The 288,358-nt window shown below is 43.9% G+C and overlaps 1 protein-coding gene and 1 long non-coding RNA gene across 2 annotated transcripts; both read right to left on the bottom strand.

Annotated features, from left to right (window-relative positions):
• Positions 1–30,253: 30,253 nt before the first annotated feature.
• On the bottom strand, positions 30,254–179,312 carry SLCO4C1 (solute carrier organic anion transporter family member 4C1). The gene is made up of 13 exons (XM_073545164.1): positions 178,805–179,312; positions 131,606–131,869; positions 125,271–125,465; positions 108,303–108,399; positions 103,959–104,080; positions 103,470–103,585; positions 90,918–91,062; positions 50,631–50,826; positions 47,237–47,393; positions 42,843–43,039; positions 37,438–37,502; positions 35,148–35,285; positions 30,254–31,855 (listed from the first exon to the last, which is right to left on the bottom strand). Exons 1-13 carry the CDS (start codon positions 179,223–179,225, stop codon positions 31,731–31,733), a joined length of 2,238 nt encoding a protein of 745 aa, XP_073401265.1. The 5' UTR covers positions 179,226–179,312; the 3' UTR covers positions 30,254–31,730.
• LOC141049175 (uncharacterized) lies at positions 68,190–72,057 on the bottom strand. Its single transcript, XR_012220281.1, has 2 exons — positions 69,385–72,057; positions 68,190–69,127 (listed from the first exon to the last, which is right to left on the bottom strand). It is a non-coding gene; the product is annotated as an uncharacterized lncRNA (long non-coding RNA).
• Positions 179,313–288,358: the final 109,046 nt, after the last annotated feature.

Raw genomic sequence — 288,358 nt, forward strand, 5'->3', positions numbered from 1 at the left:
TAGCTATGTCATGATGACACTGTGGTTACAAATGTATCGCTTGTGAATAGTTTGTTTTATTGGAATTGTAAAGTTCTGCATTCTGAATATGGTAATTTACAAATTCAAACTGTACAGGCTTTCACTGCGAAAAATTACCAATTTTATTCTATTCAGTCCCACTCTTTGTATCTTGATAAAGTCCGTGGAGCTGTAAAGGCGTTGTTAATCTTCCTCTATAATAATAAAAAAAAATACGCAACCACATAATCTCAAATTGGGAGAGGGACTAGCCGTAAAACAGAAAGAAAAAAATCTTACAGGTTTCGTTATCCATCAAGCAGTTGCTGTATTAGTGAAATGCATAAATGCAGTAATGAATCAAACAAACTGCTAACTAAGCTACAATCTCACAGAAAAATGTAAATTTGAGACTCGGTAATCTAGGCATTACATCCCATAAACGAGCATGTGGAAGCATGGTTCAAAAGCAATGTCTGACTTTCATTTGTCTATTTTCATAGATTTTTTATTTATTATTACTTTTGTCAGGTTCAAGTTACTTCTGTCACCATCGTGGGTTTTTCTGTCATTAAACGAGGGGTAGCAACAATTTTGACCACGTGTGAAATTGAAAGAAATCCTACTGTGGTTTTATTTTCCCAAAATATTTATAAACAGGGTTACCCACCACTATTTAGGGTACCGTTACACTTAGCGATGCACCAGCGATCCCGACAACGATATGGATCGCTGGTGCATCGCTAAGTGGTCGCTAGTGAGCTGCCACACAGGCAGATCTCACCAGCGACATCGCAGGGGTCGGGGGTCGCTACTTACCTGTCAGATGCGGCAATCCTGACGTCCTCCTGCCCGCGTCCACGCGTCGGCGCCACAGGAAGCCCAGCAGGAAGCGCCCGACGAGAAATGGTCCAGGACGTTCTCGCGCGATCAGCGATAACCAGCGTGGGAACCGGTCGGAGGTAAGTATCAGACACAGCGATATCGCTAGCAATATCGCTATGTGTAACCGGGGCTTTAGACTTTTCTTGGTGGCAATAGAATCTCTAAATAATACTATGTCCTATATGCATAAATTTACAACATGTCACAGGGGATAAAGATTTGAGCTACAATAACTACACAGCCACAGGCTGGTGGTTCATATGAGCACCATAATGAAAGGCACATGTGTGTTCATGGTAAACCATCGGCGCCCTGCGATCTTATTGCAGGGAGAGCCAGTTAGCAGTTAGGAGAGCACGCCCCCCTCAGGATCACTCTGTAAATGCTGAGACTGGCCACGTGCCCCATCAGATCAAATCCATAAAAAGTTACATCACCCTAGTTGCGAAACTCACATCAGAAATGTACTCCACTGCTTCATTAACAGATGAATCAGGAGCAGTTTAGTAAAAATAAGTGGGACCCCACGCTATTTTTCTCTTTTATTTCTTTATGTATTAGCTAAACACATAAAGTAATATACTGCACCAATTATGTATCTCACTGGCATCTACTGTATCTATCTATTCCATTTATTCTATTCTGATGGGTCACACAGTGAATTCACTGTACTAGGCTGATGAAATGTTGGGCTAACTATGAGAGGTGTGTGTAAAAATCAGACGGCAGACGCATGTTCCTTGTGCTGAGCAATTTTATATCTTGCTGCCATTGACTTGCATTGGCGAGTCTTGTCTGATATAAGCGGCCACTTTTTTACTCAGTCAGAAAAAAATCAAAGGTGAGCACTGAATCAGTGAATAACATTTGTCAGAGTCCGATTTTTTATCAGATTGCACTCCTCTGATTTATACGCAGATGAGTATAAGTCCTTAATGTCTGTTTCACTGGTGGTTTATAAGTGACTCAAAGTCCAACCTCCCCATTATTCCCCACACAGATTACACAGGTTAGATCAGTGCAAGGCAAGAACATTGAGAATTACAAGGAATATATATATATATATAATATATATATATACAGTGGGGCAAAAAAGTATTTAGTCAGTCAGCAATAGTGCAAGTTCCACCACTTAAAAAGATGAGAGGCGTCTGTAATTTACATCATAGGTAGACCTCAACTATGGGAGACAAACTGAGAAAAAAAAATCCAGAAAATCACATTGTCTGTTTTTGTTTCATTTTATTTGCATATTATGGTGGAAAATAAGTATTTGGTCAGAAACAAAATTTCATCTCAATACTTTGTGATATATCCTTTGTTGGCAATGACAGAGGTCAAACGTTTTCTGTAAGTCTTCACAAGGTTGCCACACACTGTTGTTGGTATGTTGGCCCATTCCTCCATGCAGATCTCCTCTAGAGCAGTGATGTTTTTGGCTTTTCGCTTGGCAACACGGACTTTCAACTCCCTCCAAAGGTTTTCTATAGGGTTGAGATCTGGAGACTGGCTAGGCCACTCCAGGACCTTGAAATGCTTCTTACGAAGCCACTCCTTCGTTGCCCTGGTGGTGTGCTTTGGATCATTGTCATGTTGAAAGACCCAGCCACGTTTCATCTTCAATGCCCTTGCTGATGGAAGGAGGTTTGCACTCAAAATCTCACGATACATGGCCCCATTCATTCTTTCATGTACCCGGATCAGTCGTCCTGGCCCCTTTGCAGAGAAACAGCCCCAAAGCATGATGTTTCCACCACCATGCTTTACAGTAGGTATGGTGTTTGATGGATGCAACTCAGTATTCTTTTTCCTCCAAACACGACAAGTTGTGTTTCTACCAAACAGTTCCAGTTTGGTTTCATCAGACCATAGGACATTCTCCCAAAACTCCTATGGATCATCCAAATGCTCTCTAGCAAACTTCAGACGGGCCCGGACATGTACAGGCTTAAGCAGTGGGACACGTCTGGCACTGCAGGATCTGAGTCCATGGTGGCGTAGTGTGTTACTTATGGTAGGCCTTGTTACATTGGTCCCAGCTCTCTGCAGTTCATTCACTAGGTCCCCCCGCGTGGTTCTGGGATTTTTGCTCACCGTTCTTGTGATCATTCTGACCCCACGGGGTGGGATTTTGCGTGGAGCACCAGATCGAGGGAGATTATCAGTGGTCTTGTATGTCTTCCATTTTCTAATTATTGCTCCCACAGTTGATTTCTTCACTCCAAGCTGGTTGGCTATTGCAGATTCAGTCTTCCCAGCCTGGTGCAGGGCTACAATTTTGTTTCTGGTGTCCTTTGACAGCTCTTTGGTCTTCACCATAGTGGAGTTTGGAGTCAGACTGTTTGAGGGTGTGCACAGGTGTCTTTTTATACTGATAACAAGTTTAAACAGGTGCCATTACTACAGGTAATGAGTGGAGGAAAGAGGAGACTCTTAAAGAAGAAGTTACAGGTCTGTGAGAGCCAGAAATCTTGATTGCTTGTTTCTGACCAAATACTTATTTTCCACCATAATATGCAAATAAAATGAAACAAAAACAGACAATGTGATTTTCTGGATTTTTTTTTCTCAGTTTGTCTCCCATAGTTGAGGTCTACCTATGATGTAAATTACAGACGCCTCTCATCTTTTTAAGTGGTGGAACTTGCACTATTGCTGACTGACTAAATACTTTTTTGCCCCACTGTATATTAGTATGCCCCAATATGCCAATGCAATGAATATACACTAAATTTAGCTAAAGGATTCAGGTTTGCAAATTTATTTGTCTATTACTAGATCAACTGAGTACAAAGTGGTGTAATTTAGGAGATGCAGCTGCTGGGGTGCTCGTGCTAGAATGGGGTCGTCACACTGGAATAAGTGTGTCATGGGTTTACTGCTACAGAGAGGAGCCTGAAGACCGCAGCGTCTGATATCTCCTACATCTGCATGGATTAGAAGCACTTCACCATCATATTAAACAGTGCAGGTTTCTTCCAGCAGTGCATGAGTTAATCTGCTCAGTTGAGAGCTCCTGGAAGCTTTCATGAATTAAGGATCTCAGCTGTGCACTGTTAGCCACTCCCCACTCCCATCTCTTATGTTATCTGAGCCCTGGCTAGCACTCATTGTCAGAACTAGCTTATGCTGCATGGCTGGAGGTTGTTGGCTGGTGGTTGTTATTTGAGAAGGCGTTTGGTGGATTTATCTGTGACTGTTGCTAGGTTTTTGGTTTTGTGCTAATTCCTCTAATTCCTCCTCTTCATTTTCTTTTTTATTTATTGTTGAGAGTCCTATATAATATTTTATCTGTATATGTGTTTTTAAATTGCTATAATAAATACTTACATTTTATCTCCAGTTGTCTGTCATATTTATAGGTTTAATAAGAGTTTGTGTGGTGTGGAGTTTTATTTTCTTTAGCAATTTGGCCTGGAAATCTGAATTCATTTAATTCATTTTGAAGTCTGGTGCAGATTTGAATTTAGACATCTGGTCTTGGGTCTGAATTATTTAGCATTCTAGGCTAGGTTCACATTTGTGGATGGCCAAGCTGCGGAGGGCTACGGACTTACTCCGTGTAGCTCCACTCACTGCCGCACCTCCTCCGTTCAGCTCCGCCTACATCTGCATGCGGTCTGCGTACCTATCTTTAACATTGTGTTTGCAGGCCGTGCGGATGTATGCGGATGCCTCCGCATTCGTCGCATTCGTCATTTTTGAATTCTTATGACCATATTTCAATATTTCTTTTTTAACAAATTTGCAAAAATTTCTACATTTCTATTTTTTTCAGTCAAGATGGGGTGCAGAGTGTACATTAATGGGAAAAAAATGAACTTTTTTGAATTTACCAAATGGCTGCAATGAAACAAAGAGTGAAAAATTTAAAGGGGTGTGAATACTTTCTGCACATAATGTAACTTTGCAAAAACACTTACTTTTGCTCTTATGCATTCTTGATTACATCAATATTTGCGCTAAGAATACCAAATTTGATAGAAATATCAGTATAATTTAATAAAAATACACAAATAAATAAATACATGCAAAAGCTCAATCATAAGTCCACAGCTAACGGCTCATTACTGTATGGTAGGAGATCATAAGGTCTCTTACAGAATGTAGAAATAGTCCAAGCCAAACAATTGAGTCCAACAGAGTCCAATTAAAACATACTGTAGGTGCATAGGAAATCTTGAATATAGTAAAGTCACAAACTCAGCTGAGACGTATATAACTGCGCAATGATGGAGTATTTTACCTTTCATCCACTGGATTAAAAGGGCGCTGTTGCCACAAACCCTGTGGGATCCACACGATGTGCCCTCCTTTAAAAAAATGCTTGTAGCAGCTCAAAAGTAAAAAGTCACATGCTCCCCTATAGCCTCTTCTCCAGCGGTGTGCGAGTGTGGTAGAGCCAGCATTCGGTACCTACTATGCAGCGAGAAGCCGGCAGGACCTGGTGTGACGTAAGCAGTCACGTGACCGGCAGGAGGTATGAGGCACCTCAAGGACTAATTCCTATTCATTCTTGTCTGGACTACTGCAACTCTCTACTAATCGGTTAGCCTCTTATCAAACTCTCCCCTATCCAATCACTCCAGAATGCAGCAGCTAGGATCGTATTCCTCTCCAAACACTACACCGATACCTCTACCCTGTGCCAGTCCATCTACTGGTTGCCCATCTGATACAGAGTTCAGTCTAAACTTATCTCTGTCACCCACAAAGTGCTCCACGGTTCAGCACCACCCTACATCTCCTTCCTCATCTCTGTCTATTACCCCGTTAGTGCCCTCTGTTCTGCTAATGACCTAAGACTTATCTCCTCAATAACTCGAATCTCCCACTTACATCTCCAAGACAGAATTCTCACAAGCTGCAACAGTTCTCTGAAATACACTACCCAGGGCACTTTGATTAATTCCCAATACCCACAGTTTTAGGCAGGACCTAAGAACGTCCTTCTCTATCACCTCACCTCACTTATGTAACTATTCCTATTTTGCCCTAGCCAAATTTTCTTTACAATCTGGTCTCTCATGTCAGTAGTTTACACAGATTCTTTGTACTTTATAGTCCTCTGTGTCTGTACTTATACAGATACAGGCTGATGTCCTGTCCATGCAGCATTATATGAATACCCTAGTTATTATATTAATGGCTGGACCGTACAATGCAAACACTTTTTACTATTTACCTTTTGTGTCTCCACTATTTCCTCAGATATTGTAAACTTGCGAGAGGAACCCTGACTCCGACAGGGCCACTGACTGCAGAAAAATGCGATGAGAAAGGGCCCTTATAAAGTTTGTGTTGTATTTATTCACAAAACTATATTAACTACAGAACAGAGTAACCTGCGGGTTCTACTTCTTTTAAAAGGAAACACTTCCACCTACTGGTTATTTACATTATGGCACAAATATTTTGGATCTTCGTGCTCCTTTTACAGTTCTTTCTACACGTTTTCAAATAGACATTTCCTATTTTATAAATGTAATACCGCTTAAGAAGAGCATGCCCCTTCCTGTAAAGCTCACGGTATCAAGATATAAGTACTTGATCATTCTTCCAACTTACCATATCTCTTTGGAATGCAAAAATTATACTGTAACCATTTCTCAATATCACAACAATGTTTATAATAAATACTATTAATAAACTAGTGATAATTGAGGAAACATTTGAAAGCATGACACTATGCCACGTGTGCCGCAGCAAGTGTGGCTAAGGCGGTGTTAGTAAAGTATGTACAGCACATGGCTAAAGGGACATTGTGTCTGGCACCATGACGGGTACAGAGCACTACTTAATTTCATACTAAGTCGTTTTAGGGTCTAAATAATATTGGACTTCTCTGTTGACAGGTTTCATTCAAAACATTATGTTATATAAAATAAAGTGCTTGACGCCTTTCAATTGACTACATAAAATGATCCCAAGCCTACCTACCACTAAGCCTTGTTTTCAGATAAATCCTGAATTGCTTTTATAGTCTCCTGGCTTGAACCCCATCGAAAATTTTTGGTGGGATATCAAGATGACGGTTGCAGCACGCCAACCCAAGAATATTAATAAATTGGAGTCCATTTGCCAGAAAAGCTAACAGAAACGAGTGTTCTGCATAATGTTTGCAGCAAGTCATAACAGCTGAAGGGGCTTTTTATTGAAGATGCTTATTATGAAAGGGTTGTAAAATTCTGAGACCGGATTAGGTGTTACATTAGGAGAAACCACTTGTTATATTAGTGTTCAGCTATTTAAATTTTTATTTAAATGATTAGTTTATTCCAGAAAGTTTGTGCATTTTACACATAAGTTTAAGAGGGGTTGAATAATTTAGATTGCAACTGTCAACAAAAATTGCAATCATATACTTTAGGGTGTACCACAATGACCAACATAATCACAGCATAGACAGCTAACCTAATATTGTAACATTTCCTTTAACAGTTTGGGTCATATTGCAGGGTGCATGTACTACTTCTTTTGTTTGTTTGCTTTATTTTGTTTTTTTAAATTGGCACAATTTTTTTATTTTTTTTTAAATTGACATTGTATATAACATTTTTGAATCCATAGAGGATACTCTTCGGGTAGCTTTCAACAGTGGCTTAACATATGAGAAGCCTAGGGAGTCCTATGATGCTTTTGACCTACTCCTTAATTAAATGGTAACCATTTCTGGAATATTGCATAAGTAATTATTGTTGATAGTCTTCTTTACTTGTCAAGGAGACCCACACCTTAGCCCTCATTTTACTCTCAAATTCTGTCTCAATATAACATAGAACAATTGCTCCAATTGAAAGCAATGACATTCACTAGCTCATTTGCTCTCATGTCTTGAAGATCATTGCGCAATAGGCTGTTGTGTGTGAAGCATCCTGGTGGTCTGGAATGACTTTGGGTAATACAAGAGGAGAACATGTCCATGGCTGGGTAATATAGGATGTCATACATAAGGGGTTAGGTAGTGGTAGATCTGTGTTCAGTGCACAATTCCTGTTTTTTGTTGTACAGTTTTCTGGATGATCGCGATAGTGTCACCAGTTCCCTTCACAAGAGACTGAGGAAATGGCTGTGACTGACCTGGGTTTAATGTTCCTGGGAGAGTTGCAGATTCAGTGGAGTATGATTAGTAGATTTCTAAAGCCAGTTCCCTGGGAGTGACTCATTCTAGGAGCCATTGGACTTGTATCGCTGGTGGGTGTGAACCCACTGTGACACTGGAGGGGCGTGATTAAGCAACTACTTGGTTTTTGCTAGAAGCTCTGATGTTGAGGATAGGCTTAGTCGCAGGTAGTTGATAGGTATTATTATTATTATTTATTGTTATAGCGCCATTTATTCCATGGCGCTTTACATGTAAGGAGGGGTATACATAATAAAAACAAGTACATTAATGTTAAACAATACAAGCAATAACTGGTACAGGAGGAGAGAGGACCCTGCCCGCGAAGGCTCACAATCTACAAGGGATGGGTGACAATACAGTAGGTGAGGGTAGAGCTAGTCATGCAGCGGTTTGGTCGATCGGTGGTTACTGCAGGTTATAGGCTTGTCAGAAGAGGTGGGTCTTCAGGCTCTTTTTGAAGGTTTCGATGGTAGGTGAGAGTCTGATATGTTGTGGTAGAGAGTTCCAGAGTAGGGGTGATGCGCGAGAGAAATCTTGTATGCGATTGTCGGAAGAGGAGATAAGAGGGGAGTAGATAAGGAAATCTTGTGAGGATCGGAGGTTGCGTGCAGGTAAGTACCGGGAGACGAGGTCACAGATGTATGGAGGAGACAGGTTGTGGATGGCTTTGTATGTCATGGTTAGGGTTTTGTACTAGAGTCTCTGAGCAATGGGGAGCCAGTGAAGGGATTGACAGAGGGGAGAAGCTGGGGAATAGCGGGGTGACAGGTGGATTAGTCGGGCAGCAGAGTTTAGAATAGATTGGAGGGGAGCGAGAGTGTTCGAGGGGAGGCCACAGAGCAGGAGGTTGCAGTAGTCAAGGCGAGAGATGATGAGGGCATGGACTAGGGTTTTTGCAGATTTTTGGCTGAGGAATGAACGGATTCGTGAAATATTTTTGAGTTGAAGTCGGCAGGAAGTGGAAAGGGCTTGGATATGTGGGTTGAAGGAGAGATCAGCATCAAGGATTACCCCGAGGCAGCGAGCTTGTGGGACTGGTATCAATCCATGGCAGTCCCTGGGACTGCAGCAGTTTACTGGAGGGTCAGATGAACGGCTTTGTGGTACAGGAGGGCAGACGAAAGCATGGACAGGCGGTCCGAGGTCGGGGCAGGCAGCACAGGGTCAGTAAATTGAGCTGAGGTCAGGATCAGAGAAGTCAGACAGGACAGGCAAACAGTGTGGGTCAGTAATGAGTGCATCAGTACAAATAAAAGCATGAACAGGACACTAAACACCAGAACTCATTATGGACCAATGTTTGGGCAAAGGGTAGAGAGAGAAGTTGCTTTAACTAGAGCCTGCTCGCATGGGATAGGGCGGGGAACTTAATCTCAGCAGGACCAAGTAGGGTTCCTGCAGAGACCGGCCATGTCCCCCTATGGTCAAATGGAAGCAGCGTACATTTGTAGCAGGGCAGAGAGGGGAAGCAGCAGACAAACCTCAGTGAATAGACCAGACACAAGGAGGAGCGGCGCAGTGACCTTGGTGAGTGGGGCAGCACTGAATAGGCATGTGAGTTACTGCTGTAACAGGACTCTTGTTGATGTATTGCAAAAAAAGCAGTTATTTAAATGGAATCTGTCCATAGGATCAACTCTCCTATGTGGTCTTTAACCCCTTAAGCCCCAAGGGTGGTTTGCACGTTAATGACCAGGCCAATTTTTACAATTCTGACCACTGTCCCTTTATGAGGTAATAACTCTGAAACGCTTCCATGGATACCGGTGATTCTGACAAGGATTTCTCGTGACATATTGTACTTCATGTTAGTGGTAAAATTTCATTCAAATATCTTGCGTTTATTTGTGAAAAAAACGGAAATTTGGCGAAAATTTTGAAAATTTCACAATTTTCCAACTTTGAATTTTTATGCCCTTAAATCACAGAGATATAGTACACAAAAATCTGAATAAGTAACATTTCCCACATGTTTACTTTACATCAGCACAATTTTGAAACCAAAATTTTTTTTTGTTAGGAAGTTATAAGGGTTAAAAGTTGACAAGCGATTTCTCATTTTAGCAACACCATTTTATTTTTACGGATCACATCACATTTGAAGCCACTTTGAGGGGTCTATATGATAGAAAATACCCAAAAGTGACACCATTCTAAAAACTGCACCCCTTAAGATGCTCAAAACCACATTCAAGAAGTTTATTAACCCTTTAGGTGCGTCACAGGAATTTTTTGAATATTTAAAAAAAAATGAACATTTAACTTTTTTTCACTAAAAAATATACTTCAGGTTCAATTTTTTTTAATTCACCAAGGGTAACAGGAGAAATTGGACTGCAAAAGTTATTGTGCAATTTGTCCTGAGTACGGCGATACCTGATATGTGGGGGGGAACCACTGTTTCGGCGCATGGCAGACCTCAGCAGGGAAAGAGCGCCAAATGACTATTTGGGCGCATGGCAGAGCTCGGAAGGGAAGCAGCGCCATTTGACGTTTTTGGCTGGAATTGAGATCGGACACCATGTCGCGTTTGGAAAGCCCCTGATGTACCAAAACAGTAGAAACCCCCCACAAATGACACCATTTTGGAAACTAGACCCCCCAAGGAACTTATCTAGATGTGTGGTGAGAACTTTGAACCCACAAGGGCTTCACAGAAGTTTATAACATACAGCCGTACAATTAAAAAATCATATTTTTTCCACAAAAATGATCTTTTAGTCACCAATTTTTTTCATTTTCCCAAGGGTACAAGGTGAAATTGGACCCCAAAAGTTGTTGTCCAATTTGTCCTGATTACGCTGATACCTCATATGAGGGAGAAAACTACTGTATGGACACACGTCGGGGCTCGGAAGGGAAGTAGTGACGTTTTGGAATGCAGACTTTGATGGAATGGTCTGCGGGTGTCATGTTGCTTTTGGAGAGCCCCTGATGTACCTAAACAGTGGAAACCCCCCACAAGTGACCCCATTTTGGAAACTAGACCCCCTAAGGAACTTATCTAGATGGTGTGGTGAGCACTTTGAACCCCCCAGTGCTTCACAGAAGTTTATAACGACCGGGCGTGAAAATAAAAATATCGTATTTTTTCCACAAACATCATCTTTTAGTACCCATTTTTTTTATTTTCCCAAGGGTAACAGGAGAAATTGGACCCCAAAAGTTGTTGTCCAATTTGTCCTGAGTACGCTGACACCCCATATGTGGGAGAAAACTACTGTATGGGCACACGTCGGGGCTCGGAAGGGAAGTATTGACGTTTTGGAATGCAGACTTTGATGGAATGGTCTGCGGGTGTCATGTTGCCTTTGGAGAGCTCCTAATGTACCTAAACAGTGGAAACCCCCCACAAATGACCCCATTTTGGAAACTAGACCCCCTAAGGAACTTATCTAGATGTGTGGTGAGAACTTTGAACCCCCAAGGGCTTCACAGAAGTATATAATGCCCAGGCATGAAAATAAAAAAATCGTATTTTTTCCACAAACATGATCAATTAGTCTCCAATTTTTTTATTTTCCCAAGGGTAACAGGAGATATTGGACCCCAAAAGTTGTTGTCCAATTTGTCCTGAGTATGCTGATACCTCATATGTGGGAGAAACCTACTGTATGGGCACACGTCGGGGCTCGGAAGGGAAGTAGTGACGTTTTGGAATGCAGACTTTGATGGATTGGTCTGCGGGTGTCATGTGCGTTTGGAGAGCCCCTGATGTACCTAAACTATTGAAACTCCCCACAAGTGACCCCATTTTGGAAACTAGACCCCCCATGGAACTTATCTAGATGTGTGGTGAGCACTTTGAACCCCCAAGTGCTTCACAGAAGTTTATAACGGCTGGGCATGAAAATAAAACAATCATTTTTTTCCACAAAAATGATATTTTTGCCCCCAATTTTTTATTTTCCTAAGGGTAACAGGAGAAATTGGACCCCAAAAGTTGTTTTGCAATTTGTCCTGAGTATGCTGATACCCTATATGTGGGGGTAAAACACTGTTTGGGCGCATGGCAGAGCTTGGAAGGGAAGGAGCACCATTTGACTTTTTCAACGCAGAATTGGCTGGAATTGAGATCAGACACTATGTTGCATTTGGAGAGCACCTGATGTGCCCAAACAGTGGAAATCCCCCAATTATAACTCCAACCCTAACCCCAACACACCCCTAACTCTAATCTGAGCCCTAACCCTAGCCCTAACCCTAGCCCTAACCCTAGCCCTAACCCTAACCCTAGCCCTAACCCTAACGGGAAAATGGAAATAAATACTTTTTTTTAATTTTATTATTTTTCCCTAACTAAGGGGGTGATAACAGGGAGTTTGATTTACTATTTATGGCGGTTTTTATGTTTGGCGGCTGTCGCACGCTAAAAGACGCTTTTTATTGTAAAAATAGTTTTTGCTTCACCACATATTGAGAGCTATAATTTTTCCGTATTTTGACCCACCGAGTCATGTGAGGTCTTATTCTTTGCGGGACGAGTTGACGTTTTTATCTGTACCATTTTTGGGCACGTGACATTTTTTGATCGCTTTTTATTCCGATTTTTGGGACGCAGAATGAACAAAAACCAGCGTTTCATGAATTTCTTTTGGGGGGGTGCGTTTACACCGTTCCGTGTGCAGTAAAATTGATAAAGCGTTTTTATTCTTCGTGTCGGTACGGTTACAGCGATACCTCATTTAGGTAGTTTTTTTATGTTTTGTCGGTTTTTTGCAATGAAAACAATTTTATATAAAAAATAATTATTTTTGCATCGCTTTATTCTGCGAGCTATAACTTTTTTATTTTTTTGTGGATGATACTGTGTGGCAGCTCGTTTTTTGCGGGACAAGATGACGTTTTCAGCGGTACCATGGATATTTATATGTGTCTTTTTGATCGCGCGTTATTGCACTTTTTGTTCGGTGGTATGATAATAAATCATTATTTTTTGCTTCGTTTTTTATTTTTTAAGGGGTTCGCTAAAGGGGTTAACTAATGGGACAGTTTTATAGGGCGGGTCGCTACGGACGCGGCGATACCAAATATGTGTACTTTTATTCTTGTTTTGTTTTTTTATTTTCAAAAAATGAATTTATTGGGGATTTTTTTTTTTTTTTACTAATTTATTTAGCGATTTTTTTAAAATTATTTTTACACTTTTTTTATTTTTTTTTTACTTTATTACATAGTCCCAGGTGGGACATCACTGTCCTGTGACAGATCGCTGATCTGTCACATCACAGATCACTGTGACAGATCAGCAATCTGTCACAGGCAGTTCTGCAGACTTCCTCATGCCTGCGCTTTGCAGGCAGTGAGGAAGTCAGCTCCCTACAGGCGCCCAAAGGCCCCCGTCGCCATCTTGGATCTGGGGGCCTGTAGGGAAAGAGTCCCCCGCAGCAGCACTGCACATTGCCCTGCCGTGGGGGGCTCAGGGAAGCACGGAGGGAGCCCCCTCCCTGCCGAAGCTTCCCTTTAACTCCCGGTACACCGCGATTGTGTCCTTTCATGTATCCCTACAAAAGTCAGTCATCCTGAGTCCCTTCTTCAAGGATCCCAGTACCACGCCTATGCCAACAGCCTCAAATGATGTTTTTGAAGTGGAGAACATCTTGGCCATGAAAAAGGTGAGAGGTAAGACCTTCTTCCTCGTTGACTGTAAAGGATTTGGTCCTGAAGAGAGATCCTGGGAGCCCAAGGATAATACTCACGCTCTGATCCTTCTCTGGAACTTCCTTGATGGCCTGAAGAGGAGGGGGCATAAAGCGGGGCACTGTTAGCATCAGGCCAGGTTCCCAGCGTGTCAGTTCACTCATCCGTGCTGCAGTTGGTTCCTCTCTACCTCATGCTCCGCATGCACCCAGCGGCACTTCCAGATGGGCCTCTGGCCATGTTCTAAGGGCACATGTGCGCGCTCCCGCTCTCTTAAAGGGCCAGCGTGTGCACTTGCTATTTCCTCCCCAGCCAATGGTTTGGAAGCATTATGTATATATTGCTTCCTTTCCACTGTGGAAGTGCCTTAGCAACCTATTATACTTTCTTTTAGGTGATGTACAATTCTCTGGATTTTTGTGGCTCACAAGCTCTACCCTTTGCAAACTTCTTATAGAAACAAAGAGACTGAAAATGAGTCAGACTGCCTCCCAGCATCATATAATCACAGGTCCTTCAGCAATTAGCTCACAATGTATACTGTCCTCATTACTCTCTACACAGCTCATTAGGCCAGGTTCATACTGCGTTAAAGCAGTCCGTTCAATGCATAGCGTTGACGGGCTGCGTTAACGCTATAGCATAACGCGATCGCGTTATGCTATACCGCTAGCGCAGATGCTTCATCTGTGCTAGCAATGACGGACCCTCGGACGCTGCAGCCCGCGTCCGAGAGTTCGTCACAGAATGACGGCACATTGCTAGTGCATGCCGATAATGGGGGTTAATGGCAGCGTTAATGGATAGCCTTACATCACGTTACACCGTGGTGTAACGCAATCCATTAAACGGACTACCTGAACGCAGTATGAACCCAGCCTTACTGTGTTCAGAAGAACCTGAGATGATGTCATGGTCTTATCACTCCCTCCCAAAATCATGTGACATCCTCACATGGCATGATCCACCCCCTTGCCCCTTCAGCAGCAACCCTGACTACAAATAAAGTAACTTGAGACACAAACACTGCTGAGTACATGATAAAAATAGCGGGGGCCTAAAAGGCCCCCATTCCATACACATGTGGCTTTCCTCAAAAAAGCATTGCTATACCAAAATGCCTATCAAAAAAACTATATGAACAACTGGATATTACCCACAACGACATGCTTGAGGAATACCTAGAGTTTCAAAATTCTGACTAAAGTAATTTTGCAGATCATAGCAAAAAAGTAAGCACCGGGGCCTAAAAGACCCCCGATCCGCATTCTAGGTTTAATGACCCTCGGCTAACACTCTGATATGCGCTCGAGCAGAGTGTCAGCTTACTGTAATCCACATGAGAAAATTAGAGCACATGTGAGGAGAAGATGGAGAACTTAATTTCTCCATCTTCTCCATTGTCTGAGTCTGCGGAAATTGTTTTACAAATTGTTTTACACACACCCATAGACTTGTATGGGTGTGTGTCACCTTAGTAGTGGACCCACTCGCAGCATGCTGTTTTTTTATGCTGCCTCTGCACTGCCCCATAGAATAGCATTGCTCTGATTGCTATCCGATAAAACATCGGATAGCTTCGGATAGCACTCGTAGTAGTTATAGGCATCAGATAAATCATTGGATAGCACTTCTCCAAATATATGCACATGCAAGCATATAACCCTATAGCTGATCTTCAGAGGAGTACCAAGATGGCAATAATGGAGGTCTTTAACATGCCCCTAGTTGCCATAGTAACCCATTGCCCCATGATCACAGGATGGCGATGAGAATCAGTAACTGCGAGCAGCGGTGCAAGTTAAATTTAAATGCCGCTTTCAAAGATTAAAAGTGGCGTTTAGATGGAGTTTTTTTCTGGCTGCATCTATTAGAGACAGATGACAACTATTTCATATATACTATATACAAAAAAGGTTGCACTCTATCATGCTAAAGCATGTCAATGTGGAATATGTGAAATTTGAATAGTAATACGCCTTTGGAGTAATAAGAAAAAATATGAGACACTTAGCATAAAATTTGGCCAAATATTATCTGTCCATCAACCATCGTTAAGGTGGTCTCAGTCTGATGGGTCCCTGTCCTGTGTGAATACCTCTCTAAAGGCAGTTTCACACGTCCAGATATTTCCATTATGTGAAGAAATGGTCCTGGAGATATCCGTGTCCGTATGTCCGTGTGTGCATGTTGCCCATCCTTGTGTTATCCGTGTGCTGTCCGTGTTTCTCGTCCATGTGCTGTCGGTGTGCTGTCTGTGTGAATACGTATCAGACACAAAGGTTTTTAGGTCCAAATGAGGGGTTAAGGCATTAATTAAAGGCTTGGAACTTGCAAAGGCGTGATCCATTAGTGATTATGTCTTAAAACAGTTCCTAAAATGTTTTTAACAATGACATATCATCTTAGGAGTGTGTGTTATGACTCCTTTGGCATCACAAATATGTCTATTGACAATGAGGCGTTGTTCTGGTTGGCATGGCTTGTGTCACGTCACTTTAGGGTTCGCCAACAAGTGCTTAATGATGAACCATGGCTGGAAAAGAGTCTATGGGTTCACCCCCTACTCTTGCTACATGGGGCATATGATCAGTTTAAAAAATTGTATAATGAACTTCGCAGATACCTGTTGAAGTTTGTTGCTTTTTGTCATCTTTCCATTACCAGGTTTGACAACAAACTTCAGTTTTTGCATTCTTACCTTCTCAGACAAGACACCTGCATGCGACTAAGCATTTCTCCTGAGGAGCGTTTGCTAGTAACATTGAGGTAAGTTTATGTTGCAACACATTATATTGTGGCCAATAACGTGCAAACCACTGTTTGGGTTAAGTGGTTAATATTCTATTGAGTATTGTTACAGTTCACTGGGTTAGACAATGACCATAATCGTAACTGCCAGGCTTGCCTTTGTTAACCATTAGCCTAGAAATAAAGTCCACCATGCACTTTGTATATGTATTATTACAAAAAATCAAATAGTAGGCCCCACAAACAAACTTGCAACATGCCCACTTTGTGAACTGTACATTATAAGTGACACCTGTGAGCTTCTTTCATGGGTGTGGTCTATATTGGCCAATACACATATTTGATGGTGATCTGTGCTGTATGACCTTCACTATGTAATAACTGTTCAATTTATCATCATATTCCACAATTGATGGTGAGGTTTAAACATCCAAACTATGGTTCTGTTAACAGATTCCTAGCTACTGGCCACTCATATTCTTCACTTCATTTTGAGTTCCTCCTTGGCATGTCAACCATATTTGGCATTGTGCACTCAACCTGTGATCTGATTTGTGACAAGCTGAAGAGCTGCTTCATGCCTCAGCCAACCACACAACACTGGTTGCAGATTGCCCAGAGTTCCATGGAAGCCACAGAGTTCCCAAATTGCATTGGTGCCCTGGATGGTAAACACATTTGTGTCAAGAAGCCACTAAACTCTAGGTCTCGCTATTTCAATGACAAAAAAAGTTTCCATTGTGCTGCTGGCTGTAGCTGACAGCAACTACTGTTTTGTTCTTGCTGACATTGGGGCATATGGGAGTGCCTCTGATACTCACATCTTTAGAGCTTCAAGATTAGCTTGGCGACTTGCTGACACTAATTTAAATCTGCCCCAACAATGTGTGCTTCCTGGAGGGTCTGGTCCACCTGCACCATTTATCATGGTTGCTGATGAGTTTTTGCGTTCTCAAGGCATGTTCTTCGATCATTTCCACGTCAATGTTTGGACAACTGGAGGCAAATTTTTAACACTCGACTGATGAAAGCCCATCGATTGGTTGAGTGTGCTTTTGGAATCTTGACTTCAAGATGGCGTATCTTTGAAGCACAAATCCAGATGCATCCAGAAAATCTCCAGTCAGTCATAAAGGCTACCGTTATTTTGCATAATTTCTGCCGACAACAAGAAGCATCCTTGGATGATGTTAATGATGGGAGAGTGGTTAATGTGGCATTACCAGATGAAAGACAGCATGCTCCCCGAGGTGCCCTTGTAGTAGACATATTTTTGCTGATTATTTTTTTACACCAGAGGGTAGTGTGCCATGGCAAATGGAGGAGCCACACTAATGTTAAACTTGTCCAAAAGTGTAATTTTGTTCTTTTCATAACATTTTTTTTGGCCTTTTATACCAATCTGGTTAGGGACTCGCAAGGCAATGAGGACCCTTGACGTGGGTTGCGAGCTTACATTTGATGTGGGTAAATGATTTATTGCAGTCTCAAAGTCTTATTGTCCCCCATACCAACTAATACCTCATTATAATGTGTTTACTGTGGGTGTGATAAATGTGCCCTGTATTAAAGTATGTATTTGGTCTGATAATTGTAGATTATCACCAAATACCTAAGACCCTCACTCGTTATCTCTGTTCTTCAAGGAGAGTGGGTCACCTTGCGATCATCTTGTTCAGACATACTGACCTTGAAGTGTCCAATTTCACTGATATTTTACCAATAGTTCTACACAGTTGAGGCTGTGAGGGGGCGCAGCTTCAGTGACCTCACCGCTAGTCAAAGAAGTTGCGTGCGCCACCACCGTCTCCTCCTTTCCCATTAGTTTTCAGCCGGGATGGATTAATATTAGCACCATCCTGGTTGTAAAGTGTGTATGGGCAAGATATGGATTACTTTGTGGGACATGACGGTGGACAGGTATGGTATATTGCTTATTTGTTTTGTAAGGGTGTTCTTTCGGTCATATCAAGGGCATATTTTGAAAATTACATAGGCTTTTTCAAATAAACAATACATATTAACACCTAACCAATGTGTTTTATTTTTAGTAGAACACATGTATTCATCTGTGGTTGTAGTAAAACAAAACAAAAATTTTTGTCAACATAATGAAGGTATCCTACTTAATTAGGTTAGTCATAAATCAACAAAGTCACCATGACTGGAGAAAGATTCATCCGTGGTATTTTCTGCACTTCTACGTTCGGGACTGGAGGACTGTGTGGCCATTTGTCCTGTAGGCATTGTGGGCTGGCGTGTGGTTGTTTGAGGAGGTTGAGTTGGCAAAATTGATGGTGTAACAGATGTAGGTGGGGAATTGTGTTTTGAAAGACTCACCCAGAAAGGTTTGGGAAACACTTTATGGCTGAGGTAAAGTAGGTTGTGAGTCAAAAATCTGGCTCAGATATGATTGTGAACTACTATAGTTATCACCTCTTGGCATACGGCTGTGCTGACAAAATTGGTTCACCACAGCTGTCTGATGCCTTGATGGCAAATTGTAGGGCTGTGCCATAGCAAAATTAACACCACTACTATCCCCCACTTACATGCTGGAGAAGATTGATTCCGAATGTTGGCTGTAGGTGGTGCTTAGAGCAGACATTTGCCAATATTGCTGGCTACTGGCACAGGCATGAGGCACTGAGGCTGGATCAGACATTTGCCCATAATCATGGATGGAGCAACGGGCAGTAGGAAACCAAACAGGAGCATACATTTGGGGATAAGGATGTCTGGAGGCACTCCAAGAGCAATCTATTCATGCAAGGAGAAAAATGGAGCAAACAGGTGAATACAGTAAAAAAGTAGTCATCTTTATTAATTAAGTACAGACAAATATAATGACAAGTAGTGGTAGATAAAATAGTGAGAATGACAACACCACAGGATAAAAGAACAGAAACCCCCGGACACAAAGACAACCATCATGCATGTCGCGGAATACAGATATATATAACTCAATAGTAAATGTCACCACACAGTATCCACCTGGACAAGACTGCACCGCAAAGTATAGGTGTGGAGGTATCCAAGAGGCGCTAAATGCGCCAAATGTAGAGAGCGGTATCTTACCACAGGTGGAGGCAGAGGCTGAAGGGGTCCGGGGCCAGGGTGGGGGCAAGCCCGACGTGCGTTTCGCGTGTTTACACACACGCTTTCTCAAGGGAAGTATCGCGGGGAAGGGTAAAGGACCTTCTTATGCACCAAGTGGCCAGATCACATGACCGCCAGTAAGCCAATGGGAGTGGTATAGAGCGGCGCATGCGCGGTGGGCACAGCAAACGCCGGCAATGCAGGGACAAAGCGTCACACATCGCCCAAGGCCTGGGGGAGGGGGGAATTCCCGGAGGCCGAGAGAGACGCGCAGAGACGCTCGCCCTGCACCGAGCGGAAGCCGGCACAGCGGGCATGCGCACAACCAGAGCCCAAAAATAAAAGGCAATATACAGGGCTGGGCGTGAGCTAGTCGTATACAGGAACCATGTACACACATGAATGATCAAAAGGGTAGCACTAAAAGGGGACAACAGGAGAAACAGCAGAACAATCAAAAGATCATGAAGTAGAATATAAGATGCATAGTGAATAGAGGATATTAGAGAAGCCGGATCCCCTGTCAATATGCGGGGCATAATTTCCGACTCCACATATACACATAAATATAGAACTGTAAAATAACCAAATGTAGATAGTCATGCAAACAATGCAAAATACATACTGTATATATAGGTAGATGCGTTGTCCTCCAAACTGCAACTCTTGTATCCCAGTGCGAAATATGATGTCGATACAATAATGTATATGGAACACAGCAAACACACGACAGATCCATCCCCCATGCAGTGAATGTACAACGGGGCACAAAAAGGTCCGAGAAGAAAACTAAAAAGGAAAAATAAGAATAAAACAATGAATAAAATGTGAGATAATAAAACCAGAAAGAAACCCCCAATCACTGGAATGGGGAATAACAGAGGAATGAAAGGGCAAGGTAGATGAAACAAAAAAGTTATTTTAGAAGTGTATTTTTAAACGTATGCATGAGTATTAGCAAACAGTAAAGGTCACCTACAAAAAAGAGGCAAAGAAGATAGTGTAACTACATTTTGGGCATGTGTTATGTTGGTAACAGATGGCATCTGTATTTGATGCTGGGCAGCTCGCCATTGTTCAATGGGCCCTAGCACCTGGTTTGATTCCTGCTCTCCTTGGCTTGCAGCAATGAGGGTCAATATTGCAGCCCTTACCCGTTCCTGCCGTTCATCAGGAACTTTGGCTAGGCAAGGAGAGAGAGATCTACAAAAGCGATCTGCAGAATTTTCAGGTGTCATGGAATTTAGTATGGATAAAACTCGAGCATCAATGAGCTCTGGCAACATATGTGGCTCTTCATGTCGCCTGGTTCATCTATCTCGGAGAGTGTGTAAGATACAGAGGTAGATTGGATGTTGATGATGCCTGTGGTTCTGGGGCTGCTGCTTGGGATGTTGTTGGGGCTGTTGTTTGTGTGCTTCCATGACCAGCATCAGTGGAGGGTTCAGCAGCATCAGACACCTGTTCATCAGGCTGTGTTGCTGGAGTCGAGGCCGCTGGGGCTTCGGTCTCCAATGCAGATGTACATGGCACTGATCTGGCTGTTGTTGGCAATTCATCTGAGTCTTCAAGGTTGTTATCAGTCCTAGGATAAATAACATTGTGACATAAACTGTTAATTTGTTCAAAATTAAGACAAAGCAAAACTAGTTAAAAGTGACTAGTTTGTGATAACATATGAAGCTATGTCCTGAACATGTTGCTTTTTGGTACACATATGTACTTCTGAAAGATAACTATTGATCACAGATTTACATGAAGGTTTACAAATGTTTGATATATGGAAATGTGGTAAAATACAGTGTTGTTATTTTAATATGTTAGCAAAATCATACTGAGTCACACTTATGGATTAGCTCCAGGATTGGCCAGAGAAAGGCTAAGTTTCTGTAGAAGACATATTGACGCTTTTTGGAAGCACCTGACGTGGAGGGGATTAAATTCCTGCCTAAACTGGTCCCTCGCTGCGCACCATCGCCATTTAACCAAATCAACTGTTGGGAAAGTGTAAAAACAACAAGAAGTCACATTTCCGCAAATAAAAAAGATAAATTAAACAACAACACAATAGGTTAAGCTATGTTAGATTTCCAAAGTTATTTGCTTATGATCATCATGCATGGTCAAAACAAACATATGCTAAAAATAGTTTATCTCTTGCCATTGAGACTAAGAAGTGTGTGATCACTTTGAGCCATGGTGTTATGCAAAATATTAAGGATTGTCCACTATGAGCAGTTTTCTAAACTGTTTCGACAAACATAGCCTACAGGACATTGGCTGTGTATAACAACACAAACATTCCCACAATTAACAATGACCAGTAGCCATATGTAAGGGCTTGCCTTGTGTGAATAATTTTGTATGATGTTATTAATGAAGTCTAAACATTGGATATACCACAGTCACACACAAACTGTGGTGTGGCCAGCAATAATTGTTAAAAGCAAACACTCCAAGGGGCTACTATGTTTGAATATTTTGGGTATGTTGGATTAAGCATAGCAGGCAGCACATGATGATCCTTACATTTTAAATTTTGAAGATCCCCAAACTTTGTTTTTAACAATGTCTGAGACACTTTATCTGTTTTAAACATCTTTTTATTGTTTTAACATAGACAAGAATAACAATACATGCGACAAGTACGAGCAAGCCTCATTGGCTTTATAGATTTCCGTCCGGACGTTTCGAACAACTGTTCGCAACTCTAATATTGCTAATTGAGGTATTTTGCCATATGACAGGTCGGACAATAGCTAGGTTATAAAGAACTTAAACTCGTAAGTCCAAAACAAGATCACTAACTTGGATCAATGGTAATTATAAATACAATAGCCGCATCAGAGTATTAACTTTCAATTAAGTATAAAGATAGAAGTTAGAAAGAAGGGGAAAAACATAGAAAAGGAAAATATTTGGGGGTAGAGTGGGGTAGGAATTTCAACAGGAATGGTGTCCAGTCGGTAGTTGTTTTGCCCTGTTTGTCTGGTTAGTTAATCAGTGTTGCTTCAAGTTTACCTGATCTTGGGGCAGATTGATATGATTTACTGAGGGGTTTAGTCGTAAGTTTAAGTATTCATCTGTTTCTCTGAAGAGTGTCCACGGCGCCCAAGTCGACCTGAATTTATTCATCTTAAAGGTCGTACTGGCAATTATTTCTTCTATGTGATATATTTGGTTTACTTTGTGCAACCATTCTGTCAGGGTAGGGCAGTTCTGTGATAGCCAATGTAAGGGGATAAACATTTTAGCTGCTGCTAATAAGTACATAAGAAGATTTTTGTGTTTATATTGTGCAATGTCACTAGACCAATTTAGAAAGATCAACTTAAGGGATGGAGGGTTTGGAAGCTGACAAAGTCCCGCTGAAATTTTAAGCAGTTTTTCCCAGAAAGGTTGAATTTTATCACACTGCCGCCAAATGTGGAGGTACGATCCTCCCTCACCAAGACATCTCCAGCAATTGGAGGATGTCTCAGGTTGCCACCTGTTTCTAGTGTCAGGGGTGGTATACCACCTAGTAAGGACCTTATAAGAATTTTCTTGGACCCTTACACAACCAGAAGGACCATGCGAGTTTTTATATATCTTTTCAACTACCCAATCTTGCAAGTTAACCTCGAAGTCTCTTTCCCATTTCAATATAAACGCTCGTTTAACCGAAGTGGAGTGGGCTAAGAGGACCTGGTAGAGCTTACCCAACACGCCCTTTGGTTTATTTCTCTGAGACAGTAACTTCTCAAAATCAGTCAACTCTCTATGTGGAAGTCCAGATTGTAAATAGGATCTGATCGAATTTTTGAGCCTGTTGTAATGAAGAAAGTTAATATGGTAATGTGGGAATTTCGCTTGTATATCCTGCAGTGGGAGGATCGCGCCATCCTCTATGAAAGCATCTAGACTTTTGTTTATCTTATGTAAAGAGTCTGTGTCCCTAGTGAAAGGGCGGTCTAAATAAAGGCCAGGTAGGTCCCTTACTTTTATCAGAGGAGATGGGAGCGGCATTAGTGAGGTTGAAAATCTGGTCCAGGTCTTGATCAAATTTTTTGTTATTGCATTTGGGGAAAGAACTTTCTTTATAAAAGCCATAGACGAGTGGAGGACAGTGGAAATCGGTACTGATAATGACTCGTTCGCAACCTCTGTCCAGAGTTTGTTGGTACTACCTCCTGCCCAATCAATTAGAAGCGATAAAGTTGCCGCTGTGTGGTACTTTTGTGGGTCTGGTATTCCCATACCTCCTTTATGTTTAGGTAGGGAAAGTGTATTATAGCTTATTCTAGATTTTAAGCCCCCCCCATATATATCTCCCAAAAAGAGATCGGACCTTCTGGATGAACGTGTCTGGGACTTTAATTGGTAACATTCTGGATATATAGCTGTACTTGGGTAAAATGAACCCTTTGATGAGATTTTTCCTGCCTATCTAGGAAACATATGGTGCCCTCCACGACTTAATGGCTTCTAGAGTATTATCGAGAAGGGAACGAAGTTAAGTGTAAAAAGGGAGTTCCAATGCGGGCTCAATTTAATGCCTAGATATTTAATATATTTAAAGTTCCACCTTATCGGGAATTTTTCCTTCAGATGTTGGATTGTTGTAGGTCGTATATTTATCCCCATCACCTCAGATTTCTCTAGGTTGATTTTAAAACTCGATAACTCTCCAAATGTCTCAAACCTCTCCAAAACCGCCAGGATTTCTTTCTCAGGGTCCGATAGGAGCAAGAGAAGTTCGTCTGCGAACGCCGCTACAACGTGTGAGGAGTCCGAGATCTTAATGCCCTCTATTGCTGAGTGTTGTCTAATACTCTGGATTAATGTCTCAATGGTTAGGACAAACAAAGCTGGTGACAGGGGGTAGCCCTGACGCATGCCGTTTTTGATTTCAAAGGGAGGTGAGAAATCTCCATTTACCCTTACTTTTGCAGATGGTGACTTGTACATTTGGAAGATGACGTCAATAACCTTGAGGGGAAAACCAAACCTCGCGAGAGCCTCGCGCATGAATGTCCAGTCCACCCTATCGAACGCTTTCTCTGCGTTGGTACCCATTAAAACTAGAGGTTTGTGGTGGCTGTGCGCGTGTTGCATCAGGTGCAATACTCTCAGGGAGTTGTCTCTCCCCTCCCTACCCCTCACAAAACCCACCTGCTCTGGAGAGATAAGTGTGTCTAGAATCATGCTAATCCTTGTGGCCATCATCTTTACAAATAATTTTAGATCATTATTTAATAGGGAGATAGGTCTATAATTACTACATAGTTCAGGATCTCTGCCCTCTTTGTGTATTAAGGAGATGTGTGCTTCCAGTGTTTGTCTCACAAAAGTTCCACCACCTAATACATCATTGCACAGCTTTAATAAATATGGGCCCAGCGTGTCACAAAAAGTCTTGTAGTAGGAAGCCAGGTGACCATCTGGACCCGGGCTCTTGCCCATAGGGCAGTCCAACAGTGTGGACTGGAGTTCCCGGATCGTGAAAGGAGCTGACAGCTCCTGCTGTTGTGTTTCAGATAAGGTAGGGAGATTTAAATTTTGTAGAAATTCTTTAATATTGATTCGCCTTTTTTCTAACTGTTCTACACTCTCTCCCGGTCTTAAATCATACAGGGTGGACTAGTACTCCCTGAAAGCAGAAGCTATCCCGTCTGGGTTTGTAATTTTAGCTCCATCCGAACCCTTAACCGTATAGATAAGAGATCTAGCCTTACGTTTTTTGATCATGGATGTCATAAATTTTGACATTTTATCCCCATGAGCAAATACCCTGTGTTTCCATCTCGTGTAAATTTTTATCGAATCTTTGTTTAGTAGGTCTCTAAGAGATTGTCTGTTTTGAGAGAGCAGGGTCAAGGTATTGGGGTCAAGTGTCGCTCTATGATCTTGTTCTAGTGTCTGTATCTCCTTATATAGAGTTTCAATTTTTTCTTTTCTTCTTTTATTCCTATGCGAGGCCATAGAAATTAACTCGCCCCTTATTACGGCCTTGTGAGCCTCCCAGATAGTTTAAAATTGAATATGTTCACTCAAGTTGAACTCAAAGAACTCCTGAATTTTCTTTTTTATTTTATTTCTGGAAGGTTCATCCGTTATTAAAATTTCATTTAACCTCCAAGGTTTGTTGCTTGGTCTATGTCCTATCACAAATTTATTTATTAAGATGGAGTGGTCAGAGTGAACGCTCGGGAACATTTGTGAGTCTTTGTCTGAGACACTTTAATTGCAAACATTTCTGCATATATTACATCAGTCAATTAACACATATCAAAATATTCAAACATAGTTAAACCTAAGACCAACTAATGTGAGCCATCTGGAGAGATATGCTTGAATACAGTACACGGTGTAAAATATGAACTAACAGATTTAGTACGCCATGGAAGTGTGGGGAAAAATTAGAGTTTGAATCATAGAATCATAGAATCGTAGAGTTGGAAGGGACCTCCTAGGCCATCTGGTCCAACCCCCTGCTCAAAGCAGGATTCAGGTTTGTGCACATGGCAGATAAGTAGCCCTTGATTTACCTAGGTATTATTTTTTTGGTGCCAAAATAATTAATCAAACAAAGTTTATTAAGAAATAAAGATACACACCAGCATTAAGTGCTGCCACAGACACACACTGCATTTTTTGGCCATTTCTAATAAGCATGGTTCATGAGTAATTATGATATTAAACACAGGGAACATAATCTAAACTACTAAGAATATTGTAAACTATATATGATAAGGTGCTTGTAACTACAAAGGTTAATAACACATCAGTCTAATGTTTCTGATGGTAAGACATGTACCATGACATATATAAAGCACAATGTGAACTAGTTTCATATGTTAATATTAATTCACTGTAAAATTTAAAAAGGAACATCTATGGGGTAACATACCAAACTTTGCTTGCTTTGCTAGTGAATATGTTGATCAACCAGGTCTGGGGTAGAACTGCTCAGCTACAGCGAACCAACCTCGTTCGATCGCCAGCCTGTCATGGTATCCTTCGGATCGAGTGTCCCAAAGTTCAGGATGTTGCTCCACTAAACATATTAGCCGTTCTGTGTCCACACGAGGGGCCATAATATTGTCTAAATTCACCAGAGTTGAAATCTTCCAGCACTCTGATAACTTGCCAACTTCACCTCAGAGCCTAAAGTGCTGTCTAGACTTATGCCAAAGTTTGGGACAGAAAATGTCTAGACATCTGTCTCATATTGATACAATTGGTTTGAATGTTAACTCTATAAGTTTTAAAATGCACACGGATCGCACACAGATGTGATCCGTGTGCGGTACATGTTTACACGCACCCATTGACTTGTATGGGTCCATGTGATCCGTATGCTCCCACAAACACTGACATGTCTCCGTGTTGTGCACATGGACACACGGTCTGTGAAAACACACTGACATGTGCAGAGACACATTCATTTTAATGTGTCTACGTGTGTTAGTGTCTCCGCTACGTGAGGAAACTGTCACTACACGTACCGGAGCCATTGACATGTGAAACCAGTCTAAAGCTGATGTCCGAATTCCTGGGTGAACATGGACACCTCTGTCAGCAATGTCTGTATTTATGGGTAAGTAGGGACCTGATATAATTAAAATCACCACCTGGTGGAGGGCGGAGTGCTCTGTCAGTAAGCTAACATACAAACGACTGGCACATCCACTGGACAGGAACATAGGTGCATAACAGGAGCAGCTACCTTCATATACAATATACAAAAAAAGGTTGCTGTGAGGCTCTGAGCCATGTTCCTGTTCTGTTTGACTTTGCCCTTACTTTTGCCCTTATCAAAGATAGAGTAAGTAGCTTCACAAGGGGCCATCTTGTTCCTGTTTGACTTTGCCCTTACTTTTGCCCTTATCAAAGATGGAGTAAGTAGCTTCACAAGGGGCCATCTTGTTCCTGTTTTGACTCTTCCTGTTTCCTGCCTGCTGTGTACAAAAGGGACTCAGCACATTATACCTGTGCTTGTGTATCTGGATCTTCACCTGCTGCCAAGCTTGGAGAACTCGCATTGTGCCTGCTTCTTCTATACCTTGGGATTCCCCGTTTGTTACTTACCTGCCGTCCTGCCTGACCGCCTCTCCTGTCCGGATCTGCTCTGCTTCATTCATCTCTGCGGCCTGCTCTCCGCTTGAAGCCTGGTCCAGGCTCAGGACTTTAGGACTGTGTGCTCCCGGACCTCAGACTCTCGCCAGTTGGTTCGTACAGACTCTACCTGTTGCCAGAACTTATATCTGCTTACCGTGTAATACTGAAGCCTGCTTCCTGCAATACCCCTGAACTATCTTTGCATAGTACTGTGGCCTGTTGCTACAATACAATACTGAACCTTTGAACATATACTGTGTCTGTCTTCTCTGACCCATGCTACCGAGTTCCATAGAACCTATAGTACCAATTTGACAATTGCACTCTATCATGCTAAAGCATGTTAATGTGAAATATTTAAAATATGATTAACAATACGGCTTTGGAGTATTAGAAAAAAATATGAGATGCTTATTTTGGCCAAATTTAATGCTAAGCGTCTAATATTTTTTTCCTAATACTCCAAAGCCGTATTGCTATTCAAATTTCACATATTCCACATTGACATGCTTTAGCATGATAGAGTGCAATCTTTTTTTGTATATTGTACTAGCTGAAGAGCCTGGTGCTGCCCGGGCATATTAACTAACTGTTGTTAGTTATAACAAATTATAATTATCCTCCATCCCATAGTCTTGTGCCCATATACCCATCATATATATCCACGATCCCATAGGTCCATGCCCATATACTCATCATATATATCCTCCATACCATAGTCAAGTGCCCATATACCCATCACACATCCTCCATCCCATAGACCCATGCCCATATACCCATCATACATATTCTCCATCCCATAGTCCCATGCCATATACCCATCATACATATTCGCCATCCCATAGTCGAGTGCCCATATACCCATCACACATCCTTCATCTCATAGTCCCGTGCCCATATACCCATCATGCATATCCTCCATACCATAGTCCCGTGCCCATATACCCATCATACATATCCTCCATCCCATAGTCCAGTGCCCATATACCCATCACACATCCTCCATCCCAAAGTCAACCATTATGACATCATAATGAGCGGCGGGGCTTGCAACCTATGATGACATCAACGTCGCCATGGCAACCATTATGACATCATAATGAAGGGTGGGGCTTGATACACACACACACTTTTTCCCCATTATGTAGATAGGGGCAAAATTGATTGGTGAATTGGAATGTGCGGGGTTAAAATTTTGCCTCACAACATAGCCTAGGACACTCTCGGGGTCCAGACATGTGACTGTGCCAAGTTTTGTGGCTGTAGCTGCGACGGTGCGGATGCCAATCCCGGACATATACATACACACATACATACACACCCACATTGAGCTTTTTATATATTGTATATGGAGGTAGCTGCTCCTGGTATGTACCTATTCACACTATTCTGGATGATCCATACAAAATACGCCCCATATAATGCTGCACAAAGGTTAATAATGGCCCCATAAGATGCTCTATATTAAAATATGCCCCAAAATATTGCTGCATAAAAGGTTAGTGATGGCCCATAGGATGCCCCATATGCCGCTTCATAAAGGTTGATGACCCCATAAGATGCTCCATAGAATATGTCCCATATGCTGCTCCATAAAGATTGATGGCACCATAAGATGCTCCATAGAATAATATGCCCCATATGCTGCTCCATAAAGGTTGATGACCCCATAAGATGCCCCATATAATGCTGCATAAAGGTTGATGGCCTCATAAGATGCTCCAAAGATATATATGCCTCATATGCTGCTGCTGCCGCTGCGATTAAAATAAAAAGACATATTCACCTCTCATTGCTGGGGGCCAGGTGCCGGTGTCTCTGCTAGCTCAGGGCCCCGGCACCTGCGATATTCATCTGTCCCCATTCCATCGCCACACGCCGTTCTGTCTTCCAGGTCTCTGCAGTGACTGTTTAAGCGGAAGGTGTGCACTAAGCACGTCATCGCGCCCTCTGACCTGAATGTCACAGCCAGAGGATGCGGAAGACACAGCAGTGCGCGGCAGTGGAATGGGGACAGGTGAATATCGTATGGCTCCCCTGTCCTCCTCATCATACTCACCCCCTCCTGGCGCAGTCTCTGCACTTCTTGCTAACTTAGATGATCTCCTTCCGGTGTTCAGCTGTCATGTGGTACCGCTCATTAAAGTAATGAATATGCGCTCCACGCCTATGGGAGTGGAGTGCATATTCATTACTTTATTGAGTGGTACCACGTAACTGCTAAACACAGGAAAAGCTGCGGTGCCGGAGACCATCTGAGAAGCAGAGAAGTGCAGAGACCGGACCAGGAGGGGGTGAGTATGATCTGACAGCCACCGACTCCTGTGCTCCCCCTCCCCCGCCGTCCCCTTGGGACAATGACTTTCAGTCTAAAAAAAATGGGCTGAAAATTTTGGCTTATACTCGAGGATATATGGTATTTAATATAGCTAGTATCTGCCACATTTGGAGAGAACACAGCTCCTGAGCCCACTCATCACAAGATCACTCCAGCAGCCACTTACATGTACGAGTAGATGATATTGTGATAAGGGGTACATTTTTTAAAAATAAACACACCCCTTTGCATCAAACATGTGTTGGAAACTGTACATCGAGAAGAGTAAATAGCTCGTATCTTCTACAGATATTGAATGAATCCATTAAACATTATTCTGAAGTAAACTTTATTTAAAATACAATTTAAAAAACATTGATGGGTTCCACTCAGTTATGGCTTCCTATTCCTCATTCAAGCCAAACTTCAAATATATGAATGTTGATAAAGGGGAGTTATATAAAAGAGATGTAAACAGTTTTATCTATCAAGACATATACTCAACTTAGTGGAATATAGACAAATCTATTATCTAGGAATTTCAGTCATGGTCACCATTTGTTCAAAAATACTAACGAGCTGGTACAGAACATTAGCACATAACCAGTTGGTGAGTAACGCTGGGGTCACACTTGCGAGTGTAATGCAAGAACCTCAAGCGAGTCTCTTGCATCAATACCCGGCACTGCCGCCGGCCCTCGGGACCAGAGTGTGCGACATGTATTTCTATGTAGCTGCACACTTGGGCCCCGAGTATCGGCGGGCAGCAGTGCCGGGTATTGATGCGAGAGATTCGCGAGAGTTTCTCGCATTACACGTGCAAGTGTGACCCCGGCCTAAGACACTGGGTGGAACTGGCCCTTTACAAGAAAGATCAATGTAATAATAGAGCAAGTGGCGATGGCTGACTAACAGGGTCATTTCCACTTATCTTTTTGAGTGTATCATTTGACTGCACTTACTTGTTATGGTCCAATTTAGAGTAAATGATCCACAGAATTTTTGGGGTATGCCATGACTTTATGATCGGAGGGTATCTAACCTATGTGAAGAACCCCATCGATCCTGAGAAGGATGGAGTTGCAGGCCCATGTTGTAGTTTTCTCTAAATTAATGACCAGCAGTGTTTCCTGGAGTGGCCAAGACCCACCAGTTATGTTGACACTAGTGGATAACTGTTAAACTACATGTAAATATTACATTACATGGCCTGAAATGGATCCAGGTGGTTGCCAGTAGGTGAGTATCCCTTAGTTTGCTATTTTTTGCAGCACCAAGCTCCTGGGGAATTTTTTTTTCCAGACAACCCTATTTAAGTAGAGTATAAAGTATTTTCAAAAGGCAAATCATCAAAGCATGATCTATCCTGGGAAATTTCATCTCTAAAAACTAATGCAAGCTTTATTTTTGGGTCAGTGCGAGACATGTATTATAATGTATTCACAAGTTCAACTTTTTATCAAGATTAATTCCATACGAAAATAGTGTCCAGCGGTGAACATGCAGTTTAAGATCAGCAAACTTCCTAACATACTGTTCCCAGCCTAGCTGAAAAGGTTAATATAACCTTCCAATAAATCTTCTAAAGAAGATATTAAAAAACACAATAAATTCAGCTTTGTTCAGGCCTCAATTCTTCACCTTATAGAAATTTCCCATGGGAAAGTATTAGTTTCCACGGTTGTGGATTCCATTTATTTATTTGGCTTCGTTTTTAATTATTTGAGGAAGAACAATGTGAGAACTATAGATGAGGTATAATATTACACAAAATCAATGATGTACATCAGTATGTCCATTACTGTCTTCTTAAAGTGCCTCTGAAGAGATGACCTTTCCATTATCCTGTGAAGGGTCAAGTTTGCTTGGTGGAGGTTTATATATAAAATATGCTACAATAAGGAAAATGATTGTGAGGGCTTTGCTTGCTGCACCTAAAAGAAAAAAATCAAATTTAATCAGTACTGGTGCTTTGTCATTATATAGGTCACACATAAGAAAAATTACTAGTACTACCAGTATGTGATAATGAACGGTATCGCTATTTACTTATATGATGTAATAGATTCTTCAGCATTTTGTACAGTCTGCGTCAAAGTAATTAGACTATGGAAACAGAAATGACCAAAAACTGAGAAGCTAGGTCACTGTATAGGCCACCATACTCATATGTGCAAGCCTAAGGCTGGGGTCACACTAACCGATGCAAAATACGGTCAGTATTTTACATGCGTAATACGGATGAATGGCCCCTAAACAGTGCTCCGTATGTCATCCGTAATCAAGGTGTGGTCGCGTATTTTGCGCATGTCAGCATCTGTATGGCATCCGTATGGCGAGATTTTCTCGCAGGCTTGCAAAATGGACACATAATGGAGCCCTATGACAGGGTTTATAACAGAAACCAAAGAATAGATATAGACACATAGAATGCATATATATAATATATATATATATATATATATATATACACGCATTCATGTGTCTATATCTATTCTTTCGTTTCTTTATTAAACCTGTCAGTGTGAGTTTACTGTATCGCGCACTGAATTGCCGGCTTTGTTAAAAGACACCGGGTGCGTATTTCTCACAGGTCACACGTGTGGTCCGTGTGTAATCCGTATTTTTTGCGCATCCATAGATTTGCTTTGGCGTACTATGGCCGTAGTACGCTGACAATAGCAGCATGCTGCGATTGGCACGGAGCGTAGAATGCGGATGAGAAATATACGGCTGGTGCGAGGGACCCCATAGAGAATCATTGGTCCGTGTCTAATGCCTGCTTTTAGCGCCTCTCACTCGGCCGTATTCCTCGCCAGTGTGACCCCGGCCTTAAAGGGAATCTGTCAGTAGGTTTTTACTACCTCATCTGAGAGCAGCATGATGAAGGCAAAGAGAAGCTGAATCTAATGATGTATCACTTAGATTATTGGGTGTAGCCATTCTCACACAAAGTTTTTAGATTTAGCAGTGAAGCCGAGCGGAGAAAGCTAACCCCGCCCACACCAGGCTCTGTATATATAATGTCCATAGATAGTGAGGTGCCTATCACAGGAGGGGGCATGTTGGACCAAGGCACCAGCTAGTCACAGCAATGATAAGCTACTGGTACTAAAACAATTACTGCAAGCAAACAAAACCTGGAAAGCTTGATGATAAGAGAGGCATCCCTGAAATCTGGGTTTTAACCCTTGCTTCATGCTGCCTTTAGATTATATAGAAAAACCTGCTAACATTTTCCCGCAAACAAGCTTCAGTTTAATTACTAGATCTTGGAATAATACAGTAATACATTCCACAATTCAATGTGTTTGAAAAAAATGCCCCTGTGCTGAGATAATCTCATAAATGTGCCCCTGCTGTGTCCTGTGTAATGGCCGTGTCTGACTGTACAGGAATATGGTCTGATTGTAGCAGAGCTCCTAGGCAGGAGAGGACCCAGGAGAGAACACATGTAGTAGTAGAGCACCGCGCTCCAGACAGCAGGTGCAAAAGTAGGTGCCCAGTCCATAGTATAATATGTATGAGGAACTTGGCATTCAATTGATAGAAAAAAGATGATTTCCAGGCGCACTGTATCTTGTACAGTTTCAGCATTGAGTCCTATATTGTTTTGTGGCAATCTGTATATCTGAAGAAAGTCTAAACTGAGACCGAAATGTCATTATGTTCAATGTGGATTGAAAATAAATAGTAATGAGCGAACATGCTATGACAGCATGTTATCCGAGCATGCTTGGGTGTTATCCGAGTATCTTGGGCATGCTTGAATAATAGTTCAAGTCCTTGCAGCTGCATGATTCGCGGTTGTTAGACAGCCTCAAGACATATGGATATTGCCTGTTTGCAATTCCCACATGTTTTGCCACTAATAGCCGTGAATCATGCAGCTGCGGGGTTTCAAACTATTATTCAAGAATGTCCAAGATATTCGGATAACACCCGAGCATGCTCGGATAACACGCTATCAGAGCACGTTAGCTCATCACTAAAAATAAATCATCTTTTTTCTACATCAGGTGAGTGCAGGAGAGAATACAGACAGGGTGGCCAGGGAGCACAGATGATTCTTTTTGGGAGGTAGAATATTTCCCTGTCTGTTTTTAAACATTGGTTTACATCTAAGGGTATGTGCACACATTGCAGATTCTGCTGCGGATTTTTCCGCGTGGATTTTGCTAAATCCACAGGTAAAATGACCTGCGTTTTACCTGCAGATTTTCTGTGGATTTTGCCTGCGTTTTACACCTGCAGATTTCTATAATGGAATAGGTGTAAAAATGCTGCGGATTCCGCATAAAGAATTGACATGCTGCCGATTCAGAACCGCAGCAAATCTGCGTGGAAAAATCTGCAGCATGTGCACTGCGTTTTTTGTTTTACATTGACTATAATGGTACTGTACACCGCAGGAGAATCTGCTGCGGATCTGCAGGGCCAAATCCAGTGCGGATCCGCAGCAGACATTAGCCCTGCCTGTGGAGGGCTATACCATCACTGCTGCACCACACCATCTGTCCCAGCAGAGCTGTCTGCAGCGTCGGCTTAACATCTCCCTTGCCAAACACCACAGGTGGCATCACGAACTATTCCATTACACCATTACAATTCCCCATTACTTGGGCGCCCAGGGCCACTGCTGCTGTGACACATCCCACTGTCACCGGCCCGGTACCGAGTACCCCACAGCCCTGGGAGGGCGACCCACACATACCCTCAGAGAGATTCAGCTGTGATCCCATGCTGTCCTGTCTGTATACTCTTTTGCTTCCTAAACATACCTATAAATGGCAAACTACACTAAGGAGAGGGGCCGGCTATAGGGATCCTTTGCCTGCAGCATGTCTTTAAGTGTCAGTCGCTCTCTCTAGGTGCCATTTTATTAATAGACGGAGAGTAGACAACATCTTGTACATTTATTCCTGTGTGTGAGCACTGACACTGGAGGAGCCCAGTGGTGAGCTCACAGTATCAGAGAGGGTGTGCTCTGACCTCCCAATCCTGCCAGTCTGTGACCAGCACTCGCTACACATGCGCAGAAGAGTGCAGAGCATGCCCTCACCCACACTGAGTCCGCATCTGCCCAGACACTGTGAGCGTTGCTGGGCCCTGATGTGTCTCCTTTTCATAAGATACATCCAGAAATAATCTGCCATAGAAATCCACAGTCCCTTACATTAATCTTGATTTTCTGTTTCCTTTGTGTGAAAATGTATTAATACTTACTGATGCCGATCAGTTTGTAAGATATGCCAGTATTATTATAGGTCCAACAAGCGCCCTTTGTCCCACATTCATTCAAGTTCCATAAAATACAACTGCTATCTATGACGACCCCAAATACTATTGGTCCAGGGATGGAGCCTAGAACATAACGAGGACATAACAACATGAGGCTTGATATTGTCAATTGAGCTACACATTTACATGTTAAATTAACACAAAATTAGCAAATGGCACAATATTCTTTAGACAAATCAAAATACCATGTTTGTCCAAAAATAAGACAGGTCATACTGTATATTATTTTTTGTTCCAAAACATGGGTCAGGGCTAGTTTTTAGGGGATGTCTTATTTTTTCTCCTTATACAACAATCCACATTTATTGTTGATCAAAAAAATCAACAATTATTCACATATAATCATATCATGACACACTGCGCACACACACCTGTGTACTGCATACGATACATATCAGCCCATCTCCTCTTCAGCTACCCTAGACTCTGAAGTTAAAGGACCTTTGATAATTTCATGGTCACATGACCGTGATGTCAATAAAGGTTCTTAAGCAGTCTTAACCCCTGCTTTGATGAGGGCTCCGGCGGTGAGCCCGCATCAAAGCTGGGACATGTCAGCTGATTTGAACAGCTGACATGTGACCGCAATAGGCGCGAGTGGAATCACAATCCGCTCGTGCCTATTAACTAGTTAAATGCCGCTGTCAAGCATTTAACAAGCGCTTCCGGCCGTATGGCCGGAAATACGCGCATCGCTGACCCCCATCACGTGATCGGGGGTCATCGGTGCATTGTCGTAACAACCAGAGGCCTCCGCGAGACTTCTATGGTTGTTGATGATGGATTGCTATGAGCGCCACCCTTTGGTCGGCGCTCATAACAATGCTGTCATTCTGCTACAAAGAGGTGATCTGTGCATCACCTCTATGTAGCAGAGGCGATTGAGTAGTGGCAGCTGTTGGCCTCCCATGGAGGCTATTGAAGAATGCTAAAAGTAAAAAAAAAAAGTGATTTTAAAAATATGAAAAAAAAAAAAAAAAAACCTAAAAGTTCATTTCACCCCCTTTTGCCCCATTCAAAATAAAACAATAAAAAAAATTCAAACCTACACATATTTGGTATCGCCGCGTTCACAATTGCCCAATCTATCAATAAACAAAAAGGATTAACAGGATCGCTCAACGGCATAGCCAGAAAAAAATTAAAAAAAAACAGAATTACGTTTTTTAGTCACCGTGACATTGCATTAAAATGCAATAATGGGCAATCAAAAGAATGCGCATCTGCACAAAAGTGGAATCAGTAAAAATGTCAGCTCAGCACGCAAAATATCAGCCCTCATACAACCCGAGATCACAAAAAATGGAGACGCTATGGGTCTCGGAAAATTGTGCAATTTTTTTTTTCTTTTAGCAAAGTTTGGAATTTTTTTTAGCACTTAGATAAAAAAGAAACTAGGCATGTTTGGTGTCTATGAACTCGTAATGACCTGGAAAATCATAATAGCAGGTTAGATTTAGCATCTAGTGAACCTAGCAAAAAAGCCAATCAAAAAACCAGTGTGGGATTGCAAATTTTTTGCAATTTCACCGCACTTGGAATTTTCTTTCCCGTTTTCAAGTACATGACATGGTAAAACCAATGGTGCAATTCAAAAGTACAACTCATCCTGCAAATAATAAGCCCTCACATGGCCATATTGAAGGAAAAATAAAAAGTTATGGCTCTGGACAGAAGGGGAGAGAAAAATGAAACCGCAAAACCAAAAAAAGCTCCGGTCATTAAGGGGTTCCTCGGAATAGAAATGCTGGGGACTCTTAAGAGAATGGGGACCCTGGGCAATTGACCCATTTGCCCACCCCACCCTGCAAAATGCTGGTCCTGACTGTAACAAAGGCTTATTTTTGTAATAGACCTTATATTTCAAGCATACTTCAAAAATCCTGTAAAATCATGCTAGGGCTTATTTTCAAGGTAGGGTTTATTTTTGAGGAAGTAGCAATTTAACATTGCAATCAGTTCTATATCCCTGATACCCATGTATTGATGACAAATATTATAATGCATTAGACCCTGAATTTCATTCAGTCAGAAGTTGTGGTCACAATATAATGGAGCGGGACCGGAACGGCGCCAGGAACAGCTCAAGGTGATGGCGGGTAAGTATAACACTAAGGTCAGAGCTAAAACAAACAAAAAAAGCTGGAGTGGTGCTTTATGGCATAGGCAGTAATATTCGTATTCCATAAATCTACTTAACTTCAATTATATTTACCTAATAGCCGAATAAATGACCACTGAACTCCAAGTGCAAATGACCTTTGCTTGTCGGGTACACACCTAAAGGAAAACATTTTATATTGTTATAAAATCCTGCACAAATTAATATAGTTAATAAAATGTTTATAAATGAGCACAAAAAGAATTTCACCACGTTTTTCATATTTTGCATCTCTTTAAAGAACATAGAGTCCCATGCGTCAGACCTAAAATTCTACTGTAATACTGTAGGGATACTATTGTAGGCTCTGTTATAGGGGCACTATGACTGACATGCTAATGTGGACACTACAGCTTGCTCCAAGAAGGGGACACTATGGCCGGCGATGTAATGGAGACACTACAGCTAGCTCCATGAAGGGGACACTATGGCCGGCACTGTAATGGAGACACTACAGCTAGCTCCATAAAGAAGACACTATGGCCAGCACTGTAATGGAGACACTACAGCTAGCTCCATAAAGAAGACACTATGGCTGGTGCTGTAATGGGGACACTACAGCTAGCTCCATAAAGAAGACACTATGGCCGGCACTGTAATGGAGACACTACAGCTAGCTCCATAAAGAAGACACTATGGCCAGCACTGTAATGGAGACACTACAGCTAGTTCCAGAAAGGGAACACTATGGCTGACATGCTAATGGAGATACTACAGCTAGTACCATAAAGGGGACACTATGGCCGGCACTGTAATGGGGACACTACAGCTAGCTCCATAAAGAAGACACTATGGCCAGCGCTGTAATGGGGACACATTATCTAGCTCTGCAATGGTGGCTGGCATTATAATGGGAACATAGTGGATGGTTCTGTAATATGGACACTGTGACAATCATTTTAATGTGAAAACTATTGCTGGGTTTGTAACGGAAGCTGTGGAAGGCAATGTCATGGGTTAGTGTGACTGGCAGTGATGGTGAGGTAAAGCAAACCAAAGTATCTAATTACCGTTCCAGTACCTAAAACGAACTTTTTAAAATGTTCGTTCGAACTCAAAGGACCCGAATATCCATGGGTCCGCCCATCATTACTCCATATCATTAGAATAGGTGATAAAATCAGAAACTAAAAATTGTTCTCAGTCATGGAAGGGATTAAATATTTTTTCATATCACTGTAGCTTTGAAATGATCAAAACTGACCAGAACTTTAGAAATACAGAACTGACAATTAAAAAATTGTTGGCATTGTTTCTACCATTTCTTTATAAGAATTGAGAATGCTTGCATTACTTCCTTGATCAGGCCATAAACATACAAGTTTCTTGTATTTTCTAATCTGATAATATGACATATGACAGCATTCACTAAAAGATGTAAGGGGGTGAAGAGTAAGGAGAGCGCAAAAGGGTTACCTCTCCTGCTCCGTGTCCGGAACCACCTAGTCAGACAGCAGGGTTGCCAGGGGGAAGACTTTCTGACCTGGACCGACCATACCATGTGACCGTGGGGGGCAGTGACCGGAAAGAAGAGAGGACAGACAGGAAACTGTGCAGTGTCCGGGCGGGAAAGGAGTGTGCGCAGGACAGAGAGCAGGCTGCTACACCGCGCACCCAGAGAGAGAGAGTTCCCTGTCTGAGGACTGAGACTGAAGGACAAGGTGTTGTGAGTGCCGTATGTGAGTATGTGGATACGTTAGTGTGGCACCCCTGAGGGTTCAATTGCCAAAGAGGTACTGCACCTCCTCCTGAGGTGTGGTTCCCAACCATCCAGGTAAGGTGGAGACACCTGACCACACTCCAACACCTGCACCTTTGGCGGCTCCCTGCTTGGAGTGTAGCATAGCACCCCTTGATGGCTCCCTGCATGGAACAAGAAACGTGCTGGGAGGTGGGTGGAGTTTAGTTCACATAAAAGAGCGGGAAGAATGGAGTTAGTCAGTCAGTCTTTCATTCAGTCAGTGAGTGAGGATGTAGAAGGACAGAGAGTGAGAAAGAGAAGATCCCCGGGAGAGGGATGGAAGAAGGAAGTGCTGCAGCAGGTCAAAGTGATCTGGGTCTGCTGGCACAGGAAAGAGACAGAGAAAGTAAGCTTGAGTCTCCATTGGAAAGAAGGATTAGTATGGAATGTAAGGAGAATAGGAGGACTAAGGATCAGGGTTGGAAGAGAGAACCCTTCCCAAGTTCTAAGCGCAAGGCCGGGGTCCGGTCCCCGAGGTTGTATGGATACTAGTGGTCCTGCAGCAGACACTGGAGGAATAGAAGTAGTGACCACTTTATTCCCACACAAGACTTGGGGGCACAACAGCAACTGGATAGCGAGCCGGGACTAGGTAGTAAGGAGTCACTGAAGCAGGCTACAGCTGTCTGCTGTACAAGTAGAGTTCATAGAAATATCTGACAGGAGGAACTCCAGTGTAACTCAGTACTGTGAGTACTTCACTCAAAGGCGCTATAAGAGGAGACGTTCAGAAAAGGCACATATGTTGGCGGAGTGTTGGAAGGGAGTACTTCATCTTGCCTGGAAGTTGGCTGAGCTCCTGACCTGGAGGACACAGCACCGAAGCGGGCACCTGTGTGCACAGCAGACTGTGAGTAAAGCTTTGGAACTACATGCCCTGGTGTCCTCCACTTATTCCTGCGCCAACGCGTCGGCACGGCTACATCCCCTGCGCCCGACACTACACCATCTAAGTGTCACTTCACTTACTCTGCCCTGGGACTACAGCCCTGCCTGTGGAGGGCTATAACATCATTGCTGCACCACACCATCTGTCCCAGAGGATCTGTCTGCAGCGTCGGCTTACATCTTCATTGCCGAACACCACAGGTGGCGTCACATCACTTATAAACTTCCCCTTTTTACAATGGGTGCCCAGGGCCACAGGCCGGGTCCCAGCTGCCGTGACATCTCACATTGAAGCTCATCGGGCCCAGTACCGAGTACCCTACAGCCCTGGGAGGGCAACCCATTAGCCTCCGTGACCAGAGGAGACTTTCCCCCTGACAGTATTGAGACAGCGACGCGAGTGCGCAGTCCCGGGGACCGCAGTGACGAGCCAGAGCCCCTGATTGTGGTGAAGAGACTTATCAGTGTGCGCAGCATCGCTCCTGCGGTGAGACAGGCGGGAAATTGCACAGAGACTCATAGCCAGGAGACCCAGGTTCCTCATCAGCTCCCAGCTTCCTGCTTTAACCCCTGGAGGTCCTAACTTCAACTTGAGCAGAGACTGTAGAGACTGCAAGCGTCGCTGTTGTCGGTGCCTATGTGGGAGAAGTAGACCCTTCAATCAAGCTTTCCTCAGACTGATAAGTGATAATTATCCTAGTTTAACCCTTTTAACGCTGCATAACCGTTTATCTGTTTCCTTCAGCTCCATTGTTCTGCTTTACTGTTTTACTCTGTCACATTTAACCCCCTACTACTCCTCCCTGCATGGAGAGAAAATCCTTGTAAATAAACCTTTAACTCTTGGTTTGTCTCGGATCCGTGGCGACATCCTCCATACCTGCAGGTTATTACAAAAAAATGAAGCTTCAGAACTTGAGTAGCCTTGAACGTGACCATCACCAATGGGTATGACAATAACCGAGGCTGCAAAGAATAACTAAATGCAATATAACTATGAGGAATGAGTGTTATATTGTCCCTAGATTTTGGCCACCCGACAGCAGAATGATGAAGAGACAGAGTCCCCAATTACCTTGGCATGTCACTTACTGGGCTGCTTAGTGTAGTTTTGATAAAATCATTTTTTTTCAGGAGGAGATTATGAAGTAGAGGACTAGTAAACTTACAGCCATGTAGTCCAACCATGCCGCCCCCCCCCACACTGATTGGCAGCTTTCTGCGCTGACTTCTTTGGTGGAAGAGGAGGCCCCAACCACTTCCTCCACCAATCAGCAAGTGAAACAGCTGACACGATGATGTGCGGAGAGTCAGCACACTGAAGGCAGAGAGAGAAGCAGAAGCAGGGCGCCAGGGAACGGGACTAAGGTGAGTATGTGGTGCTCTTTTTAGTTTTTTTTTAATGTGTATGGGATGTTTGCGTGGACATGGAGATGCTATGGGGGTGACATGATGAATATGGGGGCGACATGCTGCACGATGCTGCATATGGGGGCAACATGCTGCATATGGGGACGATATGCTGCAATGGTGCTGCATATGGGGCAACATGCTGCACATGGTGCTGCATATGGGGCGACTTGCTGCACATGGTGCTGCATATGGGGCGACTTGCTGCACATGGTGCTGCATATGGGGCGACATGCTGCACATGGTGCTGCATATGGGGTGACATGCTGTACATGGTGCTGCATATGGGGGCAACATGCTGCACATGGTGCTGCATATGGGGGCAACATGCTGCACATGGTGCTGCATATGGGGGCAACATGCCGCACATGGTGCTGCATATGGGGGTGACATGCTGCACATGGTATTGCATATGGCGGCGACATGCCATACATGGTGCTGCATATGGGGGCGACATGCCGCACATGGTGCTGCGTATGGAGCGACATGCTGAACATCATGCTGCATATGGGGGTGACATGCCGCACATGGGGAGGCTATGGGGCATCATGCTGCACATGGGAAGGCTATGGGGTGTTATGCTGCACATGGGGATGCTATGGAGGCATTATGCTGCACATGGCGAGGCTATGGGGGTGACATGCTGCACATGGGGAGGCTATGGGGGCAATAAGCTGCACATGGGAAGGCTATAGGTGTGACATGTTGCACATTGAGAGGCTATGGGGCGACATGCTGCACATGAGGAGGCTATAGGGGCAACATGCTGCACATTGGGAGGCTTTGGGGGCCTCATGCAGTGCAAATAGGGAGGCTGCGTAGGGCTCATGCTGTATATAGGGAGGCTGTGTGGGGCTCATGCTTTGTATAGGGAGGCTGTGTGGGGCTCATGCTGCATATGGGGGAGGCTGTTTAGAGCTCATGCCTCATATGGGGGAGGCTGGTGTGGGGCTTATACTGCATATAAGGAGGAAGGTGTGGGGCTCATGCTGCATATAAGGGGCTGTTGGAGGCTCATGCGATATATAGAAGGGGCTGTACTCGGGTTCAAATGATATATAGGGGGGTGTCAGCATATTTAATTTGCTCAATATGAAGTGACACAATTAATATTAATATAATTATCAATAATATAATAAATATTGTATATTGATATTAATATTGAGCAGAATTAATTTCAGACTAGTGGTTCGATCCTCTACAAAAGTCATGGTCTCTCATGTGGCTCCTCAAGAAAATTAATTGCCCACCCCTATTCAAGAGTCATCTATGATGTCCCTGGTCAGATCCAACCATGACTCGGAACAGTGGCCAAACAGAATGGAAAACAGGTAAAATATTGTCAATGTTTAAAGGTCAAATGGCTAGTAACATGGCATTTAACTTCATGTGCACACTTCTCAATATAACTGGTACTAACCTTAGAATGGCTATTGTAATCGGTGTGGCAATCATGAAGGTAGTTACAACAACAAAAAAGAAAAAAACCATGAACAATATCAAGCTAGTACATGAGGTTTCACATTTTCCAGGTAAGGCATCGGAGACATTTAAGCTGAGTGTCCTCTGTGCTATTTCCCGGACTGGACTCCCAATACATTCACAATTAGTATAAATCTGTAAGACAGAATGAATACGTCTATATTAAAAACAGAATAAAATACAGTAGGTACGGAAAGTATTCAGACCTCTTTCAATAGTTCACTCTTTGTTTCATTGCAGCAATTTGGTAAATTCAAAAAAGTTCATTTTTTCTCATTAATGTACACTCTGCACCCCATCTTGACTGAAAAAAAACAGAAAAGTAAACATTTTTGCAAATTTAATAAAAAATAAAAACTGAAATATCACATGGTCATAAGTATTCAGATCCTTTGCTCAGTATTGAGTAGAAGCACCCTTTGGGGCTAGTACAGCCATGAGTCTTCTTGAGAATGATACAAGTTTTTCACACCTGGATTTTGGTATCCCCTGCCATTCTTCCTTACAAACACTCTCCAGTTCCATCAGGTTGGATGGTGAACAATGATGGACAGCCATTTTCAGCTCTCTCCAGAGATGCTCAATCGGGTTTTCATCCAGGATATCTCTGTACTTGGCTGCATTTATGTTTCCTTCAATTGCAACCAGTCATCCTGTCCTTGCAGTTGAAAAATACCCCCATAGCATGATGTTGCCACCACCATGTTTCACTGTTGGGATTGTATTCTGCAGGTGATGAGCAGTGCCTGGTTTTCTCCACACATACCACTTAGAACTTTTTGATGATAATTCTATCTTTGTCTCATCAGACCAGACAATCTTATTTCTCATAGTCTGGGAGCCCTTCATGTGTTTTTTAGCAAACTCTATGCAGGCTTTCATATGTCTGGCACTGAGGGGAGGCTTCCGTAGGGCCACTCTACCAAAAAGGCCCAACTGGTGGAGGGCTGCAGTGATAGTTGACTTTGTGGAACTTTCTCCCATCAACCTACTGCATCTGTAGAGCTAAGCCATAGTGATTTTGGAGTTCTTCTTTACCTGTCTCACCAAGGCTCTTCTCGCACAATTGCTCAGTTTGACTGGATGGCCAGGTCTAGGAAGACTTCTGGTGGTCCCAAACTTCTTCCATTTAATGATTATGGAGGCCTCTGTGCTCTTAGGAACCTTGAGTACAGCAGAAATTCTTTTGTATCTTTGGCCAGATCTGTGCCTTGCCACAATTCTGTCTCTGAGCTCCTTGGCCAGTTCCTTTGACCTCATGATTCTCATTTGGTCTGACATGCACTGTGAGCTGTGAGGTCTTATATAGACAGGTGTGTGCCATTACAAATCAAGTCCTATCAGTTTAATTAAACACAGCTGGACTCCAATGAAGTAGTAGAACCATCTCAAGGAGGATCATAAGGAAATGGACAGGATGTGACTTACTGTAAATATGAGTGTCTGAGCAAAGGGTCAGAATACTTATGATCATGTGATATTTCAGTTTTTCTTTTTTAATAAATTTCCAAAAATTTCTACATTTCTGTTTTTTCAGTCAGGATGGGGTGCAGAGTGTACATTAATGAGAAAAAATGAACTTTTTTTATTTACCAAATGGCTTTCCGTACCCGCTGTATACTGTGGATAAGTGAAAGCTTGTTTTCAATGTACAAACCCTTTAAGCGATAACTCATTTAACTGAAGTTTAGGGTTGCAGACAAGCACCTTCACCAGTGAGACACTTATAAGAGCACAATAGTGGGCTTTAGAATGGGATTAACGTAGCTTGCATTGTAATAAGGACACCATGGCTGGCACCAAGACAGTAAGGCCCCAATGTATCAAAGATTTTATGCCTGTATTCTAGAGTAAAACATTGTTGAAAAATTTCATAATTTTTGCCCATTGTGAAGTTGTGAAAAATGTAACTTTTACTGTTTTCAGTCCTCTTTCGGGAAGCTCAGCCAAAGCAAAGCTACGGAAGAGCCTGAGCAAGACACGACATGGCAATGCCCACCGACAAACTCAGCAAACATGGCATTGTTTCATACACCAGATATGTTATTCCAGTACCTGATTGCAGAATATCTCTGGTGATTGCAGAATATCTCTGGTGAAGTGCAGAGAGGAGCCCGACACTGATGATCAGTGTCCACCACTGAGCCAAGTTCATTAAAAGGGATGTCCAGTTCAAACTGATAAATCCGCAGTCACTCCATGTGACTGCAGACTTATGAATCCGCACAGCGTATGCACTGTGTGCTGGTTTCTGAGTCGAGGCCGGAGTGTATGTATGCATTATACATACTCACGGCCAGTGGGCGCGGCCTGGCTTCCATACACCTTTCTCGGCCATGTCACTAAATGGGGGCATGGCCTTGCTTTATACAAGTATTTGGAACGAGGACATGCTCGCTGGCCTGAAGTATGCATAACGCATACATACTCTCTGGTCCCGACTCAGAAACCGGCGACCTGATGTCCAGTTTTGGGCACCACATTTTAAAAAAGACATCAACAAACTGGAGCAAGTTCAGAAAAGAGCAACCAGAATGGTGATCGGTCTGCAAACCCTGTCTTATGAGGAAAGGTTGCAGGATTTGGGAATGTTTAGTTTGCAAAAGAGAAGACTGAGAGGAGACTTAATAGCTGTCTACAAATATCTCAAGGGCTGTCACATTGTAGAAGGATCATCTTTATTCTCATTTGCACAAGGAAAGTCTAGAAGCAATGGGATGAAACGGAATGGGAGGAGACACAGATTAGATATTAGAAAATCTTTTTGACAGAGTGATCAATGAGTGGAACAAACTGCCACGAGAAGTGGTGAGTTCTCCTTCAATGGAAGTCTTCAAACAGAGGCTGGACAGACATCTGACTGGGATGATTTAGCAAATTCTGCTTTGAGCAGGGGGTTGGACCAGATGGCCCAGGAGGTCCCTTCCAACTCTACGATTCTATGAATCCCTGCAGCACAAAGTGCATGCAGTGGGGGATTCATAAGTTATCAGTTTGAACTGGACAACCCCTTTAAGTGGTGGGCGCCTCTAAATAGATTTTGCATGTCTTTCCTTTCATACCCTACATTAAGACTAGCATACAAAATGTCAGTCTTAAACAATTGGGGCCTAAATCTATTTGTATTACGGCGGCACTGTGATTCCCCAAGGGGTGTTGTCAACTTTGTAGAGCTGCATTCCTAAGGCCTCGCTCCCATTAGGGTATAAAAAATTGCTCCAATATTAATCCAGAAAAGTAGAATGAGTGTCATGCGAGTACAATGTGATTTTTCTCACATAGCGCCTGTATGACATTTGTATGCAATGCGTTTTTTTTTCTCTGCAGATATTATTATACAATTATTTACAGGACCATTTACAGTGTTCTACGCTACAGGATGGTAATGTGTCCATAAAAACTGAACGGCATACGGATGGTGTGGGTGCCATCAATTTTTTTTGCACCCATTGGCGAGTCTCTTCTGATATATGCGGCCACTTTTTTCCTCAGTCCGATTTCAGCTGAGGAAAAAACTGCAGATGAGCACTGACTCATTGAATAACATTGGTGTGAGCGCACTGCGATTTTTTTTTTTTTTTTTTTTTTTTTTTTTTTTTTTTCTCCCATTGCACTCGCCGAGTTTATACGCAAGTGGGAACGAGGCCTAAGGCTACTTTCACACATCAGTTTTTTGCCGTCAGGCAGGATCCGGCTTTTTTTAGAAAAAACGGATCTGGCATAAATTTTGGAGAACTGTAGAAACGGATCCGGTTTTTTGCTGGATCCATCTCTGTTCCTGGTGGCTGGCCAATTGGATCTGAGCATGCGCAGACTTAAAAAAACCGGATCCGGTGGCTGGATCCGTCTTTTTCTGGATCCGGCGCATTCCGGCGCCCATAGTCTTTCATTGTAGCAAAAAGCTGGAAGCGCCGGATCCGGCGCTTCCGGCTTTTTCGCCGGAGACAAAAAAACGTTACAATAGCCGTTTTTTCCAGACGCCGGAATGAGACAAGTTGCCGGATCCGGCAAAAAACGGATGAAACGCAATGCCATCCGGCACGATCCGGCGCTAATGCAAGTCAATGGGGAAAAACCGGATCCGGCATTGCATTTTGCTGGATCCGGTTTTACAAAAAAAAGCCGGATCGCGCCTGAAGGCAAAAAACTGATGTGTGAAAGAGGCCTAACATAGAATAAAATAAAGTATGATTAAAAAATAACTAAGGATATATGCACACTATTTTAACACTCTTTTCTATGAACAGTAAGATCAAAAACAAATAAATAGGGTAAAGATGATATATTAATGTGAGTGCATTAGAGAAAAAAAAACAGTTTCCTCAAACCTACCTTGGTAGCATCATCACTGGAAGCTTGGGAACTACATCCTGCATAACACGCTGAAAAGTACTGCACTCCATCAGCACCACAGACTGGGTCGTAAAATGAGCGAGCACATGAGCAGTTACTGTTACACGGGGCCCCCAATTCACCATTGCTTTCAGTTCTAATATAACATAAGGCCAAAAAAGGAAATATATTCAGTGAATATACAACACGCAATTCTATATATATATATATATATATATATATATATATATATATATATATATTAATACTTTACATTTCGTGAATTTCGTTATATCAATGTAATCACTTCAGTAAAAGCCAAATATGTATATGCCACCCTTTTATTGGTCTACGATGTGTGATGTTCCGTCTTTAAAGGATATTTGTCATCTTTGTTTGAGTAGCAATCAAAATTAAATTTATTTCCTTAGGAAGAATAAAATAAATAAGGTTATATGTTTGTTTTATCCCCTTTATGACATTGGGATTTTCCATTTTCATTTTTTGCTCCCTTTCTTACCAAAGTTATAACTTTTATATTTTTATGTCAATATAGCCAAGTGAGGGCTTGTTTTTGGTGGGACAAGTTGTACTTATGAACTACACCATTGATTTCACCATATATTGTACTAGAAAACTGGAAAACAAATTCCAAGTGCTGTGAAATTGTTAAAAAAAAATGTAGTTCCAAAATTGTTTTTTTATTTATTTTTTTTGCCATGTTTACTAGATGCTAAAACTGACCTGCCATTATGATTCTCCAAGTCATTCCAAGTTCATAGATACCAAACATGTATAGGTTCTTTTTTTTAACTAAAGTGGTGGAAAAAAAATCCAAATCCAAATGGCGCCATTTTTTGAGACCCATAGAGCCTCCATTTTTTCAGGATCTGGGGCAGGGTGAGGGTTTATTTTATGCATGCTGCCGATCTGAAGTTTTAATTGATATTATTTGGGGGTAAATATGATGTTTTGATTGCCTTTTATTAAGTTTTTTTGCAATGTTGTGACAACCAAAATAAGTAATACTGGCGTTTTTATTTTTTCTCATTACGCTGTTTATCGAATTAATTTAGTTTATACTTTGATGGATCAGACATTCTTGAACACAACGATACCAACCATGTCTTTTTGTTATTGTTTTAATTTTTAAATGGGGCAAAAGGGGGGTGATTTGAACATTCCATTTTTTTTCCATTTTCTAAATATTTTTTAAAACATTTTTTTTCTAATTTTTACTTGCTACAGCAGTTCCATTAGGAGACTTGAAGCAGTAACCATCTGATCACCTGTGCTAAAGCCCTGCTGTCTAGCAGAAATAATCAATCATCTCCTATGTACATGGGGTCAGCCTGTCAGTGCTCACACCACTCATCGCACACTGCATAAATTTGGTCTGCATGGCTGTTGTCCCAGAAGGAAGCCTTTTCTAAAGATAATGCACAACAAAGTCCGTAAACACTTTTCTGAAGACAAGCCGGATACAGACATAGATTACTGGAACTATGTTATGTGGTCTGATGATTCCAAAAAAAACCTATGTGGTTCAGATGGTGTCAAGCGTGTGTGGTGGCAACCAGATGAGGAGTACAAGGACAAGTGTGTCTTGCCCACAGTCAAGCATGGTGGTAGGAGTGCCATGATTTGGGACTGCATGACTGCTGCCGACTACAGTTCATTGAGGGAACCATGAGTGCCATCATGTAGTGTGACATACTGAAGCAGAGCATGATCCCGTCCCTGTGAAACCTTGGCCACAGGGCAGTATTCCAACATGATAATGACCCCAAACACACCTCCAAGATGACCAATGCCTTGCTAAAGAAACTGAGGGTAAGGCTGTGTGCCCACGTTGCGTTTTTTAAGCATTTCCGCAATGCTTTTAGGCAAGTGTTTCTGCTGCAGAAATGCTTAAGGAAAGCATCTAATGTAATAAAACGGAAAATACACATGTTGTGCTAATGGTGCATTTTTTTCCGCTGCGGAAACGCTTAGCGGAAAAAAACGCAGCATGTTCATTAATTGTGCGGAATCGCATGCGATTCTGCATACATACACTGTAATTGCAAAAACGCATAGGAAAACGCATGTCAAAATGCTTGACAATCGCGTCAAAAACGCATGTCAAAAAGCGCATGCGTTTCCCTGGTAAGGGCATGCGTTTCTGCTCAGGAAAAAAACGCTTGAAAAACGCTACGTGGGCATTTAGCCTAAAGGTTCTTCCTGGGCCAAGCATATCTCCAGACCTAATAACTATACAGCACCTGTGGGTAATCCTCAAACGGAAGGTGGAGGAGCATAAGGTGTCTATCATCCACCAGCTCTGTGATGTCATCATGGAGGAGTGGAAGAGGATCCCCATGGCAACCTGTGAAGCTCTAGTGAACTCCATGCCTAAGTTAGTTAAGGCAGTGCTTGAAAATAATGGTGGCCACACAAAGTATTGACATTTTGGGCGCACTTTGGCCATTTTCACTTAGGGGTGTACTCACTTTTGTAGCCAGCAGTTTAGACATTAATGACTATGTGTTGAGTTATTTAGAGGGCCCATGATATTTACACTGTTTTACAAGTTGTCCTCACTAATTTACATTGCATCAAAGTATCATATCTACAGTGTTGTCCCAAGAAAAGATATAATAAAACATTTACAAAAATGTGAGGTGTGTACTCTCTTTTGTGACATGACCGGCCACATGATCGTTATGTCATGATAAGTCCTGAAGTCCCACAGAGTGCAAGACCTGTGGTGACATCACGTTCACCTTACTAGTCATATGGTCGTGATGTCACCAAAGGTCCTGAAGCAGTCTCCACATCAGAAGTTAAACTGAAAAATGCTGTAGTCATTGTAGCTCCTGCTGTAGACGCTGGGGGAACCTAGGGACTGGAGGCCCTGGACAATTGCCCAGTTATACTCCCACCTCTCCCCTAATGCTGGCCTTGCCCATGACATAATAGTATCTATGTCGGGAAGGGTGCTAAAGAATGTCTATCAGCGCAAAATAACTGTTCATACCAAGCACAGACGCTTGGCACACCATAGACATAACTTAACAATTCAGTAGGCCTTCTCGCTTGATTTCTTTTATTTCCATATATCTGTGCTCTCCTCTGGCTCCTGTAAAGCCTAGGCTGTCTCAGGGAATATGGGCTGGAGATAGTTGAAAAATAAGTAGGTTGGAAGGTAAACTATACTGCTCGGCCACCCTAAAGGAGCACAGAGTGCCTGTGTTTGGTTTGAACAGTCTTGTTGCTCAGACAGGCTCACATGAAATGTGCAAAACTTTTCGTATGAAGACAACTGATTTAGCAGATTGCCATAATTTAAGCATGCTGACAAAATTCCAAGCAATATAAAAGACATTATTATAATACAAAAAGACAAACTCACCCATTGTAACCAACAGAGACACCGGCAAATGGGTCATTCCCACATTTAGCAAATATAAATACAGTTGTCAAGGCCACTGATATAATTGATAATATAATGCAGAACCGTATGATCATTTTACAGTCAAATTTGAATTTAGAGACAATTAAGCCACCTATAATTTGTCCAATTGCTGCAGCTGGAATCAATACTCCACCTGGAAATTATAGAAAAAGACAGCAACTATTATTTAGGGTAAGTTATCAGAATTCTTATGTCACTACTATACAAATTAATAAAAATCTAATTATAATACCAGTTTGGTTATTATTGATACACATAGTATTCAAGGGCTTATCCAATTTTATGCTCGTGTCAAACGTGTATTTCCAGCTATAGCTGCCCTGTGCACTGAATACAACCCCATGTAAGGCACTTTTACAGTTTTCATTTATAATCATAATTTTCTTATTTTTATACAATTGGAATAATAATAGTTGCATTGTGATACATGTAAATTCCCCCAGTGCCTCACCATATCCTGATCTTCAGCAGTGTAGAGTGCATTCTTCAAGACTGATGATTTACTGGGAAATACAGGGCACAATATGCTGTACTATAATCTAGAATCTGTATACATAGTAACCATACCGCAATTGAAGCAAAAAGCAACGAGTAGAAGATAAATGTACCACTAGGGGTCAATCTTATGATAGTAAAAGTGGTAACATAAAACTTACATTTTAATATAAAGCATTAAAAATCTATAACCCAAAATTCCTACTAGAATAAAGTGCAGAACAGTGCAATGCCACATAGACAAAGACATAACATATAAGAATCGTTTACCCGCACTAGCCATGAAAACAGACCGTTGGCCCCGGCAGTGTTTGATGATCAGCAAATTATATTACTAAACGACCCAAGAACATTCAATCCTCCATAACACAAAACTGGCTAATAATGCCAACAGGATATTGACATATGTGTAAACCTACTGGTCAAGCCCCATAAAACATTATAAACAAGCATCACATAGTAAATGAGGATTCAGAACTCTCTCACTCAGTCAGAGGTATGGGACTGCCGGAGTTAATCAATGTGGTAGTGGCTGGGGATGGTGATGAATAAGGGCACGCTACTCCCAACGCATTTCCTCTTAAAGGGAACCTGTCACCAGTTTTGCCCGATATGAGTTACGGCCACTGCCTTTCAGGGCTTATCTGCAGCATTGTATAATGCTGTAGATAAACCCCACGATCCGACCTGCATGAGACGAAAAATAACTTTTATTATACTCACCTGCTGGGCGGTCGTGTCCGATGGGTGTTGCAGGTCCTGGCCATCTTCTTGCGATGCCGCCCTCCTGTTGCTGCACAGGCTTCTTGGCATTGCGCTCCTGAGCAGACATACTTGTCTGCCCTGTGGAGGACAGAGCAAAGTACCAAAAATGCGCAGGCGCTGGGAAAAGTCAGAGAGGCCCAGTGCCTGCGCACTGCAGGAATTTGCTCTGCCCTCCACAGAGCAGATAAGTATATCTGCACAGGAGCGTGATGTTGGGGAGCCGCTGTGAAGCAAGCAGGAGGGCAGCATTGCAAGAAGTTGGGAGGCGCCGAACCAGGACCTGTGACACCCATCAGACCGGACCGCCCCGCAAGTAAGTATAATAAAAGTTATTTTTCTTCTCTTACAGGTTGGATCGGGGGGCTTATCTACAACATTATAGAATGCTGTATATCAGCCCTGAAAGGCAGTGGCTGTAACTCGTATTGGCCAAACCTGGCAACAGGTTCCCTTTAATAAGATTCTTCAGGGGAGTCAGAACCGATAGAGTGGGAATTATCCCACCATCATGGCACCTAGAGTCCGCTGATATGGTAGCAGAAAGCCCATAAAGTGGTGCAGCATCACACTGTCTGCACATAACAGTGCTATTGCTTAAATGCAAAAAGCCGGCAACGCTATCGGAAGCTACAGAACAGGCTTCCAATCAATGAAGCGCAGCTTCTGGCCAGTGACACGCATGTGTCGCTGCTGGGTAAGGCTGGTTTCACACTAGCGTTTTATCGCGCAGCGCATCGTGCGCTATCGGTCACACGCGCAATTGTCCCCTAGCTTTAAAATGGCGGGCGCAGTGTCTAGCAATTGTACGCGTGCCTCAGTGCTTTCGTGCACTGCGCATTTTCCTGGTGTGCCACCAGATGCGCCTGGATGCTACATGTTGCATTTTTTGTTCCGCCCAACATTGTTAAAAAATCGCAAGCACGCATGTGCGCACGCTATATGCAAAAAAATAGCATTAAAGTCTATGGGGTCGCTGACGTGCACTGTGAAGTGTGCACGTCAGTGCTTTGTGAGCGCTCGCGATTTCAGAGTAAACAATGTCTAGACATTTGTTTAATCCACCCCCTAAACAAGCAACATTGTTTTGGAGGAGGGTACATAAAAGAAGGTGTCTGTAGTGCCAGACCACTTACTCTACAGACAGTCTGCAAGAGATAAGAAGCCCTGAGAGAATACACCCACCCAGCAAGAGAAAAGACCCAACTTTAGATTACAGCTTCAGCAGCTAAAATGTGAGTATTCTAAAATCTACAGTCATATGTTAAAGTTTGGGCACCCCTATTAATGTTAAACTTTTTTCTTTATAACAATTTTGGTTTTTGCAACAGCTATTTCAGTTTCATATATCTAATAACTCATGGACTCATTTATATTTCTGGATTCAAATGAGGTTTATTGTACTAACAGAAAAAGTGCAATCTGAATTTAAACAAAATTTGACCGGTGCAAACGTATGGGCACTCTTATCATTTTCTTGATTTGAACACTCCTAACTACTTTTTACTCACTTCCTGAAGCACTAAATTGGTTTTGAAACCTCATTGAGCTTTGAACTTCATAGCCAGGTGTATCAAATCATGAGAAAAGGTATTTAAGGTGGCTACTTGCAAGTAGTTCTCCTATGAAGAGTGGCATTATGGGCTCCTCAAATGATCTGAAAACAAAGATTATTCAACATAGCTTTTCAGGGAAAGGATACAAAAAGTTGTCTCAGATTTAACCTGTCAGTTTCCACTGTGAGGAACATAGTAAGGAAATGGAAGAACACAGGTACAGTTCTTGTTAAGCCCAGAAGTGGCAGGCCAAGAAAAATATCAGAAAGGCAGAGAAGAAGAATGGTGAGAACAGTCAAGGACAATCCACAGACCACCTCCAAAGACCTGCAGCATCATCTTGCTGCAGATGGTGTCACTGTGCATCGGTCAACAATGCAGCGCACTTTGCACAAGGAGAAGCTGTATGGGAGAGTGATGCGAAAGAAGCCGTTTCTACAAGAACGCCACAAACAGAGTCGCCTGAGGTATGCAAAAGCACATTTGGACAAGCCAGTTACATTTTGGAAGAAGGTCCTGTGGACTGATGAAACAAAGATTGAGTTGTTTGGTCATACAAAAAGGCGTTATGCATGGAGGCTAAAAAACACAGCATTCCAAGAAAAACACTTGCTACCCACAGTAAAATTTGGTGGAGGTTCCATCATGCTTTGGGGCTGTGTGGCCAATGCCGGCACCGGGAATCTTGTTAAAGTTGAGGGTCGCATGGATTTAACTCAGTATCTGCAGATTCTTAACAATAATGTGCAAGAATCAGTGACGAAGTTGAAGTTACACAGGGGATGGATATCCAAAATGGCGTCGGCATAATCTCGCGAGATTTCGCCGACGCCATCTTTTTGGATCCCGAGTCGTCCACGCCAGCGACATGTTCTTGCGGCGACGCCATCTTGAATCTCGCGGGATTTCACGAAATCCAAGATGGCGTCGCCGCAAGAACATGTCGGCGGCCTGGAGAACGTCTGGATCCAGGATCGCGGCGGCGGAGGAAGATGTCGGGGCAGCGACGATGACGGTGTGAGTATGAGAAACGGAGTGAGAAAAAGGAACGTATGTGGAGTGAAAGAGTGAGTGGAGGTGAAAGGTGAGAGGAGTGTGTGTTGAGGCGGTGTGGTGTGTTGAGGGTTAACATGTGCGTGTGTGTGGTGACGTCACCGGTTACAACTGGACGGAAGTTGTTACAACCGGAAGCTGCTTAGGGCATTTATTATAGATGATGAGGAAGAAGCCGTCTGTTGTTGGCGGTGATGGCATGTAGAGGCTTCTTCAGCCAATGTAATAGATTTAGAGTTAGGGGATTCGTGTGTGAGACGACAGCGTTTATAAGCCTTAATCTTGTCAAGTCGATGCTGTTTTTCCTCAGGAGTCTCATTAGCACGGCGTTGTTTTTGTCGTAGTGCTAAAGCTGCTTTCCTTTCACTGGCATTGGCATACTGTGCATCGGTATTGAATGGTGGTATTGATAGGGCAGAAACAGATTGCTGATTAGTTATGTCAGTGAACGGCATATGGGATGAAGTGTAGCAGTAAATTGTTCCACATGCTGATGTGGAAGCATCCTGTTGTGAGTCTAATAATAATGATGAGGAAGAGGCCGTCTGTTGTCGGCGGTGACGGCATGCAGAGGCTTCTTCAGCCAATCTTATGGATTTAGAGTTAGGGGATTCGTGTGTGAGGCGACGGCGTTTATAAGCCTTAATCTTCTCAAGGCGATGGTGTTTTTCCTCAGGAGTCTCATTAGCACGGCGTTGTTTTTGTCGTAGTGCTAAAGCTGCTTTCCTTTCACTGGCATTGGCATACTTTTTGTTATGACTCATGTTGGCACAGGTAAAGGAGTCTATTTGGCAGTTATCTGGCAGTGAAGAAGGCGTCCTGGTGTATTGTAGAGTAAACAGATACTAATTGACCCTGTAATTGCCCAGCAGTAGTTATGAAGTGGTAGTGGCAAATTGGCCCTGTAGTTAGACACCGGCAGAGGAGCAAGGCAGCAGTAGTTATGGCGGTAGAGGCAAATTGGCCCTTCAATTAGACACCGGCAGAGGAGCAAGGCAGCAGTAGTTATGGCGGTAGAGGCAAATTGGCCCTGTAATTAGACACCGGCAGAGGAGCAAGGCAGCAGTAGTTATGGCGGTAGAGGCAAATTGGCCCTGTAAATAGACACCAGCAGAGGAGCAATGCAGCAGTAGTTATGGCGGTAGAGGCAAATTGATCCTGTAATTAGACACCAGCAGAGGAGCAAGGCAGCAGTAGTTATGGCGGTATTGGCAAATTGATCCTGTAATTAGACACTGGCAGAGGAGCAATGCAGCAGTAGTTATGGCGGTAGAGGCAAATTGATCCTGTAATTAGACACTGGCAGAGGAGCAATGCAGCAGTAGTTATGGCGGTATTGGCAAATTGATCCTGTAATTAGACACTGGCAGAGGAGCAATGCAGCAGTAGTTATGGCGGTAGAGGCAAATTGATCCTGTAATTAGACACCGGCAGAGGAGCAAGGCAGCAGTAGTTATGGCGGTAGAGGCAAATTGATCCTGTAATTAGACACTGGCAGAGGAGCAATGCAGCAGTAGTTATGGCGGTAGAGGCAAATTAGCCCTGTAATTAGACACCGGCAGAGGAGCAAGGCAGCAGTAGTTATGGCGGTAGAGGCAAATTGATCCTGTAATTAGACACCGGCAGAGGAGCAATGCAGCAGTAGTTATGGCGGTAGAGGCAAATTAGCCCTGTAATTAGACACCGGCAGAGGAGCAAGGCAGCAGTAGTTATGGCGGTAGAGGCAAATTGGCCCTGTAATTAGACACCGGCAGAGGAGCAAGGCAGCAGTAGTTATGGCGGTAGAGGCAAATTAGCCCTGTAATTAGACACCGGCAGAGGAGCAAGGCAGCAGTAGTTATGGCGGTATAGGCAAATTAGCCCTGTAATTAGACACCGGCAGAGGAACAATGCAGCAGTAGTTATGGTGGTATAGGCAAATTGGCCCTGTAATTAGACACCGGCAGAGGAGCAAGGCAGCAGTAGTTATGGCGGTATAGGCAAATTAGCCCTGTAATTAGACACCGGCAGAGGAGCAAGGCAGCAGTAGTTATGGCGGTAGAGGCAAATTAGCCCTGTAATTAGACACCGGCAAGGTAGCAATAGTTATGGCAGTATAGGCAAATTGGCCCTGTAATTAGACACCGGCAGTAAACAGGCATAGGACCAAGGCAGCAGTAGTTATGGTGGTACAGGCAATGCCAAGCGTCCGCACAGCAAGTCGGCGTGAGGTAAATGACGCAATTTCACGAATGCAAGATGGCGTCGGTGAAATCTCGCGAGATTTCGCCGACGTCGTTAAGGCTGTGTGCACACGCTGCGGATTAGGTGCGGATTCTGTAAAATCCGCAGGTGAAACCGCAGGTCAAAAGACCTGCGGTTTTACCTGCGGATTGCTCTGCGGTTTTGCCCTGCGGTTTTTCATCTCCTCAATAGAGGAGATGGCAAACCGCAGGAGAATCCGCAGAAAGAATTGACATGTCAATTCTTTCTGCGGATTGAAAACCGCAGATAATCCGCGCGGAAAATTCCGCACCGTCTGCACTGCGGTTTTTGATTCCCATAGGGAATCATGGTACTGTACACCGCAGCAAAATCCGCAGCGTGTGCACACAGCCTCACACCTCTTGCCATGTTAACCCTCAACACACCACACCGCCTCAACACACACTCCTCTCACCTTTCACCTCCACTCATGTCCACTCACTCTTTCACTCCACATACGTTCCTTTCTCTCACTCCGTTTCTCATACTCACACCGTCATCGTCGCTGCCCCGACATCTTCCTCCGCCGCCGCGATCCTGGATCCAGACGTTCTCCAGGCCGCCGACATCTTCTTGCGGGACGCCATCTTGGATTTCGTGAAGTCCCGCGATATTCAAGATGGCGTCGCCGCAACAACATGTCGCTGGCATGGGCGACATCGGGATCCAAAATGGCGTCGGCGTAATCTCGCGAGATTTCGCCGACGCCATCTTTTTGGATCCCAATGTCGGCGGCCTGGAGAACGTCTGGATCCTGGATCGCGGCGGCGGAGGAAGATGTCGGGGCAGCGACGATGACGGTGTGAGTATGAGAAACGGAGTGAGAGAAAGGAACGTATGTGGAGTGAAAGAGTGAGTGGACATGAGTGGAGGTGAAAGGTGAGAGGAGTGTGTGTTGAGGCGGTGTGGTGTGTTGAGGGTTAACGTGCGTGTGTGTGTGCTGACATCACCGGTTACAACTGGACGGAAGTTGTTACAACCGGAAGCTGGTTAGGGCATTTATTATTATAGATCAGGAAACATCAGTGTCCTCAAGAACAATAGTGAATGCATTGTGTATTGTAATGCTGTATTGATCATGCTTTCACTCTTGCTGCTGATGATACTGGTGTGTTTCTTGCAAGATATATTCTTGCAGTAAACACATCAGTGTCCTCAGGATCAACAGTGACTGCATTGTGTATTGTAATGCTGTATTGATCCTGGTTTAACTCTTGCTGCTGATGATACTGGTGTGTTTCTTGCAAGGTATATTCTTGCAGTAAACACAACAGTGTCCTCAGGATCAACAGTGACGGCATTGTGCATTGTAATGCTTTATTGATCATGCTTTCACTCTTGCTGCTGATGATACTGGTGTGTTTTGTGCAAGATATATTCTTGTAGGAAACACACCAGTGACCTCAGGATCAACAGTGATTGCATTGTGTATTGAATTCTTTAGTGATGCTGCATTGAATGTTTGCCAAGTTCACTCAGGTGTGTGTGATGATGCAGATGTTGCCATCAGTGCATTGTATAAAGTTTTTTCTTTGTTTTTTCAACAATGAACAAAGTCCGCACACGTTGGCGCTCGATGAAGAACCGCTTCAACACTGATGTTCGTGCTGAGGGACAGGTTCGCAGTGGTTCAGCAGCAAGGACCAGAACAAAGTACCGCTATCATCGCGAGTTGGCATTCCTAAGACCGGTCCTTAACACCAGAGGCTAAGTATTACATATATTTTTTTTTTTTAATAACCTGTGCTTTTCTATTCCACAGCTGATGCTTCTTGTAAATGCATGATAGTAATGTTTTACTTTTCTTTCCACAGCACCTGGAGCAGCACCCTGCAACCTGTCCCTGGAGTGGTCCTTCATCGATCGACCTCAGACCCGTCCCAGCCTTCCGACAGCCAGGAAGCAACTTGCAGGTCAGCAACACGGACAGCTGTTGACCAGGAAACTGGTCAATCAGGTGTTCTCCTGTCCCAGGTCTCTGCCACTGGTTATGCGGGCACTACCCGCCAGTGGCAGAGGGCCTCGGACAGGCCTGTCTTGCCCGAGTTCATGCACTTGAGCGAGGCCTTTCATGCCAGCCTCAAGTCGCTGTCAGACAGAGTGGAAAGCGGTTTTTCACTCATGGAACGAGGTTTTACCCACATGGAACACTGCTTCCACTCTGTCGACCAGCGCCTTGACCGGCTGGAGGCCGACCTCAACAGACCAGCGCACCATTTCTTTAGTAAAATTGAACGAGGCATGGCGGAACACCTTAGTCCTGAGCAACAGCTGAATGTGTTACAGGCCTGCAACACTGCTTACTTACGGGCTATGCAGCAGAATCAGTACGTGCAGCAGTCAATTGTGTCATTCCCAGCTGTGCCACCACTGACTCGCTTCACCACAGTACCGACTTCTGCTGCACACCACTTCACGGCCACCTGCATTCCTAGCCAAGCCGGACACCAATACACCACACGAATGCCGAGTGCTGTTGGACACTCCACCCCCGCCACCACCATGGCAAGTGCTCCTCCTGTCTGGAGCACCACTACCGCCACCATTCTACCACCTTGGCGCACCGCCACCGCACAACCAGCTTGGGCCACAACCACCTATTCTCCTGGTCGGAGCACCGACACAACATCTCCATCTAGGAGGACCGCCACCACTCAGCATCAGTATGGGAGCACCGCCACCACTCCTCATCATTCTGGGAGCACCGCCACCACTCCTCATCATTCCAGGAGCACCGCCACCACTCCTCATCATAGGAGCACCGCCACCACTCCACATCATAGGAGCACCGCCAACACTTCACCTCCTAGGAGCACCGCCACCACTCCTCATCATAGGAGCACCGCCACCACTTCCCCTCCTAGGAGCACTGCCACCACTCCTCATCATAGGAGCACCGCCACCATTCCTCATTATAGGAGCACCGCCACCACTTCGCCTCCTAGGAGCACCGCCACCACTTCAACCACAAGAAGCACCGACAACCCTTCTCCTTCTAGGAGCACCGACATCACATATTCTCCTTCAAGGAGTACCGCCACCACCGAGCAGCAGAGAAGTGACCCACATTCCCTCTTTTTCTCATCACGGACATGGTCCACAATCTCCAGGCGGTCAAGCAATTTAAGGCGATCACACGGTGGTAGTCAGTACAGGCAGGTGACTCCTGCCCCAATGAAGCACAAGAAACAAAAGACTTTGTCACTCCCCTTTCTCCTTCTAATGTTTCTCAACCTGCCTCCATTTCCTTCCCTGAGCTCCCTTCCGCCACTACTAGAGTTGAGCGACTTTTGGTTTTTTAGGGTCGCGTTTCGTTTCGTGAAACCCGACTTTTCCAAAAGTCGGGTCGAGCAAGATCGTCCGATTATAGGGAAAAGTCGGGGTCGTCCCGAAACACGAAACCCAATGTAAGTCAATGGGGAATAAAAGTCGGCAGTGAGAGGAGGACAGGAAACGCACCAACAGTGCCCATTTGAATGCCAAAAGCATCAATTCTTCTTACTTAAGCTTGTCAACCTTAATTAACTTCATAATACAAGTTACGCACTGAAAAATGGGGGTTATTTGGCTACAGACTGTGGGGGGGGAGGGCTGGCTCCAGGTTTTCATGTGCCCTGGGCGAAAGAGCGCCCCTTTAACACATACCACAACTCATCATGCTCCGATACGGCAGAGAAATAGCGGTATAGTACAATGAAAAATACCTCACTTTTTACATCTCATGACGAGGCTCATCTATTTCTCCATACAGAATCACTGGTCCCATATAATGTTTGAAACAGTATATGATGAGCTCCACATAATGCTACAGTATATGTTGGTCCCCATGGATGAAGCTCTACTGTCTTATGGGCCCAAATAATGCTCCAAACATAATGGGCCCCATTTCTAATGCTCTAGTGTATAATGGGCCCTGTAAATGCTGCTCCAGTGTCTGATGTCCACCTTTGGAATGTTCCAGTGTATGGTGGGCCCCATCTATGATTCTCAGACGGTGTTAGGCCCAGTATGGATTGCACGTGATTGCACAAAGGTGAGAAAGGGTACCGTATCCCCAGATAACATGTATGGATAGCGTACACATTCAAAATATATGTCTCAGGAGGCAGGCTCAGACGGTGTTAGGCCCAGTATGGATTGCACGTGATTGCACAAAGGTTAGAAAGGGTACCATATCCCCAGATAACATGTATGGATAGCGTACACATTCAAAATATATGTCTCAGGAGGCAGGCTCAGACGGTGTTAGGCCCAGTATGGATTGCACGTGATTGCACAAAGGTTAGAAAGGGTACCGTATCCCCAGATAACATGTATGGATAGCGTACACATTCAAAATATATGTCTCAGGAGGCAGGCTCAGACGGTGTTAGGCCCAGTATGGATTGCACGTGATTGCACAAAGGTTAGAAAGGGTACCGTATCCCCGGATAACATGTATGGATAGCGTACACATTCAAAATATATGTCTCAGGAGGCAGGCTCAGACGGTGTTAGGCCCAGTATGGATTGCACGTGATTGCACAAAGGTTAGAAAGGGTACCGTATCCCCAGATAACATGTATGGATAGCGTACACATTCAAAATATATGTCTCAGGAGGCAGGCTCAGACGGTGTTAGGCCCAGTATGGATTGCACGTGATTGCACAAAGGTTAGAAAGGGTACCGTATCCCCGGATAACATGTATGGATAGCGTACACATTCAAAATATATGTCTCAGGAGGCAGGCTCAGACTGTGTTAGGCCCAGTATGGATTGCACGTGATTGCACAAAGGTTAGAAAGGGTACCGTATCCCCGGATAACATGTATGGATAGCGTACACATTCAAAATATATGTCTCAGGAGGCAGGCTCAGACGGTGTTAGGCCCAGTATGGATTGCACGTGATTGCACAAAGGTTAGAAAGGGTACCGTATCCCCGGATAACATGTATGGATAGCGTACACATTCAAAATATATGTCTCAGGAGGCAGGCTCAGACGGTGTTAGGCCCAGTATGGATTGCACGTGATTGCACAAAGGTTAGAAAGGGTACCGTATCCCCAGATAACATATATGGATAGCGTACACATTCAAAATATATGTCTCAGGAGGCAGGCTCAGACGGTGTTAGGCCCAGTATGGATTGCACGTGATTGCACAAAGGTTAGAAAGGGTACCGTATCCCCGGATAACATGTATGGATAGCGTACACATTCAAAATATATGTCTCAGGAGGCAGGCTCAGACGGTGTCAGGCACAGTATGGATTTTACGGCCCAGATTACACAGCGGAGGAGCAGGGAGAGGTAAAGATTGTAAATGCTGGGGCCCTGCCCAAGCAAGGGGGGCCCACTCGTGGGCGTCGGTACTGGCACTGGGCCCCTCATAGTACAGCGGTGTGTCTGACGGCGGGTGTGCACCACCACCGTCAGAGACACTTGATTGCACTATGAGGGACCCTGTGCCAGTGCCCGTGCCCAAGAGTCGGCCTACCCACCTGTCCAGGGCAACGGCACTCGCACGGTGTCGTGCGCTAGGTGGTGACCCCGGCCATGGGGGGGGAGGCAGCACAGTTAGGGAGTTTTAGAAAGTGGCATATGTTGATGTTGGACATTCAGCTGATGCAAAAGGCGAAATAGGTGAAGTACCAGGAAGAGGTGGACCAAAGCAAGCCATTTTTCTGTCACCCTATGTGTCATCAGGGGAAGGTGGGACAAAATCCTTGGAAACCCATGCGTGGTTCATTTTAATGAAGGTTAGATCATCCACATTTTGGGTTGACAGACGGGTCCTTTTTTCTGTCAGGATTGATCCAGCTGCACTGAAGACTCTTTCCGATAGCACACTTGCAGCTGGGCAAGCGAGCTCCTGTAAGGCATATTGGGCCAATTCAGGCCAGGTGTCCAGTTTAGTGGCCCAATAGTCAAAGGGGAATGACCTGTGTGGGAGAACATCGATATGGGAGGAAAAGTAGTTTGTAACCATAGTTGACAACTGCTGTCTCCTGTCACTTTCCATCGATGCAGTATTACCAGTTGTGTGAGCGGTATTTGAAAAATCAGTCCACAACATTGTCATGAAACCCCTGTCTCCATCGCCACTTCTGCTGTGTGCACCACGAACACCTCTGCCAAGCTGCCCCCGGCCCGTACGGCTCGTGTGAGAACCATCACCGCTGCTGTGTGCTGGGAATGCCTCAAGCAACCGATTTACCAGAGTTGCTTGTTTATTAGCCAATATTAGGTCAAGGTTCTCCTGTGGCATGATGTTTTGTAATTTTCCTTTATAGCGTGGATCCAGGATGCTGGCCAACCAGTAGTCGTCATCGTTCATCATTTTGGCAATGCGGGGGTCCCTTTTTAGGATCCGCAAGGCATAATCTGACATGTGGGCCAATGTTCCCGGTGTCAATGATGCACTGCGAGTGCTGGGTGGAGGAGCACTTTCTGGCAAATCCACATCCCTCCAGTCACGCACAAACCCTGTACCAGACCTTGCCACGCCAACATTTTCACTTGCCCCACGAGATGCATCCTCCTCCCCTAAGTAATCATCCCCATCATCATCCTCCTCTTCTTCCTCCACCTCATCCAGGAGAGGTCCCTGAGCAGACAATGGCTGAATGTCATCAAGGATTCCCTCCTCCTCTTCCTCCTCATCAACATTGGCTGCAGACGCCTGCTCCTTAAGGTGCGTCAAAGTTTGCATGAGCAGACGCATAAGTGGGATGCTCATGCTTAGGATGGCGTCGTCTGCGCTTACCAGCCGTGTGCATTCCTCAAAACACTGAAGGACTTTACAAAGGTCTTTCAGCTTCGACCACTGCACACCTGTCAACTCCATGTATGCTCTCAAAGTGCCTGGCCGTGTATCCTCCCACAAATGCATTATGGCCTGCCTCTGCTCGCACAGCCGCTCCACCATGTGCAGGGTGGAGTTCCACCTTGTTGCAATGTCGATAATGAGGCGGTGGTTGGGAAGGTGGAGCAATCGCTGCAGCTTCTGCATACGAACGGAGTGTACAGGCAACCGGCGGATGTGCGCGCACAGTCTTCGCACCTTCTGGAGCAGGGCTGTTAACTCTGGATAATTTTTGAGGAAGCACTGCACCACCAGGTTCAAGGTGTGAGCCAAGCAAGGTATGTGGCTGAGTTTTGAAAGGGCTATGGCTGCCACAAAATTACGGCCGTTATAACTAACTACCTTGCCTGCCTCAAGATGTACACTGCCCAGCCATGACTCAGTTTGTCGCTTCAAGTACTCGGCCAGCACCTCGGCGGTGTGGCTGTCGCCCAAACACATCATCTGCAACACAGCCTGCTGACACTTTCCACTAGCTGCTCGATAGGGGGACACATCGTGTGCAACAGTGGCAGCTGCAGATGGAGTGCTCGTACGACTGCGCTCTGTGGACGAGCTTTCGCTTCTGGAGGAGGAGGAGGGTCGAACGCCTACAGCCAACTGTTTCCTATACCGTGGGCTAGGCAGCACTGTCCCACCACCGCTGTCCCCTGTGTACCCTGCATCCACCACATCAACCCAGTGCGCAGTGATGGACACGTAACGGCCCTGGCCATGCCGACTGGACCATGCATCAGTTGTGAGGTGCACCTTTCCGCTCACTGACTGCTTGAGTGCATGGACAATGCGGTCTTTCACATGATGGTGGAGGGCTGGGATGGCTTTGCGAGACAAGAAGTGGCGACTGGGTAGGTCATAGCGTGGTACTGCATAGGCCATGAGTTCGCGGAAAGCTGTGCTTTCCACCAACCGAAAGGGCATCATCTCAAACGAGATTAGTTTGGCAATGTGGGCGTTCAAACCCAGTGTATGCGGATGAGAGACTGAGTACTTTCTTGACCTACTCATAGTGTCTGGGAGGGTGAGCTGGACTTGAGAGCTGCATATGGTGGAAGTAGCGGTGGACAGGGCGGACTGAGAGAGGGTTGATGATGGTGATGGAGTTGGTGTTCTTTCTGATGGCCTAGAATCAGTCTTTCGTTGATATAACAGTGGGATTCCCTGACTGCTGTGGTCTTGCAACGACACCTCAACATTTGCTGCTGTGCTAACCGGTGGGCTTACAGTGGGGGAAACAATGTAGCGTTGCTGACTACCTTCGTTGTGATCAGTTGCACATGTGGCACTTGAGGTTTGGTGTTGTGTCCACGCTTGCAAGTGCATGCTGGTTAAATGTCTAAGCATGCAACTGGTATTCAAATTTTTCAGATTTTTCCCTCGGCTAAAGGTCTTTGCGCACTTCTTACAGATAACCTTGGCCTGATCATGAGGATTTTGTTCAAAAAAGTGCCACACTGTACTCTTCCTACTTTGGCAGACATTTTGCGGCCTAGCACGCTGTGATCTTTTGACCCTCTGGACAAGCTGTCCAGCAACTCTTTTGATGTTTGGAACCTGTCTTTGGAGTGCTCCGGGCCTGCCAGATAACAGCTGTTGCGATGTCGATGTCTGCTGTGGATGCTCCTCATCTGAGCTATTGGAAGCAGCACCCTCTTCCCCCAATGGATGCCAATCTGGGTCAACAACTGGGTCATCCATCACCTCCTCTTCTATGTCATGTGCACCTTCCTCTGTGTCACCGTGTATGGTGGTATAGTGTGCGGGAAGGGGCACCTGAGTCTCATCAGGGTCAGAATCTGGCTCTGTACACTGCGAGGACAATGTAGTGCTCTGAGTGAATGTACCAGCAGAATCATCCATCAGCGGCTGTGCATCAGTGCACTCCATGTCAGATTCATCTTGGCCTGGGTAATTCACCATGTCACTTGATAATCCAGGCATGGTATGTGAAAACAGCTCCATGGAGTAATCAGTAGTATGGCCTGCGTCATTCTTCAATCTTGGTTGGGGTGAAGGACACAAGGAAAGGTGTGGTTCATGAACATGAGCCTCCAATGACGACTCAGTGCTTTTACTTTTTACAACTGAAGAAGAGGAGGCGATAGAGCTGGAGGCTGAGTCAGCAATGTAAGACAAAACTTTTTCCTGATGCTCTGGCTTTAAAAGCGGTTTGCCAACTCCTAGAAAACTAAGCTTTCGAGGCCTTATGTAGCCAGACGATGACGCAGGGTCAGCACCTCCTGCATTCGGTCCTATTTTGCTCTTGCCACTACCATCAGATCCACCACCAACACCATCATTACCAGCTGCCAACCCCCGCCCAATTCCACGGCCTCTTCCACCAGCCTTCCTCATTTTTGGTAGAAATGTAGACAAAATCCAACAAACTATATAGTAATGTAAAACAAGGTGTCTATAGGACAGGGGAGATTTTGAATTTCTGCAGACACTTGTGGACACTGGACACTTTTGGATTGTGTGAGGCCCACTGATATCTGAGCGCTATGTGACAGGCTCGATGGCACAGCTGTGACCAAAGTGACTAGAGGATAAGGGAGATTTTGAATCTCTGCACACACTTTTGGACACTGGACACTTTTGGATTGTGTGAGGCCCACTGATATCTGAGCGCTATGTGACAGGCTCGATGGCACAGCTGTGACCAAAGTGACTAGCGGATAAGGGAGATTTTGAATCTCTGCACACACTTTTGGACACTTTTGGATTGTGTGAGGCCCACTGATATCTGAGCGCTATGTGACAGGCTCGATGGCACAGCTGTGAACAAAGTGACTAGAGGATAAGGGAGATTTTGAATCTCTGCACACACTTTTGGACACTGGACACTTTTGGATTGTGTGAGGCCCACTGATATCTGAGCGCTATGTGACAGGCTCGATGGCACAGCTGTGACCAAAGTGACTAGAGGATAAGGGAGATTGGATTGCTTTTAAAAAAGCAGTTTGCGGAGCAGTGGGTAAACAGCAATGCAGGAATGTCAGGAAGCCTTAGAAGGCAGCCCAACAACCAACACCACTGATACACCACTATATAGCCTCCCCTTGCACTGCACACACAGTGACTGGTGTGTTGTGCAGGCCAAATCGCTAGCAGCAGAAGCAGTTTTTTTGTCTTCTTCCCTGCCTAACGCTCTCCCTACAGAATCAGCAGCAACCTCTCCCTATACTAAGATCGGCAGAAGTAAGATGGCGGTCGGCGTGCACGCCCTTTTATACCCCCTGTGACGCCCACCAAAGCAAGCCAATCACTTGCATGCCCTTCTGAAAGATGGTGGTGACCCGTGCCTATGTCATCACGTTGCCCACAGTGTCCGTGGATCCTGATTGGCTGAAAAAGAGCGCAAAACAAACTTTTGAAACGCGACTTTGGCGCGTAAGTCGCCGACCTCGTGGCCGACCTCATCCTAGGGTCAGGTTTCGTTTCATGAAACCCGACTTTGCCAAAAGTCGGTGACTTTTGAATTTTTTCGACCCGTTTCGCTCAACTCTAGCCACTACTTTAGTCGCCCCTTCACCTAGAACCCCTTCCTCAACTTCCAGCTGTTCCTCATCTCTCCACACCCCCAAAGTATCCCATTCTTCCCCCAAACGTCCTTCAAAATAAAATTTATTTATTTTTTTTTTACAAAATAAATGTGCAATTCTGCTTTCACAAAATGCTGTTTCATTAATGTGTCTTTCGCCGCCTACACCCACTGTGCCTTACACGCACTGCACCGTACACATCGCGTTTTTGCCACCATATAGCTCCATTACTGACACATGTTTCTTGTGTCAGTCTTGGAGATATGTGTAGCCAAAAACACAAATCTATATGACTTGTATTTTCCCCACCAGTCTCTTCAGTCAGCTAATATTACACAGACTGAATAGAGGATGGTGTTGAGTGCAAGGCATATCTATTGTTACCTTGCCAGGTATCATAAAAAGTTAATTGACTATGGTGTGGTTTTTTTACCATCATCATTAAACTTTTTGTGATACAAGGCAAGGTGATTCTAAATATACCTTGTAATTAACCACATCCTCTATTCAGTGTGTGTTGATAAACTGAGGAGATGATGGGGAAAATACATGCCATATGTACAATACCCTGTCCTTGTATCATAACTATCACACCTGGGCAGGTGAATACACATGAGTTTTAACCTGCAGCATCACTTCAGTCTGCATATATTTCTATCAGACTGTAGCGATGCTGCAGTTTACCTCTTATGTGTATTCTCCTGCCCATGTGTGATAACCTTCTGAAGTCAGGATGCATTACTGCATTCCCAAATCACTATTTTTAACATCAGGCCAGGTGACACAAAAATTAGTTGTATTATCTCCACTGTCACAGGAAATTGAAATCAAAGTGTAGAGATGATAAAGATCATACAACTTGTGTGTATGTATAGTCACCTGGTCAGGAGTACTAGTAAATTCATGATGCACAAAACACAGCATCATGATTTCACTGGTACACCTACCCAGTTGATTATTGTATTGAAGTGTAAAAAAGACAGAGTTCACTTGGTACAGGTATCAAAACAGGTTTTGTATTAACATACACACAAAAGAAAACTTTGTTACACCACTTGGTTTTGCCATTCCACCTGTCCCACATCTGAGTTGAAGTAGGCCGCAACTTGGTCCCTCATTTGGCCAACTTCATCGGATGACCTGAGAGGTTGCTGAGTAAATTCAGGCAATGGGTTAGGAGCTGCATCATTGAGTTCAAAGTTCGGGTGCTCTCTAACCATCACAAAATTATGTAGAACCACACAGACCTTCACCACCTCATCCACTGTTTCCAGTTTCATATTATTGGCTGTGCTGAGAATGCGCCATCTGGAGACAAGTATACCAAAGGCACACTCAACAGTTCTTCTGGCCCTGGTCAGCCTGTAATTAAAAATTCTTTTGGTGTGGTCCAAGTCCTGGCTGGAGTAGAGTTTGAGCAGGTTTTGGCACATCTGGAATGCCTCATCCCCAACCATTACTAAGGGCTGTGGCGGACCTTTGGTGTTGGGAAGAGGCCGTGGCGTGGGGATATTGAACTGGTTGCCATACAACCTCCGGCCCATGTCCGAGTTCTTAAAAGCCTGGGAGTCATTCCCACGGCCAAATGCCCCAATGTCCACAGCAACAAACATACAGTCTGCATCCGAAATGGCCATGAGTACTGTAGAAAATTACTTTTTATAGTTATAGTACTCAGAGCCTGTTCTTTTTGGCTTTATAATATGGATGTGTTTCCCATCAACGGCACCCAAACAGTTTGGGAAATTGCAGACTGTCCAGAATCTTTCAGCAATTTCAATCCACTTTTCCACGGTGGGCAGGGGCATAAATTCGGGACAGAGAACGTCCCACAAAGCCCTGCAGGTGTCCGCAACTATCCCAGACAAGGTTGATATTCCAATCCAGTACTGGAAGTGCAGTGAAGAGAGGCTCTCTCCAGTAGCCAGGTATCTGGGTAACCGAGAAACAACAAAAATTAATATTTGTGTATATGGATTTTCACAAAAAACACAAAAAAATAAAATTTAAAACAAGAAAAAAAAATGGCATACAAATAAATATGCAGCCTTTTCTTTACTACATGGCATAAAAATAATACTGCAGCCTTTGGTTAACTACATGGTAGAACAATAATTCTGCCAGCTTTGGAATCATACATGTGAGAACAAAGAAAATTATGCAGGCATTGGTTTTGCAATACTACGTACCGTAATGTGACCAAGAGCCGTTCCTCAGGAGGAATCGCACGACGGAGCTGTGCGTCCTGTCTCTGGATGGCATCTTGGTCATGAGCAAGCAAATCCCTGAAGCTTTGTTGGGACATCCGTGTGTAATAAGTAAATTTATCCACACACGCCGCTGCTGCCGTCTTTGTGTCTCTCTCTCCCTTTGTTGATGGCAAGCAACTGCATAAACCTGAGCCATCCTGATGTCGAGATCCAAGTTGAAATGAAAACTCTTCCAGCGCTGATCCATGTTGTCAAGAGAAAGTGAAAGCAAATGTGAAGAATTCAGCTGTAAACAGGGTCTATATAAAGAATTCCCATAACACAAGCCCACTGCTGTCCCATTGGTGGAGTCTGTTGCAAGAATTTTTCAAGGATTTTCCTTCTGTGATTGTGACACCATGCGCATAAAAAATGCAAACGCATGGAAAACTGCTTGAAAACGCATACAAACGCAGCGTTTTTTGTCATAATGTGCACGATGATGCGACAAAAAATCACAGCATTTACAAGCGTTTGTAAGCGTTTTTTGCATGCGTATCATGTGCGCTCGAAACGCTGCGCAAAAAGGTGCAAGTGTGAAACTAGCCAAAGACGTCACTTCCGGGCCATATTACCACATGATCTATGATGCGTAGAAGGTCTTGCGCTGCAAGGAATGGGTCCGGGTAATGTAACCAGAAATGTACACACTGCTTTGTTAGAAGGGAGCGGGGAATATAAGCACCTCCCATAGATCCCCAAAACAAAGCAGTGATTACAAATACCGACAGCAGAATATAATCTGCCAACTGAACTGATAAAAAAATAAATAAAAATAAATAAATAATATTAAACCCTTTCTGTCATGTGACGCACTATCCCATCCATGTGCCCTGGGACTTAATTCCCAGGGATGGGATAGTACGTCACAGCGATCAGCGGCGCCCACGTGGTGAGCGCCGCTGATTGCGGCCGGGTGTCAGCTGATTATCACAGCTGACACCCGGCACAATGTGTCAGGGGCGGTCACGGACCGCACCCCACACGTTAACCCCTTGCACATCGCGATCAAACACGATCGCGGTGTACCGGGGTTAAAGGGAAGCATCGACAGGGAGGGGGCTCCCTCCGTGCTTCCCTGAGCCCCCCACAGCAGCGCAATGTGCAGCGCTGCTGCGGGGGGCTCCATCCCTGCAGATCCCCAAATCCAAGATGGCGACGGGGACCTTCGGGGGCCTGCAGGGAGCTGGCTTCCTCAGTGCCTGCAAAGTGCAGGCATGAGGAAAGCCTGTGCAGTGCCTGTGACAGATCGCTGATCTGTCACAGCGATCTGTGATGTGACAGATCAGCGATCTGTCACATGACAGGTATGTCTTCCCTGGGACAATGTTCTAAAGTTAAAAAAAAGGTGTAAAAATAATTTTAAAAAAATCGCTAATTAAAAAAAAAAATATTCCCTAATAAATTCATTTTTTGGAAATAAAAAAAAACAATAAAAGTACACATATTTGGTATCGCCACGTCCGTAACGACCCGCCCTATAAAACTGTCCCACTAGTTAACCCCTTTAGCGAACCCCTTAAAAAATAAAAATAAAAAACTAAGCAAAAAATAATGATTTATCATACCGCCAAACAAAAAGTGCAATAACGCGCGATCAAAAAGACGCATATAAATATCCATGGTACCGCTGAAAACGTCATCTTGTACCGCAAAAACACAAGCCACCATACAGCATCATCAGCAAAAAATAAAAAAGTTATAGCTCGCAGAATAAAGCGATGCAAAAATAATTATTTTTTATATAAAATTGTTTTCATTGCATAAAACCGACAAAACATAAAAAAAGACCTAAATGAGGTATCGCTGCAACCGTACTGACCCGAAGAATAAAAAGGCTTTATCAATTTTACCGCAGGCGGAACAGTGTAAAGGCACCCCCCAAATGAAATTCATGAAACGCTGGTTTTTGTTCATTCTGTGTCCCAAAAATCTGAATAAAAAGCGATCAAAAGATGTCACGTGCTCGAAAATGATACCAATAAAAACATCAACTCGTCCCACAAAAAATAAGACCTCACATAACTCAGTGAGTCAAAATTTGAAAAAATTATAGCTCTTAATATGTGGTGATGCAAAAACTATTTTTACAATAAAAAGCGTCTTTTAGCGTGTGACAGCTGCCAAAAATAAAAACCCGCTATAACTAGTAAATCAAACCCCTCGTTATCACCCCCTTAGTTAGGGAAAAATAATAAAATGAAAAGAAAATGTATTTATTTCCATTTTCCCATTAGGGCTAGGGTTAGGGCTAGAGTTAGGGCTGAGATTAGGGTTAGGGGTGTGTTGGGGTTAGGGTTGGAGTTATAATTGGGGGTTTCCACTGTTTGGGCACATCAGGTGCTCTCCAAACGCAACATGGCATCTGATCTCAATTCCAGCCAATTCTGCATTGAAAAAGTCAAACGGCGCTCCTTCCCTTCCAAGCTCTGCCGTGCGCCCAAACAGTGTTTTACCCCCACATATGGGGTATCAGTCTACTCAGGACAAATTGCAAAACAACTTTTGGGGTCCAATTTCTCCTGTTATCCTTAGGAAAATAAAAAATTGGGGGCAAAAATATCATTTTTGTGGGAAAAAATGATTTTTTTATTTTCACGCCCGGGCGTTATAAACTTCTGTGAAGCATTTGGGGGTTCAAAGTGCTCACCACACATCTAGATAAGTTCCGTGGGGGGTCTAGTTTCCAAAATGGGGTCACTTGTGGGGAGTTTCAATAGTTTAGGTACATTAGGGGCTCTCCAAACGCACATGACACCCGCAGACCATTCCATCAAAGTCTGCATTCCAAAACGTCACTACTTCCCTTTCGAGCCCCGACGTGTGCCCATACAGTAGTTTTCTCCCACATATGGGGTGTCAGCGTACTCAGGACAAATTGGACAACAACTTTTGGGGTCCAATTTCTCCTGTTACCCTTGGGAAAATAAAAAAATGGGGACTTAAGATCATGTTTGTTGAAAAAATACGATTTTTTTATTTTCACGCCCGGTCGTTATAAACTTCTGTGAAGCACTTGGGGGTTCAAAGTGCTCACCACACATCTAGATAAGTTCCTTAGGGGGTCCAGTTTCCAAAATGGTGTCATTTGTGGGGGGTTTCCACTGTATTGGTACATCAGGGGTTTTCCAATCGCGACATGGTGTCCTATCTCAATTCCAGCCAAAAAAGTCAAATGGCGCTGCTTCCCTTCTGAGCTCTGCCACGCGCCCAAATAGTCGTTTACACCCACATATGTGGTATCAGCGTACTCAGGACAAATTGCACAACAACTTTTAGGGTCCTGTTACCCTTGGAAAAATAAAAATTGGGGGTGAAAAACATAGTAACATAGTAATTAAGGTTGAAGGGAGACTTTAAGTACATCTAGTTCAACCCATATCCTATCCTAACTTGCCCTAACATGTTGATCCAGAGGAAGGCAAAAAAAACCCATGTGGCAAACAGTAAGCTTCACATTGGGGAAAAAAATTCCTTCCCGTCTCCACATACGGCAATCAGACTAGCTCCCTGGATCAACGCAACACTAAGGAAACTAGTGTATATACCCTGTAATATTATACTTTTCAAGAAAGGCATCCAGTCCCTTCTTAAATTTTAGTAGGGAATCACTCATTACAACATCATATGGCAGAGAGTTCCATAGTCTCACTGCTCTTACAGTAAAGAATCCGCGTCTGTTAGTATGCTTAAACCTTCTTTCCTCCAGACGTAGAGGATGCCCCCTTGTCTCCGTCACAGGTCTAAGAGTAAAAAGATCATTAGATAGGTCTTGGTATTGTCCCCGCATATATTTATACAATGTAATAAGATCACCCCTAAGCCTTCGATTCTCCAAGCTAAATAACCTCAAGTGTAATAACCTGTCTTTGTATTGCAGACCCCCAGTTCCCTAATAACCTTGGTCGCTCTTCTCTGCATCCGCTCCAGTTCAGCTATGTCTTTCTTATACACCGGAGACCAGAACTGTACACAGTATTCTAAGTGTGGTCGCACTAGTGACTTATATAGAGGTAAAATTATGTTCTCCTCCTGAGCATCTATGCCTCTTTTATTGCATCCCATTATTTTATTCGCCTTTGCAGCAGCTGCCTGACACTGGCCACTAAAAAAGATCATTTTTGTGGAAAAAATATGATTTTTTAATTGTACAGCTGAACGTTATAAACTTCTGTGAAGCCCTTGTGGGTTCAAAGTTCTCACCACATATCTAGACAAGTTCCATGGGGGTCTAGTTTCCAAAATGGGGTCACTTGTGGGGGGTTTCCACTATTTTGGTACATCAGGGGCTCTCCAAACGTGACATGGCGTCCGATCTGAATTTCAGCCAATTTTGCACTGAAAAAGTCAAACGGCGCTCCTTCCCTTCTGAGCTCTGCCATGCGCCGAAACAGTGGTTCCCCCCACATATCAGGTATCAGCATACTCAGAACAAACTGCATAATAACTTTTGCAGTCCAATTTCTCCTGTTACCCTTGGTAAAATAAAAAAATTGAATCTGAAGTATTTTTTTTGTGAAAAAAGTTAAATGTTCATTTTTCTTTAAATATTCAAAAAATTCCTGTGACGCACCTGAAGGGTTAATAAACTTCTTGAATGTGGTTTTGAGCACCTTAAGGGGTGCAGTTTTTAAAATGGTGTCACTTTTCGGTATTTTCTATCATATAGACCCCTCAAAGTGGCTTCAAATGTGATGTGGTCCATAAAAATAAAATGGTGTTGCAAAAATGAGAAATCGCTGGTCAAATTTTAACCCTTATAACTTCCTAACAAAAAAAAATTTGGTTCCAAAATTGTGCTGATGTAAAGTAAACATGTGGGAAATGTTACTTATTAAGTTTTTTTTGTGCCGTATCTCTGTGATTTAAGGGCACAAAAATTCAAATTTGGAAAATTGCGAAATTTTAAAAATTTTCGCCAAATTTCCATTTTTTTCACAAATAAACGCAAGTTATTTGAATAAAATTTTACCACTACCATGAAGTACAATATATCATGAGAAAACACTGTCAGAATCACCAGGATCCATGGAAGCGTTTCAGAGTTATTACCTCATAAAGGGACAGTGATCAGAATTGTAAAATCTGGCCCGGTCATGAACGTGCAAACCACCCTTGGGGGTTAAGGGGTTTACCATACCCCCAAATCATCACAAATACAGTGACTAAATATTAGCTGTATTTGATGACTAAATAATACTGCCATATTGTGACCGAACAATACCACAATACATTGAGAATGCCAAAACGATTGAATAAAACCATCTAGCCATAATTAAAGCAACCACCATTCCATAACTATATAACACAACCATGGCAGCACAAATAGTCTTATTGACATCCTCATTATTATCTTGTCAAGGTCCAGTCTTTCTAGTTAAAGAGGTTGTTTCATGCTCATTACTGATTAAAATTGCAAAGTGCTTGTAAAAACTAGAAACTTTGCAATTTTTTATTAAAAATACTCTCTGTTTTTAAGAACGGAGATATTTTTATTTCTATTATTTACTGCTCATTACTAGTGTTGAGCGATACCATCCGATACCGTGAAGGATTGGATCGGACCGATACCCAAAAATTATCGAGTATCGCCGATTCCGATACCGGAAACCCCATTCAAGTCAATGGGACAGAAATATCGGAATTACAAAAACCCTTTCTTTACTTGTACATCCAAAGTTTGGGAGGGGGGAAGAGTGTGGGCAGTGTGTGGGCGGACACTGTGCGTGTCTGTGTGCGGGCGGGGTCAGTACAGGCCTCTCGGGGGTCTGTGCGGGCCTGCCGGGGGTCTGTGCGGGCTGCCAGGGGTCTGTGTGGGCTGCCAGGGGTCTGTGTGGGCCTGCCGGGGGTCTGTGCGGGCCTGCCAGGGGTCTGTGCGGGCTGCCAGGGGTCTGTACGGGCCTGCCGGGGGTCTGTGCAGGCTTGTCGGGAGTCTGTGTGGGCTGTCAGGGGTCTGTGCGGGCCTGCCAGGGGTCTGTACGGGCCTGCCGGGGGTCTGTGCGGGCCTGCCGGGGGTTGTGTGTGTGTGCAGGCATCGTCCGATGGGACTACAAGTCCCATCGGGCTATGCCTGCTACAATGACAGTGATTGACACATTAGCCAATGATGGGACAGTAGTAGTCCCATCATCCGGCTAATGTGTTGAATGTAAAAAAAAAAATCATACATACTACATATATACTACATTCATACAACATACATACATACTACATACTACATACATACTTCATATATGCTACATTCATACAACATACTACATACGCGATGACGTCAGCTGATCTGAAGGCAGCTCCACTGGCACCACGCATGCGCGACAGTCTCCCCATTGATTGGCTCACAATGATCAGATGACTGTCCCCAGCCAGGCATTTAACTTGGGATGCTCACAGTCATAGCCACGCCCCCCGAGGAAGCGGTCTCCTATACCGTGAAACGCGCGTAGGGGCATACAAGCTGACGCCTACTACACACTGGGACATGATGGGTATGTTTAACCAGCTCATTTGAGCTTATTTTTGACTCTTTCCACAGGATTGTTTGCCATATGATTTATGACACATTCATATGGCGCATGTTTGAGTTTCTCACATACTTAGTCTTAGGACATATTGGCTGACCTACACCCAGTTTACTAGTAATTGGCACTGTCATTCCTATCTGGGCACTACACAATACACAATATTGCCCTGGGGTTGCTTTTTGACAGCGACTCTTGTACAATAGATTCACCATTTGTTCTGTGGCTGGTTTGGTGATTACTCTCTATGCCATTCTGCTACTATCATAGTGATTATATTGCAAACCTGTGGTATTTGTCTTTTGGCTATACATGCCCATTATAGGCTGTCTGCTTATCTTTCTAGTATCGGGCCTTATGTGATTACCCATTTTATTGGTTCCCCTATTTTCCTGTATCTCCAATGTGTGTCTTTTTTGATAAATAAATATAATATACGGTTGAAATGGATTTGGATTCTGGGCTCTCCTTTCTCTCATTTTATTGAGAATCGTCTCCATGTTAATAGATTTCATGAGGCACTATTAATGTACTTTACTAATAATGGAATAAGGATGTTTCTTTGGAGTATTTTTCATATATATGTCTTTTCTGTGTTTTTCACAGCAACACGCTCCAAGCCTCATATGGATTATAAGGCACGAGAACAGGCTTGGTTAAATCAAATCGATGAGGTTTTTAATGATAAACCCGGTACTATTGTGGCTACGAGTAGCAGAGACCTCAGGGAGGCAGGCAGAAAAGTTAGATCACTTTTAAATCGGCGAACCAAGACTTGGTGGAATCGGGCATTCCTTCAGAAATATGTTGAAAAGGGCCTCATCCCACGAGGACTCAGAGTTCAAGTGTTTCCCTCCTTTCCCATTGACGATTCAGAGGTTAAACAGAAATGGGAAGACTTAGCCAGTGGATGTTCAAAAGGGTTCATGGAACTCCTTATCCAACTGAATGAAAAAACCATAGCTGATCTTGATCAAGAGATTGAGGAGCTACAAAATTCAATCAAAAAAGATATGTCCAGTGACGAATTGGCTTCATTTAATCGTGAGTTGGATCTTGATTTCACCAAATGGGAGAAAGAAATTTGCGAGATAAAAACAAAAAAATTCTCGAGGGATATGGGTGATTACCAATCTGAAACAGTGTATAGATGGAACCGTAGATTTAAATTATCAAGGAATCCTAAACGGGGGAGATCATTCTCCGTTACTTCATATGCTTCCAGTGAAGGATCGATTAGATCTAATTCTAAATCCATGGAAATGCGTTTAGGCTCTAACCGGGAAGCACAAGCTAATAAAACTAAATCTCTTCCATCCAAGAAAAACGATAAACCTAAAAGCCATACACTTCAGGTAATCAACCTGTCTAATCATGTGTTGACTCCAATTCAAGTTGAAGTATTATCTAAGGGTTTAACTTTTTCCCCTACCAACCCTTTTGATTTGTTCACAGCTGTAAAAGACCTGTATTTATTTTCCCGCAAATTAATTCTTAAAAAGTTTCATAACAACAAGAAACAGGACCCACCTACTAACACTCAGTTGGAGGAAGAGGCCCTTTCTACACTGGAGGAGCTATTGAGAGAACAAGAGCCCAATCCCACAGGTATGTTTCCCCAGAATATACGTCCGAAATCCACTAGGTTCCCTCCCTTGTCTCTATGTCCAGCAGTAGAGATTTTTACAAGGTTGGTTATGGAGGATTTTGGTAAAATCTCCACAAGACGTAATCCTGATAATCTCACGGCACAACAACGCGTGGCCATTGATGAACTGAAATCTTTCTCGGACGTTGTCATAAAACCTGCGGACAAGGGAGGGAACATAGTGGTTTGGCCTCAGGAAATGTATGAAAGGGAGGCTAAGAGACAACTTCGAAATAAGGTGACGTACTGTAAGTTAGATCATAGCCCTTTAACAGCTTTTTCGGACACTTTAGAGGAGATCCTCTTTAGGGCCCTCGAACAGGGAATTATTCCTAAACAGATTTTTGAGGGCCTCTTGATTAAATTTCCAAGGATTCCTACCATATATTTTGTACCCAAAATCCATAAGGACCCCCTTGATCCGCCGGGACGTCCCATCGTGTCAGGCATAGGGGGGTTGTGCGAACCCATATGTCAATTCATAGATTATTACCTAAAACCACTTGTGGAGGCATTGCCCTCCTATGTACGAGATACGACGGACGTCCTGGCACGGATCGATGGGATGTCCTTGGAATCAGACATGTTCCTCGTCACTGCGGACATTGAATCGCTATACACTTGCATTCGACATCAAGACGGTATTGATGCCTGTAGGTTTTTTCTGAGGAGCAGCAGCTGGGATGGCTCTACATGTGACTTAGTTTTGGAGTTACTTGAATACGTCCTCACACACAATTTTTTTGTTTTCAGGGACGTGTTTTATTTGCAGCAGTGCGGCACTGCCATGGGCGCGGCCTGTGCCCCCTCTTTTGCTGGCCTCTTCCTGGGATACTGGGAGTGGGAGGTCTTTGCGGGGGAGGGGGGGCAGGCCGCTGAACATGTGCAGTGCTGGCTGCGTTACATTGACGATTTGCTCATGGTGTGGCAGGGTTCACAACAACAGCTTAAAGAATTCATGGAGAGTCTTAATAACAATGACTATAACATTAAACTAACTTATACCTGCAGCAATTCTGAGGTGGATTTCCTTGATATCAAGATACGGGTGGACCGTGCATTTAATTTGCAGACGGACGTATATAGGAAACCCACCTCAGTCAACTCACTTCTCCATGCTGGATCCTGCCACCCATGGGCAACCATTAGGGCCATCCCTGTTGGCCAATTCTTGCGAATTAGGCGTATTTGCTCCTCAGAGGAAACCTTTCTGGATCAAGCCGGAGAGTTGAGAGATCGTTTTCTCAAACGGGGCTATAGTCGGCGCTGTGTTAGGAGGGGCTTTGACAGGGCAAGAAAAACAAACCGGTCCGCTCTTTTACAATCAAATATTAGAAAGAAAAAACAAGAGCAGGGTAATGTCAGGTTCATCTCAACCTTTAATGGGGGATGGAACCAAATGAGGGACATACTCACTAAACACTGGAATATATTGAAGACGGAGTCCTCATTGACGAATATAGTCTCTGAGTATCCACTTATGACATACCGCAGAAGCCCCAATTTAGGGGATATGCTGGTACGTTCGCATTATGTCCCACATATCAGGAATCCTTTTGACTCTCGTGGCCCTCCTTTGGGATGTTACCCTTGTGGTAATTGCGTCGCATGCAAGAATGTCGTACGGACATCATCATTTCAATCTGTTGATGGAACAAGAACCTATTCAATTAGACAACATATAACTTGTAACACCGCTCAGGTCATCTATTATGCTACGTGTGGGTGTCCTAAAGTTTATGTAGGTCTCACGAGTCGCCAACTAAAATTACGCGTTCGCGAACATGTCCGCGACATTCTTGCATCAAAGACGATAACGGATCTTACACAGTTAAAAACCATACCCAAACATTATAAATTAATGCATAATAGTGATCCCAAATCCTTTTCGGTGAGAGGCATTCAGCATGTAAATAGTGGTATTAGAGGCGGCGACATTATACGCCTTCTCGCACAGAAGGAATGCAGATGGATCATGGTACTTGGGACCATGACACCACATGGGTTAAACGAATCACTCAGTTTTGCGCCTTTTTTATGATTTATAGAATATTGATTTATTTCTGCCTGCCATCCCAAAATAGGTATCTCTCCTCCTCTCCCTTCTTTTAATTATTTGTTGTTTTTAGAGTACGTGTGTTTTTTGGACTCCGTACTTAATCTCATTTTTTTTAATTGTTATTTGTCTGGCTATAGATTATGCACTCTTTCGCCCTGATGTTTTGGAGTGGAGAATTTAACTGTGACGCAAGTAGCACGTGATATGGGACCTACGTGATAAAATCATCATCGAACTTGCAACAGCAAATGATCTTATGGCTGATATGTTACCGGCAGAAAATGTGCAAGCGGAGGACTTGACGCAAATGGACGAACATATACTTGTGGTTGCATCTTGTCTGCTGTTCATAATAATCTTTTGCTCTGTTTGACAGTTCACTGCTTACATCAATAGATGGGTTATTTCTCTGTCCAACGCATATGCTATTCACGTATAACACACGCACAGCTAATTAGTATAATATTCACTCCCACCTTTCTCAGTTAATAATCCTCCTTTTTGTTAATTTTTCCTTATTTTTCTCTATTTTTATTTTTATTTTTATTTATTTTCATAGGGTCAGATCATCTGATGTTTTTGTGACCTCTCCATGGGGGGATTCACGTACGCCATGCGTCACACAGACACGTATTACATGGGATAGACGCTGCTTGTGTAGTGGTCTAGCTCCGGCCACTCACACGTGGCGTCTGTTTACCAGGAACAAAACACCGCTTGTCCTGGCTGTAATCTAGGAAGCGGTTTGCTGGCCGTCACGCGATGACGTCAGTTGATCTGAAGGCAGCTCCACTGGCACCACGCATGCGCGACAGTCTCCCCATTGATTGGCTCACAATGATCAGATGACTGTCCCCAGCCAGGCATTTAACTTGGGATGCTCACAGTCATAGCCACGCCCCCCGAGGAAGCGGTCTCCTATACCGCGAAACGCGCGTAGGGGCATACAAGCTGACGCCTACTACACACTGGGACATGATGGGTATGTTTAACCAGCTCATTTGAGCTTATTTTTGACTCTTTCCACAGGATTGTTTGCCATATGATTTATGACACATTCATATGGCGCATGTTTGAGTTTCTCACATACTTAGTCTTAGGACATATTGGCTGACCTACACCCAGTTTACTAGTAATTGGCACTGTCATTCCTATCTGGGCACTACACAATACACAATATTGCCCTGGGGTTGCTTTTTGACAGCGACTCTTGTACAATAGATTCACCATTTGTTCTGTGGCTGGTTTGGTGATTACTCTCTATGCCATTCTACTACTATCATAGTGATTATATTGCAAACCTGTGGTATTTGTCTTTTGGCTATACATGCCCATTATAGGCTGTCTGCTTATCTTTCTAGTATCGGGCCTTATGTGATTACCCATTTTATTGGTTCCCCTATTTTCCTGTATCTCCAATGTGTGTCTTTTTTGATAAATAAATATAATATACGGTTGAAATGGATTTGGATTCTGGGCTCTCCTTTCTCACATTTTATTGAGAATCGTCTCCATGTTAATAGATTTCATGAGGCACTATTAATGTACTTTACTAATAATGGAATAAGGATGTTTCTTTGGAGTATTTTTCATATATACTACATACTACTGTACATACATACTTCACATATACTACATTCATACAACATACATACATACTACATGCTACACACATACTTCATATATACTACATTCATACAACATACATACATACTACATACATACTTCATATATACTACATTCATACAACATACATACATACTACATATATACTACATTCATACAACATACATACAGTACATACTACATACATACGTCATATATACTACATTCATACAACATACATACATACTACATACATACTACATATATACTACATTTATACAACATACATGCATACTACATGCTACATACATACTACATATATACTACATTCATACAACATACATACAACATACATACTACATATATACTACATTCATACAACATGCATACATAGTACATACTACATACATACAACATACATAAAACATGCTACAGACATACAACATACATACTACATACATTACATTCATACAATACATACATATAGACATACAGTACATATAACATAGAGTACATATTCACCATCACTTGTCACTTTGATCCCTGAAGCCAGTGTCATTTTTAAAAAATATTAACATAACAAACAACCGATATACTCCCTGATCTGCAGAAATCCACGAGTGTCCCACGACAATCTCCCGTGGAGAACAGCAGCATCAGCTGATGCCACCGCTCTCTAGGGGCCTCAGGAATACAATGACGGGAGGTAGGTATCCTGCCGCACTGTATTCCTCCGCCACTGTAAAAAAATAGTCCAGAGTCTCACTTTTGGCATTGCTGTGTGAGAAAGTTCCCACGCAGCTTTTGCCATAAAGTGAGACCAGTGAACTATAGTAACCTCTCAGTGATGCACTGCAGGAGATCGTCGTGGGGCACTCGTGGATTTCTGCAGATCAGGGAGTATATTGCTTGTTTGTTATTTTAATATTTTTTACAGTGTATGTTGTATGAATGTAATATATATGTAGTATGTATGTATGTATGTTGTATGAATGTAGTATATATGTAGTATGTATGTTGTATGAATGTAGTATATATGTAGTATGTATGTAGTATGTATGTTGTATGAATGTTGTATATATGTAGTATGTATGTAGTATGTATGTAGTATGTAGTATGTATGTTTTTTTTTGTTTTTTTTTAATTCAACACATTAGCCGGATGATGGGACTACTACTGTCCCATCATTGGCTAATGTGTCAATCTCTGTCATTGTAGCAGGCATAGCCCGATGGGACTTGTAGTCCCATCGGACGATGCCTGTGCACACAACCCCCGGCAGGCCCGCACAGACCCCCGGCAGCCGGCACAGACCCCCGGCAGGCCGGTACAGACCCCGGCAGCCGGCACAGACCCCCGGCAGGCCCGTACAGACCCCCGGCATGCTCGTACAGACCCCCGGCAGGCCCGCACAGACCCCCCGGCAGGCCCGCACAGACCCCCGGCAGGCCCGCACAGACCGCGTATCACAGACAATGAAAAGTTGTTAATGGCTAATAAATTGCTCAGTAGCACAGATGAACCATCAGAGCACGCTAACCTACATGAGTTGATAATTTTACATAGTTATCTAATCTATTCTAGAGCTTTTGTTAAAGTAGTTTTTGAAACGTCAGAATATAATGCTCGGCATTTGCTTACAACTTGCAGGACATATTGCTTTTGTTCTTCATCTTTTGTCAGAAGGTCGTTAAAGTCGGTTACTTCCTACCTCTTTTAATTTTTCTTTCCTAACTTTTGGATTTACAACCCTAGCGTGCTCTGATGGTTCATCTGTGCTACTGAGCAATTTATTAGCCATTAACAACTTTTCATTGTCTGTAATGGTGGGATCAAAAAACGATAATCCCACCAACTCTGCATTCAAATACCACAAATGGTTCAAAAATTTGGTCAGGGCTATTTCTGCAATGTTGTTGTCACATTCTTTATAGTCTAACAGACTATGCAAAATACCTAAATCTTAAAATACCTCAATTTGGATTTTTTTCAAACTTTGAGCGACGAGCGGCACGGGTTAACGTCGTTTGATCGAGCTCAAATTTTGGCTATCTCAATATCTGGAAAGGGGAATCGTTTTGTGGGGTCCAGACGGACAAAATTCCGACATCGATTTTTTGCGGTCACCCTAGTGTGCACATAGCCTAAAGGTCAATCTTCGAGAGTGCACTGCCTGTGGAAAGCACAAAGCTGTGAGCCAGAGAAGTGGTGCACTCCTGAAGACCAGAGATGTGCAAAGCCTTTTAACTAGCAACATCCAGGAAGAACATTGTCCAAAACAAAGAAGATGTGCCCCATAAGGCAGGTGCCACTTTTAATACTGCATAGTTCAGGGCAGACTGTGTAGTGCAGGGCAGGCTGTCTGTGCACTGATTACATGTTCTATACACAAATTGGTTCAGAGATGAAAACAGTTGAACATAACTAATTTGGTGGTGCTGAAATTGTTTAAATGTGCTGATCTATACAGGAGACATGTGCCCGCAACACCTATAGGTGGAATCGTGATCCACCCACGGCTGTTAACTAGTTAAATGCCGCTGTCAATCTCTGACAAAACTACACAAACGTCCAAAAACATATCATTTGTAAATGGGGACCTTTAAGTCAAGATGACAATAATTCCCATAGTGTTCTTAAAGTAGGGTGTGTTAAGAATACATATAACCTAAAAAATGGATACAGAGCATCCAAGCAAACCATTGAAGGAGGATATTTTAAAAAAGAAATCATTTTATTCAGTGAAATATACAATACAAAAATGCATAAAATATCATGAATCATGTATAAAGAGATAGGTAAGAGGAAAAAAGGTTTACTCAAGTAAGATAAGAGTGATAAGGTGGAAATAGTAACAGGCTAAGGGTTAATGAATAACAAGTCTATCATATAAGCCTACCCTGAGGCATGGAAAAACACCAGGCTTAAATAGCAAGGTGCTTATTAGGTTATATGTCAATCTCTGACAGCGGCATTTAACTGGCCCTTACCGGAAGTGCGTCCTTTATCCCACCCATCGGTGACCCTGTCACATGACCACAGGTCACCGATGGGTTGGCATGACAACCAGAGGTCTCCAGCAGACCTTTATGGTTGTCATAGCCAGATTGCTATGAGCGCTGCCCGTTGGCCGACGCTCATAGCAAGTGAGCATTTCTGCTACACACAGGTGATCTGATCATTGCCTGTGTGTAGCAGAGGCAATTGAAATAGTGCAGCTTCTAGTCTCCCATGGAAACTATTGAAGCATGCAAAAAGTAAAACAGAATGTTTTTAAAAATATTGAAAAAAATAAGAAAAATATAAAAGTTCAAATCACCCCCTTTAGCCCCATTCAAAATAAAATAATCAAATCAAATATACACATATTTGGTATCAAAGAATTAACCCGATCGCTAAGCGGCGTAACAAAATGAAAATTAAAACGCCAGAATTACGCTTTTTTGGTCATCACAACATTGTATTAAAATGCAATAATGGGGGATGAAAAGATCGTATCTATACCAAAAAGGTATCATTAAAAATGTCAGCTCAACACAAAAAATATAAGCCCTCACCCAACCCCAGATCACGAATAAAATAGAGACGCTACGGGTATCGGAAAATGGCACAATTTTTTTTCAACAAAATTTGGATTTTTTTCACCACTTGGATCGAAAAGAACCGAGATATGTTTGGTGTCAGTGAACTTGTAATGACCTGGAGAATCATAATGGCAGGTCAGTTTTAGCATTTAGTGAACATGGTTAAAAAAAAAAAAAAACAACTGTGGAATTGCACTTGAAATTTTTTTTCCCGTTTTCCAGTACATGATATGTTAAAACCAATGGTGTCATTCAAAAGTACAACTTGTCCCGCAAAAACAAGCAATCAAATGGCCATTTTGATCAAAAAATAAAAAAAGTTATTGCTCTGGGAAGAAGGGGAGCAAAAAACAAAAATACAAAAATTGAAATACCCCTTGTTGTTAAGGGGTTAAACTAATGAAAGATTTAGAAATGATCTGTATCCCTGAAATGATTGTTAAATAAGCCAACATTCACTCCAGTTACCAGTAAGCTTAAATGTGAGAATCATATTAGTACTTTAGTTCTTTCTTCCACATGACCTTCATTTGAGGCTTAAACATAAAGGTTGCTAACAGTAATACCGAATGATACCATGCTGTACCATAGATGATTGGTTCATTGTTTAAATACATAAACCCGGTTCCCGATTTTTGTCAAAGTACATAAATATTTATTCTACATTGTGCCAGGATTCCCTACAATGCATTCTATTGTTTCTTCTCGGTTGACCGTCTGCCAACGATATAGTAATTCAATTCACATAGAACAATATTTTTTAACTAGATTCTGGTATGATTTTCGTCTTTCCAAAAGAAAGAAAAGGATGAAGTATGGTTTAAAGTTATTTATATATATATATTGAATGAAAGTACAAGATATAGACTTGATTGAATCTGCCAAGATTCGAATTGGCCAAATGGTGAGGAATTTATAAAGAAATTCAATTTGCAGAAAAGTTATTCCCCACAGGCCATCGTCCTATCCTCTGTGCTTCTTCTTTTCCCTTTTTTTCTCCAACCCTCATAGCACACTATCAGGCTGGGTGAGGGAGAAGCAAGGTGCACAACAATGGCGAGAGGGAGGGGAAGTCCAAACACTAGGGAAGGGGGTGTGAAGACCCCAAGGCAGATCTAACAACACCCTGTCTCGCCTGATGTCCCTAAACCTATATAGGTTCCACACCTTATCGCTGAGCAGCAACCTAATCTGTGCCTGACCCTAGCGATAGGCCCTGTATAGGGAGGGGACGGGTTTAACGCGAATCAGCCCCCACTCCAACTAAAGACAGAAGCAGTGGAAAAATGAGGGGATACACTTAGCTTGATTAAACCATCGAGATATCACACCAGCAATCCTCCAAGAGTACTCCAAGAAGACACTAGCCGACTGATAGTACTTCCAACCAGACAGAGGGAATTTGAGATATTACCAGCACCTTGCTGAAGAGACTGAAGGTATTTAAACCTTCAGCAAGAGTATATACTCGTCTGATTAAAGCATTGTGCCAGGTGCGGAGCAGGTGCTGCGACAGTGACTGCAGCCTCTGCCCTTTAATGATGCTTTTTTGAGTATCCCAGCATGCACTGGGGAATCTTGAATGAAGAGTCATCAAAATTGTAAAAAAAAAAAAATAAAGCAGTTAGTGTAGCTAGGGAAGGATTAGGAAATGTTAGATAAAGTATAGATTAGATTATGGCACTAAATAAATAGTCATTTAGAGTGAAAATTAAGTTGTATTTCGGACCACCCCTTTAACCCCTTTCTGACCGCTGATGGGATAGTACGTCAGTGGTCAGACTCCCCTGCTTTGAGGTGGGTTCCGGCAGTGAGCCCACCTCAAAGCCACCACATGTCAGCTGTTATGAACAGCTGACATGTGCCCGCAATAGGCGCGAGTGGAATCGCCGTCCGCACGCGCCTATTAAGTAGTTAAATCCCGCTGTCAAGCGCTGACAGCGGGCATTTAACTAGCACTTCCGGCCGTCGGGCCGGAATTGAGCTCATCGCTGACCCCCGTCACGTGATCGGGGGTCGGCGATGCGTTGTCTGGAGACCTCTATGGTTGTTCCAGGCAGATCGCTTTGAGCGCTGCCTGGTGGTCGGCGCTCAAAGCAAAGCAGAAAATCTGCTACATATTGGCGATCTGCTCATCGCCCATATGTAGCAGAGCCGATCGAGTTGTGCATGCTTCAAGCCTCCTATGGAGGCTATTGAAGCGTGCCAAAAGTAAAAAAAAATGTTTAAAAATAAAAAACCTAAAAGTTCGCCCCAATCAAAATAAAACTATAAAAAAAAATCACACATACACATATTAGGTATCGCCGCGTTCAGAATCGCCCGATCTATCAATAAAAAGGAAAGCATTAACCCGGTCGCTAAATGGCGATTTTGCATTACAATGCAATAACGGGCGATCAAAAGAACGTATCTGCACAAAAGTGGTATCATTAAAACGTCACCTCGGCCCGCAAAAAATAAGCCCTCACCCAACCCAAGATCACAGAAAATTGAGACACTACGGGTCTCGGAAAATTGCGCATTTTTTCTTTTAGCAAACTTTGGAATTTTTTTTCACCACTTAGATAAAAGAGAGCATAGACATATTTTGTGTCTATGAACTCGTAATGACCTGGAGAATCATAATAGCAGGTTATTTTTTGCATTTATTGACCCTAGCAAAAAAGCCAAGCAAAAAACAAGTGTGGGATTGCTCTTTTTTTGCAATTTCACCACACTTGGAATTTTTTTCCCATTTTCGAGTACACGACAAACCAATTATGTCGTTCAAAAGTACAACTAGTCCCGCAAAAAATAAGCTATGAAAAGTTATGACTCTGGGTAGGAGGGGAGCGAAAAATGAAAAATTGAAAAAAGCTCTGGTCATGAAGGGGTTAATGCCATTCTATTAGACTTAAAAGGGAATATGTCACTCTTTTGAGCTTTTTGAGTTAATAATATGGGCATACAGGTTGAAAACAGCTGAAATTATTCCTGTATACCTATATGCCTCATTGATGCCTTGTTTAGTAAAAATCATCTTTCATAGCTTCAATCTTCCAAGCTATGGGAAGTAGGCTGCCCAAAAGATAAGACTGCCTCTGGTCTTCATTATACAAGACTTCTCCTACCCTTCTCTTCAGACGTCTAAGTGATCTCCAGAACACAGTTAGGGTGAAATCCTCACAGTGCAGAGGAGCAATGGCAGGCAGAATGGGATTTCCTACCGCGCCCATGACATCAAAGGGACGTGTGAAGAGAAGGGGAGGAGAAATCTTGTATAATGAAGACCAGAGGAAGTCTTATCTTCTGGGCAGTGTATGTCCCATAATGCGGAAGATCGAAGTTATAAAAGATGATTTTTACTAAATAAGGCATTATCAAGGAGGCATACAGGTATGACTAATTTCAGCTGTATACAGCCTATATGCCCATATTATTAACTTGAAAAGCTCAAAAGGGTGACAGATTCCCTTTAATGGCGCGCTAGTATTACCTAATGAGTAATGACAGTAGGTAGAGATTTGTGAAACATAATTACCACATTCATTTGTGTTGTGTTCTCTCTAAATATATGGAGGAAACATGAAGAAACTATTTTTGAGAAACAATTCTTGATTGCAAGAGAGGTGCAAGTAACCACAGCATACTGTGGTCCGGGGAACAAGTGAAAATAATGTATGTTCGATGCTGAGAATAAACAAAACTGAGCACTTGGGGCTTGTGCCAGAATTACGAACTGTATACCCAAAATGATAACAACACTTAAAAGACATTCTTCTTTACTGACTAATGGCATTAGAGTAATTTTTTGGTATTGCACCACTTGCTAATACACAGGAAGAGACAGTGCGGTGCCAATTGGACCACCATTCTCCAAGGTCCACAAAGTACAGTGGGTACAGAAAGCATGCAGACCTCTTTAAATTTTTTACTCTGTTTCATTGCAGTCATTTGGTAAATTCAAAAAAGTTCATTTTTTTTCTCATTAATATACACTCTGCACCCCATCTTGACTGAGAAAAACAGAAAAGTAGAAATGTTTGCAAATTTATTAAAAAAGAAAAACTGAAATATCACATGGTCATAAGTATTCAGAGGTTACTTTGATAGCAGCCTTCAGCTCTTCTGCATTGTTGGGTTTGGTGTCTCTCATCTTCCTCTTGACAGTACCCCATAGATTCTCTATGGGGTTGATGGCCAATCAAGGACAGTGATACTGTGGTTTTTAAACCAGGTATTGGTACTTTTGGCAGTGTGGACAGGTGCCAAGTCCTGATGGAAAATTACATTTCCATATCCAAAAAGCTTGTTGACAGAGGGAAGCGTGAAGTGCTCAAAAATTTCCTGGTATACGGCTGCACTGACTTTGGCCTTGATAAAACACAGTGGATTTACACCAGCAGATGACATGGCTCCCCATACCATCACTGATTGTGGAAACTTCACACTAGACCCCAAGCAGCTTGGATTATGTGACACCAGGAATGCCAAACTTATAGCACATGTCCTGGATATGTCTGTGTGAAGTAGCTCTTGAAGCAATGACTCCAGCAGCAGTCCAATCCTTGTGAATCCCCACCAAATTTTTGAATGGCCTTTTCTTAACAATCCTTTCAAGGCTGCGGTTATCCCGATTGCTTGTGCACCGTTTTCTACCAAAATTTTTCCTTCCACTCAGCTCTCCATTAATATGATTGGATACAGCACTCTGTGAACAGACAGCTTCTTTAGCAATGACCTTTTGTGGCTTACCCTCCATGTGGAGCATGTCAGTGATTGCCTTCTGGATGTCTGTCAAGTCAGCAGTATTCCCCATGATTGTGGAGCCTACTGAAATAGACTCAGGGACCTTTTTAAACACTTAGGAAGTTGTTGTAGGTGTTTTTTGTTAATTATTCTAATTTACTGAGATAATGACTTCTGAGTTTTCATTGGCTGTAAGCCATAATCACCATAATAATCAATATTAACAGAAATAAACACTATAAATAGATCATTCTGTCTGTAATAACTCTATATAATATGAGTCTCACTTTTTGTATAGAAGAACTGAAATAAATTCACTTTTTGGTGACATTCTATTTAGTGAGAAGAACTTGTAGACTGAAGAGCAGACTGTCACTCAGGGTGCATGGAAAGTAAGTACTGCTGAACTCACAGCATAGGAGACAGAGACTGTAACTGATCCCTGCCCAGCCTCTATGACTGGAAACAATCAGCTACAAGGAAAATATAACTTTAGTTTCTCCCTGAAGCCGCACATCAAATAAACCAGCCTAGCATCTTTTAAACAGCATTTACATGCAAATTACCACTGTGACTGTAGGTAAATTGTGTGCCATGATGCATTTTTGGATCTATGGCAGATTTGGCTTTTCATATTAAATCTTTTTTTCCTTTCAGGCCTTTGGGGATTAATGTCAGTCCCCCCCGTGCTTGCCAGCTGATGTAATTGCATTGCTGCTAGTTCTGCTGATGTGGGTGGTGACCACTCCCACCATCCTTAGAAGGTCACCTGATGCATCAGGTGTTGGTTGTACAGGGTCTTGTGGAGACCAACCGAGCTGGAGACAGGAGCTTTCTTGTGCAGTTGTGCTTGAGCTGAATGCTGTGATCTGATGCGTTACTCTGCTGTGCGGTGCATTGCACGAGAGAAGGCTAAGTGTCGTATTTTTGTTTCCCATTTCCCTAAGGTGTCAGTCTTTCCTTTCCTTTTTGGTGGATTAGTGCAGTGGTGGGACCAGTGTGCTCACCTGCCAGTTCCCTACTTAGGGATAGGAGCAGGGCAAGTGAGGGATTAGCTATCCTGGTCAGCGACAGGGTGAAAGAACCCATGTAGGGACAATAGGGAGATTAGGGCACATCATTAGGTGAGTGCAGGAGGTGTCCATTCCCCCGTTCCCTATCGACAGGGCCTACCGCTGTTATTGTGTCCCGCTGTTATTGTGTGTTTTGCCGTTCAGTGACCGACCCATTGTTGGGTCGTGTCACGCTAGAACAGTCACTTCATGACATAGTGGTTTAGAAGGTAACAGGTTCCCTTCAATTAAAGTAAAGAGAAAATCTTTACTCACCTCCAAGAATTGCTGAGAAGCTTGATGTTAGTGAAAACTGGTTTTCAATAAATTTGGGAAGAAACGCTGCAAAACCAGTGGTGATTAATGCATCTGAGCAGCTGGCGAATGTTAAAGCCATGAGTACAGGATTTTTTATCAAAAGCTAAAATTAAAGGAGATTGACAAGTTAGTGAAATGAAGCATCACATAATAACATGGTAGTAAATAAAATGCCTAAATCTTTTGAATTCAGAACATGTCAATATAAAACTAAAGAGCGTAGAATGCAATTATGTTATTCATGATGGCATTAGACTGGCCCATCAGAGAACCTGAGAATCCTCCAGTGGGCCAAAGGCATCAGCACTGCAACTCTAATGCTGTAGCCAGGATAAAGGTTATAGAGAGCACAATCTAATGCCCAATGCCGCCAGGGGTTGGCATGGCCAGTTTACTCTCATTACAATCTATTACACTGTAAGGGGGACGAACAGACTGCAGGTACCTGCGTACTGGGTCCAGAACTGATAAGGCAGCATCCCGTTTCCGGGGGGAGCTTTAGCTAGGCGGACCTTCCCCTGTTACCTGAGGGAAGCTCGAGCGAGGCAGACCTGCCTGCTGACTGAAAGGGGCGGGGAGATAAAAGGAGAAAGCTCGCGCAGCAGAGCAGATTGTCGTGAACCCAGGGAAGCACGCAGAGAGGAGAGCGGCGCACTCTGCTTCCCCTTCCCCCACTGAGTACCGATGCTGCGGCAGCCCCTACCTACTGCAAAGGGACAGCACCAGAGAAAGAGAGAAGCAAGGAGTGCTGCAGCAATCCAGAGAGAGAGGGACTGCTGAGCTCAGTGAAGCCGTGTGTTCAGCAGCAGCCAGGGAGAGAAGCGCTCCGTCCTGGGAGCACCCGCAGCGCGCAGGTCAGCATCCGTCATCTCCTGCTGCCAGCCGTGTGGACCAGAGAGAAGGAGACGTACAGTGTTAGCCCCGTTCAGCTAAGTGCCGCACCTCAGCCTAAAAGCCAGGGCAGAGTTCAGGCCTATTTGCTGCTGTCCTTGTCGCTGGACCGCGGTCTGCAGGACCTGCTGGAGAAGCATTGTGCCAGCTATTGTCGGAGCTTCAATCTTGGCAGGAATAGTCAGCGCACAGCATAGAGAGAGAAGTGCAGCACGCCCCGTAGCTGACAGAGATCGAGGTGCAGTGTGTTGGTGACTATAGAGAACAAGTTGTTAAAAGCTTTGGGTCTGTGAGTACAGTGCGCTTGCCACATTAGAAGGACCGGGTACAGGACTGACACTTGTGCCTGAGTTTTGCCAGTTTATATTTGAGCTCATATGTTGGGCTCATACAGTACTATGGCCCACACCCTTGTCAGCCACTGTAGCATATGGACTAGGCTCAGCGGAAGGTACCAGAGACCGACCGCTGCCGCCAGAAGATGAGACATTGATGCCCACAGAACCTTCCTAGAAAAGACACTGCGCCAGCTGTTGCCAGCGCTATTGAGTTCCCAGCAGGAGTTACAGTTTGAGGAACTCCTGACACAAGTGCTTCACAGGAACTGCCATCACCTGATCCTTTTTCTTCAACCCGCAATATCCTTTGCCATTTGAACTGTTTAATCCCATTTGACCCTTCACTTCCCTGCATGGAGTATTCCCCTGTTATTAATCTTGTTAACTCTTGGTCTTCCTACTGTCTGTCACTGCATCCCGCAACCTGCTCACAACACCACCATTTGCATCATGCATAGCCAGGCAGGAAGCATTCCTGAGGCTCTGCTCCCTGCAATAGAAACTCAAAACACTGCTGCAAGAAGCCACTTATTGCCCAGTGGTTTTTCTATTAGTTAGGCAGCAGGATGATGTTATTACAGCTCCGTCATAATTTAACGGTACCCAGCTAAAAAATGCCTCTGTGGAGGGTTTAGCAATTGTCACTTTATGAGCATTTAAAACGGCCAGTGCTACCATCTTTTATCAGATAGCAATATTTTTATTGGTCCAATGATATACTATGGGGCAGTGCAGATCTGCTATTTCTTTCTTATGCCAATTCAGCAGGAGATAAAAATTGAAGCATGTTGCTAGTGGCTCAGAATTTGGATCACGCTCACCAATACAAGTCTATGGGTTAATGTGAAACATCAGACTGTACTCGAATGTCATCCGAGTGCAGCCCACATCAGTGGGCTCAGACAATGGAGAAATTAAGTTCTCCATCTTCTCCACACCTTTGCTCTGATTCTCGCATGTGAGAGAATTGGATCATGTTAAGATGATACTTGGCTTAAATTCTGACAGAGTTTGAGTTTTATGGTGTGGGACAGTATTGCTAATTTTCACTTTGGATAGGTGAGGGATATGTTTGCTTTTTTTGTTTTTTACATGGGACAAAGGCTTCAATAGATTAGGCGTAAGGTGAGTGTAATGGTTGTTTATTATTTTCTGTCTTACAGGTGGCAAGGGATTCAGTGGAATAGGAGTAAGTTGAGTATAACTGTGCTTTTTTATTTTTATTTCAAATAAATGAGTCTGTGTCTTTCTTTCAATTAAAAAACTTTATTCAGGCTGTGTCTTTCTTACAATCTAACTATGCAATTAGCAAGGTTGGGTATTATATACACCTCTTTATTACTAACCTGTGGGCTTGATGTCAGCGGCCATAAAGCAGCTGACATCAACTCCACAACCATTACCCCACTTGCCACCACACCAGGCAAGTGGGAAGAACTGGGCAAAGTGCCAAAATTTGTGCATCTAATAGATGCTCCTTTTCTGGGGTGGCTGCTATTTTTAGGCAGGGGAGGGCAATATCCATGGCCCCTTACCAGCCTGAGAATATCAGCCCCCAGCTGTCTGCTTAAGCTTGGCTTGTTGTCAAAACTGATTTTTTTTTTATTATTTATTTAAATAATTAAAAAAAACTCAGTGGAGACCCCTCTATTCTTGATAACCAGCCATGATAAAGCTAACAGCTGAAGGTTGCAGACCACAGCTGTCAGTTTTGTCTGTGCTGGTTATCAAAAATAGAAGAAATTCCACATCATTTTTTTAAATTTATTTTTAGCACAGGCTGCTGAATACTTTCATCAGTGGCACCTGTGCTCGCTGTTATCAGTGACAGCAGGCACTCTCATTTGCTGAATATTTGGGCTTGGGTCTGGAACTTTAAGTTGATTCAGATTTTGCACCTTGACTAAATTTACTTGATAGTAGCATGGGCAACATACCTATATATTATTTTATTTGAGATTAATCGTGCATTTGATGATCATTTTTGTGCTTCCTATACTTGTTCCTCTTTAAATTATTTGACCAGTTGTTCTTAACATTTTTCAATAAAGCATTTGACATTTTGCTATAAATTTGTTTGGTGGTCTTTAGTTACACCTTTTGTAACTTTTTATAGGCAGTACTGCTGATAGAAGAAGGGAGATCCTCAGGATGGGTAAGATATTCATTTTATTTTTTTTAACACGATGAGGGAAGAGGGGGATCCAAGAAATGGGAGAAAGGGCACTGAACTGCGATAAATTGAGGTATGGGAGAGAGGGCATATAATTTTAATGAATTGGGGGAAGTGAAAAAATGAATATGGAATTGTAATGAAGTGGGGTGGGGAGAGGATATGTAATGATAATGGATTAGGGGGACATGAAAGAGGATATGTCATTATAATGAATTGGAGGTGGAGAAGACATGTAATAGTAATAAATTGGAGGACGAAAGGACAGTTACTAGTAATGAAATGGGAGGAGAGGCTCATTAATTCATATTTTTTATTGGGAGGGGAAAAAAGTGGCTAAATATTGTAAAAGGGGTTTTCCCATGAACAAAGTTTATTTTAAACAATAGATCTCAGAATAAGTACACGTTCCACATTCGGACTTTAAAAAATGTTCCTGTGCTGAGATAATCTTATACATGTGACCCTGCTAAGTACTGTGTAATGGCAGTGTCTGACCATGCAGGAACATGGTCTTACCATACCACATCTCCTGGGGGAGGAAGCTAAAGAGAGTATACAGACAGGACAGGATGGGATTGCTGATAATTCTTTCTTTGGCTGTGGACCTTATGGGTGAGTTAGAAAGAGAGGTTTCCATGAAGCATGGCTGGGATGGCAGAATCAGAAAAAGCTCTCAATTCAATAAAGGCCGGTTTTAAACATTCATGTTTCATTGGTTGAGTCTGTTCTGAGGTTTGATAGGCATTTATATGAGTTCAATTCAGAATTCCTGCAGCCAGCCTGTACATCACAATCCAGAATTGGACAATGAAGCACGGATGAGTGTAACCAGCCACGTCTCACCCACTGTCAGTAAGACTATGTAGATTTGCTGCTGATTTTTTACAGTGTATCAGCAGCTTATTAGCAGCAATATCTGCATATGTTGCATGTTGACTTTTCTGTGGATTTAGACCATGTTTAAGATTTTTAAAAATGAACAATCCATATTAAAAATGCATGCAAAAATAATGTTTTTGACACCTTGATGTTTTTTTTCTACACTTTCTTTGTGTGTGGGGCACTTTTCTGTCTCATTTTTATTCAGCAGTCAAATCTGAAATGTTTATCAAGTTGAAATGCCTCAAAAATGTACATGTTTCTTTTCCCAAGGTGGAAAAAACACATAGAAAAAAACCTGTACCGTGGACATGTTTTTTCAATTGAAATGAATAGGAAACATTTTTAAAGAGCATTTGATGCTATTTTTTATGTGAATCTTGAGGTAGAACAAACTTTAGCAAATCAGCAAAAAGAGAAAAAGTAAAACATAACTTTTAATGTTATATAAAAGCTACCAGACGATAAAGTGCAATTAAAATAAACCACTAGATCGATTGCCACAGACTATACCATAGAGTGTCTGTCTATATTAACATCTCAGACTACCCAACGGTACATACATGTGGCTAATTCCATGTCCAAAAAGTAATATACCTGGACAGACCAATACAAGACAATGTGAATAACAACCACAGTCTTATCGTGAATGGTTATTTAAGGGAAGGCATATATAGCCCCTATCATATTCAATTGAAATTAATTAACTCATTCATGCCAATACAAGACAATGTGAATAACAACCACAGTCTTATCATGAATGGTTATTTAAGGGAAAGCATATATAGCCCCTATCGTATTCAAATGAAATAAATAACTCATTCATGTATAGAGGAGGGGCATCAGAAAATCAGAACAGTGGTCCAAAAGAGTGCTCAATAAAGGAAGGATCTCACCCAAATGTCTAGAAGATGCCAATAGTCAGATGTCCATCGGAGTTGAGGCGAGTCAGGAAAAGGGAATAACCCTAATCAAACCCTGTAAGGGCTAACAAACCTGACACCCATAGCTCCCGCCCTGACAAGGGCAGTCCACATCTGACCCTCACAAAAATAGCCCTGCAATGTCCCTATGCATCCCAACGCGTTTCGTCATTTACTGACTCTTCAGGGGATAACTGCAAATGCTGGACTTAGTACATAGTGACTAGGCTCACTCCTAGGTGACAGTGGAGTGAGACAACTTGTAACAATGGGCTAAAAATAGCCTGTTAATCAGGATAAAACGCACCCACCTGAAAATCACTCAAGTATCCACCACGGACAATCACTGCATCTTAAACCGCCACCTGACATTAAATGCCATGATTGCTACATCTGTTCCGCTCGTGGTGTGTATACCATCTATGATCCTATTCACATTATTTGAACATGATGGATACATTTTATGTTCATCTCATTGCGCCACGAGGGTCAGATGTGGACTGCCCTTGTCAGGGTGGGAGCTATGGGTGTCAGGTTTGTTAGCCCTTACAGGGTTTGATTAGGGTTATTCCCTTTTCCTGACTCGCCTCAACTCCGATGGACATCTGACTATTAGCATCTTCTAGACATTTGGGTGAGATCCTTCCTTTATTGAGCACTCTTTTGGACCACTGTTCTGATTTTCTGATGCCCCTCCTCTATACATGAATGAGTTATTTATTTCATTTGAATACGATAGGGGCTATATATGTTTTTCCTTAAATAACCATTCATGATAAGACTGTGGTTGTTATTCACATTGTCTTGTATTGGCATGAATGAGTTAATTAATTTCAATTGAATATGATAGGGGCTATATATGCCTTCCCTTAAATAACCATTCACGATAAGACTGTGGTTGTTATTCACATTGTCTTGTATTGGTCTGTCCAGGTATATTACTTTTTGGACATGGAATTAGCCACATGTATGTACCTTTGGGTAGTCTGAGATGTTAATATAGACAGACACTCTATGGTATAGTCTGTGGCAATCGATCTAGTGGTTTATTTTAATTGCACTTTATCGTCTGGTAGCTTTTTTATAACATTAAAAGTTATGTTTTACTTTTTCTCTTTTTACTGATTTGCTATTTATGTTTAGAGAGATTGTGGACTTGTATTCCACTTAGTGCTGTATTTTCCTTGTAGAACAAACTTTATACAAATGTGCTCACATGTGTTCATGTCGGTGTGGATTCCTCTCCAAAATACACATAAAAAGCACTTCAAATACTCTTGCACAAGCTTTTAATTCATTTTACTGGAATACATAAGCTTATATAACCATGGTGCTGTTTTTTTCCACTTTTTTCTCGCTGTAAAATTAAACAAAATGTAACATAGAGGCATTTCTATTTAAAACAACATGATTGACACCAGGGGAAGAGTCTTGAGGAGATCATTTGCATATTCCCAGTGCCTTCTGGGATAAGTGAAGAGTCTCCGCGAGCTCAACGATCACTGGGTTTTGGCCGTTGCAGCTGAAAAGAGGAAATCGGAAAACCGGGGGAAGAGTCTTGAGGAGATCATCTGCATATTCCCAGTGCTTTCTGGGATAAGTGAAGAGTCTCCGCGAGCTCAACGATCACTGGGTTTTGGCCGTTGCAGCTGAAAAGAGGAAATCGGAAAACCGGGGGAAGAGTCTTGAGGAGATCATTTGCATATTCCCAGTGCTTTCTGGGATAAGTGAAGAGTCTCCGCGAGCTCAACGATCACTGGGTTTTGGCCGTTGCAGCTGAAAAGAGGAAATCGGAAAACCGGGGGAATTTTGGCTCAACTTTAATCGTTTTTAAGAAATCTCAATATGGAAGAGGCCAGGAGCCATTTGGTGAGCTGCATTTCTTGCTACATGTTCACAGACTTACCAGTGGAAAAGCCAAACTTCACATGCCACAAATGCAAGCTTGTGTCCCTGTTGGAGGAAAAGTTGCAAAATCTCGAAGAGAGGTTAGCTACGTTGAAGATCATTAAGGAAGGTGAAGAGTTCTTGGACAGAGCAGAATTATCTCTTCATGTTACAGAAAGAGAAGAAATTCGAAGTGCACCTGAAGAAACAGAGGAATGGAGACATGTGACCCAGAGAAGCAGGAGGATCAGGAGGCAGTCAACACCCATACTGCTCAGGAACCAGTACCAGGCTCTCACGCAGGAAAACGATGAAGAAATACATCAGGATAAGACTTTACCAACAAACAGCAACCTTGTACGCCTTCAGAGTCCTCCTGGATGGAGAAAGAAAAATGTTGTGAAGAAGAAACGGAGAGTGGTGGTCATGGGAGATTCCCTGTTGAGAGGAACAGAGGCCACTATCTGCAGACCGGATATAACTTCAAGAGAAATGTGCTGTCTTCCAGGTGCAAAAATTAAAGATGTGTCTGACAGGATATCAGGACTCTTCAGACCTACAGATGACTACCCATTCCTGCTACTAAATGTGGGGACAAATGACACCGCAAGAAATGACCTGGAAACCATCTGCAGAGACTTTGAAGACTTAGGCAAGAAAGTAAAAGAACTGGGAGCGCAAGTGGTCTTCTCTTCCATCCTCCCAGTGGATGGCCATGGAACAAGGAGGTGGAATAAGATTCTGCAGGTGAACAACTGGCTACGTCGATGGTGCCATCAGCAATGATTTGGATTTCTGGATCACGGAGTGAATTACTTATGCGATGGACTACTTGCTAGAGATGGGGTGCACCTTATGAAGACTGGAAAGCATGTATTTGGAAGTCGCCTTGCTACACTTGTAAGGAGAGCTTTAAACTAGAACAACATGGGAAGGGAAGCAAAAGACAAGAAAAAGCCATACACCTGACAAATGCTATTGAGAACTCTGCTATTAGAAGTGGAAAGGAAGAACAAAGACAAAAGAATCTAATTAATAAAAATATTGGAGAAAGAGAAACCTATCACAAACTAAAATGTTTCTATACTAATGCACAAAGCATGGGCAACAAACAAGGAGAATTGGAACTACTAACACAGGAAAAGAAATATGATGTCATTGGAATCACTGAAACTTGGTGGGACAATACACATGATTGGAATACAAGACTAGAAGGATACAACTTATTTGCAAGAAACAGACTTGATAAACGAGGAGGAGGTGTCGCATTGTATGTTAGAAATGTGTATATCTGCACAGAGATTGAAGCTACAGAGACTGGGAGTTCTGTGGAAACTGTTTGGGTAAGAATACAAGGACAGAACAATGGAAAGGACACCATTGTAGGCATTTACTACAGGCCGCCTGTGCAAGCTGAAGACATGGATGAACTCTTTATGCATCAAATGGCCAAGGTCTCCAAAAAATATGACATAGTTGTCATGGGAGATTTCAACTATCCAGACATTTGTTGGGAATCTCTCTCAGGCAAAACTAACAGGTCAAGGAAATTATTATCCTCTCTTGCTGACAATTTTATCTTCCAAAAGGTAGGGGAGAAAACAAGGGGAACTACTACCTTGGATCTAATCCTTATAAACAGGGAGGAAATGGTTGAGGAGGTAAAAGTGGCTTGGACCCTAGGAGGTAGAGACCATGCTATTTTAGAATTTTGGATAACTAGAGGAGGAAGACCTGTGAAGACTCAGACGTCAAGGTTAGATTTCAGAAAGGCAGATTTTAAGGGATTCAGAAAGAGAATTGGAGGGATCCAATGGCTGGATATCCTTAAAGACAAAAATGTCCAGGAAGGATGGGAAATCTTGAAAAATGAAATTCTCAAAGCACAATTGTTAACAATTCCGAAAAGAGGGAAGAATAGGAAGCATTTAAGGAAACCAGGATGGATGAACACAGAACTTAAGCACATGCTAAAAAGGAAGAAAGAAATGTTTATAAAATGGAAAGAGGGAGGCATACCTAAAGAAGAATATAATGCTGTCTGCAGAACCTGCAGGGCACAAATCAGATTAGCTAAAGCTGAAAATGAATTGAGGCTTGCAAGAGATGTCAAAAGCAATAATAAAGGATTTTGGGGATATGTCAAAAGTAAAAGAAAAGTCAAAGATGCTATAGGATTTTTACAGGATGAAAATGATGAAATGGTAAGACAGGATGTTGAGAAGGCTGAACTTTTAAATTCCTATTTTGCATCTGTTTTCTCTCAGAAAGGAAATGTAACATCAACTGTTCTTCACTGTCCTATTAAGGGAATAGAAGAATCCAGGATATGTATAAACAGAAAGATAGTGAGGAAACACTTAGCCAACCTAAATGAATTCAAGTCTCCAGGTCCAGATGAATTACACCCCAGAGTACTGAAGGAGATAGCAGAAGAAATTTTTGAACCCCTCTCCATAATCTTTGAAAATTCTTGGAGAACAGGAGAAGTGCCAGAAGACTGGAGAAGAGCAAATGTTGTTCCTATCTTCAAAAAGGGGAAGAAGGTGGACCCAGGCAACTATAGGCCGGTGAGTCTGACTTCTATACCAGGAAAGATCTTTGAACAAATTATTAAACAACATGTATGTCAGTACCTGGATAAGAATGAAGTGATTAAACAGAGTCAGCATGGGTTTGTAACTAATAAGTCATGTCAGACTAACTTAATTTCCTTCTATGACGGAATCACTGATTGGGTGGATCAAGGAAATGCTGTAGATATAGTATATCTTGACTTCAGCAAAGCATTTGACAAAGTCTCTCATACAATCCTTATTGAAAAAATGACTAAGTATGGAATGGACAAGGCAACTGTTAGGTGGATTCATAACTGGCTTAGTGATCGGACCCAAAGTGTGGTCGTAAATGGCTGCACATCCAGTTGGAAGAATGTCTCAAGTGGGGTACCACAGGGCTCTGTCCTGGGCCCTGTATTGTTCAACATCTTTATCAACTATTTAGATGAAGGAATTGAGGGTAAACTGATTAAATTTGCTGATGACACAAAGCTAGGAGGGATAGCTAATACTAGAGAAGAGAGAGAGAGGATTCAAAAAGATATAAATAAACTGGAGAAGTGGGCAGCAACTAACAGAATGGTTTTTAACAGGGAGAAATGCAAAGTACTACATCTGGGCAATAAAAATGAAAAAAGCATATACAGAATGGGAGGAATAGGGCTAAGTGACAGCACATGTGAAAAAGACTTGGGTATACTAATAGATCACAGACTGAATATGAGTCAACAGTGTGATGCAGCAGCAAAAAAGGCAAATGCAATTCTAGGATGTATTAACAGAAGCATACAGTCTAGATCATGTGAAGTCATTATTTCCCTCTACTCCTCTTTGGTCAGACCTCATCTGGAATATTGTGTCCAGTTTTGGGCACCACATTTTAAAAAAGACATCAACAAACTGGAGCAAGTTCAGAAAAGAGCAACCAGAATGGTCTGAAAACCCTGTCTTGTGAGGAAAGGTTGCAGGATTTGGGAATGTTTAGTTTGCAAAAGAGAAGACTGAGAGGAGACTTAATAGCTGTCTACAAATATCTAAAGGGCTGTCACATTGTAGAAGGATCAACTTTATTCTCATTTGCACAAGGAAAGACTAGAAGCAATAGGATGAAACTGAATGGGAGGAGACACAGATTAGATATTAGAAAAAACTTTTTGACAGTTAGAGTGATCAATGAGTGGAACAGGCTGCCACGAGAAGTGGTGAGTTCTCCTTCAATGGAAGTCTTCAAACAGAGGCTGGACAGACATCTGACTGGGATGATTTAGCGAATCCTGCTTTGAGCAGGGGGTTGGACCAGAAGGCCCAGGAGGTCCCTTCCAACTCTACGATTCTATGATTCTATGATTGACACCATGCATAGTGGTTCTACCATAACCAGTATCATATACAGGCGGTCAGTCATGCCTAGGCAGGTGTAATTACAATATTTGATGCCCGACTAGTTTGGGGGAAGAGAAACACACAGCTTGATTAGCTAATAATTTTCTGCAGAATAAGAGATCATTCTTCACAGATTGTGCCGCGAGCAGTCTGTGTGGATTTGCTTCAAGTAAAGCCACACTAAATACGCACCATCTGTATTGACTCTATAATATGGAGAGCTCTCTTAATAAGTATGGATGGGTGGGTGGGGGGGTCACAATTAGGTCGAATTCACACACGAATAATGATTTTTTATGGTGGGTCCAAGGTACTCCATTTGGAACTTTATTTGACATTTGCATATTGTAACTACCTGGAATAGTAATAAGCAAGGATATGTCTGGCACTCATGTGAGTAAAAACGTAGACTTTATTCTTCAAGATGACATATTCCAGACACACGGATTCGAACACTCACAGTGTTTTAAGTGGTGCACAGTGTAATTTGTGATGTGTGAGCCAATTTCCTCTTTAGAAGGGAGCTATGTAATGAAGGTGTCATGTCCCCCTAGATGACCTGGAGTTAGACAGTCACGTCGGGTAATGAATCACACATCTTCTTTAGAGATGGGGTGACTCATGTCCTATTTTAAATCGATTTGGTTTCCTTCTGTGCTGAGAAGTAACCTTCCCATGCTGACTGCTGAGACTATACAATCTGGTCGTTCTCAACTGCAACTGCTTATCATTTACTCCCTCTAAATATGCTGGCTCAGGGCGGTTAGTGCCTGCCGGACAAAGATTTGTCTTCCTGTGCTGAGTGGTTTAGGTGGAGTTGTTGTAGCAGTGATCTGTAGTTTGATATAGTACGTGTGTGTTTACCTCCTGGTCCCTATTCCCATTTAGTAATTTCCTCCCAGTCCCTATACCCTTCCTATTGTTTGCGTTTTTGTATGATACAGGTTTTGTGCTATCCCTGATTTGTCTTTGTGTCTTGTTTACCTTACTTTTCTGTCCCATCCCTCATGGAGTTGGGGAGCAGACAGATTCGGGTTTAACAGGAGCATAGCAAGGTCGGAGACCCGGGTCTCTCTACCTTCAAGAGTACCCCAGGGACATGGATAGTTAAGGTCCCAGTTCCAGGAACAGTTTGAGGCTCCCCTGCCCTAAAAAAGACTGTTACAGCGTCACAAACTTTCACTATCCAACTTACATCTTCTAGGCCAGGGCATAAAGATTTAAAGGGTCACATACGATTCAGCTGTAAATAAAAACAGCCTTGAGCAGATAGATTGTGTATTTGGTTCGTAATAATCTAGTGTATTGTAATCACATCGACCTGCTCCCGTACATTTATTTCATTTTGTTCTGACGCATTTGGAAATGTTAATTTTTTTCTCAACAGCTATAAAATGTTGCATACTAATATTCTGCAATACTGTACATGTTTATACAATTATTAGTAGCAGTAATAGTACTGTTAGCATTATTACCATAAGAGCCAAAGGAAAATCTTTAAAATTTTTTCCAAGATTTTTGGACTCAACAATACTTTCACTTCCATTGTTATGTGCTTGTGAAATCCTTTCACATTGTACTGCTGCTGTTCCTATAAGGCAAAATATATATATACATATATTTTATTAAATATTAAAATAAAAAAATTTGTTCTCTAAAAATAGTAGTGTAAGAAATTAAGAATAAAATGCTACTGTACATCATAATCCATTATTTGTGACCATTCAGAGCAGTACAAAGAACAACCTCTTAATCAAGAAACAACAGCAAGACCCAGATGGTTGATCTATCAACAGGATGTGATGTGGCTGAGTCTGGAGAGAGACCGCTGATGCACCGCTCAATGCGTCACCGACCAACCCTGGCATTTCATTGACTAATACAAGATATATTTGTTTTGCAGTTATTTGCATTAAGACATAACTCTACTGAAAAACAATGCATGCGAACAGAGTTTAACATACCAGGCAAGTGTTTGGGGAAACAGGAGAAGGGTACAATCAACATCCAAGTCACTAGGCCTACGATTAAAAAGGCAATCCACCACGCTCCAAGCCAACGGGGGTCATTGGGAGATATAGGCACACTTTATTGGGAGAAAAAGTAAATGTGATCAAAAATAGGCGTAAGGTTTAACATCAATTATACAATATAATTAGTTCACTTGATTTTTTTAAACACTTATAGTATGGTGTTATATAAAGATAAAAGAAGCAATGCTCATCTCAACAAATTCCCTTCCTCTTGCAACCAATATTACCAAGGTTCCATTGTTCTCTGCTTCCTGGTCCCCCTCTACACTCACAAAATCGTGGGTTAAACTTGGTCTTGCTTGTGGTTACTGAATGACTGAGAAGACATTTCCTAGTATTTTAGGGAGGAGGGGGGCAATTGTGCATACCAGTCTTAAAAAAGCCTTCCTGTGAAGTTATTTATTTACTAAATATGTGTATATGTTCATGTAATGTAGTGTTTGTTAATACAGCATACTCACCTGCTGCCACCTTCTCCGATATCCAATGCCACTTCGCTCCTTTTCTCCGAGAGCGCACCACTCTTCAGACTATGCGGCTCCCTCTGTGTTCTATGCATGACTCAGGAGTCTCTTTTACAATGTAAGTCTATAGTGCATCATTCTGACATTACATAGTTCATAAAAGCCTCTTTTGGTTTATGTAGAGCTAAAAGCCAATACTGGTTTATGCAGAGCACAGCGTGACCTGAAGATTCTGAAGATTCATGATGTCATTGAGAAGAGGAAAGGAATGACGATGGATACTAGAGAAGATGGCAATAGGTGAGTATCATAATATATACACTACTGTGTATAAGGTTATGGTCACTTAGAAATTTCCTTATTTTTGAAAGAAAAGCACAGTTTTTCCAATGAAGCTAACATTAAATGATTCAGAAATACACTCTATACATTGTTAATGTGGTAAGTGACTATTCTAGCTGCAAACGTCTGGTTTCTAATGCAATATCTTCATAGGTGTATAGCGGCCCATTTCCAACAACCATCACTCCAGTGTTCTTATGGTACTTTGTATTTGCTAACTGTGCAAGAAGGCTAATTGATGGTTAGAATACCCTTGAAAACCTTGTGCAAATATGTTAGCACAGCTGAAAACAGTTTGGCTGATTAGAGAAGCTATAAACCTGACCTTCCTTTGAGCTAGTTGAGAATCTGGAGCATTATATTTGTTGGTTCCATTAAACTATCAAAATGGCCAGAAAAAAAGAACTTTCGTGTGAAACTCGACAGTCTATTCTTGTTCTTAGAAATGAAGGCTATTCCATGCGAGAAATTGCCAAGAAACTGAAGATTTCCTACAACGGTGTGTACTACTCACTTCAGAGAAGAGCACAAACAGGCTGTAACCAGAGTAGAAATAGAAGTGGGAGGCCCCGCTGCACAACTCAGCAACAAGACAAGTACATTAGAGTCTGCAGTTTGAGAAATCGACACAGGTCCTCAACCGGCAGCTTCATTAAATAGTACACGCAAAACGCCAGTGTCAACATCTACAGTGAAGAGGCGACTGGGATGCTGGCCTTCAGGGCAGAGTGGCAAAGAAAAAGTCATATCTGAGACTGGCTAATGAACGGAACAGATTAATATGGGCAAAAGAACACAGACACTGGACAGTGGAAGATTGGACAGATGAATCCAAGTTTGAGGTGTTTGGATCACACAGAAGAACATTTGTGAGAAGCAGAACTGAAAAGATGCTGGAAGAGTGCCTGATGCCATCTGTCAAGCATGGTGGTGGTAATGTGATGGTCTTGGGTTGCTTTGGTGCTGGTAAAGTGGGAGATTTGTACAAGGTAAAAGGGATTTTGAATAAGGAAGGCTATCACTCCATTTTGCAACGCCATGCCACACCCTGTGGACAGCGCTTGATTGATTGATTTCATCCTACAGCAGGACAATGACCCAAAGCACACCTCCAAATGATGCAAGAACTATTTAGGGAACAAGCAGACAGTTGGTATTCTATCTGTAATGGAGCAGCCAGCACAGTCACCAGATCTCAACCCCATTGAGCTGTTGTGGAAGCAGCTTGACTTATGGTATGCAAAAAGTGCCCATCAAGCCAAACCAACTTGTGGGAGGGGCTTCTGGAAGCATGGGGTGAAATTTCTTCAGATTACCTCAGCAAATTAACTGCTAGAATGCCAAAGGTCGGCAATGCTGTAATTGTTGCAAAGGGAGCATTCTTTGACGAAAGCAAAGTTTGAAGGAGAAAATTATTATTTCAAATAAAAACCTTTTTTTCAAACCTTGTCAATGTCTGGACTAGATTTTATATTCATTTGGCTACACAATTGATTAATAAAAGTATAAGTTTACATGGCAAACACAAAATTGTCTCGGTGACCCCAAAATTTGGAATGGGAGAGTACACAGATTTAGTAAGTAAAAAACTTAATGGGAGGGCTTCTTTAATGATGGGTTCGCTGGAGTTGGATGTGCCAAATTCATTAAAAGGCACATGTCGCTTAATGGATTTGGCATATCTTCTGTTTGGCTTGCGAATCCAGTAACATTTCTGGCATAAGAAATACAAGCACTTTTACTAAATTTGATAGGCGGACATAGCCACATAGCCATAGATCCACCCCAGCTCAATCCTTTTTAGCAGAGCTGCTTTAAACTGTCGAAAAAACACAAAAGTCACAAAATTGTTGCTCAACTCTGTGTTGCGCAAAAATATTGTGACTTTTCAAAATGTTTTATGACAGTTTTTTGGCACAAAAGCTATGTTGAATTAACCCCTTTGCGTTTTGAGTCAGAGCTAGAATATAGACAATAACGGGAAGCAGGTAGAAATCTGTCAGGACAACCTCTTTAAGTAGATTATGAAAATTCCATAACTGACCAGGGTCCTTATATACATTATAAATCAATAGCTATCGAGGTAAAATACCAAGAGTAGATCTACCATGACAAAAAACTGGTATGGTCAACCTCTGATATTCCCAGGAAAGACATTTTCTGTACTGCCCCCCCCATTATTCTGCAACATCTGTTAGCCCAAGGACTTCTGGTTATTTCAGTTTTTCAGCAATGTGAAAGTAACCCGGATGGCCAGGATTAGAAGAGTAGGTGGCTGTCAGCGGCAGCGCAGGATAAGAACCCTACTGATAGGTACAGTGCAAAAAGGAAATTACAACATATATTATCAAGGCTAGGCAGATGTAGAATGCAAAGAGGATGAGTATTCAAAGTGTAGTACACAGGAATATACTGGTAAGTATCCTGTAATTAAAAATCTAAAAGTTAGCAATCCATATGTCATTCTGGTTGGCACAGAGGAGAAGCAAAGTCGGACAAAGTGAATCAAAGAAACATAAACAAAAAGCAGCCGGTGAACCCTCTATGGATTGAAATCATAAAGCAACCGATAGCAGTTAATTAGAGCGCCCTCAAGTGACCCACACTGCTCACCATAGCAGTTGGGACCAGAGTGGTGGTGTCAGATAAAACAAAAGGAATCGCTGGAGCGCGGCAAAATTGGTTAATTACAACCAGGGTTTTTGATTTGCTTTTCATAGAATGAGTCCAGTAAAAAAGTAAAATAGCTTTAGTTTGATGGGCAAGGAGTAGCTTTGTAGAGGTCTATCTATAGAGAGCTATCTTCCTGGACAAAAATGAAGGCTTTTTGAGGAACAGAGAGACTTGTAAGAAGTTTAACGAGGAAGTAAATTATATAACGCAATGCCTGTGGGTATTAGATATAGGGAACTTACTGCTAATTCCTCTAAACCTCAACTATTCTAAGATCAAGGAAACTCTAGCATTTATCTATGAGACATAAGGACCTCATTTACGTCTTCTTCATACGTCACCATGATTGTTTTTTTTTTACTAAACCAACGCTCTGTTAGGGTATGTTTGCTGAAAAAACACTGCATTTTACAGTACCAGCAAAGTTAATGAGATCCCAAAAATCTCATGCATGCACTTGTTTTCTTCCTTGCATCTTTTTTTCTTCTGGGTGTTTTTTTAAATGTGCTTTCTTTTATTGTTTTTTCATCATTTTTCACCCATTCTAACAAATGAGAAAATTAAAGTATAAACGCATCAGAAGCGAACACAAAAATATAAAAGAGCGTGTATTTTACGTAGCGTTTTTCCTGCCAACAGACTGGGTTTTGCTTCAGAAAAAACTCTGCAAAAACTCCACGTGTGAACATACCCTGATTATTGCCTACTGAACCAATTCTCCAGATAGTATATTTCAGATCTACACATCCTCCAAATTGTAGGTTTGTGATCTAACACTTGTAGGTTTAATACTCACCTATCTACTTTGTCAAAATCAATATAAATATTCAGCAGTTGTCCTCCTATTAAATATCCAATAGCAGGGCCCACTACGGACATCCCATATGCAATGCCTGGAACAAAGAACACATTGGGCACCTTTTTTATTGTTTAATTTATATGATTTTTTTATAATTGCAAAATGCACAAAATAACACACAAAAATGCAATCTCATCATAGATTTTTTTTTTTATTCTTTTCTGTTTTTGATGCCTATTAAGAAAACTGCAAAAACAACTTTATTGTATACTGTATAGATTAGAATATACACTGGCACTCCTGAAATGAAGTGCTGAAAGCTGCTGGTGTCAAGCCAGAATCTGTGCCAGTTCTGACAATGTTAAACTGAAGAGATAGAGTATAAAAAGACACCTGTGCTGGAAATAAAATAATATAATAATAACCAAATAGGCTATTGCAGCAAATGAGTGTACTTAACAGGTCTCAGTAAATGTGCAAGGGTCACCTGCAAAAAAATTTTCCACGTGCAAAAAATACAGCTATAAATGAGCCAATAATATAATTCCTGGGATGCTGGCAAGCAGTGATGAAAACTTACTTGTGCCTGATAAGGTGCAGTGTAGTTGATCACAAATTCACTTGACTGGGGATGATGCAGGATGCACTCGCAAAGTCGGCTAGCATGGAGTCTGGCAGGGATTGCAGCAAAGGTAGGACGGAGGTATGGTGTGCCACCGAGGGAGTGTCCTCCCTGGGCGGTGGGGAAGCCTCCAATGCTGGTGTATGACCAGAGGCGTAGCTAGGGTTTTAGTTCAGGGGGGGCGAAACTTCTGAGTGGGCCCCTAACCAGAGAACCTCAGCAGATGACCGCACTGTTGCCAAAAATAATCTCTCTCTCTCTATCTAATATATAAAGCTCAAAGTGTGTATGTATGTATGTATGTATGGATGTATGTGTGTATGTCCGGGATAGGCACCAGCACCGTCGCAGCTACAGCCACAAAATTTGGCACAGTCACACGTCTGGACCCCGAGAGCGTCCTAAGCTATGTTGTGAGGCGAAATTTTAAGCCCACGCGTTCCAAATCACCAAACAATTTTGCCCCTGTCTACATACCGGGGGAAAGTGTGTGCGCGTCAAGCCCCGCCCCTCATTATGATGTCATAATGCCCCTATCTACATAATGGGGAAACAGTGTGTGTGTATCAAGCCCCGCCCCTCATTATGATGTCACAATGGTTGCCATGGCAACGCTGATGTCATCATAGGTTGCAAGCCCCGCCGCTCATTATGATGTCATAATGGTTGACTATGGGTTGGAGGATGTGTGATGGGTATATGGGCACTGAACTGTGGGATGGAGGATATGTATGATGGGTATATGGGCACGGGCCTATGGGATGGTGGATATGTATGACGGGTATATGGGCACGGGACTATGGGATGGAGGATGTGTGATGGGTATATGGGCACTGGACTATGAGATGGAGGATATGTATGACGGGTATATGGGCACGGGACTATGGGATGGAGAATATGTATGATGGGTATATGGGCACGGGACTATTGGATGGAGGATGTGTGATGGGCATATGGGCAATGGACTATGGGATGGAGGATATGTATGACGGGCATATGGGCACGGGACTATGGGATGGCGGATATGTATGATGGGTATATGGGCCCAGGACTATGGGATGGAGGATATGTATGATGTGTATATGGGCATGGGACTATGAGATGAAGGATGTGTGATGGGTATATGGGAACTCGACTATGGGATGGCGAATATGTATGATGGGTATATGGGCATGGGACCATGGGATGGAGGATGTGTGATGGGTATATGGGCATGGGACTATGGGATGGAGGATGTGTGATGGGTATATGGGCACGGGCCTATGGGATGGAGGATATGTATGATGGGTATATGGGCACGGGCCTATGGGATGGTGGATATGTATGATGGGTATATGGGCACGGGACTATGGAATGGAGGATAATTATAATTTGTTATAACTAACCACAGTTAGTTGCTATGCCCGAGCAGCGCCGGGCTCTTCAGCTAGTCTGCTATAAATTGAAAGGTGCATGAATAAAATAGACACGATAAATAAATATCTCCCTAAAAAACGTGCACTGCAATGATTGGTGAAACCTTTATTAGAATATACAGAAAGAGCTATGTTGCATATAAAATTAACCCTAAGGGGAATATGGTGATTAAAAGCATGTGTTTTTAATGATATTTTGTATTAAAAGAGTGTACATGTAACAAGATAAAAAGGGACTATAGACAGAAGTTAAAAAGGAAAAATTAACATTAAAATTGTATATAAATATATAATTGGTCCCTTAATGGAATGGATATAAAAATTAATAAGTAATTACCCTCATGCTATAAAGAAAGGGGCTAAAATAAATCCTTTTACTAATATAGGGGTTACTTCAGGATTTTACTATAAAGCATATAATTTAATTTTGTGATTGAGGCCCTTAGGGGCCAAAGAGTCTAGGGTAAAAATCCAATTGTATTCCACCCGTGACATACATTTAAGGTAGTCGCCACCCTTTACAAGTTTACGGACCACCTGAATTCCACAAAAATATACTCGTGTTGATTTGTTGTGGAATTCTTTAAAATTGTCTAGATAATGGGTGGCCATTAAAACCCTTTTCAATGTTATTAAGATGTTCCTTAATCCGGTCCATAAGTTTGCGCTTGGTGCGACCTATATGCATTATATCTTTTCACATGGTCACATGGACACTGTATCAAATAGATTACCCCAGTTTTAGTGGAGGAAATCGAATCTTATATAAAAAAAAAGTTTCTTTATTGTGGGAATCATGAAACGTGATTTGTTTCATTTTTTTAAAGTTGTACGTATACAACATGAACATGTCCCACATGGTGTAAAGCCACTACTTTCGTGGTTGGGGCTATCAGGTTGCCTAGTATTTGGGCCTTCCTGAATAGAAACTTAGGGTGATCGGGTAAAAGATCGCCTATCTTTTTGTCACCCTGGAGGATAAACCAGTGTTTGCAGATAATGTTAATAAACTGTTTATCACTATGATGATATTGAGTGATGAAGGGTAAATTGTGAATTTGTTCAGCTAGACCGGATGAGCCCATTGAGGCTATTTAAGTCTTATGGATCAGAGCATACCTAGATGTCTGTTGTAAGTTCATTTTCCCCTTCGTCACTGAGGTCTGGTGAACTCCCTATTCTGGTAAAGGAAGGTAATGAGCCTGATTATCAGGCACCTGAGCATAATGATGATGACTGGCTGAGTGGAGTCACTGACTGGATATAAGGCTGCCGACGCCCTTCTGCTCTGCGGGTGATTTCTCTGTGGACTTCTAGGACACCAGTCTGATTCCTGCTCCTCTAAAGCTAAGTTTTCTGCTTTGCCTTTTTGCATTTGTGTTTTGTTTTTTTGTTTGCCTTGCTTTTCTGGATTCTGCCATTCCCTGCTGGGGTGAGCTGAATCTCCTTTGGCCGGTTGCTCTGTCTTCAGAATATTCCTGAGTACTGACATAGTCTTTTTGAAGCCTAGCGTCTTCAGGGCCTTTTTCACTGTCAGTCTGTTGGCTCTTATTTTCATAGGGTTTTTCTCGGATTGCAGACAGCAGCCTTCCTGTCCTTTCCTATCTAGTTAGCTTGGGCCCCTTCTTTGCTCAGTCTATCTTTCTGTCTGTGTTGTGTTCTTTCCTCTTGCTTCACCGTCGTTATATGTGGGGGGCTGCCTTTTGCTTTGGGGTCTGCTCTGGGGCAGTTTAGATTTCCCTTTCTGTCTTTAGGCTATCTAGTGCTCCGGCTGTGATCGAGGGGTCTAGGGCATCGTAGGAACCCCCCACGGCTACTACTAGTTGTGTTGATAGGTTCAGGGGTCTGCAATCCGATAGCTGCCAACCTCTCTGGTTTTCTGGACTTAGCTTGCATTTCTGTTTTTGCCTACTACGGTGACTCAATCATAACAGAATCACCCGCCATACCGCAGATCCTAGGGTACTCAATAGCAGGAAAGAATTGTGTTTAAAAAAAAAAAAAAGTGTGTATATTCTTTCCTCTATATCTCTGAGGCCGTAGGGGGAATTTTTTTTTTTCTCTCAATGGAGATAAAACAATTGTCTGATCATGTGGAGCAGCTCGCTGTGGAAGTGCGGGGAATTTCCGCCTACCTTGCTCGTTCACATGCTGTTGAACCAAAGATTCCTACACCTGATGTATTTTTTGGGGATCGATCTAAATTTTTGAGTTTCAAAAATAATTGTAAATTATTTTTTGCCTTGAAGCCTAACTCGTCAGGGAACTCCGCGCAGCAGGTTAAAATTGTCATCTCTTTGCTGCGTGGCGATCCCCAGGATTGGGCGTTTTCTTTGAAACCAGATGATCCTATTCTGACTAATGTGAACGCATTCTTTCACGCCTTGGGGTTGTTGTATGACGAACCTAATGCTGTTGATCAGGCTGAAAAGACCCTGTTGGCATTGAACCAGGGTCGAGATTCTGCAGAGTTGTACTGTCAAAAGTTCCGAAAGTGGGCAGTCCTTACTACCTGGAATGATAATGCCTTGGCTGCTCTCTTTTGGAAGGGTTTGTCAGAAGCTGTAAAAGATACTATGGTGGGATTTCCTGTTCCCTCTGGTCTGGACGATTCTATGTCATTAGCCATTCAGGTTGATCGGCGTTTACGTGAACGTAGGATTGCACGAGAGGTGTTGCCACCGGTTGAACAGACGTCTGAACCTATGCAATGTGATAGAGTTTTGTCTAAGGCGCAACGTCAGGAGTTCAGAAGGCGTAATAAGCTGTGTTTTTTCTGTGGAGATGCCTCGCATATTATTTCTGTTTGTCCTAAACGAGAGAAACGCTTTGCACACACGTTTTCTGTTGGTGGTGTTCAACCTAAGTTTCTTCTGGCAATTACTCTGATCTGCTCCCTGTCCACATTTTCCGCCAAGGCTTTTGTGGATTCGGAAGCAGCCCTAAACCTAATGGACTTGGATTTTGCTAAACGTTGTGGATTTCCGATGACACCTCTGCAGACACCTATCCCTTTGAGGGGGATTGATGCTACTCCTTTGGCGAAAAATAAACCTCAGTTTTGGACCCAGGTGGTCATGCGGGTCGCCCCAGACCATCAAGAAAATTGCAGATTTTTGGTGTTGCATGGTCTGCATGATGCCGTTGTTCTGGGGTTTCCCTGGTTGCAAATTCATAATCCAGTTTTGGATTGGAAATCTGTGTCTGTGGTGAGTTGGGGTTGTCGGTGTGCCTTTAGTGAGGCTCCGGTTTTTTCCACCTCTCCTCAGTCGCATGATGTTCCTGACTATTTGGCGGACTTTTATGGTGTATTTAGTGAGAATGAGTCTGCGTCCTTGCCTCCTCATAGGAGTTATGACTGTGCAATTGAAATGAGCCCGGGGTGTAAATTTCCCAAGGGTCGGCTCTTCAATTTATCTGTACCCGAGCACGAGGCTATGCGATCCTATATTAAGGAGGCGTTGGAGAAGGGTCATATTAGACCATCCTCTTCACCCTTAGGTGCCGGTTTTTTTTGTGGCCAAAAAGGATGGTTCTTTAAGGCCTTGTATTGATTATCGTGCCCTCAACAAAATTACTATTAAATATCAGTATCCGTTACCCCTGATTTCGGATCTATTCTCTAGAGTTAGAGGTGCTTGCTGGTTTACCAAGATTGACCTCAGGGGGGCGTATAATCTTATCCGCATTAAGCAGGGGGATGAATGGAAGATGGCGTTTAATACTCCGGAGGGACATTTTGAGTACCTGGTGATGCCTTTTAGGCTCACTAATGCCCCTTCTGTCTTCCAGTGCTTCATGAACGATAATTTCCGAGACTTTGTCGATAAATTTTTGATTATCTATCAGAATGATATTTTGATCTTCTCCAAGGATTGGGATTCTCATGTGGAACATATTCGGACTGTGTTCCGGATCTTGAGGGAGAATTCCCTGTATGTCAAAGGATCGAAATGCCTTTTTGGAGTACAGAGGATTTCATTTTTGGGATTTATTTGGTCTCCGTCAACTATTGAAATGGATCCGGCCAAGGTACAGGCCATTTATGATTGGGTTCAGCCCACTTCATTGAAGGCCCTCCAGAAGTTTTTGGGTTTTGCTAATTTTTATCGGAAATTTATAGCAAAATATTCTAGTATTGCCAAGCCATTGACTGATCTGACTAAGAAGGGTGCTGATGTGTTGAATTGGTCTCCGGAGGCTGTTGCTTCCTTTCAGGAGCTGAAGCGAAGATTTACCTCCGCCCCGGTTTTGCGGCAACCTGATGTCTCACTCCCGTTCCAGGTAGAGGTGGATGCTTCTGAGATTGGTGCAGGAGCTGTTTTGTCCCAAAAGGATCCTGTAACATCTAAAATGAATCCCTGTGCTCTCTTTTCCCGAAAGTTCTCTCCATCTGAACGTAACTATGATGTGGGGAATCGGGAACTGTTGGCCATGAAATGGGCATTTGAGGAGTGGAGACATTGGTTGGAGGGAGCTAAACATCAAGTTGTGGTCCTCACTGACCACAAGAATTTGATTTATCTAGAGTCGGCTAAGCGCTTGAACCCTAGACAGGCTAGGTGGGCCTTGTTTTTTACACGTTTTGATTTTGTGGTCTCTTTTCTTCCTGGAACTAAGAATGTCAAGGCAGACGCCCTCTCTAGGAGCTTCTTTGCTGATTCTCCTGTGGTGACCAAGCCTGCTACCATCTTAGGCGAAGGGGTAGTTCTTTCTGCCATCTCGCCTGATTTGAGACTTGCTCTGCAAGAGTTCCAGGAGGGCAAACCTGAGCGTTGTCCCAGTGGGAAGTTGTATGTTCCTAACCAGTGGAAGAAGAGAGTGATGTCTGAAGTTCATTGCTCTGCATTGGCTGGTCATCCAGGTATTTTTGGTACTAGAGATCTGGTGAGTCGCTCTTTTTGGTGGCCCACCTTGTCTCATGTCAGGAATTTTGTGCAGTCCTGTGGGACTTGCTCCCGGTCTAAATCTTGTTCTCGCTCTAGTGGGTTGTTGATGCCTTTGCCGGTCCCCAGGAGGCCATGGACCCATATTTCAATGGATTTCATCTCTGATATGCCGGTCTCTCAAAGAATGACTGTTATTTGGGTGATTTGTGATAGGTTCTCTAAGATGGTTCATCTTGTACCACTCCCTAAGTTGCCGTCTTCCTCTGAGTTGGTGCCCCTGTTTTTGCAACAGGTGGTTCGCTTGCACGGGATTCCTGAGAACATTGTATCTGACAGAGGAGTTCAGTTTGTGTCTAGATTTTGGAGGACTTTCTGTTCCAAGCTGGGAATTCAGTAGTCCTTCTCTTCTGCTTTTCACCCTCAGACCAATGGGCAGACAGAGAGAACAAACCAGACCTTGGAGTCGTATTTGAGATGTTTTATTTCCGCTGATCAGGATGATTGGGTTTCATTTTTGCCCTTGGCCGAATTTGCTTTAAATAATAGAGCTAGTTCTGCCACTTTGATGTCACCTTTTTTTTGTAACTTTGGGTTTCATCCTCGATTTTCTTCAGGGCAGGTGGAGCCTTCTGCCTGCCCAGGTGTTGACACTGTGGTGGAGAGAATGCACCAGATCTGGGACCAAGTGGTGGATAAGTTATCTCTCTCCCAGGAAAAGGCCCAGCGGTTTTCCAATCGACATAGGACCATTGGTCCCCAGTTTAAGATTGGTGATATGGTGTGGTTATCATAAAAAAATATTGCTATGAAGGTGGCATCTCCTAAGTTTAAGCCTAGATTTATTGGACCTTACAAGATTTTGGAGATTATTAATCCGGTCTCTTTTCGTTTGGCTCTTCCTGTCACATTTAAAATCCATAATGTGTTCCATAAGTCCTTGTTGAAGAGGTTTGTTGAACCAGTTGTTGAACCAGTTGTTCCTGGTGGCACCTCCGGACCCTGTATTGGTTGAAGGTAACATGGAATATGAGGTAGAGAAAATACTGGATTCCCGTCTGGCTAGACGGAGACTCCAGTATTTGGTTAAGTGGAAGGGTTATGGTCAGGAGGATAATTCCTGGGTCTCTGCCTCTGATATTCATGCCAAAAGATTGGTGCGTGCCTTTCATCGGGCTCACCCTGATCGCCCTGGTGGCGTGGTTGAGGGTTCGGTGACCCCTCCTCAAGGGGGAGGTACTGTTGTGAGTTCAGTTTCCCCTTCATCACTGAGGTCTGGTGAACTCCCTATTCTGGTAAAGGAAGGTAATGAGCCTGATTATTAGGGTGATCGGGTAAAAGATCGCCTATCTTTTTGTCACCCTGGAGGATAAACCAGTGTTTGCAGATAATGTTAATAAACTGTTTATCACTATGATGATATTGAGTGATGAAGGGTAAATTGTGAATTTGTTCAGCTAGACCGGATGAGCCCATTGAGGCTATTTGAGTCTTATGGATCAGAGCATACCTAGATGTCTGTTGTGAGTTCATTTTCCCCTTCGTCACTGAGGTCTGGTGAACTCCCTATTCTGGTAAAGGAAGGTAATGAGCCTGATTATCAGGCACCTGAGCATAATGATGATGACTGGCTGAGTGGAGTCACTGACTGGATATAAGGCTGCCGACGCCCTTCTGCCCTGCGGGTGATTTCTCTGTGGACTTCTAGGACACCAGTCTGATTCCTGCTCCTCTAAAGCTAAGTTTTCTGCTTTGCCTTTTTGCATTTGTGTTTTGTTTTTTGTTTGCCTTGCTTTTCTGGATTCTGCCATTCCCTGCTGGGGTGAGCTGAATCTCCTTTGGCCGGTTGCTCTGTCTTTAGAATATTCCTGAGTACTGACATAGTCAGGGCCTTTTTCACTGTCAGTCTGTTAGCTCTTATTATCATAGGGTTTTTCTCGGATTGCAGACAGCAGCCTTCCTGTCCTTTCCTATCTAGTTAACTTGGGCCCCGTCTTTGCTCAGTCTATCTTTCTGTCTGTGTTGTGTTCTTTCCTCTTGCTTCACCGTCATTATATGTGGGGGCTGCCTTTTGCTTTGGGGTCTGCTCTGGGGCAGTTTAGATTTCCCTTTCTGTCTTTAGGCTATCTAGTCCTCCGGCTGTGATCGAGGGGTCTAGGGCATCGTAGGAACCCCCCACGGCTACTACTAGTTGTGTGGATAGGTTCAGGGGTCTGCAATCCGATAGGTGCCAACCTCTCTGGTTTTCTGGACTTAGCTTGCATTTCTGTTTTTGCCTCCTACGGTGACTCAATCATGACAGATGTAATTTGGACCTGTTCTCTAGCTGCTTTTAATCTGGGGTATCCCTTCTCAAGGAACTGTTGGGTTAAGTATTCTACTTCATTAGTGTAGTCCTGAAGTCTAGAGCAGTTCTATCTCACCCGAGTGAATTGGCCTTTGGGAATGTTGGTTAACCACACTGGTAGATGGCAGCTATTTATGTCGATAAAACTATTAGTGTCAACCTCCTTCCAGTGGCACCTATTATATATATGATTAGCCTCCACATAAATTTCAAGATCCAAAAATTTGATGCTGGTTGTGCTGGTGGTAGATGTGAATTCTAAACCAAAGGTATTCTTACCAAGATTGGAGACAAAAAGATCTAGATCCTTAAGAGGTCCATTCCAGATGAAAAAATATCATCTATGAAGCGTTGCCACATAACCAAGCTGGGACACAAGTGCCCGGCTTGAAATATGTGTGTGTCCTCCCACTTGGCTATATACAGGTTGGCGTAGCTGGGTGCAAAGTGGGTACCCATGGCTGTTCCCCATGTTTGTAAATAAAATTGGCCCTCGAACGTAAAGTAATTATGTTGAAGAATGAATGAAATACTTTCAATAATGAATTTAAACTGATCGGTATATAAGCCAAGCTTCTATATATTCCGCTGCCTCGCAACCCTTTTGATGGTTAATAATCGTGTATAATGATTTAATGTCTAAAGTCCCAGAATATATCCATTTTTCCAACAGATATTCTCAAGTATTTGTAGTGCATGGCTAGTGTCCTTGAGTTAGGCTAGCACTAGTGTCATGCACTTCTGGAGGTGTACGTCGACATAGCGGGAAAGATTTGATGTTAAACAATTGATGCCTGAAATTATAGGCCTTCCCGGGGGACATGTCTGATTTTTATGCAATTTCGGAATGTGGTAGAAAATTGCTATACTGGGAGTTTTGTTCATAATAAAACGGAACTCCTTTTTATTCAGTATACCCTGACATTTGTCTTTTCTGGCTAAAATGTTGAGACTTTTAATGCACCGGGCAGTTGGATCACTATTTAATTTTTTGTATGTAACTGAATCTGCCAACAGTCTCAAATTCATTATGGTACATGGTTCGATTAAGCACAACAATCCCACCACCTTTATCGGCGGGGCGTATAATGATATCGTTGTTGGCCTGGAGGTTTTTTATAGATCTACGTTCATGAAAATTTAAATTTTGTGGTATATATTTGTAACTGTTTTTCTTCATTCGTCTGATATCTGCTTTTACCATTGCTTCAAACGTGCAAAATGCAATAGAGTACTTCTGGACTGGGTTAAACGTGGATGGATTTGCCAGGGTCGTATGAACATTATTGATAACCCAGGCTGAGCTGGCAAGGCACAGGTGGTCCTTTTTTGTAAAAAAAAATATTTTTTAATAGCTAAATTACGTAAAAAATTTTTAAAACTAATATAAAGATTAAAGGGCTTGGACACGGCCGTTGGTGCAAATTTAAGGCCTTTTCTAAGTAGGGATTCATTGTGAGTTGATAGTGTATAGGAACTTAAATTAAAGATTTTCTGTGGAGGTTGGGGTACTAACCCTACTTTCTTTTTGGCGAGTTCCCCCCTCTTTTACCTCTTTTTGTTTTGTGGCCTTTACCCGAAAAAAATCCCGATTTAATTGAGAGTGGGAGGTGGAGCCCTTACTCCTTTTGAGAGTCAAATTGGAAGGTCTATTTTTGTTTATACTGATTGTGCTGTTGTTTTTATTTCCATTTAAATGTACCTGTTTGGGTATAGTGATCTGTGTAGATCGTATAGATGTTTGTTTACCAGAAGTGGTTGCTGCCACTTCATTGTCATGGGGCATTTCCTCATGTGTGTATGAGGCTTCAATAGCCTCCCCTGTGGATGCCAGGTGAGTATATCTATTGGAAATTGGCAGTGGGGATTCTATATTACTGCGCAACCCCAATGTTGGTACCATTGCCGGAGTCGTTCATACATCAAATAATAACTCAGGTGACCCTTGCACATTTATTGAGACCTATTAAGTACACTCATTTGCTGCAATAGCCTATTTGGTTATTATTATATTATTTTACTTACAGCACAGGTGTCTTTTTATACTCTAACTTTGTTGTATCACAGGTCTGGGATATTTTATGCTTTTTACAGTTTAGTGCTATTTAATAAAAATAATTAAAGTAAAATCCCAGTTTCTAGAATTTTTTCTTTTGCCTTACTTTTAAATATAATTTGATTTTTAGTGATTTAAACATTTACGGTACCATCATGGAAGTCTTAATTCTAATGTGGTTTCATATTCTATATATTTGAGGAAACTATTAAGGCCCACGGTAACTGAGGTACGCCCTAAAAAGACACTTATACTGGACAGTTATGGAGACCTTTGGCAGCCAGGCTTGTACAGTTTTATACTAAAAATTCCGTAACAGATTTCAGCAAAAAAAACAGTCTAAATGAATGCATTGGGAGCTCACTCTTTATTTTGTGGGTACACAATCTTTATTACCCAGCATCTGCATTTTCTCTGATTCAGAATGTGCTAGTGAAGTACAGCCATCCTCCTGCAGGCACAGCTTCGATGCCATGTATCTTCACCTCTGATACATGTTAAATGGGATGTGGTTAACTGGTCCTTTGTTTGTCTTAAAGGGTGTATTTCCATCTCATATATTATATCTCAATATGTAGTAGGTGTAATAATAATAATATTAGCAAATACCACCAATTAGAAATATAGTATAGTTCTTCTGATTTACTATACTGCTTACCCCATGTAAACCTCAAATAGAGGAAGAAAAATCCTCCAAAAAAATTCAGTTACAAACCAGACAGGCCCAAATGCATCTGCACTAATACAGGGTGCAGCGGACCCAAGTAAAATGGCAGCTGCACCGGTGCATAAATAACAAATGAAACAGCCAGCCTACAATCAGGGATTGGCCGTGTGGTACACCAGTGCAGAAAAAATAATCCGCATGTGGCAGTGCTCACACAGGGAATGCAGGGCTTCTGGCTCACAACCTCTTTGTAACTGAATTTTTTTGGAGGATTTTTTTTCCTCTATTTGAGGTTTTCATGTTAGAGTAGGGACTGACAAGTGCTTACCCCATGTGCAGTCCATTGCTGATCTTAAGTATCCATGGTTACAACCACTAACAACTAACTATCACTATATGACTGGCTGAATCCATGGATACCTAAGCTACTGCAATACTCTGCACATGGGGTAAGTGACATAGTGAATCAGAAGAACTATACTACATTTCTAACCAGAGGTATTTATAATATTTTTATCGTTACACCTACTACATATTGGGATAGGATCCTGGAGAATGGATAACCTCTTTAGGCTCAGTTCACACTAGGCATTTTTGCTACTTTTTTTCCTGCACTCTTGGCAGAAAAGATATAGCGTCAAAAACGCATGTTTTGGCGCATTTTTGGTGTGATTTTTGCTTTTTTTTAAGGATCCCAAATTTCAGCTTTGCTTCCACCACAGAAGCATGAACACGGGTCACCAACACAACTAAAGGGCCTGTCACACTAAGCGATATCGCTAGTAATATCGCTATAACGTCACTGGTTTTTGTGACGTTATAGCGATATTGCTAGCGATATCGCTATGTCTGATACCTCCGACCGGCTCCGCCGGTGATTATCGCTGAGCGCGCGAGAACGGCCTGGGCCGTTTCTCGTCATCAGCTTCCTGTGGCGGCGACGAGCGACGCGTGGACGCGGGCGGGAGGATGTCAGGATCGCCTCGTCTGACAGGTAAGTAGCGACCCCCGACCGCTGCTATGTCGCTGGTGAGATCTGCCTGTGTGGCAGCTCACTAGCGACCACTTAATGATGCACCAGCGATCCTGACCGCGTCATATCGCTGTCGGGATCGCTGGTGCATCGCTATGTGTGACAGTACCTTAACTTTGATCTATTGTTTATAGCTCACTGTATAAGAACCACAGTTCACAAAGATAATGCCCATTGATAAGGAAGATAAGCTGCGACATGTGCACATGACCTTTGTAAATATTTATTGGAGTACGTTCTAATGAATACTTTATACTATGTATTTCACTAGATAGCTGGTATTTCAGTATCTAGGTGTTGTTTGCTTGCAGCAGCTGCAGAAACTGAATTGCATAAACTGAAAATTTTCAGCAGGAAGTAGGTCATCTACTAGTCAACAAGATAGCTGGAAAAACAGCAGCAACACTTTACAAACCATTGATCTGGTTGAAAAGTAAAATATATACTGTATTTGTATGTATTCTGTATAAGTATATGTAACCTAATTTATCAAATGTTGAATGAAACAAAAACTTTTACCTAGTCATCTGAAAAAGATGTTGTGAGATCTTACCATTGTCAAGCGTCAGTACATGGGCCTCTTCTATATTTTTTAAAATTCTTTCAAGGTGTTATCAGTGAAAAGATATAGAAATGGTTTGCATAGTGATACTGGATCTGTGGCTTAGTGGCTATCTACCTTTTATCAGCAGGTTGTTTTATGTCCAGAAAGCCAATTGATTTCCTAAGGCTGGAGTCACACTTAACTTATAAAAATATAGACCGTATTGTACAGTCGTAATACGCAGAAATGTTCCCTGAACAGTGATCTGTATGTCATCCGTTGTCAAGGCGTGGCCGCGTATTGTGCACATGAAAGCATCCGTATGTAATCCGTATGGCATCTGTATGCCGAGATTTTCTCGCAGGCTTGCAAAATGGACATATAATGGAGCCCAATGACTGGTTAAAACCCAAACGAAAGAATAGATATATACACATAGAATATAAATATATATATATATTTATATTTACATTTCATAGAGTTCTACATAGCAGATCAATTGCCGGCTTCTGTAAAATCAATGCAAAACCCGACATGAAATGACACATGGTTTACATACAGTAAACCATTTCATTTCATTTAATTTTTTATATGTCTTTGACTGATAATTAGATTAGGGTTTGTGTGTAAAATTTGGGACATCTAGGTGTTAAACTAAGGGGTTAATTCGTGAAAAAAAATGCGTGGGCTCCTGCGGTAAACTCACAACCAGAGAGGGAAAGCCAGTGAGTGAGGGCAAATTTTAATAGCCTTGAGAGGGACCATTGACCCTGGCTGACCTGACATGACACGGTCTCCTAAAATATTGTATTTCAAGGTCAATTTTCACTATAAGATTGTCACAAAGTTTACCCTATTTACTACTAGGATGTATTACTAGATGAAAAGAAGCAATACAGCAAGCAAATGCTTGAATGCTCCACATGCAACCGTTTCACTTATTTATTCTGTGCTGCTCATCCATCATAGCCTGAAAATCACTACCAGTTAAGAAGGTGCGCCAGAACAGAGTCAGCAGGTTTTCTATGCACTTTAAGGCCAGAACTATCGGGACTGTCACCACTGTTGCCGGGGGATGATTTATCCGAGTGGAGAGGGGGCATGGGGGAGATTTGGAGGGAAGGCGGCACGAGAACAGGGTGAAGGTTGACTCCCTCCCCACTGCTCCGAGTGCGAATGACACATACTCTAGTTCCCTGCAGATTGACTTACCATCGGAGAGCGTTCTGACTGAGCTGCCCTCGAATGTTCCCGTACCGGTCCGGTCCTTATCGCTCGCAGTGAAAGATACTTTTACTCGCTCTGATCATAGCGAGCCCGTTAGAGGTTCGCACTCTGTCGTGGCCTGCGAGCCTGCATGCTTCTCGTGTTCTGCGACACCCCAGAGGAATCAACAAAATAGACTGTTTCCACATACCAACGTATTAAAGTCAAGCAAGCCTGGATACATCGGCATGATCGTAAGACAGTGCATTTCGTACCTCCGCAACAGAGCCAGAGACATTGTCCACGGACTGCGACGCTGGCAGGAGATATTCCAGCCTCTCCCCAACAAGAACTTCAAGCGATAAGTTACATCTTTCGTGCACTCCTTCCCTCAAATATCGTGTTTTTTGTGCAAATTCTGCTGTTGCGCTCAGTGTTCCTGTGCCATTTTGTTGCTGTTTTTATCTCCCTGTGTGGAGTATCCCTTGTATTCAATATCCTGTCTAAAGTAAACTCTGTTAACCCCTTCTATGCCTCCTGCTCTTCACTGCATCCAATGAACTTCACTTCCAGTACCTTTACACATCAACTGGTCAGACTTTCCCCACTTTGAAACTTTCAAATGTAGTCTAACCTTAAAACAACACTCCATTGGAAAAGCCTATACCAATGCAAGGTTCGGCCAGGACCGTAGTCATGGCTGAGGACACCTAGGCTTCAGTGTCCTGGCCTCCCCTCACAGAAACATATTCACCATTTGTCAGCATACCTGTGCCTTCAGGTCCAGCTCCTTCGGATTCCCTTTTCTGCTGCGGGAGATCCTTTCCAGATTGGTCAGAAGAAACTGAGACATAGTCCAATTCAACTTCAACAATAAAGTCTTTACACAGCACATCCAAAGACTTTACATTCTCTATAACAGGCTTCACCAAACAATGTTCCTTTTCTTTCCCTGCACTACTTTCATGGTCACAATGCACGGGCCAAGATCGGACAATCCCTGATGGTTCCTCAAAGTATTGTCTGTGCAGCTTTACTACGGGTATGCTTCCCTCTGTCTGTTTTGCCTCAGACACAAGATCATTAATCTCCGGAGTATAAAACCGCTGAAAGAGAATTCTGTCCTTCTGTGCTGCCTTCTGACATTGCACAACGTCTTTATTGTACGCTCTCACTGTTTCTACCCAAACAATGAGGTGCCACATCCTGAGTATTCTCAAACTGTTCTAGCCCGCTGATTTTCCTTTTCTGTAGCTGTGTATGGCTGAGGTTCACTTTGCTTCTAGTTTCATGACCGCTGCGGCATCCTGGGCCTATAGCTCATGTGGACGGTTCGGGCGTCCCTTACCCTCTGTCTTAACTCTCACTCATGTCTAGTCTTACCACACAGCAGTCTCTGCTACGTAATTAACCCTATGCTAATTCTATACACTACTATAAACCGTGTATACTAGGATGCTCCCCATCTAGTGGCCCAAACTCTAAACTACACGTTCCCTGATATAACAGTATATATACATTACACATCACAACAGGAAAGGTAATACATCTGATGATGAAGCAGTACCAAGGCGGCATAGATAATGGTAATACACATTATTGTATAGCAGTACCAAAAGCATTTGCAATATTATAAGATAAAAGACAAACAGTGTAACAACAACATTTCTCTATCCTCTCACACCTATAATAACCCTACTGACACTAACCTGCCAAATGAATATCCTCTACCTTCACCTGATGTCTACTTCCTCATCTCTTGTAAGGTTCCCCCCTTCCTATAAATCAGTCTGTAACAAATTTAATTGTGTTATGGAACGATTTACCTGAAGTCTTAATTACTATTGGGTATACAACTCCTATGTAGTCTACCAACCCTGTGTGATCTGATCCTGTCGTCGGTATTCCTGATCATCCCTTATTTTTTTGAATCACACATTTGTTGATTAAAAAAAGGGACAGCTAGAGGGTAAGATTGAACAGGTATTGCAGATTATAGGAGAGAAGTAAGAAGGTAATTTTACCCTTTAATTCTTTAGAGTGAGAGAGTTCTGAATCAATTGGCTCATCTGTAGCCCCATGTAAAGTCCTGGACCATGATATCACAACTGTATTGACAACCACAAATCATAGTGATCTCCCAAACAGCTCTGCTGCATTTTGGATTATTTTCAGAAACATGTACTTACCAATGTATAATGAGGATTTATGTGGTGGAAGGCTGTCATCAAAAAAAGCTGTTCCCAAAGTGTATAACGGAGTTCCTCCTACTCCCATTAGCAGCTGGCCCAAAACAAAGACATAGAGGTAGTTGGATAAAGTGGAACGTGCCTTCCCGTTACAGTCTTCCTGGCTGGTGTTGTTTCCTGTCTTTTCACAAAAATCTAAAAAAGAAAATATAGTGGATCTTTAGTGCAAATTATGAGACACACATTGAAAACTAGATAACCCATACTAAAATTGTTGCTAATATTACATGAGTCTAGAAAGGCGAGGTCTGCTCCGTGGTTTGGTAACTTCTTAAAGGCAGCCGTACCATGTAGATAACTGACAGCTTTGTCTCCTGATTCCCCCATACACATTAACATCCCGTCATGCCTTTTTGTAGTTTACATTTACAAAGGAAATCGTAATGCAGCGCTTGATTTGGTGTATGATGGGTGACACTAGCACCTGACAGATCCCGTCGACTTATTATAGGGTCCTTTGCAGTGTTTATGGTTTTGACAGGAAAAAAAAAAATCAGTAATTATGTTTCCATCTGAACACCAACACAAATGTGAACAATATTAATGGCTAATACTACATTATCTCACCGAGTTATGTATATCAAAAAACAAAGAAATCTTAGCACCACCGGCTTTTATGTAGCTCTATTTAAACTTGCTGCAACTTGTAGGCAGCCAGGAGAAAATTTCAAAGTCAGAAGATATTGTGGTGTAGTGACCATTGTGTCCGCTAGGGGGCGCTGTGTGGGTGTCCCAGGACGGGTGTACAGGCACATCCAGTGTGGTAAAAGGAGCAGGGTCTTAAATGACCGTTATGTATCCCAAGGTGGGGGGCCTTGGGATGAAGGCTTGATTATGTGCTGATGAGCAGAGCTGATGTTTTGTTCCACTGTGTTAGGGAGAAGCATTCAGGTGATTGGTGAGACGGGTGGGATCAATCACCTACAAATCCACCTAGGGGCGGGTGTCTAAAACGCCCATAGGAAACTATATATGTGAGAATGGTTGCAGGACCTGTGATGAGGTCATAGCCATGTGATCTGGTGGACGTGGCTACGGACCATATAAGGTGGCCAGGGTAGGTCACATGAGTGAATGCTTGGACCCGGTTGGACCATATGGAATGTCTTGTCTGGCTGACGTGAGGCCAACTGAGGATGATGTGTCTGCCTTCCTGAGTGCACGTGGAGACGTGTGTCTGATAGTTCCCTGGAGGGAATGAACGTCTGCACTGATAAGCAGCCATGAGGTAACCCGGACAGGGGATATAACTGTGAGGCTAGAGAGCCTGTGTACCGGATATAACAAAGCCTGTGTGATCACAGGGTTAACAGAGCGGAGCTCTGTCATGGACACTATGCTGATCTGATATGAACTTTATGTTGCTGTTGATGGTTTATGCTGCATAATAAACCAAATGGACTGAGTTATGTTGAGAAACCTGTGCCGGACCTGATTTATCGGCTGCCTAGCAAGTTTCCCCTACCTTAATGACAAGCGCTACCTTACAATATGTATAGAAGCACATGGAGAAAAAAGTTTGTTGGCAACATGCTGATAATATGGTGTTTACTTATGGCATACTATTTGTCTGTATTTTTCATGTAACCACAGTATTTATCCATAGGATTTAATATCCAAATATCTTGGTATAGTTGCAAGCAGCATTATGATATCATGATTATGATTATGACTGTGACTGCAATTGTTGTGATAGACCCTAAGCTATGAAAACCAGCAGATATCTGTTACTTGATTGAACGGTTAATTTTTGGGGCCCAGAGTATTTAATTATTCATTAATATGACCCATGGTCTTTGTTTTGCTTTGTGTGTCTGTTTGTTCAGACTTTTTAATTGTTTTTAAACAAAGTGTCTGCCTGTTGTGTTCATTACAATAAAATTGATATTTTTGACTACATTATTTTGTGGTGATCCCTATTTGTGTGCATATACTTTTTTCTCCATGTGCTTCTATGTAAATTTACTTATATGCACAAGGTGATCCCACCTAAATTGATACTGTGGGCGGTACCCGTTTATCTCTCTTTTTGTCACCTTACAATGTGTAGACATATCCAACTTATTTTTTGAAAGTCCTCTAAAAATTCTAACATTTTGCCTTACAGGCAATTTCATTTTGAAAACAGAACCAAATTGGCGCAAAACATTGTTAAACATTAGTTAATGTATATATTAGTGTATAAGTTGACCTGAGTATCAGCCGAGGCACCTAATTTTGCCACGAAAAACTGGGAAAATGTATTGACTTGAGTATAAGCCGGATATGCATCGTCCCCTCATCCTTATCCTTGTATGCATGGTTCCTCATCCCCGCCCTGGTATGCATGGCTCCTCATACCTATCCTTGTATGTATGGCTCCTTATCCCCGTTTTTGTCTGCATGGCTCCTCATCCCTATCCTTGTATGTGTAGTTCCTCATCCCTATCCTTGAATGCATGGCCCCCATGTGAAAAGCATAAAATTAAAAAAAACTACTACTTACATTCCCTGCGCATCCTTGCAGCATCCTGTTCCAGCTTCCAGCAGCCGAACAATCATGTGTCCCCGCTCATTAAGGTAATGAATATTCACCTCGCTCCACTCACCGAGGTCATGTGATTGTTCGGCCGCAGGAGCTGCTGGAAGCCAGAACAAGATGCTGTGAGGGCATGCAAGGAAGGTAAGTAGGATGGTTTTTTTACAGCTGCTGGAAGCCGGTGGCTGTGGCTGCAGCTGTAACTGTGCATGCTATAAGAGAAATGAATGTTCATTGTTCAGTGAATATTTCTTTATCAGTGGGCACAGTTACAGCCGCAGCCACCGGCTCCTGCCTCCTGTGACCCACTGCTCCACCACTCCCCTTCTGGCTTATGGGACAATGACTCATGTATAAGCTGAGGGGGCATTTTCAGCACAAAAAAGTGCTGAAAAACTTGGCTTATACACGAGTATATAAGGTATAAAGTTTTTCTGCATAAAATTATATTCATGACCTATTTTTTTTGGATGGGTCATCATTAGAGATGAGCTACATGCATTCCCGCACTACAATCCAGGTTAGTAGTCTCTGACCATGGACAGGAGCTGCATGGTTTTCCCTAGATTCCAACTTCATTGGTTCTACATTTCGTTGGCTAACAAGGATCCCGGATTATAAGGAAATTGGTGCAGCTACTATCCAGATACCGCATGTGCAGCCTGTGCGGCTGCAACAGGGTCGGGAGATGTAGGGGGCCCCTGCAGGGTGGCTAATAATGTGGGCAATCTGGTCTGTTTATCCAGCTTCGAGGCTCCAGGGGGCCCATGGCCAGATTGCCCTCATGTGCAGCGGACAGGGAGAGATCCCTGCAGCTCTGCTGCCTACAAAAGAAAATGGCAGCATTGCTATCTGTCCTGCTTTCTGCCCATGCTTCCTGTCTCTCTCACACAGACAGCAGCGCTGTTGGATGACGTCATAATTCAGCGGCTGGATGAGCCAGAGAGAGGAAGCTGGCAGCGATGGGAGAGTGTGTGGAGAGGTGAGAGGTGTGGAGAGGTGAACAGTGTTGTGTGCGTGCTTTGTATGTACATGTGCTGTGTGTGTGTAGAGATGAGTGGTGGTGGGGGTGTGTGTGTGAGTGCATGCGTAGCGCTGCAGGGGAATGTGCAGAGAGGTCAATGGTGCTGTGTGTGTCTGTGTGTGTAGGTGTGGAGAGGGCAATGATGGGAGTGGAGGTAATGGGGAGAAGGCAAAGATGGGGTGATGGAGAGGACAATGATGAGGGTGGTGGGGGAGGAAGAAATGATGGAAGTGGTTGAATGGGCAAGGGTGGGGATGGTGGGGGAGGAGGAAACGATGGAGGTGGTGGAATGGGCAATGATGGGGATGGTGGGGGAGGAGGAAATGATGGAGGTGGTGGAATGGGCAATGATGGGTGTGGTGGGGGAAAAGACAATGATAGGGGTGGTGGGGGAGGAGGGAATGATGGAGGTGGGGGAGGAGGGAATGATGGAGTTGATGGAATGGGCAAGATGGGGTGGTGGGGAGAAAGCAATGACAGTAGTGGGGGAGAAGGCAATGATGAAGGTGGTGAAGAATGCAATGATGGGGGAGAGGACAATATTGGGATGCGGGGGGGAGGAGGACAATGAGGGGTGTGGGGGATTGGGATGGGAGGAAGGGGGACTTATAATGGACTTAGGAAAAGGGGAGGTGGAGGAAGACATTATTATCGCTTATTATGTCTAACACAGTCCCTTAGTATATAGTATATGTACCTATTATGTATAACACAGTCCCTTAGTATAAAGTGTACTCACTTATTATGTATAACACCATCCTTATTTACATAGTTTCCTCTTTTATTATTTATAACACCGTCCCTTATTTCGTACCATCCTCTCTAGCTATATATGGTGCCGCCCCTTATTATATAGCTTCTTCTGCTGTTATGTACAGTGATGTCTGTTACATAGTGTATTCTTGTTAATTTTGCTATTCACAGCACCTTCTCTTTTTAGATATAAAATGACTGCTGATGGAGGAGCCGGTGACCAGACGACCAGTCCATCAGCTCCTCCATTAGAAAAGAAGCTTTCCCATGCTCCATCAGCCATCACTGCATTATACAGCTAACAAGACAGGATGTTATGGAACAAAAACATAGCTCTATATAATCCAATACGTAAGGGATGGTACAGTACCTAACAAGAGAGGGCACTATATAATAATAATATAATAGGGGACGGTAATATACATAATACACTGTGTTCTAAATTATTATGCAAAAAATATTTCCTCATATTTTCTCTAAATTACCTATATGAATTGCAGTCATTGTTATTTTCCAGTCATCTAATATTCTAGTATAATTGCAATGTTTTTGAACAAACTGCCTATGAAAACAGTATATTTTTAAAAATAAGAAACACTCGAAATGCATGTTCCAAATTTTTATGTACAGCAGAGTTTTCAACCTTTTCATTTTTATTTTGAACAAAAAAATGGTCAATTGTGAAATTATAAGCATTATCAGCTTATTACAAAATGAAATCAAACAGTTTTCAAGTCAAAACTTTATTCTAGGTGATGTTACATTTGCACATAGGAACCCTTGTTCGAAAGAAGCTTCTGAACTCTCTTGTCCATTGAATTTGTCAGTTTTTGGATGGTTTGTGCTTCAATTGTTTTGCATGTGGACAGAATACCCTCCCAGAGCTGTTGCTTAGATGTGAACTGCCTCCCGCCATCATAGACACTCCTTTTGATGATGCTCCAGAGGTTCTCAATGGGGTTGAGGTCAGGGGAAGATGGTGGCCACACCATAAGTTTGTCCTCTTTTATGCCCATAGCAGCCAGAGATGCAGATGTGTTATTTGCAGCATGAGACGGTGCATTATCATGCATGAAAATGATCTTGCTGCGGAAAGCACGGTTCTTCCTCTTGAACCATGGCAGGAAGTGCTGTTTTAGAAACTCCACATAGATTATGGAGTTCATCTTTACCCCTTCAGGGATCCTAAAGGGGCCGACAATCTCTCTCCCCATGATTCCAGCTCAAAACATTACTCCACCTCCTGCTTGTTGACGCCTTAGCCGTGTTTTCATGGGGTGTCCATCAACCAGCCATCCTCCACTCCATCCATCTGGACCATCGAGCGTTGCACGGCACTCATCGGTGAACAAAACAGTTTGGAAGTCAGTCTTCATGTATCGTTTGGCCCACTGGAGCCGGTTCTGCTTGTGTGCAGTGGATAGAGGTGGTCGACAGGATGGCTTACGCACAGCTGCAAACCTCTGAAGGACCCTGCATCTTGTTGTTCGGGGGACGTTGGAGGCACCAGCAGTTTCAAAAACTTGTCTGCTGCTATAAGGCATTTTTGCATTTTGCACATGTATGTGTGTGTGGCTTGCCCAGGGGCCCCAAGCTGTCAGTGTCCGCCCCTGAGTACAGTGCTACATCATACTGTTTAGCGGTCACTGCCATTCACTGCCACAAATTTTATTAAGACTAAAAGTATAATTGTTAACATAGACCAAATTATCCATAGACCATTGGTTACATTTTATTTCCATAGCTATAGATCCTCTTATAAGGATTTTTTTTGTTCCTATAGCTGCAGTAGGTTTTCTCACTGCCTATGTCTAGACAAATTCACTTGAAAGGGACTTTGATTAAAAAAACAAAAACTTCTCAATAAAGAAAAGATGTAGATCTTAGATCTTTTCTAATCTATGACAACCCTTTTTAAAGCCTACATTACCCATTGAGAGTAGTGGCCTGCCTTTCACATTCTGTATAGTCTTAACTCACCATTATATCTGTTTCCATACTGATACCTTCCAGCGGTAAAATGAGGCACGGTAAAAACTATCGCACCTATGCCAATCATTAGAGCAGAAAAGGCAAGCCATCTTGGTTTATGCCCTCTTTGACCATAAAATGACACAAAAAGTGACAAAAGACAGAATGCAATGTCGTAGCTGGCTGAAACCAATCCGGTAAGGGAACTGTTTAAGTCGTAACGCTTCTCAAGAGTTGAAATGACTACATTCACCAAACCGTTTACAGCAGTACCTGAAAAACAAAAGCAAAATAAAATTTAACAACTCTGAAAGGGTCAAGTATCTAAAATATATATTTCTCACATGTTCAACAATTATTAATTACACTAATCAATAATATTAAAAGAGGTTCAGTCATGAGAAATTATCTAGACATTGAGATTTAGGCAACCATCATTTCAATTTACATTTTCAATACACCAAATCAAACATAAAAAATAAGACAAAAAAGTTAAAAAAAAAGAGTCTGCTTCACATGTGGCATTTTTGGTAAAACTGCAATTTCTTTCTTACAATTTTTAAAACCAAAATCAGAAATGGATTGAACAAAAAAGAGACTTGTAAGTTCTTCTGTTATATTTTAATTTCTTTCTAATCCAAATAAAAAGTCAGAAAACGTCATAAACGCTGTTCAAACAAATGTTGCCTTGCACTTATTTTAATTCGTTCACACACTTTTTTGTTTCTTTTTCTTCCCATTCTTTCAATAACCATAACTTTTTTTCTATTAACAAAGTCATATGAAGGCTTGTTTTTGCAAGATAAGTTTTAGTTTTGAATAACACTACTCATTTCATGGGTTTCATTTTTATGGCATTAACTGTGTGGTAAAAATGACCAGGCAACTTGATTCTCCAGGTCAGTACGATTATGACAATGCCAATTTTTACATAGTTATTTTAGGTTTCACTCACACGAACGTATAAATTGGACGAGTGCAATGCGAGAAAACATCGAATTGCACTCTGATCAAGGATATTTAATGAGTCAGTGATCATTTGCAATTTTTTTCTCAGCTCAGATCAGACTGTGAAATAAACTGCAGTATGCTCTGATTGCGAGAAAAAATGGGTACACGAGAAAAGCCACACGGCACATGGACCATGTGTGTGCAACCCGATTTTTACACACACATCCTAAAAACAGCCAAGTACAATAAATTCACAGCCCAGACATTCAGACTAGAATAGAGTAGATATATAGAAAGAATAGATAGAAATATGTCAGTGAGATAATAAGTGCTTTGCGTGTGTACTTTTTTGTACTTGTATTTAGCTAAAAAAATTAAATGAAAAAATGGCGCAGGGTCCACCTAATTTTTAATAATCAGCTAAGGGAAAGCAGACAGCTATGTAATGATCTTATTAGTCTGGGAAGTGGCGAATATCCATGGAGCTTCCTAGCCTATTATTAGCTCACAGCTGTCTGCTTTACCTTTACTGGTTATTAAAAAGGGAGGACTCTGAAAAAAATGACTTCAGGTCTCATTTATTTTTATTAACCAGCAAAGGCTAAGCAGACAGCTGCAGTCTGATATTAATAGATCGGGAAGGTCCATGGACATTGGTCCCTTCCCAGCCTAGTAAGACCAACCACAGAAATGGCGCATCCATTGGATTTGGCAATTCGGGTGCTTTGTATCAGTTTTTTCCTGAATGTGCTGGTGCATTGGTAATAGAGATAATGGTTTTTGGATTGGTCTTATTATTATCCTGAGGAGGGGCCAAAAACCATGGCAGCTCAGCATTCTCAAGCCTCAGATTGGACAGCTGAGCTGTCTATCAATTTGTCCTTGGGTTGATATGCACATGTTTGACCAAAGCACGTTCTGGGACACCAAACCCATCTCCTTCCTGAGCGGTTTGATGGCTGGACATTCCCATCTTGTTTGACCTTGTGTATAATTGTTTGTACAGATGAACGAGGCACCTTCTGGTATCTTGAAATTGTACCCAAGGATGAGCCAGACTTGTGCAAGTCCCCTATTTTCTTCCTGATATCTTGGCAGATTTCCTGAGACTTTCCCGTGATGCTACACAAAGAAGCAGTGTGTTTCAGGTGTGCATTAAAATGCATCCACAGGTATGTCTCTAATTAACTCAGATGTTGCCACACATGACATTATCATATGGGCAATCCAGAATAGTTTAAAGGCATAGTAATCTTAGTGTATGTAAACTTTTGACTTTCCAGTAAGTAATAAAAATGCTTTAAAACATTCTCTCGTTCTCATTATTCTGGCATTTGGCAAATACTAATAAGTGGTAATCCTAATTGACCTAAAACGGGAAAGGTTTATTCTGATTTCATGTCAGACATTGAGAAAAACATGCACGTCTTTTTATATAGTGTATGTAAACTTCTGGTTTCAACTGTTAGAATGTCATCTACTGTCCAAACAAGGCCCTGTGGAACCAACCAAAGAAGGGAGAGTTTCAGGGAGGAAGAGAGTCATCGGAGCACAGGGTCAGGTGTATAGAAGACCTGCGTGCCAAAACAGAAGGGATTTGGCACCAAGAAAAGGAATGGGAAGGATGTGTGCACAGGAAGATGCTGAACCGAAGTTACAGGCAGAAGGCCCAAGGCAGTGGGCTTTGGCGCACATGTAAGCAGAACCTGGGTGGCGCAAAGTGAGTTCTTGAATCCAGATGATGCCATTCAAGACCCGAATACCAGATCCACGCCAAGCAAGTTCAGGAACAGGGCTGGTGTCACCACCCAGCGCATCCGGACAAGTACCGGGGTCCTGGATGAACGAGGGGGCTCAATCGCCATTGAGGACACACAACACAATATGAGACCTGTGAGTTGGGGGAGCCCAGTGCCAGCTCTTGCCCCAGTCCACCTCCTCAAATACTCCCCTCTACCCATTCCCCGCTGCTCCAGTCTCTTCTGACTCTTTATGATGTCTCAAGGCAGAGGGTATGATGATGTCACTACAGTGCATTTTCTGTGCTGAGCAGTGCAGAGAGTAAGAAGACACTGAAGAGACTGGAGCAGAGGGGGAAAAGGGAGAGATGAGTATTTGATTATTCTTTATATATGGAGCTTTATAATGGGCCCATTATACTGTGTGGAGCATTATATGGGACCATTATACTATATGGAGTTCTATATCGGGCCTATTATACTATATGGTGCATTATGTTGGTCCATTACACTGTATGGAGCATTATATAGGGCCCATTATACTGTATGGAGCATTACATGGGGCCCATTATAATGTATGGAGCAATATATGTGACCCATTATACTCTATGGAGCAATATATGGGGTCCATTATTCTGTATGAAGCAATACATGGGGCCCATAATAATGTATGGAGCAATTTACGGGGTTTATTATACTGTATGGAGCACTATATGGAACCCATTACACTGTATGGAGCAATACATGGAGCCCATAATACTGTATGGAACAATATATGGGGATCATAATACTGTATAGGGCAATATATGGGAACCATAATACCATATGGAGCAACATATGGGGCCCATTACACTGTATTGATCTCTATGTGGTGCCCATTATACTGTATAGCACAATATATGGGGTTCAGTATGCTGTATGGAGGACTATGTGGTGCCCATGATACTGTATGGAGGACAATACAGTCTAGTTTAAAATGAAAAGACTACAGTCACTCTGTGTGACTGCAGATTTTTTAATCCCTCTAGTGCATGCACTGTACGCTGCGAGGAATCGTTGGTTTCTGAGCTATTGTAAAATTTACAAGAGATATCACTCATGTATTATAATAAGCACGTGAAATTTTTGACATTTTATTATACCTGTATTTTTTTTCTGTGTATCATGAATCAAGGTAAGTGTTAAAGGGGCCCACTGAGACTATTTTGCCTGGGGCCCATGAAAGCCTGGAGCCGGCACTCGAGGGAGGATGCCCATGGTGATGAACAGGAGGTGCGAGTTAGTATGGCCGTTACTTCCATCACCGATGCACAGTACAGGGGTGCAGCAGACTAGGCAGGGGCCGATTGAAGAGAAGGCCGTAGTAGATATATAATATATGCCAGCAAACTTTCTGCTATTTATAGGGAAAACAAAATATGCAGTTCTGAAAAGGACTTTTCTCTTAATGGTGCACCAGCGGCCAGTGGCATAGCGTGAGGTGGGGGGGCGGTCCACCCCAGGCGGCACATGTGTGGGGGCGGCGCAGCAGCAGCAATTTCTCTCTGTGGGAGAAGCGCGGAGGCAGAGAGGCACAATGCAGTGCAGCGGTGGGCAGGGAGCAATCACAGCAGCTCTGCTGCCTGCAAGCGGGTATAGCAGGAGCGGAGTTGCAAGGGTCCGTCCTGCTTCCTGCCCGGTGGCCGCGCTTCCTGTCCGGAGGCCGCTGCTGTGTGAGCGAGGAAGCGCGGGTGATGCTGCGGACAGGTGAGAGGAGAGAGGTGGTGTCTGTGTGTATGTCTGTCTGTCTGTGTGTATGTGTGTATGTCTGTATGTATGTCTGTGTGTGTGTGTGTCTGTGTCTGTGTGTGTGTAGGTTAGCCTGGCCCTGGAAGAGATGGGGACATGAGAAGACTGGGAGAAGGCCATGATGGGGGTGATGCAGAGAAGGCAATGATGGGAGTGATGGAGCAAGCAATGATGGGAGTGATGGGGAGAAGGCAGTGATGGGGTGAAGGAGAAGGCAATGATGGGAGTGATGGAGCAGGCAATGATGAGGGTGATGGAGCAGGCAATGATGGGAGTGATGGGGTGATGGAGAAGGCAATGATGGGAGTGATGGGGAGAAGACAATGATGGGGTGATGGAGCAGGCAATGATGGGAGTGATGGGGAGAAGACAATGATGGGGTGATGGAGCAGGCAATGATGGGAGTGATGGGGAGAAGGCAGTGTTAGGGTGAAGGAGAAGGCAATGATGGGGAGAAGGCAAGGGTGGGGGTGATGGGGAGAAGGCAATGATGGGGGTGATGGAGAGGGCAATGATGGGGTGGTGGGAGAAAAATAAATGATGATGGGGTGGTGGGGGAGAATGCAATGACGGTGGTGGTGGAAAGGGCAATAAATGGGGGAGGTGGAGGAGGAGGAAATGATGGAGGTGGTGGAATGGGCAATGATGGGAGCGGTGGGGGAGAAAGCAAAGATAGTGGTGGGGGAGAAGAAAATGATGGAGGTGGTGAAGAGGGCAATGATGGGGTGGGGGAGAGGACAATAATGGGATGTGAGGGGAGGAGGACAATGAGGGGTGTGGGGGATTGGGATGGGAGGAAGGGGGACTTATAATGGGGGAGGTGGAGGAAGACATTATCGTTTATTATGTCTAACACAGTCCCTTAGTATATAGTGTACTCACTATGTCTAACACAGTCCCTTAGTATATAGTGTACTCACTAATTCTGTATAACACCATCCTTAGTTACATAGTTTCCTCTTTTATTATGTATAACACCATCCCTTATTACGTACCATCCTCTCTAGTTATATATGATGCCGTCCCTTATTATATAGCTTCCTCTGATGTTATGTATAGTGCTGTCTCTTACATAGTGTATTCTTGTTAATTTTGTTATTTACAGCGCCCTCTTTTATTACATAGTCCCCTCTCTTTTTAGATATAAAATGACTGCTGATCGAGGAGCCGGTGACCAAACTGCCAGTCCATCAGCTCCTCCATTAGAAAGGAAGCTTTCCCATGCTCCATCAGCCATCATTGCATTATACAGCTAACAAGACAGGACGGTATGTAATAAAAAACAGGGCTCTATATAATCCAATATGTAAGGTCTGTCACATTATTAAAAATTATTATTAAAAAGCCATTAGGTCTTCATCCAGCATCATCAAGCTTATACATACATATATATAGAGAACTGCAAGAAGATGAAAGTCTAGAAATAATAACAGCAGAGTTAGTAGCAGACTAAAAATTATATCTTTGAGTGTAGTGTGGGCTCTTCGGATGCTTCCGGATTATCAACGACCAAAGGGGCGGCAAATTTTTCGACCGCCCCGGGCGCCACAAACAGTAGCTACGCCACTGCCAGCGGCATATAAGTACTGCAATAGCCCTTATAAACAGTCAATATGCCTCTAATACAAAACTGTCCCTCCACAACCAACTATCCCTTTACTGTGAATGCAGGTAACCATGGTTTTACTAGAGAAAGGAAAGTATGGAGCAGCAGCGGTATACAAGGACTGCAACATGTTAGAAAATGAGGGGAAAATGAAGAAAATAAAAAGAGAGGTTGAAGGAGTGGATGAATGGAAGTTAAAATATGTGGGGTATGTGTGTAGATCCATCCACAATTCTATCAAACAAGGCTCTTCATTATTAATTTCTCTGAGTCTGCAAATCTTAAATACCAAGAACCAAGGTTGTTCATCATGATTTTTTAACCAGCGGTGATAAAGGGGGACACAGTTTAATTTCAGGAGAGAAGAGTTTAGGAGCTTCTATGGGATCCAGAATGAAGGTTTGAGCCAAATCAGCAGAGCAGGTGGGTGCACACAAAGGCTGGAAAGCACAGCATTGCATAGGAGCAAAAAGGAGGATGTGGCACACCAAAATGAAGATAAATAAAACTTTTTTCGGCACTCAAGCGATAATTGACAAAATGGTCACATTAAATAGAGACAAGCAACCAATCACAACCACTTAACAATTAATAGGATATGCATGAACATATGATAAACACAACACTTAGGGTTTGTGCACACGCTGCGGATTCTTCTGCTACAGTACCATAATATCCTATGGATATCAAAAACCGCAGTGCAGACGGTGCGGATTTTTCCGCGCGGATTTGCTGCGGTTTCTAAACCGCAGAAAGAATTGACATGTCAATTCTTTCTGCGGATTCCACTGCGGTTTACCATCTCCTCCATTGTAGAGATGATAAACCGCAGGCTAATCCGCAGGTAAAACCGCAGGTCTTTTGACCTGCGGATTTTACAAAATCCGCGCGGCCAAATCCGCAGAGCATTCTGCAGCGTGTGCACGTACCCTTAGAGAAACAGCTTCAATAGATGTAAAACAAATCGTTTCTTGAGTTCATTCCTCTTGGAAAACGTGTGTCCAATTTCAGGATCCAATGTGCCTCTCTTGTAGTTAACATTTTCTGTTTATTACCACCTCGTATTGCAGATCTTTTCAAAAGCATAAAAAGAAAAATTAGTGAGATCTCCATGGTGCACATTGACAAAATGCTTTGATGCACCAGAATAAGACGCATTTTTATTATGAATGTTGGTAGTGTGCTCAGCAATACGTTTCTTGATTTTTCTTGTACTACATCCAATGTATTGCATCTGACATGGCACACAGCAGATGCAATATATCACATATTTTGTATCACAATTCAAAGAAGAAGTGATGGTAGAAGAAAAACCTGAAAAAGAATTAACAGATTTAGTTCTATCAATGGCGAAAGTGCAAACATTACATCGATTATTAGCGCACTTAAAAAAAAACCCTTTGCCGATAACCACATTTCAGAAGAAGACTGGCGTTTTAGGAGACTCAGTGACAACGCATTGTCTAAACTGTATCCTCTCCTAGCAACAAAATTACAAATACAATTTTACGCAATTTTTCGTCCTAGGTAAATATTTTTTAACAATGTTTTTAATGCTATTAAATTGAGGGCTGTAAGGAGTTGAAAAAACTAACGGTGGATGCCTGTTAGACAAAGACAATTTATTAACAGAAGGTCCAAAACGAGGTTCATTCAAAACTTTGATAAAGGCAGAATTAACATCATGTTGGTTATACCCTCTATCCAAAAGATGATTGTTTTCAATTTGCTTCAATCTTTGGTTGAGAAGTATTTGAAATTGTTAGATCAGGAAACAAAACATGCTAATTTTTCTTGTAACTTGTCTGCCAGTCAATCTTTGGCTGTCAGTCAGCTGCAAAAAAAACTCCAATATTGTAATTAGGCGGTCAGACAAAGGTGATTGCACCATAGTAATGGATACTCAGTGATATGTCAGTTTTGCTCATACCATTTTGCATGATTCAACCACCTATTTGTCATTGAAGTCTGACCCCACTCTGTCTTATAAATTGGAGCTTTTTTCAGTTATTCAGGAGGGCATATCATCGGGTGTTTTAGATTAAAAAATGGGCAAGTGGCTAATTCCTGACCATCCTATAGTCTCTATTTTTCATGGTCTCCCTAAGACCCACAAAAAAGTGACTTTAATCTTTGTTTTTCGACAGTACTCTCCTTATTGATTGGTCACCTTAATCTGTAAGAAGCACGAAATGAATAGGTATGTGTTCATTTCATTCTTTTGTAGTTCCCTGGGATATTCACTTACACCCCTGAGAAATAACTCCATGGTAACATTTGTCCAAAGGAAATAACCTGCAAGAAGATGCTGGCATCTCAAAACAGTAGTTTAAAAATACAGCTAAGCCATGTATTAAAGTGAATCTGTCAGTTTATATGCTGCCCTCTTTAAGGGAAACACATGACAGCTACATAGTACACCAAGCTGCAAAAAGGGCACAAAATATTAGCTACTAGTTATTGAATTAATTAAGCACAAACACATGGGCAATGCACACAGCGAACAAGTCTGTATGACAGTGTTCACACAACCAAAAGACTGAAAACACAGTAAAGCAAAAATACTCTGTTGTAAAAAAGTAACAGTAAACAGCAAGTGCTAGTAAAAAGATGATTACAAAACAGGGTATTTAGTTGATAAGTTTTTTGCAAAAAATGTATACTAAGCCGCTCTACCAAACGTCAATGTACACCCTCTCAGAGCAGTCCCTAACTGATGTATTTAAAAAACTGATCATGTGTATAGTACCTGTATAAGCAGGATTCAGGCAGGAAGGTCCGATGTGTACACGCTATGTAAGACAGCTTTTGTGTGCACAGCCCATAAGGAAAAAAGGACCTTACCTACCTGAATAATGCTTATACAGGTACTATACACATGATCAGGTTTTTAAATACATCGGTTCTGAGAGGGTATACTGCTCTGAGAGGGTATACCTTGACATTTGATAGAGCGGCTTAGTATACATTTTTTGCCAAAAAAGTATCAACTAAATGCCCTGTTTTGTAATCATCTTTTTATTAGCACTTGCTGTTTACTGTTACTTTTTTACAACAGAGTATTTTTGTACGTTTGTTTTTCTGTGTTTTTAGTTATTGAACTAATAGCTACCAGTTAATGAGTTCAGTGCATTTCCCCAGACCCTGACTTAGGGGTGATTGACAGCGAACTTTAAAAGATTCTGTCACCCCAAAATGCTTTTTAGACTAACCACACAAATACAGTGGCTTGCTAAAGTATTCACTACCTTTGACATTTTTCCTGTTTTGCTACCTCATAACCTGTTTTTTTTAAGGGTTTGCATCAGTTCATGTAAAGAACATGCCTTCAACTGTGAACATTTGTTTTTCTTTTTATTGTGAAGCAAACAACAAATGGGACAAAATTACTAAAAAGTTACTGTGCATAACTATTAACTCCCCTAATGTCAGTACTTTGTAGAGTCTCCTTTTGCGGCAATTACAGCTGCGAGTCACTTTGAAGTCTGTATGAGCTTTCCACATCTTGCCACTGGGATTTTTGTCCATTTTTTTTAAGGCAAAACTGCTCCAGCTCCTTCAAATTAGATGGTTTCCTCTAGTTAATAGCAATCTTCATCTGACCACCAATTCTCATTTGGATTAAGGTCTGAGCTTTGACTAGGCCACTCTAAAACATTTACACTATTCCCCTTAAAGCACTTGAGTGCTGCTTTAGCAGTATGCTTTGGGTCATTGTCTTGTTGGAAGGTGAACCTCCATCCAGGTCCTAAATCACTGATGGATTGAAACAGGTTTTGCTTAAGAATATCCCTGTATTTTGCACCATCCATCTTCCCCTCTATTCTGATCTTTTTTCCCATCTCTGCTGTCTAAAAACATCCTTACAGCATGATGCTGTCACCACCATGTTTCACTGTGAGGATGGTGTTCCTCGGGTGATTTTTTTTTTCGGCACCAGACATGGCGTCTAAAATGAGCCTTACAATTTTGTGTTCAAAAGAAGGCTTTTTTCTGCCCAATGTTCTATAAAGGCCACCTTTATGGAGTGTATGGCTTATTGTGGTCGTATGGACAGGTACTCTAATCTCTGCTTGGGAACTCTGCAGCTCATACAGAGTACCATTGGTTTCTGTGTGGCTTCTCTGTCTAATTGTCATGATCCATTTTTGGATCTGTGGCAGATCTTGATTCTCACATATAAACTTTTTTCCTTTCAGGCCATCGGGGGTTAATGTCTGTTTTTCCCCCAGTGGCTGCTGGTGTAATTACATTGCTGCTGAATTTGCTAATGCAGGTTAGGACCACTCCCACCATCCTTTAAAAGGTCACCTGATGCATCAGCTGTTGTTAGAGTTCATGCTACAGTGACCGAACCGGAGGAAGGAGCTTGCTGGGCGCGGTGGTGCCTCACCTGCTGATGGTGTATCTGTTGTTGTGAACCTGCTGTGTGGTGCTTTACAGCAGAAAGCTAAGTGTTGTATTTTTGTTACCCTGTTCCTTTTACTGTCTGTCTATCCTTACCTTGTATTGTATTAGTGCAGCGGTGGGACCAGTGTCCTCACTTGCCAATTCCCTACTTAGGGATAGGTGCAGGGAAAGCAAGGGTTAAGGTATCCTGCTCGGCGACAGGTTTAAAAACCTGTATAGAGATGCTAGTAAGAGCAGGGCACATCCTCAGGAGAGTGAAGGTGTCCATTTCCCTGTTCCCTATCACAGGTCCCATCGTTGTAATTGTGTCCCCGGTGTTCCCTTGTTTGTGTCACGCCGCCTCTGCATCCTCACCCGGCCTCCACTCCCACGCCGCAGCCCGCCGCCGCCCGACAGCCACGGTGGTCCCTTCTGACAGGCTCGCGGCCGACGGGGTCTCTGCATGCAATGCGCATGTGCCATAGGCCGCGGCCGCGCCTCCCTCCTGTTACTTGTGCTCCGGCAATGCCCTGACCCGGAGCACTTACGGACTAATGGCAGACCTGACAGGGCCATATCAGGCCGTTCCCCCCTGAGGGAGGCGCCTGATCATTGTCTTTGCTAGCACACTGTGCCCTGCTTCCTCATGTGCTCTCTGCAGTCTAGCAGTCCTGTCCTCAGTGATTCCTGCAGTAGCCTCGCAGTCCTGCCTTCCATGGTCCCTGCAGTAGCTCCGCAGTCCGGTGCTCCGTGGGTCCAGCTATCTATACTGCAGTCCTGCCTCCGGTGTTCCTGCTCCACCCTGCTATCCACACTCCAGTCCTTCAGTCCTACTCCAGTCCTGCCTCCGGTGTTCCTGCTCCATCCTGCTAGCCACACTCCAGTCCTACAGTCCTACTCCAGTCCTGCCTCCCGTGTTCCTGCTCCGTCCTGTTGTCTATGCTCCAGTCCTGCAGTCCTACTCTGGTCCAGTCTCCAGTGATCCCGCTCTATTGTCTACGCTTCAGTCCCGCACTCCTACTCCAGTCTGTCCTGAGCCGCCCCTCTCGGTATCGGCTATTGTGGTACCCGAACCCCTGGGCCTGCTCCTAACGATCCCTGTACAGGAGTTGGCTCCACCTGGCAGCTCGCCCGGGGCCCCTCGGTGCCACGGTCCAGAGGGTCCACTCCTGGAGATTTGTCTCCTGACCAGCCATGGTAACAGTTTGTTTGCTGTTGGTGACCGACCAATCATTGGGTTGTGTTGCACTGGTCAGTCACTCCGTGACACTAATGCCCTCATTGCCGGGGCTGAGAGTTTTTCGTGGGCGGCCCTCTCTTGCCAGGTTTGTTCTAGTACCATGTTTTTTCCATTTGAAGATAATGAATTTGATGGTGCTTCGTGGGATCATCAGAGATTGGGATTTTTTTTATAACAGAACCCTGACTTGATCTTCTCAACGACTTTGTCCCTGACTTGTTTGGAGATCGCCTTGGTCTTCAGGTTGTTGCTTAGTTAGTGGTGCCTTTTGTTTAATGGTGATGCAGCCCGTATAGACTTTCAGAAAAGGTATGTACATATTACCAGGCCATGTGACACTTAGATTGCACACAGGTGGACTTCCTTTCACGAAGTATGTAACTTATCAAGGTAACTGCTTGCAACAGAAATTTTTAGGGACTTCACAGCAAAAGGAGTGAATACATATGCACATACCAATTTTTAGTTATTCGATCCCAAAAATTAAATTTATGCCTATGTTTTTCTCACTTGACTTCACCAACTTAGACTATTACAAAAATATTTAAACACAGGTTGAAATGTAACAAATAGGCCCAAGTGGGTGAATACCTTTGCAAGCCATGGTATATAGGGGACCTTATGCCTACAAGAATCATATCAGTACTGTATCTGTTACTAGTACTTGTGAAAATAGCTTTTAGTACATATGCAAATGAGGAGACTTTGGTGCATCATGACATGGCCATGAATTCGGTGCGCCATTGCACTCCCTCAATTTGTGTCTTGGGGACTATCATTGTTTGTGAAGGACAGCACAAATCCTAAAGCAAGCACTGCCCCACACATGCACATTAATATTAGGTGTGTTAGCCATGTGCACACAGTGGTGAAGTGTTTTCTCCTGCCGTCCATACACCAGGAAGTGTAGTGAGCGACATCCATAGGGAGCAAGGAAGGAGACCAGCCGCCACTGTATGTGTATGGTGCATGCACAGCAAGTATCATCGTGCATGTACACACACATGGGGCAGTGTTTGCTCTAAGAGTGATCCCTGTCAAATACAAGCCGGGGCAACCCTCAGAGGCAAATTTAGGGGGTGCGGCCATAAGCGGGGTGCACGAACACTGCTGATTTGCACATGGATTAACAGTTGTTTTTGCAAGCACTGTACCAGTTACATGTACATGTATATGGAGTGGTAGTATGATTTTCATAGGGGTGAAGGCCCCTATATCACTGTATAGTCAATATAAATAACATTTTGGGCTTGACAAACTTTCATTTAAAAAAATTAGAATAAAAGCATACCATTCAGACACAGGCCATATCACCAGCCTATGTGTGCCAATGCAAGCTTTACACATTATTTGGCAACTCCCATAGGAAAAGCATAGAGAATCTGAAATAACTGTTTTATTTGCCAACGCAACCAGTCTACCAACAATCTTGCAGCCAGATTTAATATTAAAAAAATGCCAGAGGGATTTTAGGGTGTTTGTAAGTATTAGCAAAACAAAATAAATAAAAATGAAGCATCATTCAAGAGATTATGGCTTAAGGATAAAAGAGGATAATAGAGGAACACATAACGTAAATACTTCCCAATGAGCAGACAAATACAAATGTACTTCACATCACAGGAATCATGGGCGTGCAGACTAAGCCTGAAATACTCAGAATGATGGTAGCCTAAGAAACTGGAAAATACATCACATGTGTACAATATATTTATAGATATACTATCCCTTTAAGATTTGAGGGCTTTTGGATATTTTTCAGTTATTCCAAGAGTTATAACTTTTTTATTTTTCCATCAAAAATTCACATGATGTAATTAATAATAACCAAGTAAAAGTTTGCTACATTAAGGATTGAAACATGTTTTAAAAATTCAAAATATGCACAAATTATTATTATGACAAATTAACCCCTATTGGCCTTAACCCTTTAAGGGCAGGGGGATTTTTTTTTTTTTTTTTTTGCACTTTCATTTTTTCCTCCCCCTGTTCCAAAAGCCCTAACTTTTTTAATTTTTCTGTCAACATAGCTATATGGGGACACTTTAACATATTATGTACTGAAAAATGTACTGAAAAAAATGAAAAAATTACAAATGAGGTAAAATGGTGAAAGTGACCCAATTCCATCATTATTTTTTGTTTGTTTGTTTTTTTTTTTTTAACAACACTCATTGTGTGATACAAATGACTGGGCAACATGATACTAGTACAGGTCAGTATGATTGCGGTGGTATTAAGTGTCTAAGGCTGGTTTCACACTTGCTATTTTTAGCGCTGTGCCTTGTGCGCTATCGTGCACATGTGCATTGCTCCCCTATCTTTAACATGGCGGGCGCATGGTATAGCGCTTGTACGCGTTCATGTGCGTTTTCGTGCGCTGCGTATTTTCCAGGTGTGCGCCTAGGCGTGCCAGACGCAACATGTTGCATTTTTTTGTGCGCCCAACTGCTGCCAAAAAATGCATGTGCACATTAGCGCATGGAATGCGCAAAAAAAAAAGATTACAGTCTATGGGATCGTACGTGTGCGCTAGGACATGTGCACGCATGCATTTAAAATCCCATGCGTTTTTAGAGTTAACATGGCGACAAACTGGTTAAATCGCATGTGCAAAAAAACAGAAAACGCATGCAAAACACTTAATGCATTTTTTGCTTGTATTTGGAATGCGCACAAGGCGCAGCACAAAAAAACGCTAGTGTGAAAGTAGCCTAAGCGTCTGTCGCTTTTGTTATGATTTTTGTTTCTTAAAAAAATTTCTGAACTTTGTAAGAAAAATACAGTTTGTGATGTCATTTTTTGATAATAATTTTTTCATTTCTGTTTTGATGGAGCTGTTTGAGAGTTTGTTGTGTGATTACTTATAACTTTTAATGTCACCTCTTTGGAGTCCATAAAACATTTGCATTTTGTCGATTCATTCTTTTTTACCATGTCTACCTAATGGCTAAATAATTTAATATTTTCATACATCAGATTTGATCAGAGATAGAAATACTGAATATGCTTAATTTTTTATTATGATTTCTATTTAATTGATGGAGATACACTTTTTTTGTTTTTTTTTTCCCGAAATGTTTTTTTCATTAATCCTTATCAAGTACTTGAACTTGCAGCACTTCAGAAAGCTCCAGACCCTCAGCTGCAGTTTGTTTAAAAAAAGCTGCGCCTTAATCACCATCCATGAGTCTAGAGCTGCGTATCCACCACTGCTTCCAGTGTCTGTTATTGTCTGCACCACTGATGTCACATTGATATTGTCAGCACTGCAGCTGCAAAACTGAGCACAGCGGCTCATGATGTCAACATGCATAGGAGCGATGGAGCTCAGTTATTGTTAACGTGATATCAGCACTGTAGACAATACCATGGCTTTATAAGGACTTTTTTGGGGTGGACAAACTGACATCTGAGCTGGAAAAAGGAACACAAACAATTTAATTAAAAATTAAAGCTAGATGCCCAGCAACAATATTGGAATCAGGGTGGCTATCCATATTTTGCACTGCCTTTCAATTGGAAAGCATTCACCTGGTGACAAATTCCTTTTAAAGGGTTAAAGCCATTGGCACTGCTATCTGGTTTGAAATGTAAAATTAAATGCTTGTTTTGTTTTGTTTTAAAAATTGACTACTGTCATCCATACCGTTGCTTTCTGTAAAATTATGGTGGTTTGAAATAAAAAAAAATAAAAAAAAAGAAATGCTTGGCCTGCTACAGGAGACCAAATGTATTTTTTATATAAAAAAAGTAGTTTCAATTACTCAAGGAAACTTGGTTTCCAGAGACCTAGCAATTAGAAAATGCGTAAGGTGTGCGGTAAGGGACAGGGAAGTGGAAGTGCTGATGATGGTGCATGCAGATGGACAGGGGGCAGATGCGACTGTGCCTGTTGCTGGATCACAAGTAATACACCCATATAGCTTCCTGTCCCACTTTTTAGACAGGCATGGGACGCCACTTATGAAGCCACACCCATGCGAACAGGTGGTCAGTTGGATAGCAGATAATGCTTCCAGCATGCTTGCCAACACCACCCTGCCATCCACCCGGTCTAGTCTCACCAACCAAGAGTCTGGATCACTTTATCCTTACCCTGATCCTCCTTCCTCCCACCATAATGAGTCCCAGGAGACCAGTGATCCCACACTAGGACACTCTGAGGAGCTATTTACATTATCATTTCTTGATTGTGGCCTCTCACCCTGCATGTTCCAAGAGGGACAGGAGGACATGCTGTTTAGTGATGTACAAAACTTAGAACAACCACTGCCACAAAAAGATGATGGTGAGGAATGGCAAATATTGTGTTAGGAGGTAGATGATGATGAGACACAGTTGCTGATAACTTAGGATGTTGTTAAGTCACCAAGTCAGAAGGACCAGGGTGCAGCAGTGGAAGACAAGGTGGTGGATGACAAAGTCACTGACCAAACCTGGGATGCTGGTATGCACTGAGAGTGATGGATCATCACCAACGAAACAGGCAGGAAGAGGCAGTGGGGTGACAAGAGGGAGAAGGTGGGCAACTGTTCCAAAAACATAGACACTCTTGAATTTCTCTGTCAAGTTAGGTGTTCCCCAGTCTGGGACTTTTTTAAAGCGAGTTCTGAGAAAAAAAGATCATTTGCAACCTGTGTCATACCAAGATCAGCAGGGGTCTGACTTTTAAGACCCTAACCACCACCAGCATGATCAGGCACATGTCACCTAAGTACAGACTTGCTGGGCTAAATGCCTGGTTCACAACTGTTTCCAGCGGGTGACACTACTGCCTTTTTCCCTGTGCTAGATACTTGCCAATCCCCTGTCCATAACACTGGTGCAGATGCCTCTCACCCTGCACCTGTCCTTGCACATTCTGAAGCACGATCATCAGGCACTTCCAAATCCTTGTCCCAGTATAGCGTTCAACTGTCCCTACCCCGGGCCTTGGAACCAAAAAGAAAGTTTCCAGCCAGCCACCAACAGGCCCAAATGCTGCTTTCCGTGGAAATGTTGCCGTTAAGGCTTGTAGACACAGAGGATTTCAGCTGTCCCTCGGTACTTGGTCCCCCGCTGCCAATTTTTCTTGCGGCGTGGCATCCCCGCCTCTTACCAGCACTTGTCCAGGAACATCACCTGTGCCCTTACCAACACAGCTATGGGATTGTCCACTTACCAATCGACACATGGACAAGTGCTTGTGGCCAGGGATGCTACATTTCACTGAAGGCATAGTGGATGAACACTGTGGAGACCAGCACGGCACATGTGCTATCGATGCCGAGGATTGCAAGCCCTACTTCAATCAGGATTTCCTCTACCTCTTTCACTAGTTTCTGCAACCCCTTCTGCATCTCCTCATCCTCCATCTCGATTTTGGTATCTCATAACATGTCTTCCACATCACGTGACCACGCACTGGAACTCCACACTGCACATGCTGGCAAGACTTTGTGAGGAGAAGAGGCCAGTTATTGAATACCCACTCCAACACACCCGTCATTATTCTGGTCAGCCTCCGCACATAACAACGGAAGAGTGAACATGGATGTCTGAAATTTGTGCGGTTCTCCCACACTTTGAGGACTCCAAAAATATGGTGAGTGGCGATGATGCCTTAATCAGCAAAACTGTCCCGCTTCTGTGCCTACTTAACCCCTTCACGACCAATGACGCCACATAGGCGTCATGAAACCTGGTTCAAATCTGACCAGTGACGCCTATGTGGCGTCATGACTTCAAAGCCCCCCTGCGGGTCGGGTGACCAGGGTCACTGAAAGGTCACCCGACCCGCAGATACAGGGGGCTTTGTAATTCACCACAGGGGGTGTGGCTTCGCCCCCACGTGGCTACGATCGCTCTGATTGGCTGTTAAAAGTGAAACAGCCAATCAGAGCGATAGTAATATTTCATCAATGAAAATTGATGAAATATTACAATCCAGCCATGTCCGATGCTGCTGTAGCATCGGACATGGCTGGAGACACCGATTCCACCCCCCCACCGGCGATCGCCCCCCCGCAACTGAATGACAGCGGCGATCTGCCGCCGCTGTCATCATCTGCCCCCTCCCATTCCCTCTGCTCCCCGCCAGCCTCCGATCCCCCCCTCACCCCCCCCGGTACCTCCGGTGTCCCCCCGTCCCTCCCGGTGTCCCTCGGGTCCGGATGATGGGCGCCGCCATCTTTGAAAATGGTGGGCGCATGCGCAGTGCGCCCGCCCGAATCTGCCGGCTGCAGATTCCATTCTTTCATTTTGATCACTCTCACAGTGATCAAAATGAAAGACAAAGTAAATAAACCCCCCGATTTTCACCCCCATAGGTAGGCAGAACTAATAAACTAAAGATAAATTTTTTTTTTTTTTTTCCATTAGGGTTAGGGTTGAAAAGAGGGTTAGGGTTAGGGTTGAAAAGAGGGTTAGGGTTGAAAAGAGGGTTAGGGTTGAAAAGAGGGTTAGGGTTAGGGTTGGAAAGAGGGTTAGGGTTGGAAAGTGGGTTAGGGTTAGGGTTGGAAAGAGGGTTAGGGTTGGAAAGAGGGTTAGGGTTGGAAAGAGGGTTAGGGTTGGAAAGGGTTAGGGTTGGAATTAGGGTTAGGGTTGGAATTAGGGTTAGGGTTGGAATTAGGGTTAGACTTGTGGTTAGGGTTATGGTTAGGGTTGGGATTAGGGTTATGGTTAGGGTTGGGATTAGGGTTCGGGGTCTGTTGGGGTTAGGGTTATGGTTAGGGTTGGAATTAGGGTTAGGGATGTGTTGGGGTTAGGGCTGTGGTTAGGGGTGTGTTGGGGTTAGGGCTGGAGTTAGAATTGAGGGGTTTCCACTGTTTAGGCACATCAAACGCGACATGGTGCAACCATTGATTCCAGCCAATTTTGCGTTCAAAAAGTTAAACGGTGCTTCCTCCCTTCCAAGCCCCGACGTGTGCCCAAACAGTGGTTTACCCCAACATATGGGGTATCAGCGTACTCAGGAAAAATTGCACAACAACTTTGGGGGTCTAATTTCTCCTGGTACCCTTGGGAAAATAAAAAATTGGGGGCTAAAAAAATATTTTTGTGGAAAAATTTTTTTTTAAAATTTTCACGTCTCTGCGTTATAAACTTCTGTGAAGCACTTGGGGGTCCAAAGTGCTCACCAGGCATCTAGATAAGTTACTTGGGAGGTCTAGTTTCCAAAATGGGGTCACTAGTGGGGGGTTTCTATTGTTTAGGCACATCAGGGGCTCTGCAAACGTAATGACGACCGCAGACCATTCCATCAAAGTCTGCATTTCAAAACGCCACTACTTCCATTCCGAGCCCTTACGTGTGCCCAAACAATAGTTCCCCCCCATATATGGGGCACCAGCGTACTCAGGACAAACTGTACAACAACTTTTGGGGTCCAATTTATCCTGCTACCCTTGTGAAAAAAAAAATTGCTAGCTAAAAATCATTTTTTTTGAGGAAAAAAAAATATTTTTTATTTTCACTGCTCTGCGTTATAAACTTCTGTGAAGCACTTGGGGGTTCAAGGTGCTCACCACACATCTAGATAAGTTCCTTAGGGGGTCTAGTTTCCAAAATGGGGTCACTTGTGGGGGGTTCCACAGTTTAGGTACATCAGGGGTTCTGCAAATGTAACATGATTAAAAACACACATGTGACATGCACAATGTGAACAAGTCTGTTGGACCATGTTCACTCCACCCTGACTGAAACACAAACAAAAAGCACAGAATGACAAATGTGCAAAAATACCTTGCAATAAGACATATAACAGTAGTCAGCAAGTGCTGATAAAAGGTAATAACAAACACAGGGTATTTAGTCTATACGTTTTTTTGCAAAAAAATGTATAACAAGCTGCCTCACCAACGTCAAGGTAACCCGTATTGAAGCAGTCCCTATCTAATGTATTTAATACCTGAACATATGAACTGTATCTAAATGAGCAGGATTAAGACAGGCGCTTTCTGGTATGGGCACGTGATGCAAGACAGCTCCTTATGTGCATGTCACACAAGAGAGGGGTGGGGTCTCTCAAATCATGCATAAGCACGAAAAAAACTGGATTAAAAACACACATGTGACATGCACAATGTGAACAAGTCTGTTGGACCATGTTCACTCCACCCTGACTGAAACACAAACAAAAAGCACAGAATGACAAATGTGCAAAAATGTAACATGATGCCCGCAGACCATTCCATCAAAGTCAGCATTTCATAATGTCACTACTTCCCTTCCGAGCCCCGACGTGTACCCAAACAGTGGTCCCCACCCACATATGAGGTATCAGCGTACTCAGAACAAACTGGACAACAACTTTTGGGGCCAATTTATCCTGCTACCCCTGTGAAAAAAAAATTGCTGGCTAAAAATCATTTTTTTTTTTGTGGAAAAAAAAATATTTTTTATTTTCACGGCTCTGCGTTATAAACTTCTGTGAAGCGCTTGGGGGTTCAAGGTGCTCACCACACATCTAGATAAGTTCCTTGGGGGGTCTAGTCTCCAAAATTGGGTCACTTGTGGGGGGGTTCCACAGTTTAGGTACATCAGGGGCTCTGCAAATGTAACATGACACTCGCAGACCATTCCATCAAAGTCAGCATTTCAAAATGTCACTACTTCCCTTCCGAGCCCCGACGTGTGCCCAAACAGTGGTTCCCCCCCACATGTGGGGTACCAGCGTACTCAGGACAAACTGGACAACAAATTTTGGGGTCTAATTTATCCTGGTACCCTTGTGAAAATAAAAAATTGCGCACTAAAAAATAATTTTTTGAGGGAAAAAATTTTTTTTTTATTTTCACGGCTCTGCGTCATAAACTTTTGTGAAGCACTTGAGGGTTCAAGGTGCTCACTACACATCTAGATAAGTTCCTTAGGGGGTCTAGTTTCCAAAATGGGGTCATTTGTGGGGGAGCTCCAATGTTTAGGCACACAGTGGCTCTCCAAACACAACATGGTGTCCGCTAACGATTGGAAGTAATTTGCATTTTAAAAAGTCAAATGGCGCTCCTTCCCTTCTGAGCCCTGCCGTGTGCCCAAACAGTGGTTCCCCCCCACATATGGGGTACCAGCGTACTCAGGACAAACTGGACAACAAGATTTGTGTTCCAATTTCTCCTGTTAGCCTTGTGAAAATTAAAAATAGTGTGCTAAAAATCATTTTTGAGGAAAAAAAATTATTTTTTATTTTCACTGCTCTGTGTTATAAACTTTTGTGAAGCACTTGGGGGTTCAAAGTGCTCCCTACACATCTAGATAAGTTCCTTAGGGGGTCTAGTTTCCAAAATGGGGTCACTTGTGGGGGAGCTCCAATGTTTAGGTGCACAGGGGCTCTCCAAATGCGACATGGTGTCCGATAACGATTGGAGCTAATTTTCCATTCAAAAAGTCAAATGGTGCTCCTTGCCTTCCGGGCCATGCCGTGCACCCAAACAGTGGTTTATGACCACATATGAGGTATCTGTGCACTCAGGAGAAATTGCTCAACAAATTTTAGGATCCATTTTATCCTGTTGCCCATGTGAAAATGAAAAAACTGAGGCTAAAAGAAAATTTTTGTGAAAAAAGTGTTTTGTTTTTTTTACAGATCAATTTGTGAAGTACCTGGGGGTTCAAAGTGATCACTATGCATCTAGATAAGTTCCTTGGGGGGTCTAGTTTCCAAAATGGGGTCACTTGTGGAGGAGCTCCAATGTTTATGCACACAGGGGCTCTCCAAACACGACATGGCAACCGCTAAATATTCCAGCATATTTTCCATTCAAAAAGTCAAATGGCGCTCCTTCCCTTCTGAGCCGTGCCGTGCGCCCAAACAGTGGTTTATGACCACATATGAGGTATCGTTGTACTCCGGAGAAATTGCCCAACAAATTTTAGTATCCATTTTATCCTGTTTCCCATGTGAAAATGAAAAAATTGATGCTAAAAGAAAATTTTTGTTGGAAAAATTAAAATGTCCATTTTTTCTTTCCACATTGCTTTAGTTCCTGTGAAACACCTGAAGGGTTAATAATCTTCTTGAATGTAGTTTTGAGTAGCTTGAGGTGTGCAGTTTTTAGAATTGTGTAACTTTTGGGTATTTTCTGCTATATAGACCCCTCAAAGTGACTTCAAATGTGAGGTGGTCCCTAAAAAAATGGTTTTGTAAATTTTATTGTAAAAATGAGAAATCGCTGGTCAACTTTTAACCCTTATAACTTCCTAACAAAAAAATAATTTGTTTCCAAAATTGTGCTGATGTAAAGTAGACATATGGGAAATGTTATTTATTAACTATTTTGTGTCACATAACTCTCTGGTTTAACAGAATAAAAATTCAAAATTTGAAAATTGCAAAATTTTCTAAATTTTCACCAAATTTCTGATTTTTTGACAAATAAACGCAAAAATTATCAACCTAAATTTACCACTAACATGAAGCCCAATATGTCACGAAAAAACAATCTCAGAATCGCTAGTATCCGTTGAAGCGTTCCTGACTTATTACCTCATAAAGGGACACTGGTCAGAATTGCAAAAAATGGCCTGGTCATTAAGGTCAAAATAGGCTTGGTCATGAAGGGGTTAAATAGTCGCTGCTCACAAACATGAAGCTTTGCATACGGACCAGGTGGAGATGGAGGAAGACATGAGACAGGGAGATATTACCCAGCCCAGCCTCATCTCATCTGCTCAGTGCAGATTCGGTAACATTGAGGAGGTGGAGGCTGTTATAAGCGGTGAAACGCACTAAATAAAATTAAAATAAAGTACGTTCACCACTCGGGGTCCACCGTGCGGTAGATGACAAAACCGCTGCTGAAAGAGGCAGGGCACTCAGGCGGTGATGTGCACAGGACTTTAGCTGCAGTCAGTGCACCAAAGCAGACTCTGTTATATGCACAGAGCTGCTAACACAACATAAATACCGCTGAATCTGTTTAGGGTCACAGACTTCAGCAATGTGGACACGGTATTAAAGGTCACAGAAATAGCCTTAACACCAGGACTATCCCCTCTAGACCTACCGTAAAGCTTAAGGTACGAGGTGTCGCATCTGTGAACACTCGGGAGACTGCAACCGCAGCGCAGCGTGAACAGAGCCGCAAGCAAGGCGCTGCAAGGACGCTGGCGCAATGCAGGACGCTTAGCTGCTGCAAAAGGTATGGCTGGAGCGCGCTGGCGCTAGCGCTGCTACTGTTGGCTGCCCAATCACTCACACAATCGTAATGTCAGAGGGAAGGGGTTTCATAATAAGTCATCCACCAGTCCAAGCATCCATTACCATGCACACAGCAGCAGTATGAAAAATACTAGGGCATGGCGGAACGGCCATGCGCACTTTTTATAGCGTACAGGACCTGCCGGAAATCTCCAGAGCCCTGAGCATAACCAATGGAATCAGGACCAGGACCTGAGCACCTGACTCCTGAAGTCCAATGGGAGCTCATCCCATGAGCATGCTCAGAAAAAGGGACGAAGGACTTAGCCTCTGGAGACAAATGTGAGGATCTGTGTTCCTGCATAGGTATTGTGGACACCAGATTCCTAACAGAGGCTGAGGAGAAGTGGAGGAAAACGACCTAGTTGCTAGCACAACAGAGGCTAGTGTGCTCACACAAGCTTTTTCCCCTATATCCTATGTGTCTGGGCTGAGGAGGGGAATGAAGAGGAAGAGATGGAGGAGGAGGTGCAAATTGAGAGTCGTTATCATGGTGGAGGCAGGGAAGTGTTCGCTGTAGGGAGCTTGGCACGTATGGTCAACTTTATGTATGGCTGCCTTTCCCGTGACTCTCGCATTATATTTATCTTGGCCAAAAAGGAGTACTGGTTTCTCATCCTGACAGACTTAGGCTACTAGGAGAACCTTGCTTCTCTCCTTCCTGAGGCAGAGAGGTCTACTAAAATGGTGCTATATCAGAAAGCCATTGTGGAAAATATGCTGAAAAAATTCTCATAAGACAATGCTAGCGGCAGGGTAGAAGCTTCCTTGCCCAACCAAGGTGGAATAGAGGCCTGGGAGACACACACCAGGTACAGCAGTGGCAGGGGTACACTGTCAGAGGCCTGGGCCAATTTTGTGACACCATCCCAGCATGCAGGCTCTGATGACCGGGTATTTTTGACAAGGAGGGAAAAGTTTTTAAAGATGGGCAAGCGATACCTGGCCAACAAAAACAGCGTACTCCCTAATTCCTCTGTGACCTCCAACTATTGGGTCTCAAAGCTGGACACCTGGCATAAGCTGTTGCCTTCTGCCTTGGAGGTATTGTGTTGTCATGCCTGCAGCGTCTTGTCTAAGAGGGCTTTTAGTTCCTCTGAGAGGGCGTCATAACAGACAGACTCTTTCTTCTGTCAACAGAAAATGCTGACAGGCTCACTGTGCTAAAATTAACAAAGCCTGGATTAACCCAGACCTTTCCACACCACCAGATGACAGCAGCACATAAAGTGTTTTTAATCTTCCATATTTGAATGAGGCCCTCCAGTTCTTGCCTTTAAGGGTGTATCGATGACTCCCCCCTTATAATTTTTTTCTGGCTTTGCTCCGTGCCGAGAACCTTTATGAACGTAGAAGTATTACAGCTAAACGTTCTAAATATTTGAATGAGGCACTCCAGTTGATGCCTTCAAGGGTGTATGAATTGTAATTGTAATTTATGTAATTTTGTCAGGTTTTGCATTGTGTGCAAGCGTTTATGAATGTTGCAGTACCACAACTACACTTTGATCACAATATTTGAAAGAGGCACAACAGTTGGTGCCTTCAAGGATGAATGGATGAGCCTGCTTATAATTTTTGGCAGCCTTTGCACTTAGTGTATAGCCTTGATGAGTCTAGGAGGAGTAGCACTATATGACAATTTGAACAGAATGTGTATGAGGTCCTCATTTATGTCTAATGTGGGAGGTATCTGAGTCCCTCTTCCTTCTAATCTTTGGGCGTTGTTGCTCCTTCATAAATTACACTGAGATTTCCATTTTTTTAATAAAAATGTAAATTTTGGCTTACTTAATACATTTTTTTAAATCCTTTTTAAATTTTGCCTTATACACAAGTCGTTAGACAGAAAAGAATGTTTCTGAACTGCAATTTCTCTCTTATTTTGAATGTTTTATTATCAGTCCTAGAAGTAGAGTAAAAAGTGTAACACCATTGTTCTCAGCATCGACATGGGAGTTAGAGATGTTTCTAGTGGTCTTGACCATGCTCTTTTCCTTCCCTTCAGCTGTTTTTCCATCCAATTCAACATTTTCAATGCCCCCCCATACCTCCTTGTAGGATCTGCCAGAAAAATGCTCGGATTTCTCATTGATTCCTATTGTACTTGTTACTCGAAACGAGCATCCAAGCATTAGGAATCGTTCTGTTCGAGTATCGAGCGTTGAAGCATTTTATTGCTCGCTCATCTCTACTATTGAGTCTTAGACCTTTCTCAAATACATTCTATAAGAATAATGAGGATGATGTCTCTGAAGGAAGGTTACTATGCCAATAGTCTTCCCTGATAACATCAACTCCTAAAAGTGTTAATTAAATGGGCATACTCATTATTTGATGCTCCTTACATAGCTAACATGTTGCATTGTTGCAGAACAATGCAGCTATGGTTTTTAAGGTCTTAAGCCAAAAGGACAAATTCAGGGTCACTAACAACTGTCTACAGACAACATCAGTTCCAGCCTGAGAAAAAGTCTATAGGTTCCTTAACTCATCCTCACAAGCAGGGGGAAATAGACTTTTCTCAGACAGAATAGTATAATGGCATTCACAGAAGCTTGATCATTCTTTGCCATTGTCAGGACTGTTGTGACCAAGAAAGGAACATGTAAGACAACTGGAAAATCCAAAGGATAGTAAAAAAAAAAGACACTCAGAGCGTAAGGTTTATCTTGACAACAGACTATAACGGAGAACATAATAGATGCAAAAGCAAGCTACAGTAACTACGCAAGATGCACTACGTACATGCACAAGCCAGGCGCAGCTACAGTGCCCAACTGCTGAATACAGCAATCAGGAAAGGCAAAGAAGCTTCCAAATAATAGGTAAAACAGGTTTTACCGCTACAAACATGAAACATCTCTCAGCTGAGTAAACTCTGTCTGATCAAGTAGTGCACTGAGTTTAAGAACAAATCCAACTGTATAAAGAAATAAGAACCCGTCTGTCCATGAACACTTGTTTGTAGGACAACAAACTTGTCTCTCACCACTACCGGTGATATCACTTCAACCAACACTGGAACTGCTGCAACCCACCAACCTACTGTCTCCTTCCCCACCATCCTGTAGCATGTAAGCCCGAAAGGGCATGGTCCTCTCTCCCCTCTGTATCAATCTGTCAGTCTCATGTACAGCACCTTGGAATCAATGGTGCTATATAAATAAAAAATAATAATAATAATAATAATAATGATAAAAAAACCCACAATGTTGAGGAAAAGCCAAGTCCTGTTATAGCTATGTTCCCACTATGAGTATTTGGTTATTTCTTGATGCTGCAGATTTCTGCACCTATCTACTACATTAGATTACTTGCATTTTTTTATTGCGTTTCTGAGTGTGATTTTCACATACCGGTATGCTTTCATTGAATTTTGGTGCTGGAATTTTTGTCTTTTTCTGGTATGGCATGTTTTAAATAAAGCTGCTTTGTTTCTGGCACTTCCTGGTATTTATCATTGACAAAACTTTATTGGCACAGTGAGGTGTGGATTACACACTTTTTAATACAGTGCAAATTCACTAAGACACGGATAACCAGACGGAGAACATTTGCGCTACTCTCTACAGGGAGACTCGGACTGATTTACCATACATTTAGTGTGATGCCGGCCTTAGGCTGGTTTCACATTTGCGGTTGTATCTGCGGCGTTTCTGACACATACATCCGCATGCTTCGTGTTTTTCTATCTTTTACGTTGTAGACGCAGGTACATGCGTTTGTATGCGTTCAACAGCATTTGCTTACGCATGCGTCATTTCGGGTTGTGCGGCGCGGGCGCGGCTAATGCAACATGTTGTAATTTTTGTGGCGTCAAATTGCCGTCGCCATACGCATGTGGACGCTTGCGGAAGGAATGCGTCTAAACAACGCATTACAGTCTATGGGAACGCATGTGTACGCATGCACATGTTTTCGCTTGCATTTGCATACGCATGTACTTTTCTGAGTAAACATGTCCAGGAACTGGTTTTAGCCACCCGCCACACAAAGATGTATAAAAAGAGGGTGTGGGTACTTATTGTTCAGTACTCTCCAGACTGTGGATGGAAGACTCCAGACTGAGATCTTTGAAGACACAGAATTTAACAAAATGTGAGTATACAAGCTAATGTCTGTGTGTCTGTTTTTCTCCCTGCAGTCTGTACTCATTTGCGTCTCTTTCTTGCAGCATTCATCACCATGACCTCAAGCCCAGAGCACACTGGACAGGAGTCTGAAGTGAGTACATTTGCAACTGATTGGGAAGTATTCACTGTACATATGTTACATAATTGTGTATTTTCTTTTACAGAACACTTCAACAAGTGCAGAGGAGCAGGAGCAGCAGATGGAGGCCCAAGTTCCGGTGGCAAGATGGCGTGTAAGTTTTTCTCTTTGTTTTTACTTCCTTATCCAACATTAATGTATTTCTTTCATTTCTAGGTTCCACAATGGGAGGAGGACTACCTTGACAATGACCTCCTGATCTCATTAGTGCAAGATCGAGTTGCCTTGTGGGACGCCCGGGAGCGAGACAACTCGGACATCGTGGTGATTCGGCGGCTGTAGAATGAGGTGGCCCGAACGATGATGGATGACTGGGACAATGCCACGCCACGCCACGAGTCAGAAAGGAATTTCGTAAGTATTGCAATGTGGTCTGACATGCCAGTGAACCTGTAAAATCCGGGATCACACAACCGTGTGTGATGCGATAAACTCCTGCGAGTTTCTCGCATCACACGCGGTTGTGTGATCCCAGCCTAAAGTGCATTATTTAACTCTTTTTTTCCCCCCTTCACAGTGAACAAAGTCAGAACCCGTTGGCGTTCAATGAAGGATCGCTTCAACAAGGACCTGAGACAGGAGAACCAAGTTCGCAGTGGTGCTGCAGCAAGGATCCGGAAATATATCACCGGATGCTGGATTTCCTGAGGCCTGTCCTTGCTCAGAGAATGTAAGTATTTTTGTGTTGTATTCCATTGTGTTGTATTCCCTAATCTGAATTTTCTATTCCACAGGAGTTGGCACCTGTACATTTGTTATTTTTTGGTAGTAATGTTTTTCTTTTCTTTTCACAGAACCTGGAGCAGCACCCTCAAACCTGGGTCATTTTCTGGAGCGGTCCTTCAGCGAACAGCCTCGGAGCAGTCCCAGCCATCCACCAGCGATGCAGCGAGCAAGTGTTCAGGCGTCACATGCTGGAGAACAGGCAGCTGGTCCTTCAGGTGTTCCCCTGTCCCAAGCCTCTGCCTCTTTTTTGTTGGGTCTTCCCGACAGTGGAAGAAGGCCTCAGACAGGACACTCATGCCGGAGTTTCTTCACTTGAGCTCGGTCTTCCAGAATAGCCAGAAGGCGGTGGGAGATAGACTGGATAGTGGTTTGAACCATATTGACACACTTTTCCAGTCTGTCCACAACTCCTTCACCATCTGGAAGCCGACCTCCAGAGACCAGCACACCATTTTTTTTCTGAGATGGAGCGGGGCATGTCTGACGCCTGAACTCCAGCTGAATATGATGCATGCCTGCAATGCTGCTAATGTTCAGGCTATGCAGCAGACTCGGTTGTACCCGCAGCTACACGTGGCATTTCCAACTGTGCCACCAATTACAAGATTTAAATCCATGCTGAGTTCTGCTGCATACCCCTGTACGGCCACCACCATGCCCAGTAATGCTGCACACCACTACAGTGCCACCACCATGCCGGGTGCTGTTGAAAACCACTCCACCACCATGCCAAGTCCTGCTCCTGCATGTCTGTCTACCGCCACCAACACGCAGAGTCCTGCTCGTGCACAGCCATCCACCATCACCGACACACAGAGTCCTGCTCCTGCACGACCATCCACCGCCACCAACATGCAGAGTCCAGCTCCTGCACGGTCGTCCACCACCACCACCATGCCTATGGAACCCACCACTCCCACCCTTCCAAGGAGACAAAAAAAGCCATCAACAAAGCCATGGAAAACACAAGAGTAAGAGATGGGAAACGAGGCGTGAAAAAACAACTGTTGTGCTAATGTAGGGAGGAGGACCCCCACAGAGTGTCCGAGCCGGAACCAAGGGGACCGCCATCTGAGTTCCTAAGGAAACAGTACCCGGGGAACAGAGGAGGAGAGTGGACTGTTGAGAGTGACAGGACAGCAGGGGGAGGGACGAGTATAAAAGGGGCAGGGAGCACGCAGAGGAGTCAGTTGGTGATACGTCAGACACAAAGCAGGAGACGGAGGGGGCGTGAGAGAGCGGAAAGGACACTGACAGTTCAGAGAGGAGACCAGCAGCAGAGGGTAGATATGCAGTGGCCCCCAGGAAAGAGGCGCCGAGCTTACCGACAGGAGACTGTCTCTTCACCCCAATCCCGGGTTACGATCTGCCCCCGGTCATTCTTGGCCGTTACTGCTGAGCTCGAGCCCTCCACGGCCGGTCTGCTCCCTCTCCCGGCTGCTGCCATTCCCCTTCAGCCCGTGGTTGCGACCTGCCCGCTGCCACCCGCGGACGCTGCCGGTTCACGTCAGCCCATGGTTGCGGCCTGTCTATCACCGCACACAGCCGCCTTCACCCCGCTGCAATCGGCAGTTGGGACCTGTTCCTCATCTCATCAACAGAGACACTCTGCACACAGCCCCAGGCTGTGCGCGCAGCCAGTAAACCACCACTCTTGAGCACTGCGACACAACCCTGCTTGGGGACAGGAGTCCAATTGAACTCGCTAAAAAGCACAACCCCGCTGTTACAACAGGGGGTTACTCCATCTCAGGACTCCATCAGGGCCTGTTGTGCCCCAACTCCTCCTGGGCGCAGGGGCTCCGGAAGACTACTCCAAATCATCAGCAGCTGGGCCCAGCGGCTGCTACGCCAAGGCAGCCTCATCAAAGATGCCACAGCAGCTTCATCAAAGACGCAGCTTCCACAGAGGTGCCGAGGGATGTCAGGATGGATAAGTGACATTATAGAGTATAAGGACCCATAGACGGCCATACCGTGGCCCCATAGTAACCGGCCTCGGCCGGTTAGTCGTGTTCTTTTCAAACAGTGTTTGGTTGTACTGAGTCCCTGCGAGGACAACTGTTGTTACCCCTTTTTGGTTGCTTAGTATAGCCCTAGCGGCATTAAATTATAAAAAGTTTGCTTTTCAAAATCAAACCAGTCTCGCGTCTCGTCACTGCATCCTGCGAACCTGCTGTTACCTACACTACCTCCACCACCCTCACCTCCCAATGTGTCTGTGTTGTCCAATTTGTCTTCCAATGTGTCTCTCCCGTCCCATGTTTCCACTCCTAATGTGTCTACTTCCATCCTTGACCTCCCGGACCCCACACATTTATTAGGCCCTTCTCCTGGAACCCCTTCATTGTCCACCCCTAGCCAATCCTCCCATCTACACACCCCCTAGGTCCGTAACATTTCCCCCTCATTTTGTAAAAAGTAAATTTTTTTTTTTTGCAAATAAAATTGTGTTGTTTTTCCCCTATCACTGCTTTTTCTTTGTCACTTTCGTCGCCGGCAACACACACCGTGCGCCGTCAACGCACATATCGCTATCTACACACACTGTGTTTTTTGCCACCTCATAGCTCCATGAAAAACAATCTTCTCTTAATTTTCTTTCTTTGATTTACACTGCAGCTTTGCTTCATGTCTCTGTCATGGAGCTATGAGGTGGCAAAAACACAAAGAGGACTGAAAATCCTCCAGAAAAAATTAAGTAGCAAGAGCACAAAGGGTCAGGGGTCAGCAATACTCACCTGCCCAGGTGTCAGCACTAGTGGACTCAGGATGCTGTGTTTTCTGCATCCTGAGTGCACTAGTTCTGACACATGGGCAGGTGAGTAAAGATATGAGGTGGATTAATTAGCTCCATCATCTCTTCAGTGTGCATTAATCTATTGGACTATAGATTAATGCACACTGAAGAGCTGATGGAGCTAATGAGAAGTCACCTACCATAGTAATGACAGATAGAACAGGTGTAGTATAAAGCATGGGTGACATAACCCAATCTGCATTAGACAGGGAGTGGACAGGTGTTTCACTAGAGTTTTTTTTTATTGTCAGCAAAACTTAATGGTATATTTTAACATTCCAGGTCCATAACATTACATGAAATTACAAGAACATTTTACTAAACCATTTCATCTTGCCATGCCACATGTCCAATCTCAGAAACAAAGTAGGCCGCAAATGTATCCCTCATTTGGGCAACTTCCCTTGTTGTCCCCAGAGTGTGATGATGGTAATCTGGCAACGGGTTACAAACAGGTTCATCAAGTTCGAAGTTTGGTCGCTCTTTAGCCATTATGTAGTTGTGGATAACAACACACGCCTTGACCACCTAATCGACTGTCTCAATTTTGAGATTAATTGCTGTTCCTAAAATGCACCATTTTGAGACAAGCATACCAAAGGCACACTCAACAGTTCTTCATGCCCTGGTCAGTCAGTAATTAAAAATCCTTTCTGTGTGGTTCAAGTCATGACTGGAATATGGTTTAAGGAGGTTTTCACACATCTGAAAGGCCTCATCCCCAGTCACAACAAATGGCATTGGCGGGCCTTCAGTGTTTGGAAGAGGTCATGGCAGGGGAAAATTAAAATTATTCCCATGCAACCGTTGGCCCATGTCCGAGTTTTTAAATGTCTAGAAGTCATTACCATGGCCAAAAGAACCAATGTTCACGGCGATAAATCTACAGTCCAAAGCAGCAATCGCCATGAGCACTATAGAGAAGTATTTTTTATAATTAAAGGGAATCTGTCACCCTTTTTTGCCCTATCAGCTGCCGGCATTGACATCAGGGACTTATCTACAGCATTCCCCATGGTGGGTTCCCCATGAGTAAACGGTTCCCCCTATTAGCAAAGGCTAAACAGACAGCTGTGGACTGATATTAACAGCCTAGGAATGGGCCATGGATATTGGCCACCTCCCAGAGTTAGAACAACAGCCCTCAGCCGCCACCAGAAATAGCGTATCCATAAGGTGCGCCAATTCTGGCACTTAGCCTCGCTCTTCCCACTTGCCTTGATGCAGAGGCAAGTGGGGTAATAATTGTGGGGTTGAAATCAGCTGTTTTATGGCCACTGACATCAAGCCCATAGTTAATAATGGAGAAGTGTCTATAAGACACTCCAATTACAAACCCCATTGTCTCTGATGCGAACACCGCTATTGAATACAATGGGTGTGCGTGTGTCCATATTTGCAGTCCTTAAAAAAAATGAACCCCATATGGATATAAAAAAAGGAAGTGTGAAAAGGGCCTTAGATGGTTTCCTCAAGTGATTCTTCAAGTCTGACCACAGATTCTTAATTGGATTAAGGTCAGGGCTTTGACTAAAGGTACTGTCACACTTAGCGATGCACCAGCGATCCTGACCAGCGATATGACGCGGTCAGGATCGCTGGTGCATTGCTAAGTGGTCGCTAGTGAGCTGCCACACAGGCAGATCTCACCAGCGACATAGCAGGGGTCGGGAGTCGTTACCTACCTGTCAGACGAGGCGATCCTGACGTCTTCCCACGTCCACGCGTCGCTCGTCGGCGCCACAAGAAGCCCAGCAGGAAGCTGACGACGAGAAACGGCCCAGGACGGAGATAAGTATCAGACATAGCGATATCGCTAGCAATATCACTGCTACGTCACAAAAACCAGTGACGTTACAGTGATATTGCTAGCGATATTGCTTAGTGTGACAGGCCTTTAAGGGTCCCGTTTCACTTAGCAATGCACCAGCGATCCCGACAACAATACGACCTGGTAGGGATCGCTGGTGCGTCGCTAAAGATCGCTAGTAAGCTGCCAATCAGGCAGATCCCTTCAGCGACGCAGTAACGATCCAGCGATCAAACACAGCAATGCATGCTGGCCAGTGACGAAAAAATGGCCCAGGACATTACTGCACGATCAGCGATATCCAGCAAGGGGGCCAGTCGCTGTTGCGTGTCACATGTAGCGAGATCGCATGTGATATCGCTGTTGCGTCACAAAATCGGTGACGTATTAGCGATCTCGCTAGCAATCTCGCTATGCGAGATGGGGCCTTAAGCCATTACAAAACATTTACACTATTCCCCTTAAAACAACTCGAGTGTTGCTTTAGCAGTATGATTTGGTTCATTGTTTCGTTGGAAGGTGAATCTCCATCCCAGTCTCAAATCACTGACAGACTGAAACAGGTTTTGCTTAAAAATATTCCTCTATTTTGCACCATCCATCTAAGGACCATTTTTCCTGTCCCTGCTGCCAAAAAGCATCCCCACAGCATGATGCAGCCACCACCATGTTTCACTTTGGGGAAGGTGTTCTTGGGGTGATGACGAGCTGTGTTGTTTTGTCGCCAGACATAGCGTTTACCTTGATAGCCAAAAAATTCAATTTTGGTCTCATCTGACCACAGCACCTTCCTCTATACATTTCGGAAGTCTCCCACATGTCTCAAAATGATGCTTACAATTTTTATGTGCAAGTAAAAACTTTTTCTGCCCACTCTTCCATAAAGGCTACCTTTATGAAGTGTAAGGCTTATTGTGGTCATATGAACAAATACTGTAGTTTCTTCTTGTGAACACTACAACTCATTCAGGGTTACCTTTGGTCTACGTGCTGCCTCTCTGATTAATGTCCTCCTTGCCTGGGCTAAGAGATGTGGGCTGCCCTCTCTTGGCAGGATTGTTGTGGTACCATGTTATTTTTATTTAACAACTTGGTCCCTGACCTGTTTGGAGATCTCCTTGGTCTTCATGGTGATGTTTGGTTAGTGATGCCTCTAGCTTAATGGTGTTGCAGACTCTGTGTCCTTTCAGAAAAGGTGTGTATATACTGACAGACCATGTGACACTGATTGCACGCTAAACTTCCTTTCACTAAGCATGTGACTTATGAAGGTAATTACTTGCACCAGAATTTTTTATGGGTTTCATAGCAAAAATAGTGAATACATATGCATATGCCAATTTTTAGTTATTTCATCACATACATTTATTTTATGCCTATATAATTCTCACTTCACTTCACCAACTCAGACTATTCAGTGCTGATGCAACACACACAAATCGGATTACAAAAATATTTAAACAAGATGTAATGTAACAAAATAGGCAAAAAGCCAATGGGTTAATATTTTTGCAAGCCACTGTAAGTGCCAGCTTACAGTAAATGACCAAAAAAGAGAATGGTAGAGAAGAGGTTTTACTGGTAACTGATCTGAGCTTCATACTGAGAACCCAATTGTTAAACTATATGAAGGGAACTTTGTTGCTTCATTGAAAATTATCCAGTTTTCCCTCCCCAGTGCTTATTTTACCAGACGTACACGCAGATAGGTTTTCAGTAGTAATATTTACTGTTCACTTCTCCTGCAACTTGTTACTAAGGAGCAGACTGTTAATAATGGAGAAATGGTTTCTAGGTTTGTGTTGATTAAAGGTAGCGATACCTTCAATTAAATGATTCCGTGTAGCATGACATTTCCAGATGCACCCAATTAAGCAAGTCACTGATAGGAACTATGCATAGTAAAAGAAAACTCAAAGACAAAGAGTCGAGGCTGGGAACAAAATTCCTCTTTACCCCCCCTGCTTTGAAATCAGAAACTTAGAACTTTTGATGACCGGTGTGTGCCTATGCTGAACTTCTCTGAGATAAAAATGTTACAAATGTATTTCTGCCTAACAAAAACTTTCATAAGTCTTTCCTGCACATTCACACTCCTGGTCACTCATGGTTTATGCAATCACTTCAAAATAATAAGATTGTCCACAATCTCCAAGAGAATAAGAAAGTGCTTTAGTTTGCTGCAAAGCATGGTGGTCATGAGCACCGCTGTGCAAGGAAAAACGATTTTTTTTGCACAGTGACCCTATCTGTACCCACTCTTGTTCAGACCACATAAATTTGGAATGGGTGCGTCGATGTTCATATCTTGGGTTTCATTGGCCTAGCAGCTGCATGCAAGCCTTGTACAGTTGTGCCCAAAAGTTTACGTACCCTGGCAACATTTTTGCTTTCTTGACCTTTTTTCACAGAATATGAATGATAACACCAAAACTTTTTCTCCACTCATAGTTAGTGGTTGGGTGAAGCCATTTATTGTTAAACTACTGTGTTTTCTCTTTTTAAATCATAATGACAACCCAAAACATCCAAATGACCCTAATCAAAAGCTAACATACCCCATTTCTTAATACCGTGTATTGCCCCCTCTAATATCAATGACAGTTGAAGTCTTTTGTGGTAGTTGTGAATGAGGTTCTTTATTTTCTCAGATGGCAAAGCTGCCCACTCTTCTTGGCAAAAAGACTCCAGTTCCTGTAAATTTCTAGGCTGTCTAACATGAACTGCGTGCTTGAGATCTCCCCGGAGTAGCTCAATGACTCAGGAGACTGAGATGGCCACTCCAGAACCTTCTCTTTGTTCTGCTGTAGCCAATGACAAGTAGACTTGGCCTTGTGTTTTGAATCATTGTCATGATGGACCGTCCAAGTATGATCCAAGCGCAGCTTCCAGGCTGATGATTGCAAATTTGCCTCCAGTATTTGCTGAAAATGTGCTGCATTCATCTTTCCTTCAACTTTGACCAAGTTTCCTGTGCCTTTGTAGCTCACACATCCCCAAAACATCATTGATCCATCTCATGCCTTACAGTAGGAATGGTATTCCTTTCAACATAGGCCTTGTTGACTAGACTTACATCCCATAGACCTTTTCAAAGCAGCAATTAAATAAAGTTTCCTGTTCCTGTACTTAATGTCAGATATTCAGTCATAAGACAGGGGCCAAGCATCATTTCACAATTTATTTATTTTTTTATTTGAGGGGGCAAAGCAAGATCAGTGAACATTTTATTGTACTTCTAGATTGAAAAAGGCCCTTTTGGGCCAAAATGTTGCTTCATTCGTCTTCCTCAATTGCCATGGCCATACTACTACATGGATGACTATGGGCTGTGCATTATACTACATGAATGACTATGGGCTGTGCATTTGACTATATGGCTAACAAAGGAAGGGTGGAGAACTCACCAACGTTGCTAATAGAGATATCCACTTGAAATAATCCAACACTGTGTGTGCGGGTGCAGTGTTCAGCTGGCAGTTTATAGTGATAATAGGCAGTAGAAGAGGAATTTCCACAAATCCATAAGTAGGCAATATAAAAAAGTTACTTTATTGAAAATCCAGTAAAAATGACAAAACACATACATGCTATGATTAAGAGCGGTGTACCGGTCAAAATACATCAGTTTTTTGTATCCCCTTGTATGTCTTTTGTCTTTTTTTAATGGATCTTCAATAAATTTACTTTTTTATATTGCCTACAGATGGATGTGCAGAATTTCCTCTTTTACTGCCTATGGATGACTATGGGCTGTGCATTATATATGGAGGTACATTATACTATATGGAGAAATATGGAGGACTACGGGGGCATATTATATGGAGGACTATGGGCTGTTCATTATACTACATTGAGGACTATGGGCTGTGAATGATACTATATGAAGGACTATGGGCTGTGCATTATACTATATGGAGGTCTAAGGGCTGTGCCTTATACTATGTGGAGGACTATGGGATGCATTATACTATATGTATGGTATTGTAGATCTTACAATAGATATCTCTCACTGAGGCCCATGGAAACCTGGAGCTGGCCCTGACCTGCAGTTTAAAAACTTGAAAAATCATCCACATTTCATATAGAAAACTGGACATATGTGACATCCGTGTAACATCTGGTTTTATCAACAGTTTAAAATGCATATAATCAAATACAGCTTCCTAGGCTAATAATGGCAACGTGTCCTTAAAAATCTAAGGCTACATAGATGATCCTTATGGTACATGATTTTTTCACGCATCCATACACTTGTAAAGGCAATTCTCATCCAAGACTAGTGCATACTGCAATCTGATTTTTACTCAGACAGCACACATTCAAGTTAAATGCTTCTCTAAACTAGTCCTAAAAGGGGAAAAATTCTAACAAATCACTAAATAAAGAAAGTTCAGTTTTATTCATGGACCATAAGAGTATTGATTATTCAAAGACTTGATGGGGTATTCCCATTTCAGCCACTCATATGTGTGATTCTGCAGCTTTCATTCACTTCTATGGGAGTTACAAAAATAGGTTAACACAACCTGGTCAACTGTCTATGCAGTTTTAAACGCCTTTGGGCGCTGCACAGATATAGCAATTCCCATCTGAGCCATAAATGGCTGAAATGAAAATACTCGATTTCATCAGTTGTTATGCGCCTTTAACAGCAGCGGGTGCATTGGAGCTCCACCCATGTATGTAAACCAGTTAAATCCCGCTGTCAATCTCTGACAGCAAGATTTAACACTCGCCGCTCGGAAGTGCACCATTCCAGCTGACCATTTGGCGCCCCTGTCAAGTAATCGCACACTGCCGATGGGTTATCATGACAGCTGGAGGTTTACAGATGACCTGACATTACGATTCTCCTGTGAACACAGGCCCATGGTTGGCATTAATAGGAGATAGTCATTTCTGCTATACAGAGCAGTGCTGAAGCACCAGAGATCAGACAATCGCAGCTTAAAATCTCCTGAGGGGACCAATAAATAAAGTAAAAATATGCAAAAAAAATATAAAAAAAATAAAATCAGCCCACTTTTGCCCCATTGGAAAAAAAACAATAAAAAATACACATATTTGGCACTGCTGTGTTTAGAAATGCCCAATCAAAATATAAAATAAATTATTTAGGTCGGTAAATACAGTAAGAGAAAAAAATCATAACAACAGGATTACGTTTTTTTGGTCACCGCAACATTGCAATAAAATGCAGTAAAAGGCAATCTAAATGTCGTATCTAACCCAAAATTGTATCAATAGAAATGTCAGCCATCATCAGCCTCATCATCTGAAAAATGGAAACGCTATTTGTTTTGCAAAAAAGTGCCAAAATCAAAACAAAAAAATTCATACAAATTGTTTTTTTGTTTTCACCACTTAAATAAAAAATAAACTATAATTGTTTGGTATCTGAGTATTTATTCTTACCTGTGAAATCATATATTGCAAGGTCAGTTATATCATATAACGAACATTGTAAATAAAAAATCTAAAAAAAAATTGTGGAATTCCACTTTTTTAGAATTTCACTGCACTTTTAATTTTTTTTGCCATTTTCCAGTACACTATATGGTAAAATCAATAGAGTCATTCAAAAGTACATCTCTTCCAGCAACAAACATGCCCTAATACAGCTATTTTGATGGAAATATAAAAAAGTTATGGCTCTTGGAAGAAGGGCAGGAAAAAACTAAAAGAAAAAATGGAAAACAACCTGGGTTTTAAGGGGTTAACTTACAGATATGGGGTTAATCTGCAGGTTTATAGTGTCCTGAATCTGCCCGGCTCCTGCAATTAGAACCCTACTGCTAGGAGGAAATAAACGTTGTTCCTCCTGGCAGTGTTCGGATTTCAGTCACATGGGTGGCTCCTACACGGGTCACCGCTATGTTTCTATAGAGTGGTAGCTGTAGCTGCGCCTGTGGCACATACTGACAGCAGTAAGGTATGCCGAAATACGAGTAGGAGTGGGTGCACATCCATACAAGCTGCATTACCTATCTATAAAGGTAACACAGACTACATAGAATCATGTTATGGGCATGTTATACACTTTATGTATGTATTATACACTGCTGAAAAAAATAAGGGGACACTTAAACAATACAATGAAACTCCAAGTCAATCACACTTCTATGAAATCAACCTGTCTAGTTATGAAGCAACACCGATTGTGAATCAATTTCTCCTACTGTTGCGCAAATGGAACAGACAACAGGTAGAAATTATAGGCAATTAGCAAGACAACTCCTATAAAGGAGTCATTCTGCAGGGGGAGACCACAGACCATTTTTCTGTTCTCATCCTTTTTGGCTGTTGTTTTGCATTTTTGCATTTTGTCATTGCTCTCACCTCTAGAGGTAGCATGAAGTGATGTCTATAATACACAGAATTTGCTCAGGTAGCGCAGTTCATACAGGATTGCACATCAATGAGAGCTGTTGCAAGAAGGGTAGCTGTGTCTGTCAGCACAGTATCTACAGCCTCCATGAGGGTGGTATGAAGGCCTGACGTCCACAAGTGGATGTTATGCTCACAGCCCAATACCATGCAGGGCGATTGACATTTGCCAGAGAACACCAAGATTGGCAAATTCAACATTGGCGCCATATGCTCTTCATGGATGAGAGCAGGTTCACACTGAGCACATGTGACAGACGTTACAAAGTGTGGAGATGCCATGGAGAATGTTTTGTTGCCTACAACATCCTCCAGCATAACCGGGTTGACAGTGGATCAGTAATGGTGTGGGGAGGCATTTCTTAGTATGGCCGCACAGCCCTCCATGTGCTAGCCAGAGGTACCCTGACTACCAATAGGTACCGGGATGAGATCCTCAGACCCATTGTGAGACCATATGCAGGTGCAGTGGGCCCTAGGATGCTTCTCATGCATTACAATGCAAAGCCTCATGTGGCTGAAGTGTGCCCGACCCTTGCCCAGATCTGAATAAAATCAAGCACATCTGGGTCATCATGTTCCATCCATCAATGCCATGCTGCACCATAGTCTGTCCTGTAGTTAACTGATGCTTTAATCCAGGTCTGGGAGGAGATCCATCAGGGAACATCTGCCGCCTCATCAGGAATATGCCCAGGTATTATGGGGAGGTTATACAGGCACGTGGAGGCCACACACACTACTGAGAATAAATTCCTTGTCTTGAGGCATATCCACTGAAGTGGTTCCACTTTGATTTTGAGTATCATTCCAAATCCAGACCTCCATGGGATATTAATTTTAATTTACATTGATCATTTTTATGTTTTAATGTTCTTAGCGCATTATATGTTTTATAAGGGACATTTTTCACCAGCACTTTCTATCCCTGACACAGCTTAAATATTTTTACCAAACACATGTATATTTTGGAGAGCTATACACCACACTTCCCAATTCTTATCTGTAAGGCCTCTTTCACACTTCAGTCTTTTGATGTCAGTCCAAATCCTCCCTTTTTTGAAAAAAACGGAATCTGTTTTTTTCTCATTGACTTGCATTAGGGACAGATTGCAACGGATGGCCGTCCGTTGCATCCGTCATTCGACGGATCCGTCGGAATTTCAGCGCCCGTCGTCTGGATACAACTGACATAGTAACGTTTTTTGTATGTTTTGAAAAGATGGCTGGTGACGGATCCGTCACCGTGCATCACCTGCTATAATGGATGGATTCCGTTTTTTTAAACTGAGCATGTCCTGAATAATTTCCATTCATTTAATTAAACCCCAAAAGCCGTTCTGGCACACAAAATCTCTCTCTCTCTCTCTCTCTCTCTCTCCTATGAGCTGCGACTTCAACGGATCCGTTTTTTCACATTTGACGGCTGACACCAAAAGACTGAAGTGTGAAAGTGGCCTAACATATCAGGTCTATGCGTATACCATTTCAATTTTTCTATTTTGTGCAGCATTAGATACATGTTGATCATATACACTCACTGGCCACTTTATTAGGTACACCTGTCCAACTGTGTGTTAAGACTTAATTTCTAATCAGCCAATCACATGGCGGCAACTCAGTGCATTTAGGCATGTAGACATGGTCAAGACAATCTCCTGCAGTTCAAACCGAGCATCAGTATGGGGAAGAAAGGTGATTTGAGTGCCTTTGAACGTGGCATGATTGTTGGTGCCAGAAGGGCTGGTCTGAGAATTTCAGAAACTGCTGATCTACTGGGATTTTCACGCACAACCATCTCTAGGGTTTACAGAGAATGGTCCGAAAAAGAAAAAAAATCCAGTGAGCGGCAGTTCTGTGGCCGGAAATGCCATGTTGATGCCAGAGGTCAGAGGAGAATGGGCAGACTGGTTCGAGCTGATAGAAAGGCAACAGTGACTCAAATTGCCACCCGTTACAACCAAGGTAGGCAGAAGAGCATCTCTGAACGCACAGTGCATCGAACTTTGAGGCAGATGGGCTACAGCAGCAGAAGACCACACTGGGTACCACTCCTCTCAGCTAAGAACAGGAAACTGAGGCTACAATTTGCACAAGCTCATCGAAATTGGACAGTAGAAGATTGGAAAACGTTGCCTGGTCTGATGAGTCTCGATTTCTTCTGCGACATTCGGATGGTAGGGTCAGAATTTGGCGTAAACAACATGAAAGCATGGATCCATCCTGCCTTGTATCAACGGTTCAGGCTGGTGGTGGTGGTGTCATGGTGTGGGGAATTTTTTCTGGGCACTCTTTGGGCCCCTTGGTACCAATTGAGCATCGTTGCAACTCCACAGCCTACCTGAGTATTGTTGCTGACCATGTCCATCCCTTTATGACCACAATGTACCCAACATCTGATGGCTACTTTCAGCAGGATAATGCGCCATGTCATAAAGCTCGAATCATCTCAGATTGGTTTCTTGAACATGACAATGAGTTTACTGTACTCAAATGGCCTCCTCAGTCACCAGATCTCAATCCAATAGAGCATCTTTGGGATGTGGTGGAACGGGAGATTCGCATCAGGGATGTGCAGCCGACAAATCTGCGCCAACTGTGTGATGCCATCATGTCAATATGGTCCAAAATCTCTGAGGAATGCTTCCAGCACCTTGTTGAATCTCTGCCACGAAGAATTGAGGCAGTTCTGAAGGCAAAAGGGGGTCCAACCCCTTACTAGCATGGTGTACCTAATAAAGTGGCCAGTGAGTGTATACCGTATATACTCGTGTATAAGCCGAGATTTTCAGCCCATTTTTTTGGGCTGAAAGTCCCCCTCTCAGCTTATACGCGAGTCATATACCAGGGGGTCGGTGGGGGAGGGAGAGCGGGGGTATCAGGTCATACTTACCCTCCCCTGGTGGTCTCAGGCTCCTTCCTTCAGCGGTCACATGGTACTGTTCATTAAAGTCATGAATATGTGCATATTTATGACTTTAATGAGCAGCCCTCTGCCTGAACATCACTGACAGAGGGACCCGGCAGACAGAGTGACACACAGCCATGGAGCGGGGATCGGTAAATATTGCCAGTGCCGGGGTCCTGAGCCAGCGGTGACATCAGAACCTGTCCCTGCCTGCTCAGGACACAGGCACCAGGACAGAGGTGAGTATGTCATTTTTTTTTATTTGCAGTGGCAGTAGCAGCAATATATGGGGCCATAATTATGGAGCAGCATATGGGGCGTAATCTATGGAGCAGCATATGGGGGCATAATCTATGGAGCAGCATATGGGGGCATAATCTATGGAGCAGCATATGGGGGCATAATTATGGAGCAGCATATGGGGGCATAAACTATAGAGCAGCATATGAGGCTTAATTATGGAGCAGCATATGGGTGCATAATCTATGGAGCAGCATATGGGGGCATAATTATGGAGCATCATATGGGGGCATAATCTATGGAGCAGCATATGGGGGCATAATTAAGGAGCAGCATATGGGGTCATAAACTATGGAGCAGCATATGGGGGCATAATTATGGAGCAGCATATGGGGGCCTAAACTATGGAGCAGCATATGGAGGCATATTCTATGGAGCAGCATATGGGGGCATATTCTATGGAGCAGCATATGGGGGCATAATTATGGAGCAGCATATGGGGGCATAATCTATGGAGCAGCATATGGGGGCATAATTATGAAGCAGCATATGGGGGCATAAACTATGGAGCAGCATATGGGGGCATAATTATGGAGCAGCATATGGGGGCATAATCTATGGAGCAGCATATGGGGGCATAATCTATGGAGCAGCATATGTGGGCATAATTATGGAGCAGCATATGGGGGCATAAACTATGGAGCAGAGTATGGGGGCATATTCTATGGAGCAGCATATGGGGGCATAATTATGGAGCAGCATATGGGGCATAATCTATGGAGCAGCATATGGGGGCATAAACTATGGAGCAGAGTATGGGGGCATATTCTATGGAGCAGCATATGGGGGCATAATTATGGAGCAGCATATGGGGGCATAAACTATGGAGCAGCATATGGGGGCATAATCTATGGAGCAGCATATGTGGGCATAATTATGGAGCAGCATATGGGGGCATAAACTATGGAGCAGAGTATGGGGGCATATTCTATGGAGCAGCATATGGGGGCATAATTATGGAGCAGCATATGGGGCATAATTATGGAGCAGCATATAGGGGCGTAATCTATGGAGCAGCATATGGGGGCATAATTATGGAGCAGCATATGGGGGCATAATCTATGGAGCAGCATATGGGGGCATAATTATGGAGCAGCATATGGGGGCATAAACTATGGAGCAGAGTATGGGGGCATATTCTATGGAGCAGCATATGGGGGCATAATCTATGGAGCAGCATATGGGGGCATAATTATGGAGCAGCATATGGGGGCATAAACTATGGAGCAGAGTATGGGGGCATATTCTATGGAGCAGCATATGGGGGCATAATTATGGAGCAGCATATGGGGGCATAAACTATGGAGCAGCATATGGGGGCATATTCTATGGAGCAGCATATGGAGGCATAAACTATGGAGCAGAGTATGGGGGCATATTCTATGGAGCAGCATATGGGGGCATAATTATGGAGCAGCATATAGGGCATAATTATGGAGCAGCATATAGGGGCAAAATCTATGGAGCAGCATATGGGGGCATAATTATGGAGCAGCATATGGGGGCATAATCTACGGAGCAGCATATGTGGGCATAATTATGGAGCAGCATATGGGGGCATAAACTATGGAGCAGAGTATGGGGGCATATTCTATGGAACAGCATATGGGGGCATAATTATGGAGCAGCATATGAGGCATAATTATGGAGCAGCATATAGGGGCGTAATCTATGGAGCAGCATATGGGGCATAAACTATGGAGCAGCATATGGGGGCATAATCTATGGAGCAGCATATGGGGGCATAATTATGGAGCAGCATATGGGGGCATAAACTATGGAGCAGCATATGGGGGCATATTCTATGGAGCAGCATATGGGGCATAAACTATGGAGCAGAGTATGGGGGCATATTCTATGGAGCAGCATATGGGGGCATAATTATGGAGCAGCATATGGGGCATAATTATGGAGCAGCATATAGGGGCGTAATCTATGGAGCAGCATATGTGGGCATAATTATGGAGCAGCATATGGGGGCATAAACTATGGAGCAGAGTATGGGGGCATATTCTATGGAGCAGCATATGGGGGCATAAACTATGGAGCAGCATATGGGGGCATATTCTATGGAGCAGCATATGGGGGCATAATTATGGAGCAGCATATGGGGGCATAATCTATGGAGCAGCATATGGGGGAATAATTATGGAGCAGCATATGGGGGCATAAACTATGGAGCAGCATATGGGGGCATAATTATGGAGCAGCATATGGGGGCATATTCTATGGAGCAGCATATGGGGGCATAAACTATGGATCAGCATATGGGGGCATAATTATGGAGCAGCGTATGGGGCCATAATTATGCAGCAGCATATGGGGGCATAATCTATGGAGCGGCATATGGGGGCATAATCTATGGAGCAGCATATGGGAGCATAATCTATGGAGCATCTTATGGTGGCATAATCTATGGAGCATCTTATGGGGGCATAATCTATGGAGCATCTTATGGGGGCATAATCTATGGAGCATCTTATGGGGGCATAATCTATGGAGCATAATGTATGGGAAATCTTATGGGGCAATAACCTTTATGGGGCAGCATATGGGGCATATTATTCTATAGAGCATCTTATGGGGCCATTATTAACCTTTGTGCAGCTTTATATATGGCGTATTATGGCATATTTTGTATGGACCATCTTATGGGGCCATCATAAACTGTACGGAGCATCATATGGGGCTCCTGATTCAATATGAATATTCAAAAACATTTAACCAACTGATGTCTCAATTAATTTTACTTTTATTTGTATCTATTTTTATTTTTGAAATTTACCAGTAGCTGCTGCATTTTCCACACTAGGCTTATACTCAAGTTAATAAGTTTTCCCAGTTTTTTGTGGCAAATTTAGGGGGGTCGGCTTATACATGGGTCGGCTTATACATGAGTATATATGGTATACTGCATATATTGCAATCAGTTTACATTTTATTGATATGCGCCCCTCCTTTTCATTTTAATAGCAGAGCTATACCACTGCTTGCTAATGTATTTTTAATAAACATTTAGAACTTTTCAAGTGAAAGGGAGGATTCGGCACTGCTCATAAACCCCAAAGCAGTTCCGTGACTGCAGTCCAAATCACACACCTGGACCGAATGCCATATTTCCATCAGAACGGGTGCTCAATCCAGTGAAAAACATGAAATCAAATTATGTAGCAAAAGAGAGAAAGGGTGGCACTCACCGTTCTATCATAGAAATTCTTTATTGGTTAAAAGGCATTGGCTCTGGAGGAATGTACAGAGAGTGGACAACGGCCGTTTCACGCACCTGGGTCCATAGAAGCGCAAGTGCGTGAAACGGCCATTGTCCACTCTTTGTACATTCCTCCCGAGCCAATGCCTTTTAACCAATAAAGAATTTCTACGATAGAACGGTGAATGCCATCCTTTCTCTCTTTTGCTACATAATTTATAACTTTTCATTGACCATTGTCTCAGTTTTTCTTCCTCTTTTCTTTCTTATTTTTTCTTTTCTTCGAGGGTCGTGTTCACATATAGTCCGGGCTTCATGCACATAGTACTGCTATATTATTGCAGACAAACAGTGCACGTATACATCTGCCTCTTTTATGTCTTACCTTTTTTGGTCTGAACATGCCCAGAAAAGTAGAAGTGTTGAAAGCCACCTCTAGTAAAAAGTAATCTGCTTGCTACAGAAGGAACAAAAATAGATGCAAAATGGAAACCAAAGTATGGGCACTTTTTTGCTCCATTTGTAATGGATGCAGTTTACTTTGATACTGGATGTATTACAAGCGGAGGACAAACGGACATGTGAACAGAGCCTGACATATTACTGACTTCAGTCAACTTCATTTACAATGCGGTGGATAAAGTTCTTAGGCCGGAGTCACACTAGCGATTAAATCGGACGAATGCAATGCGATAAAAAATCGCATTGCATTCGTCCCAATGATATTCTATGGTGCTACTCCCATCATGCGTTTTTTTATCGGATCCGTTCCTCGGACCGAGACAATCGCAGAATGCTGCGATTGTCACCGATTTTCGGATCGGATTCGACAATGCAAGTCTATGGATGGGATTAAAAATCGCATTGAAAATGCACCACACGTGTGACTTGCGATTAAATCGCAAGACTTCTCCAGGTCATCATGAAAGAGCATCAGGCATTGGCAGTAGCTTAATTTACTCAATAAGTGCAGAAATGTGGCAACATCAAAACTTCACCAAATATTCATAGTCTTAGGGCGCTCTCAGTTGGCCATATAAATGGATCGAGATTGGAACGTAATGTATGGACTGGCCTATGGCTCTCACTACCAAAGTGATGGCTTCATGTATTTCTATGCAGTTGTCACCCTCGGTTGGGTCGGGAGAGTCACCAGCCAGTTCGTGCAATGAGTTCCAATCTCGGTCAGATCAATCAATCAATGGATTTAGAGATTCAATAAAGTCCTGTTGAAGTTTATTATTGGTGAGACTCTTAGAACTATCCCAATGTGTTCATAGTACTAGGTCCCTTTGGCTTTTAGATTTGGAATTATTTCAATAAGTTCCTATTTTCTTATAAGCAGTATCATTCATTTCAGTGAGAAATTGTGTTATGTCATACTTGGAGAGCCAAAGATCTCACAAACAAAAGTTATAGGGTAACCATGCTCCAAAGAACATTCTAAAATCCACTGTTCTAGCGATTGGTAGGGGTCCTAGCTCATATCTCAGGGAACGTTTTGGTATAATAGACATACTGATACATAGCAACAGCTCTTTAGCATGCAAAATATTTACTAGCATTCCCTTATATTCTGTATATATTAGGAACATCAAAATCTACACTCATGGGATAATGTATGTACCAATACTCAGAGAGATTATGAAGTCTGATTGCTGATACATGGAGTAAATGGTAACAATATGTTCTGTGCACTAATATATACACAATAATAATAAGTGCATGATAGCAGGGACAGAATGGCGTGGTGTATATTAAATATAAGGCTGCGATGTTGTAGACACGTGTCGTGAATATATACACAGTGGACAGACTTTTCTGGTCAATCTTCTCTGACATGATTGCACAGAGCTCAGGATTAGTTGCAGAAAGGAATATCATTACTACAGTGCTCACCTTGCATGACTGCCAGGAGGCTGTACATCACTAGATAGCCCTTGGGATTGTTACAGCATTGCAGGACGCTTGGAGTAAATTTGCCCCATCCATAAGGACCCTCTATGATCTCCTCCTCATCCAACAGGTGGCATTGTGATTTCTCCTTCTCTCCATCTTTTACCTTACTGATTCCTTTATCAATGGATTTTAAGCCCACATCATCCAAGGAGGTGAATGCAGGGTTATCTATGCCTTCTTCCATGACATACACTTGACAGTCCGGTCTGGGGTGAGTGAAGGAGAGCAGCTTCTTGAAGGATCCTTGGAATGACAGCAGTGCGCCTCCTGAGAAGTTATCTGTGCATGGTGCACATGTTCCTCTGCTACTTGGCAAATGAAGCAAAACGAGATCATCCTTGTCAGACATATGTTGAGTCATAAGAAAGGTGGAGACACCTCTATTTTTTTTCCTTGGCTATAGTTTGGGGTGAATTCACGTGCCAAGGAGGAAACACCCCTCCCACCCCCTTATCTCACCTGCTTCCCTGTCTCTCAAGCTAAGGGCATGGATCACATGAGCAGACAACGCCTACTGTACCTGGCCTCCACCTCCTTCACCTTCCACCCTCCTCTTCCAGCAGTCTATATCCCCTGTTCTCATCATACACTGTATGCTCACATGCTGGCTCCTTGGGCAACACCCAGATTTTGACACAGAAAGCAGAAGTTCTTTTTTTTCTCTTCTCATTTACAATCTATTCAGATGCAAGGATATAATAATACAGATGACTTCCACCTATTAATTAGTTACTAAGATCTATGTGTCCTATGCAAAGATCACTGCTGCTTACTACAGGCATGTTACTACAGGCAGTTTTTGGCAGGGAGGAATGGGAACCTTTCTTTTTACTTTAGATGGATTAGCACATCATGCAAACTGACATCAATTAAAAAACTACCTGTCTTTCCTGCAACTTGTGGTTCCACAAGAACTAAACATTGATATGTTCAATGGTGCTGCAGGAACTACTGTTTGGCAAACATATACTATATAATCGTCTAACTGATTCTGTCTGTCTCTCTGTAATGGAAATCCCGCGTCGTTGATTGGTCGTGCCCGGCCGGCAGCGACCAATCAGCAACAGGAGCAGTCCGGAGAATTGGCGAAGAATTCGAACGACGCATGCCACCCCTACCATCGGGAGATCTGCGGTGCTAGCTGCTGATCTCCCGACGGTTGCCACGGGTCATCTCCTGCCACATGGAGATCAGCGGCGACGCAGCCGGGAGATGACCGGCGCTAGCCTGATTGCTCACGGCCGGCCGGTCACGACCAATCAGCGACAGGTGCAGTCCGCCCGCGAATTGCTGCGGGATTTGAACCACACTTTTCTGATTGGTCGCGCCCTGCGACTTTACCTGGAAAATCCTGTGTATTAATTGCATTATTCTTAAATCTTCATAAATAAACTACCTACATATTCTAGAATACCCGATGCGTTAGAATCAGGCCACCATCTGGTATTCCGTATAATTGAGAACATGTAGTAGTAAACCATCATTTTTAAAGAATAAAGGTTTATTCATAGACTGACATAAAGGAGAAGGTTGAGAAACTTTTTTGTTATATCTCCACCATCAGATCCAACTCTGAATAGAGTCTGATCAGTATGATAGGACCAATTTTCCCAGATGGAAAACTTTGAAAAGTCGCAATGTTTCTGAGCAGCTTCGCACAAAAGTTTTGCGACTTTTGGCGTTTGCACACCACTTTCGCCCAAGTCCATCAAAGCAGGAGGACATGGGGTCAGAGGAGCATTGTCATTTCTTACGTCTCAAATATTACTCCAGTCTCCGACTGGAGTAAGTTTTGTGGTGAAGCCCACACCATTATGCATGTCCCCTGATTCATAAAGGGGTGTGCCCTCTTAGGCTGTGTGCCCACGTAAGCGTTTTTTTCGTGTTTTTTAAGCGTTTTTACCAGAAAAAACGCTTAAAAGAAGCATCCCATTGATTTTAATGCATTTCGCACTTTTTATGCATATTTATGCTTTTTTCCATGAAAAAAACGCTTCACGGTAAAAAACAGCATGCTCATTAATTTTGTGGAATAGTCCGCGTTTTTAGCTATTTTCTATGTGTCTGGGGACACGCAAAAAATGCGCCGAAAAAAACACGCGTTTTCTGGCAAGGAGTCCAGTTTTCATGCAGAAATTTTCTGCATATGCGGGCATATAGCTTTTATAAATTAGGCACCGTGCACTCCACCCTGCCCCCCATGAAGACAAATGTGAAAAGCACCAGTCTTCTTGAAACGGGGTCATATTCTGGAGAAAAACTGGTTCCTTAGGGCCTAATTACACAATTTCAATGGATAGGATGAAATTCCAAGCAAACTCAGCAACAAAATCTACAAGTAACAAATGTGGATTTTGATGTAAAATCAAAGTAGAAAAACTGCGGAAATGCTGTGACTATGCAATGGAAAATCCACATCAGATCCACAACATGTTCATTGATAGAAATTCTCACTTCTGCCAGAAATGTACTCCAGTCCGAGACTGGAGTACATTATATAGTAAGTTACAAAAGGAAACATAACTTTAATTAGATTGGTGTGCTTTGCCAAACCCTGTAACACCCCATCTGTTCCCATTTTGATGGAGCTGGTAAATACTGGCATAAAAATACCAAAAGTCACAATTTTTTTGTGCAACTTCAAATATGAATGGTGTTTTATGGCATAAAATTAGTGAATTCATCATTATGAGTGGGGACAGAAAACCAAGTGTGGTCTTTTCTATCGTGGGAAACTTGTGTTGTCCAAGGAGCTGCATTTGGAATGCAGGACTTTCCTACTTTATCAGAAAGATGTCACATTTTCCAACTGCAGCCCTGCTAACCACTGACAGACATTATGGGGTAAATGCAGCATCCCTGTAATTTGAATGTCAATTATTGTGAAAGGGCAAAGGAGTTACTTTTAGCAACCAATCAGGTTCCTTCTCATATTTTTAGCATACAAATAATTAAATGAAAGCTGTGACCCGATTGGATGGATATCTTAAGGTTTCCTTTAGGCCGGAGTCACACTACCGTAGGATACGGACGAGTGCTAGGTGATAAAAAATCGCGTAGCACTCGGGCCAATGTTAATCTATGGGTCAGCTTCCATCATCCTTTTTTGTATAAAACGTGAGAGAGAAATAGCAGCATGCTGCGATTGTTCGCGTATCTCGACCGAGGCTCGCCAATGCAAGTCTATGGGTGCGAGAAAACATGGACTATGCTTGTGACTTGCGAGAAATACACACTGGTGTCCTTTAGAAAAGCCAGCAATTCAGTGCTTGATACATTAAAATCACACTGACATGTTTAATAAAGAACGGAAAGAACAGATATATATACATAGAATACATACAGTATATATATATATATTGAGACACATATATATATTTATATTTCATAGAGTTCTACATAGCATAATAGCCGCTAAATCAATTGTCGGCTTCTGTAAAATCGTTACAAAACCCGACATGAATAGCAAGGTGACATGAGCCACTGCTAAAGGCAATGGGAAAAGAGAGGCAAAGTGCCAGAAAAGGTGCATCTTATAGATGCGCCTTTTCTGGGGTGGATGAAGGCAGAATTTTTTAGCAAGGGAGGGGCCAAAAACAATGGTCCCTCTCTAGACTATAATATCTGCCCTCACTCACTGACTTTCCCTCTCTGGCAGAGAAATTACCGCGTGAGCCCACGCAATTTTTTCAGCAAATTTACCCGTTAATTTAACACCTACATGTCCCAAATTTTACACACATACAGTAATATAATTATTAGTCAAATACATATAAAAAACTAAATGAAATGAAATGGTTTACTGTATGTACCATGTGTCATTTCATGTCGGGTTCTGTAATAATTTTACAGATGCCGGCAATTGATTTAGCGGCTATTATGCTATGTAGAAGTCTATGAAATATAACTATATATATATATATATATGTCTCAATGACATGTATATATATATATATGTGGCGCCTCTGAGGGTTCAGTCGCCACAGAGGTACTGCACCTCCTCCTGAGGTGTGGTACCCCACCATCCAGGTAAGGTGGAGACACCTGACCACGCTCCAACACATGCATCCCACACAACATAGTAGTGTAGCAAAGCACCCTTTGGTGGCTCGCTGCTTGGAACACGAAGCGTGCTGGGAGGCGGGTGGAGTTTAGTTTTGCACAAAAAGAGGGAAGAGTTTAGGATGGAGTCAGATTGTCACAGGAGTCTGACGAGGTCAGTCTGTGAGAGGAGGTCCCCGGAGTGGGATGGATGAAGGGAGTGCTACAGCCGACCTCAGTGATCTGGGTCTGCTGGCACAGGAAAGGAACTTTGATAGAAAGCCTGACTCTCCATAAGAGGGAAAGGATTAGAACGGAACGTGTGGAGAAGAAGAGAACTAAGGATTAGGGTTAGAGGAGAACCCTTCCCAAGTTTTAAGCGCAAGGCCGGGGTCTGGTCCCCGAGGTTGTTTGGATACTAATGGTCCGGCGACAGACACTGGAGGAATAGAAGTTGTCACCATTTTATTCCCACACAAGACTTAGGGGCACAACAGCAACGATAGTGAGCCGGGACTTGGTAGCCAGGAGGCCCCGAAGCAGGCTACAGCTGTCTGCCGTACGTGTAGAGTTCATAGGAACATCTGACAGGAGGAACTCCAGTGTAACTCAGTACTGTGAGTACTTCACTAAAGGCGCTAAGAGGGAGACGTTCAGAAAAGGCACATATGTTGGCGGAGTGTTGGAAAGGAGTACTTCATCTTGCCTGGAAGTTGGCTGAGCTACTGACCTGGAGGACACGGCACGGATTTGGGCTCTTGTGCCACAACAGACTGTGAGTAAAGCTTTGGAACTACATGCCCTGGTGTCCTCCACTTATTCCTGCGTCAACCTGCCCGGCACTGCTACCTCCCCTGCGCCGACACAACACCATCTAAGTGTCACTTCACCTACTCTGCCCTGGGACTACAGCCCTGCCTGTGGAGGGCTACATCATCATTGCTGCACCACACCACCTGTCCCAGAGGATCTGTCTGCAGCGTCAGCTTAACATCTTCATTGCCGAATACCACAGGTGGCGTCACGACTCATTCATTCTAATCATCATAAGCACACTGAACATTTCCCCAGTGTTTTACAATGGGCGCCCAGGTCCACGGACCGGGTCCCAGCTGCTAGGACATCTCCCATTAAAGCTCATCGGGCCCGGTACCGAGTACCCCACAGCCCAGGGAGGGCGACCCATATATATATGTTCTATGTGTATATATCTATTCTTTCGTTTGTGTTTTAACCGGTCATTGGGATCCATTTTATGTCTATTTTGCAAGCCGGCGCGAAAATCTCGTCATCCGGATGCAATACGGATGTCACACGGATGCTTAGATGCGAGAAAATCGCATCATCGCATTTAAAACGGATTACATACGGATCAACATACGAAAAAAGTTGTGCGATTATCGCATGACAAAATCGGACCGATTTTTTAAATGTGGTGTCTGACTCCGGCCTTACACTCATTTTTATAACTGACTAGCTGAAGAGCCCCAAATATGAAATATAGCACTCAACTTAAAGGTATTTGTAAGGCGGTTTATTGTAGTACACGAAAAAAGACGTTTCGGTCAATGTGACCTTCTTCAGTTACATGTAGTATATAGATTGTGTAGAGCTTATAGGCATCTATCAGAAAGGATGATGGTGCTTTATGCATTGAGGAGAATGATCTCTCTAAGGTAATGAGCTTGTCAGTATATAGGAGAGGGGCAAACGTGCCTCCAGATGCGGTGTCCACCGGCCATCACTGAGTTGGGGATGCTAGATTTCTCCCACCATGTCAGTGTCTGCTGAGGTGTTGTCAAGTGGGAAAACTTGGGCACAGCAACCAATCACAGCTCAGCTACTTTTAACCAGCTCTGGTGAAATGAGAGATGCTTAGTGATTGGTTGCAAGGAAAACTGTTGGTCATAGCAACCAATCGCAGTTTAGCTTCTTTTGAACAGCTCTGGTGAAATGAAAGATGCTTCGTAACTGGTTGGTGATACACATATACACATTGATTTTTATATAGAGAGATGCCCCAAAGATGTTACTATAAATACTATAAATATCGGAAAACTAAAATCTGAAAAAGCTAAATGCAGCAAAATTATGGACTTTGTTTCATACCTGATCAGTGACTGGAACACCTTTGTGTAATGAGTAGCTAGGATTCCTCTCACTATACACTAGCTGGGCGACATATTACTGCACATTAGATTATATTATAGAAAAATATGACGGCAGAAAACCTCTGCTACGACTCCATAAATGTAATAGCAAGGCACTGCTTTCATCAAGTCATCCCTGGATATTCTATATATTATATTATCTGGTCTGCTTATTATACCTACAGTATATGATTGTTTATTCCTCTAGGTATACCTCAGTGTTTACATACACAAGACCATAGAATGGGAGTATTTGTGTGACTGTCCTTGCTTAGGCTTTATTCACACATACCAATTTGTGGCATACTGAATAACATACGAACAACCAGATGTATCATAGGGATGCAATGACAAAACTGGCAAAAAAACAAAAATGGAGCCGTTGCCTATAGCAACTAATCAGGTTGCCTCTTCTTAATCCCTTACTGACCACCCATACATCTTTTTACGGACCTGAGACACAGGAGAATAGCATCCTCCGACAGGTGACAATCCAGCTGCTGTCGGCGGTTCACTATAGCTGACAACTTGCATCAACAAAGATAAGCATTGGAACTGATCATGGCCATTTAACCCCTTAAATACTACTGTCAATAGTGACTACAGCATCTACATGGTTAAAAGAGTGTGGGGGCTTCCTCTTTAACGCCATCGACATACTGAAATTATGATTGTGTGGTCCTGCTGGCTGCCATTGTGCCATTGCAATTCATTGCCAAATAATGGCCTTAGAGTCTGCCGGCTATAGCAACTTGTTCAGAAGTTAGAAATATTTAGATGGTAAAAACAATTTTTTTCATTCCTGCCTTGCCAATTTCATTAATTACTGAAAAGCACCTGGAGGGTTAATAAACTACTTGAGATCAATTTTGAATATATTAAGGAGTGCTGTATTTAAAATGGTATCACATTTGGGGTTTTCCAATATATAGGACCCTCAAAGTCACTTCAAAACTGAACAGGTCCCTAAAAAAAAAATCATACATTTCCTTGAAAAAATAAAGAATGACTGCTACATTTTTAAACCTTGTAGAATGCTAACAAAATAAAAGAATATTTTACAAATGGTGCTGATGTAAAGCAGACATGAGGGAAAAATCTTATTTAGTAATGTTTTTGTGTGGAACGACTATCTGGATTAGGCAAGGGTTACAATTTCGAGAAACTCGCACGAGTCCCGCATCTCAATACCAGGCACTGCCACCTGCACTTGGGACCAGAGTGTGCGGCTGCATGTATTTCTATGAAGCTGAGCGCTCCAGTCCCGAGTGCCGGCGGCAGTGCCGGGTATTGAGATGCGAGACTCGTGCGAGTTTCTCCCAAGTGTGACCCTGGATTAAAACGGATAATCATTCAAAGTTTGAAAATTGCAAATATTTGGACATTTCTGTCAAATTTTTGATATTTTTTTTTATAAATAAACACAAAACATAGTGCATTGCGCATGTGACCGCCATTTTCTTCCAGGAAGAAGATGTCAAGTGCCAGGGATGCTGGAGGTACCGTATGAGCTCAGGGAATCCCATTTCTCTCTCCTCTGGTATGCTAGAGAGAGAAAGAAAAAATTGGAAATCGGATTTTTTTTTGCTGTCGCAGTTATTCTGTGAATAACAGGGATTGCAACACTGGTAAAAACCGACCCGAATCATGTTTTCCGACGCTGGGGGCGCTATACCCTTATTTCTCAGAGCCGTTAAAAAGTGGTGCTGAGGAATAAGTACCACTAACTGACGCCATTAAAAGGCATATTGGCGGTCATTGAGGGGTTAAAAATGTTCTATTTTGTCATCATTTGCATATAGGCAATATGTTTATCCATCCTGCGATTTCTATAATTTTATGGCTTTTCCTTTTTGATATTGCAATATCAATGTTCAGAGTGTACTTATTGCTCAAAAGTAATAAACTAAAAAAAACATGATTTATATCACTTCATCTGCGACAACCTAATCCAGGGGTCTCAAACACGTGCCCTGCAGGCAGCATGCAGCCCCCAAGGCTTCATTGTGTGGCCCTCGGGCCCCTGAGACGATTAAAAAAAAAAAATTAAAATACAGTATGAAAAAATAATGGAAAAATATTTGGCCACTTAAAATGCTCTTTTATTTAAAAGGTTATGTAAAAAAAGAAGACCAGTACCATAACCTATGTGATAAGCGCCATTAAAAAGAATAATAAACAAGCCCAAATTTTTAAAAATGATGGTGACATACAAAAATAATGGTGTCACTAAAAACGTAATCTTCTCCAGCAAAAAATGCGGCCCTTTATATTTATATTTTTTCTATGTGCGGCCCATTTACCCGGCTGAGTTTGAGACCTCTAACCTAAAACTATAGCTTTATCATGTTATTCATGCTACCTGTTGAACACAGAAAAATGAAATGAAAAATAGAAGAAACAATTATCAAATAGTTGTCTTCCAATGCCATTCCCTCTCACCCCTTAAGCCCTCTCCACATCCATTCCAACCCGTTGCCCCTAGAGATGAGCGACTTTGCATTTTTCAGGGTCGAGTTGGGTTTCATGAAACCCGACTTTCGCAAAAGTCGGGTCGAACGAAATCGGCCGACTATAGGGAAAAGTTGGAGGCCGACTGAAACACGAAACCCAATGCAAGTCAATGGGGAAGCAAAGTCGGCAGGCAGTGGAGGACAGTAAACACACCTACAGTGCCCATTTCAATGCCAAAAACATCAACTCTTATTACTGAAGCTTGTCAACCTTAATTTACTTCATAATAATAGTTACGCATTGAAAACTCGGGGTTATTTGGCTAAAGTTGTGGGAGGGTAGGGCTGGCTCCAGGTTTTCATGTGCTCTGGGCCAAAGAGTGTCAGTGCGCCCCTTTAACACATACCACAACTCATGATGCTCCGATACGGCACAGAAATATAGGTATAGTACAATGACAAATACTTCACTGCTTAAATGACATGACTGATCTATTTTAAATTGTACAATAGCTCAAAAAAAGGACAGTATATTACTCAATACAGTATTATGGCCACCACATTGTGCGCCATACAGAATAATGAGCCCCATATATTTCTCCATACAGAATAATTGGTCACTCACATATAATGTTCCATACAGTATATGATGAGCTCCACATAATGCTCCAGTATATGATGGGCGTCATGGATGATGCTCCAGTGTATGATAGGCCCTAATAATGTTCCATATATAATGGGCCCCATTTCTAATGCTCCAGTGTATAATGGGCCCCGTAAATGCTGCTCCAGTGTCTGATGTCCCCCATTTGTAATGCTCCAGTATATGATGGGCCCCATTTTTAACTAACCCAGGCATGGTATGTGAAAAGAACTCCATGGAGTAATCTGTTGTGTGTGCTGTCGCATCCTTCACTTTTGGGGTGGGTGAAAGACACAAGGAAAGGGGTTTGCTCCTGACCAGAAGCCTGCACTTATGACTCAGTGCTTGCATTTTTTTAAACTTCAGAAGAGGAGGCGATAGAGCTGGAGGCTGTTTCAAAAATGTAAGGCAAAAACAGTTCCTGATGCTCCAGCTTTAAAAGCAGTCTACCTACTCCCAGAAAACGGAGCCTTACAGGCCTTCCAGAGCTACACCATGACACAGGCTCAACACCTCCTGCCTTAGCTGCTATTGTGTTTTTGGCACTACCAGCAGATGCACCACCACCATCAGTACCAGGTGGCCCCCCACGCCCACGTCCACGTCCTCTTCCACCATACTTCCTCATGTTTTGGAAAATGGACCCAAAATACCAGCAGATATATGGTACTGTATCAGAAGCGTACAGCTCTATACAGTCTAGGGATAACAGTAAATCTCCGTATATATTTCATGAGTCATACACAGACGCTCACAGGCTCAGTATGGATTACCCAATAAAATAAAAAGTGGAAAAAGGGTACAGTATCACCAGATACAAGGTATATATAGTATAGTGTAAACATTCTAAATCTCCGTATACATTTCAGGAGGCAGACACAAACGCTCTCAGGCCCAGTATGGATTACACAAGAATATGAAAAGCTGTAAATGGGTAATGTAACACAAGCGTACAGCTGTATACAGTGTTGGGGTAATCTTAAAGCTCCTAATATATTGCCGGAGTAACAGACAGACGTTCACAGGCTGATTCAGAGACCTGGACCTGGGATCAGACCCCACACCAATGCAACACAGCCTCGGGCTTCTCTGGAATCTACAGTCAGACACTTTCACCTTTCAGGTCGGCCAGGAAGAAAAGCCTTTCACACGCAGAGGTGTCCTGTCTACCATCAACAACCTGTACAATCCCTTGTGTTTCGCAGCTCCTGTTACTATACAAGGCAAAGCCATACTAAGAGATTTAACTAAGGAGACATCTGACTGGGGTGCACCTCTGCCACCTGATAAGAGAATCCAGTGGGAAGTATGGAAGAACTCTTTAGCAGCCCTCTCCAACCTGAATGTGCCAAGACCATACACCCTTGTGCCGTCTACAGAAATACAGTTGTGGCCGAAAGTATTGACACCCCTGCAATTCTGTCAGATAATACTCAGTTTCTTCCTGAAAATGATTACAAACACAAATTCTTTGGTATTATTATCTTCATTTAAATTGTCTTAAATGAAAAAACACAAAAAGAATTGTCCTAAAGCCAAATTGGATATAATTCCACACCAAACATAAAAAAGAGGGAGGACAAAAGTATTGGCACTGTTCGAAAAATTATGTGATGCTTCTCTAATTTGTGTAATTAGCAGCACCTGTAACTTACCTGTGGCACCTAACAGGTGTCGGTAATAAATAAATCACACTTGCAGCCAGTTGACATGGATTAAAGTTGACTCAACCTCTGTCCTGTGTCCTTGTGTGTACCACATTGAGCATGGAGAAAAGAGAGAAGACCAAAGAACTGTCTGAGGACTTGAGAAACCAAATTGTGAGGAAGCATGAGCAATCTCAAGGCTACAAGTCATCTCCAAAGACCTGAATGCTCCTGTGTCTACCGTGCGTAGTGTCATCAAGAAGTTTAAAGCCCATGGCACTGTGGCTAACCTCCCTAGATGTGGACGGAAAAGAAAAGTTGACAAGAGATTTCAACGCAAGATTGTGCGGATGTTGGATAAAGAACCTCGACTAACATCCAAACAAGTTCAAGCTGCCCTGCAGTCCGAGGGTACAACGGTGTCAACCTGTACTATCCGTCGGCGTCTGAATGAAAAGGGACTGTATGGTAGGAGACTCAAGAAGACCCAACTTCTTACCCCGAGACATAAAAAAAGCCAGGCTGGAGTTTGCCAAAGCTTACCTGAAAAAGCCTAAAATGTTTTGGAAGGATGTTCTCTGGTCAGATGAGACAAAAGTAGAGCTTTTTGGGCAAAGGCATCAACATAGAGTTTACAGGAGAAAAAAAAGGCATTCAAAGAAAAGAACACGGTCCCTACAGTCAAACATGGTGGAGGTTCCCTGATGTTTTGGGGTTGCTTTGCTGCCTCTGGCACTGGACTGCTTGACCGTGTGCATGGTATTATGAAGTCTGAAGACTACCAACAAATTTTGCAGCATAATGTAGGGCCCAGTGTGAGAAAGCTGGGTCTCCCTCAGAGGTCATGGGTCTTCCAGCAGGACAATGACCCAAAACACACTTCAAAAAGCACTATAAAATGGTTTGAGAGAAAGCACTGGAGACTTCTAAGGTGGCCAGCAATGAGTCCAGACCCGAATCCCATAGAACACCTGTGGAGAGATCTAAAAATGGCAGTTTGGAGAAGGCACCCTTCAAATATCAGGGACCTGGAGCAGTTTGCCAAAGAAGAATGGTCTAAAATTCCAGCAGAGCATTGTAAGAAACTCACTGATGGTTACCGGAAGCGATTGGTCGCAGATATTTTGGCTAAAGGTTGTGCAACCAAGTATTAGGCTGAGGGTGCCAATACTTTTGTCTGGCCCATTTTTGAAGTTTTGCATGAAATGATCAATGTTTTGCTTTTTGCTTCATTCTCTTTTGTGTTTTTTCATTTAAGACAAATTAAATGAAGATAATAATACCAAAGAATTTGTGTTTGCAATCATTTTCAGGAAGAAACTGAGTATTATCTGACAGAATTGCAGGGGTGTCAATACTTTTGGCCACAACTGTACAAAGCCAAAGAGTGTATGTATTTGCAGATGCTTCTGTTAAAGCAATTGCTGCTGTTGCCTATCTCAAAACTGTAGACTCCAAATGTCAGAGCCACATCGGATTCGTTATGGGGATGGCCAAACTTGCTCTACAACCAGACCACACTATACCAAGGTTAGAGCTTTGTGCTGCAGTCTTAGCCGTCGAGTTAGCAGAGTTCATCGCATCCGAGATGGATATCGACCTGACACAAGCCAAGTTCTACTCAGACAGAAAAGTAGTCCTGGGATACATCCACAATGAAACTAGATGATTCTACGTTTATGTCAACAACAGAGTGCTACGAATTAGGAGATCAGTTCATCCAAAACAGTGGCATTACATTCCCACGGACCAAAATCCTGCAGATCACGCAAATAGAGCAGGTGACGCAAGTCGACTAGGGAGCACAACTGTCATGCTCGCGCCTTAGCTGACCAGACTTCCACAGACCAGACTACCCTGGAAGGGGCGTGACTGCGACAGCTACCTTGGTCTTCACTGGAGCCTCTGATGGTGAGGTCAGGCTTGTGCGGCAGATAGCTGTCGGGTGCCACTCCAGGGTGGTGTCTGGCTGTGGCTGCTGATCCCACTTGGAGACAAGTCACTTGGACAGATGTGACTGAAAGGCAGACTGAGACACAGGGCAAGAAGGTACGACAGATACGGGGCAAGCAGGCGTGGCTTGGAGACACTGGGCAAACGGGCACGGCTTGAGACACAGGACAGGCGGGCACGGTTTGAGACACAGGACAGGCGGGCATGGCTTGAGACACAGGACAGGCGGGCACGGCTTGAGACACAGGACAGGCGGGCACAGCTTGAGACACAGGACAGGCAGGCACGGCTTGAGACACAGGACAGGCGGGCACGGCTTGAGAAGGAACAGGTAGGGACCTGTTCACACAGCAGGTGCAGGTATGGATGCAGGCAGGCAGGCGTGGAATATGAAGGAACAGGTTTGGACCTGTTCACACAGGAGGTGCAGGTATGGATGCAGGCAGGCAGGAGTGGAATATGAAGGAACAGGTTTGGACCTGTTCACACAGGAGGTGCAGGTATGGATGCAGGCAGGCAAGAGTGAAATAAGTAGGAACAGGTTTGGACCTATTCACACAGGAGGTGGTGCAGGTGAAAGAGGTTCTGCAGTGGCAGCAGGAGTGGAGCTAAGCTGAACCACAAGGTCTGTGGAGAGAAGCTGCATCAAGAGGTTCCGCAACGGCAGCAGGAATGGAGCAAAGTAGAACCACAAGGTCTGTGGAGAGAAGCTGCAGCAAGAGGTTCTGCAGCGGCAGCAGGACTGGAGCAAAGCAGAACCACAAGGTCTGTGGAGAGAAGCTGCAGCAAGGGGTTCTGCAGCAGCAGCAGGAATGGAGCAAAGCTGAACCACAAGGTCTGTGGAGAGAGGCTGCAGCAAGAGGTTCTGCAGTGGCAGCAGGAATGGAGCAAAGCTGAACCACAAGGTCTGTGGAGAGAAGCTGCAGCAAGAGGTTCTGCAGCGGCAGCAGGAGGCGTGCAGACAGAGCGGCTAGAGTGCAGATGCACAGATAAAGCTGCGAGAGTGCAGATGCACAGACAGGGAGGACACAAGGAAAGACACAGCAAGGAAGGGAGCCACGGACAAGGAGAAAGGAAGACTGATAGACAAAGGTAAGACTGAGTTCAGACAGAGACACAGACAAAGACACAAGGACCAAGATATTCAGCCTCCTGGCAGGCGGACAGAGAACAGACAAGGCACTGGGAACAAGACTCAAGGGCCAGGATATTCTGCCTCCTGGCAGGCGGACAGAGAAATGCTAGGCAAGGTACCAAGACACAAGAGTACGCAGTAAGAGCCTTCAGAGAAGGCAAGACACAGAACAGGGCCTAGCTGGCTCAGCAGCAAGGAGCTAACTGAGTTTAGACATTGCACAGGCAATGTTTCAGTGGGAGTGGCAAAACTAAATAGTCAAGGGCTCCAGGTGATTGGTCAGGGACAGATTACAAAGGTGCACCCAGACTGCATAAGAACCAGAGAGTTCAGGCGCCGCCCCCCTATACACACAGTCTGGAAACATGGAGAGCAGAGGCACAGAGCTGGCAACAGACAGAATTCACAGCATGGCTTGAAGCAGAAAGTAAGTTGGTGTGCGGGGGATGGGAGACCATGCAGTGATGCTAGCAGGGTTGTTACAACAACATGGCTCTCAGGACCAAAACTATTGTACACTGAGGAACGTTTTCCAGACACCTTTGAACTAGTGAGAGAGGAATCAGATGCTGGAATCCACCCTCAGGTGTCTACACTTCATACAATGACTCCAGCCACTCTCCTCACTCAGAAAACAGGACTATCCAGAGCCCCTCCAGGAGGATTCGACACTAAGAACCTCTACAAGCGCCAATGGACACAGGTACAAAGTCTTGCAAACATATTCTGGAACAGGTGGCACAAACAATATTTTTCTAGCCTGCAGCCACAGACGAAGTAACAATCTACCAGGCCTAATCTCAGGATTGGTGACATCATACGTGTGAAAGACTGTCAAGTCCACCGAAACCAGTGGCCACTTGGTCTAGTGACTGCAACATTCCCGAGTAAGGATGGCAATGTCTGCAAAGTCGAACTGAGGATGGCCAAAGGGAATGAACTTAAGACATTCTCCAGACCAGTAACTGAGCTGGTCCTATTGTTGTCTTCAGAGAAAAAGAATAGTGACATCCGTTTGATGCCAGACGGGGAGTGTTCTGTCTCCAACATTTAATTCATAATCCCTGATTATCTGCTTGTTAATGTTTACAGTGTTTTCTGGCTCCATCTAGTGACCAGAGTCATAACCACAGTGTTATTGTGTGTTTTACTTTCACTTTGCTATTTCCCTTCGTTTGCAGTGCATTCTGGTAAGGTTGCAATGCATCCTGGTAGCCTTTTGCAAAGGAATATGGTTAGTTCAGCCCCCATTTTCCCTCCAGTCCACCATTTTCCTTCTGCCTGCATTCAGGAAGCATCTCATTTCTCCCCTTGTGACAGCATTGCTGGTATGTATTTATGTTTCCTGTATTCAATTCCTGTCTCAAACTAGCCTGCTTAGTTAGTTCTCCCCTGGTTAGCTATTAGTGCAGATAATGTATTATGAGTTATAAATGGGTCACCGAGGAGGACAGCAGGCCCAGACTAAGCCACAGAAAACCAGAGAGGTTGGTAACTAAGCGGATTGCAGACCCCTGATCCTATCCACACAACTAGCAGTAGCCTTGGAGCATACCTACGATGATCCTAGATGCCTCGGCACAGCCAGAGAGCTAACTAAGCCTTAAGCAAGAAAGGGGAAATCTAAACTGCCCCGGAGCAGACCCCAAAGGAATAGATAGCCCCCAAACATATATTGTCGGTGAGACAAGATGAAAACACAAACGCAGGTAGGAAAATAGACTGAGCAAATGATGGGGCCCACACTGACTAGACTGGACAGGAAAGGAAAGACACTGTCTGCAATCATGCAAAAAACCCTGCAAAAAGTCCAACATGTCTGATGCACAAAAAACACTGAAGTCGCACGACTTCGCCCCCACTATATCAGCACTCTGGTATATTCTGAAAGCAAAGCAAAAAGAGACCAATATAACAGGGGACAAAACAAACTGGCACAAGCAGTAACATATGGGCGGTGATTCAGCACAGCCGCAGCCGGAGCTGGCTGACCCGCACAAAGCAGAGATAGACAAAACCAGATCAAATGCAAACAGAAAAGCAAATGAACCACTTAGCTGAACCATGCAGGGACAGAGCAGGAGACATCAGACCTCTGAAGGCACAGGAAGAAAATCACCAGCAGGGATAGAGGGAGTCAGCTGTCTTAAATCCCAATCAGAAACCACAGATCTCTAATCGTCTTCCTCATTATCAGGTGGCAAGCCTCTGTCAATCAGATCAGCCCCACTACCTCCAGTAACCACCAGAGGGAGCCCAGAAAGAGAACTCGCAACCCCTCCGTCAATCTGATCAGTTCCACTACCTTCAGTAATCACCAGAGGGAAGCCAGAGAGAGAATTCACAACAATTATGTATATATGATTTCCTGATGTACCCTGTATTGACTGAGTGTATATATATGTTTTGCTTGTACTTTCACCGCGCCAATATACCATCACGTTTAATAAAGCACAGATTCAACCTACAGTCTCCTTATTGGACCTTGGTATAGCGGTTTAGCTGCCTGTATAAGCTGCAATGATGTCTGTCTCATTCAGTGAGGACAAAACACTCTTAGTATATATGGCCAATATAGTGATCATAAAAATAATTAGTGCATATTCATGGCAAGTACTATTATATAATTAGATGTGCATAGAATAATTAATTACTGAGCCGTTTTTCTAAAGATAAAGTGCATGTGTATATTGTACCACTCAGTATAGACAACCACTGGTAATAAAAAGTGCAATGTGCAAATAAAGGTGCTAAAAGTACATACCAACCAAGGGGTTCGTCCCTGACCCCCTGAACACACCACTCCAACGCGCATTTTGCTACCGCTTCATCAGGGAGTGATGTGGGCAGGGTGCACCTATGATTAAATAGATCAAGAGCAGCTGTAAATAAGATACAATCAAGATCACCATAGTTATATGGCACCAACACCGCACACACGCGGACGCCGCCATCCCGGGTCGGAAATCAGGAAGTACATAGTCGAGTGCAACACTGTCACAGTCAGCTATGCAGAGTCCGAGAATCCAATCACAGGATGGGGTGGGCGCATGCGCGGTGCTGCGCACAATGATCCTTCAGCCATCTTGGAGAAGGGAAAAGTATAAAGGGATAGTATACATATTGAGGGTAAAAGTAGAATTGTCACAAAATACCTATAAGCAGTTAGATAAATAATTAATGATGTGAAAAGTAAACGAGGATAAAAGGTGCCAGTGAAAAAACTAAATGATGAATTAATAATAAATAAATTGGTAATACATATATATATATATACACAAAAATTTAAATAATTATTATTAAGGTGTAGCAATATTAATGTTAATAAAGTGAAATAAGAATATAGAAATAATATTATTATAATGAACATATAATACTTTTTTTCATAATCTGCTATAAATAATATCACACTATTTTCATATATGCATACATACATTATCCCTTACATGTATTGTCTTACTTTTCATTTCTCTATGGAAATAACATTTAATAAAAATTGTTTAACATATAAAAATAAGAAACATCCTTAGAAAAAGGAAAAAAAAAAAAAAAAAAAATATATATATATATATATATATATATATATACAGTTAGGTCCATATATATTTGGACAGAGACAACATTTTTCTAATTTTGGTTCTAGACATTACCACAATGAATTTTAAACAAAACAATTCAGATGCAATTGAAGTTCAGACTTTCAGCTTTCATTTGAGGGTATCCACATTAAAATTGGATGATGGGTATAGGAGTTTCAGCTCCTTAACATGTGCCACCCTGTTTTTAAAGGGACCAAAAGTAATTGGACAGATTAAATAATTGTAAATAAAATGTTCATTTCTAGTACTTGGTTGAAAACCCTTTGCTGGCAATGATTGCCTGAAGTCTTAAACTCATGGACATCACCAGACGCTGTGTTTCCTCCTTTTTGATGCTCTGCCAGGCCTTAACTGCGGTGGTTTTCAGTTGCTGTTTGTTTGTGGGCCTTTCTGTCTGAAGTTTAGTCTTTAACAAGTGAAATGCAGGCTCAATTGGGTTGAGATCAGGTGACTGACTTGGCCATTCAAGAACATTCCACTTCTTTGCTTTAATAAACTCCTGGGTTGCTTTGGCTTTATGTTTTGGGTCATTGTCCATTTGTAGTATGAAGCGATGACCAATCAGTTTGGCTGCATTTGGTTGGATCTGAGCACACAGTATGGCTCTGAATACCTCAGAATTCATTCGGCTGCTTCTGTCCTGTGTCACATCATCAATAAACATTAGTGACCCAGTGCCACTGGCAGCCATGCATGCCCAAGCCATCACACTGCCTACGCCATGTTTTACAGATGATGTGGTATGCTTTGGATCATGAGCTGTACCACGCCTTCTCCATACTTTTCTCTTTCCATCATTCTGGTAGAGGTTGATCTTGGTTTCATCTGTCTAAAGAATGTTCTTCCAGAACTGTGCTGGCCTTTTTAGATGTTTTTTAGCAAAGTCCAGTCTAGCCTTTTTATTCTTGATGCTTATGAATGGCTTGCACCGTGCAGTGAACCCTCTGTATTTACTTTCATGCAGTCTTCTCTTTATGGTAGATTTGGATATTGATATGCCTACCTCCTGGAGAGTGTTGTTCACTTGGTTGGCTGTTGTGAAGGGGTTTCTCTTCACCATGGAGATTATTCTGCGATCATCCACCACTGTTGTCTTCCGTGGGCGCCCAGGTCTTTTTGCATTGATGAGTTCACCAGTGATTTCTTTCTTTCTCAGGATGTATCAAACTGTAGCTTTTGCCACTCCTAATGTTGTAGCAATTTCTCGGATGGTTTTTTTTCTGTTTTTGCAGCTTAATGATGGCTTGTTTCACCTGCAAGGAGAGCTCCTTTGACCGCATGTTTCCTTCACAGCAAAACCTTCCAAATGCAAGCACCACACCTCAAATCAACTCCAGGCCTTTTATCTGCTTAATTGAGAATGACATAACGAAGGGATTGCCCACACCTGTCCATGAAATAGCCTTGGAGTCAATTGTCCAATTACTTTTGGTCCCTTTAAAACAGGGTGGCACATGTTAAGGAGCTGAAACTCCTAAACTCTTCATCCAATTTGAATGTGGATACCCTCAAATGAAAGCTGAAAGTCTGAACTTCAACTGCATCTGAATTGTTTTGTTTAAAATTCATTGTGATAATGTCCAGAACCAAAATTAGAAAAATGTTGTCTCTGTCCAAATATATATGGACCTAACTGTATATATAATATATTTTATACATATATATAAAAAATTAAATAAAAATACATCTGAAGCTGCTCTTAACCATACAATCCATATATAATGGGCTGGATAATCCAAGCAATCAACACCCTGTCCTGTAGAAAAAATAGTGGAGAATCTCATTAAATAAAAATGGACAATAAATGGAGAATTATATATATAATATACAGATAAAAAAAACCAGAAAAATATATAATAAAATAATAAAACAAAAAATAAAAAAATGTGATGAAAAAAATAAAAAGATTTATTATAATAAGGAAATAAAAAATAATGATTATTGATCCAAAAATAAATAAAATGAAAAATAAAAATAATTATGACCATAACTAGGCTACAGAAAATACTACAGAAAACTAGAAAACCACCACTCCGTGTGGTTTGAATGAGCAGTGGTTTTTTTTTAGTTTTCTGTAGCTTTTTCTGTAGCCTAGTTATGGTCATAATTATTTTTATTTTGTATTTTATTTATTTTTGGATCAATAATCATTATTTTTTATTTCCTTATTATAATACATCATTTTATTTTTGCATCACAAAATTTTTTATTTTTTGTTTTATGATTATTTGATTATATTTTTTCTGTTTTTTATCTGTATATTATATATATATATATATATATATATATATATATATAATTCTCCATTTATTTTCCGTTTTTTATTTATTGAGATGCTCCACTATTTTTTCAACAGGACAGGGTATCGATTGCTTGGATTATCCAGCCCATTATATATGGATTGTATGGTTAAGAGCAGCTTCAGATGTATTTTTATATCATTTTTTATATATATGTATAAAATTTTCATATATATTTTTTTTTTCCTTTTTCTAAGGATGTTTTTAATGTTTTTGTTAAACAATTTTTCTTAAATGTTATTTCAATAGAGAAATTAAAAAAAATGAGAATACATGTAAGGGATAATGTATGTATGCATATATGAAAATAGTGTGATATTATTTTTAGCAGATTCTGAAAAAAAGTATTATATGTTCGCTATAATAGTATTATTGCTATATTCTTATTTCACTTTATTAACATTAATATTGTTACACCTTAACAATAATTATTTTTGTTTTTGTGTATATATATATATATATATATATATATATATAATGTGTATACATATATGTGTGTGTATATATATATATATATATATATATATATATATGTGTATTACTGTTTTTTCACCAATTTATTTATTATTAATTCATCATTTAGTTTTTTCACTGGCACCTTGTATCCTCATTTACTTTTCACATCATTAATTATTTATCTAACTGCTTATAGGTATTTTGTGACAATTCTACTTTTACCCTTAATATGTATACTATTTCTTTATACTTTTCCCTTCTCCAAGATGGCTGCAGGATCGTTGTGCGCAGCACCGCGCATGCACCCGCCCCATCTCGTGATTGGATCCTCGGACTCTACATAGCCCACTGTGACAGCGTCACACTCAGCTATCATGGCTTAGTAATTAATTATTATATTGCACGTCTAATTATATAATAGTACTTGCCATGAATATGCACTAATTATTTTTATGATCACTATATTGGCCATATATACTAAATAGATGTGTATTATAATATACAAGGAGACACACTTTCATATTAATTAATATATATTGATTTTTTTGGTTTGTACATACATATTTTTACTGCTAAAGCCATTGTGGCTTGTTCCATGCCCTCTGCACACCTTGGTGTTTTTAATATCCTATTTTTTCATGAATAAATTTATTTTTTGTAAACATCTTGTCTTTTTATTAATTCCCTATTGTATGTTATATTGTCTTTTCTGTGAAACATTAAACCAATTTTATTAGTAGCACTTTGAATGTCTTTTGTTTGGGATATGCTTACTCTACTCTAACCTATTAAACATTTCTTATAATATTTCTTACTCTTTTTAGTTATATTTTCTTTATTTTTCTTTAAGAGAATATGTCATATACTTTTTTATATGATCGTTAATACCACATACAAGGGACATATGCCACCACACAATGACCAGACCACATATTACCCCCACATAGTGACCGAATAATACCTCATACAAGGAACAAATGCCGCCAAACCATGACCACACCACTTATTACCAGTGCCATTATACATAGGTGCTCTGCACATAGTATACAGTGTATAGTGTAAGTGTACAGGTAAAACAGGAACTCACCAGTGATATTATACACAAGAGCTCTGTGTATAGTGTCAGTGTACAGGTAATATAGTGATGACCAGTGACATTATATACAGAAGCTCTGTATGTAATGTCAGTTTACAGGTGATACAGTGATCAACGATGACATTATACACAGGAGCTCTATATATAGTGCTAGTGTACAGGTAATACATGGATTACCAGTGATATTATACACAATAGGTCTGTGTATACTAGATAGTGTATAGTGTTAGTGTACAGGTAACACACTGACTCACCAGTGATGTCTCTAGTTAAGGTCCTTCATCTTTGCTTTTATTCATCCAGCGCAGACCACCATCACTTTTTCCAGCTAGGACTCGTCTCTGCAGAAAATAACACAGTTATGTAGAGCACCACTTTCAAAGCACATTCCCCACTTTTCCTCAACTTCTGCATCAGATGAAAACAAAAAGAGACATAGTGCCTCCCTACATAGTAACACCCCCCTTAATTCATCACTTTCTCTCATTCACCCTCAATTCATCATAATTGGCTCTCCACCACCCTCAAGTCATCACAATTTGCTGTCCCCCGTTTGCTGCTCCCCACCCCCCAGTCTCAATTCATCATCATTTGCTGTACCCCATCGACCAGTCTCAATTCATCACCATTTGCTGTCTGCAAATGAGTCTCAATTCATCACCATTTGCTGTCCCCATCCCCCCAGTCCAATTAATCACCCAGGCTCAATTAATCATTTTTTTCACCCCCAGTCTCAATTCATAATCATTTGCTGTCACCACTCCCCAGTCTCAAGTTATCATGATTCACTGTACCCCATCCCCCAGTCTCACTTTATCATCATTCACTGTACTCATCCCCAAGTCTCAATTCATGCTCATTTGCTTCCCCCCTTCGACACTCATTTAATTCATTATTTTTTTTTTTTTTAAAGTTTTTCATACTTACATCCCAGACAATCCTTCTGCCGGCGCAGCTCCATTTCTGCTGTCCTCTTGGCAAGTGGCATGCACATATGCTGGCTCATACAATAAGACATCATTGCGTATGCGCCATCACTAGAACATCACAGAAGAGGTGGAGGGAGCCCTGGAGCTGTGCAGATGTTCTGTATAGATGGCTGTGCAGCACCAAGCAGGAAAGCTCCATGCACTGAGATGTGCGTTGCTGTAGACACAGTACATTATACACTAGGACCTGGTGAGCAGAAGCATAGGAGGGGGTATACTTGTGGTCTTTCCTGATGAAGAAGTCATTTGTACTTTGAAGCACGTAGAATAAACCACCATTTTGTTTTATATCCTGGGATATACATCTCATTAACTGTCGGCAAGCGTAGAAACCATCCACAAACCTTTCCTTCCATCCTTTGATGTCTTATGGTCAATTGCTGACCCATGGATCTGCTGCAGCTGAAATTCCATTTGGCATGCTTTTTGCATATATCTAGAAGGTAAGTGTAATCTGATTTTACCGCCTGTCATATCTCTTGGATAAGACCCTATTTTTGCGCTGATCTCTCCTACAGCTCTGTGATTAGCCTCTAGATGTGCAAAGCTGGTAGAGACACTCCACAAAAGACTTGAAGCAGTAATTGCAGCAAAAGTTGGTCCTACAAAGTGTTGACTCAATGGGACAGTATACAAATGAACAACACAATTTTCAGTTTTATATTTTTAAAATAATTAGAAAACCATGTATTGTTTCTTTTTACACTTCCCAAATACTTGATGCTACTATAATGCATAAAATCCAAATAAAAAAAAAACATTTAAGTTTGTGGATGTAATGTGAAAAAATGTGGTAAAGTTCATGGGGTTCATGAGGCTGCCGATTGACTGCAGGATGAGCTCCACAGACCAATGATTGAAGCAGCCATTGAGTTCATGCAACATCCACATCCCCTTCATTGTTTTGCACCCACAGCTCAGTACATTTTGTAGCAGTTGTACCATATATTGTAGTCCTACATGAAGGCCATCAATATAAAGTTCCAGAAAACTCTTTAAGTGTCTATCACTTCTTAAATGGGTAACATGTTTTTATTGTAGTTACCCTGTTAGAAGCTGATCATGATGAGTGGCATTGCTGGATTGCTAGCAAACCTTCATTTACCATTTATACCAGGGAAACATCCAAACGAGTGCTGTTTTTGCCACCGGCGCCCCATGTGTTATCACCACCTCTTATAGTTACCATGCACACAGACAACCAATGCTTTTATTTTTTTGTGAGATAAATGAGCAGTAAAGCCTAAGAAGGCGAAAGGTTGATAATTAGGTGTCTTCTACTTAGAGATTTAAAAAATATACATCTTGTATTGTTTTTACGTTACATTTATCAGTTTGACGTGTGTATAAATACGCTGTGTTATCTTTATGACATGTTGTGCCCTTGCTATTCCAAATAATCACAACCATATTGATAAAATAGAACTTCTAAGATTAGCAGCTATAAACTTAAAGCGGCACCATTCTAAACCTACAATACTCTAAAAACATAATACATTTAACACAGTAATAAACTAAACATATTACACAGAACTAAATGTAGTTTTGGTTGAGTCATGGATGTAATAGCTGACGAGAAATTCCTTCCTCTTTGTTTTCCTGTGTGTAATCATAACATAGGTTAAGTCTGAGCCATACAACGTGAAAGAAATTGGCCAAGAAACAGGTTAACTATCAATCTTAGAAGTTACATGGAGGAAATTGACCAAGAATAAAGCAACCAAACACACTGTTTCTTAGTTATATGAAAATATACTTCACTAAAGCCCCCGTCACACACAGCGATCTCGCAAGTTTTGTGACGCAACAGCGATCTCACCAGCGAGATCGCTGTGTGTGACATCTATCAGTGACCGGCCCCCCTGCCAGGTATCGCTGATCGTTCTTGAAAGCTCTGGACTTTTTTTGGGTCGTTGGTCCCCCGCTGGCCAGCACGTATCGCTGTGTGTGGCAGGTGGGAGAGCAACGACCAGCGAGCTCCCAGCTCTTATCCAAGGTAAACAGCAGCTTTCTAAGCACCACATGGCGCTTAGAAACCCGCTGTGTACCTTAGTTACCAGAACACTGGTACAGGGAGCTGGTAACCAAGGTAAACAGCGGGTTTCTAAGTGTCGCGCAGCGCTTAGTAACCCACTGTTTACCTTGATTACCAGCTTCCTGCACCAGCGCACTGGTATCTAAGGTACACAGCGACGCGCGCGCTCGTCATTGCTGGTGCTGATCGCTGGTGAAGCTGCCTGTTTGTCAGCTCACCAGCGATCATGTAGTGACACACCAGCGATCCTGACAAGTTCATATCGTTGTCGGGATCGCTGGTGAGTCGCTATGTGTGACGGGGCCCTAAGGCATAGAAATAATCTTGTACTTAAGATTTTCCCTGAGGGTGCATTCACAATTTGCGTATTTGATGCAGAAAATCATCAGCATTTCCCATCGACAACAAGGTCGACGAGTTATAACTTTATCTCATCCACATGTTATGTTTTTGTTGTGTGGAATTTTTGTGGAAATTATTTTTCATTGCATTTTTAAAATTCACATGTCAGTTTAAATAGCAGAAATTCTCCATTTTTGTGTTAATTTTGCTTATTCAGTTCAATGGAGACCCTAAATTTGCATTAAAAATGTTTAGTGATTTTTAGTGATAAAAAATACATAAACAACACCCCAGTAAAAAACATGTACTTTTTATTAGATATGCATTAAAAATTAGATTAATCTTCACCCTAGTGTCTGGCACAGAGATGTAGCAGTGCTGAAGAAGTTGCAGAAAGAAGGCAAGGACACAGCGGTAGTTTCTTTACCATTACTTTGTAAGTGCAGTCCAGGGTCCAGATTACAGATGGCACAGGAGCTGATTAGCCTGGAAGCAACTTAGGAATCACTCTATGCAGATAGGTTGTGTAGTCTCCTTCCTAGCGCTCACTTAAGGTACATGCAGTACTGTGTTACACTGACGTTCCTCCTTCTTCTTCCCTTTTGGATCTACCTCGTATGGCAGACAGCTGTAGCCTTCTATCTCCTTTGGCTCACACGTCGCTGTTGTGCCTCCGAGTCTTAGATGGGAATAGAGCATTTACAGCTTCCTATTCCTCTAGTTTCTGTTGCAGGACCATCAGTATCCATACAACCTTGGAGACCAGGCTCCAGATCATGCGCTCCAGCTGGGAATGAGCCTTAACTCACTGCTCAATCCCCCCAGCTCATCTCCTCACGTCCACACACTTCGCCCTCTTCACACAACTGACTCATTTCCCCTCCTGGCCCCCATAGAGAAGCTGTTCCCCTTAGTATTGGTTCAGAGCTCCATCTGCTGGCCCGGAGTGGGAACTGTGTTGCATGTTATGGTTAACTGTTGTGAGTTCATTTTCCCCTTCGTCACTGAGGTCTGGTGAACTCCCTATTCTGGTAAAGGAAGGTAATGAGCCTGATTATCAGGCACCTGAGTCTAATGAGGATGACTGGCTGAGTGAAGTCACGGACTGGATATAAGGCTGCTGACGCCCTTCTGCCCTGCGGGTGATTTCTCTGTGGACTTCTAGGACACCAGTCTGATTCCTGCTCCTCTAAAGCTAAGTTTTCTGTTTTGCCTGTTAGCATTTTTGTTTTTGTTTTTTGTTTTCCTTGCTTTTCTGTATTCTGCCATTCCCTGCTGGGGTGAGCTGAATCTCCTTTTGCCTGTAGCTCTGTCTTCAGTATATTCCTGAGTCCTGACAGCTTTTTTGAAGCCTAGCATCTTCAGGGCCTTTTTCACTGTCAGTCTGTTGGCTCTTATTTTCATAGGGTTTTTCACGGATTGCAGACAGCAGCCTTCCTGTCCTTTTCTATCTAGTTAGCTTGGGCCCCGTCTTTGCTTAGTCTATCTTTCTGTCTGTGTTAGTATTTTCATCTTGCTTCACCGTCATTATATGTTGGGGGCTGCCTATTGCTTTGGGGTCTGTTCTGGGGCAGTTTAGATTTCCCCTTTCTTTCTTTAGGCCTATATAATTCTCCGGCTGTGATCGAGGGGTCTAGGGCATCGTAGGAACCCCCCACGGCTACTGCTAGTTGTGTTGATAGGTTCAGGGGTCTGCAATCCGATAGCTGCCAACTTCTCTGGTTTTCTGGACTTAGCTAGCATTTCTGTTTTTGCCTCCTACGGTGACTCATTCATAACAGAATTACCCGCCATACCGCAGATCCTAGGGTACTCAATAGCAGGAAAGAATTGTGTTTTAAAAAAATAAAAAAAAGGTGTGTGTATATTCTTTCCTCTATACAGTCATATGTAAAAGTTTGGGCACCCCTATTAATGTTAACCTTTTTTTCTTTATAACAATTTTGGTTTTTGCAACAGCTATTTCAGTTTTATATATCTAATAACTGATGGACTCAGTTATATTTCTGGATTCAAATGAGGTTTATTGTACTAACAGAAAATGTGCAATCTGCATTTAAACAAAATTTGACAGGTGCAAAAGTATGGGCACCCTTATCATTTTCTTGATTTGAACACTCCTAACTACATTTTACTGACTTCCTGAAGCACTAAATTAGTTTTGTAACCTCATTGAGCTTTGAACTTCATAGCCAGGTGTATCAAATCATGAGAAAAGGTATTTAAAGTGGCCACTTGCAAGTAGTTCTCAGATTTGATTCTCCTATGAAGAGTGGCATCATGGGCTCCTCAAAACAACTCTCAAATGATCTGAAAACAAAGATTATTCAACATAGCTTTTCAGGGGAAGGATACAAAAAGTTGTCTCAGAGATTTAACCTGTCAGTTTCCACTGTGAGGAACATAGTAAGGAAATGGAAGAACACAGGTACAGTTCTTGTTAAGCCCAGAAGTGGCAGGCCAAGAAAAATATCAGAAAGGCAGAGAAGAAGAATGGTGAGAACAGTCAAGGACAATCCACAGACCACCTCCAAAGACCTGCAGCATCATCTTGCTGCAGATGGTGTCACTGTGCATCGGTCAACAATACAGCGCATGCATAACGCCTTTTTGTATGACCAAACAACTCAATCTTTGTTTCATCAGTCCACAGGACCTTCTTCCAAAATGTAACTGGCTTGTCCAAATGTGCTTTTGCATACCTCAGGCGACTCTTTTTGTGGCGTGCTTGCAGAAACGGCTTCTTTCGCATCACTCTCCGATACAGCTTCTCCTTGTGCAAAGTGCGCTGTATTGTTGACCGATGCACGGCTTCTGACAAACCCTTCCAAAAGAGAGCTGCCAAGGCATTATCATTCCAGGCAGTAAGGACCGCCCACTTTCGGAATTTTTGACAGTACAATTCTGCAGAATCTCGACCCTGGCTCAATGCCAACAGGGTCTTTTCAGCCTGATCAATAGCATTAGGTTCGTCATACAACAACCCCAAGGCTTCAAAAAATGCGTTCACATTAGTGAGACTAGGATCATCAGGTTTCAAAGAAAACGCCCAATCCTGGGAATCGCCACGCAGCAAAGAGATGACAATTTTAACCTGTTGCGCGGAGCTCCCTGATGAGTTAGGCTTCAAGGCAAAAAATAATTTACAATTATTTTTGAAATTCAAAAATTTAGACCGATCCCCAAAAAACACATCAGGAGTAGGGATCTTTGGTTCAGCAGCATGTGAATGAGCAAGGTAGGCGGAAATTCCCCGCACTTCCGCAGCGAGCTGCTCCACACGATCAGACAATTGCTTTATCTCCATTGAGAGAGGAAAAAAAAATTCCCCCTACGGCCTCAGAGATATAGAGGAAAAAATATACACACTTATTTTTTTTTTTTTTTAAATTCTTTCCTGCTATTGAGTACCCTAGGATCTGCGGTATGGCTGGTGATTCTGTGATGAATGAGTCACCGTAGGAGGCAAAAACAGAAATGCTAGCTAAGTCCAGAAAACCAGAGAAGTTGGCAGCTATCGGATTGCAGACCCCTGAACCTATCAACAACAACTAGCAGTAGCTGTGGAGGGTTCCTACGGTGCCCTAGACCCCTCGATCACAGCCGGAGAGCTAAATAGCCTAAAGACAGAAAGGGAAATCTAAACTGCCCCAGAGCAGACCCCAAAGCAATAGGCAGCCCCCAACATATACTGACGGTGAAGCAAGAAGAAAAAAACACTAACACAGATAGAAAGATAGACTGAGCAAATGATGGAGCCCAAGCTAACTAGATAGGACAGGATAGGAAAGCTGCTGTCTGCAATCCGCGAAAAACCCTATCAAAATAAGAGCCAACAGACTGACAGGGAAAAAGGCCCTGAAGACGCTAGCCTTCAAAAAGACTATGTCAGTACTCGGGTATTTTCTGAAGACAGAGCAAAAAGGCAAAATGGAATTCAGCTCACCCCAGCAGGGAATGGCAGAATCCAGAAAAGCAAGGCAAACTAAAACCAAAACACAAATGCAAAAAGGCAAAGCAGAAAACTTAGCTTTTGAGGAGCAGGAATCAGACTGGTCTCCTAGAATTCCACAGAGAAATCACCAGCGAGGCAGAAGGGCGTCGGCTGCCTTATATCCAGTCAGAGATCCCCGTCGCCCAGTCATCCTCTCCCAGCTCAGGTGCTTGGTAATCAGCCTCACTACCTTCCTTCACCAGAAGAGAGAGTTCATCAGACCTCAATGGTGAAACTCATAACAGCCCACCTTCCCTAGTTCAGAGGTGCCTGAAGAGAATTTTGGGACTGCACAACTTTGCAACCTCACATTAAAGGGGGCATTTGAGAATGTGACTGTATGTATTGGGGTTGCTCAAGAGCCGGGGGCTGACATCAAGTTCCCTCACTTTGCAGTCAATAGTGAGTTATTGTATCAGTGACCAAACTGAAGGGAGGTGAGATAGTGGAGCAGCTGTTAGTTTCAGGACCCTACCGGCAGTGGGTTTTATACATGGCCCATTCGCATGTGTGGGTGGACATCTCGGGGTAGAGAAAACTCAGGAGAGAGTGCTACAGAGGTTCTTTTGGCCAGGGTGTTACCGAGAGATCCTAAATTATTGTAGATCCTCCTCCACATGTCAGATAACTGCTCCTACTTCTCAATTCTGAAGCCCCTTAGTTCCATTGCCTGTGATAGAGATCCCCTTTGAAAGGATTGCCATGGACCTGGTAGGTCCATTTGTTAAATCTGCATGCGACCATCAGTACATCTTAGTGGTCATGGATTAAGCGACCTGGTACCAATAAGTGGGCCACTGAGGAACTCTTCATCTGAAAGTATCACCCTATCTTTGCCCGGACGAGTTTGCCCAAGGAGATCTTGACGGACCAGGGTACTCCATCTTTGAGCAAAGTATTGCGGGAGCTGTATAGAATCCTACAGATTGCCCAGGTGCAGGAAAGGATGGTACATGTAATGCCTATCTTAAAGGAACACCTTCTCCAGGCACAGAAGCCCCAAGCGAGGTTGTACAACCGATCAGCGAGGCTAAGGTAATTCCAGCCCGGGAACAACATGCTGGTACTTATCTCTTTGGTAGAGAGTAAGTTCTTGGCCAAGTGGCAAGGCCCATATGAGATCATGGAAAAACTTGGGTACGTGGATTACAAGGTACACCAGCCCAGTCGCAGGAAGCCGCACCAGGTATACCATGTCAACTTATTCAAATCGTGGCAGGACTGTGAGCCGCTGGAAGCTCCTTGCCTGGGGGCCCGTCCCGAAGTCAAGGTCGAGGAGGTCGTGATGCTGAGATGCTAATGCCAGCCCAGAAGCAGCAATGTCCAAAACTGCTGCAGCAGAGCCAGGACCTGTTCTCGGCGTTGGCAGGGCACACACACGTCGTTAAACACGATGTCCTAACAGAGCCGTATGTAAGGGTAAACCTCAAACCCTACAGAATCCCTGAAGCACGCCGGGAGTTTATCTTGAAGAAGGTGAAGAGAATGCTGGACTTCGAGGTGATAGAATGACGAGAGGTGGTTTTGTAACTATTACCACAGGCTCAATGAGGTGTCTAGCTTCGATGCCCTGCATGAATGAACTGATTGAGTAACTGAGGTCCACGAGGTACATCATACCCCTTGACCTGACGAAGGGGTACTCGCAGATCCCCATGTCCCAGAACGCCAAGAAGACGGCCTTCTCGATGCTGGATGGGTGTTTTCAGTACACCAGAATGCCTTTCGGACCGAAGGGAGCCTCAGCTACCTTCCAGAGGGCGATGGATTGAATTCTGGCTCCACAAAAGAAATACTGTATGCCAAAGCCTACTTGGATGACATTGTCATTTTCAGCCCTGATTGGAGTTCACACCTGCCCAAAGTACAGGCGATTCTCGATGCAATGAGAAAGCGGGATTCACCATAAATCCCAAGAAGTGTAGAATAGGGAAGGAAGAGGCTAGGTACTTGGGCTATATTATCGGGAGGGGCGAAGTCAAGCCCCTGCTGAACAAGATAGACGTGATTCAGGAGTAGCCACAACCGCTCTCCAAGAAGGAAGTGAGGGTGTTTCTTGGGATTGTGTATTACCGATGTTTTATCCTGAACTTTGCCTTAATTGCTGCACTGCTTACAGATCTCCTTCTGGGTACCAATTCAACGATGGTGAAATGGACTCCTGAAACAGAGATGGAGTTTCAAGAGCTCAAGTGGTCTCTGTGTAAGCATCTGGTTCTGGTCGCACTAGACTTTTAGCAAGGAATTTGTGTCCAGACCGATGCTTCAGAGGTTGGGTTGGGAGCCGTGCTATCTCAAGAGATAAATAGAGAAGAGCATACCATCCTATACTTGAGCCGTATACTCTCTTCTTGCGAGAAGAATTACGCCATAGTGGAGAAGGAGTGTTTGGCTATAAAATGGGCCATAGACATTCTGAAATACTACCTGCTAGGCCGCATGTTTACGTTAGTGTCATACCATGTCCTTCTGAGGTGCTTGAGAGAGAAGAAGGGTAAGAACACCAGGGTGATTAGGTTGTTCTTAGTCCATCACAACTTTAGTTTCCACGTAGAACATAGACCTGGGAAGTTACATGGTAATGCAGATGCTCTCTCCTGAATTCCCTGTCTGATATCTGAAGGTTCCCAAACCCTGGCTTTGGGTAGAAGGAGGAAATATGTGACAGAGTCACTGGCATAGTATGTGAAGGGAGATACATGTCACTGAGCATACTGCAGTCGGTGATGTAAAACCAGAGTGATTTTGCCTCCAGCATGCTAAGTGTTGAGTGGGTTAATAGTAACCTATGTTATGGGCTGGTTTTAGTGGACCTCCATAGAGTGGGTGGGCTGAGGTCCACCATATCTCCACATGCAGAGTCCTACCGGAACCTGTGTGATATCATGACCATCACATGGTTATGAAATACCTGGCCATGAGAGTCAGTGTGTTTTGTGCATTGGGAGAGCAGGAACTCCCACATAGCTCCTAGAGGAGCTAAAAGACTGCGCGGGATAACTGCAGGTTAACCCTGCAGGCAATGGACTTATAAGGGATGTGTTTTTGTTTGTTTTAGGCTACTTTCACACTTGTGTTTTTTTGCGGTGCGTTTTTTGCGCACACAAACACATGAAAAAACGCGTTTGTGTGCGTTTTTTTGCGGGTTTTGGTGCGTTTTTTTGCACATACGTGCACATTACAATGCGCACGTATGCGCACCCATAGACTATAATGGGTGTTTTGCTGTAAAAAAACGCATTGCGTGCGCATGCGTGTTTTGGGGGCAAGTCGGACGCACAAAAAATGCAACAGGATGCATTTTGTGTGCCTGAGAGCACACTACAAAAAACCGCATGCGCATACAAACGCGTACAAACTCATGTGTATGCGCACCTATGCGCACCCATGTAAAAGATAGGGGAAAAAACGCAAGTGTCAAACCAGCCTTACCATTATGCCAGCAAGGCAGTTTATTTTGCTGAACTCTGCCAAGGTTTATGCTATCCACAACAATCCAGCAGGTGGTTGTCTACCAGAACAATTCCTGTGTCTACCTGGGAAAGCAGCTAGATGTGTCAACCTCTCACTGATATATATATATATATATATATATAGTGGTGTAGTGACTACTGTGTCCGCTAGGGGGCGCTGTGTGGGTGTCCCAAGACAGGCGTATAAGCATTTCCAGTGTCCTGATAATTGTAGGATGCTGAATGATCGTAATGTATCTCAAGGTGGTTGGCCTTGAGATGAAGACTTGTGTATGTGTTGATCAGCAGTGATACTGCTGAGGTTTCATGCCAATGGGTTAGGGAGAGCTACCTACAAATCCACCCAGGGGTGTGGCTAGAATGCCATAGTAAAGAATGTATGAATGCTTGTAGGACCTGTGATGAGGTCATAGCCATGTGACCCGGTGGGCGTGGCTACAGACCATATAAGGTGGCCAGGGTAGGTCACATGAGTGAATGCTTGGACCCGGTTGGTCCGTTGTGGAAGGTCCCGCTGGGAGATGGGGTTTCCTGCCTGACAGCACGTGAATGCTGTGAGTAATGGCTGCAAGCGTCTGACAGTTCCCAGGGAGAGAGAATGAACATCTGCAGTGAGCTGAAGCAGCCATGGGGTAACCATGATGGGGTGAGATATCTGTGAGGCTGAAGAGCCTGAGTACTGGACATTGCGTAACCTGTGTGACCACAGGGATAACAGAGGGAAGCTCTGTCATGCTTTGCTGATTATATGAACTTTATGTTGCTGCTGTGGGTTTATGATGCCTGAATAAACCGCATGGATTGTTATTGTTTTATGGAAAACCCGTGCTGGACGTGATTATTTGGCTGCCAAGCGTGTGTCCCCAACCTTGTATGACAGCGCTACCTTACAATTGGTGGAGAATGCTATGGACAGTGTTGTAGCCTTGTTGCTAGGAGCAACGGAAGAGGACTGCAAAATTTGGTTGCTAAGGGCAACGGTTTCCAAAGGCACATGGTGCAGTGCTGGCAACGCTGAGCCAGGAGGGCTGACGGTCTTGAAAGCCATGTGATATACTGACCGGGGTCAGTGGAAGAGACTTAAAGGACACCTCTCCAGTAGAGGGGTCCGAGAACCTGCACGGCCGCAGGTGACGGTCGTGAAAGCCGTGTGATGTGCTGACCAGGGTCAGAGAAAGAGACTGTGGATTGTGATTGGGTGCCTCTGTGGATATGAGGTACCCGAGGACCTGTGTGGCTGACACAGGTAACGGACAGGTGTTCGTGTTGTACTGACCTGGGTCAGTGAGAAAGACTGTGTACCTGCAGGGTTCAGTGAGCAAGGTCCTGGAGGGTCAGTGTTGGGAGGTTCTGGGAGAAGAATCGGATCCCTGGAGCACGTGGTATGACCTTGGTCCTGGTGAGGCGTAAGTGTTGGACAGTCTCAGTCGGAGACGGATGTCCTGAACAGCACCCGCCGAGCCCCTGGACCTGGTGAGGCCGGCGTGTTGGGAAACCCTGGGAGGAGGGTGGGCTATCTGAATAGCACCCGGTGCGCCCTGTGTGTTGGATGGTCTCAGGAGGAGACGGGCATCCTGAATAGCACACAGACAGTACATGTGAGTTTTGTGTTGCATGGGTGTTTTTTTCTCTTCTCAATTTCAAGTTAGCCTGCGGTGGCTCAGTGGGGTCAAGAAGGTGACAAGCAGCTTGCTGTAACTCGGCGGGGTTACGAAGGTGACAAGCGGCTTACTGTAATTCGGCGGGGTTACGAAGGGGGCAAGCGGCTTCCTGTAACTCAGCGGGGTTATGAAGGTGACTGTTAGGGCTGGCGGAACGCACCAAATTATAAAATAATGGTAGGTGCGTTCGCAGCCCGGGGTCCACCGTGCAGAGGTGGTACACTGCTGCTAAGTAATGGCGGAAGAATTAAGAGGTGTGAAACCAGTCACACGTGGGTTACGTCACCCAATGTGAACAGGGCGAACTCTGTTACTGCACAGAGCCGCACCACCGCTGAACGTAGATGCCGGAGCCTGTTTAGCTCACAGAGCCCGGCCAAAAGAGCGCACAGTGTACGGCCACAAAACTCTACCCCAAGGACACGGGGTTAGAGTTCTTCTAGGCCGACTGAACGCGCGGTGTCGCTGCCGTGAGCGCCGCTATAGACGCTGGCTATGGAGCACGTGCACTGAGGCGTGCCGAGTCCCTGGTGAGGCCTGATGACTGACTCAACCTCAGACCTACCTACGCCTAAGCCTGGGCGCTAGAAGGCTAGGCTGCACAACACATGCGTACCGAGGGTAGGGGTTTCTTAGTGAGTCATTCACCAGAGACATTCATACGTGCGTACATCACTCACTCCACATAGTCTGTAAATACAGTCTATCCTAGCGCATGGGCGAGCGGCCATGTGAACCTTTTATAGCCATAGACGTCCGGGACCTTCCTGTCTTGTCGAATGGGCCAATCCGAACACGAGCAGGACCTGAGCATGTGACCCTCGATCTCCAATGGGAGATCACTCCACGGGCATGCTCAGTGGCCCAACATTAGGACTTAGTCCCTGGAGAACCTCGCTGTTGAGCAGCATGCATTGTCATAGCTGTGCCAGAGGTGGCAGCAGCAAGCAAACCCACGGAGTTGACTTGAGCGGAGCGCCGGGACCGACGAATCTGCTGAGCAGGCTCCACTGCGGCTGAAGAAGAATGGGAGACTGCTGGGTGCAAGGCTCTGGATTCCTGTTGTGCAGTGGCAGGAACCTGATGCCTAACAGTGACACCAGCAGCTGTGTGTGAATGGCAGCCAGAGGTGTCGGAAATCGGTGACAGCAGGAGCTGTGGTGGTGCCAGCAAGGACATGTGTGGTATCGTAAAAGAGACATAAACTGTGTTGTGTGAACTGTGGTGTAAGGAGACCTGTAGAACGGAAATGGGAAAATCCCGAAAGGGGGCGGTGGCCCAAATCGGGGTGGTAGCCCAAAAAGGGGTGGAGTCCCAGAGGGGGGCGGTGACCCAAATTGGGGTGGTAACCCAAAAAGGGGTGGAGTCCCAGGGGGGACGGTGACCCAAATCGGGGTGGTTCAGAAAATGGCAGCACTGCTTGCCTCAGTGGGTATGTCTGGGGAACCGCAGTGTGTGTGTATGTCTTTTGAGGAGTGCAGCATGTATTTTCCAGATAACGATGGACCACAGGTGTGTATTGTGATGCTGCACCGGGAAGGAGTCTCTGGTAGGCTGGACTCAAAGAGTCAGGTGACTCTGATTGGAACTCCGCTCGTTTTATCTCTGACTGAGAAAAACGTCAGGGTTCGCTGCGACCATGGGGTCATTGTGAACTATACGGTGGACAGAGTCATGATGGAAATGACAAAGGGGTTGAGTGCCAAGGTGGTGGTATGCCACCAAACTTAGTGCATCCCTTTGAGAGGGGCCGGGCCTTTGTCTTGTTTGATGATATATGGCAGGAGGATGGAGACATTTCTACTATTGGACTAACAGATATTAAGATGGTGATGGCTCCTGACGTGGACAGGTCAGAGGTAGGTGTGACCGAAAGAAGGGCTGCGTCTGCCCAACAGATGGACCTGACGTCTCGCGACAGGACTGATGTTGACCGGATTGATAAGACGGCTGAAGTATTCACACGGTTAGTGGGTAACTGGAAGGATTACTCGACAGGCCGGGGTGACTCATACTCGGGGGGGTGACTGTGGCCCTGAGAGAGAAAGCACAGAATAGAAGAGCTAGAGAAAGAAGTCTCTGAGCTCAAAGGTCACCTGTCAACGTGGCAAAACTTGAACAAGACCCTTAGGGAAGAGATGGAAGAACTCAGAGGAGTCGTAAAAGGTCTTCTGCAGGAGAAATGCTTGGATGGAGATGTACAGCGGCCGGGTCCGACTGGTGGTGAAATGGAGCTGCCGGTGCCTGTCTTGGCAGAGGGTCGTGAAGAGATGAGATCTCGTGAAGTTGGGGAGCTAAGAACTGAAGAAGACAGTCACCCGGTCGGGTCAACTGTAGTGAGGGAAGTGTCCGTGGTAAAGCTAGAGCCTCCTTGCCAGGAAGAGAGCAAGGCCACGACCTTCAAGTCTGTGATTGACGTGCCCGAGGACATGCAAGAAGCCTGTGCTGAGGAAGTTGTGCATGAGGCTTTTAAAGAGGCAGTCAAGGCATGTAAGGTGCACTGGACACCTGAGACTCGGAAGTTGGTGATAGTATCAGCTGGGAAAGACACAGCCAAGCGGGTAGCTGTCCTGAAAAACATGTATCTGCAATGTCTTCACGCCAAACAGTTGGTCAGGCAGACTAATATGAAAGCTGCTCGACGCCTAGAGTTAGCAAGGGTGGCTATGAATTGGCTGGGTTTGCGGAAAGATGTAGTTCCGGTATCCAAAGGTATGATTGGGAGAATCATTGGAAGATTCGGGAAGGTAATGCAAGGCCTTGTAAATATCTCCGATGTGGTGAGGGTGAGGATCCCTCCTGATGATGAGGACCAGGTATCCAGTGAAGAGGGTAGGATTCCTGTTATGATGAGTCACCGAAGGAGGACAAAATACTAGCTAAGTCCAGAAAAAAACAGAGAGGTTGGCAGCTATCGGATTGCAGACCCTGGAACCTATCCACAACAACTAGCAGTAGCCGTGGGGGGTTCCTACGGTGCCCTAGACCCCTCGATCACAGCCAGAGAACTACATAGCTTAAAGACAGAAAGAGGAAAAACTAAACTGCCCCAGAGCAGACCCCAAAGCAATAGGCAGCCCCCAACATATAATGACGGTGAAGCAAGATGAAAACACTAACACAGATAGAAAGATAGGTTGAGCAAATGATGGGGCCCAAGCTAACTAAATAGGACAGGATAGGAAAGCTGCTGTCTGCCATCCGAAAAAACCCTATCCAAAATGTGCCAACCGACTGATAGGAAAAACAGGCCCTGAAGTCGCTAGGCTTCAAAAGACAATATCAGCACTCAGGTATATTCTGAAGACAGAGCAAAAGATCAACAGATCAGAGACAAAAATGGAATTCAGCTCACCCCTGGCCGGGGATGGCAGAACTCCCAAAAAACAAGGCAAAACAAAAACAAAACTGAAGTGTACAAAGCAGAGCAGAAAAACTTAGCTTTTGAGACGCAGGAATCAGACTGGTCTCCAAGAATCCAGCAGGATCACCAGCAAGGCAGAAGGGCGTCGGCTGCCTTATATCCAGTCCTCAATTCCAGCCACCCAGTCATCATCTAGCTGCCCAGGTGTTTGGTAATCAGCCTCACTACCTTCCTTCACCAGAGGAGGGAGTTCATCAGACCTCAATGGTGAAGGGAAAAATGAACTCACAACAGATTCCCATCATGGTGGTTGGCTCCGTGGAAAGCCTGAGAAACTTTCAGATGCTCTTGGAGTATCGAGTGGGGTACCTGCAAGAGTTTGAGCAGTTGAGGTTGGACCATCGGCGGATCATTAAAGAGGTACGAAACACCAGGTGGCGGCTGCCTTCAACCCAAGATGAAAGGACCCAAAGGGTTCCTCCAAGTAGTGACATGGCAGGTGGCTGAAGAATGTCAGCAAGCGGCAGCTCGACAGACCGTACGAGGCTGACAGACCTTAGTTCCTGTGAGACCCTGAATGGGTCAGACTCAGGCCAGACAGTAGGCTCGATTAAGACTCATGACCGCACCAACCGTGAGAGCCGGTCAGTGAGAGAAAGGAGTGTAGTGACTAAACAGTGTCTGATGATGCAGACAGACTGTGACTGGAGGGCCAAAGATCAGGGCCGATATTCTGACCGCTGGGGGCAGGGGAGGCCTAGCGTAGAGATGAGGCCGTATGACGGACGGAGACGTTCTCTCAACCTGTGGGTCAAGGTGTAATGAGTGTCTGGTCGCGAGATCCTGGGGTAATGTTGTGTGTTCAACCCCACAAGTTTGAACAGAGGGGGGAGGTATGTGGTGTAGTGACCACTGTGTTCGCTAGGGGGCGCTGTGTTGGTGTCCCAGGACAGGTGTATAAGTATTTCCAGTGTCCTGATAGGAGTAGGATGCTGAATGATCGTAATGTATCTCAAGGTGGGTGACCTTGAGAAGAAGACGTGTGTATGTGTTGATCAGCAATCATACTGCTAAGGTTTCATGCCAATGGGTTAGGGAGAGCTACCTACAAATCCACCCAGGGGTGTGTGTTAAGATTGGGTCACCGAGGAGGAAAGCAAGACCAAGCAAAGCCACAGAAAACCAGAGAGTTTGGTAACTAAGCGGATTGCAGACCCCTGATCCTATCCACACACCTAGCAGTAGCCGTGGACCGTACCTACGATGATTCTAGATGCCTCGACACAGCCAGAGAACTAAGTAAGCCTAAAGCAAGAAAGGGGAAATCTAAACTGCCCCAGAGCAGACCCCGAAGGAATAGATAGCCCCCAAACATATATTGTCGGTGAGACAAGATGAAAACACAAACGCAGGTAGGAAAATAGGCTGAGCAAATGATGGGGCCCAAACTAACTAGACAGGACAGGAAAGGAAAGACACTGTCTGCAATCACACAAAAAACCCTGTAAAAATGCCCAACACATCTGATAGAAAAAACACTGAAGTCACTAGACTTCGTCCACTATTTCAACACTCTGGTATATTCTGAAAACAGAGCAAAGAGAGGCCAATCTATTAAGGGACAAAAACAAACTGGCACAAACAGTAACATAAGGATGGAATTTCCGCACAGCCCCAACCAGGGCTGGCTGACCACACAAAACTGAAATAGACAAAACCAAATCAAATGTGAACAATAGCAAAAGAACACTTAGCTTGAGCATGCAGGGACTGAGCTGGAAACTAAGACCTCAGGAGGCAGGAAAAAATCACCAGAAGGGATAGAGGGAGTCGGCTGTCTTAAATCCAATCAGAAACTCCATATGTCCAATCGTCCTCCTCATTATCAGGTGGCAGACCTCTGTTAATTAGATCAGCTCCATTACCTCCTGTAACCACCAGAGGGAGCCCGGAAAGTTCACTAGTAACCAGAGGTAGGCCAGAAAGTGAATTCACAACAGTACCCCCCCTTGAGGAGGGGTCACCGAACCCTCATCCACACCACCAGGCCGATCAGGATGGGCGCGGTGAAAAGCACGAACCAATCTATCGGCATGAATGTCAGAAGCAGAGACCCAAGAATTATCCTCCTGGCCATAACCCTTCCATTTGACCAAGTACTGGAGTCTCCGTCTAGCCAAACGAGAACCCAATATTTTCTCTACCTCATATTCCACATTGCCTTTAACCAATACAGGGTCAGGAGGTGCTGCCATAGGAACTACTGGCTCCTCAAACCTCTTCAACAGAGATTTATGAAACACGTTATGGATCTTAAACGTGACTGGAAGCGCCAATCGAAAAGAAACAGGATTAAGAATCTCCAAAATCTTATAAGGTCCAATCAATCTTGGCTTGAATTTTGGAGACGCAACCTTCATAGGAATATTCTTTGACGACAACCAAACCATATCACCCACTTTAAACCGGTTACCAATGGTCCTATGCTGGTTGGAAAACTGTCGGGCTTTTTCCTGAGAGAGGGACAACTTATCCACCACTTGGTCCCAAATCTGCTGCATTCTCTCAATCGCAGTGTCTACACTTGGGCAGGTCGAAGACTAAACTTGCCCCGAAGAAAATCGAGGATGAAACCCAAAGTTACAGAAAAAGGGCGACATCAAAGTGGCAAAACTAGCTCTATTGTTTAGTGCGAATTCGGCCAAGGTCAAAAATGAGACCCAGTCATCCTGATCAGCAGATATAAAACATCTCAAATAGGACTCCAAAGTCTGGTTTGTTCTCTCAGTCTGCCCATTGGTCTGAGGATGAAACGCAGAGGAGAAAGATAACTGAATTCCCAGATTGGAACAAAAAGTTCTCCAAAATCTGGAAACAAACTGGACTCCTCTGTCCGACACAATGTCTCAGGAATCCCATGCAACCGAACCACCTGTTGTAAAAACAAGGGCACCAACTCTGAAGAAGATGGCAACTTTGGGAGTGGTACAAGATGGATCATCTTACAAAATCTATCACAAATCACCCAGATAACAGTCATTCTCTGAGAGGCAGGAAGATCAGAAATAAAATCCATTGGGATATGGGTCCATGGCCTAATGGGCACTGGCAGGGGCATCAACAACCCACTAGAATGAGAACAGGGTTTAGACCGAGAACAAGTCCGGGTCAGGACCAGCGGAGAACTTCCAGTTCAGTTCCTCCAGGGAGCAGTCACATGATCAGGATTCCAGACATGCAGGATGATTGCAGAACCAGTGCTTAAACCTAGGCAGGTCACATGATCAGAGTTCCAGACATGCAGAGATGATTGCAGAACCAGCCTATGCTGGAGCATAGGAAGGACACATGATCAGGGGTTCTAGACATGACAAGATGATCACAGAAGGCAGAGCAGAAACGCAGGCATCCTGCAGCTCAACACACAAGAGGTGAGTGTGCACACTGCTCTAGGGAACATGCAAGATAGCAGACACGAGATGCGTGTGCACACCGCTCCAGGGGTTCTTGAGGCAAAACAAACAAGGCAGACATGACAGACATGGCGGACATGACAGAAACCCGACTCGACCCTAAAAAAGGTAATGTCGCTCATCTCTACTGGAGACCAATTCACCACATCAGCGCCCTTTTTGGTCAGATCAGTCAGTGGTTTGACAATACCAGAAAAATTACCTATACATTTACGATAGAAATTAGCAAAACCCAAAAACTTCTGGAGAGCCTTCAAAGAAGTGGGCTGAACCCAATCATAAATGGCCGGTACCTTGGCCGGGTCCATTTCAATAGCCGATGGAGACAAAATAAATCCCGAAAATGAAATCCTCTGTACACCAAAGAGGCATTTCGATCCCTTAACATACAGGGAATTTTCCCTAAAAATCCAGAACACAGTCTGGACATGTTCCACATGAGAATCCCAATCACTGGAAAAGATCAAAATATCATCCAGATAAATGATCAAAAACTTATCCACAAAGTCTCGGAAAATATCGTTCATAAAGGATTGGAAGACAGAAGGGGCATTAGTGAGCCCAAAAGGCATCAACAGGTACTCAAAATGTCCCTCCAGAGTATTAAACGCCGTCTTTCATTCATCCCTTTATCCCGGTGCTTGATGTGAATAATATTATACGCCCCCCTGAGGTCAAGCTTGGTAAACCAGCAGGCACTTTTAACTCAGGAAAATAAATCAGAAATCAGGGGTAACGGGTACTGATATTTAACAGTGATTTTGTTAAGGGAACGATAGTCAATACAAGGCCTTAATGAACCATCTTTCATGGTCACAAAAAAAACAGCACCTAAGGGTGAAGAGGATGGTCTAATATGACCCTTCTCCAACGACTCCTTGATATAAGATTGCAGAACATCATGTTCGGGTACCGATAAGTTGAAAAGCCCACCCTTGGGAAATTTACACCCAGGCATTAACTCAATTGCACAGTCATAACTCGTATGAGGAGGCAAAGACGCAGACTTACTCTCACTAAATACATCAGAAAAATCAGCCAAATAGTCAGGAATATCATGAGACTGGGGAGAGGTGGAGAAAACCGGAGAGTCATTAAGAACACACTGACAGCCCCAACTCACCACAGACACAGATTTCCAATCCAAAACAGGATTATGAGTTTATAACCAGGGAAATCCCAGAACAATAGTATCATGTAAATTGTGCAGCACCAAAAATTTACAATTTTCTTGGTGGTCCAGGGCGACCCGCATTATCACCTGGGTCCAAAACTGGGATTTATTCTCCGCCAAAGGAGTAGCATCAGTACCCCTCAAAGGGATAGGAGTCCACAGGGGTTTCATGGGAAAACCACAACGTTTAGCAAAGTCCAAATCCATCAGATTCAAAGCTGCTCCTGAATCCACAAAAGCCTTAGCGGAAAATGTAGATAAGGAGCAGATCAGAGTAATTGCCAAAAGGATCTTAGGATGTACACTGCCCACAGCAAATGTGTGTGCAAAACGTTTCTCTCATTTAGGGCAGACAGAAATAGTATGAGAGGCGTCTCCACAGAAAAAACACAGCTTATTACTAGAATTGAGCGACTTTTGGTTTTTTAGGGTCGCGTTTCGTTTCGTGAAACCCGACTTTTCCAAAAGTCGGGTCGAGCAAGATCGTCCGATTATAGGGAAAAGTCGGGGTCGTCCCGAAACACGAAACCTAATGTAAGTCAATGGGGAATAAAAGTCGGCAGTGAGAGGAGGACAGGAAACACACCTACAGTGCCCATTTGAATGCCAAAAGCATCAATTCTTCTTTCTTAAGCTTGACAACCTTAATTAACTTCATAATACAAGTTACGCACTGAAAAATGGGGGTTATTTGGCTACAAACTGTGGGGGGGAGGGCTGGCTCCAGGTTTTCATGTGCCCTGGGCGAAAGAGCGCCCCTTTAACACATACCACAACTCATCATGCTCCGATACGGCAGAGAAATAGCGGTATAGTACAATGAAAAATACCTCACTTTTTACATCTCATGACGAGGCCCATCTATTTCTCCATACAGAATCATTGGTCCCATATAATGTTTGAAACAGTATATGATGAGCTCCACATAATGCTACAGTATATGTTGGTCCCCATGGATGAAGCTCCACTGTCTTATGGGCCCAAATAATGCTCCAAACATAATGGGCCCCATTTCTAATGCTCTAGTGTATAATGGGCCCTGTAAATGCTGCTCCAGTGTCTGATGTCCACCTTTGGAATGTTCCAGTGTATGGTGGGCCCCATCTATCATTCTCCAGAGTATAGTGCTCCCCAAAAATTGCTGTCCCAACATTGAAAACAATCAAATAAGTCTCCTCGCTAGGGAATCCCTGTACTTGTCTAGACAGGTGCTGTAGCTTGCTTAACAGCTCGCCAGCCGTTCTCACGCCCAGTATGGATTACACGTGATTGCACAAAGGTGAGAAAGGGTACCGTATCCCCAGATAACATGTATGGATAGCGTACACATTCAAAATATATGTCTATACAGCATGAGGCAGGCTCAGACGGTGTTAGGCCCAGTATGGATTGCACGTGATTGCACAAAGGTTAGAAAGGGTACCGTATCCCTGGATAACATGTATGGATAGTGTACACATTCAAAATATATGTCTATACAGCATGAGGCAGGCTCAGACGGTGTTAGGCCCAGTATGGATTGCACGTGATTGCACAAAGGTTAGAAAGGGTACCGTATCCCTGGATAACATGTATGGATAGCGTACACATTCAAAATATATGTCTCAGGAGGCAGGCTCAGACGGTGTTAGGCCCAGTATGGATTGCACGTGATTGCACAAAGGTTAGAAAGGGTACCGTATCCCCGGATAACATGTATGGATAGCGTACACATTCAAAATATATGTCTATACAGCATGAGGCAGGCTCAGACGGTGTTAGGCCCAGTATGGATTGCACGTGATTGCACAAAGGTTAGAAAGGGTACCGTATCCCTGGATAACATGTATGGATAGCGTACACATTCAAAATATATGTCTATACAGCATGAGGCAGGCTCAGACGGTGTTAGGTCCAGTATGGATTGCACGTGATTGCACAAAGGTTAGAAAGGGTACCGTATCCCTGGATAACATGTATGGATAGCGTACACATTCAAAATATATGTCTCAGGAGGCAGGCTCAGACGGTGTTAGGCCCAGTATGGATTGCACGTGATTGCACAAAGGTTAGAAAGGGTACCGTATCCCCGGATAACATGTATGGATAGCGTACACATTCAAAATATATGTCTATACAGCATGAGGCAGGCTCAGATGGTGTTAGGCCCAGTATGGATTGCACGTGATTGCACAAAGGTTAGAAAGGGTACCGTATCCCTGGATAACATGTATGGATAGCGTACACATTCAAAATATATGTCTATACAGCATGAGGCAGGCTCAGACGGTGTTAGGCCCAGTATGGATTGCACGTGATTGCACAAAGGTTAGAAAGGGTACCGTATCCCTGGATAACATGTATGGATAGCGTACACATTCAAAATATATGTCTATACAGCATGAGGCAGGCTCAGACGGTGTTAGGCCCAGTATGGATTGCACGTGATTGCACAAAGGTTAGAAAGGGTACCGTATCCCTGGATAACATGTATGGATAGCGTACACATTCAAAATATATGTCTCAGGAGGCAGGCTCAGACGGTGTTAGCAAGGGTACCGTATCCCTGGATAACATGTATGGATAGCGTACACATTCAAAATATATGTCTATACAGCATGAGGCAGGCTCAGACGGTGTTAGGCCCAGTATGGATTGCACGTGATTGCACAAAGGTTAGAAAGGGTACCGTATCCCTGGATAACATGTATGGATAGCGTACACATTCAAAATATATGTCTCAGGAGGCAGGCTCAGACGGTGTCAGGCACAGTATGGATTTGACGGCCCAGATTACACAGCGGAGGAGCAGGGAGAGGTAAAGATTGCAAATGCTGGGGCCCTGCCCAAGCAAGGGGGGCCCACTCGTGGGTGTCGGTACTGGCACTGGGCCCCTCATAGTACAGCGGTGTGTCTGACGGCGGGTGTGCACCACCACCGTCAGAGACACTTGATTGCACTATGAGGGACCCTGTGCCAGTGCCCGCGCCCAAGAGTTGGCCTACCCACCTGTCCAGGGCAACGGCACTCGCACGGTGTCGTGCGGTAGGTGGTGACCCCGGCCATGGGGGGGAGGCAGCACAGTTAGGGAGTTTTAGAAAGTGTCATATGTTGATGTTGGACATTCAGCTGATGCAAAAGGCGAAATAGGTGAAGTACCAGGAAGAGGTGGACCAAAGCAAGCCATTTTTCTGTCACCCTATGTGTCATCAGGGGAAGGTGGGACAAAATCCTTGGAAACCCATGCGTGGTTCATTTTAATGAAGGTTAGATCATCCACATTTTGGGTTGACAGACGGGTCCTTTTTTCTGTCAGGATTGATCCAGCTGCACTGAAGACTCTTTCCGATAGCACACTTGCAGCTGGGCAAGCGAGCTCCTGTAAGGCATATTGTGCCAATTCAGGCCAGGTGTCCAGTTTAGCGGCCCAATAGTCAAAGGGGAATGACCTGTGTGGGAGAACATCGATATGGGAGGAAAAGTAGTTTGTTACCATAGTTGACAACTGCTGTCTCCTGTCACTTTCCATCGATGCAGTATTACCAGTTGTGTGAGCGGTATTTGAAAAATCAGTCCACAACATTGTCATGAAACCCCTGTCTCCAACGCCACTTCTGCTGTATGCACCACGAACACCTCTGCCAAGCTGCCCCCGGCCCGTACGGCTCGTGTGAGAACCATCACCGCTGCTGTGTGCTGGGAATGCCTCAAGCAACCGATTTACCAGAGTTGCTTGTTTATTAGCCAATATTAGGTCAAGGTTCTCCTGTGGCATGATGTTTTGTAATTTGCCTTTATAGCGTGGATCCAGGATGCTGGCCAACCAGTAGTCGTCATCGTTCATCATTTTGGCAATGCGGGGGTCCCTTTTTAGGATCTGCAAGGCATAATCTGACATGTGGGCCAATGTTCCCGGTGTCAATGATGCACTGCGAGTGCTGGGTGGAGGAGCACTTTCTGGCAAATCCACATCCCTCCAGTCACGCACAAACCCTGTACCAGACCTTGCCACGCCAACATTTTCACTTGCCCCACGAGATGCATCCTCCTCCCCTAAGTAATCATCCCCATCATACTCCTCCTCCTCCTCTTCTTCCTCCACCTCGTCCAGGAGAGGTCCCTGAGCAGACAATGGCTGAATGTCATCAAGGATTCCCTCCTCCTCTTCCTCCTCATCAACATTGGCTGCAGACGCCTGCTCCTTAAGGTGCGTCAAAGTTTGCATGAGCAGACGCATAAGTGGGATGCTCATGCTTAGGATGGCGTCGTCTGCGCTTACCAGCCGTGTGCATTCCTCAAAACACTGAAGGACTTTACAAAGGTCTTTCAGCTTCGACCACTGCACACCTGTCAACTCCATGTCTGCTCTCAAAGTGCCTGGCCGTGTATCCTCCCACAAATGCATTATGGCCTGCCTCTGCTCGCACAGCCGCTCCACCATGTGCAGGGTGGAGTTCCACCTTGTTGCAATGTCGATAATGAGGCGGTGGTTGGGAAGGTGGAGCAATCGCTGCAGCTTCTGCATACGAACGGAGTGTACAGGTGACCGGCGGATGTGCGCGCACAGTCTTCGCACCTTCTGGAGCAGGGCTGTTAACTCCGGATAATTTTTGAGGAAGCACTGCACCACCAGGTTCAAGGTGTGAGCCAAGCAAGGTATGTGGCTGAGTTTTGAAAGGGCTATGGCTGCCACAAAATTATGGCCGTTATCACTAACTACCTTGCCTGCCTCAAGATGTACACTGCCCAGCCATGACTCAGTTTGTCGCTTCAAGTACTCGGCCAGCACCTCGGCGGTGTGTCTGTCGCCCAAACACATCATCTGCAACACAGCCTGCTGACGCTTTCCACTAGCTGCTCGATAGGGGGACACATCGTGTGCAACAGTGGCAGCTGCAGATGGAGTGCTCGTACGACTGCGCTCTGTGGACGAGCTTTCGCTTCTGGAGGAGGTGGAGGAGGAGGAGAGTCGAACGCCTACAGCCAACTGTTTCCTATACCGTGGGCTAGGCAGCACTGTCCCACCACCGCTGTCCCCTGTGGACCCTGCATCCACCACATTAACCCAGTGCGCAGTGATGGACACGTAACGGCCCTGGCCATGCCGACTGGACCATGCATCAGTTGTGAGGTGCACCTTTCCGCTCACTGACTGCTTGAGTGCATGGACAATGCGGTCTTTCACATGATGGTGGAGGGCTGGGATGGCTTTGCGAGAGAAGAAGTGGCGACTGGGTAGGTCATAGCGTGGTACTGCATAGGCCATGAGTTCGCGGAAAGCTGTGCTTTCCACCAACCGAAAGGGCATCATCTCAAACGAGATTAGTTTGGCAATGTGGGCGTTCAAACCCAGTGTACGCGGATGAGAGACTGAGTACTTTCTTGACCTACTCATAGTGTCTGGGAGGGTGAGCTGGACTTGAGAGCTGCATATGGTGGAAGTAGCGGTGGACAGGGCGGACTGAGAGAGGGTTGTTGATGGTGATGGAGTTGGTGTTCTTTCTGATGGCCTAGAATCAGTCTTTCGTTGATATAACAGTGGGATTCCCTGACTGCTGTGGCCTTGCAACGACACCTCAACATTTGCTGCTGTGCTAACCGGTGGGCTTACAGTGGGGGAAACAATGTAGCGTTGCTGACTACCTTCGTTGTGATCAGTTGCACATGTGGCACTTGAGGTTTGGTGTTGTGTCCACGCTTGCAAGTGCATGCTGGTTAAATGTCTAAGCATGCAACTGGTATTCAAATTTTTCAGATTTTTCCCTCGGCTAAAGGTCTTTGCGCACTTCTTACAGATAACCTTGGCCTGATCATGAGGATTTTGTTCAAAAAAGTGCCACACTGCACTCTTCCTACTTTGGCAGACATTTTGCGGCCTAGCACGCTGTGATCTTTTGACCCTCTGGACAAGCTGTCCAGCAACTCTTTTGATGTTTGGAACCCGTCTTTGGAGTGCTCCGGGCCTGCCAGATAACAGCTGTTGCGATGTCGATGTCTGCTGTGGATGCTCCTCATCTGAGCTATTGGAAGCAGCACCCTCTTCCCCCAATGGATGCCAATCTGGGTCAACAACTGGGTCATCCATCACCTCCTCTTCTATGTCATGTGCACCTTCCTCTGTGTCACCGTGTATGGTGGTATAGTGTGCGGGAAGGGGCACCTGAGTCTCATCAGGGTCAGAATCTGGCTCTGTACACTGAGAGGACAATGTAGTGCTCTGAGTGAATGTACCAGCAGAATCATCCATCAGCGGCTGTGCATCAGTGCACTCCATGTCAGATTCATCTTGGCCTGGGTAATTCACCATTTCACTTGATAATCCAGGCATGGTATGTGAAAACAGCTCCATGGAGTAATCAGTAGTATGGCCTGCGTCATCCTTCAATCTTGGTTGGGGTGAAGGACACAAGGAAAGGTGTGGTTCATGAACATGAGCCTCCAATGACGACTCAGTGCTATTACTTTTTACAACTGAAGAAGAGGAGGCGATAGAGCTGGAGGCTGAGTCAGCAATGTAAGACAAAACTTTTTCCTGATGCTCTGGCTTTAAAAGCGGTTTGCCAACTCCTAGAAAACTAAGCGTTCAAGGCCTTATGTAGCCAGACGATGACGCAGGCTCAACACCTCCTGCATTCGGTCCTATTTTGCTCTTGCCACTACCATCAGATCCACCACCAACACCATCATTACCAGCTGCCAACCCCCGCCCAATTCCATGGCCTCTTCCACCAGCCTTCCTCATTTTTGGTAGAAATGTAGACAAAATCCAACAAACTATATAGTATGTAAAACAAGGTGTCTATAGGACAGGGGAGATTTTGAATTTCTGCACACACTTTTGGACACTGGACACTTTTGGATTGTGTGAGGCCCACTGATATCTGAACGCTATGTGACAGGCTCGATGGCACAGCTGTGACCTAAGTGACTAGAGAATAAGTGAGATTTTGAATCTCTGCACACACTTTTGGACACTGGACACTTTTGGATTGTGTGAGGCCCACTGATATCTGAGCGCTATGTGACAGGCTCGATGGCACAGCTGTGACCTAAGTGACTAGAGAATAAGTGAGATTTTGAATCTCTGCACACACTTTTGGACACTGGACACTTTTGGATTGTGTGAGGCCCAATGAATATCTGAGCGCTATGTGACAAGCTCGATGGCACAGCTGTGACCTAAGTGACTAGAGGATAAGTGAGAGTTTGAATCTCTGCACACACTTTTGGACACTGGACACTTTTGGATTGTGTGAGGCCCAATGAATATCTGAGCGCTATGTGACAAGCTCGATGGCACAGCTGTGACCTAAGTGACTAGAGGATAAGTGAGAGTTTGAATCTCTGCACACACTTTTGGACACTGGACACTTTTGGATTGTGTGAGGCCCAATGAATATCTGAGCGCTATGTGACAAGCTCGATGGCACAGCTGTGACCTAAGTGACTAGAGAATAAGTGAGATTTTGAATCTCTGCACACACTTTTGGACACTGGACACTTTTGGATTGTGTGAGGCCCAATGAATATCTGAGCGCTATGTGACAGGCTCGATGGCACAGCTGTGACCTAAGTGACTAGAGAATAAGTGAGATTTTGAATCTCTGCACACACTTTTGGACACTGGACACTTTTGGATTGTGTGAGGCCCAATGAATATCTGAGCGCTATGTGACAAGCTCGATGGCACAGCTGTGACCTAAGTGACTAGAGGATAAGTGAGAGTTTGAATCTCTGCACACACTTTTGGACACTGGACACTTTTGGATTGTGTGAGGCCCAATGAATATCTGAGCGCTATGTGACAAGCTCGATGGCACAGCTGTGACCTAAGTGACTAGAGGATAAGGGAGATTGGATTGCTTTTAAAAAAGCAGTTTGCGGAGCAGTGGGTAAACAGCAATGCCAGCCTGTCAGGATGCCTTAAAAGGCAGCCCAACAACCAACACCACTGATACACCACTATATAGCCTCCCCTTGCACTGCACACAGTGACTGGTGTGTTGTGCAGGCCAAATTGCTATCAGCAGCAGAAGCAGTTTTTTTTTCTTCTCAGCAGGACAAAAAAAAAAAATTGGGATTGCTTTTAAAAAAGCAGTTTGAGGCCCAATGAATATCTGAGCGCTATGTGACAGGCTCGATGGCACAGCTGTGACCAAAGTGACTAGAGGATAAGGGAGATTGGATTGCTTTTAAAAAAGCAGTTTGCGGAGCAGTGGGTAAACAGCAATGCCAGCCTGTCAGGAAGCCTTAGAAGGCAGCCCAACAACCAACACCACTGATACACCACTATATAGCCTCCCCTTGCACTGCACACACAGTGACTGGTGTGTTGTGCAGGCCAAATCGCTAGCAGCAGAAGCAGTTTTTTGGTCTTCTTCCCTGCCTAACGCTCTCCCTACAGAATCAGCAGCAACCTCTCCCTATACTGAGATCGGCAGAAGTAAGATGGCGGTCGGCGTGCACGCCCTTTTATACCCCCTGTGACGCCCACCAAAGCAAGCCAATCACTTGCATGCCCTTCTGAAAGATGGTGGTGACCCGTGCCTATGTCATCACGTTGCCCACAGTGTCCGTGGATCCTGATTGGCTGAAAAAGAGCGCAAAACAAACTTTTGAAACGCGTCTTTGGCGCGTAAGTCGCCGACCTCGTGGCCGACCTCATCCTAGGGTCGGGTTTCGTTTCATGAAACCCGACTTTGCCAAAAGTCGGCGACTTTTGAATTTTTTCGACCCGTTTCGCTCAACTCTACTTATTACGCCTTCTAAACTCCTGACGTTGCGCCCTTGACAAAACCCTATCACATTGCATGGGTTCAGATGTTTATTCAAAAGGTGGCAACGCCTCTCGTGTAGTTGTAAACGCCGATCAACTTGAATGGCTAATGACATTGAATCATCAAGACCAGAGGGAACAGGAAATCCCACCATAACATCTTTTATGGTTTCTGATAAACCCTTCCGGAAGAGAGCTGCTCACGCACCTTCATTCTGTGTAGTAAGGACCGCCCACTTTCGGAATTTTTGACAGTATAACTCTGCAGAATCCTGACCCTGGTTCAATGCCAATAGGGTTTTCTCAGCTTGATCAATAGCATTAGGTTCATCATACAACGACCCCAAGGCTTGAAAAAATGCGTTCACATTAGTCAGAATAGAATTTCCAGGTGTCAGAGAAAAAGCCCAATCCTGGGGATCGCCGTGCAGCAAGGAGATGACAATTTTAACCTGCTGCACAGAGCTCCCCGATGAGTTAGGCTTCAAGGCAAGAAATAGTTTACAATTATTCTTAAAATTAAAAAATTTAGACCGATCCCCAGAAAACACATCAGGAGTAGGGATTTTTGGTTCAACAGCAGGTGATTGAGCGACATAGGCAGAAATTCCCCACACTTCAGCAGCGACCTGCTCAACACGATCAGACAATTGCTTAATCTCCATTAAAGAAAAAAAAATCCTCCTACAGCCCCAGAGAAAAAGAGGAAAAAATATATATATAAAAAAAATTCTGACACTTTTTTTTTTACAATTATCTCCTGCTTTTGAGTATCCTAAAATCTGAGGTTTAGACTCGTGATTCTGTTATGATTGGGTCACCGAGGAGGAAAGCAAGACCAAGCTAAGCTACAGAAAACCAGAGAGGTTGGTAACTAAACGGATGACAGACCCCTGATCTTATCCACACAACTAGCAGTAGCCATGGAGCGTACCTACGAGGATTCTAGACGCCTCGAAACTAGAGTTGAGCGAAACAGGTTGGTCAGATTCAAAAATCGCCGACTTTCGCCAAAGTCAGGTTTCGCCAATCGAAACTCGACCCTAGCTGCAGGTCGGCCATGAGGTCGCCGATCAGCACACCAAAGTCGCGTTTCAAATTATGCTTTCGGCGCCTTTTCTCACCCAATGATGGAGGACGCACACTGTGGGCAATGCGATGACATGCGCATCGGCCAGTACCATCTTAGACAAGGGCATTGAAGTGATTGGCTGGCTTTGTGTGGCGTCACAGTGGGTATAAAAGGCTGTGAACGCCAACCGCCATCTTACTTCTGCCGATCTTACAATAGGGAGATGTGCTGCTGCTGATTCTGAACAGGGAGAGCGTTAGACAGGGAAGAAGAAAAAAAAACTGCTTCTGCTGATAGCGCTTTTCACTGTACAGTTAGTGTGCAGTGAAAGGGGAGGATTTTTGTTGTGTGCAGCAGCGCTGGTGGTGATTAGGCTGCCTTTTAAGGCTACCTGCTAGCTGCATTGCTGTGTGCACACTGCTGTTCAAACTGCTTTTTTCAAAGCACTCCAAATTTTATTATTTTGTCCTGGTGAGTTACTGAGCGTTCATTTTTTCACACCGTCTAGCGGTGTACGCTCCTCACACACTACCGTGTATTGGCTGGTATCACGGACAAATATAAGCTATCTGGATGTGACTCTGGAAGAAAAAGCCGAGGAGTTTGTCCGCTTTTCCAGACCTACACCTTAGAGTTGTGTCGGTTTTTCAAACAGTTTTGTATATCTGCTGTTTCATACGGTCAAAACTAGACAGAGACAGCGTGTGTCAGTCCGTATACAAATACAAGGAGCTTGACAATTTTCCATACAGACACCATCTAGCGGTGTACGCTCCTCACACACTACCGTGTACCAGCTGGTATCACGGACAAATAGAAGCTACCTGTATGTGACTCTGGAAAAAAAAGCCAAGGACTTTTTCCGTTTTTCCAGACCTACACCTTAGAGTCCTGTCCGTTTTTCAAACAGTTTCGTACATCTGCTGTTTGATGACGGTCAAAACTAGACAGAGCTAGCGTGTGTCAGTCTGTATACAAATCCACGAAGCTTGACAATTTTCCTTACATACACAGTACAGCGGTGTACGCTCCTCACACACTACCGTGTACCGCCTTCTTTTTTTTTTTTAATCAGATAGTTTTTATTCACATTTTCATTATAACAAACAAGTGAAAAACAACTGTATCACCGTCCATCCCACCCTCCCCCCCCCAACACCCCACACCCCCGCCCGGTCCACAAAAGAAATAAGAAAATTATACACAAAAAGCACAAATCTTATGAAAACATAAAATACATGTACATAGACACAGTGGATAACAATGTCGACCAAAATCAGCTATTAGACGAATAGGTTCGCTGCTGGCAGACCCGGGGTGTCCAGCCAACCAGCCCAAATTTGCTCAAAAGTATTCGGTCGTCCCCTCTTAAGGTATATGGCTTTTTCTCTATAGAGTATATAGTTTAATTTATTGATGTATTCTATCCGAGATGGCACCTTATCTAAAATCCAATGGTATGCTATCAGCTTCCTAGCAGCATAAAGCATTCTGGCAAGTGCGGTTTGAAGGTATTCATCTCCCCCCACATCCTCCACATAACCCAAGACACAGACAACGGGATCTCTCGGGATATCCTGTCCTGTAGTCACATGGATCAAATTAAGGACCAGAATCCAAAATACCTGCAGGCAGGGGTACGTCTACAACATATGTAAGATATCAGCATTCTCGAGCGTACATTTAGGGCACTGCGAATCCATCCTTATCCCATATCAAATAACCATTTAGGGGTCCTATAAACTCTATAAAGAATATACAATTGGGACAAACGATTGGATTCGCTAAGAGACAGCCTAGGGACCATCTGCAGAATAGATTCCCATTGATCCCCTGAAATGGCGCCCAACTGTTGCTCCCACTTCGCCAGCGCTCCTATCGGATGCTTCACCAAAACCATTGAAAGAAGTCCACCGTACACAAACGAGATTAAACCCCTAGTGGATGCCTGCAGCCCGAGCCTGCTGACAATAGCATCCTGGTGTATAGATATGCTATTCATTTGGTCCTGCACTGTGTAGGCATGCCGCAACTGCAGATACTGGAAGAACATAGAGTGTTGGAGCGGAAAATCCTGTCTCAGTGTGTCAAAGGACTTAAAAACCCCATCCTTCACTAATTGCAACAGCCACCAGATACCTATTCACCTCCATTGCGCAAAACCTTTAAGCGACCTCATTTGTGGCAAGTACAGGTTATCTCAAATAGGGGAGTATTTTGTGAAACCCGTGATTCCTCTTAACTGTTTAATTTTATCCCACACTTTAATTATGAGAAGGACCGTAGGATATCTAGACGCCCAAGGTCTAAATCTGCCCACCTCTAAGTTGGATAACAGCGACCCCTGACCCACAAGAGACCGGAAAATCAACTGGCCCCCCGCTGTCTCCGCTGGGAAGCCCTCCATTCCCCCCGCCATGTGCTGACATTGAGAGGAGAGAAAGTAGAGCCATGGATTGGGCAGCGCCAGCCCCCCTCCTCTTTAGATTTTTGTAAATGTTCCAATTTGATCCTTGCACCCTTTTTTAACCAAATAAGTTCTTTAAATATCGCATTCATTTTGTAAAACCTATTTTGAGGGAGCCAGACTGGGGATGCTGTGAAGAACATACAGAAGCTGCGGCATGATCACCATTTTCAGTAAGTTCACTCTCCCCACCACAGAAAGATGCAACTTAGCCCAGGCCTTAACTTTCTCCTTAATCCTGGCCATCAGTGGCGAGAGATTCAAATATTCAAAATCCATTAGTTTATTAGATATCATAATACCCAGATATTTGAAAGTCGTTACAACCGGCACCTGTGTGACGTTGATTGGGATCGGATCTAAAGGGAGAATCGCAGATTTTTCCCAGTTAATAACTAGTCCCGAGACAGCGCCAAAAAAATTAAGGAGCAGCATCACATTATGTAATGATCTATCAGGGTCAGCCAAGAACATAAGCAAGTCATCAGCATAGAGTGCTACCTTCTCCTCCTGTCTTCCGTATCTGAACCCCTCGATGCCCTTATCATATCTTATTCTGGAGGCCAGAGGCTCTATCGCTAAAGCAAAGAGTAGCGGGGACAGAGGGCAGCCCTGCCTCGTACCTCTATAAAGAGGAAAAGGGTCAGACAGTGATCCATTTGCTCGTATTCGTGCTTTTGGTTCGGAATATAGGAGCCTGATCCAGCTAATAAAACCCGGACCAAACCCCATACAGCGAAGTGTAGCCCAGAGGTAGGTCCACTCTACACTGTCAAATGCCTTGGCAGCATCCAAAGACAGGACCACCCTCCCCCCCGCATTATCCGCCCTCACCTGCATGTTCAAATACAGTCGCCTAATATTTATGGCCGTAGACTTACGAGGCATGAAACCCGTCTGATCTGAATGTACTAACGATTCCACCACCTTCGAAAGTCGAGTGGCCAAAACCTTCGCCAGGAGCTAAATGTCCACCGTCAGGAGGGAAATGGGTCTATATGACGCCGGGAGTGTTGGGTCTTTGTCCTTTTTTGGCAGCACAGTAATAATAGCTTCCCGCATAGAAGATGGGAGAGCTCCAGAACTGAGACTATCATTGAATACAGCCAGCAAGGTAGGGAGTAGTACAGATTTATACTTTTTGTACACCTCAACCGGTAAGCCATTCACCCCCGGCGCCTTACCATTGGACATAGATCCCAAAGCCTCTTCAAGCTCCACCAAGTCCAGCGGCTCATCAAGCATACGTCTCGCCTCGTCAGTTAGACGTGGGAGTTTAGCGGGCCCCAAAAAGTTGTCAAGGTCTTCAGTCGAGGCCCTGGTGTGTGAGGAGTATAACTCGGTATAAAAAGTCTCCAAAATTCTCAAAATACCTGGTGTGTCATTGAAAAGTTGCCCACCCACATCACGAAGGCCGGCTATAAACGAGGACCCCCCCTGTGCTGAAGTTATAACCGAGAGCAAATGACCGACACTCTCTGCATTTTCAAAATATTGAACTGACTGAAACATACGTTTTCGTTTCGCAGTTTCTAGCGTCATTTTAGTCACCTTCAACTGTGCCTCTTTTAGCCTTTTCTGACTGGCGAGAGTGAATCGCATGGAGAGAGCCTTTTCCGCATCCTCCAGCTCATGAAGTATAATCTGAGATTCTGCTCTGGAATTAGATTTAAGCTTTGAAATCTCACGTATATACATGCCCCGCAGGTATGCCTTCAGAGTCTCCCAAACAGTCAAACTAGATGCTGAACCCAAATTAAACCTGAGATGTTCCTGTATTTCAAAGCTAAAGCTATCATTCTTATCCACTAGCTGCAGCCAAAACGGATTAAGTCGCCATAACGATTTAGTTTTCAATCTATTATCCCCCCCCCCTTGATTGTAATAGACATGGGCGAGTGATCCGACACTGTTCTCGGCAAATAATTAACGTCTAAAATTTTTCTCAGCATCAAATCATCACCCATAGCCAAATCAATGCGTGACACTGAGACAAAGGTAGAGGAGAAGCATGATTATTGGTAGACATCAGGATTACGACTTCTCCATAAGTCAGTCAGGGCTAGCTCATGTAACAAAACTCTGAAAGGCGTACGATTACCTCCTGGTTTCAGGGGTGCATGATTACCTCTATCCCAGTGGGAGTCCAAAACATTATTAAAGTCCCCCACCAACATATAAGGGACCCCCGGAAAGTCCCTCAACATGGTATGAATTTTATATATAACTTTGCTACTATAAGGCGGTGGGATGTACTGTATATAGAAATGAGTATCATTATCTCAGCAAAGAGTTTGCAGAATAGAAAGACTAATTGCCCCTGCGTGTCCACCACCACCTGATTGCATGTAAACTGGGCACCTGAACAGACCAGTATGCTAACTCCCCGGGAGTATTGAGAGTACGTGGAATGATACCCATGTTGTATCCACCTCTTATTTAATATACCAAGTGTCTCAGGAGTAAGATGCGTCTCTTGTAAGTATACAACAGTTGGCTTCTGATCCATTATAAAAGAAAATATGGCCTGTCTTTTTACTGGGGACTTTAGCCCTCTAATATTCCAGCTAAGTATTTTAACGTCACCCATTCTCAAGTTGATATACAGTCGGTGCCAATATCCACCGTGTCATAGTAGAGCTTACATTGTTGTGCACAAAAGTTACATAGGACCCGACAAACCCCTAGAACCCCCCCTCCCCCCCCCAGAACTCTCCCCAACATGTCCCTCGGCAGTGCCAAGGGTATTTCAAACAAGGGCGATGTTATTCCCTTCCACATCAGTCAACGGGCGTTTCACTTCCTAACTGCTGCCCACACATAACAGGATGAGTCCCCACAGCACATGGCAACCATCTATAGCAAAACAACAACATGTCGAGCAGTTTCCTGCAACAGAACCGAAAGTCAAGACACCAGACAGCAAAGAAGTGTCCAAAGTAGCACATACATCATCAGCCGCATTCCCGGTCTTCCTCATCCTTCCTCAGCTGCTGTTCATTCAGATCCAGCCAGTCCATAGCATCTTTAGCATCCAGAAAAAAGTGAATTTTGTTCCGGGCCTCGACCCGCAGCTTGGCCGGGAATATCATAGAATATCGGATACCTATGGCCCTTAGACGTTTTTTGATGTCCATAAATTTAGCTCTCATTCTTTGGACTTCTGGCGAGAAGTCAGCGTAAAAAGAAACTCTGGAGCCATCAATAGAAAGGTCAGGATGTTCCCTTGAGTATCTAAGGATATTATCACTGTCGCTATAGTGGAGAATTTTTGCCAAGTTAGGCCTCGGTTGGTAACCAGGAGGAGGAGGGCGGGTATTAACCCCGTGAGCACGTTCCACAGCATATAAATGAGTTAGATTATCAGTTCCTATTTTCTCCTTAATCCAGGCTTCGATAAAAACAGTAGGATTTTTGCCTTCATAACGTTCAGGCATGCCAACAATGCGGACGTTGTTCCGTCTAGACCTGTTCTCTAGGTCATCAGTTTTGGCCCACACAGCAACCATATCTCTTTTAAGTTCTTTATGATGCTGCGCTGACTTAGACACAGTACCCTCCACAACTCCGACTCGTTTCTCAAGTTGCCCGGTTCTGTCTTTAACGGTGTGCAGTTCATGCCTCACATTTTGCATGGATTCTTGTAAATAACCCAGCTGAGTGAGCACAGAAGAGATAGCAGACCCACACTGCATAACTGCCATCAGCACATCTTTGATAGTAGGTTCAGTTGGCATTTCCAGCTGCAGTGCTTGGAGCTGGCTTTTGTTTTGCTCCACTAGTTCTCCCCAGCTGGCTACAGCGTCCTGCTTCTCCCGACCTCCAGAGCCTGTGGCCTCCTCCTCTCCCCTCTCTCCCACCTCTGGATCCATACCTCCACCTGCAGACTCCAGCTCTTCATCTGTCTCCTGGAGGGACTCGCGCTCTGCCTCCTCCACTCTGGCAAAGCGTCTCAGCCGGGCTGCCACCTCCCTGTTCCTGGCCTCACTGTCTGCAGCTGCTTCCTCCAGAGTACGCACTGTGTTAGCAGCACCATCTTGGGACCCAGGCCCCAGCTCACTAGTCACTCTTCTCTGACCTTTTTTTGGCATGATTTAGGGCTAGAGGCTGAATGTCTCTGTCCAGCGGCACCCGCAGGTCTCAGGAATGCACACAGATTAATTACTGACCGTGCTGTGGGGATATAATGGCAGTAATCAGTAGCTGTGTGTGGGAGCTCAGCAGACCCACGTCCTCCTCACATGCTGCTAGGCCACGCCCCCGTGTACCGCCTTCTAGCACGGACAAATAGAAGCTACCTGTGTGTGACTCTGGAAAAAAAAGCCGAGGAGTTTTTCCGTTTTTCCAGACAACACCTTAGAGTCCTGTCCGTTTTTCAATCAGTTTCGTATATCTGCTGTTAAATTACAGTCAAAACTAGACAGAGACAGCGTGTGTCAGTCCGTATACAAATACGCGGAGCTTGACAATTTTCCTTACACACATCGTATAGAGCTGTCAGATTCTCCAACAGTATTGTATATCTGCCGTTCACATTACAGTCACTTTTATACCTAGTCAGCGTGTGTGTGTGACACTCCGTAAATACATATACGGAGATTGTTAGTTGCACAAAAATCGTATACAGCTGTACACTTTTGATACAGTTCCGTATATCTGCTTGTTGGATTACGGTCCAATACATACTGTGAGAGCTTCTGTGACTAGCATAATATATACGTTTATTTAATTTGTTTAATACACCTTACACAGCTGGACCCTCCTCATACAGTACCATCTCTCTGCTGGTATTTTTGGTACATTTTCCCAAACATGAGGAAGTATGGTGGAAGAGGCCCTGGACGTGAGCAGGGGGGCGCAGCTGGTACTGATGGTGGCGGTGCATCGGCTGATTCTGGCAAAAGCACAATAGCAGCTAAGGCAGGAGGTGTTGAGCCTGCATCATCCTCTGGCCCAAGAGGGCCTGTAAGGTTGTCTTTTCTTGGTGTAGGAAAACCACTTTTAAAGCCGGAGCATCAGGAACAGGTTTAGGCGTACATTGCCGAAACAGCCACCAGCTCTATTGCCTCCTCTTCTGAACGGTCGAAACCTGCAAGCACGGAGTCGTCAGTGCATGGTTCTGGTCATAAAAAAACCCCTTTCCTTGCGTCCTTCACCCCCACCAAAAGTTAAGGATGCGGCAACCCACACTTCAGATTACTCTATGGAGCTCTTTTCACATACCATGCCTGGGTTATCCAGTCAAATCCTGAATTCCCCAGTCCAAGATGAATCTTACATGGAGTGCACTGATGCACAGCCACTGCTAGATGATTCTGCTGGTACATTGACCCACAGCACTACATTGCCCACGCAGTCTATTGTGTCAGAATCTGACCCTGATGAAACCCAGGTGCCCCTTCCCGCATACTATACCTCCTTACACGGTGACACAGAGGAAGGTAAAGAGGAAGGTGCAGATGACTTTGAAGAGGAGGTGATGGATGACCCAGTTCTGGCCCCGGATTGGCATCCATTGGGGGAGGAGGGTGGCACTGGCAATAGTTCAGATAAGGAGAAGGATCCGCAGCAGGCATTGACATCGCAGCAACGGTTATCTAGCAGGCCCGTAGCTGTCCTAAAACGTGGAGCAAAAACTAAAAGAGTTGCAGGACAGCTTGACCAGACAGTCAACTTAGCACAGCGTGCAAGGCCAGAAAATGTTTACTATAGTAGGAAGAGTGCAGTGTGGCACTTCTTGAAGTGCAGAAGCACCTTTAGCCAAGGTAAACAACTCAGAAATTTGAATACCAGTTGCATGCTTAGACATTTAATCAACATGCACTTGCAAGCGTGGACAGACTACAAAACCTCAGGTAGCACATGTGCACCTGCTCCGACTGAAGGTAGCCAGCCACGCTACATTGCTACCCCCACTGTAAGACCACCGCCACCATTAAGCACACCACCAGCACTAAATGTGGAGGTGTTGTCGCAAGGACAAAGCACTCAGGGAATCACAATGGTTTTGCAACACAACACTGAATCTAGGCCATCACCACCAATACCATCACCAACCCCCTCTCACTCCATCCGGTCCACCGCTACTTTCCCCATATGCAGCTTTCCAGTTCAGCTCACCCTACCAGACACTCTGAGTAGGACAAAAAAGTACTCATCCTCTTATCCGTGTACACTGTGTTTGAACGCCTACATTGCCAAACTAATCTCATTAGAGATGATGCCTTACCGTTTGGTTGAAAGCGAAGCTTTCTGCGACCACATGGCCTACGCTGTCCCACGCTATGACCTACCCAGTCGGCACTTCTTTTCTCGAAAAGCCATCCCTGCCCTCCACCGGCATGTGAAAGACCGCATTGTCCATGCAATAAAACAGTCAGTGAGTGGAAAGGTGCACCTCACAACAGATGCATGGACCAGTAGGCATGGCCAGGGCCATTACGTGTCCATCAATGCGCACTGGGTTAATGTGGTGGATGCAGGCTCCACTGGGGACAGCGGCGGTGGAGCAGTGCTGCCTAGCCCATGGTATAGGAAACAGTTGGCTGTAGGCTTTCGCTCCTCCTCCTCCTCGTCTATCAGCGAAAGCTCGTCCACAGAGCGCAGTCGCACGAGCACTACTTCCGCAGCTGGCAGTGTTGCACACGAGGTGTCCCACTATCGAACAGCTAGTGGTAAGCGTCAGCAGGCTGTGTTAAAGATGATGTCTTTGAGCGACAACAGACACACCGCGGAGGTACTGGCTGACTACTTACAGCGACAAACAGAGTCATGGCTGGGCAGTCTACATCTTGAGGCAGGCAAGGTAGTCAGTGATAATGGGCGGAATTTTGTGGCAGCCATAGCCCGTGCAAAACTCACACACATACCTTGCCTGGCTCACACTTTGAACCTGGTGGTGCAGTGCTTCCTTAATAATTATCCGGAGTTAACATGCTCGCTCACACATCCGTCGCTCGACCATACACTCCAGTTGTATGCAGAAGCTGCAGCGATTGCTCCACCTCCCCAAGCACCGCCTAATCATAGATGTTGCAACAAGGTGGAACTCCACTCTGCACATGGTTGAAAGGCTGTGCGAACAGAGGCAGGTTGTAATGCATTTGTGGGAGGATACATGGGCAAGCAGTTTGAGGGAAGACATGGAATTGTCGGGTGTGCAGTGGTCAAAGCTGAAAGACCTCTGTAAAGTCCTTCAGTGTTTTGAGGAATGCACACGGCTGGTAAGCGCAGATGACTCCATCATAAGCATGAGCATCCCACTTATGCGTCTGCTCATGCAAAGGTTGACGCACATTAAGGATCAGGAGGGGGAGGAGGGAAGCCTTGATGACAGTCAGCCATTGCCTGGTCAGGGAACTGTCCTAGACGAGGTGGAGGAAGAAGAGGAAGAGGAAGAGGAGGAGGATGAGCGGGATGATTATTTTGGGCAGGAGGATGTTTCTCAGGGGGCAAGAGAAAATGTTGGCGTTCCAAGATCAGGTACAGTGTTTGTGCGTGACTGTAGGGATGTGGATTTGCCAGAAACTGCTCCTCCACCCACCACGGGCAGTGCATCATTGACACCTGGAACATTGGCCCACATGTGCGATTATGCTTTGCGGATCCTAAAAAGGGACCCCCGCATTGCCAAAATGATGAGGGATGACGACTACTGGCTGGCCAGAATCCTCGATCCACGCTACAAAGGCAAATTACACAACATCATGCCACAGGAGAACCTAGAGATAATATTGGCAAACAAACAAGCAACTCTGGTAAATCATTTGTTTCAGGCTTTCCCAGCACACAGCAGCGGTGCTGGTTCTCCTACGAGCCACAGTAGGCACAATGGAAGAGGTGTTCATGGTGCACACAGCCGAAGTGGCTTTAAGCGGCGGGGGACGTCGCGAAACGCGCGTCGGAGGCCCCACTGTTTGACTCCCTCCTCTCCCCCTCCTCGGTGAGTTGTCTTTGGTCTCCTTATATGGTCTTTTGATCCTAACCAGCACCGGTTTTCGTCTCTTTGACCCTTACTGTTAGCGGGCATTGGTATGGATGTATTTGGCTATTGCTACCTAGATTGCTCATTCTAGATTTGCTGGGCTGGTATCCTGATCTAAGATATGACCTAAGGTTTACGGTATATTTCCACCGGGTTTTCCATCTGGGGGGTGTGAGGTTGGGCCATGGGACATATTGTCCATACTGTTCATGAGCACATCTGCTGCTATCCATTTTTGTATTATTGTTACTAAATTTATATTAATAAAAATTTGCATTTTTCTATATGGGATTTATTGCGTGCTCTGGTGTTTCTCCTTTTAACAACCTAAAAAATATATACTTGCTATCTTGTTATCCAGGACCTTTTTTACAACATTTTTTATTATGGTCAAAACCAAACTGAGTGAGCGTCTGAGGGTGACAACGGAAATATATACCGAGATTTTCAATTTGGCCAACACTGTATACAGCAGATCGCTTCTGATACAGTAACCTTTTTAGCTATTTAAATTCTGGTGTATTCCATAATGAGCCTGTAAACGTCTGTCTGTTACTCCGGCAATATATTTGGAACTTTAAGATTACCCCAACACTGTATACAGCTGTACGCTTGTGTTACATAATTCACTTACAGCTTTTCATATTCTTGTATAATCCATACTGGGCCTGAGAGCGTTTGTGTCTGCCTCCTGAAATGTATGCGGAGAATCAGAATGTTTACACTATACTATATATACCTTGTGTCTGGTACCCTTTTTCAACTTGTTATTTTATTGGGTAATCCATACTGAGCCTGTGAGCGTCTGTGTATGCCTCATGAAATATATACGGAAATTTACTGTTATCCATAGACTGAATAGAGCTGTACGCTTCTGATACAGTACTATATATCTGCTGGTATTTTGGGTCCATTTTCCAAACATGAGGAAGTATGGTGGAAGAGGATGCGGATGTGGGCGTGGAGGGCCACCTGGTACTGATGGTGGTGGTGGTGCATCTGCTGGTAGTGCCAAAAACACAATAGCAGCTAAGGCAGGAGGTGTTGAGCCAGCATCATGGTGTAGCTCTGGAAGGCCTGTAAGGATCCCTTTTCTGGGAGTAGGTAGATTGCTTTTAAAGCCGGAGTATCAGGAACTGTTTGTGGCTTACATTGCTGAAACAGCCTCCAGCTCTATCGCCTCCTCTTCTGAAGTTTAAAAAAATGCAAGCACTGAGTCGTAACTGCAGGCTTCTGGTCAGGAGCAACCCCTTTCCTTGTGTCCTTCACCCACACCAAAAGTGAAGGATGTGGAAGCACACACCTCAGATTACTCCATGGAGCTCTTTTCACATACCATGCCTGGGTTAGTTAGAAATAGGGCCCATCATGTACTGGAGCAATGTAAATGGGGCAGATCAGACACTGGAGCAGCATCTAAGGGGCACATTATACACTGGAGCATTACAAATGGGGCCCATTATATATGGAGCATTATTAGGGCCCATCATACACTGGAGCATCATCCATGAGGCCCATCATGTACTGGAGCATTGTAAATGGGGCAGATCAGACACTGGAGCAGCATCTAAGGGGCCCATTATACACTGGAGCATTACAAATGGGGCCCATTATATATGGAGCATTATTGGAGCCCATCATACACTGGAGCATCATCCATGAGGCCCATCATGTACTGGAGCAATGTAAATGGGGCAGATCAGACACTGGAGCAGCATCTAAGGGGCCCATTATATATGGAGCATTATGTGGAGCTCATCAGATACTGTATGGAACATTATATGTGACTAATTATTTGGTATGGAGAAATATATGGGGCTCATTATTCCGTATAGCGCACAATGTGGTGGCCATAACACTGTATGGAGTAATATACTGTCCTGTTTTTGAGCTATTGTACAATTTAAAATAGATCAGTCATGTCATGTAAGCAGTGAAGTACTGTATGTGTCATTGTACTATACCTATATTTCTGTGGCGTATCGGAGCATCATGAGTTGTGGTATGTGTTAAAGGGGACACTCTTTGGCCCAGGGCACATGAAAACCTGAAGCCAGCCCAACCCCCCACAACTTTAGCCAAATAACCCCCAGTTTTCAATGCGTAACTATTACAGTATTAGGAAGTAAATTAAAGTTGACAAGCTTCAGTTATAAGAATTGATGTTTTTGGCATTGAAATGAGCACTGTAGGTGTGTTTACTGTCTTCCACTCCGTGCCGACTTTGCTTCCCCATTGACTTGCATTGGGTTTCGTGTTTCAGTCGGCCTCCAACTTTTCCCTATAGTCGGCCGATTTCGTTCGACCCGACTTTTGCGAAAGTCGGGTTTCATGAAACCCGACTCGACCCGAAAAAAGGCAAAGTCTCTCATCTCTACTCGACACAGCTGGGGAACTAAATAAGCCTAAAGCAAGAAAGGGGAAATCTAAACTGCCCCAGAGCAGACCCCAAAGGAATAGATAGCCCCCAATCATATATTGTCGGTGAGACAAGATGAAAACACAAACGCAGGTAGGAAAATAGACTGAGCAAATGATGGGGTCCAAACTAACTAGACAGGACAGGAAAGGAAAGACACTGTCTGCAATCACGCAAAAAACCCTGCAAAAAAATGCCCAACACGTCTGATAGAAAAAACATTTAAGTCACTAGACTTCGCCCACTATATCAGCACTCTGATATATTCTGAAAACAGAGCAAAGAGAGGCCAATATAATAAGAGACAAAAACAAACTGGCACAAACAGTAACATAAGGATGGAAATTCAGCACAGCCCCAGCCGTGGCTGGCTGACCACACAAAACTGAAATAGACAAAACCAAATCAAATGTGAACAATAGCAAAAGAACACTTAGCTTCAGCTTGCAGGGACTGAGCTGGAAACTAAGACCTCAGGAGGCAGGAAAAAATCACCATAAGGGATAGAGGGAGTTGGCTGTCTTAAATCCAATCAGAAACTCCAGATGTCCAATCGTCCTCCTCATTATCAGGTGGCAGACCTCTGTTAATTAGATCAGCTCCATTACCTCCTGTAACCACCAGAGGGAGCCTGGAAAGTTCACTAGTAACCAGAGGTAGGCCAGAAAGTGAATTCACAACAGGTGTGCCTAGAACGCCATAGTAAAGAATGTATGAATGCTTGTATGACCTGTGATGAGGTCATAGCCATGTGACCTGGTGGGCATGGCTACGGACCATATAAGGTGGCCAGGGTAGGTCACATGAGTGAATGCTTGGACCCGGTTGGTCCGTTGTGGAAGGTCCCGCTGGGAGATGGGGCTTCCTGCCTGACAGCACGTGAATGTTGTGAGTAATGGCTGCAAGCATCTGACAGTTCCCAGGGAGAGGGAATGAACGTCTGCAGTGAGCTGAAGCAGCCATGAGGTAACTCTGATGGGGATAGGTATCTGTGAGGCTGAAGAGCCTGAGTATTGGACATTGCATAGCCTGTGTGACCACAGGAATAACAGAGCGAAGTTCTGTCATGAACGCTATGCTGATTATATGAACTTTATGTTGCTGCTGTGGGTTTATGATGCCTGAATAAATCGCATGGATTGTTATTGTTTTATGGAAAACCCATGCTGGACGTGATTACTTGGCTGCCAAGCGAGTGTCCCCAACCTTGAATGACAGAGTTACCTTATAATATATATGTATATATATATACTATTATGCTTGATGTCACCGGACAATGCAAAGGTGACATCGACCCCACAGATATGAACCCCACTTGCCACCACCAAAGGGGCAGCTGTGGGTTGCTATTTTAGACTGGGGGCTATATCCATGGCCTCTTACTAGTCAGAGAATACCAGCCCCCAACTGTCAGCTTTAGTTTGGCTGCAGTCAAAAATGTAGGGGACCCCATGCCATTTCTTAAAATTATTTATTTAAATAAAAAATATGGTGTGGGGATCCCTCTATTCTTGATAACCAGTCTTTCTGAAGCTGATGGCTGAGGGTTACAACCTACAGCTGTTAGTTTTGCCTGGCTGGTTATCAAAAATACAGGGGAACCCTATGTCATTTGTTTGGGAGTCCCCCATTTTAATAACTAAGAAAGGCTAAGTGTCACGGGGTTACCTTGACAGTGTGGAGCCAGAAGACTGCAGCGTCTGATCCTACACCGGCGCTGTGAAGAAGCACTTCTCTTTCATTTTAAATGTGTTTATTCCTTCTGGCAGAACGGGTTAATCGGCCATGTTGGAAATCCCTGTGCTCAGAGCTGAGCTCGGTTAGCCACTCCTTTCCCCTTTATAATCTTGGCTCTGTTACAAATCCGTGTCAGAGCTAGCATTTTGCTGCATGGCTAACTGAGGGAGAAGAGTTCATATAAGGAGAGTTGGAGGAGTTATCAGTTACTGTTGCTTGGTTTGTATGTGTAGCAATTCCCTATCCTTCTCTATTTTGGTTTATTCCTCTACCTCCACACCACAGTGCATTCCTCTGTTATATATGAGTTAATATTTTGTATGCCTGGAATTTTCTGTTAACCCTTGTTTATGCTTCCTTGTTTGTCGGTTTGGTGTACAACGGTGCACAGTAGCATCCCTCTTCCCTGTGTGGGGGAAGAATACAGAAGGAGGGCTAACTCAGGCGATAAGGCAAGGGTGGAGACCCTGGCATATTCACCTTCAGAAGTATCCTGGGGAGTAGAGCGAGCTATGGCACCCCCTAATGTTAGGGACAGGGAAGGAGCCCTTGGTCCTGGGTCACCCGAAAGCTGTGTTGTGACACTAAGTAAACAGCTTTGAGCTGATATTAATAGCATGTGAACCTTTATGAATATTTTCTCTTTCCCAGAATATTAACATCAGCCTTCTGCTATCGTCTTTCCCACTGCTAATCATAAAAATTATAGGGGACCCCATCCCTTTTTTCAGTTACTTTTTTAATTGTCAACAAGAACAGTAATGTCATCTGAGTTCATAGCAGCTGTTATTCTTGCTTTGCAAGTGCCAGTGCCAGACTGATGAATGGCCGTGAGTCCAGCACTTGGCACTCCAACATTCAACAGTCTGGCACTGGTCTCCCAGAAGATGCAAGGCCTGAAAACCTCACATGAAACTTTAAGGGACATTTTAAGGTTACTGAAGCTTCAAGGTGACTTTTTCATTATTTTTTTTTTACTGTTTTCACTGGTAGAATGTATTGCAAAGATTTGCCAACCATATACATTGCGGCATGGGACAGAATGAAGGACAGGTGAGGAATATGGTTGCTTTTTTGTTTTATTAAAGGACACCAGTGCCAGACTGATGAGTGGCCATGAGTCCAGCACTCGGCACTCCAGCATTCAACAGTCTGGCACTGATCTCCCGGCAGCTGCGAGGCCTGAAAACCCTCACATGAATCTTTAAGGCACATTTTAAGATTACTGAAGCTTCCAGCTGCTAGAAGACCTGAAGGCGGTAAACTAAGGTTACATTGGGTGTGTATTTTACTGTACTTATTAATAAATAAAAAAAATAAATGAAAAAAAAACAGATTGGAGTCACCCATAATTTTCAGAACTGGCTGAGGGAAAGCTGACAGCTGGGGGCTGATGTTAATATTTTAGGAAAGAGACAATATTCATAATGGTTCCCAGGCTATTAATATCAGCTCACAGCTGTACACTTAGCCTTTCATGGATGATTATTAAAATTTGGGACCCCCACAAAAAATAACATAATGTGCCCCTACTTGTAATAACCAGCAAAGGCTAGGCAGACAGCTGCGGGCTGATATTAATAGCCTAAGAAAGGGCCATAGATATTGGCCCCTCCCAGACCAAAAACATGAGCTTTCAGCCTCCCGAGAAATGGCATATCCATAAGAGTGCAAAATCTGGCACTTAGCCACATGCTTCCCACTTGCCCTGGTGCAGTGGCAAGTGGCGTGATAGTTGGGAGATTGATGTCACCTTTGTATTGTCAGGTGACATTAAGCCCAGAGGTTAGTATTAGAGAGGCATCTGTAAGATGCCCCCATTACTAACCACATAGTCATACTATATAAAAAAAACACACACCCGGAATAAAATCCTTTGATTTAAAGAATGACAGACTCCTTTAATGAATCTAAAATCCACAGAAGCCAATGTCTACTGTAACAGAATTAAAATAATAAGCAACAATATTCCTTGTCTGCAGAGAAAATAATGTAGTAAAGACAGTGGCAACACAGGTGCAAAATACTGATTAGACAACCTATCAATTCATGGAAAGGGGGGATTGCTTAGTATCAGATTGCACACAAGCAGCTTGTATTGGGTGCTGGCCACACACAGGTAATGCACAATATCTGGCTTTTTGCCTATTAGTGACACCTATACTATTAGATTAGGTGGATTGCCCAGCACTATCTAAGTGCATCCCATGAAAACAGACACCCTTGTTTACAAGGACAAAATTGATGGGCCTGGCTGCACCCTGAAAAATGAAGTGCAAAAAAATATATATACACATAATATATGAGGTATTGGTCGATATTTAGTCCAAGATATGCAAGCTCGAAACCCGCGACAAGGATCCTCACACTTGTGAGTCCTAACACTAAACTAAATAACAAAGTCACAAAAAAAGAGGACTAAAAATCCTCAAAAAATTCAAGAATTAATACAGCAAAAAATGGGACAGCAGTATTTACCTGCCCAGGTCTCAGAACTAATGGGGACCCCTGTATTCCTCTATTCTTGATAACCAGCCTTGCTGACTCTGACAGCTGGTGGTTGCAGCCCGAAGCTGTCATTATTGCCTGGCTGGTTATTAAAAATAAAGGGGAACCTGAAGTGATTTTTTTATATATATTTATTTATTTATAGAGCAGGTGGCAGCTGATGAATACTCCCATCAACCGCCACCTTCTCTCCTTGTCACCAGTTGAATACAACTTTCAACATTGTCCCTGCTGGTGCTGATCGCTTAGGACATGTGAGTGCTCCTCACTTTTTAAATGGCCAGTGCACACTTCTGAAATGTTCCCAGCCAATAGCTGAGAGACCTCAGATATTTAAGACACCCTCCCCTATAGGGAGGTACCTATGCAACTTTAGTGATAGTGCGTTTGCTATCTTATTAGTTGTAAGGTTCCTGTATGCATGCTTCCTGATCCTGACCGTCTTGTCTGAACCCAATTCTAAATCAGTCCTGCCTATACCTAGTCCGGGTCCTGATCCGCACCCTCTGTGTCTGTAAAATTACTCTCTCTATTCCAGTCCAAACCTGCACCCATATTTCCATACCTGTCTTCTCTGAAACTATTCCCATATCCGCACCATCTAACCAGCAGTGCAGTATCCATTCCTCAAGTTTACCAGTTCCTTGCCGGCCTGACTCTGTGAGTTCATCCTTGCTTTCCTGCCCCACTAGGGTCAGCTGCTGTGGTTCCAGGGTCTGTCCTAATGTAACATCTGTTGTCAACCTTCGGCCAAGTCTAACCACACAATCAGGGACTCCTGTGAAGAGCCAGGTGGTTGCTTAGTTACATACCTCCAGGTTCTCCCTGGTCCATACCACAGTGGATCCACAACCATCATTTGTGACACCCATGTGGTATACATTTCTTTACAATGGGTCCCAATGATGGTCGGATACTTCGGCATCCATGCCGACCATGGCCATTACTGAGCACATACTTCTGAAGCATATGGGCTTCACTGTGAGCACAAACACAGTCTGGATCTATCTTTACTTTGATAAATCTGGCACATTTTAAGATTGTTTAGTGTAGTTTTGAGATGTCTGAAGCTACGTCCACACGATCAGTAACCAGCAGCGCTTTGAACGCAGCACACGTCCACTGTATCCAAAGCGCTGCCAACTTTTGAACGCAGGTGAATCTGTGGCGCCCCTGAGGATTCAGTTGCCACAGAGGTACTGCACCTCCTCCTGAGGTGTGGTACCCCACCATCCAGGTAAGTTGGAGGCTCCTGACCACGCTCCAACACTTGCATCCCACACAACACAGTAGTTCAGCAAAGCCACATTGCGGCTCCCTGCTTGGAGTGTAGCAGAGCACCTTTGGTGGCTCCCTGCTTGGAACTCAAAAAGTGCTGGGAGGCGGGTGGAGTTAGAATACATAAAAGAGTGGGAAGGTTTAGCAGTTCAGTGCAGTTTGAGTTCAGTTTGAGTTCAGTTCAGGAGAGTGAGGAGAGAAGATCCCTGTGAGAGGGATGGAGGAAGGAGGTGCTGCAGCAGATCTCAGTGACCTGGGTCTGCTGGCACGGGAAAGGAAAGAAGGGAAAAGACATTGAACAGAAACCTGATCTTCCATAAGAAGGAGAGACTAGTACGGAAAGTAGGAGTAAAAGGGAACAGAGGACGTGGGTTAGGAGAGAACCCTGCCTAGAAGTTCTAAGCGCAAGGCCGGGTCCCGGTCCCTGAGGTTGTATGGATGCTAATGGTCCTGCAGCAGACACCGGTGGAGTAGTGAGCTGTAAATGCACTACTCCCATCTAAGCCTTGGGGGCACAACAGCAACTTGGATAATGAGCCGGGACTCAGGAGTAAGGAGTCCCAGAAGCAGGCTACAGCTGTCTGCCGTACAAGTATAGTTCTCGGGAACATCTGTCAGGAGGAACTCCAGTGTAACTCAGTACTAGGAGTACTTCACACCAAAGGCGCTATAAGAGAAGATGTTCAGAAAGGCACATGTTGGCAGAGTGTTGGAAGGGAGCATTCCGTCGGACCTGGAGGTTGACTGAGTCCCTGACCCGGAGGACACAGCATGGAGGCAGGCACCTGTGTGTACTACGGACTGTGAGCAAAGCTTTGGAGCTACATGCCCTCCTGGTGTCCTCCAATTATTCCTGCGCTAACACACCCTGTACCGCTACATTGGGGTACCAGCTTCTACACCGCCTGTGCCTCTCCTCTACCCCTACATCTACACTGCCCTGGGACTACAGCTCCACCTGTGGGGAGCTTCACCATCTTGGCTGCACCACACCACCAGTCCCAGTGGATCTGCATTCAGCATCGGCTTACCATCGCCCTTGCTGAACACCACAGGTGGCGTCACAAACTATTCACTTAATCAACTACATTCCACCATTCAAACTTCCCCCATTAATTGGGCGCCCAGGGCCATGGTCCGGGTCACCGCTGCTGTGACACATCCCGCTGACACCGGCCCGGTACCGAATACCCCACAGCCCTGGAAGGGCGACCCAAATCCGCATGTGTTCACTGAACCATGTGGAATCACGACGTCTTATACATTGCACTGGTGATATTTTTCTTGTAAAATGTACAATGAAATGACTGACACTTTTTTGCATCTACTTCCTGTTTTGAATTAAAAAAATGAATGAAAACTGACCTGTGTTAATTCTTCCAAAGGAATATAGTACAGGATCAATATATTAATATATAAGTATGCTTCATATTTGCCATACACGTCGTGAATGGAAGATGTTTTCTTTTTATTGCAATGCACTGCACTGCCCTAGATTTGCCTCGTTTAACTCTGGAGAGGGCATGTTTATTTCACAAGGTAATGGTCAAAGTCTGTGGCGCATAGCTCAAGGCTCCCAGAGATAATCAGTTACATAACCTCTTCCAAATCATAGATTACATAGAAGAGATTATCTATATGATAATAAATGCTGTTGGAGTTGTACATTTACAATAACAGCAGATCTGTCCAAAAGGAACAGTGACCAATATTCACCTCAAAATATTATCTATGTTCTGATTATTCTCCCCTTTTTTCTCTTTCTTCCCTATCTACTCTCCCTTTCACTCTTTCTCTTCATCTGCTCTTTCATCTTTTCTTACTGCATTAATTATTTCTTTTACAAGTTACATATAAGTACATTCTCACTCAGGGTCGGACTGTCCCACCAGAGAACCAGAGGATTCTCCGGTGGGCCCATACACTAACATCTTCTGGCATACAGGGCCGGCAGATGCCTAGGACTCCCGCTGCCCCAGGGGCCCCCAGCCAGTGGCATGGCGCTAATAACGGCACACCAAGCAGCTTCTATGGAGCTCGTGAGTCAGGGGGCTCACACGGCACCAGCAGATCAGCAGTGGCAGAGCAGCGGGTGACAGGAGGCAGAAGCCGGCTGCTGCGGCTAAAATCTGTGCCTGCTGCTAAAGAGAAATGAATATTCACTGTTACTAACACCAATGGGTGTGGAGAGCAGTGAAAATTAATTTCACTTTAATAGTGGGCAGCAGGACAGCTGTCAGCACCCGGGCAAGTGCTGGGGCCCTGAGCAGGTGGGGGCCCGCTTGCCATCAGGAACACCAGTGTGCTATGGGGGCCCAGTGCCTGTGCCAGTGCCAGCGCCCGCGAGTGGTCCCCCCCCTGCTTGATCAGGGCCCAAGCACTTGTGATACTTACTACTCTCTGATCCACCACAGTGGTGTCTTCCGCATCCTCTTTTTGTAACGTTCAGGTCAGAGGGTGCGATGACATCACATCTATGCACCCTCTGACTGAACAGTCACAGAGCAGAAAGCTGGAAGACAATAATGCTAAGGAGTCTGAAGCAGAGCAGCGGCCAGCGAGGAGAGGTGAGTATTTCATTTTTTTTCAGTATGGAGCAATATTTGTGGACCATCATACACTGGAGCATCATATATGAGCCCATCATATATTTGAGCATCATATATGGGGCCCATTATACACTATGGCATCATATATGTGGCACATTATACACTGGAGCATTATATGGACCCATCATATGCTGGAGCATCATATATGAGGCCCATTATATATGAAGCATTATATGGACCCATCATACATTGTTAACAGAATCACCAGCCATACTGCAGATTCTAGGATACTCAAAAGCAGGGTTTTTAAGTGAAAAAGAAAGGAAAAAAATAGTGTTAGAATTTTTTTTTTTTTGTATATTTTTTCCTCTTTTTTTTTTCTGGGGCCGTAGGAGGATTTTTTTTTTTTCCTAATGGAGATTAAGCAATTGTCTGATCGTGTGGAGCAACTTGCTGCCGAAGTGCAGGGAATTTTCACCTACCTCATTCAGTCACATGCTGCTGAACCTAAGATTCCTACTCCTGATGTGTTTTTTGGGGATCGGTCTAAATTTCAGAATTTTAAGAATAATTGTAAATGATTTCTTGCCTTGAAGCCTAATTCATCAGCAGGTTAAAATTGTCATCTCCTTGCTGCGCGACGAACCCCAGGATTGGGCTTTTTCTCTGACACCTGAAAATCCTATTTTGACTAATGTGGATGCATTTTTTCAAGCCTTGGGGTTGTTGTATGATGAACCTAATGCCGTTGATCAAGCTGAGAGAACCCTGTTGGCATTAGACCAAGGTCAGGATTCTGCAGAGTTATACTGTCAAAAGTTCCGAAAGTGGGCGGTCCTTACTACATGGAATGATAGTGCATTGGCAGCTCTCTTTCGGAAGGGTTTATCAGAGACCGTAAAAGATATTATGGTGGGATTTCCTGTTCCTTCTGGTCTGGATGGCTCTATGTCATTAGCCATTCAAGTTGATCGGCGTTTACGTGAACGTAAAACTACACGGGAGGCGCTGCCACCTTTTGAATAAATGTCTGAACCTATGCAATGTGATCGGGTTTTGTCTAGGGCTCAATGTCGGGAGTTTAGAAGGCGTAATAAGCTGTGTTTTTTCTGTGGAGACGCCTCTCATACTATTTCTGTCTGCCCTAAACGAGAGAAACGTTTTGCACACACATTTGCTGTGGGCAGTATACAACCTAAGTTCCTTTTGGCAATTACTCTGATCTACTCCTTGTCCACATTTTCCACTAAGGCTTTTGTGGATTCAGGAGCAGCTCTGAATCAGATGGATTTGGACTTTGCTAAACGTTGTGGTTTGTCCATGACGCCTCTGCAGACGCCTATTCCTTTGAGGGATATTGATGCTACTTATTTGGCTGAGAATAAACCTCAGTTTTGGACCCAGGTAATAATGCGAGTTGCCCCAGACCACCAAGAAAATTGTAAATTTTTGGTGCTGCATAATTTACACGATACTATTGTTCTGGGGTTCCCCTGGTTGCAAACTCATAACCCAGTTTTGGATTGGAAATCTGTCTCTGTGGTGAGTTGGGGTTGTCAGTGTGTTCTTAGGGACGCTCCTGTTTTCTCCACCTCTCCTCAGTCTCATGGTATTCCTGATTATCTGGCTGATTTCTCTGATGTATTTAGTGAGAGTAAGTCTGCGTCTTTGCCTCCTCATAGGAGTTATGACTGTGCAATTGACTTGATGCCTGGGTGTAAATTTCCTAAGGGTCGGTATTTCAGCTTATCTGTACCCGAACATGATGCAATGTGATCCTATACTAAGGAGTCGTTGGAGAAGGGTCATATTAGACCATCCTCGTCACCTTTAGGTGTTGGGGTTTTTTTTGTGGCCAAAAAAGATGGTTCATTAAGACCGTGTATTGATTATCGTTCCCTTAACAAGATGACGGTTAAATATCAGTACCCGTTACCTCTGATGTCTGATTTATTCTCCAGAGTTAAGAGTGCCTGCTGGTTTTACTAAGCTTGACCTCAGGGGGCGTATACTCTTATTCTCATCAAGCACGGGGATGAATGGAAGACGGCGTTTAATACTCCGGAGGGACATTTTGAGTACCTGGTGATGCCTTTTGGGCTCTCTAATGCCCCTTCTGTCTTCCAGTCTTTTATGAAGGATATTTTCTGAGACTTTGTGGATAAGTTTTTGATGATCTATCTGGATAATATTTTGATCTTTTCTAGTGATTGGGATTCCCATGTAGAACATGTCCGGACTGTGTTCCGGATTTTGAGGGAGAATTCCCTGTTTGTTAAGGGATTGAAGTGCCTCTTTGGTGTACAGAGAATTTCATTTTTGGGATTTATCTTGTCTCCATCGACTATTGAAATGGACCCGGCCGAGGTACAGGCCATTTATGATTGGGTTCAGCCTACTTCTTTGAAGGCTCTCCAGAAGTTTTTGGGTTTTTCTAATTTCTATCGCAAATTTATAGGTAATTTTTCTAGTATTGTCAAATCACTGACTGATCTGACCAAGAAGGGAGCTGATGTACTGAATTGGTCTCCTGAGGCTGTCTCAGCATTTCAGGAGCTTAAGCAGAGATTTACTTCAGCTCCAGTTTTACGGCAACCTGATGTCTCACTTCCATTTGTGGAGATAGGCACTTCTGAGATTGGTGCAGGAGCTGTTTTGTCCCAAAAAGACCCTGTGACTTTTAAGATGAATCCCTGTGCCTTCTTTTCTTGAAAGTTTTCCCCATCTGAACGCAACTATAACGTGGGGAATCGGGAATTGTTGGCCATGAAATGGGCATTTGAGGAGTGGAGACATTGGTTGGAGGGAGCTAGACATCAAGTTGTGGTCCTTACTGACCACAAGAATTTGATTTACCTGGAGTCGGCCAGACGCTTAAATCATAGACAGGCTAGGTGGGCCTTGTTTTTCACGTGTTTTGGCTTTGTGGTCTCTTTTCTTCTGGGCACTAAGAATGTTAAGGCAGACACCCTTTCTAGGAGTTTCCTTGCTGATTCTCCTATTGTGACCGAACCTACTACCATCCTAGGTAAGGGGGTAGTTCTTTCTGCCATCTCGCCCGATTTGAGACGTGCCCTGGAAGAATTTCAGGAGGACAAACCTGAGCGTTGTCCTATGGGAAAATAGTATGTTCCTGACCAGTGGAGGAAGAGAGTGATGTTTGAAGTTCATCCTCCGCGTTGGCTGGTCTTCCAGGTATTTTTGGTACCAGACATTTGGTGAGTCGGTTGTTTTGGTGGCCTGCCTTATCTCATGATGTCAGGAATTTTGTGCAGTCTTGTGGGACTTGTTCCCAGTCTAAACCCTGTTCTCGTTCTAGTGGGTTGCTGATGCCCCTGCCGGTGCCCAAGAGACCATGGACCCATATCTCAATGGATTTTATTTCTGTTCTTCCTGCCTCTCAGAGAATGACTGTTATCTGGGTGATTTGTGATAGATTTTCTAAGATGGTCCATCTTGTACCACTCCCAAAGCTGCCATCTTCCACAGAGTTGGTACCCTTGTTTTTACAACAGGTGGTTCGGTTGCATGGGATTCCTGAGAACATTGTGTCAGACAGAGGAGTCCAGTTTGTCTCCCGATTTTGGAAAACTTTTTGTTCCAAGCTGGGAAATCAGTTTTCCTTCTCCTCTGCGTTTCACCCACAGACCAGTGGGCAGACTGAGAGAACAAACCAGACTTTGGAGTCTTATTTGAGATGTTTTATATCTGCTGTCAGGATGATTGGGTCTTAATTTTGCCCTTGGCCGAATTCGCCCTAAATAATAGAGCTAGTTCTACCACATTGATGTCGCCCTTTTTCTGCAACTTTGAGTTTCATCCTCGATTTTCTTCAGGGCAAGTGGAATCTTCAGCCTGCCCAGGTGTTGACACTGTGGTAGAGATAATGCAGCAGATTTGGGACCAAGTGGTGAATAAGTTGTCCCTCTCTCAGGAAAAGGTCCAGCGGTTTTCCAACCGGCATTGGACCATTGGTCCACGGTTTAAAGTGGGTGATATGGTTTGGTTGTCGTCAAAAAATATCTCTATGAAGGTTTCGTCTCCAAAGTTCAAGCCAAGATTTATTGGACCTTATAGGATTTTGGAGATTCTTAACCCGGTTTCTTTTCGATTGGCTCTTCCAGTTACGTTTAAGATCCATAACGTGTTTCATAAGTCTCTGTTGAAGAGGTTTGTTGAGCCAGTGGTTCCTATGGCAGCACCTCCTGACCCAGTGTTGGTTGAAGGTAATGTGGAATATGAGGTAGAGAAAATACTGGATTCTCGTCTGGCTAGACGGAGACTCCAGTATTTGGTCAAGTGGAAGGGTTATGGCCAGGATGACAATTCTTGGGTCCCTGCCTCTGACATTCATGCCGACAGATTGGTTCGTGCTTTTCACCGGGCCTATCATGATCGGCCTGGTAGCGTGAATGAGGGTTCGGTGACCCCTCCTCAAGGGGGGAGTACTGTTGTGAACTCATTTTTTGGTTTACCTCTGGCTTCTGGTGAGGGTGGTGGAGCTGGATGTGTTGACAGAGGAGTCGTGAGTTCTCCATCCGGTCCCCCTCTAGTGGTAACAATAGGTAATGAAACTGATCTAAATGGCAGAGACCTGCCACCTGAGGAGGACTGTGAGTGGACATTAGGAGTCTCTGACTGGATTTAAGACAGCTGACTCCCTAATTTTGTGCTGGTGATTTTTTCCTGCCCTGGGGTTCAGGTTTCCAGTTCTGTTCCTGCCTTCTCAAGCTAAGTGTGCTCTGCTATTTTTTCACATGAGATTTGGTCTTGTTTACTCAGTTTTTGTGGTCAGCCAGCCCCTGCTGGGGCTGTGCTGAATTTCCATTCTTATGTCTCTGTTTATGCCAGTTTGCTTTTTGTCCCTGATCAGATTGGTCTCTTTTTGCCCTGTCTTCAGAATATACCAGAGTGCTGATATAGGGAATTGAAGTCTAGTAACTTCAGGGTTTTTGTTATAAGAAAGTGTTGGACATTTTTTGGCAGGGTTTTGTGCATGATTGCAGACAGCCTCTTTCCTTTCCTGTCCTTTCTAGTTATTGTGGGCCCCATCGTTTGCTCAGCCTATTTTTCTATCTGTGTTTGTGTTTTCATCTTGTCTCTCCGACAATACATATTTGGGGGCTGTCTATTGCTTTGAGGGTCTGCTCTGGGGCAGTTTAGATTTCCCCTTTTCTTGTTATAGGTTTATTTATTTCTCCGGCTGTGACGAGGCGACTAGGATCATTGTAAGTACGCTCCACGGCTACTGCCAGTTGTGTGGATAGGATCAGGGGTCTGCAATCTGCTTAGTTACCAACCTCTCTGGTTTTCTGTGGCTTAGCTTGTTTTTGTTTTTCCTCCTTGGTGACTCATTCATAACAGGGCTCATTATTCTGTATGGAGCAATATATGGGGCTCATTATACTGTTTGGAGCATTATATTAGGGCTCATTATACTGTATGAAGCATTATCTGGGGTCCATTATTCTGTATGGAACAATATATGGGCTCAATATTCTGTGCTGAACACTATGGGGTGCCAATAATACTGTACAGAGCAGTATATGGGGCTCATTATTCTGTATAGAACACTATGCGGTGCCCAGAATACAGTATGGAGGAATATGTGGTGCACATAATACTGTATGGAGCAATATATAGGGCTCATTATTCTGTATTGAGCACTATGTGGTGCCCATAATACTGTGTGGCGCAATATATGGGTCTCATTATTCTTTATAGAGCAATATGTGGTGCCCATAAAACTATATAGAGGACTATACTATCCGGTTTCTGACCTATCGTTGAATTTACAATAGATATCACTTATGTAATGTAAGAAGTGAAATTTTTAACATTGTACTATACTTATATTTCTCTGCCGTGTGTGTGCATCATGAATTGTGTTATGTGCTAAAGATTCTCACTGAGAATCTTTCGCCCAGGGCCCACGAAAACCTAGAGCCGGCTCTGGAGGGCAGTGTTAGTAGCAGCTGCCAGTTCCTCCAGCAGCTGGGCGATCACGTGTGCCGCAACTAAAAAGAATGAATATCCACTGCTCTCTAAACCCGAGGGAGTGGAGAGCAATGAATATTCAATCCCTTTAGCAGGATAGAGATGAGGAGACTATGCATTACAGATCGGGAATGAAGAGGCCATGCATACCACGAGGATAGGGATGAGGGGACAATATATACCAGGATGGGAATAGGGGCCATGCATAACAGGATGGTGATGAGGGGGTCATACCAGGATAGGGATGCCATGCATACCTGATGATAGTGCTATGTATACCTGGATTGGGGACATATTTATATACGAGGATGGGGAATATTAGTACAGAATAGACCACATTTTTTACGTCAATTTTTTTCAATTTTACTCCTTTAAAGCCTAGGTGCGTCTTATGGTCCAAAAAATACAGTATACAGTGGGTACGGAAGTATTCAGACCCTTTTTAAATTTTTCACTCTTTGTTTCATTGCAGCCATTTGGTGAATTTAAAAAAAATCTTTTTTTTTCTTATTAATGTACACTCTGCACGCCATCTTGACTGAAAAAAACAGAAATGTAGAAATTTTTGCAAATGTATTAAAAAAGAAAAACTAAAATATCACATGATCATAAGTTTTCAGCCCCTTGACTCAGACACTCATATTTAAGTCACATGCTGTCCATTTCTTTGTGATTTTCTTTGAGATGGTTCAATTTATTAAGTCCATTTGCAGCCCACCTGTTTTGCAGGGGAAACTGCACTGCTCTATTTGTAATCTACTCTTTTGCTTGAGTGCTGTGGTAAAATTTGAATTTTTTCACACATACAATAATTTTTTGACAGGCAAATTCCTCTGCAATCTTTATGCTCACTGGATATATGAGACCGTTTTATTCTTTCAGGAATATTATGATATACATTTTTTTCACTTAATTCACATGCAGCCTATTGTATGTTGTATTTGCAGAGGATTTAATGCTGCCCAAAAAATTTTTTGCAATAGTAAAATTTGATTTAACCAAACGCACTTTGAATTTCGTTGAGCAGCTATTGTATTTTTCTGCCAGTGTTGTGTCCTTTTGTGTGGATTGGTAGCCTCTGTTTTATCATGGATTTTAATAGTACTTTTGAATGATAAAAAATTTGTTTTTTGGATTATACTCTAATTTGGTTGTTTTTTTCAGTTCAATAGTGAGTTCTCAGTCCAAATTTATTTTGCGGACAAAACTGTGTGTATGTATAGAAGGATGTAACATCCTGATTAAATGAATATCATCTGATGAGGAGACGATCAGTCAAAACTTATTTATCAATCATAATTTATCTAGTCTAGAAAGTGTATTAATAATAATAAGAACAATAACAATGTTCTAATCAATACTTTAACATTCTAGATAAAATGTGTTCCTCTTATGAAAAATATTTAGAGATAATGTATGTTGGATATCAGGAACCCATGACCTTGGTATCCAATGTTTTTATTTGTATATTAATAAAGAGTTATCCATTATGATACAAAAAACTAATACAATCACATTTGCAGCGGAATGCCGTAATGTTGCTTTAAGAAGAAAGGGCTGCAGTAGTTTAGAATCATGTAGGTAATCGCTACGACGTAGTACATAATCAAGCGAGCTACGTACTATCACACGTAACCATGACACAAGATGCTTCTGTCCGCAACTAATCACCACTGGCCGTTTTCAAAAGCACAGTCAAATACTATTGGCCGGATGTTCCAAAAATGCATAATGATTACAATGTAACTGTTGTCCCTTCCTGTAATGAGCAAAATCTCAGCTTATTGGTTTTTACGCTATACAGCGGCTATATCTAGATGGCTTGTCTGGCCGGCGGCCCCGGGGTGCTACTTATTATGCATAAGAAAGAGAGCATTGAGCACTTTAACATAAACAAATTTAGGCGGATGAGCGAATATTTTTATACCCTATAGTAAATTTTTAATTTTGTTAATAAAAAAAAAATAATTTTAGTCTTTCTAGTGAGTGTTTATCTGGGGTTCTCACCAATTTTCTAAATAGATCACTTAGAACTGATAAGGCCGGTGTACTTACTTTAAATAAATGTTGCACATGTAAAGGAAACCATGCATGCATCTCACTCCCATGTAAGATAAGGGAACTGTCCAACTGAGCATTTCACATCTTTCATAAACAATAATAGAGCGAGCCAGCAACCTTTTAACTTCTTTTTATCAAAAGTGCTAAAAAGGCGTCAAGGGACCCCATTCTCATTATATAGCTGCACAATGGACTATTGTTGCTTGGCCTTGCTTCTATGATGTGTCTCTCCTCCGATATGAAAATTACATGTGAACAAACATCAGATAAGCTTGCAGGTTGGTAGCGATATGTGATGGAAATGTGGACCTCATTTGTACCCCAGGTCACAGTTTGTACACCACAGTATAAGATAATGTTTCATTTAGCAGGAAGTTCAGAGTAATGTTTATAATGATGGAGCAGGGCTGGACTGACCATCTGGAAATTCTGGCAAATACCAGATGGGACGGTGTAGCAGTGGCCATGCCAGCACAGTAGCAGTACTGCGTCCTCTAGACACAGATCCTGTAAGCAACTGTTGCAGAAAAGAGAGTCATTGGTTCCCAGCTCCACTACCTAATCCACCAAACCACCTGCTTGTCAAGCCTGTGGCATACCAAAAGCCGGTACGGGGCAATGCAGGGGACATCAAACAGCGTGACATAACTTAATCGCACTTCCTGAACCAGATAAGAGAATGCTGTGGTAGAGAAGGAGGAATAAGAGCGGCACATCATCCCTCGGTATGCGGTCATGGCCAAAACTTTTGGGACAGAAAAACATTTTGGTTTTTACAACATTTGCTACTTCAGAGAATTAAGATCTTTTAGACATATGATTAATGGTTGCTGAAGTACAATTATAAGCACCTCAGCATTTTTTTTTACTTTTATTATCATTAGTTACGTAAACACAAATATTCACAGTGCTGATGTTGACCTGTATTTTTCAAGACTTCTGCAGTTCGCCCTGGCATGTGTATCAATTTCTGGGACTAATCCTAACTGATGGTAAACCGTTCAGTTCTTAGAGTTTAACACAATTTCTGTGATTTTGTTTGTCCACCCTCTTTTTTGTTGTTTGACTACAGGTTCTCAATGGGATCTGGCGAGTGTCCTGGCCTGTGGACCCAACACTTCAATGTCTTCTTCACCTAACCACTTAGTTATCACTTTTGCCTTTTTGCTCTTGGAGGAAGTTTAGGTTGAATTCTTTATTCATGGCAGTGTTCTTAGGCAAAATTGAAAGTGAGCCTACTCCGGTGAAAGAAAACCAACGATGGCTCCTTGATTCACTGTTATACTCAGCTGCATCTCTGTCCTGCCGATACAAATCAGTGGCAGACATACCGCCAGTGTAACTGCACCAGGGTTCGGAGTTGGAGTAGGGCCCTTGCAAGGCGGCTAATAATGAGGGCAATCTGGCCTGTCTCTCGGAGCCCGAGGCTCTGCAGGGCCCATGACCAGAGTGCCCTCATGAGCGGCCATCCGTGCAGCTCTGCTGCCTACAGGTGAAAATATCAGCGGAGCTGCAGGAATCCGTTCATTGCTTCCTCACCAGCACTTTCTGTCTGAGGTATGCGCAGCTTGATATATAAGGGATGGTTCTGTACATAACAAGAAAGGACAAGGTGTAATAAAAGATGTTAATATACATAATGAAGGAGACTGTAAGACCGTTCCTCTAGTTTGGCACAGTACGACTAGGTTGGGGACGGTTGGGAGGCATTAAATGCACCGAGGGGGCACGGCACTATTATTATAGGGAGGTACACAGGTGGCACTACTATTTTGTCAGTGGACAGGGTCTGAGGGGCATATTATTTTGAGCAGCCTAAGAGAGGGTTGTAGGGTAGGTGTTCATGCACACTGCCCTTTTCCCACGGCAGGTACGCCGACTCCCTCATCACTGCAGCCGCTGTCCCGCTCCACCTGCTCCTTCCCCTCTGCTGCTTCCTGAAGAGCTCACAAGGCACACAGATCTCCAAGCACTGTGCTTAGGTTGCGCAAACTTGCACTCCCTCTTTCTTAAAAGGGCCATGCACATCATCTTAAAGTGTCCTCTGCAATAGCTGGGAGACACATACTATTTAAAGCACCTCCACTGGTATGGAGGTGCCTGTGCAAGATTGCTAGTTAGTTTACCAACATGGTTGCGAATTCTCAGGTCCCTGTCTGCTTGTTCCCTCTAGTTTCACTAGTGTCTGTCTGTCCTTAACCTGTGTTCATTTGTCTGCCTTGTCAGTCTGTGTTTAAGCTGGACCCACCTGCACCTCCCGACCGGCCTGCACCTGCTATGCCAGTCTGTACATTATTCGGACCAGTCCACACCTGTCAGTGCCTATCTGTTCACCAGCTGCACCCATCTCTATCTGAGGTACCCATGCTCCTGCCGTTCCTGACTGTATCAGCTGTACTGTCCTACTGTATCACTTCATCTACCTTACAATTACCAAGATGCATTTAAAAATGTGTTCCCCATTCGTCCAGGCCTGTTTGAAGTTCACCAATGACCATCTGGATGATCCAGAGGAGGCATGGGAGATGGTCATGTGGTCAGATGAGACCAAAAGAGAGCATTTTGGTATCCACTCCACTTGCTGTGTTTAAAGGAAGAAGAATGAGTACAACAACAAAAACACTATCCCAACCCTGAAGCATGGGGGGGGGGACATCATACTTTGGGAGTGCAAAGGTACAGGACGACTGCACAGTATTAAAGGAGGGATGGATGGGGTGATGTATCATGAGATTGTGGCCAATAACCTCCTTCTCTCAGTAAGAACATTGAAGATGGGTCATGGCTGGGTCTTCCAGCATGACAATGACCTGAAACACACAGCCAGGGCAACTAAGGAGTGACGCAGTTAGAAGGATTTAAAGGTCATGGCGTAGCCTAGCCAGTCTCCAGACCTGAGCCCAATAAAAAATCTTTGGAGGGAGCTGAAACTCAATGTTGCCCAGCGACAGCCCCGAAACCTGAAAGATTGAGAGATCTGTATGGAGGAGTGTCTCAAAATTCCTGCTGCGGTGTGTTCAAACGTGGTCAAGAACTACAGGAAATGTCTGACCTCTATAACTGCAAACAAAGGTTTCTGTACCAAATATTAAGTTCTGTTTTTTTATTGTATCAAATAGTTATTTCATGCAATAAAATGCAAATTAACTATGTAAAAATCATACAATGAGACTTTCTGGATTGTTTTTTAAGATTCTGTCTCTCACAGTTGAAGTATACCTACTAAAAATTACAGATCTCCATTCTTTGTAGGTGGGAAAACTTGGTAAATCGGCAGTGTGTGAAATACTTGTTTTTCCCTCTGTGTATATATATATATATATATATATATATACACATTTTTTTAGTTGTGGTAGCATGGATAGATGTCTTGATAGAACCTAGTAATGTCCATAGTGCCCAGGCTTCCGAGCAATATAGTAGTGTTGGCATGTTGAATGCTAAAATGTTTCCCAGGGATCCCTAGGGCTCTTGTTACTTCCCTGATCTACCAACTAAGCTGCGCAGCTTCTAAACTTGCCCAGCTCACTCCTGATCTTTACTTCACACTACACTGCGTAGGCCATGCATAATTTTGTATTTGTGAAAGGGCCCATTTTTATGGCCTAATTATCAGGCGAACAGACCCCAAGCATGCATTTTGCAATTACATTTAAATTATAGTAAATTTTGATTTCCTCCAACATCTTGCGGTCTTATTTTTTCAGGAGACCCCCATCTTGGGGAGTGGATGTTGTAGGCATTTTAGGATTGAGTGCTTTTAAATACTAGAGCTGAATATCAGTCTTAGTTCTTCATAAATAATGATAAAGATGTTAACCATATAACCACCTCAGTGACGTCTGTGAGCCAGAAAAAGTCTTATCAAATTTGTTGTATCGGACTACAGATAAGAATAATGATTAGGATCCATAATTCTTACAGCGTTAGAGGCTTATCATATCGATATATGGACAAAGTTCAACAATCAACGATTTAAAATGACTCATAATTTCCTAGTTAGTTGTTAACATTAGTGAACCCATGCTCAAAAATGTTTGAAGGTTTTGTTCAGGATTATAAAAACAGTTGATATCCAATATAATCCACAACTGTGCAGCACAACTCCATTGCTGTGAATGGGACAAAGCCATGTTTCTCTAAAGCATGACTTGTTTTGTTTTTTATTTCTTGACGTTATTTTTCTCTTGTATTAATTACTTAGGTCCATCATTGAGCAACATCATGTTACAGATACAGATCTCTCAAAAGTACAGTCTTAGGCTAAGTGCACACGTACCAGAACTCTAGCGGAAATTACCGCGAGAGTTCCGGAATTCCAGTCCGCGGGAAAATCGCATTTTAAATTCCCGCGATTTTCCCGCGGAAAAACTAGCATTTTGCAAGCGTATTTAGCTTGCAGAATGCTAGCATTTTCCAAGCGATCTGTAGCATCGCTGGGAGAACTGATTGACAGGTTGGTCACACTCATCAAACATAGTGTTTGACAAGTGTGACCAACTTTTTACTACTGAGGCCGCCTATGCAGCATCAGTAGTAAAAGATAAAATGTAAAAAAAATAAAAAATGGTGTTATTCTCACCCTCCGACGTCCCGCGCAGCCGTTCCCAGTAATCCTTTGCGAAAATGCCCGCGATGACGTCCATTCTCGCGGGATCGTGATGTCTCGCGATAATTCGCGATGACGTCGCGCGAATGACCGTGAGACATCGCGATCCCGCGAGAACGGACGCCATCGCGGGCATTTTCGCAAAGGATTACTGGGAACGAGAGCGTGGAGAGAGGCGGGAAGGCTGCGCGGGACGCCGGAGGGTGAGAATAACAATATTTTTTATTTTTAAATTCTATTTTTTACAGGGATATGGTACCCACAGCCTGACCTCTCCCAGGCCCTCTGCCGCTGATGAGAAGATCCAGCAAAAGCAGAGGCAGAGGGCAGGGAGAGGGGAAAGCCTGATGGACCGGCTGCCTCTTCCCCAGCCTGTGAAGCCTGCAAGGTTGCTCCATCGCTGGTGGATGACTGGAACTGCGCCTGTTCAGTGGCTGGTAAATGAGGGGCCGCTTCAACCGAGGAGGCTCCGGGTTGTGTGGTGCTGCACCAGGTTCTGTGATAAAAAGAGAAAAACGTTAGTGAGAAAATAAAGTTTGTGTTGTGCTGCTCCAGGCTCTGTGTGGGGGAAAAAATTAAACATTAGTCAAAAGAAAAAAAAAACTTCTATACTTATGTTCGCTGAGCAAGCGCAGGCCTCAGAAAGGCAAGGTCCCGGTAGTATTTGTATTTTCTGAACCTTGCAGCAGAACCACTTCAAACCCGAAGCTCCTCTCTCATGTCATTGTTGAAGCGGTCCTTCATCGAGCGCCAACGGATTATGATTCACTTCACTGTGAACGGGAAAAAAAATTATTAGTAAACAATGCACATCCATTCACAGGTTCACTGCTGTTTCAGACCACATTGCAATACTTACCAAAATCACTTCTGGCTCGCTGCGTGGCACGGTCCCAACCAGGCAGCAGCAATGTTGCCACTACTTCCCAGAGCCATCGAATCACCACATTGTCAGAATGCTGACGATCACAGGTGTCCCACAACTGTACTCGCTCATGCACTAGGTGGATGAGTTGTTCATTATCTATATCCAGAGTGGCTTGTTCCTGTTGTGAAACCTATGGATAAAATATAAAAAAATGAATTTTAAGTAAAGCTGAAAAAATTGTATTCCAACTCTGATGAAACAAATACTTACACCTAGAGTTGAGCGAAATGTGTCGAAAAATTTCAAAAGTCGCTGACTTTTGGTAAAGGGTGAGGTCGACCACGAGCTTGGCGACTTTAGCGCCAAAGTCGCTTTTCAAAAGTTTGTTTTCCGCCCTTTTTCAGCCAATCAGGATCCACGGACACTGTGGGCAACGTGATGACATAGGCAGGGGTCACCACCATCTTTGAGAAGGGCATGCAAGTGATTGGCTTGCTTTGGGGGGCGTCACAGGGGGTATAAAAGGGCGTGCACGCCAACCGCCATGTTACTCATGCTGATCTCAGAATAGGGAGAGCTGCTGCTGATTCTGTAGGGAGAGCGTTAGGCAGGGAAGAAGACACCAAAAACTGCTTCTGCTGCTAGCGATTTTGCCTGTACAACACACCAGTCACTGTGTGTGCAGTGCAAGTGGAGGCTATATTTTACTGGATCAGCTGTGTTGGTTGTTAGGCTGCCTTATAAGGCTTCCTGATAGCTGCATTGCTGTTTTCCCACTGCTCTGCAAACTGCTTTTTTAAAAGCAATCCAAATTTTTTTTTTGTCCTGGTGAGGTACTGAGCGTACATTTTTTCACACCATACAGCGGTGTACGCTCCTCACACAGTACCGTGTAACGGCTGTTATCACGGCCACAGTGAAGCTATCTGTGTGTGACATCCAGTCTGGCCTAAGCTGTTACAAGTGGTTCAGCCGCTCGACCCTTATTCACATTCACGCCACTTGGCAAGTGATAAGGTTTTAAATACTAGAGTAGGGACTGTCCCACAAGGGTTGCCGTGACGTGTCGGGATGGCTTGTACATTATTTTGATCAAAATTATGTTTACTAAATACCCTTATTATTATTATTACCTTTATGCATTATTTGCAGTATATTTTTTACTTTTAGTTCAGGATATTTGTGTTTTTTGCTTTTTGTTTTCTGTGTGTGACTCTGTAAGAATAAGTCGAGGACATATTCCGTTCTTACAGACCTCCACCTTCTAGTTTTGTCTGCTTTTCAAACAGTTAAGTATATTTGCTGTTTGATCACATTCAAAACTATAGAGAGACAGCGTGTGTCAGTCCGTATACTTAAAAAACACGGCGCTTGACAATTTTACGGACACCGGACAGCGGTGTACGTGCACGCTCCTCTCTCAGTACCGTGTAACGGCTGTTATCACGGCCACAGTGAAGCTATCTGTGTGTGACTCTGTAAGAATAAGTCGAGGACATGTTCCGTTCTTACAGACCTCCACCTTCTAGTTTTGTCTGCTTTTCAAACAGTTAAGTATATTTGCTGTTTGATCACATTCAAAACTATAGAGAGACAGCCTGTGTCAGTCCGTATACTTAAAAAACACGGAGCTTGACAATTTTACGGACACCGGACAGCGGTGTACGTGCACGCTCCTCTCTCAGTACCGTGTAACGGCTGTTATCACGGCCACAGTGAAGCTATCTGTGTGTCACTCTGTAACGATAAATCGAGGACATGTTCCGTTCTTACAGACCTACACTCTAGGGAGATTCCTATTCTGCCCAATTCTATATACACCTTGTAGTTTGTCATACACTAGTCAGTTTCTGCCTGTGACATAGCGGTGTGATATTCACTGGGCCTCACACAATCCAACAGTGTCCACAAGTGTGTTCAGAAATTCTACATCTCCCCTGTCCTATAGTGACATTTTTCACACCTGCGACATTGAGCCTGTGACATAGCAGTGTGATATTCACTGGGCCTCACACAATCCAACAGTGTCCACAAGTGTGTTCAGAAATTCTACATCTCCCCTGTCCTATAGTGACATTTTTCACACCTGCGACATTGAGCCTGTGACATAGCGGTGTGATATTAACTGGGCCTCACACAATCCAACAGTGTCCACAAGTGTGTTCAGAAATTCTACATCTCCCCTGTCCTATATTGACATTTTTCACACCTGCAACATTGAGCCTGTGACATAGCGGTGTGATATTAACTGGGCCTCACACATCAGTGTCCACAATTGTGTTCAGAAATTCTACATCTCCCCTGTCCTATAGTGACATTTTTCACACCTGCAACATTGAGCCTGTGACATAGCGGTGTGATATTAACTGGGCCTCACACAATCCAACAGTGTCCACAAGTGTGTTCAGAAATTCTACATCTCCCCTGTGCTATAGTGACATTTTTCACACCTGCGACATTGAGCCTGTGACATAGCGGTGTGATATTAACTGGGCCTCACACAATCCAACAGTGTCCACAAGTGTGTTCAGAAATTCTACATCTCCCCTGTCCTATAGTGACATTTTTCACACCTGCGACATTGAGCCTGTGACATAGCGGTGTGATATTAACTGGGCCTCACACAATCCAACAGTGTCCACAAGTGTGTTCAGAAATTCTACATCTCCCCTGTCCTATAGTGACATTTTTCACACCTGCGACATTGAGTGACATTGAGCCTGTGACATAGCGGTGTGATATTAACTGGGCCTCACACATCAGTGTCCACAAGTGTGTTCAGAAATTCTACATCTCCCCTGTCCTATAGTGACATTTTTCACACCTGCAACATTGAGCCTGTGACATAGCGGTGTGATATTAACTGGGCCTCACACAATCCAACAGTGTCCACAAGTGTGTTCAGAAATTCTACATCTCCCCTGTCCTATAGTGACATTTTTCACACCTGCAACATTGAGCCTGTGACATAGTGGTGTGATATTAACTGGGCCTCACACAATCCAACAGTGTCCACAAGTGTGTTCAGAAATTCTATGTCTCCCCTGTCCTAAATACACCTTGTACCTTGTTTTATATTACTATATAGTTTGTGGGATTTTGTGTACATTTTTACCAAAAATGAGGAAGGCTGGTGGAAGAGGCCGTGGAATTGGGCGGGGGTTGCCAGCTGGTAATGATGGTGTTGGATCTGATGGTAGTGGCAAAAGCAAAATAGGACCGAATGCAGGAGATGTTGAGCCTGCGTCATCGTCTGGCTCCACAAGGCCTCGAAGGCTTAGTTTTCTAGGAGTTGGCAAACCGCTTTTAAAGCCAGAGCTTCAGGAAAAAGTTTTGTCTTACATTGCTGACTCCGCCTCCAGCTCTATCGCCTCCTCTTCTGAAGTTGTAAAAAATAAAAGCACTGAGTCGTCATTGGATGACGACTACTGGTTGACCAGCATCCTGGATCCACGCTATATAGGCAAATTACAAAACATCATGACAGGAAAGACTAGAAGCAATGGGATGAAACTGAATGGGAGGAGACACAGATTAGATATTAGAAAAAACTTTTTGACAGTTAGAGTGATCAATGAATGGAACAAGCTGCCACGAGAAGTGGTGAGTTCTCCTTCAATGGAAGTCTTCAAACAGAGGCTGGACAGACATCTGACTGGGATGATTTAGCGAATCCTGCTTTGAGCAGGGGGTTGGACCAGATGGCCCAGGAGGTCCCTTCCAACTCTGCGATTCTATGCCACAAGAGAACCTTGACTTAATATTGGCTAATAAACAAGCAACTCTGGTAAACCGGTTGGTTGAGGCATTCCCAGCACACAGCGGCGGTGATGGTTCTCACACGAGCCGTACGGGCCGGGGGCAGCTTGGCAGAGGTGTTCGTGGTGCACACAGCAGAAGTGGCATTGGAGACAGGGGTTTCATGACAATGTTGTGGACTGATTTTTCCAGTACCGCTCACACAACTGGTAATACTGCATCGATGGGAAGTGACAGGAGACAGCGGTTGTCAACTATGGTTACAAACTACTTTTCCTCCCATATCGATGTTCTCCCGCACAGGTCATTCCCCTTTGACTATTGGGACCGCTAAACTGGACACCTGGCCTGAGTTGGCACAATATGCCTTACAGGAGCTCGCTTGCCCAGCTGCAAGTGTGCTATCGGAAAGAGTCTTCAGTGCAGCTGGATCAATCCTGACAGAAAAAAGGACCCGTCTGTCAACCCAAAATGTGTGTGATCTAACCTTCATTAAAATGAACCATGCATGGGTTTCCAAGGATTTTGTCCCACCTTCCCCTGATGACACATAGGGTGACAGAAAAATGGCTTGCTTTGGTCCTCCTCTTCCTGGGACTTGAACAATTTCGCCTTTTGCATCAGCTGAATGTCCAACATCAACATATGCCACTTTCTAAAACTCCCTAACTGTGCTGCCTCCCCCCCCTATGGCCGGGGTCACCACCTAGCACACGAAACCGTGCGAGTGCCGTTGCCCTGGACAGGTGGGTAGGCCGACTCTTGGGCGCGGGCACTGGCACAGGGTCCCTCATAGTGCAATCAAGTGTCTCTGACGGTGGTGGTGCACACCCGCCGTCAGACACACCGCCGTACTATGAGGGGCCCAGTGCCAGTACCGACGCCCACGAGTGGTCCCCCCTTGCTTGGGCAGGGCCCCAGCATTTGCAATCTTTACCTCTCCCTGCTCCTGCGCTGTGTAGTCTGGGCCGTCAAATCCATACTGGGCCTGACACAGTCTGAGTCTGCCTCCTGATCTATAGACATATATTTTGAATGTGTACACTATGCTATCCATACATGTTATCCGGGGATACGGTACCCTTTCTCACCTTTGTGCAATCACGTGTAATCCATACTGGGCCTGACACTGTCTGAGCCTGCCTCCTGATCTATAGACATATATTTTGAATGTGTACACTATGCTATCCATACATGTTATCCGGGGATACGGTACCCTTTCTCACCTTTGTGCAATCACGTGTAATCCATACTGGGCCTGACACTGTCTGAGCCTGCCTCCTGATCTATAGACATATATTTTGAATGTGTACACTATGCTATCCATACATGTTATCCGGGGATACGGTACCCTTTCTCACCTTTGTACAATCACGTGTAATCCATACTGGGCCTGACACCGTTTGAGCCTGCCTCCTGATCTATAGACATATATTTTGAATGTGTACACTATGCTATCCATACATGTTATCCCGGGATACGGTACCCTTTCTCACCTTTGTGCAATCACATGTAATCCATACTGGGCCTGAGAACGGCTGGCGAGCTGTTAAGCAAGCTACAGCACCTGTGGTTTGCACACGTAAGTTTTTCATTTTTTCAGGAATGACGGTTAGGCCTAATTTCGGAACTGCGGTTGACCTGCACTTACTGGGAAATCATCATTCGCGGGTAATAATTGTAATCCCAGATCCCCATCACTAACGTTGTTCAGCGGGTTATCTGCACCTGTAAGTGACAAACACTGGCCTTTTCAGTGTAACGCACATGCAGCCACGGACATGTAAGGGCATGACACACCAGTTATTGGCCAATCTCACGTGCCAGAGCCTCGCGTGTCCCTCTAGTAAGCCGGACTCGGACCACGGGGCATGGCGGAGTCTCGTTCGTTAACGGAATTAAGCTTGCAATGTGTGCATCTTTTTTGTTGCTGGATGGTTGAGGTTGCCCGTGTTGAGTCAAATTACGCCGTAGGCTCCACTCCTGGTGGTACCCTTCTGGACATTCCTTTAAGGTTCAGCTTTGCAACCATACTGCCCACGTAAAACAAACACTTTGCCTTCATGAACGCTGTTTGGAGGGTCGTGACTCGTGGGAATAACGCCGCCCAATCAGTTAACCTGCTAGAGAGATCCTTCGTTGCTCCCAAGCATGACATCACACTCCCTAGGAGGAAGGTAATGCCACTGTGGCGACCGTACTCCTGGGGGTGACACAAGTGCACTGATGCCCAGCCACTGCTCGATGAATCTGCTGGTACATTGACCCAGACCACTACATTCCCCTCGCACGCTACACGGCCTGAATCTGACCCTGATGAAACTCAGGTTACCCTTCCCATATACAGTTCAATCTTACATGGTGACAAAGAGGAAGCTGCAGATGAAAGTGCAGGTTCGGCCCACCCGCCGTCAGACACACCACCGTACTATCAGGGGCCCTGTGCCAGTGCCGTCGCCAATGAGTGGGCCCCCCCTGCTTGCTCAGGATCACAGCACTTGCAAGGTTGAAATACTGTGCAGTGAGATGGAAGATGGGGACGACGAGGAGTCCAGACTAGTGCAGGGATTCCCTAGCGAGGAGACTTATTTCATTGTTTTCAATGTTGGGACAGCAATTTTTGGGGAGCACTATACTCTGGAGAATGATAGATGGGGCCCACCATACACTGGAACATTCCAAAGGTGGACATCAGACACTGGAGCAGCATTTACAGGACCCATTATACACTAGAGCATTAGAAATGGGGCCCATTATGTTTGGAGCATTATTTGGGCCCATAAGACAGTGGAGCTTCATCAATGGGGACCAACATATACTGTAGCATTATGTGGAGCTCATCATATACTGTTTCAAACATTATATGGGACCAATGATTCTGTATGGAGAAATAGATGGGCCTCGTCATGAGATGTAAAAAGTGAAGTATTTTTCATTGTACTATACCGCTATAGCATCACAACTTTAGCCAAATAACCCCCATTTTTCAATGCGTAACTAGTATTATGAAGTAAAGTAAGGTTGACAAGCTTAAGTAACAAGAATTGATGCTTTTGGCATTCAAATGGGCACTGTAGGTGTGTTTCCTGTCCTCCTCTCACTGCCGACTTTAATTCCCCATTGACTTACATTGGGTTTCGTGTTTTGGTCGGACCCCTGACTTTTCCCTATAGTCGGCCGATTTTGCTCGACCCGACTTTTGGAAAAGTCGGGTTTCATGAAACGAAACTCGACCCTAAAAAAGCAAAAGTCACTCAACTCTGCTTACACCCCGTCTTTCCTCCTGAGACACATGAGCCCGACGACCCTGGGAAGATTCCTCTCCACTGGACTGCTCCTGCTCTTCATCAATGCCAGGTACCTGTTAAGAAATTACAGGATTTAACACATGTGGTGTATTGCCAGTCAATACATACCAATCAGTAAAGCTAATACGATTACATAATCTTTGTCTGGTCCACCCTGGGAAGAAATCTGTTCTTCAGTGGAGGACATGGTTGAAGAGCATGCAGCAGCCAAGTGAAACACTCCAAAAAAAACACAAAAGAGAAATTAAACTTGTAAAGATCAAAAAACAATGTAGACCAAAAAAAAAGGACAACAATAATTACATTCAGGGTCAGACTGAGGCACCGGGACACTGGAGAATCCTCCGGTGGGCCCCGTTCCCAGCCCCAGCTCCTGCCTCCTTCTTTAGTCCCTGCCCTGCGAAGTGTGCATCGAGCAGTGAGCACTCTTTTCTATAGCCAGCAGCAGCGAGTAAGCTATGCAAATGATGAGAACGGTGCAGTCGTGCGGCAGCTCTTTCACATCACCTGTTGCTACTGCCGGCTTTTAAGTGATGAGCTGTGGACAGCGTGCCTGTTTGTGCACTGCAGTGCGGCAGATGAGAGTGCCATCCTCCACCTCACCTGCTTCCTGCCCGGCGCTTCCTGTCTGAAACAGCCCAGCTGGATGACGTCAACATCCGGCACGCTGTCTCAGACAGAAAGCTGCTAGCGAGGAAGAGGCTGCCGGGATGTGCTGCTGCTGTGGGGAGGTGAGCTGTGCTGTGTGTCTGTATGTGTGTATGTGGTGTGGTGGTTTGTGCGTGAGTGTGAGAGTGATGTGATGCTTTGTGTGAGTGTGTGTGTGTGCATGAGGGGTGGTGGGGAAGGACAATGATATTGGTGGGTGGAGGCAATAATGGAGGTAATGGGCAATGATGGTGGTGGGGGGAGGCAATGATGGAGGTGATGGGCAATGATGGTGGTGGAGAGGCAATGATGGTGGGGGAGGCAATGATAGAGGAGATGGGCAATGATGGTGGTGGGGGAAGCAATGATGGAGATGATGGGTAATGATGGTGGGTGGAGGCAATGATGGAGGTGATAGGCAATGATGGTGGTGGGGGAAGCAATGATGGAGATGATGGGTAATGATGATGGGTGGAGGCAATGATGGAGGTGATAGGCAATGATGATGGTGGGGAGGCAATGATGGAGGTGATGAAATGGGCAATGATGGTGGTGGGGAGGCAATGATGATGGTGATGGGAAATGATGGTGAGGGGAGGCAATGATGGAAGTGATAGCCAATGATGATGGGGGAGACAATGATGGAGGTGATGGGCAATGATGGTGGTAGGTGGAGGCAATTATTGAGGTGATGAAATGGGCAATAATGGTGGGGGGCAATGATGGAGGTGATGGGCAGTGATGGAGGTGATGAAATGGGCAATGGTGGTGGGGGAGGCAATGATGGAGGTGATGGGCAATGATGGTGATGGGGAGACAATGATGGAGGTGATGAAATGGACAATGAAGGTGGTGGGGGAGGAGGCAATGATTGAGGTGGTGGAATTGGTAGTGATGGAGGTGGTGGGGAGAATGATAATAATAATAATAATAATAATCTTTATTTATATAGCGCCAACATATTCCGCAGCGCTTTACAGTTGAACAGTTTCAAACACAACAGTCATAAGTAACAACGTTAACAATACAATAATTAAAGCGAAATAAGACGACCCTGCTCGTGGAGCTTACAATCTACAATGAGGTGGGGGGGATACAAAGCACATGATAGGGGCAGTGGGAAGAAGGCAATGATGGAGGTGGTGATGAGGACAATGATGGGTGTGGAGAGGGGCTGCATTATATTCTGTGGGGGGACTGCATTATTCTCAGGGGAATACATTATATTCTGGGGCTTCATCAAACTATATGAGGGGCTACAGTATACTTTATGGGGGCTTCATTATTTTCTGTGGTGGGGCTGCATTATTCTCTCAGGGGACTACATTATATTCTGGGGTGCTACATCATACTAAATGAGGGGGGCAGCATTATGCCCTATGAGAGGGCTACAGTATACTCTATGGCGGAGCTGCATTATATTCTGTGGTGGGGCTGCATTATACCCTGTGAGTGTGCTACGTTATATTCTATGGTGGGGACTGCATTATACCTTATGAGGGGGTTGCATTATATTTTGTGGGGTGCTGCATTATATTCTATGAGAGGGAGCTGCATTATATTTTATGAGGAGGGCTACATTATATTCTATGAGGGGGCTACATTATATTCTATGAGGGGGCTACCCCTCTATGATTCTACCCCAACCCCTGCTACATAATTAAGACGTGTACTACCTTACATTATACCCTGATATTAGCGTGTTTTACCACACAATAGGTGGTATTGTATTTTTTTCTATGTAGCTACATAGTGGGCCTCAAGAATGATTTTCTCTGGTGGGCCCAATGTGCTCCAGTATGAGGCTGCTTACATCACAGTCATTAGTCCAACACCACAGCAGTCAGCACAGGCCAGGGACAGACGGCAGCAACAGGAGCTAACCACAGCACCAGGTGACAACCACAGGAAAACTGCTGCACCAGGAAAGACACCCACTGCGCCACAGAGAATCAGCCAGTCTACAAGGAACAGAAAAAGCATTCAGAGAGACAGACATTTCCAAAGCTTCTATACTTACATAGACAGTGTTGTCCTCACTACGACAGAAAGCAGCACCAGGAGCCAAGCAGGAGCCAAACAGGAGTCAACCAAGAGCCAACCACTGTACCAGGGCAAGCGACACATCTAAAATTAAACAGAAAAAAAATTAATAGAAAGTGAAAAGAGCAGTGAGAGAGACAGACATTTTCTAAGGTTGTATACTTACATAGCAAGTGTTGTGGTATCATCCAGAGTCCAGAGAGTTATGACCTTGCTGTGTCCACACTTCCTTTTATAGAGCTCTCAATTACTAGGTAGATGAATCACTTCCTAGACCAACTTATTAAAGAAACACATACGTATAGAACACATGTGCGTACGCATGTCCTTGCGTATGCATGCGTTTCCATAGAGAGTAATGCGTTTATTTGACGCACTCATCCGCATGCGCATGACTGCGCATATTTGCCGGATTTTTGCAGCTTCCAAAAATCCAACATGATGCGTTCACCGGACCCCGCCGCACACCGAAAACCAATGCATGCGTACGCTGACGCATGCGAACTGATGCAAACATATGCACCAGCGTACACCATGTTAAAGATAGGGAAAATGACGCATGCTGATTGCTGTGGATGAAACGCTGTGCAAAAAGATGCTAATGTGAAACCAGCCTTATGCCACGTGCACACGTTGAGTATTTGGTTATTTTTTTACCTTAGTATTTGAAAACCAAAACTGGACTGGGTGAAAAATATAGAAGTGGTGAGTAGGGATGAGCGATATTGCCCGATATCGTATCGGAATTCCGATTTCCGATATTGAAAAAATATCGGATATTGGAATTTCCGATTTCCGATATCAATGCAAGTCAATGGGAGAAAAAAATCTAAATTACAAAATGACCACTACAGTGCTATATAATGGATAAAATGGAGGGGAAACACCTCAGGATAATGGGGAAGGAGTTTGCAGAGGCAGAGGAGCAAAAAAATCGCTAGAAAAATGCACAGAGCGAAAGCTGTAGCAGGAAAACATCTTCTTAACAGCGGTGTTTTTTCTTTGGGTTAGGATTAGTTGGGGTAGGGTTAGGGTTTGTGGTTAGTAGGGTAAGGGTTAGAGTAAGGGTTAGGGGTTAGGGATAGTTAGGGTTAGGGTTAGTGATTTTACATTATTAAATTAAAACTGCCGGTGGTGGTGTCAATATGCCCTTTGACTGGCATGTGTCCGCATTCAGCTCACCTTGCTTTGCAGGGAGTTTCCAGGAGCACCACGTGGAGGAATGGATACACTCCCTTTAAACCATGCTTAATCTTCTTCTGCTGATTATATTACTGTTATTCAGTAATTCTGCATATTGATATTCTGCTTTTGGTTCATGTACACCTGCTCCTACTGCTTCCTAAACCTCTGTCTATGGTTATCCTGCTATTGGCTGGTCGCAGAATGTCCCAAACCCAGAGGAAATATGCAGAAGTAACAGTAGGCACAGGAACTTGAGAGAACCAGCTGGTGAGTCTGGAACCCGTATAGGCAGCCAAAATCAGCATAAGAGCCAATGGAACTAATGGGCACCAGCTGATGTTACCGGAGGCCGATAACTAAGCAGGAGGTAACTTGTGCCAGAATACACTACCAAGGACCAGCAGATGTTACTGGTACTCAGATACCACAAAGGAGGGACCTAAGCCATTGACTCTACTGAGAACCAGCTGACGTTACTGGAACCCAGATAAGCAGCAGAAGGTAAAAGTGCCAGTGGCTGTACTGGGCAACAGCTGACATTACTGTAGCCCACATACCACAATGTAGTAGTGACATAAGCCAAAAGCACTGCCGAGAAGCCCAAAAAACCCCCACAAAGATGCAAGTTCAAGAGTAAAAAGACAGGAGTCCGGGGACATCTCCATCTGTCTTCCTGTCTTGGGTCTTCTGCATCTGTCTTCCTGTCTTGGGTCTTCTACCAGAGTAATGTCTTCTTGGCAGAAGGTGCAAGAGCCACATTTGCCCCCGCATCCTGGACACAGTCTTCTTTACTCCGCAGTCGCAGCAGGGGAGGAGGAGGGCCTAGTGGCACTGTCGAGACTAGCCTTGAGCGCCAGGTCCCGGAGTCCACGTAGGGGGCTCCTACACTGCCAACACCACGGATAACAGCAAACTGAGCTGGAATGATGTACGGCAGGGGCGTGGAACAGTGTGGCGGACACAACCGTGTAACGGCGAGCATTGTCGAAACACGGTTTGGAGCAGGAGGTACCCGTGCCCTTGGGCACTCCCGAGAACCAGCTGGCGATGCTGGAACTCTGTTTACCCCTCGGGGGAGGCACCTGTGTCCGTACTTCACTGCCAGGAAACAGCCGGCCTGGCTGGATCCCGCCTCTTGTGCTTCTGCCTACAGGTGTTTGGCATCTGTCGTCCTTTTTCCACTTTGGTCTAACAAGGTACAGCTGGTGTTACTGTTGCCCAAAAACACAGCATGTGGTGAAAGTGGCAGTCACGGAAATGGGCAATAGCTGGCGGTACTAGAGCCCAAAAACACGGCATGCTGTGAAATCAGCAGTCACGGAAATGGGCACTTGCTGGTGGTACTAGAGCCCAGAAACACAGCATGCTGTGAAATCAGCAGTCACGGAATGGGCACTAGCTGGCGGTACTAGAGCCCATGGAAAACAGTATGAGGTGAAAGAGTCAGTCACAGAACCAGGAGCTAGATGTTGGTAGTAGAGGCCAGAGCACTGGCATAACAGATGACGCTGTGTCCAACATAGGCACATGACAGAGCATGCATACTACTACCAATCATGCATGTAACCTGTCTACTCTGGCCCAGGGCAGCAAAAGTCACCAGAAATCCAGGCCTGGTTCAATTTTAGGAATGTAAGCCGGTCCACATTTGCAGCGGATAGTCTGGTACATTGGTCTGTTAGTACATTGCCAGCTGCACTAAAGACACGTTCAGAAATCACACTGGCACCAGGACAAGCCAGGACCTCCAAAGCATACTGGCTAAGCTCGGGCCGTGTATCCAACTTGGAGAACCAAAACTTGAAGGGGGCAGATCCATCCTGAAGCACACTGACAGGGGTGGAGAGGTATTGTGCCACCATGTCATGGTAACGTTGCCTCCTAGTGCGTTGCACTGTCTGTGCTGATGGTGCCCGAACTGTTTGCGGGTTCAGAAACCGTTGGAACAGGTTGGGCATACTGAACCTGTCAGTAGCAGATGTACTGCTTCTGCTACTGGCTTCTGAACAGATTCCGCTGGGCCCAGGACGCACTGAGGTGCCTGCTAGTGCACGCGCATCACTGCTATGCGGTGGAAAAGAGTACATGAGTGAATTAACCAGTGCATCTTGGTACTCCTGCATTTTACGCGCCTGGTTCAATGGTGTAATTAGGCTTTGAAGGCTGTCCCAGTAACGTGGATCTTAGAGGGTGGCCACCCAGTAGTCATTTGTGTGGAGAATACAAGCCACATGTGGGTCATATCTCAGACACTGCAGCATGAAGTCACTCATATGCTGAAGGCTGCCAACTGGCCATGCATCGCTGTCACAAGCTGGAGGAATGTGCTCTGGCTGCTCTGCATCACCCCATCCACGCATCTGGTGACTACTAGTAGAGCGCTGTGTACTTTCCTCCTCTGGCTCATCCTCATAGTCCTCCTCATCCTCCTCGCTTGCTGTGTCCTTCCTGGACCTTTGTGAGGCACCCACAGAGCTTTGTACCAACCGGGCCGATGAAGATTGCCTGGTTGGTCCAAGCGTCTCATCATACTCCTCCTCCTCCAGAGAAACCTCATCCCTTAGTCCTTTAAGTGATGATTCTATAAGGCATATCAGGGGAATAGTCAGGCTGAGTAATGCAGCATCCGCGCTCACCATCAGAGTGGAGTCCTCAAAGCACTTCAAAATGGTGCATATGTCCTTCATAGATGCCCACTCTGTGGTTGTAAAGTGGGAGGACTGAGATGTGTGTCGCCTACTTTGCGCCTGCTGCAGCTGCAACTCCATAATTGCAGGTTGCTGCTCACACAACCTCCGCAGCATATGCAAAGTCGAATTCCACCTGGTGGGGAGGTCAACAATGATGCAGTGCTCGGGCAGGTCCAATCTGTGCTGCATGGCTGAAAAGCGCGATGCAGCCATGCTTGAACGCCGCAAATGAGAGCACTCGTATCTGACTTTGTGCAGCAGCTCCTCAAGGTCAGGATAGTTCCTAAGGAAACTCTACACCACCAAGTTTAGGACATGGGCAAGGCATGGAATGTGAGTCAGACCACCTAGGCCCAGAGCCGCGACCAGGTTTCGGCCATTGTCACACACCACCATACCTGGCTGGAGGTTGAGCGGTGCTAGCCACATGTCGCTCTGCTCCTTGAGCGTGTTCCACAGCTCGGTTGAGGTGTGGCTAACATCACCCAGATAAACCAATTTCAACACGGCCTGTTGATGTTTGGCCGATGCAGTGCTGAAATCGGTTGTTGTGGTACGTCTGGGTGCAGGCGAGTCTGACGAGGAGTATGAGGAGGAGTCAATTTGTATGGAGGAGAGGCCTGCAATCCGTGGAGTTGGCAGGACCCGCGCACTTGCACTGTCTACTTCAGTTCCAGGCTCAAAAAAGCAAAAAACACAAATATCCGGTGTGACGGGAGTATTCTCCAGAGCAAGGAGGGACAACAGGCCTGGGAATAATCCAACAGATTTATTGACCAAAAAACAGGAACAACACGAAGGTAATTTGCAGAGTCCCAAAATAAGTCCACAGGAAACTGATTCGGGGGCACCTCCCGACAATCCTTGTGCCAGATCACAAAACCATAGTCCTTTAAGAGTCCCAGAAATCAACCACGATCACACAGAGGCCGAAGCTTCCTCAGACAGCCTCATCCTTCTCTTTTAGCATCCAACTCACATCTGATCTTAAAGCAAGAATGTATTGTCAGGGCTCCTGGGATCAGTCCATCTGAAGGGGGGTAGGGGTCACACCTACTATTCAATGGTTTGGTCCATCAGAAGATTCTAGAAATGTAAGGGCTCCACTGAGTCTACAGGATGTGTATTGTAGGTTATCTTCTGCTTAGGAAAACAATAGCCAAAGTTCCACTAGCTGTTGACACAAGCCTAAATTAGATTATGGTCCAGGTACATCACAAGACATTGCAAAGTATTGGGGGAAGGAGACATGGTTAATTTACAGCAAATGAATCAGAGGAAAGTTAAATGACCTATTATACAAAATACAGGACAGGGCAAGACTACAAATCATGACAATCCCTTCCCCTCCTAATTTGTGTACGTACTAGGGACCTCTACAGGTCACTGGTTAAGTACACACAGGCATGGCGTAACTTACATGTGGCTTCATGCAGCCACGAATTGGCATCGTAGCTTTCCCACATCATTGCCCAGGAGAACAGCTGCAGGCAGACCACCCATCACCCCAACCAAACATCGCCTGACCCCAAAACCAAAGTTCAGATCCACAGTGGCTGTGGGAATAGTCCTCCATTGTCCACCAGCCAGTTCAATGACAATTCCAGGTCCTCTATGGATTGCCTCAGGCCGAACCACTCGGGGATCAGCCAGCGTGAGGAAAGCTCCTGAGTCACAAAATCCAACAAGTCTTTGTCCATCCAGCACGACCTCCTGCAAGTGCTTACCTCGATGAGCTGAAGTCGTCATAGCTGCGGGTCGCACACCATAAACTCCTAGTGGTGCAACATGGGTGGGTGAGGCACTAGGCCAGTCCTCACTTAGTGGTGACACGTCTTCCTCCATGGCACTTGGCTGTACATAATTAATAATATGATTGGGTACAGGATCAATCCTCATTTGAACAGCTGGGCAGGAGGCTTGCAGATGCCCAGGCTGCCCACATCGATAGCATCTGTGCTGTGTCTCACTCCATCCAATGCGTCCTCTTGGGCGAGGAGTAAGGGAACCTGCCGGTCGGCTCCCACCTGAAGGTGCTGTAGGGGTTTGAGGACGATTCCTCCATGAGCTGGCTGGACATGAGGCCTGCAGATGCCCCGGATGCCCACAACCATAACACCTGCGCTCTGCTACTTCCTCTCCTCGTCGTATTCCAGAAAACGCAGTGGAAGCAACAGGAGGCACATTAACACAGGTATCAACACGAGGTGGTGGCTCAGAGGAACGGGGAACAATGGGGACAGAAGAACTGGGGGCCACCGGTGTTGTGGAGCTGGTAGGCCTCTCTCCATCCTCCAACAGAACTCTCCACCGAGGCTTGATGGTGAGAGCCTCATCAGCGAGAGATGCAGCTTCTTCCACTGTAGCAGGTTTCCTCTCACGCACCCATTCCCTGATCTCAGCGGGGCACTGGGCAAAAAATTGTTCTTTTAGGATAACCTGGAGACAGGTGTTCCAGGTTAAGGCCTCCTCTGCCTCCAGCCAGCGATTACATATTTGTTTGAGTCTGTGGGCATACATCTTGAAAGACACTTCCTCATTACAGGCTAAAGTACGAAACTGGGTCCTGTAAGTGTCTGGGGTCACAGCATAATGTTCTAGAACAGTCCGTTTAATCTCTGCATACTCACAGTTCCACCGAGGGTCCATAGCTCTATAGGCTGCGGCAGCTCCACCCTCTAAGAGCCCCACAAGATGTCGGACGCGCTCCCTTTCCGGGACTTCCATTAATCGACACTGATGCTCAAAGTCCAGGAAGAAGCCCTCAATGTCACCGGAAGCCTCATTAAACGGCTTGAAGTCTTTGCGGGACACTCTGGGGAGTTCCCTCATGGGGGATGCTGTGGGTACAGTCTGTCTGGAGCTTCTCGCTGCCTCCAAAGCGATCTCCCTCTCCAGCATTGCCCTCTCCTCCATCCTGCGCTGCCTCTCCTTGGCTGTGCGCATGACCTCCCTCTTATCTTCTATGGTAGCCTCTTCTCCCAGTAAGGCCATCTCCTCCTCGTACCACACAACCCACTGACTTTTTTGGGTATTTACCTCCGACTGCCGCCTTTCCTCTCTTTGCTGTGAGGATCCTTCCTCAGCATCATCTTGCAGGCGAACTGCTTCCAAAGCTTCAATCAGCTGCTCCTTGGAGAGTCCCTTGCAGCTGACTCCCAGTTCACGGGCCTTTGTTTGTAGGTTCTTTGCAGTCCAGTTCTTGTACTCTGATGTTCTGGTTCCAGAAGTTGATGGGCCGTTGTCCTCCATTTCTTCTGCTCCGATCCCACCGCTGCCAACCAGTTTGTGACGGGAGTATTCTCCAGAGCAAGGAGGGACAACAGGCCTGGGAATAATCCAACAGATTTATTGACCAAAAAACAGGAACAACACGAAGGTAATTTGCAGAGTCCCAAAATAAGTCCACAGGAAACTGATTCGGGGGCACCTCCCGACAATCCTTGTGCCAGATCACAAAACCATAGTCCTTTAAGAGTCCCAGAAATCCACCACGATCACACAGAGGCCGAAGCTTCCTCAGACAGCCTCATCCTTCTCTTTTAGCATCCAACTCACATCTGATCTTAAAGCAAGAATGTATTGTCAGGGCTCCTGGGATCAGTCCATCTGAAGGGGGGTAGGGGTCACACCTACTATTCAATGGTTTGGTCCATCAGAAGATTCTAGAAATGTAAGGGCTCCACTGAGTCTACAGGATGTGTATTGTAGGTTATCTTCTGCTTAGGAAAACAATAGCCAAAGTTCCACTAGCTGTTGACACAAGCCTAAATTAGATTATGGTCCAGGTACATCACAAGACATTGCAAAGTATTGGGGGAAGGAGACATGGTTAATTTACAGCAAATGAATCAGAGGAAAGTTAAATGACCTATTATACAAAATACAGGACAGGGCAAGACTACAAATCATGACATCCGGAACTAAAAGTAAAAAATATACTGCAAATAATGCATAAAGGTAATAATAATAATAAGGGTATTTAGTAAACATAATTATGATCAAAATAATGTACAAGCCATCCCGCCACGTCACGGCAACCCTTGTGGGACAGTCCCTACTCTAGTATTTAAAACCTTTTCACTTGCCAAGTGGCGTGAATGTGAATAAGGGTCGAGCGGCTGAACCACTTGTAACAGCTTAGGCCAGACTGGATGGCTTTCCCAGCTCAGAAAGAGGGCGGTCACACCCATATATGCACTGAATGCACAATGAAATGAATAAATACAAATCTGAACTGAGAAAAGTAAGTTAATGTGTATGCACAATGTAAGTGCATATTAACACATGACCATTAACCAGAGAAAACAAAAAAGCAAAAAACACAAATATCCTGAACTAAAAGTAAAAAATATACTGCAAATAATGCATAAAGGTAATAATAATAATAAGGGTATTTAGTAAACATAATTTTGATCAAAATAATGTACAAGCCATCCCGCCACGTCACGGCAACCCTTGTGGGACAGTCCCTACTCTAGTATTTAAAACCTTTTCACTTGCCAAGTGGCGTGAATGTGAAAAAGGGTCGAGCGGCTGAACCACTTGTAACAGCTTAGGCCAGACTGGATGGCTTTCCCAGCTCAGAAAGAGGGCGGTCACACCCATATATGCACTGAATGCACAATGAAATGAATAAAAAATATATGTTTTTTATTCAGTTCCAGGCTCAACTACATTTACCCAATGGGCGGTGATGGAAATGTAGCGTCCCTGGCCATGCTGACTGGTCCACGCGTCGGTGGTCAAGTGGACCTTGCTACTAACTGCATTTTGTAGCGCATGCTTAATTTTACGCTCCACATGCTGTTGCAGGGCGAGGACAGCTTGCCTGCTGAAGTAGAAGTGGCTGGGAACGCTGTATTGTGGGATTGCAAACCCAACATATCGATAAAGGCTGGCTTGCTCACCAGCCAGAATGGTAGCATTTCCACTGCAAGCAGTTTGGCAATGCAAGAATTCATGCCCTGTGCTCGTGGGTGGTTTGCCGAGCACGGGCACCTTTTCTCCCACACCTGTGTGACAGATGGCTGCACACTGGATTGGGAGTGTGAGGATGCCAGCGATTAGGATGCTGATGCTGACGAAGTACAGACAGTGTGCCGCCGCACAAAACTGCCTGTAGATGCACCCTGGCATTCTGGCGAGGAAGCGGGTGCAGCTGTTTGCGAGCTGGAGTAAGAGGTGGCCGCTGTGGCTGAAGAGGTGGAAGCTGGGGAACCAGCTGCAGGTGGCGAATCATCTTGGGTGTGATGCTGCCACTCCACAGGGTGCCTCTTCCTGACATGCGTCAAACATATTGGTGGTATTAAGGTTGCTGACGTTCTTCCCTCTCCGCATAGTTTGTTGACAAAGCTTGCATTTGACTACTGTATCATCATCTGCAACTTGGTCGAAAAAGGCCCATGCACCACAACTCTTGGGCGCACCCCTTGTGTTCTTTAAAAGAGCCCTGCTCCTAACGGGTGCTGAAGTTGAGGGAGCCGACAACCAATTTTTCCCTCTTCCTCTCCCACGTGGATGGCCACGCTGCGCCACACCTGCAAGCTCTTCCTCTGAGCTATCCCCACTTGCTTGCTGCCCCTCAGCATGCCATGATGGGTCAAGGACCTCGTCATCCAATACACTTTCGTCAGCAGAAACTGGCAGCTGAGTTTCATCATCATCTGCTGACTGGGGTCTGGTCACTGTGGGCACTGGCCCACCCTCCACTTCTTCCTCAGACGGACACAGTGGTTGTGCATCTGTGCACACTACCTCTTCTTCAGCTGCAGGAGTGCTGTCTGGATGGCACACAGATTTCAAGCCAACAGATTCTGAGAAGAGGATTAAGGTTGGCTCCTGGCCCTCTGAATGTCTGGGCAATTTAGTGGGCGGTGAAGAAGCAGATGGTTGCTGCTCTTCAGTGGCCTGACCCGATGTGGTGGAGAGGTCCTAGGAGGATGCTGTACTCATTGAGGTGGATTCCTCAGCTGCCATCCAACGAACAACGGTTTCTACTTGATCCTCTCTTATCAGCCTATGGCCCTGCACTCCTAGCAAGCTGCGAATAAATAACTGCTGCCAGGTGAAAGTAGATGCTGAGTGACTTGGGCCTGCTGCTTGCTCTGGATGTGCACCATGTCTAGCTGCTGATGCACCTCTTCCGCGGCAGCTGCGGGGACGTCCCTAAGGCTGTGTGCACACGCTGTGGATTAGGTGCGGATTCATCCGCGCGGATTGCTCTGCGGTTTTGCCCTGCGGTTTTTCATCTCCTCAATGGAGGAGATGGCAAACCGCAGCAGAATCCGCAGAAAGAATTGACATGCATTGCGGTTTTTGATTCCCATAGGGAATCATGGTACTGTACACCGCAGCAAAAACTGCTGCGGGTCCGCAGCGGCCAAAACCGCTGCAGAACCGAAGCAAAATCCGCAGCGTGTGCACACAGCCTTACTCCCTGCCTTCTTCATCTCTATTGATGGATTCAGAATGGCAAGAAAGTAATTATTAGGAATTAGTGTGCTTATTCCTGTAGGACTACAAACAGGTATAAGAAACACTAATGGCACTGTATGATAATGGTGTGTCTGCTACACTTTATTTGAATCTAGTGTGGCCTACACAAAGAGTAACGTGTTTTTGTGGTATTGGTGTACACGTGACGGTCGGATGTCACAGCGCAGTAAATGACACTGCTGTGATACCAAAAAAAAAAGGATTCTCCGGGACTGGGCCAGGTGCTGTGTGGAACCAGCCACAGAGGTTGTTTGGGTCCCTCACAGCACAATCCCTATATAGTGTTTAACTTTTAGGAAAAAATAGGGGAAGGGGATTTAAGGGATGAAAAGAAAAGACAGTGAGACACACACCACACAGTGCTGCAGCAAGAGGAGCTGCAGCAGCTGCAGAGAATGTGCTCTGCACTGTCTCACTAAGCACCTCACTGAGAGCCTGCACAGCACAAAAAATGAAACTGAGCGGGGTCAGTGAGGAAAAAGACTGCTTCTGCAACACACAGTGGCTGCTACAGTCGCTGAAAAACAATTTGTCTCGCTATTAGATCCGAGATCTCTCCCTATCTCCAACAGCAACCTATCCCTATCTGCTTTCACAGTAGAGTGAGGCTAAAATGGCAGGCGTAGCCTTTTATTCTGCCTGATCACACCATCCAGCCAGCCAATCGCAGCGCAGCCCCTAGCTAGTAGTTTGGACGCCTCCTACCAAGCTTAGGGGAGTTACACAATGTTGTCAGCAATTCTTCAGCTCCTGATTGGCTCCACAGAGCGCTCAGAGGCTGAAGGATTATGGGATTTCCGATTTCCGATATGAAAAAAATATCGGAATCGGAAATCGGAATTCCGATATCGCAAATATCGGGCCGATTTCCGATATTTCAATATCGGAAAGTTCATCCCTAGTGGTGAGGTGTTTCTATTATACTTTCCCTCTGATTGTTCCATTTCTGGTTTTGGCTTACAAATAAGTGATGTAAAATATTGACTAGAGTTGAGCGAAACGGGTCGGTCAAATTAAAAAATCGCCAAATTTAGCTAAAGTCGGGTTTCGCTGATCGAAACCCGACCATAGCATGAGGTGGGCCATGAGGTCGCAGAGCCGAGCGCCAAAGTCGCGTTTCAAATAATGTTTCCAGCGCCTTTTCTCAGCCAATGATGGAGGACACACACTGTGGGCAACGCGATGACATGGGCAGCGGCCACCACCATCTTAGAGAAGGGCATTGAAGTGATTGGCTGGCTTTGTGTGGTGTCACAGTGGTTATAAAAGGCCGTGACCACCGACTGCCGTCTTACTTCTGCCGATCTTAGAATAGGGAGAGGTGCTGCAGCTGATTCTGAATAAGGGAGAGCGTTAGGCAGGGAAGAAGAAAAAAAATTGCTTCTGCTGATAGCGCTTTTCACTGTACAGTTAGTGGGCAGTGAAAGGGGAGGATTTTTGTTGTGTGCAGCAGCGCTGGTGGTGATTAGGCTGCCTTTTAAGGCTACCTGCGAGCTGCATTGCTGTGTGCACACTGCTGTTCAAAATGCTTTTTTTAAAGCACTCCAACTTTTATTATTTTGTTCTCGTGAGTTACCGAGCGTTAATTTTTTCACACACCATATAGCGGTGTATGCTCCTCACACACTACCGTGTACTGGCTGGTATCACGGACAAATACAAGCTATCTGTGTGTGACTCTGGAAAAACAAACCGAGGAGATTTTCCATTTTTCCAGACCTACACCTTATAGAGCTGTCCGATTTTCAAACAGTTTTGTATATCTGCTGTTTGATACGGTCAAAACTATACAGAGACAGCGTGTGTCACTCCGTATAACAATAGATGGAGTTTGACAATTTTCCTTACAGACACCGTATAGCGGTGTACGCTCCTCACACACTACCGTGTACCGGCTGGTTTCACGGACAAATACAAGCCATCTGTGTGTGACTCTGGAAAAACAAACCGAGGAGATTTTCCATTTTTCCAGACCTACACCTTATAGAGCTGTCTACTTTTCAAACAGTTTTGTATATCTGCTCTTTGGTCAAAACTATACAGAGACAGCGTGTGTCACTCTGTATAAAAATAGACGGAGATTGACAATTTTACATACAGACACCATATAGCGGTGTACGTTCCTCACACACTACCGTGTACCGGCTGGTGTCACGGACAAATACAAGCTATCTGTGTGTGACTCTGGAAAAGCAAACCGAGGAGATTTTCCATTTTTCCAGACATACACCTTACAGAGTTGTCCGCTTTTCAAACAGTTTCGTATATCTGCTGTTTGATCACGGTCAAAACTATACAAAGACAGCGTGTTTCACTACGTATAAAAATAGACGGAGACAGACAATTTTCCATACAGACACCGTATAGAGCTGCCCGATTCTCAAACAGTATTGTATATCTGCCGTTCGCATTACAGTCACATCTATACAGAGTCAGAGTCTGTGTGTGACACTCCCTAAATACATATGCGGAGATTGTTAGTTACACAAAAAGCAAATACAGCTGTACACTTCTGATACAGTTCCATATATCTGCTTGTTGGATTACGGTCAAATACATACTGGGAGAGCGTTAGTGATTAACAAAATATATACGTAGATTTAATTTTTTTAATACACCTTACACAGCTGGACGCTCCTCATACAGTACCATCTCTCTGCTGGTACTTTTGGTACATTTCCCCAAACATGAGGAAGTATGGTGGAAGAGGCCGCGGATGTGGGCAGGGGGGCGCAGCTGGTAATGATGGTGGTGTTGCATCGGCTGGTTCTGGCAAAAGCACAATAGCAGCTAAGGCAGGAGGTGTTGAGCCTGTGTCATCGTCTGGCCCAAGAAGGCCTGTAAGGTTCCCTTTTCTTTGAGTAGGAAAACCACTTTTAAAGCCAGAGCATCAGGAACAGGTTTCGGCATACATTGCCGAAACAGACACCAGCTCTATTGCCTCCTCTTCTGAATGTTCGAAATCTGCAAGCATGGAGTCGTCAGTGCAGGGTTCTGGTCAGGAAAAACACCTTTCCTTGTGTCCTTCACCCCCACCAAAAGTTAAGGATGCAGCAGCCCACACTTCAGATTACTCTATGGA

This window comes from Dendrobates tinctorius, unplaced genomic scaffold (genome assembly GCF_039654945.1).
Source record: "Dendrobates tinctorius isolate UK_male_01 unplaced genomic scaffold, ASM3965494v1 ptg000003l, whole genome shotgun sequence".
NCBI lineage: Eukaryota > Metazoa > Chordata > Amphibia > Anura > Dendrobatidae > Dendrobates > Dendrobates tinctorius.

Coding starts and splice junctions, on each gene's coding strand:
- SLCO4C1 (XM_073545164.1), bottom strand. CDS start 179,225: ATGACTCAACATATGTCTGACAAGGATGATCTCGTTTTGCTTCATTTG. Junction 91,063..103,469: donor ATTTTCCTTTGGCTCTTATG/GTAATAATGCTA, acceptor CTTTAATTTTAG/CTTTTGATAAAAAATCCTGT. Junction 43,040..47,236: donor CCAGTGATGATGCTACCAAG/GTAGGTTTGAGG, acceptor TCTGTCTTACAG/ATTTATACTAATTGTGAATG.